Consider the following 232,583-nt stretch of genomic DNA (forward strand, 5'->3'; position numbering starts at 1 on the left):
AGTGGCATTTGTAGTGTATGTTGCATTGAGTGCAGTGTAATTATGTGGCATATAATTGTGTGTGAGGGTGCAGAGAGTGTGAGGGTGCAGAGAGTGTGAGGGTACAGAGTGTGTGAGGGTGCAGAGTGTGTGAGGGTGCAGAGTGTGTGAGGGTGCAGAGTGTGTGAGGGTGCAGTGTGTGTGAGGGTGCAGATTGTGTAAGGGTGCAGAGTGTGTGAGGGTGCAGTGTGTGTGAGGGAGCAGAGTGTGAGGGTGCAGTGTGTGAGGGCGCAGTGTGTGAGGGTGCAGTGTGTGTGGCCTAAAGTAGTGTGAGGGTGCAGTGTCTGTGGCCTAAAGTAGTGTGAGGGCACAGTGTGTGTGGCCTAAAGTAGTGAGTGGTATTTGGAGTGTATGTTGCATTGAGTGCAGTGTAATTGTGTGGCGTATAATTATGTGGCACTGAGTGCCATTGTTTGGAGTGTATGTTGCATTGTAATTATGTAGCATATATTTATGTAGTACGGAGTGGCATTGTGTGGAGTGTGTGTTGCATTCAGTAGAGTGTCATTATGTGTTGTGTAATTATGTGGCACTGAGTGGTATTTGGAGTGTATTTTGCATTGAGTGCAGTGTAATTATGTGGCGTGTAATTATGTGGCACTGAGTGGTATTTGTAGTGTATGTTGCATTGAGTGCAGTGCAATTATGTGGTGTGTCATTATGTGGCACTGAGTGGTATTTGTAGTGTATGTTGCATTTTGTGCAGTGTAATTGTGTGGCGTGCAATTATGTGGCACTGAGTGGCATTGTTTGGAGTGTATGTTGCATTGTAATTATGTAGCATATAATTATGTGGCACTGAGTGGAATTGTGTGGAGTGTGTGTTGCATTCAGTAGAGTGTAATTATGTGGTGTGTAATTATGTGGCACTGAGTGGTATTTGGAGTGTATGTTGCCTTGAGCGCACTGTAATTATTTAGCATATAATTATGGGGCACAGAGTGATATTGTGTATAGTGTATGTTTCAAATGCCCCTGCATGGTTCGTTACGGAATAAGACACCCTAGTTTTGTTTACATAATGAGGCAAATGAGACATGCCTACTACATACATGAAGGTCCAGAGATGGATCAAGGGAGGAATCCACTTTTACCTTCGGTTCTTTGCTTCCCTGTAACCTCTATTGCAGGCCAGGAAGAAAGCACTGAGGACAACAACAGGCACTCCAAGGAGGTGAGCTCCTAACCTCAAAATGCCATCCTTGTGACGTGAGGTACCCGTATATTCACGTTTCTGAAAGTAAAATTTGCGTACTCTTATAACACCAGAAGTTGATCATGCAGCACGTTTTTGTGTACAATATCTGCTGAAAAAGTAATTTTACATTTAAATAAGGTGGCATTGCTAATATATATTCAAAGGTGCAAGGGCACACATTAGGACGAAAGGGCTGATGACAAAGCAATGTAAGGCATAACAAGGACCTTGCGAGCCCTGAAGTAAACAAGGAAAATGGGGCCCCTTCTCAAAGTTTCAGAACTAAAAGCATTCAGAATCGGGGTGTAGTGAGCTCCTCGCACTCCTTGGCCTCAGGACCTTTGAACCAGCTGCACAATCGATAGCTCCGTCCCTGAAATGACACATTCTGTCTAATGCAGTAAAACACTTCAGAAGCAAAGCAAAGCGCAGCACGTGAATGGGGCCTAAATCCATTGCCATAAAAGGAGAAACTCTATTCCGAACACCTACTAATGGCCAAACTGCTCACCCAGCTGTTGGGCTTTCGTGTGGAAATTACTGGTCCCATGTACTTGGCGGCATCCTGAGCAGGACTGCAGGTGACAACTCAATCTGTCTTCGCAAGCGGTTCCTGCAGATTTGTGATGGCAGTCATAAAAACAAAACAAGTCGGTGTGTGCTGATCAGTCAGGACGCGTTAGGAACAAGCTCTTGGCATTGCTCTGGCGGGGGCAGGGAGCGCATTCCTTTGAAGTCTGATGGGAGGGCGGGGGAGCGGCTTCCTTTGAAGTCTGATGATGAGGCTCAGAATGGTGTGTGATGTGGCTGGCGATGTGCACGCGCCTAGCTCACATGAACTGTACCTAATCCGCAGTTTGGGGAGACTTTTCAAAAGCCTTACTATAAATCTCACCCACCATGCCTACGGGATGGCATAGACTCGACCTAAAAATCGGGGTATCAAAGGTCAATGCTTTACTCCACTCAATTTTCCTTCTCGAGGGAAGTACTACAAGCATGGCAAATTACATAGTCATTAACCGTTCTTCAGTAAAGTCCAAGTAAAAAAATCCTTTGGTTGATATGGCAGATGACAGAGTTGTGGCCCAGCCGACCTCTGTCTGGCTAAGATGGATCCGTCTTGGCCTGGTCTTCACCAAAGCTGAGCCCGGGCACGCCCAAGCACATCCCACGTCTTGGGGCCGCCGCTGTAGATTTAAAGCCCATCCAGGGGAAAGTGCTGCACTCATAAGGGCCCAGGGACACAGGCAATAGTGCTGGTTCCTTTTTTGCGGTCTCCCGTGTCGTGGGACCGCCGCCGTAGATTTAAAGCCCCTCCTGGGGCCGGGGACAAAGTGCTGCATGCATAAGGGCCCAAGGACACAGGCAAAAGTGCAGGTTCATTGTTTGTGGTAGCTATCAAATTATCTACCTCCAAGCAACTTGGGAGGTCTAGAATATTGATTCCTAGAAGATTACTCTTCCTACTTTATACTAGCAGAGCCCTTGGTGGCAGGGAGGGCTCAGGGAGACTGATCACATCTGTTGCAATTGAGCTGAGTGGATATATCTGTGAACTCTACTGGGAGGCCAAGACGATGCAGATGTTGTTCTCATTCCCACATTCCCCTCTATTAGTTTCAATTAATTTCTATGGTGCTTGGGGGGAGACTTGTTATGGGCACTTGTGTCCACCGGCTTGATTTGGCACTTGAGACACTGTGGGAGAGGGTAAGTGGGAGGGGACTAATCTTACTCGCAGGGCAATTTATTTGTCCTCTCTGTGACTTTGTCCTCTCCTTGAGGGTCTCAAGCTTGGCGCTTTCCTGGACTCACATAATCTGGTATTTACTCTGGACAAGTTAGTAAATTTCCCCAAATCCACAATTGTTCCGACGATCAAGGGGAGGAGTTGTTAGTCGATCATTGATTTTATTTTTGTTTCAGAACCTTTATTTTTGCTTACTTTTACTTTTAATATTATTCACTGCCCCTTTAGTGATCACAATCCTGTGCCCCTATATTTGGATGTTCCTATGGCCCCATGGACACTGCAAAAGAAGGTTTCTATTGGGACCTTTTTGCCCGGGTAAAAGGCTTAATTGGTCCCAAGTGGACCCTCAGTGCCTTAGAGCCTCTCTCTTTGCTAAGTGCACGCAGAAGTTTCCCACTTGCCTGGATATAGATGCTGGGGGAAGGGAGACCCTGCAAGGTTTTGATGGTATTGCTCTGGGCTTCATTAGTCTAGTGACAATAACTACCCCCCGCAGAGTGGACCGCCAAAATCCAAAGTGGTTTGCAGGATTTAGGAGTTCTTATAAGCAAGCTCTTGATGCCTGCCAGTCCATCCTGTGGGAGACAGCCTGGGGAGGGTGGGGGGTGGCTATGTCAGGGGTGTGACAAAGGGGACAGTTCAATTATTTAGATAGTGGTCAACAGGCCTTTTTTGGGTGGGGTGCATTGGGACCGATTATATGTCATCATAGCTGTGAACAGCAATGGCTTGACCACTTTGAATATGTCTACAATCAGGGGGGCACATGGGGAAGGACAATATGGCAGCAGAGATTTCAATCAGTGCATCTGTGGTTTTTACCCTGGAGGAAGTCACCCAGCCCATCCTGGCACTGTCCCACAATAAGGCACCAGGACCTGGCAGAATTCCTCCGGACTTGTTCAGAGCTGATGTGGAGGTTTGGGGGCCTCTGTTGATTCAGGTACTGAATGCAGCTGCCCCTTGCCCTCATGGTCTACAGCGGCGATCATGCCAGTCTTTAGGAAGGGGGACAAGGAAAAGCCCGAATCTACAGGAACACCATCAACGTCACGACCAGCGCCGAAGACACCCTCTCCACCGCCGAACACCTACACTTCCAGATCCACACCGACCCCCAAACCACCCTCAGAAGAATGCTCATCTACAGACCCCCGGGCCCACGCACACAATTCAGCGAAATCATCGCCGACCTCATCAGCCACACACGACCTAGCCTCACCAGAATACATCCTCCTTTGGGACTTGAACTCCCACCTGGAGAAAAACAACGACAACAACACCACCACCCTGCTCGACAACCTCGACAACCTCGGACTCAAGCAACTGGTAGACACGCCCACCCACCTCGCTGGCCACACACTCGACCCCATCTTCTCCGCCAGCAACCACGTCTCCTTCAGCCACTCCACCGGACTACACTAGACCGACCACAGCTGCATCCACTTCACCTTCAAGAAGACCACATCCCACCACCACACGCAACAGATCCCCGGCAGATGCTGGAGCAAAGTCACCACTGACCAGCTAACCACGTCACTGAGCCAGAACCCACCAATTGATACCCCTGACACCAATGACCCAGCCCACAACCTCGCACAGTGGATCACCAACTGCGCCAATGACCTCGCGCCACTGAAGAACACCCCAGGCAAGACCAACAACAGGGAAACCTCATGGTTCACAGACACTCTCAAAACCGCAAAGAAATCATGCCGATCCCTTGAAAAAACCTGGCGCCATGAACGGTCATCTGAGAACATGACAGCCCTCAGGAGCGCCATCTGCGAATACCACCAGATAATCCGCACCACCAAAGAGCGACTGGACACAAAACACCCACAACAGCAAGACACTCTTCAGCATCGTCAAAGAGCTCTCCAACCCAAGCGCCAGCAAACACGACATCACACCATTACAAGACCTCTGCAACTCCCTCGCCACGTTATTCCACAGCAAGATCGCAGATATACCCGACAGTTTTTGACCCGAGACCCCGCCTCCAGTCACCAAACCTACAACCCCACCACATCCTCAGCGCTTGGACCTCCATCATCACGGAAGACACCACCCACATCATGAACACCATCCACTCTGGCTCCCCCTCTGACCCATGCCCTCATCATATCTTCAACAAAGCCGACACCATCATCGCACCCAACCTCCGGAAAGTCATAAACAACTCCTTCACATCAGCCACCTTCCCTGAGAGCTGGAAACACGCGGAGATCAATGCCCTTCTGAAGAAACCCACAGCGGACCCCAAAGACCTCAAGAACTTCCGCCCCATCTCTCTTCTCCCCTTCCTGGCTAAAGTCATCGAGAAGACTGTCAATAAACAGCTGGCCACATTCCTCGAGGCAAACAACTCGCTCGACCCATCCCAGTCCGGATTTCGAGCCAACCACAGCACCAAGACCGCCCTCATCGCAGTCACCGACGACATCAGGACCCTGATGGACAACGGGGAAACAGACGCTCTCATCCTCCTGGACCTCTCGGCAGCCTTCGATACAATCTGCCACCGCACCCTAATAACCCGCCTCTACCACACTGGGATACAAGGAAAGGCCCTGGACTGGATCAGCTCGTTCCTCTCCATAAGAACCCAGAGAGTCAGCCTCCCACCCCACCGCTCCGCAGCCACCGAGTTCATTTGCAGCGTACTCCAAGGCTCCTCGCTCAGCCCAACCCTCTTTAATATCTACATGATCCCCCTCGCCAACATCGCACGCAAACACAACATCAACATCATATCCTACGCCGACGACACCCAACTGATACTCTCCCTCACCAAAGACCCAGGCACCGCCAAAACCAACCTCCAGGAAGGAATGAAAGATGTTGCGGAATGGATGAAGCACAGCCGTCTAAAGCTCAACTCCGACAAAATGAAGGTCCTCATCCTCGGACAATCCCCATCTGCCTGGGACGACTCCTGGTGGCCCACGGCGCTGGGCACCACACCGACACCCACGGACCATGTACGTAACCTGGGATTCCTCCTGAACTCCTCCCTCATGATGACCAAACAAGTCAACGCCGTCTCATCCTCATGTTTCAACACCCTGCGCATACTCCGAAAGATCTTCCGGTGGATCCCCACCGAAACCAGAAAGACGGTCACCCAGGCCCTCGTCACCAGCCGACTGGACTACGGGAACACCCTATATGCAGGAACCACAGCCAAACTTCAGAATAGCCTTCAGTGCATACAGAACACCTTTGCACGACTCATACTCGACATCCCCCGCCACAACCAGATATCCGCACACCTGAGAAACCTGCACTGACGCCCCGTCAACAAAAGGATCACGCTCAGGCTGCTCACCTATGCACACAAAGCGCTCCACGACATGGGCCCCGAATACATCAACAACCGCCTCTGGTTCTACACCTCCACCCGCCAGCTCCGCTCCACCAGCCTCGCCACCGTCCCACGGATTCGCAGAACCACCACTGGTGAAGATCATTCTGCTACCTGGCCGCCAAAACATGGAACTCCCTCCCCACACAACTATGATTGACCCAGGACCATCTCACCTTCAGGAAACACCTCAAAACCTGGCTATTCGAGCAGCAACAGCACCCCCCCTCAGCGCCTTGAGACCCTCACGGGTGAGTAGCGTGCTCTATAAATATCAGTGATTGATTGAATGCAACCGCCCAGTCTCATTCATAGAGACAGTGGTAAAGGAATAGATGAAGGTTATTCTAAATAGACTGCGGGAATGAGCAGAGTAGAATGACATTTTGAGTGATGCCCAATATGGTTCCAGGTCAGGTAGGTCCACTTCTGATCAATGCCTGAATTTTCACCTTATTATCAATAAATACACAGCTGCCTGGTCTGAATCACTGAATTTAGCTTTCGTGGACTTAACGTCTGCATTTGACAGGGTTAACTGTGCTAAACTCTGGGCCTTGCTCTTTAATATGGGGGATAACCCTAAGCCTGTGGCCTTTTATCCAACCGTCATTCAGAAACCTCTACCTCAGTGTGTTTTTCACAGGGCGCTGCTTGCACCCGATCATTTCCCACTAGTAGTGGTGTCCATCAAGGATGTGTTCTCGCGTCACTACTCTTTACCTTTTACGTGAACGGACTGTAATGTAATGTAATGTATGTATACTTGTAAAGCGCACTGTTACCTCGTTACGTGGTGTCCTGGCGCTGTATACCGCTGGGGAACCCGTCCTGGCTTTCCCTGTGAGAGGGCACCCCAAGGTGAAGCCAGGCATCCCCGGCGTTGCTGGGGCCGTTGTGGAGATTAAGCAAGCTATTGCCCAGAGTTGCAGAGTGGGACCCATGGTTAGCGTAGGCACCTAAGCGAGAATTATCGAGTCCGCGGACATTGACCCAAGACCCTGCCGCGTCGGGAATTGAACCCTGGTCCCGGGCCGACCTCTGCTTCAGGGTCTGCCGCTTCTAACCGGTGAGCCACACTTCTCCGACTGAAGGCTGCTCTACTCTCAGTTTCAGCAGACTGTACTAGGGTTGGAGTTAGATCCTTTCCAGTCTTACTATACGCTGATTTTGCGGTTCTTATGGTCTGCACGGCTCTGGGTTTGGCTCTACTGGTGACCGGGTTTGCCTAATTTATGGGGGGCTTGGATTTGTACATACAGTTTTTGAAGTCCTATGTTATGGTAGTTGGCCCAAAGTCCACTAGCAGCAAGATTTTTAAGGTGGCTAATCGCAAGCTTGGTAACGTCTCGGCTTTCCCTTACTTTGGGCATTCTATTTGATGCTAAAAATAACAGGAAGCCGTTAATTGAGGTACAAAGATCTGAGCTCGTTAAAACCATGGGGGCGGTTTCTAGTTGTGCATGTAGGCTAGTTTCCTGGTCACTGAGGGTCCTTTTAAAAATCTATCGGTTTGAGATCAGTACAAGAGAGTGTCAATCTAGGAGGATGGCAGCCTCCTAATGACTGAGGCAGGTTTGTCCGAGTAATCTTAGAGTATGGTCTCTATGATATGTTTGTGTCATTTATCTAGTACTAACACTTGGTGAGGTCATAAAGAAGGTGACATATCCAAATGATTATACCGATCCAGTGCTCGATAAGCGAGTTATGGGTCCCTATTATAGGTATCCAAATTGAGTTATGTTCCACCTAGGCAGGTTTGCGTATCAATTGTCATTATGTGAAAGAGTCAAAAGGGCCCGATTCACAGAACTAACTTAAGAAAAAATCCCAAACTTAGTACTTTAGGTGTTCATAGAAGGCATTTAGTAGTAGTAAAGTTGGGATTTTGTCTTAAATCTGTCTTGAGTCTCTCTTAAGTCTGTCCTACGTTTGCCTTAAGTCTGTCTTAAGTCTGTCGTACTACTTTTGGTATTCACAGAAGGCATTTAGTAGTAGTAAAGTTAGGATTTTGTCTTAAGTTTGACTTAAGACAGACTTAAGACAGACTTAAGACAGACTTTAGACAGACTTAAGACAGACTTAAGACAGTCTTAAGACAGACTTCAGACAAAATCCTAACTTTACTACTACTAAATGCCTTCGGTGAATACCAAAAGTAGTAAGTTAAGAATTTTGTCTTAAGTTAGTTCTGTGACTCGGACCCCATGTTCTTGCAGTAAGTGAGGACAGGGCCCTAGAAAGGATAAATGGAAAAGGAAAGAAAAAGAGAGGGAAAGGAGGAGCATGGACCAACAGAGGTGTTATACGTTGGATTGTTTATGTCCAGAAGGTACATATACAGCGCTAACACCATAGACCAGTAGTATGTCAGCATGTGGTCATGGTGAAAATTATGTCATATAGTAGAGATACAATTATCTGATAAAAATGTTTTACAATAGCAGTTTTTGCATAGGCATCAAACTGCTATTGTTAAAACTATTTATCAGATTATTGTATCTCTACTATATGACATAATTTTCCTCATGGACACAAACAATCCAGTGTATAACACCTCAGTGTTAGATACTGTGGTTCATGAAAGACTGCCTTCAGTCTCAGCAGGGCCTTGTAGAACATGGAACTAGCACCCAGGGCCACTAGCTGAACATCTCAGTAGAATCACTGACATGTGTGTTATTGAACAGCAAAGCACACATGTGCGATTGAAAAGCAAAGCCCCAGGTCCAGATTAGAACTTCTGAAGACATGGATCTGGATCAAGTCAAATGATGCTCCTAACATCCAATCTTTGAGCTGCAGGAAGGAAGTTCTTGAGCATACAACAGTACTGCTGTCCTGAGACTCTTACGCGAAGGCGGGTCCAAAGCTAAATCCTGCAGTAATCATTTCCTCTTCCAGTACTATATAACCCTAAGCCCTGAAACGAGAAACGAGCATCATTTCCTTTGCTCACCCGCACCGCGGACCTGCACCGCTCTCCTGCTCTAACAGTTCGAGGGGGACTGCAACCGAACTGCCTCCCCAACACCACTGACTGGGGGAAGAGCCAGGAGCCACAGACTCCATTTCCCAGAGTCCCCCGGCGGCGCTCCCCAGCTGCGTCAGCACGAAGCGCCAGGAGGCGCTTTTAAGCACAGCAGGGCTCCCGCGACTCGGGCGCTGCCCGGGCCAAGGGCGGGCCCGTCGGCGCCCGTCAAAGCAAGGAAAAGGCAGTTCTGGGCCAGAAATCTAACATCCAAATATTGGGCCCAGGAATTAAGGTACTGCTGTTCAGTCTACTGAACTCTTGGTTCTGCTCTTACTTCCTTATAAGACTGGTGTCCTCTATATGGTTGGTTATTTACCTGTGCATTGCATTTTAACCTGCTTACAGCATTAGTATACTTTTGTATATTGTTTAGTTATTTGCTTGCTACATCAACCCAGTTAACTACTCTTCAGTGATTGTTCTTTAACGTCTTATAGGCTAGTAATCATGGTTAGAAGGAAGACACAGACAGCGTTGCAACGGACAATAGCCACAACAAAATCCACTGTAACACCAAAGGAAGCATTTCTATCGAGGGCAGCCTCAGTTATTGATAAAGAGATCGCACTGGTGAATAGGCGCCTCTCCAGATCGCCAGTCGGTTCTCTTCACCAACCCCAGGTAGGCGCTGTCAATAACAGCCATAGCGTCATGCTGGAAGAACTAGAGGATACCCAACATTTCTTGGATATAGATAAAGACATACTGGTCGCGGAATCACATCCTCACCCTTTTGAAGTCATAGGAAGGGTAGTACCGCAGCCTTTGTCACCAGCAATACTCATTGTTAGTAGAAAGGGCCCTGGGAATGTGGCCACTACAGGGGAGGGAGGTTATGGTGTTGAGAACACTGATAAATCTCCCGAGCTTCTAAAAGGTCCCAGTCCCCTCCCCTCCCCAAAGGTAGTCGGTAGTTTGGCAGTCAGCCGCAAGAGAAAAAGTGAAGCGACTAAGGGCCAGGCAAAAAAATCCAAACCTAATGACTCACCAGCTCTAATCACCAGATCAGGGGTGCATTGTGGGGTAGATAAAACAACTAGGGATACCCTTACATCTTTATTGAGTTCTGTGTTGGAGGAAAAACTGGCCCAGATCATATCTAAGTTAAAAGACATTGAGCTTAGTCTTGCTGGGCTAATCAGGCAACAGGGGTCATCTTGCCCATCAGCCACAACAAGCAGCCTTCCACGCAAGTCCACCTACCCAGTTGATTCTGTACACCCCTCAGGTGGTCATAACAGTGACATTCCACCTAACTCTAGGTCTTCCAAGGGGGGGAACCTGGGCAACGGGACATCAATAAAGCCGATGGGGGGCACTACCGAGTGTTCTAAATCCAATAGGCCTCCCCCAATGATAAATCCCAATAACACACCCCAGGGTCCTAGGAACAACAGTAGTAGGAGACAGGGTGAAATGCTTACCAAGGTGTCAAACTCTACAGTATTAGATCTACCTCCCCAATCAACTCCTTTGGTGGTAATTTTGGCAAATGTGCCGCTTCTTCCCCACGGTACTTCCGAAGCATATTCCCAACTCAAGAACAAGGTGATTCACTGGCTTTGCAATAATTAATCAGTAAGCCCAGCAATAGATCGTAACATCATAATGGCTCGTCGTGTGGGATGGGTAGGCAACTCAAGAAAGCAAGGAGGGGGGGATTGTATTGTTGTAAATTTTAACGACCGCATGATTGTTGAGAGGTTATTTAGAGGAACCAGATCTGGCTTGCTTAATATTGGCACTGGAATTCAGATCCTACCCTTGGGTTTCTTTTATCATCCCGAGCTCCCAGCTAGTAATAGCCTATCCTCACACAATAGTTGGCAGTCATATGGCCCGTTAGCCATGACTAGAGCTAGCCACCAGATCCCTCACACAATCAACCACGGTCCCCAGGGGAATTTTTACCCCTTACCTATTACTTCAAGGAGCAATAGATTCGCAACTCTTTCTTCATTAGAGGATTGCGACTGACTAAATACACCTGCAGTGCTTGAAGAGTCCATGCCGCCTTCTAATTTCCAACAAATAAGAGAAGGCCTCTTAGGAGAGTCTTGGGTTGGGGATTATACTGCTGTCCATATTGAGAGCCCACAAATTGTCCCTGCTGTAGGCCCAGGTAACAAAGTAGCCCATAATGTAATCTCTTGGAATATTGCTGGGCTGGCAGGGAAATTTCAAGACCCCAAGTGGATAGAGTTCATTAGTATATTCACCGTGATCTGTTTACAAGAGACCTGGCTGGTGGATTGTGACCTTTTTTGGAGGGCTATAAAGCTTTTTTGGTTCCGGCCATACCGTCATCTAGTGGCAGAGCTAAAGGTGGTCTGGTCAAATATACCGCTTTAGCATTGAAATGCGTAATTAATCTTATACCTAGCCCTAACCTTAATATCCATTCAGTTATCTTGAAGCGAGGGAATGTGAAGCTGTCTCTGATTAATTTCTATAATGCAGTGAACATCACAGGGTCATGTCAGATCGACCAACTGAGTGGCTTTGTTAAACAGCATTACAGAAATGCCTCACACAGCATTATACTAACAGGGGACTTTAACATCCACCCGTGTGGTAATCCAACAAAAATCGCAATGGGTGAATTGGGCTGTGGCAGAATGGAGGGCCTACATTTTGAACATTCCAGTCGGGGGATGTTCTGAATCACCTACTGAATGAACATGATCTGGTTAGCACCAAGTCTGTGGTGGATGTTTGCAGTAAACATAACGTCCCCACATTTAAGGGCCATACAGGGTGGTCCTTTATAGATCACATTTTAATTAGGGAGGGCCTACGACCCCGTATATTGGGTTTCGTAATTTTAGATAGTATTTACAGATATCATAATCCTGTCTGTATCCACTTGGGCAGTAATTTACTGCTCTTACGGGACAAGTCATTTACCTCCAGCGTGTTGAAACCCACGGACGGAAGGCGCCGCCTTAAGTGGTCAAAAGTGAACCCGGATTTACTCTATGATAGTATCCATAAATCATGTGCCCTGGAACTCGAATATTGTGCGTCCTCTGTTTCTGCCCCCTTGGATATTCTTAAGGCCTTTGAGGTGATTACCTCCAAAGTGGGGACGTTGTTGGCCCCTTCTATAATAGCCCCGCGATCTAGGGATCCCAAATGGTTTGACCACACCTGCTCAAAGGCCGCCAGGGAGCTAAAGGCAGCCCTGAAAGTTACCCCAAGAGACCGCTTGCAGATTCGATTATAAAAAAGCTCTAGCAAAGCGAAAGGGTGAATTGAAAGAATTGGTTTGAAAAGATCTTCTAGACCCCAGCACACTTAATAACAGTGAGTCATTTTGGGGTATAGTTAACAGACCACTGTTTGACATGGGCGGGGAACCCAAGTTAGGTACTAATATCCCTGAAAATGATTGTGTATTGCACTTCAGCTCCATTTTTAAGACCAGTACCCCACAGCTAGAATCGCATCTTGGTGGGCAGGGCATAACATCACTGCACTTCACCCTAGGTGAAATCGAGAAAGGAATTTTGGGGCTGACGAGTAATATAGCACCGGGCCCTGACGCCATGCCTCCGGACCTTTTCAAATCAAAAATGTCATTGTGGACGCCAGTTCTTACAGCAGTGCTCCATGCAGCAGTATCCTTGGGTTGCCCTGGGTCATGGGGTACCTCCACAATCGTGCCAGTCTTCAAGAAGGGAGATCGGAATAGCACTACCTGCTGTAGACCAATCTCCCTGATTGACTCCGTGGTCAAGATTGTGGGAGGTGTGGTTTTGAAAAAACTGACAACATGGGCTGAGGAAAACAGGATCATATCGGACATCCAATATGGGAAGTACACCATGGCTCGACGAGGTACCATCTACATGACGTTCATGGACCTTTCCTCCGCGTTCGATTGTGTAAACCGGGGGAAATTATGGGATCTCATGGGCGCCATGGGGGTGGAGCCTTCTCTGGTCAACTTCGTGAGGGACCTTCACAAGGATACTAAGGCAAATTATAGATACTCGCTAGATCTTAGGGTATCCAGGGACTTTTCCGTTGAGAGAAGAGTGAGGCAGGGTTGTATTCTGGCCCCCTCCCTTTTTAATTTGTATATTAATGAGCTGGATGCTTTTCTGGTTAAGACTGGTGTTGATTTTCCTTATGTTGGGCGCAGGGGTTTGCCCGTCTTGCTAGATGCCCTCCTCTTGTCAAGAACTGCTAGAGGACTACAGTCCCTATTGAATGCTTTTCACGGTTTTATGGCTGAAAGCGACCTTGCCATTATTATCACCAAATCTTATATCATACCGATAGGGTTGCACCACAAGAAACAGTACTCTTTTGTGGTAAATGCAGAGAAGGTTCCCCTGACCACATCATTTTCTGATCTGGGAGTCTTATTCGACGACCAGTTAAAATGGGGCCCGTTGGTACAAAGGAAAAGGGGGAGATAATTAGGGCCAATTCAGCAATATTCAACTTTGCGACTAAAATGGGCAAACGTCCAGTAGCAGCACTGTTGAAGATCTACCAGGCAAAAAGTGTTGCACTGGTTAGTTATGGCAGTGAATTATGGGGGCACGTACCAGCCGAATGTATCGGGTGGCTGAGAACAGCTTCTTAAAACAGCTCCTAGGGGTGCCTAAGGGAACCTCTAACCTAATAGTTCACAAGGAAACTGGGTTACCCTTTATTGGCGACACTATAACACTACGGCCCTTATTATACTGGCTAAAGTGCTGGCTAAACAAAGACCGGGCCCTTAACCATCAGCTGCTGAGAGAAGTGTTGTCTTTGGACTATATGCTCGATATACCATGGCTTAAATATTTAAAAAGTTGTTTTACTGAGTGGGGGCGTCCGGATCTTATCTTAAATCCTGACTTGATTGTTAAAAAAACTTTTATACTACTGAAAAAACTAAACAGAGACGGTGTGGAATTGGCGCAAAACACAGCATACGCAAATTTGCGATGCTCAAAACCACACCTCTAATGGAGCCATATCTATCGTGGCCCATAACAAGTCACGAGCGGTTTCTATTAACAAGGTTTCGGCTGGACTATTTCCATTTATTATTAGCTGTACCGAGGAGATCCCACAGAGGCCTGGTGTTACCTCCCTGCGGCTGCGACAGCACGTCTCCGCAGGATTTGGTGCAGTTTTTATTCATTAGTCCTCTTTATGATGCTCCTAGGAGGTTCTTCCTGAAACCTCTATTAAAAAAATTAAATTTTAACCAGGTCTACCCCGCCCTCTGCTACCTGTAAATGGTAAAACCTGAAAGTACTCTATACGTGGTTGGATTTCTTAAATCAGCTTTAAAATCCAGAAACTGCAGAGAGATCTGACTTGCTATTATATCTATACTTTTTACAACCTTTGTAAGTGAAATTAATTTTATAAAACTTGTGGATATGATCATGTTATACCCCTTTTTAAATATGTTTTACGTCCATTGTTGCAATGCCACTTTTATGGTTTTTAACATATGTAAAACCGAATAAAGTACTTTGACTTGACTTGACTCTTACTCTCTCCACACAACAAAGAGAACCGACATGGTGGACCCTCTCGTTCAATGTGTCACTCAGCGTCAGCACTGGCCATGGACCAAGCTTGAATGTCTCATCATTCTGCTGTGTCTCTTGCAGCTCTGAACCTTACATATGCAGCACTCATCCCTTATACGTTTTTAGTTACTTATGATGTTAATACAAGAGGTGAAAGGACTTCTAGTTCTATCAATTCTTTGAGAGCTGTTTCTTCCATTGTCTGTGCCATTATTTCCAAACCATCCAGAGAATTGTGATTAGTTATCACACATGAATCAGCATAAGATTGGAACTTTACCCGTAGGAAGGATTGGCAGAAGTAGGGAGAGATTTGACTAAAAGAGAAAGAAGTTCATTATTTAGGATCCAATGTAAGATGAAAAAAAGCTTCAAACTATTAGTCAAACTGAGATAAAACCAGTACATTACAAGCAGGATCTGTTTAATACATCAGACAGGGTTGTTGCAGGGATTCTGCGTAGAAACAGAACTATGCCTGGGGCCACAGAACATCAGTATGTCGGAAGTGAGTCACCAGACCACATCAGTACCTCTGAACCCAAATCAAGACTAGCTCATAGTGCCGCACCTGCCCTCCCAACCTTTACAGAGTAACAGGTAGTTTGGCGCCCCAGATCACAGACTCTAGACCCTTTGAGGCATCCCGGTAGCAGGCAAACACCTTTCGTTAGCTCACTCATACGTATTTACAATGCACAGAAAAGAGACACGAATAAAGCTTACAATATTTATTGAATCTATGGTGCTCTGTCTTGCAATTTCTGCTCTGCAATTAAAAGACATTTACAAGTCAAAAATGTCATTAGAATAATTAACAAGCTGTCAAAATGAAAAGGCCTGTCATATTGGAAGACAGTTGTACCTAAACCTACCCTCACTATAGAAGCACAGTGATATATTAGAGATGGGTGGGACTTGTGGGGGGCCCCATCCCTGGCTTACATAGGAAGTTGTTTTACATCTCAGGCAGTAGAGTTATTTCTTGTATCAGGGCCTTTGCTTTGTCTGAATGTGTCCTCTCTGTTTTTCAAATAACAAATTTAGATTTATATGATAATATTTATCCAACCACAGAGCAAATAAAGCACAGTTTGTTTCAACCTTGTAGGAAATGTTCTTTCAAATCCCAGCAGAACAACTGAATAATGAAACACGTGCAGCCTATTTCTAAAATAAATGTGTAGCACAAAAACAAGCTTGTTCAAGCAAAGGCAGCAGACTACCTTTAAGAAATACACAGCAGGGGTATTCAGTGTATCAGAGAGGGTCGTGCATAGTATCAGCCGTAGGATCTATTCAACGTATCAGAGAACGTCGTACATAGTATCAGCCGTAGGATCTATTCAACGTATCAGAGAGCGTCGTACACAGTATCAGCCATAGTATCTATTCAACGTATCAGAGAGCGTCGTACACAGTATCAGCCATAGTATCTATTCAACGTATCAGAGAGCGTCGTACACAGTATCAGCCATAGTATCTATTCAACGTATCAGAGAGCGTCGTACATAGTATCAGCTGTACGGTCTATCAACGTATCAGAGGGGGTCATATATAGTCTCAGCAGTAGGAGGTATTCAATGTATCAGAGAGGGTCATATATAGATTCAGCCATAGGATCTATTCAACGTATCCAATAGGGTCGTACATAGTATCAGCCGTAGCAGGTATTCATCGTATCAGAGAGGGTTGTGCATAGTATCAGCCGTAGGAGGTATTCATCGTATCAGAGAGGGTCACGCATAGTATCAGCCATAGAAGGAATGCAGTGTATCAGGGGGTGATGCATAGTACAAAGTATTCCGTTCATCAGAGAGGATCAGGTGCACATATGTGGAATTCAGTTCTGAGGCCTGTGAAGAAGAAACAAAAGAGAGCATGAAGACACTTCTCAGCCTACTTTTGGGGTTAGTCGGGAGCTTAGAACAACATTATAGGGTGCACATGTTCTTTAGCAATTAATAAACCATATTGTGATAGGAAGGCCCAGCTTCCCTTTGAACACCAAGTGCCTGCAAGGGTTAAATACATTTTATTAAATTCTTAACTTTGGGTCCCTGTAGGCTGAGTGGAAGTGAGGGGAAGTATAGACAACAGAGACACTGGGCCAGATGTAGGTAATTTCTATTTACCAATTCCTAAATACCGAATTTTACAGATTTTGTACTTAAGAATCGGTAAATAGAATGTAGGTAAACAATCAGTAAATGTTACCGATTCAGAAATATTCGTTATTACTGATTCGGTATTTACCCAATCCTTAATAAGGAATACCTTCCCATTCATTCCCATGGGCCTGGAGGCCCATAGGAATGAATGGGAAGCCATTCACTATTACCGGATCGGTAATAGGGGAAGCATATTCAAGGGTGGCAGGGTGTCACATTGACACCCTGTTGCACCCCTGAATAGTGCATGTGCGCACATGTGGCGCACATACATGCCCTAAGGGCATGTATTTCTGCTACATGGCACTTTAAAAAAAGCACATAATTGCTTTTTAAAAGGTATTCGGTATTTACCACCAACTGTAGCTGGTGGTAAATAACGAATCCTTAAACCAAAAATGTACTCACTTGAGTGCTCCCTACATAGGATTTAATTATTCGGTAATTTACTGATTCCTTAAATTAAGGAATCAGTATTTTACTGATTCCCTAAAATAACGAATCAGTAAATTACCGAATCCTTAATCCAGCCTCCTACATCGCAAAGGGCTAAATATCGGTCGGTAACGGGAAATTTACCGATTTTCGTATGTTTCCAGCCGGTATTAGCCCACCTACATTTGGCCCACTGTTCCATGTTTTCGGACTCAAAGTGTTGGTTTGAGTACTTGTGTAGTTAGACTGCTCGTTCTGTGAGCAAAATTCCACCTTCCCTGGAGTTTGAGAGGATGCAATATCCTGGGTGGTCTCAATGACTTTACCTTTTTTTTTGTGCTACATCAGCTATGTATGCATTTAAATTTTTTGGGGGTTTATTGGGATTTCATGCTCAATAAAACTCCTGAAGGCGTCTATCTTTCCCTCTAATATTGGTTAATGGCCACATGCTTCCATATAAGGAATTGCGATTCCTAAAAAGCGATTTCTAAGGAATCGCTATTTAGGAATCGCAATTCCTTATGCATGTAGGAATCACAACATAAATGGCGATTCCTAAACATTACTGTGAAGAGTTGGCCAGGTATATGCTGTCCACAAATTAAAATGGGCACCTTGCACCAGTCCAGACAACCCTTATGGTTGTTAAGAGGTCTCAGACAACCTTAGAAACTCTCTAAGTGGTAGCTGTGGAGAGCAACCTTCAGGCTTAGTCCAGAAGGAGTGTAAAGCAGCTTGTTTTACCAGAATGCAACCTTATAGTATAGATTACATGAGAAGATAACCACAAGTAATATTTATAAAAATATGTATGTTACAGTATCTCCCACACGCAGATAGACACAAAAAACACAATACTTAAGCCAATAAATCACAGCAAATAGCACTAATACACAGTGGGCCCCAGGGGGACCAAACCATATACTAAGAAAGTGGTATAAGAACCACGACTTGAGTCAGAACAATGTCGAGAGGATGTAGAATTGCTAGGACCCAAAGGAACCACCCAAGGTTTATAGATAGGGACCCCACGGAGTCCGTTTGCAGTGTGTGAACACGATGCGGGCTACGTCCAAGTCTATGTGCAAGTCGCCGTTGGATTTTGAAAGATTAGGGACCCTTTCCAGTGGACCCTGGAGAAATCGCGTTGGAGAGCCACCCACCGATAGAAACCATGGTACCCAAGTTACCTATCCGATGGGAAGCTGAATGCATAGGTGTGAATTGGTGTCGGAAAACGCCGTCAAACTCAATGGAGGACTTCAGGAAAGTGCTGCCAATGGAAGAGGAGAAAGTGTCTGGAGGAATACAAATGTGGATTCTTGAAGAGAAGAACCTGAAAGGAGAGGACAGTGTTTGTTTCACTCGGCGTGACCAGACGACTTGGAAGATGGATGCCCTCCGATGTCGGGTGCTTCAGGAAGGATGACTGTGAGCTTGGCTCTGCAGAAGCGAGGACCAGGCGATGCTGAGGACAACCAGGATACGAGCTGTCCCACAAAGGATCTCAAGTGCTGAGGGGTGAGAGTCCAGCATGAGTAGCAACAAGCCTTGGCAAATGCAACTCATGCAAGAAGTCAAGAAAGTGCACGGTTGGGACCAGCAAAGTCCAGGAGACTCACCACAAGCAGGAGACTCGGCAGGCCATGAGAAATCAGGGGAGACAAAAGAAAGGTGATCCTCAAATGGACCCACAGGCAAAAGGCACAGGAGTCGCAAGAGGACCTCAAGCAGCTCACCCAAAGAGGCAGGTCATGATGCACACGATGTGGTGTGGTGGAAGATTCTGGTCACTGGAGGTGCTCAAGGTTGGGTCTACTTAGAGCTCGAAGTTCTTTTTTCAAAGATGTCAACAAGCCTTTGCAACTGCAGAGGGGACATGGAACCCAGGGGTTTGGTTATTGCAACCCCCACAAGGACTACTGGCCTCAAACTCGGTAAGAGTGTAGAGCAGGCCTCGGGAGCTGAGGAAATCTACCACCTGTGTTGCAGAGCTCCTGGAGTCCAGAGAATCTTGGGATCTGCAGACCGGTCATCTTAGTTGCTGTGCCTGCCTGCCTCCATGGGAGATTACTTCAGTTGTCCTTTTTGCTTCACAGGCCCTGGAAGGTTACTGTATGGTGCACAGGCACAGACAATGCAGCAGGCTGGAAAGGAGATGAATTCAGGCCCAAATGAAGTCTAGCAAAGTCCAGAGTGCCCAGACGGTAGAAGTACAGTGGTTTCAGTTCTCAATCTTATCCCACGATGAATCTAGGCACCTACACCCAGGTAAGCCCTTAAGTACCCCAGGGAAACTTTTGGAAAGATTCAGGGGACCCACCCAGGGGAGGGTCTGGACAGGGGGGAGGTTACTCACATGCCCTTTCTCCAGTTTCACTCCAGAGCAAGCGCCAACTGCTCCCATGACTGGGTTGAACTGGACTATGCACAGGATCACCAAATGTGCCCCTCATGCAGACTTTCAGGCTCTGGCAAGCGCTCTCACCCAGCCCTAATACACTAAATCTTAGCTGGGAGGTGGTCACACCTCCTTGTTATAGGATGCTTATAGTTCAGCCTTCCTCTACTCAAGCCTGGCTCAGCAGCAAGAGGGCAGAAATGTGTCTCTGGTCGGCCGCAACCATTTTGTGCTGTCCAGAACCAGGAGGCTGGTACCGGGAACACTGAGAGCCTAATGGAGGGCTCTTCCAGTGCTTGGAATCATACCTCCCACACCATACCAAACATGATAGGATTAGTTGTAGCCATTTTGAGATGGTCATTGCTTGATTACACGGTGACCCTCTATGTAGTATATGGCTGCTTCAGTTACTCTCCGGGAGAATGGACTCCTTAGGCTGCAGGGGTGTCATGCAGTAGCACCCTCTCACTTAGAACCAAGCACCCTGCCCTCAGGATTGTAAAGGTCTGCTATAGGGGTGACTTATAGGTTTTGAGTGCAGTGACCCTTAGATATAGTAAACCTATATCTTTAGTAAGTGGTGCATGCACCAACTTACACAGGCTGCAATTGCAGGTCTGTAGCTCCATTTTAAATGGTCTCTCATGGGTGGCATAATGAATGCTGCAGCCCATGGGAGACCTCTGGGGTACCTATGCCCTGGGTACCTGGGATCCCTATACTAGGGACTGACAAGGGTACCCCAGGATCCAATCTGGGGTGCACCTAACTTCATAACACAACAGTTTAAAGAGAAAGTAACTAGACGTTGGTCCTGATTAGAAGGATCCCAGTCAGAATACTCAAAAACAGCATCACATCAAGCAAAAAGTGGGGGTAACCATAAGAAACAGATCTTACTTTCCTACAATTACCTAATAGTGATTTGCAAATTGTGAATCACTATTAGGTAATGTAACTCCATTCATTCCCCCGGGCCTATAGGCCCATAGGAATGAATGGGAATGCATTCGCGAATTGAAAATGCCATCCCAAGGGTGCCAGTGGGCCTAAGGCCCACCTGATGCCCCCCCAAAGGTAAGTGTGCACATGTGGTGCACACACATGCTCTAAGGGCATCTGTGTGCGCCACATGCCACATTGAAAAATGCACTTTTGTGTATTTTTCAAAGAATGCGCATATTACCAGTAAACGTCAAGTTCATGCTAATTAGCATTTCCTAAATGCACATTTTGCATTTAGGAAAGGCTTGAGCATCCCATTTAGAGAATCACAAATTGTGAGTCCCTAAATGCATTTGCAATTTAGGTAATTGCAAAAAATTGTGATTACCTAAGTTGTGAATGGAAAGCCTTTGATGCATCAGAAAAAGCTTTCCATTTGCAAGTTAGGTAATCGCAATTTTCTAGAGTTTCTTTCTGAAGTCTGCCAGGGAGCGTCCAGTTTGGAGGTGGAGGGGCAGGTCGTTCCAGGTCTTGGCGGCAATGTAGGTGAAGGAACAGCCCCTGTTGCAGCTGTGGAGGATGCGTTCAGTGGGTGCAAGGGCTAATGAGGGGAAGTGGGAGTGTCTTGCGGTTAGAATGAAGTAAAGTCGTGGTTGATGCAGGACGGTCCTTGACCATGTAGGGCTTTGTAGGTGTGCGTGAGGATCTTGAACTAGCATGTCTTGTGGATGGGGAGCCAGTGGAGGTTGCTGAGATGGGGGTGATTTGAGTCCAATTTGGGAAGGTTCAGGATAAGTCTGGCTACAGCATTCTGTATGGCCTGGAGTCACCTGAGGAGCGGGGTGGAGAATCCGGCCTAAAATGTGTTGCCGTAGTGAAGGGGGCTAGTGATAAGGCCCTGAGTGAGGATCGTTCTGATGTTGACTGGAATCCATCTGAAGATTGTGCAGAGCGTGCAGAGGGTGTGAAAGCAGGAGGAGGCCTCAGCGCTGACTTGGTCATTTCAGTGTCAAGGATGCTGCCTAAATTGTGTGCATAGTCTTTTGGCCTGGGTGTAGGACTGGTTCTGCTCACAATCAGCTGTGGTTCCACATGGATGTGTTTTTCCCAAAGATCTGCACTTCTGTCTTGTCAGAGTTGGGTTTGAGGCAACTGGCTTGCATCCAGTTGGCTACATTGGTCACGGCGTTGCAGATGTTTGTTCTGGTGGTGGAGGGGTCTTCGGTGAGAGGAGGATAAGTTGAGCAGTGTCTGCATAGGCAAATACTTTGAGACCCTGCGATCTGGCAATGTCTGCGACGGGGGTCATGTAAGGGTTGAACAAGGTGGGGCTGAGGGATGATCCTTGGGGAATGCTGCATACCATGTTCTTGGTTTCGGAGGTGAAGGGAGGCAACCAGACGCTCTGTGGGCATCCTGTAAGGAATGAGGCAATCTGCTTGAGGGCGTTTTGCTGTATGCTGATGTAGAGTCTGTTGATGAGGGTGTGGTGGGATATGGTGTTGAACGTAGCCAAGAGGTCGAGCAGGATGAGAGCTAAAGTCTTCCCATTGTTAAGGAGGGTTCTGATGTCGTCTGTGGTTGCGATCAGCACAGTCTCTGATCTGTAGTTGGCTCTAAAGCCGATTGGGAGGCGTCAAGCAGGTGGTTTTGTTCCAGGTGTCCGGTGTGCTGTTAGTTGATCGCCTTCTTGAGTACCTTGTAAGGGTAAGGGAGCAAGGAGATTGGTCAATAATATTTGAGTTTGCAGGGGTCAGAGGAGGGTTTCTTTAGGGGGGTCTGCCCTTTGCGTTTTCCATCTGTCCAGGAAAGCTGCTGTGGTGATGGAAGTGTTGATGATGCTGGTGATTTCCCTGCTGATTTGATTGGTTCTGAGGATGAAAAGCCAGTTGCGGCAGGGGTCAGAGGGTACCCCAGAGTGGATGAATGACATGATGGCTGTGGTGATCTGTGAGGTCAGTGGAAACCATTTTGTGATTGTTCGGCTGGTGTGCGCCGAGTTCTTGAGAGGGGTGAATTGTGAATTGTGAATTTAAGGAAATACCTTTTTGTTCTTGCTGCTGCCAGACGCCACGAATTCCCTGCTGACCCTCACTGCTTGCCGCGGACCCGCCCGCCTGTCTCCTGCTGCCCTGCTGCTCTCTTTCCATCTGGAGCGGGGCCGCCGAGTGGAGACCGGCGAGGGGCAGACTACGTTTCCCAGACGCCCTAGCGGTGAGCCGCATCACCTGTGAGCGCCAGGAGGCGCTTAAAAGAGTCACCAGCCCCGTCTCGCGGGATGCGAGCGGGACACCGGGCGAAGCCCGGGCCAAGGGCGGGCCCGTTTTAGCCCATTAAAGACCAGGTAAGACTGGACTGGGCCACCCTATTGACATTTGCATACTCGTATCATTCTAAATGCCATAGCATCGTTGTTTATTCGTAGTTATTCATTAATCCCCATATATTGGTCCTATTATTTTGAGTATGTCTCCTAGAGGGACCAGGAGTAACAAGGCACTACGTGCTGCTCAAACAACTGGCCCAATAGATCAGTTTATTTCTAGAGCAAACAACGCTATTAATCAAGGTGTACTCCTATTGGAACGGAGGGTTTCACAGGAATTGACTATGGCTAAATGCTCCTCGCTGGGCTTATTAGCTGCAGTCAAAACTCCCTTGCGCACATTAGAATCCGGCGCACTATTGGACGTACACGCTGACTCTCATACTGTTCCAGGTACCGTGGACTTATCAGTATCCTTAGAGCTCTCAGCATCACATTCATCACAGTTATCCTTGTCTTTGGATAGAACTCCAGCTCTTTTTACTAGTCCGATTAGGGACGATTCCACCACAACTACAAATCGGGGTTTAAGGGAGGGAGCGATACCGAAGAAAAAAAAGAAACCTCAACAAAAAAAATCTCCCAAACAGACTGAACCTATGAGTCCGTCTAATCACCAAACTCTACCTACTACTCAGTCTCCAAGGCAAGTTGCCCCTACTCAGCAAAAGCAAAATCCCATACCAGTAGAAATAATTAACCTCTCCACCACCACGGCCAACCTCAGTGTCAATAGTAACGCGGGCAGTGGGAGTGAAACCCGCTGCCTAAATAACCAACTATTGTCCAGATTAGGGGTATTATTTAAATCTTACCTGCAACCCATCGAACTCACTCTGTTAAAAATCGAAAAACAGATAGAAGAGTTGACCGTAGCCCTAGAAGCTAATAAGGGATCTGTTTCCGGTCACACCATGGCTCAAAACCCCAAACCGAAAAACACTAAAGACGGGGTGATAGCAACAAAACCGGCTACCACAGCAGTGGCTGCTCAACAAAAACCCACATCCCCAGTGGTGAAAAAAGGCCCTACTTTAACTAAAACTCCAGTCCCCCCTTCCACTCAGGCCCCTATTCAAGCAAAGACACTAGGGATCCAAAACTCCACCTATAAGTCCACCTATAAGACCACGAGGAAGGGCGGTCATTCTATCCACCTACCTCCAGAAGCCACTCCTTATGTTGTCATTATGACCGGGGTTCCCGAGTTAAATACAAATTCGGATGAACCGGGCTGGTCTCTAAGAAATAAAGTATTACACTGGCTATCTGCCAATAGGCCCCTTCCCCCCTACTCCGACACCAAAGTCACAATGGTCCGCAGGGTCCCCTGGATAGGTAAAGAGCCAAAATCTATCCAGGGCAACTGTATCATCGTCAATTTCGAGGATCCCCACACTGTGGAGCATATTTGCTCTTGGGGTTCACAACTTACACCTGATGAGGTAGGCACCAAAAGACTCTCGTACTTCTACCCTCCAGTACATCATTATAATACCGGTCCAGAATGGAACTGGACTCAGGTTGGAAATTGGAATAAAAGACGTGACTGGGCTGATTGGCCAGGTCACGGGGGTAGAGATGCTGCTCCAATCTTTGGATGGAGAGGTGCCCCATTGACAAACAGATATGACTGCTTGGAAATGGTGGACTGACCATCACCTGGCAGTAATCAGGAATGTATAGCCCACCCTCCCCCTGGGTTCAAACCACCGAAACCTCTTTATTGCTCCCCGACCTTATGCCCTACGGACGGTACTTTAGCCATAGCGGAAGTACCCACTCCAATTTCCACAATAGCACAAACTTCTTTTCCTAAGAAAGACGATCTGAAAGTAGCTCATCTTATCACCCCAATAATACACACCCCTCTTCGTCCAGGAACTTCATCCACTGATGTTTTGTCGAGTACCAGAAATTCAACCTCTTCTATCCAGATGCTTTCTGTACTGTTCTGGAATGTAGCGGGTCTCCGTTCAAAGTTAAATCTCAAATCATGGCTGGACACTGTGAACACACATCACATAGTCTGTTTACAGGAAACTTGGGCCATTGAGCCCATACATATTCAGGGCTTCAAAACATGTCATACCCCAGCTAGCATTACCACTCACGGCAGATCTAAGGGAGGTCTAGTAGTGTATATTTCAAACAACCTACCTTCAAAGAAAACAACCGTTCTATATACTACTATGAACTATCAAATTATAATGGTTGTATTTAGCAATCGTATGTTACATCTTTTTATTAATTTTTACAATAACATTCTTCACGTTGAATGTGTTAAGACTGTAACTGAAATTTGCTCTCTTATAAATGAACAACGAAATAAGCACTCTTGATCTGTTTGCTATGTGATTTGGGGGGGATTTCAATGTTCCTCTGTGTATCAACCATAAGAAAGGCATTTGTGGTCTTTTAGACGAAAATGACTGCCCTCTGACTCATTTCACGCACACGCACTTAGGCAACACTTTGAATGATAGTCTTTTTTCTTTGGAATTGGAATATGCAAATGATCTTGTGGATCCACCAGTTGATTTTAAACCCACGTTCCATGGTAGGGGCTTGTCAAGTACTATTGATTACATTTTATGCTCACAAATATTAAAGGGCAAACTTCAACAGTTTAACACAGGCTCAGATATTTCAAGTGACCATTTTCCAAATAGCATCACCTTGTCAATTGACACTGATGTTTTCCATCCTACTAGGACTAGCCTATTAACCCAGCAATCATTGGCCATGGATAAAATTAACGGCTTTTCCGTGAAATGGTCCGAAGTTGATCCTGTAGTAATCACTAGCAATGTCATATCTAAAGCCCTTCCCTGGATAAATAACTGTCTGGCAGAGGAGTCCTCACCTCAGTTGATTCTATCTAGCTTCTTGGAGATTTTAAAAGTCATGCGGGGTGAATTACTCCGCCACTATAAACCCGGTATCCAGGATTCTCCACGGTGGTTTAATTCAACCTGCCGCAAAGCGCTATCTGCCTTGAAAAAGGCGTTACACAGTCCAAATAGAGACACTGTCGAGATAGCCAAACGCAGAAAGGAGTACAAAAAGGCACAACAAAATTGTAAAAAGGAAATAAAGGAAAATTTATGGGCCCAATTACATGAGAGCTGTTTAAGCAAAAACAGCTCCCAGTTTTGGCGCACAGTCAAATCACCCTTTTTGGTTAATGCTAAACCCCCCCAGCACTTAGACGTGGCCGTGATGGCTGACGAGTGGGTGACCCACTTTTCAAAGATATTTGGTGGCTCCTCAGTCGATACCACAAAAACGGTCAAGCCGGTAAATGATTCTACCAAGGCTCAAGTATATCCCATTGAACCTCACTTTAGCTTATGTGAGGTAATTCAAGCCCTAATGTCCTCCAAAACCGGTAAGGCTCCTGGTCCTGATGGAGTTCCACTTGATATCTTTGTAAACAACATAGAGTCATGGTCCCCTATCGTCGCCCAGGTGATGGCGGCAGTCTCTAAAATTGGCCTAATAGACTCCTGGTCCTCTTCCATCTTGCTCCCTATTTTTAAAAAGGGGGAACGTAACAACCCAGCCTACTACAGTTCCATCTCCCTCCTAGACTCCCTGGGGAAAGTTGCAGGACGATTGATACTGGAACGTCTCCAAGACTGGGCATCGGAGAACAACGTCTTGACCGATCTCCAGTATGGATTCCAGGAGGGACTTGGCACTGTTGAACAGTCATTAAATTTAACCCTCTTAATCGGCAAGTATGTCGGGGCTAAAGGAGGCAACCTATACTTAGTGTATGTCGATCTTAGCGCAGCGTTTGACTGCGTGATACACTCCAGGCTATGGTCCATTCTTAGCGAGCTGGGGGTTGATCCTCCTCTTATTAAATTCCTTCGTGAGTTGTACTCTGACGCTACAGCGTGCGTGAGATATGGGATTGGCGGTGAATTATCGCCCTCATTCTCAGTAAACAGGGGAGTTAGACAGGGCTGTGTCCTGGCCCCTTTCTTGTTTAACCTTTATACCAACGGGCTGGAATCGGCCATGCTAGAAAGGAGCCAGGACCTCCCTTCCATCAATCATCACACCATTCCCGCTTTACTTTATGCGGACGACTCCGTTATTTTAGCAAGGACCCTAATCCAGCTGCAAAAACAACTAGACAAATATTGTCAGTTTATGCTCTCCCTGGGGTTAAAAGTTAACAAAAGTAAAACCTTTGTCATGTACACTGGTCCCAAGGCAAAGAACCCCAAACCAGTCTTCATAGAACAAGTTAGACTAGAACGTGCCAGGGAATATCCTTACTTAGGCATTTTAATGGACGATCAGATATCGTAGAAACAAGCAGTGGCAAGCAAAAAATTGCTCTATCAGAGAGCAACTTCAGCTCTTGTTTCCTTTTCAAGAAAACTGGGTAAACCAGCCCCAACTGAGTTGCTTAAAATATATCACGCAAAATGTCACAGCGTAGCAACCTATGGCGCTGGCGTATGGGGCTACGCTCCCGCAGATGATCTACAAAAGGTCCAAAATGGGTTTTTAAAATACATACTGGCACTTCCCCAAAGTGCTCCAACATACGCTGCCATATTGAGCTAGGTATCGATTATCTAACTGACAATATTAGATGTCAGCCGATCCTTTTATGGCACCGTATTTGGAACAAACCACAATGCCATTTAACCCGTTCTCTAATATCTGATTGTTTATCCTTGGTGAGTTGGAAAAAAATACCTTGGTTACTGTACGTTTCCAACTTTCTAAAGGATCTGAACCGCACATCTTACTTCACCGAACCCTCCTCTACATCTGACATTAGTAGAAGCGCGTTGAAAAATCTCTGTCTAAACCACCTCAGAGATCTACGCCTCGCTCATGAAGTTTCTAAGCCAACAAATGTGCAGATCTTAATGGTCCAAACCTCCCCTGGTATCCAGCCTTATTTAAAATTTTTCCTATCTAACCACGAAAAATTAGTTCTAACTAGGTTTCGTTTTAATTCTTTTGTCCGCCTTGTCACTTTCCCCAAAGAGCTAAACTGGTCTCACGACCTGATTAAATGTCCGTGTGATGGTGTTTCCTCTCAATCGACCATCCACCTAACTCTGTTCTGTCGCTATTATGAGCAACCTCGTAAGCGCTGGATTGTCCCACTTCTTCGATCAATGGGGTTGAGAACCTGTCGGCCAGCTTATCTGGCTCTTCAGCTGCTAGATTCACAACATTTAGCTAAATGTGTAGCTCTTTTCTTAAAGTCATGCTTGAAAATACGCTGTAAAATTGGGTTATCGTCTCCTTGAATCTATGTATAATTGAACCAACTTGTAAACTGGTTTTACCAAATGTTTTTGAACTGTATTTCGTTTTTATCTGTATTATATTACCGTGTTTTAAACAATTCATTGGAATTTTACGATGTACTTTTTATGATTTACTTAATGTCAATCGCATAAAAGTTTTTTGAATGTGAATGTGAATTGTGTTATATGTGGCTGCTGGGTTACAGAATTTCTTGACTATTTTGAATAGTTATTTTGTGTGGTTAGTTGCTGTATCGATGCAGGTCGTGATGGCTTTTCTCTTGGCTTCCTTGATGCTCAGGTGGTAATTTCTGATGGCTGCTTTGTGAGCGGCTCAGTTGGAGGGGTTTCTGGTGGAGTGCCATCATTTCTCGAGTCGGAAGCAGTTGTGACTGGTGGTTCTGAGCTCTGGGGTGTACCAGCTGGCTAGTTTTGAGTTTTTTTTGTTTTTTCTAGTTTAGGCTGGGCGACTCTTTTGATGCATTTGGTGACCCATGCAGAGAAGTTATGGGTGGCCTGTTCTACTTCTGATGAGGGATCAGGATGGGTATCACTGAGGTCCTAAATCCCCTGTGTCTCTGTTACCTTGCTCCAGATGCGGTTGGAGCTGTGATGCTTGTTGATGGTGTGCTGAGCACTGAAGATGTTGAAGTGAATGATGGCATGGTCGGACCAGGTGAGTTCTGTGATGTGGCTGGATTTAACTCTGTTTCTGGAGTTGGAGGTGGAGGTGGAGATGGGATTGAGTGGGTGCCCAGCTCCGTGTGTGGGTTCAGTGACCAGTTGGGTGAGGCTGATGTTGTTCAGCTTCTCCTGGAGGATGGTGAAATTAGCGTTGTTAGGATTATCGATGTAGAAATTGAGGTCACAAAGTAGGACACTGTGCAAGAAGTCGATGGCTAGGGGTGCGATGAACTTGGAGATGGCATTGCAGAAAGCTGGCCAAGGTTCTGTGGTGCCTTTTATAATTGTCTGGGCATTGGTCTGTAGTTGGAAGTTGAGGTGTTCCATGAGAGGTGTGTGGTCTCACTTTGGTGGCAAAGCATTTGATGGATTCCTTGAAGATGATTGCAATGCCTCTGCCTTGTTTGTTAGTTCAGTCTTGGTGAAGCCGTCGGGTGTTGCGGTGGCGATGTTGGAGTTTGAGCAGATTGCTGTTGCCTGGTTGCAGAGGGATCGGGCGTTGAGCAAGAATGCATTGGAGAGGTTTGTGATGTACGTGGCCTTTAGGGGATGTGTGGTGCAGGATCTTGTGGGGACTGGAGATCCTGCATTGCAGGAGAAGCAGCAGCAATGGTGGCAGGTGGAGAGGCCTTTGGTTGTTCGCGGGGAGGCAGTGCAGCAATTGTTGTTTCTGTGTCTGAGGTCTAGGTCCAAGAGCTCCTCAGCACTGTAGTAGAAGGTGGCGGGAGGGCCTGACCTCCTGGCTCTGGGTGCCATCCAGGCACACAGAACAGGTGTAGACAGGCATGACTTTTACCCGCTGCGTAACCACACTGCAGCCTCCATTAAGTAGGTCCTGGGGGAGGTTGGGGTGCTGGGCCACGGTAGGAGGGAGACAGCAGAAGGAGGGAAATGGCGGGAAGAGGGAAGAAATTAGAAGAAAAAGGCAAACAGAGTATAGAAAAACAGAGCGCAGAAAAGCTAGCAGAAAAAGCCAAAACACAGCAGCAAAAGGTCAAACAAAAGGTAGAAAAGCATACAGCAGGAAAACGAGCAGAAAAAGCAAAACAGGGCAGAAAAGGCAAAATAGAAGGCAAGAAATTAGCAGAGGAGGTTCAGGCAGAGGGCAAGTGGAGGGCAGAAGATCTACAAGGAAGTAGTGGACTGCGGACAAGCTGGACTGGAGTACTGTAGCAGGGGGAGCAGGCATGAGGACCCGCTCCTTAATTTATTATTTAAAACATAATTTAATATAACTTAATTTACTATTTCTATACTAAATAAACTTAAACTACACAAACATAAGAAATTCAAAAGTTTTAGTTATAACTAAAAGTTAATTTGCACCCCGCCCAAACAGTACTATAATTCACAGACCTCTGTAAACAGTGTTGGGAACTCGCTAGCCAGACTACAGTCTACTAGTGAAAGCCACAGGTGCCCACATTTTATTATTCTCATACGCACACTGCCCACCCGGGTACCCCTCAGGGAGATCTGTCCTCAATGAGAGGCTGGTGCTGAGCCTTACTCTGTGCTGATCCACTGAGGATGAACCATTAACTTATAGTCTTTGTACATCCTTCCTCTGCCCCTCAGTGGATACATTAGGAAGCAGGTTGCAGTGTCCTTATTGTTGGAGGCTGTTGCTTCTCTGCCACATGCTTCCCCCTCAGTTACAGCCACTGAAGTAAAATGTTTTCCTGGAAGGGTAGGCTTCCAGTATACATCTTATGCAAAAGAGCATGCACACATCTGCACACTATAGTGCAAAGGTTGTGCGGTTCACTAGGCAGACTTTAAGAGCGCCGGTGCATAGGAGGACAGCAGTAGCAGGCCATTTTAAATTCATACTTTAGCTGCTCTGTTGTGCTGTGCTAACGATAATATATCTACCCCCCCCGGGCCCCCCAGAGTGGTCTATCGCCTCAGTCATTCTTTTCATTCATGTGATGCTGGGCTTTTTTATGGCTTTTCAGCTGGAGATAGTGCAGATATTGCAGGGATTAGAAGAATGTGACGTTTCCCATTGCTTACCTTTGCAGGTGGCCATATGTTGCCTGATCTCCATGCTTTAATGCCTGCAAGCAAAAGAAGCAGCATTAGGATACGTTCAGAAGATATGTTGCTGGATTGTAGTGAGATGGGCAGTCATACTCAGACTTTTGTTCTGTGGCATTTATTTTGTTTGTTTCCTCCTTTGTATTTGTTATATCATTTCTCTTATATATTATGGTATTGTATTCTTGCAGACAATGAAAGAAATCTTGTATATCACATGTCACTGAATAGGTGTGAATTCAATAAGTGGATGAACAGTGGACTGAATTCTCCTCGGGCCCTTGATCATGGGCTTCTATCACAATCAGGAACAAGTGATCCAACTTCCCTATAGAAGTGATCCAACTTTGAGGTGGGATACTTCTCAGTGAAGGTGCAACCTTGTGGAACACCTCACCTCTTAATGTACAGCTGGTGCAGTCCACACTCTACCCCCTTACAGAAGGGATCCGACTGTAAGGCCGGATGCCTCCCAGTGAAGGCTGTCTCATAGAACACAACACCTCTAAGTGTACAGTCAACACTCTACTTCTCCACAGCAGAGACCTAACTGTAAGACCGGATGCTTCTCAGGGAAGGTTGTCATCTTGTGGAACATCTCACCTCTGAGCGCACACTTGCCATTTATTTATTAGTTTCCAAAGATCCTGGTAACATTTAGCTCTTCCTATTAAGAGTCCCTCTTTTTATTCCCACAGCAGCAAAAGGCCTTTGGAGAGTTAATTAAAATACATTGTAGCCACGAGCACATCTTTACAACCACGAAATGACATGTGCTAAAACTAATATACAATCTATAAGGGGACTATCCCAGCATATCAGTTCATAAGTTTCTGTTTTGTCAGCTTAGATATCCATGACAGAGTAATCGAAAACCCAGGCCTTATTAACCTCCCACTGGATTGCTTTACACTTACAGAGGTGACCTAATTTAGGAGGTGTGAAAAAATAACATTTATCTAAGCAATCACAAACACCATTCTGGGCTAAGAGATGCTTTACATTTGTCTTACCATGTAAGTGCGGTCTGCATCAGGGGACTGGGCCTGTGAAAAAAACAATGAGAATTGATCACCAGGTGACTAGATGAAGCGAGAGCAGCAATACCACACCTCTGGTCACCAGGTGACTAGATGAAGATAGAGCAGCCATACCCCACCTCTGGTCACCAGGTGATGAAGAGAGAGCAGCCATACCCCACCTCTGGTCACCAGGTGACTAGATGAAGCGAGAGCAGCAATACCCCACCCCTGGTCACCAGGTGACTATTTGAAAAGAGAGCAGCCATACTCCACCTCTGGTCACCAGGTGACTATTTGAAAAGAGAGCAGCCATACCCCACCTCTGGTCACAAGGTGACTAGATGAGAGGGAGTAGCCATACAACACCCCTGGTCACCAGATGACTAGATGAAGAGAGAGCAGCCATACCTCACCCCTGGTCACCTGGCTGGCACGAGAGTAAGTAAAGTAAAGTCCACATTTGTAAAGCGCACAATCACCCGTAAGGGTCTCTAGGCGCTGGGGGCCGTCGGGAAGATTAAGCGAGCTATTGCCCAGAGTCACATGGTGCTGGGCTAACCTGCCGCCGGATCCGGGGATCGAACCGTGGTCCCCAGATTCCAGCGTCAGTCGCCCTGGCCGCAGCGCCACACCTCTTCCTGAAAAGAGGTGAGCACAGAGTAGAAACTCATCCTGGTCTTAGTTAAAGACCCACAAACATCTCATTTTGGTTCCGTCACTGAGTCCAGACTCACCCTGCATGTGTGAGATGATTCCTGCACAACGAGGGATACTGTTGACTCAAAAACAACCATGTTGCATTTTTATCAGCAGGTGAAATTAATGTGTTAACAGATTAAAGACAGAATTACCAAAGTCCAGACTTCCCAATTCATAAAGGAAACAGTGTTCTTGTAAATCTAAATGCTAAAGTTGAATTAACACTAGAAGGTGAGGGAATATACTGGCAACTTGTACAAGATGTCTAGCGTACTATTCTTTGGGGATCATGTCACACTACTAGAATATCTTCCAATTTTAATCCCCAGACACCTCCATATTCCTTCATCACATGCACATCCTCGCTCATATGGCGCACACTTCCTCGTTCATGTGTATGTGAACACTCTCCTTTCTTGGTCTAATCACTATGTACTTCTCATCCTTCCTCTACAGCTGCCAAGGTGCGTTAGGACTGCCATGTAGTTCAGCTGATCATGTTCTACAACACAAATACCAGACACCACACATCCGCCAATGCAATATGAACTAGACATACACACAACAGCTAACTCTGGACACCGAACAGCATCTCCCACTGAACAATATTCATTATGGAACATATTTACTACAATGATTATTATTCCCTTTCTGAATCTGAACACGATTGACAGACCCCAACAAAGCTTTATTCTTTCTTTTTAGAAGGTGAGGGAATATACTGGAAACTTGTACAAGATGTCTAGCGTACTTTCAAGATGCTTCAACTCAGCAGCAAGGCCCCCAGACCAGGTCAACATACATCTTAGAACCATCCAAATAAAATGCATTGAAACATGTCACAAGATCAAATGCACAACATTGAATCACAGAAATATACCTTCCCATCAAAGTGCTCTTCTAGACAAGCAACAGAACTCAGACCATCCAACTCAATGAACTCCACTAACTCAACAAAATGGTAGAGCCATTGGAAGACCTGTCTATAGAGAAAGCACTCTACAAATATCTTTAACAGGGAGAAGCTCATTATACTTTCAAATTAGCAAACACAATCCATAAAGCAGATGTTTAACAAATACTATAGGCAACCACAGACATAACATCAGATTGATGAAAATTCAAAAACTCTACAAACGCTTGCCAAGGTTAAGAAAGCATAACAGTGCTAACCCACTACTACTAATAACTTGTTTATACATAGCCTTTCACTCCACACTTCTGCTGCTCTTTTTCCTGTAAACATCAGGAGTTATCATTGATGCCGCCTTGGGAGATTGGGCAGAAGTATGCATATTCAAGCTCAACTCTCTCCCAAAGTAAGCTGGAAAGGCGCTTTAGTCTACCGTTTCTTATATCAAACCAAATTGCAAAGGCCAAACACTCTTCCAAAGCCCTTTTTAATGTCCTTAATACTTTTATACATTTTGAAGCATGCTCCCAAGAAATAAATGCTTCACAATTTCACAAGCACTTAGTGACTCCTTAGCTAACCATTTTGAAGATAAAATCAAAATGATTCATATTTTTCTAGTCCACTTGATCAGGCTTGTGAGGAGCTCTACTTTTGTGCACCTCCCCCTAATAGTGCTACCAGCCCAAGCAAATTTTAATGTTCTACACTACAGAGAATTAATAAAATCCTTGTTATGTTATGTTAATTTATATTTGTTGGGCGCCAAATCACCAAAAGGTCTCTAAGCGCTTGCAGCATAGACCATGAACCCGTGAATCCCTGATTCCTCCTGGGCTCAGCAAGATTTGGGTGAACTTATCCAAATGCCTCAGTGAACAAGATGGTCTTCAGTTTCCTCCTGAATGGGAGTAAGGTGGCAACCCCATGCATACTGTCCAGTAGCTTGTTCCAGAGCTGGGAATTCACAACTGAGAAGGCCCGCCCCTCCAAGGTGCCTCTATTAAAGCGCGGGCAGGCTAACAGGCTTGACTCAGATGAACGGAGGCATCGTCTAGGCACGTAAAGCTTCAAACGGTCTTGGATATAGTTAGGCACCACCAGGGCCGGATTGGCGATTCCGGTCACCGGGCAATCACCCGGTAGGCTGGATGCTGTAGAGGCTGTTTTTTTCAGAGGGGGCCGGTTTTGCTGGGGCAGCCCCACTCCCCCCTCTTTGTCCCCCGCTTCCCTCTCTTTCTGTCTCGCTCCTCTGCATGTAGTAAAAACCGAGACCTCAAGAAACAGGCATTACCTTTTCTTTCCTCCTTTCGTTTATTTGCTCCAAATGTGAAATGGATCCAAAAAAGAGAAACACTTGCTGGAAATGTCGTCATTTTCAGACATTTTTTAATTTCTAAGTGCAGCCTCGTGGTGGAGAGAAATAAAACATTCAAAATATGAAAAATAACTAACAAACTAAAGCAAGACCGAGATTGATTTACAGTGTTTGCCAGTGAAGCGCTACTTTTGCTGTCTCCTCTTTCTTTGAACGACAATGTTTTTCCTGGGTGGGAAAGTGTAATATCAAAACACACAAGATGATGGACGGAATGTTGCACATTGGCAAAACATTCACCCCCAGTCACAGATCTGGGTTCAATCCATCGTTATTTTGCTCACCACGCCACCCCAGTTCAGACATGGCCATATGCAAATCAGTCTGACCCTGTGCCTCATGGGAACAGTCCAGCCATGTCTTCCCTGGACCGGAATCAAGCATCCTAGGACCGGTTTCTGGCTATCAGCTGTCTTCAGCCAGGATAGTGGCTTAGTGAGCACAGGACCCACGTCTGGGCATACCCTTCCCACATAGGGTGAACAGCAAAACACACAAGGTGATGGGCGGAATGTTGCACAATGGCAAAACATTCACTCCCAGTCACAGTGTGTTTTGGGAAATTGTAATATTCCTGGAGGTACTGAAATACCTGCTTGTTGGATGAATTGGAAAACAAAATGAATACCGCGGCTCTGTATTCACAAACGTGGTCTTTTTAAACCATACTGCTTTCCTTTTGTAAGAATATAAGCAATGTGCATTGAAGCGGGTCCCTTCTGGGCCCTGTAGTCATGGCCTTAACCTTTGAGGCAAAAGCACTCCCTAAGTTCTGAATAATTAATGTAAAAAGAAAAAGGTAACCGTGTTGTTCCTGCTTACATTTAATATGCTTTACTGCATTCCCTATCAGTGTTTGCTTTTTCTAGGATGTTGTTAATTTTTTTTTAGGCAGCATATTGCTCTTGTCTAGTGCGTAATTTGAATTGAGTCACAGCTAGGTGTTTATAGCGGGTCAGTGCAGTGCAAGTTTCTCTCAGTGGGGCAGTATGGTGTTCAGTGGGGGAGAGGATGTGGCACTATGGTCAGAGCTGCTGACTTTGGAACTGGGGAACCAGGTTCAGCCTTTATGGCCAGACCACTCCCCCTGAGTGAGCACATTCCCATGCTAGACGTTAGAAGGCCTGCAAGACTTTAGAAGCCCTGGTGTCTTAGCACCAGCAGGTGGCCCCTAGTGGTGGCAAGTGTGGGTTAACGTTGAAGAAATCTGCCGCTAAAGCAGCGATAATGGGCTTTGTAATATGCTCTATGGAATTCCAATTGAAGCCCCTGTTAGCTGTCCTTCACATCTAACATGGGCTTCAATTGGAATTCCATAGAGCATATTATCAAGCCCATTATCGCCACTAAAGCGGTGATAATCTTATTGCCTGTCTTGATAATATGCCCCATGGAGTTTTGCCTAGTGGAAGTTTTGTCTCACGGAAAGGAAGCGCAGAGGGTTAATGTGCCTGCTGCTAAGAAGCTGTACCATGCAGATCACAAAGTGCACACAATGTAAATAGGTCAGTATGTTACTGCTTTTGTCAGAAAGACCCGATTGTTACTTGCAGTTAATAAGTTCAAATCCTAACATAGAACATTGAGCTATTAACTCTCATGTAAGAGCTGCATGCAAACTGCAAGGTATACATTAGAGCCTTATGTTTTTTTTCCCCAGTCTTTGATTATCCTAATGTTGCAAAAAAAGATTAATTTGGGTAAAAATCAATTGTGATTATTAAAAAGATAACCCAACCATGGTATTACGTTTTAAGTTCTGAGTTTGTGTTTCTCCAGACCAATCACTATTATACTATGCTGCCTACTAGTATGGTTGTCATGTGACTCCTACACCTTGTAGACCTTTGTCTTATGTAACATTTCCTATATAGTGTTTACACACGTATGATTGATTGTCTCTGAGTAATTTGTGTGATGTAAAGTGCTCTGACACCCTACACTGGTATTTGTGGTGCTGCACATTTTCTGATACTTTATTATTTTGACATTTCTACACCTGCTAACAGTCTCTGCAAAGATTTTTCGTCATTAGTATCAGTTGCACTTACAACTGTAGCGGTGAGAAAGGCGACCAGTCAACCTTCGCAAAGGACCTCCACTTCACAGCAGCACAAGTCACATTTTTTAGTAAATTTTGATCCGTTGCAGCTATAATCAATTTATTAGTAAAAATTTGCAAATTATGCAGCAGATGATGTATTATGTGGCAAATCCGGCAGAGCCGTAATTATGTGGAAAAAAGTTGCGAACTGGAATATTTTGCTATTTATGCTTGAAGTGCTCTTGTGGAAAAAGGGAGGAGAAGTGCTGATGACAGAGAAGCCATGGCTCAGAGACAAATGGCTGCGATTCCACTTTTAAGGATATTTGGGAGATTTTGTGATTGGAAACATGTCCATCTTTCCGAATGTATTTTAATGTCAATAACTCATATTAAACCTTAAATAAACATGTGTATCCATTGGTTACATTAAATAACGTAATAAGCTGTAACCTGTTAGTGAAATGGGAAACAAATATTAAAAACTGGGATTTTTTGCTGTTTCTGCTATACCTCTGACTGCGCCCACTGACCCAATCCACAGGTTATTCCCGCTCTCTGATTCTCCGCCCACATTTTCCCTACTTTTTTTCTCCCACTTCAACCACTGCTGCAGCCTGTGCTTGGCTACATGTCTGTTAAATGAACATACCTGTTTATGGTAAGAATGTGTGTTACTCTTTGTGGTTTGTGAGTGATATCTTGGTTACAGGCTGTACATATAGATTTATAGATTTAATATAATTCACTCACTGCAGCCTGTGCTGTGTTTCCTTTTTCCATGTTCTCATAGTTTACTGCAGGTTCATAGATGACTCTACGGCTGCCACCACGGGTCGCACCTGAAATTAGAACACAAGATATCACACCTAATTTTTCACTGCTTTAAACTTTGAAATGGGACTTTGAATAGACTCTTACCATTCGCTTTCTTTGCGCGTCTCTCATAGAAGAGAACCACACCAAGGACAGCGACAACAGCACCGAGGAGCATCCCTGAAGCCACCGCCAGCGTGACCCACCAGCTACTACAGGAGGCATCTGAAGCAGGAGGAGCCCCTGAAGAAGAGAGACAACCTGTGAGTGTCAGGCTCCTGCGGCTCTTGGTAGGTGCAGGAAGAATGTAGAAAAAAAGAACAAAAGGAGTAGAGAGACAAAGGTCTACAAGAGTCTTCAAACACACCAGTACTTTGGATTGAAGGTTCTGAGCTGGTTATCGTCACCCCTCAACACCATTATATCATTTGTCAAATTGTGATTGGTGAAAGGGTTTTAAGTTTGCATTATTTTGGAAAATGTTTCTGAAAAATGAATTTATTAATGGGTCCAATCTGATAATAATAATATAACATGAACGCACTTGAAATTCGTTTAACTTAGTACATAGCAGTGTGTAAATTTTGTCGCCATATTTTGATAAAATGTCCATTTTAATTAATATGGATGTCGTTTTCTGCTCACTCATATTACTTGCCCCCTCCCAACCCGTTCTACATGTGTATCTTTCCCTATGTAGCTTTGCACATGAAGACTACATTATGTCATTGTAAGTTTCCTAAATATGAATGAATTGTGATTAAACTTCCCAGTGCTTCTAATGTTGGAAGAGCCGAAGGTCCGTCTGCTGAAATTCCATTACTGGGCTCTTCTGCTGGTGCATAGTCCATTGTCCGTTACTGGGCTTAGCTCTCTTCCATTGTTGCATAGTCCATTGTCTATTGCTTGGCTCAGCGCTCTTCCACTGGTGCATAGTCCATTGTTCATTACTGGGCGTAGCTCTCGTCTACTGGTGCATAGTCCATTGTCTATTGCTTGGCTCAGCGCTCTTCCACTGGTGCATAGTCCATTGTTCATTACTGGGCTTAGCTCTCTTCTGCTGGTGCATAGTCCATTGTTTATTACTGGGCTTAGCTCTGTTCAGCTGGCGCATAGTTAATTGTCCATTACTGGGCTTAGCGCTCTCCCACTGGTGCATAGTCCATTGTCCATTACTGGGCTTAGCGCTCTTCCACTGGTGCATAGTCCATTGTCCATTACTGGGCTTAGCACTCTTCCACTGGTGCATAGTCCATTGTCCATTACTGGCCTTAGTGCCCTTCTGCTGGTAAATAGTCTATTGTGAATTACTGAGCCTAGAGGTCTTCCACTGGTGTATAGTCCATTTTCTATTTTTGTTGGGCTCTGCCCTCTTCCACTGGCGCATAGTTTTGACAGTACTATTATTGGATGATGCAAATAGTTAAAATGAATATTCTTCTGAAATTTCTTTATGTTTTTATTGCAATTCCTTTTCAGGTCCCATATTCATTTTGTAGGCACCGCAAAGTCACCATTGGAAGTTTTTTTGGGGTTCCAGGCAGGTAAGATGAGCAAACTGATTTATAAAGCTCCCATATAAGCGAGGAGTCTTTCAACTCCCAGATTTTAAGTCATATTTTTGGGCTGCGTTTGTGGGGCGCTTGTGCAGTTCATTAATCCTGGCAGACCCTGACCAGGTGACTTTCTGCTTATCAGCTAGCCCTGGGGGAAGAATATAAGCCTTTTTCATACCGGCTGCAGGACCCAAATTACTTCAGGAGGGTTTGCTTTGAGGTTGTGAAGGATGCTATTCGTATCTGACAAGAAAGCTGTAATAAATAATCAATTGCCTTTTTAAATAAAGAAATGCTGCTTTTGTATAATCCTGTTTTCCTAGTAGTGTTTCAAGATCCAATCGGAAAGGCCTGGGTGCGATATGGGGTTCAGAATATTGGGCAGGTGTATGACTTAAATGGCTTCTGCTCATTTACCAGATTACAGGCTAACTATGGGCTCCCTAATCACTTAAAAAAATGATTTACAAGTGAGGGACTACATTTTGACAGCATCTAAATACCCAAAGGATCTGGAAGGTACAGAGTTGTAGCGGCATCTTTATAAAGCAAGTAGATTGATACGGTTGGTATATCAGGTCCTTTGTCAGTATGTAACTGAGGACAATGTGCTATCGGATTGAAAATGGAGCCGGCAACTGGGGTCTGACGTTTACATCTTGGAGCTACAGAGGGCACTGGAGATTTTGGACAGATCAGCTCACTCTATCAATCAGAGCCTGCAACAATTCAAGGCTATTTGTCTCCTTTTTTACACGCCAGAAAGAATCTCTAAACGGGGAGCCAATTTTTCTGGGGATAAAACTAGGTGCACAAAATGTAGGCAGATTTCTGCTGTTATGGTGCATATGTTCACTGTATGTCCTGCCCGACAGGACTTTTGGACTCATGTAACCAAATTAATGTTGCGCTGTCTAGGCCTCCAAGGTTTCATTATCCCCTAAAGAGATGTTGATGGGGGTTAAGTTTGAGGATGATGGTGGTAACAAATGCCTAACAACAGTAATGATAGTCTGTGCCCGGTTATGTGTTGCTTAGGTTTTGTCTCTCATGCCCCCACTAAGGAAACTGAATGTTGGGCTCTTTTGAGGCAAATCTATGAGTTAGAGTTGGCTCTTGACAAAGCTAGAGGTCCTTCCTCCCTGAGGAAACTTGATAAAATGTAGGCGGGTCTCAGCAGCAATTGATCAAATTATAATTTGATTGATGTTCTTTTCTTCAGATGTCCATCAGGGTCAGGCCTAAGCATTGTTTATCTTAGTTGTTTGTTTCTTTCTCTCTTCTTTTTTCTCTTCTGTATGCATATTTTGTTTATTGAGCATTATGCACTGAACATTTCCAACTTGGAAAATAGTAAAAAAAATATTTTAACAAAAAAGATTTTGACAGTACCTCTTCCAGAGTATATACCCGTCCCCCCTCCTCTGATGGGCCACCGCTGTATCACCCTCAGTCTCTGAGCCATATAACTTGGGTGATGCTATCTCTTATCAGCCCTTCCATACTAAGATTGTTTCCTGGAACGTAGTTGGCTTAGTGGCCACACATTTGTGCCCCAACTTGGACTTGTTTGTAGAATAAGCACACAAAAGGGAGTGCCTCAAGAATCCAACAATTTCAATAGAGTTTCTTCTCTTTGCCTCCTTTCATCAATACACATAGTTTTATCGTGTCAATATCAATGTTTTCTTCTCCAATCTCAAAATAACATGAGAGCCACACCATGAAGTCTCAAAACAATTCTCTTTATTATTCTTCAATACATCAAAGAAACAGCCCGGCCAACACGTTTTGTCCTCTGAGAGGACTTCATCAGGGTTAATGTGTTTCTGTTCAGCAATGTCACATCGAAGCCTACGTGTAAAATGGATCAGTTCTCCATGAAATTCTTGGAATACTAGTACCGCTCATTTATTGTTCAAAGGTTAATACCAGGTGACCATTTATAAATATCACAGCTTAATGTCCACACCCCATTGGGTTCTGTAAGCTCTGACCGGATAATACGACAGACCATCACCATCACTGACCTTTTTCTGGATTTGTTGAAGGCAATACTAAAACCAAAGGAAATTGCAGTCATCAAGAGTGTTGGCCATAAGGCTGGAAAAAATATATTTATACTTAGTAATAAATATGCTAACCAGATTGCAAAATACTGTGCATTGCAAGAATGGACAGATGTCCAGGAGGGTGAGGATGAAGAATTGAGAATAAATACAGTTCAACATGCTGAAAATATAAAATGTTTCTTTAGGAGCTCAACTAGACTTCATTAAGTGAACTGAGAGATCTTCAAGAAGATGGCCCAGATAATGATGAAAAATGGGAAAGATTGGGTTTCAAGAAATATTAAAATTATATGTATTTAAATGCTCAGAGAAAATACATCTTGCCAAACTCTATTCTGTAGCTAATGTTCAAATATTTCCCCAATAGATCTCGTGTTGAAAGAATTATTGTAGTCTGAATATTAAAAAAGTATTGAAAAATAACAAAATGCAGAGAGGTTTCTTTATGCTGTTTGACTTGTAAGTTTAATAATCAGGGGAAAATGACCAAGGTATTGATGAGCCGTATTGGCAATTCAGAAGGCTCATTTTTAAGACTTCAAGCAGATCAGATTGAGATGCTAAATTGCAATGGTATTGAACACACCTTAGTAGTTGTCTCCATGTTCTCTCAGTGGGTTGAAGCATACCTCACCTGGAGATCAGATAGCTTTACAGTTGCCAAATCATTATTGAAGGAGCTGATTCCTGGATTTGGCCTTCCAAATTCTAGTAAAACAGACCACGAGACACATTTAAAAATGAGGCTTTGAAAATCATATGTGAAGAAAATGAAAGAAGTTAAAAAGTTCCACTATAGTTATCAGCCTCAAACTTCTGCAGTACGGGAGAGGACAAATGGTACTTTCAAGAATAAGCTGACAAATATCTGTGCAGTCCCTGAAATGGCCCAAAACCCTTCCTCTTATTCTTATGAACATGAGAAATACTTGCCCAATTAAATCATCATCATCTTAAAGTACGGCAAAGGTCTGGCTGATATGTAGGATGGGCAGAGTACGTGGCGTGGCACTCTGCAGAGTTCCACAAATTTAAAAAAAAAGCTCTGTAGAACTCTGCTCTGCTCCACCTTCCCAAATCCCACTCCCAATTTAAAAAAGGGAAAAAAAAACTTGCCTGCTGTCTGGCATCTCGGGCTACCTTCCTCCACGCCATGGTCTCTCCTCCTCGCCACCATCCACATTGCCGGTCTTGCGAATATGCAATTCACACAAGACATTCAATGTAGGGGTTTGCAGTGAAGACGGCAGTGAGGAGGAGAGACCATGGCAAGGAGGAGGGAAGCCCGGAGGTGCCAGTGAGCAGGCATGTGTTTTTTTTGGTATGTGCCGTGGCACAGGGGCTAACTCCGCTCCGCCACGGAATCAGAATTTTGCCTGAACACCGCATTTCCAACAGAGCGTGGAGTTGGCAAAACTTTTCAAACTCCGCTGGCGGAGCAGAGTTCACAGCCCGGGTTTACTGATATGAAGAAACAGAGACTATCAAGTGTCATGACCTCAATCCAAACACAAAAAGAACAGATAACGTACAGAATGCTGAATAAAGCAAACATTCACCCCCAGTTACAGATCTGGATTAAATCCATCATTTATTTGCTCAACACACCATTTCAGTTTGGACCCAGCCATTTGCAAATCAGTCTTGACCCTGTTCCCCATGGGAACAGTACAGCCTGAACTGCCATGCCAGGTCCTACCTGGACTAGCATCAAACATCCTGGGACCGGTTTTGAGGAATCATCAGCCAGGCTAGCTTGAATCCAGTGGCATAGAGAGCACCGGATCCATGCCTGGGCATATCCTTCCCAGTTAGGGTGACAAATGCAGAAAGAACAGCAGACGGGCGGAAAGCTAAACAAATCATACATTCACCCCAATCATGGATCTAGGTTATATCCATCATTTATTTGTGCACAGCGCCGTTCCAGTTTGGATCCAGTCATATGCAAATCATCTTGTCCCTACTCCACATGGTAACAGTCCAGCCTAAACTGCCAGGCAAGTGCCTCCCTTGACCAGAAGCAAGCATCCTGGGACAGCTTTCAGAATATCACCCCTCATCAGCCAGGCTAGTTTGAATCCGGAGGTGTAGCGCATATTGGACCCACGTATGGGCATACCCTTCTCACTTAGAGCACAAATGCAAAAAAACTGATGGTGGACGGAATGTTGAACAAATCAAAAATTCACCCCAGTCACAGTTGTCTGTTAAATCCTTGTTAAAGAGTGGTATGGAGAGCACAGGACCCACGTCCGGTCATACCCGTCCCACTCGGGGTGACAAAAGGAAAAAGAACAATTGATGGACAGAATGTTGAACTATGTCAGACATTCACCACAGCATAGAAATATGGGTCTAAATCCATTATCTTTTTGCTTCCCATGCCATTCCAGTCTAAACACAGCCAAATGAAAATGAATCTCAATACTGGATTTAAGCTAGCCTGCCTGATGAATGATAATACCCTGAAATCGTTCCCAGGATTTTTTGTTTCCGGTCCAGAGAGGACCCAGCTTTGCAGTTCAGGCTGGACTGGACCAATGGGGAACAAGGTCAAGACTGTTTTGCATTGGCTGGGTCTAAACTGGGGTGGCATGGTGAGCAAAAGAATGATGGCTTTAACTCAGATCTCTTGACTTGGGCAAATGTTTGATTTATTCAGCATTCCATCCATCAAATTATCATCATCTTAGATTGCTGCAAAAGTCTGACTGATATGCTGGAATCTGTCTCCCATCAGGTGAATGTGGCAATAGATGAAACATAGGCTATACAGTGCTACGACCTCAATCCAGGGGATGGGTTAGAGATACTTGTATCAAGTACCCAGCTGTGTTTCCAATATGGCCTGGTATCAATTGTCTGGTGTATGGATCATTGTTCAAATAAAGTTTCACATTGTGGTGTCTATTTCTAGACAGCAACAGTGTAGAAGCTGCTGCTGGATTTATTAAAATTAGGTTAGTGCTATGTAGTATATTATTACGTACTGTGTTCTGATTTGCCTAAAATGAGTTATCTCTAGCTATCCAGGCTGAATTTTCAGACTTTGGTTATTAACCCCTAGCATGCTGAGGACGTAATGGTTACGTCCTCTGCTGGTTACGTCCTCGGCTGCAGTGCTGCTGTGCCAAGTACATAACTATTACGTACTCGGCACAGCAGTCTTGGGAGTTGGGGAAGAACTCCCCCAGCTGCCTGAGGCATTTTTTTTGTTTCAGTTTTGTGACAATCGTCGCGCAAGGTGTGCCTATGTCATTTTACTGAAAGTGCAAGTGAAATGAGCTGATCGTCTCATATCACTTTAACTGCCTACGTGCTCCTGGGGCTTTCTCAGCCCCCAAGCACCTAGGCAGGTGGTAGAGGTGCCATTGGAAAGGGACAATCTCCCATTCTCCAATGGTACCCTTCCCTAGTAGATCCCTTTCTGGGGATCCCGGCAGGAGGGCAATCCCCAGGCAGGGATCCACCCACTAGACACCAGAGGGGGAAGAGCAGCCCCTTGGCCAAGGGCATTTGCTCATCCCATTTAAATTTGGCAATAATCTGTCTTTCTGCCCCCCCATGCGGACAGAAAGCACACTAGACACCAGGGATTTTTTTGGTGTGCATATTTAGGGATGGGGCTGCCCTGAATGGCTATTTTTCATGCCCACACCCCTCTGAAATATTGGCGCAATATTTCTGCCCCCCCTAAGGAGCAGAGATGGGAGTAATAGCTCATAATAGGCCCTGTTGGGGGGACAGAAAGCACACTAGACACTAGGGATTTTTTTGGGGCAAGCAAATTTAGGGTGGGAGCGGCCCTAAATTGGCATTATAATGCCTCATACCCCTCACAATTATTGACACAGTGTTTTTGCCCCCATTGGGTGCAGGTGGGACAATAGCCCCCAATCTGCCCACCCGGAGGGCCTGAAAGCACACTAGACAAGAGATTTGTTTCTGTGCAAACGTAGGGGAAGCGGCTGCCCTAAATGGGCAGTATAATGCCCCCTCCAATCCAAAATATTGGCAGTCTTTCTGCCCCTCTGTGTGAAAATGTGGGCAACAGCCCCAGATATGCCCCCCAGGGGGAGGCAGAAAGCTCACTAGGCACCAGGGTTTTTTTTTTGTTTGCAGACTTGAGGGTGGGGGCTGCCCTAAATGAGCATTATAATGCCCCCACCCCTCTCAAATATTGGTGCAGTCTTTCTGCACTCTCTGCAGCACAAATGGGATAATAGCCCCTGATATGCCCCCCTGGGGGGCAGAAAGCCCACTAGGCACCATGGTTTTTTTTTATAATAGAGGGGTGGGTGCTGCCCATAAAGGGCATGCCCATGCCCCCACCGCCCAACACAAAAGTGACAGTCTTTCTGCCCCACCGGATGCAGATGGGGGTTATTACCCCGATCTACCCACAAGGGGGAGCAGAAAGCCCACTAGACACCAGGGATTGTTTTTTTAATATAAAAGAGGAATGGGTTGCCCACAATGGGTATGTCCCCATCCACAGTTATAGCAACAGAAGTCTTTCTGCCCCCCCCCCCACAGGGGCAGATGAAGGTACTAGCCCCCGATCTGCCACCCCCAGGGGGGCAGAAAGCCCACTAGGCACCAGTTTTTTTTAATATGTTGGGGCTGCCTAAAATGGGCATGCTAATGCCCCCAAAACAAAAAAGGGAGAGCCTTTTGCCCACCTTGATGGGAAATATGGGGATTATTATCCCCGATCCGCCCCAGAGGGGAAGAAAGTCCACTAGACACCAGGGATTTTTTTTAAATAAAGTGAGGTGTGGGCTGCCCATAATGGACAATGACAACCCTCCCTCCCCCAAAAAATAGCCCCATCTGTAGCAATTGCCACTGATATGCCTCTGGGGAAGAAATCCCACCAGGCACCAGAGATGTATTTAATGGAGTTCAAGGGAGCGGCCCCTTAGGCAAGGGTTGTGTGGAAAAGTAAATTTTGCCATGTTCTGTGTCCCTACGTGTTCCCCATCCTATGTTATATGTGCATGATTAATATGCATATGTATTCCCTTATGATTGATTAAAGACGCAATTACAGTTGTGTCCATCTCTAGTATGCCAATTTCCAGTTCTCGTGAAAGCTACGAGTATTAGGCCTATGTAAAGTTATGTTGCCACGTTTCACAGTGTGCACGTTAATTCAGTAAAAGTCCCCGTTTCTAGGCCTCAAAAGGGCCCGGACACCAGATTCAGCTCCTGTCTCCTGAACCCTCGCTGAGGAGCGATACAGCCCCCACCTGCATTCCTGACCCTTCACTTACTTCCTGCCTCACAGTGCCCGGCTCGGCCTGGCTCTGCCTCCAGTCTGCCAAGAGTATGTTATGATTCTAGTTATCAGTCCAGCTCTCCTTCTCTGCATTCCTAAAGCTACTGAATCGCATCAATAGTTTCAGTCATCATCTAGCCTTTACGTCTCCATGTAAGAGAAATACTGTATTAATGGTCATTTAATATTCCTCAACACGCACTACATGTAGAATTATGTATGCACCAGTCTTAGAGTCTGTTAGCCTTTACCCTAATAACTTTTGGATTCTATCAACATGTTCTCTAAACATCAGATACTAGATAGTGTTTAGGTACATGTCGCTCTGACTCTCCAGACTTTAGTCTCTCCTTCTAGCGCAGAAGTCATAGCCACCAGTTCCTCCTAGTAACACGTCATTGCCAGCTTGTGCGCACCACTAGGTCAGAGGTCCCGGCTCCTTAGGTAGCCCCCTCCATGTTTCCGCCCCATTTATGACATATTCTGTTACGTTTACATCACATGTCTATGTATACGCCTCTTGTTACACCCACTTTATGCCTTATCTTTCGCGACTGCTATGAACTCCACCCACTGCTACGCCCACTACACTGAATGTAATGCAATTGTTTTAGTATATATATGTTGTGTACTGTTATTAAAGTTAGCGCGCTCATCCCAGATCCTGCCCCGGCAGCTGCCGGGCTCTGCCATCCTATGCCTGTGCAGGTTGTCCTGTTGCTGTCCTTTATGCTGTATTAAAACCTGCAAACTCCAGCTACCTCGAATCTTGACTCTTATTTATTGAGCTATCTGTTAATTAATTATTTCGAAAAATAGTACAGGTATTTAATTATTTATTTACCACATAATGGCGCCCGAACAGGGACTTGCCCTTTCCCCACGCGCCGGAGAAGCCACGCAAGCCCCCTGACCCTCTGCAGCCGTGACGGAACCATACCGGCCACGTGCAGATATTTCTGCTTCAAGTATCCCTCAGGCCCACGGAGGAGACGGAGGTTGCGGTCCAGCATCCAGACGAGGCGGTGGAGGAACGCGGCGAGTCCCGACCAGAGCCCAAGCCGAGAGTCCAAGGTCCGAGGTATCCGGAGGCCCACCCGTAACTGAAGTCCGAAGTTCGTCCGTCCATCGTCGTAGCAGTCCAGTCCAGTCCGAGGCTTTCCGTTCTTGCTGCCCGGTGAGTACCGTTGCTGGGGTAGTATCTAGACAGGGTCAATTAATTTGTCTCTGGTCCGTGGGTTTGGGTACGCAAATCCAACACGAAGTGTCCACCTAGGTGGATGCGGGTCCTGACGTGTCTCTTTATGAGACCGGTATGTTTCGTACTGTTTCAGCAGTGCATCTAGTAATTCTAGTAAGTTCTGTTCTCGAGAAATTCATGTGTTTCTGTTCTCAAGTATTCCAGGTAATGTTTCTGTTCGAAATGTTATTTTAAATGTTATTTCAATGTGTTTTCAATGTCGTGGTATGAATGAGTCGTTTCCTCAGTCATTATTGTGTTCATTGTGTATTGTATTGTGTCCAGATCCCAGTTTACGTCATGCCTCTGTTCTCCAAGTTACGTCAGTTAAGAACCAGAAAATGTCTGCTCGAGGAAGCAGTTCCTGTCCCGCCTAGGGACAGTCCAGGTCATTTTATGTATCATAAGCATGGCATAAGTGCCATATTATATCTAGATTTATGGGTGGAGTACACCAAACAGTTAGAAGAAAAGTATAGATGGCCCGTATCAGGTACGTGGGATGCCGAGTGCATCATGCGAGTAGAAGAAGCATTATGGAAGAAGAAAGCCAGACAGTCACAGAAAGATGCCATCGAGTTATGGCGCAAAGAATCTCATAAAAGAACAGAAAAAGAAATCAGAAAGTCAGAATTGAGTAGAGAATCCTCAGAAAGAGCCCAAGAAAGGGAATTAATCGAAATAGGTGAACGAGTTAAAACCGAACAGTCAGACAGACAGAGGAATGCCCTTATTAAGGGTATGTACCCTCTTCTTGCCGAGGGCTTGCCAAAAGCAACCCCGGAGGCATCCAGTAATTTTCCGCCGCCACTAGTTCCGACCAAGCTATGTCACAAACCGACCGCAGCTGATATTTTTCTCTCGTCCTATTTGGACGACACAGTCCCAGAATATGCAAATCCTGTTCCGCCAGCTCCTGTAAATAATGTAATTTCTGGTCCTCCAGCCACCGGGGCACCTGTTACAGCACCCGTTACGGTACCCCCGGTCCAGCCTACAGTACAAGTTCCCGCTACATCAGTCGCTCTGCCAGCACGAAGAGTATCAGTCGACGATTCCAGTTCAGGGGCCGCGGGAGGAGGTCCTCCTGGTACCCCGCCGCCAAATAGACGTCTAGGGTTAGTCGAGTTACATGAACGTGCGTTACAGCGTACGCCCAAATATCAGTCCATTGCAGAAATCAGGCGAGCTCTTACTGAATGCTGTTATGATCCAGTTCCAGGCGAGGATAGTATGGTTATATATTCCGTGCGTATAAGACAGGTGTCCGAGTATTTGGTCACCCTACCGAATATGAAAGAAGATCTAGACAGAATGTATCGTTTCATTCGTACAGGACAAGATCCAGAAAGTATTGGTGAAGTCATGTCTCTCAGGAAAGCTGAGATTCAGTTCATGCTATTAAAGTTTCTAATCAATTGTTTAATAAGGGAACAAGATTCCCCGACTAAAGATCCGAACGAAATGAAAATTCTGACAAGGTGGAGTGATAATATAGCCGAGGGTAAGCACAAGACACTCAATAGTATAGAGAGTATGTACAAGAAAATACGTAAAGAAATAATAAGGTTACACGAACAACGCAAAGAAGCTCGAGTAAGCGAAAAAGAAAATGACTCTTCTAATGAAGAGGTAGACGACGAGAATCCCGCCAGAATAGCGTATGTAGGTAAATCTAGATTTCCAGACCGACATTTATGCCTAGAACACAAGAAAGTCTTTCCTCTTCCAGCACCAGAGCAAGGCTCTCTAGAACAAGTATTTCAAGCTACCGATCAAATTCTGAAATCACGAATCGGTTATTGTGAGTTAAGTACCATGCATGAACAAGAACTAGCCCGATCAGCAGTCCGATGGATTACTGATTCCACCACTTTTCCAGACGAAATAGTGGCACAAATATTTCTGAAACTGCCCCCAGCCGAGCAGCGACTGGTGGGTATGTATATGATCCAGCACCTCATTACATTGTATGAGGGTCAGCATTCCGATCCAGGTCCGTTACATGATGTTCTGAACGAGTTACTCCAGTATAGATGGAAAGGTTTAGGTACCGATTTAATTAGTATCATTCTAGAACAGCGCCACAAATATAGAACGTTTCTGAACCCGCATTTTGTTCATGTCTCACCTCCAGAAAGTAAACCCTTTTACATAGACAGACAGAATCCGTTACGAGAAGTACACCCAGTTAAGACAGCGGGTGGTGAAATGCAACGAGTATTTGTTTACACCCCGATTACAAAGATGGAACTCTTAGAGATGAAAAAGTTAATTCCCTGTCATGATAAAGATCCAGCAGGGTTCCATCGAGAATTAAAAGACATGCTCCGTATGGGAGAATACACGTATCCAGATATCATTAAAATGTTAAAGGTCCTGTTGCCCGCAGGGGTATATGAAAAACTCAAGGAAAAAGAATGGGAGGTGGGGGAGAAAAAGATAGATTGGGCAGCTCTAGAAGCTGAAGATAAAATACGAGTACCAGGTACCGGTCTCGGAGACAAATGTAAAGAATTACCAGAATTATTGATACAAGTTTTGCCAAGATTACTAGCCACGAAAAAGGAAGACTGGGATGCAATCTCAGCCTGTAAACAGAAACCAGACGAAGATACTAGTGATTTTTATTCTAGATTCGAGAAATGCTTTAGCATTAACAGTGGTCTCAAGACGAGTAGTGAGTCATACCCTCATCTTTTTGTTACTAAACTAGTCGAGAATTCAAGTCCACAAGTTAAAAATCGAGTTTTGAAAGTCGAAAGTACCTGGCAAGCTAATACTCCGTCCCAAATGCTCCAGATGCTCCAGTATCACCAGAATAGAATCAGAGAAGAGCAAGATCACGAAAGGAAACGTATGAAAGACACGAAAATGAAAGTATTAGTTGCACAATCTGTTCCTCAAGACAGTCAGAAGAGGGGTACGAACCAAGCCAGTCATCCTGCAGTTCCTGTTAAAGGGACCTGCAATTATTGTAAACAGCCAGGTCATTTTATAAACGAGTGTGCAGTTCTGAAACACAACATAGCCACTGGTAAAACTAAAGAAAGACCACGTCCGCCTAGACAAGAACAAGTTTCACAGACTCCCCAGTTACCACAGAATGCACCACAGACAGTTACAGTACCGCAGCCTATCGCTGCAACACAGCATGTTACACAGCAGATGTACCAGTATGCACAGTCCGAGTATCCAGAGTACCAGCAGTATTCATGAAACAGCCTAGAGAGGGAGGTAGGCTTGCCTCTCATCGAGATACCTGTAGATCAAGAGGGTCCCTATGTTCACAGTCAAGTCTTAGGGAAAGACAGAAAGTTTCTGATTGATACAGGGGCAAGTAGGACTACTATCAGTCATGACGAGGTTCCAGGGGCTCCGCTCTCAGGCTCTAGAAATGTTTCCCTTGGATTTTCAGGAAAGCCTATTGTAAACGAGATATCAAAGCCAGTTACTCTAGAAGTTGGTCCATTGTCCCGAACTACTGACCTGTTACTTACGAAATCATGTCCAGAAAATTTGTTAGGCATTAAGACATTAAAAGAATTAGGTGCAGTTATTTGCTGCTCCCCAGAAGGAATACGTTTGTTTTTGCGTGACTTTAAGGGTCACTATGTTTTACGAGATTTTGATCCGAGATTGTCCAATGTTCCGCAGCATCTATGGGCACAAGGTCCAACTGATGTTGGTTTTATGCAAATCACACCCCATCGTGTGACTCTGAAACCAGGTATAGTGTTACCACGAATCAGACAGTACAGATTGCCACCCGAGGCTGTAGCAGCCTTATCCAAAATTATTGACGAGCTTATTGCTCAAGGAGTGGTTGTAGAAACTGACTCCAATGTATGTAATTCTCCTATCATTCCAGTCATGAAACGTACTGATCCAAATGCACCTCCAGTATATCGATTAGTGATTGACCTTCGAGAACTCAATAAATGTATCATTCCCCAGTACCCAGTTGTTCCAGATATTTCTTCCCTATTGACAGCTATTGATTCTGAAGCTACGTTTTTCACCGTCATAGACCTCAAGAACGCATTTTTCAGTGTCCCCATTCATCCAGACAGCCAGTTCCTTTTCGGATTCTGTTTAAATGGAAGGAGCTATACATTCACACAAGCTCCTCAAGGTTTCACAGATAGTCCTAGCATTTACAGTCAAGCACTTAAGAGACAACTAGACAATATTCACATGCCAACTGACACTGCCCTGCTCCAGTATGTCGATGATCTACTGATCACAGCCCGTTCTGAACGTGACTGCGAGCGTGCGTCACTTACAGTTCTGTATTTCCTAGCCGAGATGGGGCACAAGGTGTCCCCTTCGAAGCTTCAATTCTGTGTCCAGCAAGTGATCTATTTAGGCCACTTACTGTCCAAGAGGGGTAGGCAGTTGACACCTGACCGTATCCAGTTAATAGCGAGTCTTCCTCAGCCCAAGACCCAGAAAGAGGTACGAGCTTTTATTGGCCTCACTTCTTATTGCAGACAATGGATTCCTCAGTATGCATTTCTAGCCAAGCCACTGATACAGTTAACGACACAGGAGGCAGCCGTATCGACTGTCCTCCCTTGGACATCTGAACATACACTTGCTTTTAATGAATTAAAGAAAGCCTTATGTCAAGCACCTGTTCTAGCTACACCGAACTACAGTAAGCCTTTTACACTCTTTGTCACAGAACGTGAAGGTACAGCATTATCTGTTCTCACACAAGATCAAGCAGGACAATACAAGCCTTGTGCTTATTTTTCGAGCACATTAGATCCAGTAGCCCAGGCTCTGCCTGCGTGCCTCAAGTCAGTTGCAGCCACAGCTCTAGCTATCAGACAAAGTGATTCCATAGTATTAGGGCATTCCCTGACAGTACAAGTTCCACACTCCGTGGAAGTTCTTTTAAACCGAACACAGACTCAACACTTGACAATTGCACGTTTAACAGGTTATGAACTGACACTGTTCCAGCCACACATAGAAATCAGACGCTGCAACGTTCTAAATCCTGCTACACTGTTACCGTCAGTTACTTCAAATCCTGCCACACATGACTGTGTGGAAGTAGTTAACACCATGACAAAGCCTAGACAAGACTTGACAGATATTCCGTTACCAGATCCCGACCTGACACTTTATGTGGATGGTTCATGTATGAGAACAAGTACAGGAGAACTAGTAGCCGCGTATGCAGTGACTACTGACACTGAAGTTATTGAAACACACCGTATTGATATTCTGTCTGCTCAAGCAGCAGAGCTAGTTGCTCTGACCCAAGCCTGCATACGTGCCAAGAACCTGAAAGTTAACATTTACACAGATTCACGTTATGCATTCGGAGTCGTACACGACTTTGGAGTGCTTTGGCAAGAAAGAGGTTTCATGACTTCTCATGGAACCAAGATTCAGCATGGTTTCCTTATTCAAGCTCTGTTAGATGCAATACATTTACCGACATCTATCGCTATCATGAAATGCAAAGCACACACGAAAGTCACTGACATTATTTCCCAAGGTAACGATCTAGCAGATCGAACAGCCAAGCTTACAGCCCAGACTCCAGACATTCCAGTCAACACGACACTGACACACACTCCAGATCCGACTACATGTATGACAGTTAAGGACCCTACGCAAGATGTTATAGATATCCAGTCACACGCTACTCCCGAAGAAATCAGGAAATGGTCCGAACAAGGAGGGGTCCAGACAGATCAGGGATGGGTGACGAAGGGAAAAACCACATGGTTTCTCCCCGACTCAATGGTTCAAGTCATTATTAATACCGCACATAGTCCAGCACACTTAGGAGAAAAAGCCATGTTAGACAGTATCCAGAACATTTGGTTCAACAAGCATTTACGAGCTGCAGCCAAGCAGAAAGTCCGCACCTGTATGATATGTTGCCAGTTCAATCCAGGTAAAAGTGTCCCGGTGGAACAAGGTGGATTTCAGCCTTCTGACCACCCTTTTGAGGTCCTCCAGATGGATTACATTCAGATGGAGCGATGTCGAGGTTTCAAGTATGTCCTTGTAGTTGTATGCGCTTTGTCTAGATGGACAGAAGCATATCCAGTTCCAGATTACACAGCCGCGACCACTGCCAAGCAGTTGGTTCGTGAATTTTTCCCCCGCTATGGACTCCCTAGCGTCGTGTATTCTGATAACGGCCAGCCATTCTCATCTGAACTCATGAAGCATGTTTCCCTTTTGTTAGGGTACCAGTGGAAGTTCCATTGTGTACGCCATCCAGAAGCAGCCGGTCTCGTAGAGAGACATAATCAAACCTTGAAAACCCGTATTGCCAAGGTCTGTAAAGAGAAAGGTGTGGACTGGCTAGTAGCTCTGCCAGTCGCCCTATTCTATATGCGCATGGTCGCACATTCCAGATCAGGTCTGTCCCCTTATGAGGTCGTATTCGGCCGCCCCCCGAACATGTGGGGTACACCTAGACCCCGAAGTATTACAGATGTTTCCAGTAATATGCTGACAGATTACCTAGCTTCCTTGATGTCTGCCCTACACTCTTGTCGTTCACAGGTTGCCGCTGCATTTCCCGACAATACTGAAGTCAAGCCACACGAGGTCCTTCCCGGCACTCTGGTTTTAATCAGGAATTTTGATCGTTCAAGTCCGCTGGAACCTCGCTGGAAGGAGCCGAAGTTAGTCCTTCTGACCACCCGTACAGCCGTGAAGTTGGAAGGCCGAAAAGGCTGGGTGCACCTGTCTCACGTCAAGAAATTTCATGGACTAAGAACTAAAACGTTCAATGACACTTCTACAGACACTTCCGAGTCTAAACATTGCCCTATTCTCAAGGACTGTCCCGCTATTGACTTTGACTCAAAGCCCTCCCTGTTAGAGAAAACTCCGCAGCAGGAGTATAAACAGAAGCTCCGGTCTAGTAAAATAAGTCAGCCAGTTTAATTGTCTAAGTCCCCCTCGGGTGAAACGGTTAGACAGGTCTCTGACATGTATGAGATAGACCCCCATAGTGAGAGAGTTAGTCAAAACTCTATCAGATGTATCGTTATTCTATGTTTTCTTCTATTTTTGAGTTTGATGGTTACCTGCACAAGTTATGCATTTCATTTATGTTTTCCAATTTCTCATGTAAATAAGTTTTCTAATGCTACAGTAGAGCACACATTCAGTGATCTGCCTCCTCACGAGCTATCCTATCGTCTTGCTATGCGAAACAATACATTTATCAGAATGCTACATTATTCACACCAGACCAGCAATGCCACTAATTGTTGGGTGTGTGGTCGACTCCCCCCTTTCCAGACACCGAAGGGAGTCCTGCCACTCTTTCCTTATCCGTTTTCACATAATGGTTCGTGTGGAGCATGGTCCACGTTAACGTCATCCTCCACTGATATGTCCCTTCTGAATAGTACATGTTTTCCAGACAAGCAAGGTCTTCCCCACAGAACAGGGTTAGATCTAGAAAATGAAGTTTATAATTTAGGTAATTATTCTTCGAATTTTATGGTCCTGAATGTTCAGTCTGATCCTACTCCAGACTTACCTGCTATTTCAGTACTACCAGTCAAAGGCGAATTATGTGTCAGAAATAATGGTTCCGCACATGTAGGACATAGTGATTGTACTACTACTGTCGAGTATAGTGACAGTGGGAAATCTATTTTCAAAGCTTCACGTCATTCTTATTTTGTTTGTGGTCAGACCGCATATGTTCGTCTGCCCCTCGATTGGGATGGAACCTGTTACATTGCCTTCCTGCTGCCACCAGTTTTTCTAGCCCCATCTGATTATCATAGAAACACACATCTAGTACACATTAGACATAGAAGGGAGATCGAGTCCCCGATTGTCGATCAAACTGAAACTGCTCTAGAACAATATACAGACTTTAATAAAGGATTCTTCTTCTTTATAGGCCCTATCCAGAATAGTAAGCTAATCCGTAGATTAACCAGGACCCTTGAAGCAGTAGTGAATGAGACTACTTCTGCTCTAGGTAACTTAACTGAAGAGCAATCTGCTATGAGATTTGTTGTGCTCCAAAATCGTCTCGTTCTTGACGTCATACTGGCCGATAGAGGAGGAGCATGTAGAGTCATCGGATCTAGTTGCTGCATTTTCATTCCTAATAACGCGCCGTCTGTTTATTCAGCTATAACCAGACTTCATAAAATTGCCCATCAGTTACACCAGAATCCAGGCACCTGGACATGGTCCGGTTGGCTTTGGAGTATAATTTCTGCCTGGGGATGGAAAGTATTGTCATTTCTAGGTATTGCAGTAGCGATCATATTCAGTTGCTGCCTCTGTATACAATGTGGCCCTGCGATTTGCGGCATTTGTGCTACATCTTGTATTCCTAGTCCTAAGTCCCGTTCCAAGCCAATTCGAGACGAGCAAATGATACTGTATGAAATGATAGATGGTATCATGAATATTGATGTTACCTGATGGAAACGTAGTGACAAGGAGGGAATGTGGAAAAGTAAATTTTGCCATGTTCTGTGTCCCTACGTGTTCCCCATCCTATGTTATATGTGCATGATTAATATGCATATGTATTCCCTTATGATTGATTAAAGTGTCGTGTATTTCTATAGGTTCTGAATCGATCCCCCTATTCCTGACCCTATTCTGGTTAAACTAACTAGCTAGTTAACTAACAGTCAGCCCATGAGGCAAGAACAGCCCCCATGATGCAGATACCGTTATCTGACGCAGTCACACTACGGCACAGGAACGTGTTATCTGATTAGGTCATAACGCTTGAGATCTAATTAGACAAGCGACATTCCTCCAGCCCCTGATAAGGCATACGACGTTCTCATAACAAATCAAACCTATGACAACCTGGATAATCCGTGCGGCCATTGTTTTGATTTCAGAGAGAACTTTTGCAAAAGAATGTGCTAACGAGCAAGTCGTATGACATCTTTATTGACGTACCTATGTCCATCCTTACGTCAATCTCGGCACCTTTAAGGTATAAATATTGCCGACCTTGCCCTATGCAAACACACGCGTGGTGACAAGACGGAGCAGCCACACTTGCCGAAGCCGAGAGCAGAAGCAGACCCCGCTGGCAGCAGCCCCGCCTTCCTGACGCGCTGAGAGACGCGCTGCTATCTCAAGCCGAGAGACCCAGCACCGGCGCTTCCGGGTAGCCCTCGCAGGCAGCCTGGAATATCGAGAGCAGAGAAAGAGATACCATTCCTCATTCATCCTAAATTCCAGGTACAGAACTGAATAACCCCTCACAGAGAATTCTTTAGTTATTCACTTGGCAAAAACAAACTTAACTTAAACTGTAACTTTCTATTCCCGCCCACGCATTAGACTTAGGTCAGGTACACGGGGTAGGCGTATTTAGAAACACCAGTTGAGTACGTTTAGTCAAATGTATATGTGTATGTAAATATATTTTAATCATTTGAAACATCATATGGCTCAGAAACCATATCAATGTTTTTACAGTATTATTTTATACTATTGCTTTTAATGTATGCACTTTACTTAACTATAAGTATTGCAATAATATCGATCCATTTCTCATGTATGAGAAAAGAGACTGATCAATAAATAACACCTTTTTATTGAACACGCCCGTCTCTTCCTTTTCTCTACATTCTGATGAGACTAAGAATGCACATACTGACTGAGGAAAATAATTGCCTTGTGCTCACACGACTCTGGAGATTGACTCTTGATTAGGGGAGAGCAAAGTTGTCATGTTCTATGGTTGTCAGAAACTAAATCCCTTCTTGTCTAATCAGGGGAGGTAATTCTTTCCTGAACATTCGAGAAAGTTTCTAGCGAACTCTGAGCTTAGCTGGCAAACCCAAAAATTAAGTCTAGTATCGACAGTAGTAGACCTAGTTAACGTCTGGCCTAGGCCTTTACTGCTGTAGGTACTATTCCAATGCGCAGAGCCTATTGGGAAAATAGGAGCTACACTACATGGCGCCCAACGCGTTTGGAAAGGGCGATAAAACTAACGTAAGACATTTAGAGTAACTCAGTCGTGCTTTCTCACTCAGACCCCTTTTCCCAAATACTCCAAAGACGTCTGGAGTGGGTGAAAGGTTATATCCTCCAAAACCTCGCAGGAGGGAACTCCTATGTATGGTTCTTGGTCAAGTCAACGTTGAAGGATAAACAGTGTTCCAAAATATTGTGCATCTAATCTTTGTTCCATAAAGAAACCTGATCTGCAAATAAACATAATACCATCCTGTCAGTAAAATGGGAGACAGTGATGAAGAAAGAGAGGCAGTTAGATTAGCTACTGAACTCGCAGATGCTGATGCTACCATGCAAGCAGCAGACCCGAATATAACACTCATTCCGGTCATTAAAAGGAGATCTATAACCTTAAAACTTATAGAAAATGGACTGACACCTAGAGGTGGCACAGTCATATTCGTAATTGAGGCACACGAATATCGGCAGACAGAGGTATACTATACATGGATACATTTTCCAGCAGCAAATGCTGTAACAAAGTACTTCCACTATTACAAAGTAGAGGAACCTCCTGAAACATACACTCCTTTCGAGGAGGTGGAAGTACCACTCAAATTCCAAGAGCATTTGCTCTTATTTGATGGCGCCCTAAAACATAACAGTCACATTACAAGGCTCGGTCCTTTAGGAAGACCAGGAGCAACGTGGCCGGTCTTAGCCGGATACACACCACATCCAGACATCGACGAGATGCCTGCCCCACAGCTGTTAATACAGCTAAAACAATTACTAAAAATTCACAGACAATTAGTTCAGTATGTAATGCGGATTTCAACAATTCAGCCAGCGATTAAACTTCCACAGCTGACCCCTCACCAGGGGAACACAAATAAAATTACACCACAGAACATCCAATCCTGCCTAGGTAAAGTTCCAGCTAAACGGGAACAAATACCATTCTGGTTGGCACAGAAAATCACCCAAATAGAGGCGGTGTTTCCTGACACCACCCCATTAGAAAAACACAGGATTCTGACTATATGTCTCCCAATGGGAATCGCACCACACATTGAGGACTGTGACACTTGGGGTACAGTCTTTGCTTCCATCTACACAAAAACGCACGGTGTCCCATCCATTTCGGTGATACCAGATGTGCTAAAACAAATTCAAGATGAATACGGTCCAGAACCTGCTTTAACTCTTGGTATGAAATTACTGAAAGACTTCAAGCAGGTCTCGGCTATATTACTAGCCAACATAAAAGGTGAAGCAGCAAACGTGGCGATCCGCCAGAGGTTAAAAGAGACAGATATAGCAGACCAACCAGCTGAAATTGCCAGAATCATAGAAAAATCCTATGAAGAACTAGGCAGAGATAGTCTAGGTGGAATACCAGTAAAACCGCAACTGACTACTAGTCCAGAAAAAATATTTTTTAATAATAATTCACCAAAAAAGAACTGGGATGGAAACAAACAATCCAATCCCAAAGAAAAGAAATTCCAGTCCAGAGGAAGGTCTCCTAGGCGAAGAGAGAAATCTCCAAACCAAAGACAGAGGTCACCGCAGAGTGACCCCTCTGGGAATAGATATAACCTTAGAAATAGGGATAATATTAAAAAACCTGATAGATATCAAGACATTGATACGCGTCCCTCTCAATCTTTTCAGAATTCCTCGCAGAAATCGGAAAGAAGAGGACGATCAGAAGAGCACGCCAAGTCCAAAGACAAGGAACCTGCTCAACTGAAAAAGAAATTACAATTTCCCAAAAAAAAGGTAGCCAGTATCAAGGTAGTTAACAATGCCGAGAATACTGAGGACACAACTGAAAAACGGAGAGTGGGCTCAGACAATGCTAGACAGCGCAGCAGAGGTGAGCATAGCTCGCAAAGTCCTTATGAATCATCTGGAGACAGTGGACACGAATGAATACCTTCAAGTGGAAACTGCAGATACCAGAGTTAGCAAGCCCCACAAGATATACGAGATAACATTACGTATAGAGGGAGATAAGACTAGGAAAATAAGGGGACTATTTTGGGATAACCTCTCCAAGGGCTATGACATCCTTCTAGCTGAAAAAGACTGGCCACCAGAGTTTGTCAGGGAGTGCCCTCATGGCGAAGAGGTAATTATGCCTGCCTTCTCGAATCATATCCCGATTCATAAAAAATATACACTTGCTAGAAAGTGGGCAGTGGCCTTAGCACCTGCTTTATATAAAAATCATGTAGGATGGGATGAGGATTCTCCTCCTCACAAAATCCAGTTAAAATCACAACCAACTGCACAAAGGCAGTACCCAATTAAGCAAGAAGCTAAAAAACAAGTAAATGAAATACTAGATCAGCTAGAATACCAGGGGGTGATTGAAACTTGCACCTCACAAATGAACAATCCTTTGTTTCCGGTCTCCAAACCAGACAATTCATACCGTCTAGTTTTGGATTACCGACACCTTAACACATGTTGCAAAACTTTTGCAGTGCAAAACTCACACAGTGCTGCACTAATGAATAACATAGTGCGCAAAAAATACAAAACAAACCTTGGACATCTCCAATGGATTCTTTTGTCAAAACATAGCACCAGAGAGCAGATATTTAACTGCATTTTCAGTAAATGGCACTCAAAAACAATTCTGTCGGTTAGCCCAGGGGTACAAGAACAGCCCGGGGGTATTCTCAGCGAGAGTAACAGAATTACTACAACTATATGATGATGAAGCATTATCCTATGTCGATGACATTTACTTAACAGATGATGACTTGGAGACTCACTTGAAAAGAGTGAACACCATAATACTTGGTTTTGCTGCAGAGGGTTACAAATTCAACTTCAAAAAATCCAGAATTGCCCATCTGACAGTCCTATTCTTAGGATATGAGTTATCAAGTGAAGGTAAAAGCCTGGCAGACAATTTCCTAGAGAAATGTGCCGTTATCCAAGCTCCTAAAACACTAAAAAACTTACAGTCAATTCTAGGCTTCCTAAATTTCGGAAGAACATACATTGCAAATTACGCAGAAAGGGTCAAACCCCTTTATGATCTAATTAAGCCAGACTTTAAAAGATCCAGTTGGACTCAAACACACACAGAAATGTTGAGATCCTTACAAACAGACATGCTAATTAAAACAAAATTAGAAACCCGTGATAACACACGCAACCTTGTGATCCGAGTCATCCCAGGGAGATGCGGATTCACATACCTGACCTCTAATGAGGGAGAAAAGGTACCAATTGCATTCAAATCACACATGTACACAGAAGCTGAACAGAAATTCAGTAATACAGAAAAAATCATTCGTGCAGTTCAAACCGCAATAGCTAGAGAAAAAGACATAGCTGACGGTAGACATATCACAGTCAGAACAGCAGAATCAGCCTTTGAGGCACTAACAACACCGTGTAATTTACCAACAACAACATTGAATCCGGAATGGATACAATGGGTGAATTCAATCACAACGGACAAAGTATACTACTACTTTGATCCAGAACTAGAAGAATTAAAAAATCTAAAATATGAATAGACGTATCCTCTGCCAATCGACATTCTGCCTCTACGACATTACGCCTGTGTAATCTATACAGACGGACATGCTCAACCCTCCGTTTGGGGAGAACAAGCATACAACCCCACATGTGAGATTACAAAAGAAGTGTGGCGCGGAGGTATATTAAAACCTCTATTAACAAAATCACACTCAGTAGAAACTAATTCAGAAAAACAAACTGAAATAATCGCATTAAAAATGGCGCTAGATAATGCGGATCGCGAATTCCCGACACTTATAGTGTCAGATTCATATTACTGCGTCAAATCATATAACAGCGATTTGCAGACATGGATTCAGAACGGTTACAAAGATGACACAGATGCACCAATAAAGCAGAGACTGCTCTGGGAACAAGTAGCTCTTTTGAAAAAAGAACTACCAAAGACTCACGTGACTCACTCACTGAGTCATCAGCGTGATGGCGTTCACGTTGTAGGGAATTCATTGGCTGAAGCAGCCGCAGCGGCAGCCACTAAACCGGCTCCCGTAGATCGAAAAAAGCGTACATTAAAATACATTGACGGTGAAACATTGCTGGCGGTGAAAACGTCATCAAAAGGCGACTGCTCAGCGTTACCGATCAACTATCCACTCAATTACACATACATAATCGATGCAAACTCCGTCCCTTTTGCTCGAATCCCTGGAGTGGGGGATAGAGTGATTCCAAACATGGACAGGAGACACTTGTTAATCGCAGACGCACATATGGGCGAGGGTCTTGGACACCTCAAACTAAAAGATTCTCTGGAAGATTTACAATCACGGTACTGGTGGCCTGGCATGAGCCTACATCATACCATGTTTGTAAAAAACTGCCCAAACTGCAACAGAAATCGCAGTGGGGAGAGAAAAAATAAAATACGGTGGAATCTGACTGCAGATAACATCACCACTAAAAAGAATGGCTTGCGATTAACATATACAGGCTAGTTTCCACTTATAATGTAGATCACCAGCACTCGGCTGACGTCCGGACGGTTATACAAGATTTGCGAGTCTAAATGGCATATACGCTAAGAGCATGCTACGTTCAACCATTTCTTTCACTCAGGCAAACCAGCCTGGGGGGGAAACATGGCCAAATGAGCACAGCCCAGCGGGAATCTTCTCACTTCCTTCCTGAGGGTATGGGATGGTGTAAAGAAAAAACCAAGGCAGAAAGCAATCTATAATAGAAAGGATATTAGGTTCGGGAGCTGGGTGGGTCAAACATTTAATAAGTGTCCAACGTAGTCTAAATAACTTGCCAAGAAATTCTCTGAAGGGATTCAGTCCGAACGAATTATTATTCGGAACTAGGATGTTGATCTCTGACCTTGATAGTCAGACTTCAGTGGTAATAGAAAAAACCTTTGATGTCAAAGACCGTTTGGCTATTTTGCAGGACTTAAACAAAACAAGAAAAGACCTGAGCAACATACAGTTGAAACAACAGCCAACAACCACTGAAGAATCACCACCTGTCCCAGCAAGACCTGTCTGGATTCCAAAAGTCGGGGATCTAGTCAGGGAGAAGATCGCGGTAAAGAAGGAATTTGGGCCTTCTTACAGAAAAGCAGTTCCTGTCTTGTCTGTCAACGGGACAAGATCAGTTGTACTACCGCCACTTGCTGGAAAAAAGGAGAACCGAGTTGTATCCATCGACCTGGTAAAACCACAACATGTGGCCGATAACAAACAGTAGGCCAAGTGGACTCCCAATAAGTAGCAGAACACCAAGATTTGCTACGAGTACAGAGGTCCTATCAAAGAGGCTCATCACATTCGAAACGCCTACAGAAGAACAACAAGGACTATGCAACAATGCAATAGAACTCAGACCTCTGAAAACCCAAATAAAGACATTTAGCAGAGACACACCAATCTATACTGAAGTACCAAGTGAAAATGCAAGAAACAAAAATCCTGAACCAATTGGAACAATTGACAGAACTGCATCTGGTTACTTCATCAACTTCGATGATTCCTCTGAAGGTTTCAGCGAACAAAAGACACAGCCATCATCAAAATCCTTTAAAGACAAAGCTAAGGAACTTTTGAAACAACTGAAAGAAACATATCTGGTTTCTCCATGGATTGAATTTTGGGTGGGTTTTGGTGCATTTATCCTCATACTTTGGCTCATCATGGTATTTACTTTGGGACGCTTCATTGAGGGAAAATATGCTAAAATGGACACAGCAAGTCAGAACATCAACTTGGTCCTCAAACCACACACATCTTCACACGTCGAGAAAAGAGAACTTTCTCCAGAACTTTCTTCAGCCAACTTCACAGCCAATCCTATACCTGGTGGGGTAGCCTGGGACAACACTGACTATGAAATTTATGGTCCGGTCGAGATCCTGAAATATCCACACCAAATCAAGATCTCTTTGAGTGACTTTGCAAAACCAAACTCATTTGCTGATGATTGGGACTTTGAAAGTATTAACAACATGATGTCTGACTTAGTAATGTCTGCTAAATTTACAAAACATGATTATTTGCAAGGTTCTACAAATTATGATAGTATGTATTGCTATAACCATTATGGTAACCATTTCTTGCATAAATCTGCACAACCTAGAAATGTTTTAAATTATAATCAATGGGAACATTGTGCTACACCTCCAAAAGGGAGCTCTAGATCCGTTTATGACAAATATTCATATTTTTCAGGTTTTAACACAAGTAATGCTGAAACATTTTATTATAAATTGTCAAACAAGACAGGGATGAAAACCATGATAACCAACACAAAATTGATATATTCAGATTCATTCTTTGAAAAAATGAATACTTTTGGATTTGATTATTGGGACAAAAATGTTGATTTGAAAAGTGTTTGGGGTACAAAAGAATGGCAAGTACAGGGTTTAGAAGCTTTGTTTAGAGCCTGCATGATCCCAGAACAAATGATATTTTTAAATGACACTGTTCAACAAACCACCTGTCTTGGCTTAGCCAAAATCAAAGATTTAAATAACCTGTCTATTCCAAAGCCAACAATGTTTAGCAATAACTCTGATACAGATGAAGAAATAGACATAAACCATATACTTAACCAAAACAGAACACATCCTGATTGGAAACGATGGTTGATCTGGCCCACAGATACAAATAACTGTCAAGATAGATTCCTGAATAAAACACAGGGTTTCAAAATAAACAGGCCAGACCCTAGATATCCTCAAAGACATCACCCAGGGATAATAACCACCTACAGTGTGGGCAAATTATGCCTTCAATGGCTACAAACTTCCACACTGCCTGAAATTAAGCAACACCTAACTTTACTTACTGATGGTGCTGACTTGCGTGATTTCATAATGGGACCACGCAAACAGCGTCAAAAGCGTTTCATAGCAGCCTCTGTATATGCAGCATACAATGAGGCCTGGAAGGTTACTCAAATTGAAACAGCAGAGAGAATACGTGAAATTGATCGTATTAATTTGGAAAAATCACTTTCTGTAGTGGACAATGGGTTAATGACTCTGTCCTCCAGAATATTTTCATTGGACAGCATTGTGTCTTCAGCAATCGATATATTATCGCAAGACTTACTGTTATTACAACATGGTCAGTCACAATTGCGTTCTATTGTACAGCTTGGCTGGACGTTACAAAATCTGCGTTCAGGCTATGTGCCTTGCCGTTTAATCAACACAACGTCACTATTCCAAATCTTTAACCTTACTGATAGACAAATCGGTATGGCGCAAAAGGGTGCTGATTATACAATCTTGAGCATTGAAAAACTAGAAAGATTACCAATGACAATGTCAGAACGACCTGTCAGTGAATGGATAATCCACGGAATAATAAATATTCCAATCTCAACCTTCAGGTTTCAATACTGCCAAAAATATATACAGGCTGGCATGTACGAGAAATTGGGAAAGGGGTACCTTAAAACAACTTGGAACCTGCCCTATTCACATGCATGTGTCAGTAATAAAGGACAGAAAGTGTTTCTTAGTGGCAACAATTGTGCTATGTCACTAAGCGGCACGCTTCTGTGTAACGGTATTAGTTTGCACGGAGCCTGTGAAGGGAATTCATACAACCTTTCATGTCACCAGCAAGGCGCACCTGCAACTGAAATAGAACCATTCTTTCAAAGACTCTATAATGGGAGTTACATTCTTATTGTAGACCGCAGATGTTGTAGTCTTATGCCCGGGACTCCTTATCTAGTCACTACGACGGCCAAGGTCAAGTGCTGTGGACGTTCTTTGTTCCCCAGCTCCTTTCCAGACAGGGAGGCAAGGGCATGGCCCGGTTTGAAAATTACTTCTATTCGAATAGACACTTTAAGCAGAATGAAAACAGTGCTTCTTCAGACGCCTACAAGGCTCACGTCATCTAAAGAAACGTATGATCTACAAGTCGCAAGGACGACTGCAGAGATACATACATTATTATCAACCAATTCCCCCGTACATTTCGCTGAAATCCTGAGCGAAATCTTAAATATTTCTGATACCACTGGGGTCTCAAAGGTATTTAAGACAGTATTTTCGATGGCATTAACACCATTCAAAGCCATACTGGGTATTTTTCCAGATTTCGTCCATTCGATTTTTGGCGGACTTCCCCTGATCCTGGGAATAATTGCAGGAATCCTATTCCTAGTCCTTATTTTTCGTTATGGCAACCCATGTCACAGATCAAACTCTCGCGACAATGGAAGATACGATCCTAGCCATTGGATACCGGGACCGGATATCAAAAATCCTGGGACTCTCCCGGCTTAGAGACCTAAACATGACTTGGTTTCTATCATTTCGACCAATGTGGCAAAGGTGTGTTTTACCTGTACTAAGGTGTCTGCTATGCGGAGAAGAATGCGTGTTAGACACCTGTCTGACGCTACAATCGGATGCGCCGGTGGATGCAGATACACTGTTGGTTCCTACCAAGGTTCACGCTTTGTGCTGCCCTCAAAGGCTGCCAATCCTGATGACGGCATTCCTGGAATCTTCACCACTACGATTGAAGGGTAGTGAAGTTCAAGATGAAAGCAACATCGAACAGGTACGACCTTCTGTCAGCAATGCGAATCAGAATGTCAATGGAGACAATCATGCGCACGAATGCATGGTTACCCCTATTCCCGACTTAGTGGAACTTTCCCATGAAGCTGTTGACAGTTTTTTCGAAAGCCTGAATGATATGATGTTCTCTCCGGAACAGAAATAGAGACTTTTGAGTAAACTCGCACACGGCGTTCCCTGAATTCGGCCTTCAACTTTAAAAATAAAGTCACATGAACAATTACCATCCAGTTCACGGACAGCAATTTTTTCAGCAAGCCCCTAAAATATTTTTCTATATATTTTTTCCTGGGACACTGATCTTCTGCTTAAAGTAAGAAACTATTCCTAGAGAACTAAGATTTCTATTTTTAGATACTTTATAGACTTTAGCTGCCCGCTGGTATGTTCACAAATATTTTATTATGTGATGAAATGGTCTCGAACTTCCTTTCTGTATAGCCATATTAAGAGCCATTTCATGTGTATTTCTCATATACCAATAAGCAATAATGCATAAAAATGCGTGTTTACTTTTGCATTTAATTCATAGCTTAAGTGCATACAATATATATGACTGCAATTTTTCAGTATATTTGAAAATTTCAAAATGCATTTATGTATTTTGGGGTGGTAAGGTATACACTATACTCTATAGTATGTTGTACTATGTTATACTATGCATAGATTAGTAGATATGACCATAGTTAGCGTGGAGTGGGTGTCGTGTATTTCTATAGGTTCTGAATCGATCCCCCTATTCCTGACCCTATTCTGGTTAAACTAACTAGCTAGTTAACTAACAGTCAGCCCATGAGGCAAGAACAGCCCCCATGATGCAGATACCGTTATCTGACGCAGTCACACTACGGCACAGGAATGTGTTATCTGATTAGGTCATAACGCTTGAGATCTAATTAGACAAGCGGCATTCCTCCAGCCCCTGATAAGGCATACGACGTTCTCATAACAAATCAAACCTATGACAACCTGGATAATCCGTGCGGCCATTGTTTTGATTTCACAGAGAACTTTTGCAAAAGAATGTGCTAACGAGCAAGTCGTATGACATCTTTATTGACGTACCTATGTCCATCCTTACGTCAATCTCGGCACCTTTAAGGTATAAATATTGCCGACCTTGCCCTATGCAAACACACGCGTGGTGACAAGACGAAGCAGCCACACTTGCCGAAGCCGAGAGCAGAAGCAGACCCCGCTGGCAGCAGCCCCGCCTTCCTGACGCGCTGAGAGACGCGCTGCTATCTCAAGCCGAGAGACCCAGCACCGGCGCTTCCGGGTAGCCCTCGCAGGCAGCCTGGAATATCGAGAGCAGAGAAAGAGATACCATTCCTCATTCATCCTAAATTCCAGGTACAGAACTGAATAACCCCTCACAGAGAATTCTTTAGTTATTCACTTGGCAAAAACAAACTTAACTTAAACTGTAACTTTCTATTCCCGCCCACGCATTAGACTTAGGTCAGGTACACGGGGTAGGCGTATTTAGAAACACCAGTTGAGTACGTTTAGTCAAATGTATATGTGTATGTAAATATATTTTAATCATTTGAAACATCATATGGCTCAGAAACCATATCAATGTTTTTACAGTATTATTTTATACTATTGCTTTTAATGTATGCACTTTACTTAACTATAAGTATTGCAATAATATCGATCCATTTCTCATGTATGAGAAAAGAGACTGATCAATAAATAACACCTTTTTATTGAACACGCCTGTCTCTTCCTTTTCTCTACATTCTGATGAGACTAAGAATGCACGTACTGACTGAGTAAAATAATTGCCTTGTGCTCACATGACTCTGGAGATTGACTCTTGATTAGGGGAGAGCAAAGTTGTCATGTTCTATGGTTGTCAGAAACTAAATCCCTTCTTGTCTAATCAGGGGAGGTAATTCTTTCCTGAACATTCGAGAAAGTTTCTAGCGAACTCTGAGCTTAGCTGGCAAACCCAAAAATTAAGTCTAGTATCGACAGTAGTAGACCTAGTTAACGTCTGGCCTAGGCCTTTACTGCTGTAGGTACTATTCCAATGCGCAGAGCCTATTGGGAAAATAGGAGCTACACTACAAAAGACGCAATTACAGTTGTGTCCATCTCTAGTATGCCAATTTCCAGTTCTCGTGAAAGCTACGAGTATTAGGCCTATGTAAAGTTATGTTGCCACGTTTCACAGTGTGCACGTTAATTCAGTAAAAGTCCCCGTTTCTAGGCCTCAAAAGGGCCCGGACACCAGATTCAGCTCCTGTCTCCTGAACCCTCGCTGAGGAGCGATACAGCCCCCACCTGCATTCCTGACCCTTCACTTACTTCCTGCCTCACAGTGCCCGGCTCGGCCTGGCTCTGCCTCCAGTCTGCCAAGAGTATGTTATGATTCTAGTTATCAGTCCAGCTCTCCTTCTCTGCATTCCTAAAGCTACTGAATCGCATCAATAGTTTCAGTCATCGTCTAGCCTTTACGTCTCCATGTAAGAGAAATACTGTATTAATGGTCATTTAATATTCCTCAACACGCACTACATGTAGAATTATGTATGCACCAGTCTTAGAGTCTGTTAGCCTTTACCCTGATAACTTTTGGATTCTATCAACATGTTCTCTAAACATCAGATACTAGATAGTGTTTAGGTACATGTCGCTCTGACTCTCCAGACTTTAGTCTCTCCTTCTAGCGCAGAAGTCATAGGCCCCAGTTCCTCCTAGTAACACGTCATTGCCAGCTTGTGCGCACCACTAGGTCAGAGGTCCCGGCTCCTTAGGTAGCCCCCTCCATGTTTCCGCCCCATTTATGACATATTCTGTTACGTTTACATCACATGTCTATGTATACGCCTCTTGTTACACCCACTTTATGCCTTATCTTTCGCGACTGCTATGAACTCCACCCACTGCTATGCCCACTACACTGAATGTAATGCAATTGTTTTAGTATATATATGTTGTGTACTGTTATTAAAGTTAGCGCGCTCATCCCAGATCCTGCCCCGGCAGCTGCCGGGCTCTGCCATCCTATGCCTGTGCAGGTTGTCCTGTTGCTGTCCTTTATGCTGTATTAAAACCTGCAAACTCCAGCTACCTCGAATCTTGACTCTTATTTATTGAGCTATCTGTTAATTAATTATTTCGAAAAATAGTACAGGTATTTAATTATTTATTTACCACAGTTGCACCCCTGTTCCTTTAGGAACACATTCTGCCTTCCCTTGGGGCAGAACAGCGATATTCTTATGCTCATTTGCCACCGAGGGGCCAGACTAGACACTAGCAAATGTCACTGTGCGTGTGTGTGAACTGGAGTTCGGCTGATGATCTGTGTGTACTGGCATTGGGCTGGCTGTGTGGGTACGTGCATTTTGCTGGCAGTGTGTGTGGACGTGTACTTAGCTGGCAGTGTGTGTGGATTGTCCCTTTGCTAGCTGTCTGCGAGGATGGCACATGTCTGGCGGCGTGTGTGAACTGTTGCTTGGCTGGTGGTGTGCGTTTACTGACGCTTGGCTTGGTTTACACATTGATGGCGCTTGGCTGGTGGTGTGCATTGATGGTGCTTGTCTGGAGGTGTGGCTTGTGTTGATCCTCCAGCATTTTATTACCCAGAATCCCCTGCAAACCTTACATTTAGCTAAAATGTCACACTTTCCTCACATCTCTGTGTGAAAACTTTGTGGGATCACCGTGCTGGTGGACATTTCCCACCACCCACCATTCCCCACTGTCTCCTGATTAAAATGATACCTCACATTTGTGGGTGTCCAAAGCAGAGAACCTAAAAAATAAAAAACTGAAAGGGAACCAAAGTGGATCCAAAAGGGCAGTTTCTTTCCATAAGATTGTTTGTGTGTCTGAAGCTCCTTCTGAGGCGGAAGCCGGAAGGTTGTGTTGCTCTGCTCTTAACTTGCTCTTAAATTGGAAATATTGTGAAAATCGGCGCTTTTAACTTTGAACAGCAACATTGCCTAAATTGCTTGATTACGAAGTTTTTTACTGCTAACCCCTTCCCCCTCCTCCCCGCAGCCCTGGGCCACTCCCAGCCGAGTATTGATGCTGTGGAGTTGGTCCCGGGCACAGAATAGCGGCGGCCATATTGGGTGTGGCTGGGACTCCTCGGGCTCTAGTTGCGCATAAAAGGGCCTTCCCTAGACCTCGTGCCCGATTGTTTGTGTGTCTGAAGCTCTTTCTGAGGCAGAGGCCGGAAGGTTGTGTTGCTCTGCTCTTAACTTGCTCTTAAAGTGGAAATATTGTGAAATCTGCGCTTTTAACTTTGAACAGCAACATTGCCTAAATTGCTTGATTACGAAGCTTTTTACTGCTAACCCCTTCCCCCCTCCTCCCCGCAGCCCTGGGCCACTCCCAGCCGAGTATTGACGCTGTGGAGTTGGTCCCAGGCACAGAATAGCGGCGGCCATATTGGGTGTGGCTGGGACTCCTCGCGCTCTAGTTGCGCATAAAAGGGGACGTCCATGCCCCCGCGCAGCGGACGCGTTCCGCGGATGCGCCTGAATCGCGCCGGAGTCGTGCCAGAGTCCTGCCCGTCTGTGCCCGTCCGCGGCCGGACGGGCCCAGGGGCCAGAGACGCTGTCAATCCTTTTGCTTATTCTCCCTCTGCCCTCAGGAATCTCCAATCCGCACATTGCGCATTATCTCCGGCCAGCCTAGATCGTGTTACCTCACTCGGCATTGCGCGTAAAGCTTCCCTCCCATGCCCTAACTGCAAGTCTTCAGCCCGCCTTAGCACTAGCGAAATGCGCATCCGCTTATTATATCTAAACACACGTTCATTTGCAAAACACCAGACTGATATTTTCCTTCTTCTTATTAATGAAAGCCCTGATATTCTTTTAATTACCGAGACCTGGCTGACTGATGATTCCCTCCCTGACATCCTGGCAGCATTGCCCCCCGACTACTATATGCTCAATGTGAACCGACCCTCTGGTCGCGCTGGTGGAGGGGTAGCAGCTGTCATACGAAAGGAGTTTAAATTCATTTCTACATCTTCTTTCACCCTCGCTGATGTAGACAACCTCATCATCAGTCTGGAAACCGGGGAGGGAGCCCTTACTCTTATTGTTCTTTATCGACCCCCCTACTCCATGCCTCTGTTCCCGGTCGCTCTCAGCGAACAGCTAGCCAACCTGATTACGTCATCTGCCCGAGTCGCTATCTTTGGCGACTTCAACTACTGGTATAATGACAGTAACGCTGGCCCCCATGTGGCCGAGCTATTTGAAGTCCTTTCCAACCTTAACATGACTCAACTTGTCACTTCTCCCACCCATATCAAGGGCCATATTTTAGATCATATTTGGACCCACAACCTCACGCTCTCCAGTCCGGTGATCACCCCTTGTATCTGGTCGGACCACCATATGATCGACACCATGATCACAGCTAGGGGTCGCGTAAAGGCTCCTCCTCTGGCGGGTGGGGTCACTCGCAAATGGAGCACCCTCGATTCCCCAGGCTTTCTCTCCTTCTTGGCTGAAACCCGTCCCCCGCCGCGCAGTGTCGCGACTGTCCATACTCTGGAGGATGATCTCTCCAGCTGGATCACCAAAGCCAGCGACCACTTCGCTCCCCTCTCTAGATGCCCTCGCTCCCGGCACAGCAAGTCACACAGGTGGTTTAATACCTCCCTGAAAATTCAACAACTGGAGCTGCGCCAGATGGGGCATAGGTGGAGACGCAATTACTCGCCCGCCGACAGAGAGGCATACGTCGCTGCACGAAAAAAATATAAAAGTGCAATCATAGAAGCAAAATCCTCACATATTTCTGAAAGGATCCTTGTGGCCCCTAATAAGTTCAGGGAGATCTTCAGAATTATGGGTGAGCTCACGTCTAACGCCAGAACCCTCCCTTCTCAGGCCCTCACCCAAGAGTCTTGCAATGCCCTAAATAGTTTTTTTATCGAAAAGATTATTAAGATTAAGAATACTATCCCTCCCGCCTCCTCCGCTGCCACATCAGTTTCCTCTCTCGGAAACCCAATCTCCCTATCGCACTTCCCTGTTCTTGATTCCACTGTTTTGGCCAAACTCGTTGCCCGAGTCAAATCTGGCTCGCCCAATGATTGTTGTCCACCCTCTGTTTTTCATGACATCTGCCTGGCTTTGCCGGATTGTATTTTGCCTCTGCTAAACACCTCCCTTGAAACGGGCACGGTACCCAACTCCTTTAAGGAGGCTGTTTTGGTGCCCCCGTTGAAAAAACCCGGCACCTACCCGGAGGACTTTGCCACCTATCGCCCTATTTCTCTTTTGCCCTATTTTTTGCCAAACTCTTGGAGGCACACGTCACCAGTTGCCTCTCTCAATTCATCGAGTGTTCCAACTACCTCGAACCTAACCAAGCCGGTTTTAGACCAGCCCATTCCACCGAGGCTGTGATCTTGGCAGTTATGGATTCCTGAAGGGACAATGCCGATAAAGGGGGGCCTCAGGCGTCCTTTTTGTTGGACTTGTCGGCGGCGTTCGACACGGTGGACCACAACATCCTCCTCCACCGTGTCAAGCAGTCCGGCATCCGGGGCCTGGCCTCTGCCTGGATCAAATCCTTCTTGTCGGGCAGAACCCAGGCGGTCCGTTTAGGCCCTTTCACGGCCGCCAAAAGAACTTTCCATCTGTGGAGTGCCCCAGGGATCATCCCTGTCCCCTCTGCTCTTCAATCTCTATCACCAACCGCTTATCCAGTCCTTGAAGATGTGGGACATTACCGTTTTCAATTATGCAGACGATCTGCAAATTATCTTCCCCCTCAACACTCCCAATGCAGCACTTGACTGTCAAGCGGTCATGCTACACATCCAGCAATGGATGAATTGTAACCAGCTCAAATTGAACCCGGGGAAAACTGAGCTGATTCTCCCGGGCAACAGCCCCACTTACTGGGGCCCACAGTTTTGGCCGGCGGAGCTCGGCGTCCCGCCGGCTCCGGCTAAGTTAGTAAAGAGTCTCGGGGTTATCATTGACACAGAGCTCTCCTTCAAGCCTCAGGTGGGTGCTGTTGTGTCATCATGCATGTTCCAGCTAAGGAAAATTAGGAAAGTTTCCCACCTCCTTACACCTGAGGCTCTGATACAAGTCTTGATTGCCCTGGTGTTCTCCCGCCTGGATTTCTCAAACTCTCTGTACCACAGCCTACCCAAATCCCCTCTCTATAGGCTCCAAATTGTGCAGAACCAGGCGGCTAGACTGGCCTACAAAATCCCTAAGTGGCAGTCTGCGAAACCATTACTTCACAAACTCCACTGGTTAACGGTTGAACAGAGGGCTGCGTTTAAGATCGGCTGCCTGACATTCAAAGCTGTGTTCTGGACTTCTCCCGCCTTCCTTAAATCCCTGGTCACCCTTTATTGCCCGGTACGCAACCTACGGTCCTCGCACCGGCAGCTCTTAGTCATCCCCTCAATCAAGCTAAAAAAATTCGGCGGTCGTAGATTTGCTTACCTGGCCCCCAAATGTTGGAACCCGCTGTCCCTCCCGCTCAAATCTTCCAACTCCCTTCTCGAATTTAGAAAACTCCTGAAAACTACTCTTTTCACACAATCTGGCTAGACCCCCTCCTTTACACCTATCAGCACCCAATCAGTGCCAGGAAACTTATGGTGTCAGAGCGCTATATAAAAACCCCTTAAGATAAGATAAGATAAGATAAGATAAGATAAGATAAGATAAGAGTTTAGGCTCACTCTGCTTTGGGCACCCACACAAGTGAGCTATCATTTTTATTGGAACACTGAGGAAAATGCTGGGTGTTGGGAAATTTGGGCCGGTGCGGTGATCTCACAATCTTGCCACACAGAAATGTGAGGTAAATGAGATTTTTTAGTTAAATTTGAGGTTTGCAGGGGATTCTGGGTATAAAAACGTTGGTAGATCCACGCAAGTCACACCTCCATGGACTCTCCCAAGTATCTCGTTTTCAGAAATGACTAGGTTTAGTAGGTTTCCCTTGCTGGCCGCCGAGCCTGGGACCAAAAACCTAGGTGCCCCCTATCTATCCCAAAACAACCTGTTTTTGCAAGGGGATCAGCTACGTTTTGTGCCCTGGGCTCGGGGGCCATCTAGGGAAATCTAGCAATCCTAGACATTTCTGAAAACTAGAAATTCAGGGGAGTCTGAGGAGGTGTGGCTTGCAGGGACCCCCCAATGTTTGTTACCCAGAATCTCCTGCAAACCTCATATTTAGATTAAAAAAATCATGTATTCCTCACATTCCTGTGTGGAAAGGTTCTGGGATCACCAAACCCACACAAATTGCCACCCACACAGCATTTCACCCGGTCTCTTGATAAAAATGTTACCTCACTTGTGTGGGTGGGCCAAGGGCCCGTAACAGGTAAGGGCCAAAAACATATTGTAGAGGCATACAACATTATCGATTAGAAACCATTGGGGGATCCACGCGAGCCACACTTCCCTGGACTACATCGGGTGTCCAGTTTTCCGAAATGTCTGGGTTTGGTAGGTTTCCCTAGATGGCCGCCAAGCCCTGAACCAAAAGTGCCAGTGACTTCCTTGCAAGACCATGTATTTTTGTGATTGATCATTTTGAAGTCTCCACAGTATGTTTTGGGCCATTTCTTGTTGTGGGCACTAGGTCTATCCACACAAGTGGGCACTATTTTTACGAGAGACTTGGTGAAATACTGGGCTGTTGGAATTTTGTGGCACCCCACAGATTCCAGAACTTTCCATCACAGAAATATGAGGAAAATGTGTTTTGTTTTACAAAGTTTGAGGTTTGAAGGGTTTCTGTGAAACAGATACAGCTGAGAGCTAAACAAACCACCCCATCCTGAGTTCCTGTGGGTGAATAGTTTTAAAAAAATGTACACGTTTGCTAGGTTTCCTTAGATGCTGTCTGTGATAGGGCCCAAAATCCACAGGTAGGCATTTTTTTTTAAAACTGTGTTTTCTGTGTAAAAATGTGATGCATCCACATTGTGTTTTGAGCCGTTTCCTACCGCGGGCACTAGGCCTACTCACACAAGTGAGGTACCATTTTTGATTCAAAGGCTTGGCAGAATGCTGGGTGTGTGGAATGTTGTGGCTCTCTGCAGATTCCCGGACTTTCCATTCAGAAATGTGAGGAAAATTTGTGGTTTTTTTTTACAAATTGTATGGTTTGAAAGGGATTCTGAGTAACAGAACCTAGTGACAGCCACATAAGTCACCCCATCCTGGTTTTCCCTGGGTTTCTATTTTTCAAAAATGTACAGGTTCGCTAAGTTGCCTTAGGTACCGGCTGAGCTAGGCCCCAAAATCCACAGCTAGGCCCAATGCAATAAAAGGTCAGTTTTCTGTGGAAAAATGTGGTATCCACATTGCATTTTGGGCCGTTTCCTGTTGCGGGCACTAGGCAGACCCACACAACTGAGGCACCATTTTTATTCAGAAACTTGAGGAAATGCTGGGTAGGTGGAAGTTTGTGGCTCCTCGCAGATTCCAGAACTGCCCATTAGAAAAATGTGAGGAAAATGAGTTTTTATCACAAGGTTTGATGTTTGCAAGGCATTCTGGGTAACAGAACCTGGTGAGAGCCACACAAGTCACTCTTCCCTTAATTCCCCTGGGGTCTAGTTTTCAAAAATGTACATGTTTGCTACGTTTCCTTAGGTGCCGGCTGATCTAGGGTCCAAAATCCATAGCTAGGCACACTGTGAAAAAAGGGTCTGTTTTCTGTCAAAAAATGTGTTATTTCCACATTGCATTTTGGGCCATTTCCTGCCACAGGCACTAGGCCTACCCACAAAAGTGAGGTACCATTTTTATCAGGAAACTTGGGGAAATGCTGGATGGGTGAAAGTTTATAGTTCCCCGCAGATTCCTGAATCTTCCATCACAGAAATATCAGGAAAATGTGTTTTTTTAATAAAGTTTGAGGTTTTCAAGGGATTCTTGGTAACAGAACCTCAATCAATCAATCAATAAGTCATTTGTAGAGCGCACTTCATACAAGGCGCTGGGGGGGCACTACTGATCCAACAGCCAGGTCTTGAGCATCCTCCTGAAGGTCAGCAGGTCTTGGGTCTGTCGTAGGCTCAGTGGGAGGGTGTTCCATGACTTGGCAGCGAGGTGAGAGAAGGATCTCTGGACGGTGGTTGTTCTCGGATGCGCTGGACGGTGGCAAGTGAGACGTTGGCGGATCGTAGCTGGCGGTTCGGGGTTGTAGAAGGAGAGCCGTCTGTTGAGGTAGGCTGGGCCTGTCTTGTGGAGTGCCTTTTGTGCGTGGATAAGGAGCATGAAAGATATCCTCTTGCTGACGGGGAGCCAGTGCAGGTCCCTTAGGTGGGGGGTGATGTGGCCGTGGCATGGTATGCCGAGGGTCAGTCGTGCCGAGGCGTTTTGGATGCGTTGCAGTCGTTTGATTAGCTTGGTCGGGGCTCCCGCGTAGAGGGCATTTCCGTAGTCGAATCTGCTGTTGACTAGGGCCTGGGTAACTGTTTTCCTTGTATCTGTTGGGATCCATCTGTTGATCTTGCGGAGTATGTGGAGGGTGTTGAAGCAGGAGGAGGAGACAGCGTTGACCTGCTTGGTCATTGAGATCATTGAGTCGAGGATGATTCCCAGGTTGCGCGCGTGGTTGGTGGGTGTCAGGGCTGCTCCCAGAGCCGTCGGCCACCAGGACTCGTCCCAGGCTGAAGGGTTGGAGCCGAGGATGAGGACCTCTTTCTTGTTCGAGTTCAGCTTCAGACGGCTGGTCTTCATCCATTCGGCGACGGCCTTCATTCCTTTGTGGAGTTTGGCTTTGCCGGTGATGGGGTCCTTGGTGAGGGAGAGGATCAGTTGAGTGTCGTCGGAGTAGGAAATTATGTTGAGGTCGTGCTGTCCGGCAACGTGTGTGAGCGGGGCCATGTAAATGTTGAACAGTGTCGGGCTAAGGCAGGATCCCTGGGGTACGCCACAGATGATCTCGGAGGTTTCAGACTGGAATGGGGGAGGCGGATGCTCTGGATTCTGCCAGAGAGGAAGGAGGTGGCCAATTCCAGCACCTTGTCTTGGATCCCTGTGGCGTGGAGGCGTGAGTGTAGTGTGCGGTGGAAGACGGTGTTGAAGGCAGCGGAGAGGTCTAGGAGGATTAGTGCTGGGGTCTCGCCATTGTCCAGCAGGGTCCTGATGTCATCGGTGGCTGCGATGAGGGTGGTCTCGGTGCTGTGGTTGCTGTGGAACCCTGACTGGGAAGGGTCCAGGAATCTGTTTTCTTCAAGGTATCGGGTTAGCTGTCTGTTGACAGTTTTCTCGATGACCTTGGCCGAGAAGGGGAGCAGAGAGATGGGCCGAAAGTTCTTGAGGTCTCTACGGTCAACCCTGGGTTTTTTCAGTATGACGTTGATCTCAGCGTGTTTCCAGCTATCTGGCAAGGTCGCTGTCCCAAGTGAGAGATTGATGACGTTGTGCAGGTGGGGTGCGATGGAGCTGCTTGCTTTGTTGAAGATGTGGTGCGGAAAGGGATCTGACGGAGAGCCTTAGTAGATTGTGCTCATGTTCTTGATGGTGTTATCGGTGCTCAGGTTGACCCAGGATAGCCATGGATCGTGGTCAATGGAGTGCGGAGGTTCTGTTATGTTGCTGTCTGTTGGGTCTGTCTGGGTGTTGAAGCTGTCGTGGGTGTCTGCTACCTTGCGGTGAAATAAGGTGGCGAGGGAGTGGCACAGAGCTTCTGACTGCAGGATTTTGTTGGTGTTGGAGCTGGGGTTGGAGATTTCCTTCACAATGTTGAAGAGTTCCTTGCTATTGTGTGCGTTGTTGTCGTGGTGGCCCAGCAGCGGCGGGGGATCTGTTGGGTGTGGTGGTGTGTGGTGGGTTTCTTGAAGGTGAAGTGGATGCAGCGGTGGTCAGTCCAGAGGAGTTCGGTGCTGTGGCTGACAGAGACGTGCGGGCTTGAGGAGAAGATTGGGTCGAGCGTGTGGCAGCGGAGTGGGTGGATGTTGTGACGATTTGCTTTAGTCCGAGGTTGGCGAGGTTATCGATCTGGGTTGTGGAGTTGTTGTCATTGTTGTTCTCAAGGTGAAACTTCAGGTCTCCGAGTGGGATGTAGTCGGTGGAGGTCAGGGCGTGCGTGCTGATGAAGTCGGCGATGGAGTCGCTGAACTGGGGGTGGGGTCTGGGGGGTCGGTAGACGAGGGTGCCTCTGAGGGTGGAGTTGGGGTCTGTGTGGATCTGGAAGTGCATGTGTTTGGAGGTGCTGAGCGTGTTGGCGGTGCTAGTCGAGACCCTGATGCTGTTCTTGTGGACGATGGCGATTCCTCCTCCGACTCCGCTGGTGCGGTCTCTGCTGGTGATTTTGTAGCAGTCTGGGATGGCTATGGCGATGTCAGGTGCGGAGGAGTCATTCAACCAGGTCTCTGTCAGGAAGGCGACAACCGGGGATGTTGTGTCGAACAGGTCCCAGAGGTCGACAGCGTTTTTGTGCGTGGAGCGGGTGTTCAGTAGCATGCATTGCAGGTCGGTGCGGTCCTTCTTGGCGGGTGGTTCGTCATTTCTGAGGCTGGTGTACCTGCAGTTCCAGCAGGTGAAGGGACCGTGTGTGCGTTTTGGGGTAGCCTTGAAGCAGGTGTGGGTCCATCCGGGGTTGAGGGCGTGGAGTGTGCTGTCATCATAGATGCGGGGGTCATCGTGGCAGGAGCGGGGGCCAGGGGTTCTGGTGCTAGGAGTGGTCCAGGCACGGACGGGCGCAGACAGGCTTGCCTTAGGTGCACCTTCAGCACGCCAGCGGCGCGCCCGCTCCGCGTGGCCGTGCGGCGGCTGGCATATATGGGGAGGTGGGAGGGAAGAGCAGCTGGGAGGCAGGAGGCGGGAGGCGGGGGCAGCGAATGGGCAGTGGGCAGTCAGGAGGGCTGGCCCACATGGGACACAGCGGTGGGGCGAGAGGGATGAAGGAGGGAACAGAAGGAAAAAGGGCACAGAATAGGGCAAAGGGCACAATATCAATTTCAACGAGTGGCATAGAGGCACAAAGGACACAGAAATACGGGGCAGCTAGGAAACAGAAGGCAAGCGGGCAGAGAGGCACGGGGGCAGCGAGGGTAACAGAGGGGAAGAACCGGGCAAAGACACACGGGGCAGCGAGGGGGACAGAAGGAAAAACCGGGCAGAGACACGGGGGCAGCGAGGGGTACAGACGGAAAGAAAAAACGGGCAAGGACCACGTACAGGGCAGACAGGCGGAGCTGTGCGGAGGTGGAGCAACCTACCTGTTGGGTCTAGAATGGGGTGAAAGCCCCATCCTACATTCACTTGGATGTCTAGTGTTCAAAAATGTATAGGTTTGCTAGGATTCCCTAAATGCCAGCTTAGCTAGTGTCCAAAATCTACATCTAGGCACATTGCATTTCTCTGGAAAAATGTGATGTGTCCACGTTGCATTTTGGCACATTTTCTGCTGCGGGAACTAGGCCTACCCACACAAGTAAGGTGCCATTTTTATCAAAAGGCTTGGAGGAATCCTGAGTGTGTGGGAGTTTATGGTTCCCTGTGGATTTCAGAACTTTTCATCACAGAAATATAAGGAAAATTAGTTTTTATCACAAAGTTTGATGTTTGCAAGAGATTTTAGGTGACAGAACTGGGTGAAAGCTGAACAAGTAACTCTATACTGGATTCCAATGGGTGTCTTGTTTTTAAAAATACACAGGTTTGCTAAGTTTCCTCAGGTGGCAACAGAGCTAGGATTCAAAATCCACAGCTAGGCACTTTGCAAAAAGGTCAGTTTTCTGTATTAAAATGCGATGTGTTCACATTTCGTTTTCGGTTGTTTCCTGTCAAGAGCACTAGGTCTACCCACAAAATTGAGGTACCATTTTTATCGGAAGACTTTGGGAAATACTGGGTGCATTGGAGTTTTTCAATCCACCCAGATTCCAGGGTATCAGGGTACCAGAACCTGTTGAAAGCTTCATACGTCACCCCATCCTGGATTCCCTGGATGTCAAGTTAAATAAATGCACAGGTTTAGTAGGCTTCTCCAGGTGGTAAGGCTCAAAATCCACAGCTAGGAACATTTAAAAAAAAGGATCAGTTTACAGTGGAAAAATGTGATGTGTCCATGTTGCGTTTTGACCCATTTCCTGTTGTGGGCACTTGGCCTACCCACACAAGTGAGGTACTGCTTTTATAAGGTGACTTAGGGGAATACAGCATAGTAGAACAAATGTTATTACCAGTTGTCTTTCTATGCATTGCTGCCTTCCAAAGGTAAGACAGCGTGTAAAAAGAAGTAATTTTGAAAAATACCCTCTAATTCACATGCTAATATGGCTACCCACAAATTCAGAGATGTTCAAAACCCACTGCTTCTAAACTCCATATGTAGTTCCCATTCCGGAAATTCATAGGTTTCCTTGATATCTATTTTTCACTCTTTATATTTTTCCAAATGAATTTCTCTATACCAGGTACACAATGAAAAAACATTTCAAGGTGCGGCACAGTCATCAGCTCTGGGTACCTTGGGTTCTCGGTGAACCTACAAGCCCGATATATCCCCACAACCAGAAGTGTACTGCAGACGTAACAGTATAGTGCTTTCAAAAATATAGCAAATTTAGAAGAAGTAACAGGTGAAAATGTAGGCACAAACGGCTGTTTTTTAGCTTTTCAGTTACACTGTCCAGATACCCAAGCCACACTGTAAGTTCCTGGCGCTGTCTTTCTTACTGGCAAAGCGTAGAGTAGCATGTCGATGGGGCAGAGGGAGGGCCCTGAAACTCAAGACTTGGCTAGGTGACTTGCTTTACTGTCAGGAACATTCCAACATTTATGTGGAGACATTGCCGCTTGCCTCTAGGCCTAGAGATATCTGGGGCCCCTACAAAGCTACCTTCTTCTAGGGGATATAGAGGGATAAGACGCTACTCTTCTGGAAGGTGCTGCTTAGCAGTGTTGTGCGGGCATTTCTTATGGGAATTACTCTCCCTCGCTGACATGGATGTGTGTTGCTCCTCTTATCCAATGTCTTTGTGAGTAGACCACCCTTGCCTTGACACCTTTGCTGGATCTTGCCCAAGATGTGCCTTGACATATTATATATGAAATTGTCTCCTCTCCCTGATTGCGGATATGTATATACAGCATTTTATGACTCTGTCTGCCCTGTGTTTTATCGTATTCAGTGGTCACCTGACATTACGATATGTATGTAATGTTCCATCTGATTGCTCTGTCGAACAATGTCCCTGCATGATATTGAGTGGAAATGCACGATTTGTTACAAAATGTAATGTTCATAGCCAGTGGAGGCTGGTGACATTTGAAAGTGGTGTGGCGTAAAATAATTGTCGTACTGCACTGTGGTGAGGGACCCCTAACAAACTTTGGAGTGGACAAATGGTGCATTTTCCAGCAAATTTGAGGTCACAGAAAGGCCTTTCAACTAATTTGCAAATGTCCACTTTTTTTTATTCTGCAGCCCACTATTGAGGTTAGACATTTTCGTAATACTGCAAGATACAGTGGTGCCCCAGGGAGGTAGCCTAAAAATACCATGAGTCACCCAGTAATTCTTACAGACATTTCTGGAAGCTTGCTGTTGTTGAGGAAGACCTAAACTTGCAAATTTACCAGTGAAAATAATTTTTCCACTGGTTATTCCCCAATTACGCCAATGTCAGCAATTATACCATTACATATCACGTTCAGTTCTGTTAATATGGAGCGTACCAATTGGTAATGTTGTGGTACTGGGTTTTTCGGAACCCAGTGGTGTCAGGGTACACATCCTAAGACCTCGGGTACTTTCCTGATTCAGACACAGAAACTCTGAGTCTTCTAGGTGAAGTCAAAGATCGAATTTATTGGCTGCAACCAAGTAACAGGCGTCCTAGAAGTACAACACGATGTATATTCTCAGGAGACTGCTCCATCTTACAAAGCCAGTCTTCTCTTTTTATACAAAATATTATGCTTCAGGCAAACTTTCTTAGGTTTACAGTTGACCATTCACATATTTTCACTACAAAGAAAAAGCAGAGTCATGATGACAAGCCCACATTTCAGTTTGTCCAGCCCACAACAAATTACCCTGCAAGGCCCAACATTTTCATTAGATATCGGTGGACCCCCAATAAAAACGGGCACCTCCTCCTCGTAAAGCAAGTCGTAGAGAAAGAAACAGGGACAGGTGTGAGCAAGATTAGGCAGGGTGTGTGTGCGATGAAAAGGTTTATGGTAGGCTGTGCCTTGATGCTATCTCGCTCGGCCACTGGGAAAGGAACTGGCCAGGCAGGTTCGGCCTGGGGCGATGGTTCCAGCTTGCCCAGGTCGCAGAGAAGTCAACCAAGGTGTACGTGTCCTTTGGAATCATGTTTTGCTTTAATCATTGGCCTATGTGAGGGCAACTCACAAAATGGCTGCCGTACACAAAATGGAAGCCGAGGGTTCAGGACGCAAATTACGATTTCAAGGTGAAATCGTCATTCGAATAAGACGAAAATGCTTGTACATAGTGTACTAGCCATTCTCGGTCTTTTAATACCAAAATCGTCATACTACGACAAAGTTTATTACACGAGTCCAGAATTTTCAGAACCACAATGTCGGATTTAATTTGTTTCCGGAGACATGTTTTTGAATTACCAGGAGGTTCACTGTATTACCAGGAAAGCTTCCGTATTAAATCTGCAATTAATGATCAACAGCAAGGCATTATCCTAATTCAGAAAAACCCAAAAGAGGCACCACACATCGAATTTTTAGGAACCTTAAAGTTTGGGCTTATCAGCAATTTCTCCTTGCATTAAGAAAACGCATTTCACCCCCTATGCTAACTAGCAAATCGTTATTTAAAAAGAGTATAATTACTATTTTGTACATCATTTTGATCAACACAACACATCACACTGGGGCAGCTTGGGGTGCGGTGTGGGCCTGTGACTGAAGGGCTAGCAAGGGGTTGTGATGTGGGTAGCTAGTGAAAAGTGACGCATGAAATATGATGTGAAAACGTTATCAGTTTAATGTGCGCTTCTTCCTTCTGTAGGTTCTTAGTGGCACTCCAGTCCCAGCTCCTCATTAACCCTTTCCATTTCTTTCCACCTCGTACCACGCATTCCCCTCTCGGCTGCTATCTATTAAATTACACCCACACGGTTTAGGCTCATAAATTGTATCAAACTAGTGAGCAGTGCACTGCTTCTAGCAGTGGTGTAACGAAACTTGAGGGGGCCCCCCTGCAAGGTACGCGGAGGGGCCCCCTCTAACTCAATCAGGAGCTCTGGCTGCTGTGCTGAGGGGGCCCTCTGGGGCTTGGGGGCTTCCCCTCACCGCAGGAGATGCGGGGCCTTTGTTGCGCCCATTCAATAAGGTGCAAAATCACATTTGGTACAACATAAACAGGAGTAGTGTGACACTAGGGGGAACAGGCGTCCCGGATTTGCCCGGATGGTCCCGTTTTTTCAACAGTTGTCCAGGCAGATTGCGGTAAAAGTGCCTCATGTCCCGTTTATTTTGAGAGGGTAAACTGAAACAGTGTGAGGCTCTTTTTTATGTGTTCCAAAGCATGCCTAGTAAGCAATTTAATTAACAGGTATGATGCTGGTTTCAAAAATTACATTTTATTTATTTTCTTAGTGCCTCTTCTGTGTGGGTCTATGGGGATGAGGGCTGTCATTCTTTGCCACTTTATTGTTGTAAATTTGCAGTCCTTCCTCTATTTTCGAAAAATTTCCAGTTTATGATTATCATAGTAGTGTGGCAATAGTGTAATATGAAATGAAGCTGCAAAATCGCTCAAAAAAGACAGAAACTGCTGCAGTAAGTAGTCACATGAGGGTAATCGGTGTGCATGAACGTGATAGGTTGGCAGCTCATTCACGTGAAAAATCACCATTGGTGCAACAATAGCATAGGTTTGCAAAACATTTATAAACACAAATGTGCAGCATCACTGTGTAAATGATGCAGGGCGCACTATCACCTTTTGAATCTAAATCTTACGGGTGCAAAAATACACGTAGTGCAAATTTAGCAGGCGTCTGGAAACACATTTAGGAGTACAAATCCCATTTAGGAGCAAAAACACATTTCAACAAAATTGAATTTAGTTGCAAAATCAGATTTGGATGAAAAAAGAGCTGGGTCTAATGAGACGCTTTCGGGTGGAAAAATAAAATTAAGACAAAAATTTGTTTTGGGGCAAAAAAACATTTCGGTGCAAAATCGCTCTAGGCACAAAGTCAGCAAGAGGAATGGTACCATTTTGAGGTGCAAAGTCATCGAATACAGGGACAAAATATGGTTATAAGAAGTTACATTACCTGTACATATGAGATGGTGGAGATAGACTATTTTCCAATCATCGCTCCAAAATGTAAAGCAGCGCAATACACATACGGCTTTATACAAATTGGAAATACTCTTTAAGTAAGCAATGCTGAAGGGGGCTGACCCAAAAAATTCAGTGGCTGGAGTCAGCTGACCCAAAGCCCACTCCGTGGATTTTTGTTTATTGGTGCCGGGAACCTTCAGTATCAGCAAGGACTCTCTGTAGTAAGGTCTAAAATTAATAGAATGGAGTGTGGAGTGTGCCGCAACTGAATGCACCCAGTGTGCTTCCTGCCCGAGCTAGTGACGACTCTGAATAGGTTAATGGTTGCCAGTGGGACTGGGAGAAGGAAGGGTGGGGTGAAGGTGAAGAGAGGCATCCCAGAGGCTGGAAATTAAAGTGCAAAACATGTTTCCAGAATTTGTGCTACAAACGCTTTGTCGGATCCCACCTCCCTTCTACACAGCCCATCTCCACAAGGACTAAAACAATGTTCCACCTCATGGGCAGTGCTTATGTCTCATAGTGTGACTGGCCTTCCAGTTACAGCAGTATCAGGTGAGTGTCCCATACATTTAAATATTGCGGCTACCAATCTGCCGCGGTCACCATAGCCCCCAATGGCACCACCCCCACTCAACCGCAGCTCCACCCTGCACTTTCATCTTCCTAAAACTCCCTCTCCTGCATTGACCCCTACACACAATGAAAACATGCTCCTGAGCCCAGGCGTGCAACCCCCATTGGGCTAAAAGGGCTTCAAATCTTACCCCCCACCCCAGTACTTCACAAGTCTTGGTAACAAGGCTTTGTTGTTCTTTCACCCCTTCTTAGAGTCCCTGCATCTCCACTCTGGCTATCACTGGAAGAATTAGCCCTCCCCTCCTGAAATTGATGGTAACCCCCCCCCTCCAAAATGTAGCTCTCTCTAGTTGCACCTCTGCCTGAGCCTATAAGGGGTGCTCTTGTCTGCGTGGTCCCTGCCGCCATGTTAACGAGCTTGTACCATTCCAGAAATTAGCAGATCCCCGCACACTCCATTTTACAAGAACGAGATATTGGCCCCTCCTGTAATAGGAAATACAATGGAAGCAGTGGTCGAAGTGGGGGGAAAAGTAGGGGACCTATGGGCGGATATCAGAGGGCCACAGTAACGCTCAGATTGGGTCTGTGGGCAGAGTCAGAGGTGTGGCAGAAAGAGCATATTTAGTATTTGTTTCCCATTTCACTAACCGGTTACAGCTTATTATGTTTTTTAATTTAACCAATAGATACACGTGTTTATTTAAGGTTTAATATGAGTTATTGACATTAAAATACACTCACAAAGTGGGATATGTTTCCACTCATAGAATATCCCAAATAACCTTAAAAGTGGAATCACAAGCCATTGCTCTCCCAGCCATGGGGTTTTATTCATCAGCACTTCTCCCTTTTTCCACAAGAGCAGTTCAAACATGAATCGCAAAATATCCTAGTTTGCAAATGTTTTCCACATGATTACGGCTCTGCCATATTTGCCACATAATACATCATCTGCTGCATAATCTGATGATTTAACTAATAAATTGTTTATAGCTCAAGCGGCTCAAAGGTTACTAAAAAATGTGACTTGTGCTGCTGTGAAGTGGAGGTCCTTTGCGAAGGTTGACTGGTCGCCTTTCTCACCGCTACAGTTGTATGTGCCACTGGTACTAATAAGAAAACATCTTTGCAGAGACTGTTAGCAGGTGTAAAAATGTCAAAATAACAAAGTATCAGAAAATTTACAGCACCACTAATACCAGTGTAGGGTGTCAGAGCACTTTACATCACACAAATTAGACAGAGACAATCAATCATGCGTGTGTAAATCACTGTATATGAAATGTTATAAAAGACAAAGGATTACAAGGTGTAGGAGTCACATGACAACCATACTGGTGACAGCATAGTATAATAGTGATTGGTCTGGAGAAACACAAACTCAGAATTCAAAACGTAATACTATGGTTGGGGTATCTTTTTAATAATCAGAATTGATTTCTACCCAAATGAATCCTTTTTTGGCAACATTAGGATAATCAAAGACTGGGGAAAAAAACATAAGGCTCTAATTTATACCCTGCAGTTTGCCTTCAGCTCTTACACGGCAGTTATTGGCTCACGGTTCTATGTTAGGATTTTAACTTACTAACTGCAAGTAACAATAGGGTCTCTCCGACAAAGCAGTAACCCACTGACCTATTTACATTATGTGCACTTTGTGATCTGCATGGTACAGCTTCTTAGCAGCAGGCACATTAACCCTCTGCGCTTCCTTTTTATGAGTCAAAACTGCCACTAGACAAAACACCATCTCTCTCTACTAAGAACATTAATCACTGGAGTTATCATGACATTTTTATTGTTGCCAAAAATTGTTGGAGGCCAGGAAGGAGGCAGCAAGTGCTTTAAAAACCATATTATACTTATAAACATGACGCCCCCACCTGAAGCTAGCGCCCGGTGCGGTCGCAATGCCCTAGAGCCACCCTGCTCCAGGGTCCTGTGACCTCAATGACAGAGTCACTGCCACTCTCGGGTGCGCTGCTTCATAGGCCTGCCTGCAAGACTGGAGGTGAACTTCTTGGATCGTGGTGGACAGGCCTTCAAGGTTAACCCACACTTGCCTCCGCTAGTGTCCACCTGCTGGTGCTAAGACACCAGGGCTTCTAACGCCTAGCATTGGAATGTGCTCCCTCAGGGCGAGTGGTCTGGTGGACTGGCCATAAAGGCTGAACCTGGTTCCCCAGTTCCAAATTCAGCAGCTCTGACCATAGCGCCACATCCTGCCCCCCACTGAACACCATACTGCCCCACTGAGAGAAACTTGCACTGCACTGACCCGCTATATACACCTAGCTGTGAAATTAGGCACTAGACAAGAGCAATATGCTGCATTAAAAAAATAACAACCTAGAAAAAGCAAACACTCATAAGGAATGCAAGATTAAGTCAAGCATGTGAAATGTAAGCAGGAACAACACGGTTACCTTTTTCCTTTTACACTCATTATTTAGTGAGTGCTTTTGCCTAAAAAGTTAAGACAATGACTAAAGGGCCCGGAAAGGACTCCTTTCAGTGTCAGTTTTTTATATCCTTAGAAAACATAGGCAGTGTGGTGTAAAAAGACCACATTTGTGAACACAGAGCCGCTGTACACATTTTTTTCTCAATTCACACATCAAGCAGGTATTTCAGTCCCTCCAGGAAAGGTGCACTTTCCCACCCAGGGAAAACAATGTTGTTCAAAGAGAGGAGAAAAAGAAAGTAGTGCTTCTCTGGCAAACACTATAAAGTGGCGCTAATGTGTTTAACTGTAAAATAAATCAAGGTGGCCACCTTGCAACCACTCTGTCTTGCTTTCATTAGATGGTTGCTTTTTCTCATATTCAGAATGGTTTATTTATCTCTACCCCGAGGCTACACATATAAATTGAAAAATGTCAGTAAAAGTCACCTGTTTTCAGCAAAACTGTATTTCTTTTTTAGATCCATTTCACAGGGGAGCAAATAAACGAAATGAGGAAAGGGAAGGTAGAGACTCTGGGGTATATTATCAAGGGGTTTATCTCCGCTTTTTTGGCTTTAAAAGCCAAGAAAGCGGAGATAAAATTATCTCCCTATTACCAAGCTGTCGCTAACACCAGTTAGTGACAGCTAATAGGAGATAGCGACCATCTTGGGCCCCGCTTTGCATGTCAGTGATATTTATCACTAATGACATGCAAAGTGGGCGTGCCAAGATGTTAGCGACTGGAAACAGTCACTAACATCGCTATCTCCTATTACCAACTTTTGGAGATATTCGCGCTAAGCGCAAATATCTCCAAAAGCTAACACCTGCCCTGAGCAGTTCTTCACCATGTTATCCAATGGGAGGTGGATAACATGGCTAAGAGCATTTGCTCGATAATGCATGAATATCGCTGACTTTTCAGCGATATTCATGCATTGCGGCCGTTTTTTATCGCATTTGCGATAAACCTTGCTAATAGCAAGGTTTATCTGCGATAAAAATCGCCGATGTGCGGCGATAATTTTTGTCTCTAAACAAGTTAGAGACAAAAATTATCGCTAGTTTTTGGTAATATACCCCTCTGTTTTCACTAAATGAGCGAGAAGAAAGAGAGGGACGAGGGGGAACAAACCGAGGGGCGGGGGCTGCTGCCAGCGGCAGGAAAACAGACCCTGGTCTCGTCTTCTCACAGGGCACAAAGGAAAAGAAAGAGTGCTTAGTGGTTGCTGGCTGACGGTGCGGAGGGGCCCCTGGAGCACAGGGGCCCCCCCGCACCGCGGGGGCTGCGGGTGCCTGTGTTAAGCCCCTGGCTTCTAGCTAACGCTGTGATGGTACTCACTCCTAGTGAAGAACATCTTGCACAATTACTGTCGGTGCCTGGGCCAGGTGTACTTGTGTTCAAGTTTAAAGAGACAGCTTGTAATGCATATGTACTATGTCAGGCCAATAAAGTAAACTGACTCTGCTGCCTGTGGTGCATGCCCTTCTCCCAGCAGCTGTCCCCTGTGGCACACAATAAGCTGTTGCTGATCTATTCTTGTCCTGTGGCACTGAGGTGGCTACACCACAGTGAACGCACGTACACTGTTCCTGCTAGCTGTGGCTCTGGCAACAGGCAAAACTGCCCCGCGGAACACCCGCAGACAGAGCAATTCCAGAGACTAGGTTGTGCGTGCTGCATTAATAAACTGCACCTTTCTATCATGTTCTGTATGAAATATATGCACTTCTGGTGGGTGTGTGGGCCCTGGCACACAAATGGGAGTGTCTGTCCCATGTAAGGCGCGCGCACAGGGTTCTGCTAGAGACTAGGCCGTTTGTTACCATTAATAAACTGCACCTACGGACCAGACCTTGTCCTGTGGTATGGATGTGGATACCCTTCACTGAAGGCGCTGTACTCGTCTCTGTCATGCAGTATTCTCTTGCAAACACAGGAGGGCATAGTGAATGCTTGGCAAGGCGAATGGTGTGCTAGGCAGTCGCGGCGGGGTGGGGTGAGGCGAAAGGTCTTTAATTAAATAAAATAAAACTTACCCCACGGGTCCACCTCTCCTCAGCTTCTGGCCAGAGGGGTCCCGACTCCCGCGTTTTCCTGCCATTGACAGGAACAGGGGCAGCCACCCACAATCAATCAATCAATCACTGTACTTGTAAAGTGCACTACTTACCCGTGAGGGTCTCAAGGCGCTGAGGGGAGGGGGTGCCGCCACTGCTCGAAGAGCCAGGTCTTGAGGAATCTTCTGAAGGTGAGCAGGTCCAGGGTCAGCCGTAGGTGGGTGGGGAGGGTGTTCCAAGTCTTGGCAGCGAGGAAGGCGAAGGATCTGCCGCCTGAGGTCGTTCGTTGGATGTGGGGGACAGCGGCGAGGGCCAGGCTAGCAGAACAGAACTGGTGGGTGGGGGTGTGGAAGCTGAGTCTGCTGTTCAAGTAGGCTAGTCCGGTGTTGTGGAGTGCTTTGTATGCGTGGGTGAGGAGCTTGAAGGTGATCCACTGGAAGTCTCTCAGGTGGAGGGTGATGTGGCTGCGGTGGGGGATGTCGAGGATCAGATGGGCGGAGACGTTTTGTATGCATTGTAGTCGTTGTAGGTGTTTGGCCGGGATTCCTGCATAGAGTGTGTTGCAGTAATCCAGCCTGCTGCTTACGAGTGCCTGCGTCACGGTTTTTCTTGTTTTGGTTGGGATCCATTTGTAGATCCTGCGGAGCATTCGGAGGGTGTTCTAGCAAGAGGTGGAGACGGCGTTGACCTGCTTTGACATGGAGAGGGAGGAGTCGAGGATGAATCCTAGGTTGCGTGCGTGGCCAGTGGGCTTCGGTGCTATTCCCAGTATGGTTGGCCACCAGGTGTCGTCCCAGGCCGAGGGGGTGGGTCCAAGGATGAGGACCTCTGTCTTGTCCGAATTTAGTTTCAGATGGCTGCTCCTCATCCAGTCGGCGACGGCCTTCATACCCTCTTGGAGGTTAGTTTTGGCTGTGTGCGGATCCTTGGTGAGGAAGAGGATTAGCTGGGTGTCGTCGGCGTAGGAGATGATGTTGAGCTCGTGCTGGCGGGCCACTTGTGCAAGGATATCCATGTAGATGTTGAACAGCGTTGGGCTGAGGGATGAGCCCTGGGGTACGCCGCAGATGATGTCGGTGGCTTTGGAGCATAAGGGTGGGAGGCGGACCGTCTGGGTTCTGCTGGAGAGGATTGACGTGGTCCAGTCGAGGGCCTTCTCTTTGATTCTGGCTTCTAGGAGGCGTGTCTTTAGTGTGCGGTGGCAGACCGTGTCGAAGGCGGTTGAAAGGTCCAGGAGGATGAGGGCGGATGTTTCGCCATTGTCTAGATGATATCTGATGTCGTTTGTAGCGCCGATGAGGGCTGTCTGGGTGATGTGGTTACGTCTGAATCCGGACTGGGACAGGTCTGAGATGTTGTCCTCGAGGTGGCAGGTCAGTTGTGTGTTGACGACTTTCTCGATGACCTTCGCCGGGAACGGGAGCAAGGAGATGGGCCGGAAGTTCTTGAGGTCCTTGGGGTCCACCTTGGGCTTCTTGAGGAGGGCGCTAATTTCGGTGTACTTCCAGCTTTTCGGGAATGTCACTGTCTCGAAGCAGATGTTGATGATCTTCCATAGTTGGGGAGCGAAGACTGCGTCTGCTTTGTTGAATATGTGGTGTGGGCAGGGATCTAATGGTGATCCTGAGTGGATGGAGTTCATGATCACAGGCATGATCACAGGCAGCCTCCTTCCCCGGTCGTGAGCCAATCACAAGGCTGCAATGGCAGCGTTCTGACTGGCGAGGGCCGCGCCGCAGACGGGCCTTTTTCTCTATGTAGGCTGCATGTAGCAGCCTACATAGAGTGTACATGACTGCTTTGTTCGGCCCTGGGGCCGACCAAACAGTTAGACCCACAGCAGTGGGCAAAACCACCGCCCCCCTGCACTCGTACAGGATCGCCCACCCGCTCGCCCACAATCAATCACACCAAACTTCACTCAGACCTACCTCTCTCTGGAATAGAGACGATCATCAGGGTGGCATCAGGGTGGAGGTCTGGATGTTATTTCCACCAACTTCAGGGGCTACAAAGCAATCAGAAATGTAATTTATGAATTCTTTGACCACTTAATTGTGAAGTGCATCACCAGGTCCTCAAATTTCTTATCCTTGGAAACTATTTTTCTGCTCCACAAAAAACATTCCTTCTTTCCATCACTCATTTTTGACCCAACTAAAGGTTCTAGCCTCTATCCAACCTAACAGTTCTGATTAACATCTGCAAACAGTTGTATCAATGACATAATGAAAACCTTTCTCGAAAAGTAATCATATATAAGGACTCTTTAAAGTTCAGGTGTATGGTTTGTCACACAAAGGAGTCACAATAGGTCCTATTACCAATCATCTACTATGGCAGCATCAGCTTCCCTAGAGGAGGGGCTGGACAGTGGGGGGGGGTACTCCCAAGTCCTTTGTCCAGTTTCACGCCAGAGTGGGAGCCAACGGCTCTCTGAACTGGTTTGAACTGGAGTGTGCAAGGAGGGCACCAAGTGTGCTCTTTGAGCAGTCTCTGTGGTGCTGGCAAGCATCCCCATCCAGCCCCAATACACTAAACACCATCTGGGAGGTGGTTACACCTCCATGTGAGAGGATATCTATTGTTCTGCCTTCCCCTGCTCAAGCTTGGCTCAGCAGCAGAAGGGCAGAAACATGTCATCAGTCGCTGTCCGGGTCTAGAAGACTGGTACCGGGATCACTGAGGGCCTCACGGAGGAGCTTTACAGTGCATGGAATCATACCTCCCACACTGTTAACGGTGTGGGAGGTATGATTCCAACATGTTTGATACCAAACATGACAAGGTTCATTACAGCCAGTTTAGAGATGGTCATCGCGTAGTGACGCATGGCCCCTCTATATATCGTAATGGCTGATGCACTTACAACCCGGGAGAATGGACTACGAAGGTTGTAGTGGTGTTGCGCTCATGCAGGGGCATCCTCATACTTAGAACCGAGCACCCTACAGTCAGGCTTGAAAGACATGCTTTAGGGGAGACTTATAGGTTTTAAGTGCAGTGACCTTAGATATAGGGAAACCTATATCTGCCGTAAGTGGTGCTAGCACCAGCTTACACAGGCTGCAATGGCACGCCTGTAGTCGCAGTTTGAGTGGTCTCTCCTGGGTGGTACAATACATGCTTCAGCCCATGGGGGACCCCTACCTATGCCCTGCGTACGTCGGTACCATATACTAGGGACTTATGAGGATACACCAGTGACCAATCTGGGATGTACGTAAGTACTCAACATAACTAATTTAGGGGAGATGTTATGTTATGTTAGCAGAAATTTCTAAAGCGCACAGTCACCAGGAGGTTTCATGGCGCTGATCTTGGGCAGTGACTGTCAAGACGGAAGCGGATTACACGTGGGCATGTTTAAACAGCCAGGTCTTAAGCGCCTTCCTGAACCCCAACAGGTTGTCACACATCTGGATCACTAGTGGTAGGGCGTTCCAGAATTTAGGGGCAAGATAGGAGAACCGGCACCCTCCCTGGCGTTTGAGATTAAATGCAGGGGTAGTAAGTAGCTGAAGATGAGCTGACCGCAAATTGCGGAGTGCGACATGCCTTACCATCATGCAGCTGATGAATTTGGGGCTCCTGCCGTGCATGGCCTTGAAAATTGTGCACCCCGTCTTGAAAGCTGCGCATTGGACAATAGGTAGCTAGTGAAGTTTGCACAAAATCTGAAGGGGTACAGGGGGAGGGGAAATGGGCGAGGCAGCCCCCCACACAAACAGTATTCAAACAATTAATGCCTCACTCATTAATACACATCCAAGTACAATCATAGACCCGGTAGAAACACAATTTAAATGCTACCAGAAATAAATGTTATATAACATAAATTCCAAGGTCTGGACGTGTTCAATAAAAATATAATCACACAGGAACAGCACATTCACCTAGAAAAGTGTGAAGAATAGAGAGAGCACCTCACGGTAGAACAACCCGAGGGGGTTCCCGGTTGATGATTACCGGTATACCCACTTCTCATCATTGGCAACTCTCTCTATTGTGAAAAGACAACCATGCACTCAAAAGTACACTCAACAAAACCCCAAACAAACCACAACACCAAGAGAAAAATAAATCATATGTGTAGTGGTGCTTTGCTTGCTATTACCGTTTTATTCTGATGCAGCAGAGCACTACTTAATTAAAAATGGATATTTCATATACCATAAAAGTTCCTTTCCTCAAGCCGACATGTTTCATCGCTCCTTCTATGGCGATTTCATCAGGGCATACGAGGGGTTTATTATTCTCAGTCTTTTCAACCTGTACTGGACCTGGAATGCGCTACGTCAGCACATACCAGCGTCACTCCTCAGGACACCGTGTCAGCTGTCCACGTGTCCGAAACCGTGACTCGAACTGATCACAGTCACTGTAGCCGCGTCCCTCCGGCGCTTCCGACGGTCCACGATTTATTTTTCTCTTGGTGTTGTGGTTTGTTTGGGGTTTTGTTGAGTGTACTTTTGACACTGCTAACAGGTATCAGTGGTTTGATACGTTGGTCACTATTTGTGTTTTTCCTTCACTATTCTCACGTCCGCACTACTCTTCTGTTGAGTGCATGGTTGTCTTTTCACAATAGAGAGAGTTGCCAATGATGAGAAGTGGGTATACCGGTAATCATCAACCGGGAACCCCCTCGGGTTGTTCTACCGTGAGGTGCTCTCTCTATTCTTCACACTTTTCTAGGTGAATGTGCTGTTCCTGTGTGATTATATTTTTATTGAACACGTCCAGACCTTGGAATTTATGTTATATAACATTTATTTCTGGTAGCATTTAAATTGTGTTTCTACCGGGTCTACGATTGTACTTGGATGTGTATTAATGAGTGAGAAGCTAGTGAAGTTTGGACAGCAAGGTTGTTTATGGATTAGTCTTGCAGCCTGGTTCTGTACCATTTGGAGGCGATTGAGTAAGAACAGTGGTAGGCTGAGGTAGATAAAATTGGAGAAGTCGAGACGAGAGAGTATCAGGGCTATCACACCCTGTTTGAGGGCTGAGTGGGTCAGCAGGTGGGCCATCTTCCTGATTTTGCCCAGTTGGAAAAAGCAGGTAGAGACCACTGCCCCTACTTGTCCTCTAAGCGACAGATCTGCATTTATGGTGACTCCAAGGCTTTTCACAGAGGGAGTGGGGGGGGTCCTAATTCCACCGGCCAGTAGTGTGGGCCCCAGGAAATCTCGCTCTTCCATGGCAAGACTAGTTCAGCCTTGCCGGGTTAAGTTTAAGATGGTTAGTGTCCATCCAGCGCTGGATGTGGAGCATGGTGGCTTGAAATGCATGGACAGAGTCTGGAGAGTTATCCAAGGTGAAGTCAAGCTAAAGATCGTCAGCGTAGTTGCAGGTAGTCACCTTCCTGTCTTTTAGGGAGTGGATCAGGGGCAGGAGGTAAAGATTAAACAAGTGTGGAGATAGGGACGAGCCCTGTGGGACCTCGCACGTGGTGGCGATCTTAGGGGCAGTAAAAGGGGCAAGTCGAACTGCTTGGGTTCGACCTTCAAGAAAGGACGTAATCCAATTGTAGGCGGAACCTGGAGATAGCACATGGACAGTGGTCCTGATTAGCAGGGTCAAAGTCAGACTAGTTAGAAATAGCTTAACACCAGGCAAACCGTGGGGGTAACCATAAAAGCAGAGTCTACTTTCCTACAGGCATGGATACCTTATGTGGACTCAAAAGGTATGGGGGCCAAAGCATGAAATACCCCAAATAGCCAATAAAGGGTTTGGCCGGAGGGTGGAGGGGGGGCAAGGTCTGGCAGCGAAGGGGTAAATTGCTCTGAAATTGTGTATAAAAACTCCTTATCTTGAGGTGAGCCAGAAGACGTTCCTGTCTAGTAGGGGCTATGTCTATTTATTGGGAGGCCTTTCCTTTTCAGCCGGAGATGCTGTTGGTTTCCTTTGTGATTATATCAATTATAATGAGATCACTTTCCTTTTCTACCAGGGACTCTGTCCCCTCCACTTATAATTTAGCTGTTCATTTGGGACTTAGAATAATTGGATCTGACTATGTATTGTGCATTTGAGACTTCACAGCATATTTTGCAATACTCTATACCCCTTGATTTTGAGACTTTTTAATAATACCCTCGAACTTTTCCTAATCTAGAACTCCTAGTTAATTGTTCATACTCAGCTGAACTAATGTTAGTCCTGATAATGAGGATGGGGTTCTTTATTGATAGATCGAGGATAGAAGCGGAACCGCTAAAGGTAGAATTTGGGGTGATCTGAATTTCTGAGTGCCTAAATTTTGGGGGTTGGGGTGCTGCTCCCCATACTTGCAGGTCCAGCTCAGTGCTTGTAAGGTCCCAAAGGAGACATGAAGTTCATGCTTCACCCATGACAATCACCTATAATCTGCAACACACAACCCTTGTTACACAAGAAATTCACACCAACCTTCACTCTGACTTACCTCTCTCTGGAATTGAGACGATCATTGGGCTGGAGGTCCGGGTGTTATTTCCACCAGCTTCAGGCGCTACAAAGCAATCAGAAATTCAATCTGTTAATCCTTTGAGCACTTAATCGTGAAGTGCATCACCAGGTCCTCTAATTTCTTATCCTTGGAAGCAATGTCCCTGTTCCACAAAAACCATTCCTTCATCAGTCATTTTGGTCCAACTAAAGGTTCTAGTCTATATCCAACCTAACAGTTCTGATTAACATCTGCAGCAGTTGTGTCAATGACATACTGAAAACCTTTCTTGACAAGTAATCATATATAAGGAGTCTTCATAGTTCAGGTGTATGGTTTGGCACACAAGGGGGTCCCAATGGGTCTCATCACAAATCATCTACTGTGGCAGCACCAGCTTCTGCAAGAAGATTTAATTATCTGCTCACCTTGGAAATGAATGTTGGTTTTTAAACATACGTCTTCATCCACTTGTTCAAATTGTCCCCAAGGCAAACTTTCATCATAAGAAAACTTGTCCTGGATTGGTGCCGAGTGACTTTAGGTTTCAACTTACTGCTCTCCTCCCTCAAACAAACTCAATGATAGATTAGAGGTTGGCCTAATAAGCCAAACTCTGGTGAGACAATACACATTCATAACATGTCTATTTTCGTTTTATCTATCAGAATCCGACTCTCTTGTCAACTTGTGCTGGCAAGAAATAATAAATAAAGACTATGCTAGTGGTTGGAGATCCTATTTAACGGAGAGCCTAAACACTTTTAAGTTCCAGTCTTTGGAACACTTGGATATAAACAGCATTGTTTTGAAGCAGATGCTAAATCGGTCAACTGTTTTTTACTGCTTTTATTGGATAAGGAGGTGATTTAAAAAAAAGCATGCTTGGTCGGTTATTTACTGGTATAATAAAACCGACCCCCAACCCTATTTAACCTCCCATTTAAAACCGGTTTTAACGGATAGATATCTGATGTTAAGATTTGGTCACTGTCCAACAAAGGATGGGACTCCGAGATGGGTACAAAATAGACAAACACAAACTTCCAGATTATGTGTCTGTCAATGAAACAATATTGCATATTGTAAGTATTTACCCTAGATTGAGACAAGAGAGGCAAACAGTGTTAAAACTCATTTGTAAGGAAATATGAGTGAGAAAGTACCGCCAAGCAATTATATTGTGCCTCTGAGGGCATACCACTGCTTTAACAACCCATTTTGTTAAGTTCATCCTTATAGCTGAGAAGAAACTGACCCAGGCTGATTTTTTGCCTAGGCTACAGGAATAATAAATGGTTATATTAATAACCTTGTTGTTGTATTGCTATGGCATCGTTGTAAGATGGGTGTCAGTTAAAGTAAAACCTTACTGTTTGTAATTAGTAAAGCTCATTACAACTAGATATTAAAGATGGCCGATCATCCCAAACTTAGTCAAATAATTATAATCTTAACTCGCTCCTTTAAAAAAAAAAATTGTAAGAACGCAGGTACGTAGACATTTGAAACTTTTTACTGATATTTATTTGAATTTAGCAACAAGTCCTCCTATGTATAGTTTCAGAAATGTGTTCTGAAACATAGGTTTCCTTGCATAAGATCCTAATAAAACGCTGTTAAATTTTGAGTAGAGACACAGAGGCACTTTATAGATTAAGTTATTATTTATAATTATTAAATATGATATGCATCCGTATCTAGTACAGTTTGTTCGAAGGGATTGCACAAAGGCACTTTAATTACTTGGCTGGGCAAGGCGGATAACATTGAAGGTATGGAACATTTTATTATTATTATATAGAGTCGTTACATAATTAAATGAAATTAAATGAACAAAATATTACTTTTATGATGTTTTATGTGATGTCAAGGCTCCAGTACGGCATGTCATATGCTGAATTATTTTCAAATTTATAATGCATCTGTTTCAAAATTCTTTTTGACGACTCTGTCTTAAGAAACCTGATGCTTTTTTATCCATGATTGTAAAGATTTTTTTTAATTTTCTCTCATTTTGAAATCTCACTCTACCATGTAATACTCCCTTGAGATTCCCTGAAATTCTACAGCGAATCCTCCTCTTGTCAGTCAGCCCAGGTCTTCCTTCTCCATGGCAGACTACCCCGTGGCATCAGACAATGCACTTGAATACCTAACAATCAAGTATTGAAGAGGTTTGCCAAACACCTCTTCTCTTTAGTTTCTTCAAGGTAAATTCATATTTGAGCAGCATGGTGTAAAGACAAAATGGCCACCCGAACGTTCCACAAATGACATTCAAAGCAAATCCACGGCGCCAAGCGGCACACCAGCTGAGGAAAATTAACACCAACGAAGTTGATTGTCATCTAAATCATTGTTGAAAAGTTCTTCAATATCAGTATCAAGTCAAAGTGAAGATGATGGCTGTGTGATGTTGATGTTTACCTCGGAGAATAATGCATGTGTGGTACTAGTCGCATTTGAAGAAACGTACAAATCAAAATCGACATGAAAAGCACCCAAATCTTTCAAACATTGTCTAAAGATTACTCTAAAGATAAATGGATGTTCGATACCTTTCATCATCGACAGTGGTGCATGGATAAACATTATGCCTGATGACAAATACAATGAATTATCTCCATTTCCCCAGCTTATGCAATTGAAAACTAAAATATATGCATGGCTGCATCAACACCCCTGGAAAGTTAAGGTTAATTTGAAACTATGACAAAACACAAGAATACACAAGAGCAGGCTCCCATTCATGTACTTCCATAATTGCTCATCAAGAAATAGTATATCAGTTGGTTCCTTTTGTTATATAATTGGTTAGGAAAACACAAGACTATGAAAGTACAGTTACATATAGAGGAGGCTTACTGTCCTATTGCTCAGCGACACAGACGATTGCATTTCATTTGCAGAAGGCAGTTGAAAAAGAACTTGAGCCAATACTCATACATGATATCATTGAGTGTTCCACTGGTCTGACGCCATGGGTTTCTCTCATAGCGGTGAAGCCCAAAAGAGACAGTGAAGGAGCTGTAGGGATCTGCCTTGACGTATTTAATGAACAAGGCAATGTTATGTTATGTTATGTTAATGATATTTTGTAAAGCGCTCGTTCACCGATTGGTTTCTTGGCGCTAAATCTAGAAGGACCTGGAACGTTAAACAGGTCAATTGTACGCCTGCCTGTACAGCCAGGTTTTAAGCAATTTCCTAACTTCAAAAGATCAGTGCTAGACCTAATTTCCAGAGGGATAGAATTCCATAACTTAGGGGCCAGGATTGCAAACCAGCCTCCTACTTGTCGCTTTAACTTAAATGTAGGTAATCCAGGTCAGCACATCACTGACACAATAACACAATAAAATGGTGTGACGGTCTTCACTAGCCTGATTTAAATAAGGGATATCATCAGCTGGAACGCAAGGAGAATTGCAAATACATTACAAACTTTTCTACACATATCGGTCTGTTCTGATATAAAAGACTACATTTTGTTGTCATCTGCTGCAGAGCTCTTCCAAGACGTCATTCGATGTGGTAACTAGATACAATATCGAAAAAAATATATTGAATGGACAGAATATCGAATCCAAAATATAGAATGGACATAATATCGAATGGGCATAATATAGTGGTTAATAATATCGACATGCAGGTAAGTAATATCGACAGTCAAAATATCGAAGTACATAATATAGGAATTAAAATATATCAAATTTTTTATAATATACATTTTTTAAGTGTTTTGTATGTTAGTATATCTGTTAAAAGTGTATATTATTTTTGTAATGCATGTTTAATTATTTTTTAAAGTTAAGAAATGTATGTAAAATAATTTTTGAGTATTTTACTTCCGTAGTGGCTTGTGGGTTTATAGGGAATTAGGGTGGGAAGTAATTTAATTATAGTAAATTAAATATTAATTTTTAAGAATGATTATTTATTTATAATTTAACTTTGCGTTTTAGTTCTGTAGCGGGTTGTGGATTTATAGGGGAATAGGGTGGGAAGTAAGGTAATTGTATTTAGGTAAATATTTATTTTTATTTATTGGTATCGATAATTAATGTATTGATAATTAATTATTAATTGGTAATTATTTTTTGATAATTGGTAATTAATTGTTATTAATTGATTAATTGATAATTATGCTAATTATATTAATGTATTATTTGGAGTGGATTGTGGGTTTATAGGGCAATAGGGTGGGAAGTAATATGATTGTAATTAATTAAATATTTATTTATATTTATTGGTATTGATAATTAATGTATGGCTAATTAATTATTAATTGGTAATACATTTTATTAATTAGTAATTATTTTGTATTGATTGATAATTATGTTAATTTTATTAATGTATTTTTCTCAGTGGGTTGTAGGTCTATAGGGTAAATCGGGTGGGAAGTAATTGAATTGTAATTAAGTAATTATTGAAACTATTTTTGGGTATTGATAATTAATTTATTGTTAATTATTAATTGGTAATTGTTGTATTACTTATTACCTGTTTGGTATTGAAAATTAATTGGTTGTTATTTAATTATTAATAGGTAATACATTTGTAATACATATTATTTTTTGGTATTCATAATAATTAATTATTAAATATTTTGTAATTGGTAATTAATTTTAAATAATGTGTTATTGGTATTGATTATTAATTTATTTTTATTGAAATATTAAATCATTACTTTCCCTACTATTGCACTCACTGGAGAGGGAATAGTAATTTTTACCCGTACGCTATCCAACGCTTTCCCTACTGCTGCACGCTCTGGAGTGGGAATAGTAATTTTTACCTCTGCGCTATCCAACGCTTTCCCTACTGTTGCACTCACTGGAGTCGAAATAGCAATTTATACCCCTGTGCTATCCAGTGCTTTCCCTACTATTGCACTAACTGGAGAGGGAATAGTAATTTTTACCCTCCCGCTATCCAACACTTTCTTTACAGTTGCACTCACTGGAGTGGGAATAGTAATTTTTACCCTACACTATCCAACGCTTTTCCTACTGTTGCACTGTCAGGGCTCACCTTAGAACTTGCACAGGAACAGAGACGCTAGGTTCTGACTCCCTCCGAAAGATACCCCAGGGATCCAGACAACTTAAATTAACCCGGACCCTAGAGCACCTCCAAGGGGGAAGGGGGAAAATGGATTAAATAATAAACAAGAAGAGACTGGTCCTGGAGCTGTTCCTCTTGTTTTTCTATTCTCGGTTAACTTCTGTCCGACCTGCAGACTACCTTTTCTATGAGAACCTATATTAGAAAAAACACAATATGTTTAACTCCTGTCCTACTCTGTTCTATCTCTACTCTGATTTCCCATTCTACCTTACATACCCCTTGTGTCCAAGAATTTAGCTCCTCTTCTATATTCTTCCTCTCTGCCTTTTCTGCGTGTCTCAGTAGATACTAAACCTACAAAACAACGTTTATATTACACTCTTCACTTTTCTCCTACTCTCTCTGTATATTACTATTGAAGGAAGGACTACTCACTTCTCTTACTGATTCACTCTCTTGTAACTATCCTTCTTTAGTTTTTTCTTATTTCTCCTTGTTATCTTTCAATGTCTATGTACAGTATCTCCTCACAGTCTTATTGAGTAACTAATATCTTTCTCTCTTTCTTCCTACTAGTACCCACAATACTCGAACATTCTCAGTCAAGGTAAGTATGTCCAAGTACTAATGAACTAAGTATTAAGAACCAATAGCCACTTTTAAACTATGCCACTTAGCTCTGTGTTCTCTTCTCTTTTCAGGAACTGCTGAATTTTCGTGCTCCTCCTCAGAGGAATACTCTTTACTCCTCCTGGTTCAACAGGCTCAAGAAACGCAGCAACAGGGCGTCTTCAATTTCTGATGCGGTAAGTATTTACTAAGGAAGTCCTACTCCCGACGGGAGTTGTGGACGAAGTACCGGGCGGACCTGACGTGAAAAATACGTTTTTTTTTACACTTGAAAACGGAGCTTCGAAATACGGTTGCACTCGGCTGAAAATCTCTGGTGAAGTGCGCAGCGTTTACTCAGCGCCCGCTTCTAATCACCTCAGGACACAGGTCCGCAGAAAAGGGGGCAACAACTAGACCGCGACCTCGTTTTTGAGATCGGCGGCCATCTTGGAATTCCAGGATTGTTGTAGGACCGACCAGCTGCTGCCTCTTGCCCACCTATTCTTCTTCTAGCTAGAGCTTCTTTGTGACCATTTACCCATAACTGTTTGCACATCATTTGAGGTTCTGACAGTACCCCCCAACAAAGGAGGTCCTCTCGATCTTGGCCTTGTAGGGAATCGTTGATGAAAGGACTTAAACAATCTTGGAGCATGGATATCCGACTCTAGCTCCCAAGACCGCTCCTCAGGACCATAGCCTTTCCAGTCTATCAAGTAATACAACTTTCCTTTTACTCTTTTTGAATCCAAAATTTCCTTGACTTCAAATTCAATTCCAGACTCTAAGTGAACTGGCTTCGAGGGAGAGTTCTTTCGCAAATCTGGTGATGCTTTCTTTTACAATAAGATGTAAAAGACAGGGTGAATTTTCAATGTAGAGGGTAATTTCAATCGATAAATAACTGGAGATCTTTTTTCTTCAATTAAGTATGGCCCTATAAATCTAGGTTGAAATTTTCTGTTACCCTTCAGCCTAAGATTCTTTGTACTTAGCCAAACCTTATCTCTAATCTCCAAAAGAGGACCCTCTCGTCTCTTTCTATCTGCGTAAACCTTGTACTTCTTTTTAGCTGATTCCAAATTCTTAATAGCTACTTGGTGAACCTGGTGTAAGTGAGTAACTACATCCTTGACAGCTGGGACTGAACACTCCACCAGATTCAAGGTTGTGTTTGGATGTCGACCATAGTTTAGATAGAATGGCGAATAGCCTGTGGAGACATTTTCGGCATTATTATATGCAAATTCTGCTGCCCACAAGTAGTCTGACCACTCCTCATCCTGTTTTAGGAGGAACAATCTCAAGTACTGCTCTAGTTCCTGATTTACCCTTTCTGTCTGCCCATCTGTTTCTGGGTGATAGCTAGTTGAACATTTGGCTTCAATTCCCAACCCTTTCATGGAGGCCTTCCAAAAGTGAGACACAAATTGCGACCCTCGGTCTGAGATCACAATATTTGGGACTCTATGTAACCTCACTATTTGCGTACTAAAGTGAGCAGCTAATTGTTTAGCAGTGGGAACCCCTTTTAGAGCTAGAAAATGTGCCATCTTGGAAAATGCATCCACTACCACTAAGATTGTGTTGAAACCCTGACTAAGAGGCAAATCTACAATGAGATCTAGTGTGACTGTGTGCCATGGGTAGGGTGGTGTGGGTAATGGCTGTAACAACCCGTTGGGAGCTTTCCGTTCCGATTTTCCCTGAGCACAGATTTCGCAAGCCTTGACATATTTCTCAATATCCCCAGTCATGTGGGGCCACCAATATGGCCTTTTGACTAGTTCTTCTGTTTTAGCTTCTCCTTTGTGTCCAGCTAACATGTGATCGTGGCACTCGAACATAGCCTGAACTTGTAGTTCTGGGGTTGGCAAATACAAAGCACCCTTGTGGTAAGGCAATTGATGCCGGATTTCTCTATCGGTTTCTTCCTGGACCCAATCTTGCATCGTTTCTGGACTCATACTTTTGATTATTTGTTCCTTTAGGCTAGTCGAAGTTGTGGCACTAACGATTTTTTCACTTGGAATTATAGTCTGACCGTCCATTTGATTCTTCTGACCCTCAGTGCCAAATCTAGATAAAGCGTCGGCTTTTCCATTTTGTGCTCCTGGTCGATAAGTAATTACAAAGTCGTAATCAGCGAAATACAGGGACCATCGAAGTTGTCTCGGTGTTAAGGTCCTAGCAGATTTCAAGAATTTTTAATTTCGATGATCGGTGAAAACTGTTAATTGGTGTCAAGCTCCCATGAGATGATGCCACCATTCCTTAAAGGCATCCTTTATCGCCAACATTTCTTTTTCTGTTATCGTGTAGTTTATTTCTGCAGGCGTTAGCTTTCTCGACCTGTAGGCTACTGGATGCAGTTGACCGGTTAACTTATGTCGTTGGGACAACACTCCCCCACTGCCTGATCAGAGGCATCTGTCTCTACGTAAAAGGGTTCCGTAGGATCTGCATGCAGAAAGATTGGTGCGGTGGTAAAATCTCGCTTCAAAGATTCAAAAGCCTCTTCAGATTCCTTGGACCATTCAAAATGAATTCCCTTCCTAAGCAACCGGGTAAGTGGAAGAATCTTCGATGAGAATTCACTTATGAACCTTCTATAGATGTTTGCAAATCCGATGAAGCTTTGAACCTCCTTAACACTTGTAGGGGATTTCCAATCGATTACAGCCTTGATTTTTCGCTCCTCGTCCATGTTAATTCCAGTTGGGGAAGGTACAAATCCCAAAAACTCCAACTGAGAAACACTGAAAGCACATTTGTCCAATTTCACAAACAATTTGTTCTCTCCTAATTTTTGCAGAACTCCTCTTACTTGTTCTTGATGTTTACTTGTGTCAGATGAGTAAATCAAAATGTCATCAATGTACACAATTGCACATTGGTCTATGTATTCACTGAGGATGTTGTTATTAAAATGCTGGAAAGCAGCTGGAGCATTGCACAGACCATACGGCATAAATTGATACTCGAATAATCCAAACTTGGTCCTAAAGGCAGTCTTCCACTCATTGCCCTCTCGCATCCGAACTAGATGGTAGGCTCCCCTCAGGTCTAGTTTCGTATAAATGTGCGCTCCCTTCACCTGATCCAACAGAACCGAAATGGTACCTGGTGCCGTGAGGTAAACGGCCAGCGAACCTTGGGCTAGCATCAGCGCCCCAGCACCCACTCCTGTACCGCCGTGAGGGAAACGGCCAACACCGCCATATCGAGGACGCCGCACGGGCTGGGACTCCATTTCCCAGGTGCCCCGGCGGCTGTAGGCGCGGGAGTGATGCCACAGGAGCGCCCGGAGCCGCGATAAAGCACGGAGCGCCCTGAGCTCCCTGGGAGACCTACCTGGTACCTGAGAAAAAAGTTTGAGGGAGACTGTGTTGTCATAAATTTCAGATCCCCTCAATGGGCCCAAAAAACCCTTGCCAATGCACCATTAACTTCACCTTGGGAATTTAACACAACTTTGCTTCCTCTGGGTTATTTTTATAGACATCTAGCCCCAGCTTCTAATCCCATGTTCAACTCGGCCACGCAACTTCAGGACCGAAATCTTGGAATCAGGGACTTATACCGTTCTCATCAACTGAACCAAGATTTCAACCATGCGAACGGCCCAGCCCAGTGTCATCAGGCTAAATCCAGGGGATATCCGACACCATATCCACACTTCCCTATTATACCTCAGCATAATTATAGTGAGGGCCAGTTTTCAGTCCCAATATAAATCCTAATTCAGTTTACAATGAGTTGAGGCCCATATATAACATTCCAACTTATAACCAATTTGAATATGCCTTCTCAAATCTAGAAGAACAGGACTGACTGGGAATAAAGGGGAGTAGCGATGAAGGTCGAGATGTAAGTGCAGATATTGAAGAATGCCCATCGCGGGTGCTAGCTATCACAACTCAGGAAATATTGGCACAAAGTCACACTATTACACCTGCAACTACTGAAGAGGCTGTACCTTCGACTTTAACTACCCCTATGCTGAACACAGCTAAGAATGTTAGTAGTAAATCAATCAGACCAAACATCGTGACCTATCCATTCTTAGCTGGAATGTCGCAGGACTAGAACCAAGATTGACAGACCCAGAATGGATTAGGATACTGGATGGCAAAGATATTATCATGTTCCAGGAGACCTGGGCAGTGGAGAATCTATATATTGAAGGGTATCAATGTTTCAGTGTGACAGCACCCAAACCAGACTTTGGACGTGCAGTGGGAGGCTTGTTTATCGGCATTAAGACACTGGCCGGTGGTACAATCACAGATCTCTCAAGAGGACACCCGAACGTTCAAATTTTAGAGTTCAAACGAAAGACCCGGATTTATTTAATTAACTTTTATAATAATGATTTTTCTTTTGTTCCTAACAAAAACTTTGAAGCACTCTCTAAGACGTTACGGAACCTCGAAATGAGTCTTGTAATTGGGGAGGAAACAGGGATCCTTATTGGGGGGATTTCAATACTAAAATTGTCAGTAACCGCAGCACTGAGGAAAGATATCACTCAGACCCGGCCGAACGCAGGGGTATTGAACTAGCTAATATACTAACAGAGCACACTTTAAGTAATGTCATGGATACTTGCCATACCTCTAGCGAATTACATGCCCCTACGTTCAGAGGGCGGGACTGTTTTTCTACAATTGATTTTATTTTCATGTCCACCCAATTACTAGACTGTGTGATAAAATCTACAGTGATCAAAACCTTGTTTGGTGACCACAATCCCCTCAATGTCACGTTAAAACTAGGTTGCAACAAGGTTTATGAAAAAATAAACGGGGCAAGAGATATCACACCCACAGGCGATGGTCTGCGCCTTAAATGGAGAGGAGTTGATAGTGGGGTTGTACTACAAAGTGAAATTAGGGCACACCCTAATTTAATTACTTCTTGCCTAACTATGGATGGGAACTGTCACAGGATAATCGAGGATTTTGAGAAACTGTGTTCAGCAATAAAAGTCTCTCTGTCAGTCCCACTACCAAAAGAGCGGAAAGAACCTAGGTGGTTTGACTCTGCCTGTTCACTAGCAAATAGGGAACTGCGCAGGGCATTAACCACCAAACCAAGGAGTCTAGTAGAGGTCCAGGCAGCCAGGAAATTTTATAAATTAAAGACAGCCGAAAGGAAGGCCACATTATTAACAGAACAGTGGGAGTCGCTGGTTCGGTGCGCTAACCTGACCTTTTTGGTCAGCTGTCAAAAAAACGCGAGAAATGGGCAAACAGTTAACCCCAATTAGTTGTAATATAACTAGCAACTCTTGGGAGGCCCATTTCTCCAAAATATATGCTGCCCCATCTGAAGATATACCGGGCTCTCCTTGCGGCCAGCTCCAAGGCCTAAAAATAGATCTTTATGAGGTGGCGATAGCTATTAAAGAGAGCCTTGGAAACAAGGCGCCAGGCCCTGACGGCCTACCCATAGATGTAATTAAGTATAGCCCAGATCTATGGGCACCCAGAAGTGTGGCTCACTGGTTAGAAGCGGCAGACCCTGAAGCAGAGGTCGGCCTGGGACCAGGGTTCAATTCCCGATGCGGCAGGGTCTTGGGTCAATGTCCGCGGACTCGACAATTCTCGCTTAGGTGCCTACGCTAATCATGGGTCCCACTCTGCAACTCTGGGCAATAGCTTGCTTAATCTCCACAACGGCCCCAGCAACGCCGGGGATGCCTGGCTTCACCTTGGGGTGCCCTCTCACAGGGAAAGCCAGGATGGGTTCCCAAGCGGTATACAGCGCCAGGACACCACATAACGAGGTAACAGTGCGCTTTACAAGTATACATACATTACATTACATTAATGTTTTTAACAGACTCCCCACAGTCCCTATACCCGATACTTGGGCCACTAGTATCATAGTCCCAATTTTCAAGAAGGGGGAGAGATCGGACCCAGTGAACTACCGCCCGATCTCTCTTCTGGATAATACTTTGAAAATCTTGGGACGAATAATCTATAATAGGGTGGTAGAGTGGACCGAAGATACGGGTCTATTAGACCCGTGTCAGATGGGATTCAGAAGCAGGGTAGGGACTGTCGAGCAATGCTTAAATTTGAAACTGATCATCGACAAGTATAGCATTGCTCGATCGTCCCCTATCTACCTTGCATTCATGGATCTCTCATCCGCTTTTGATCTGAATAGATCCAAATTATGGGCAATTCTTCTGAATTATGGACTGGATGTGGCTCTTGTAAATTTCCTGGCATACCTCCACACTGACCTCAAAGCACAAGTCAGGATTGGGGCGGGCGGAGAAGTATCGAGACCCATCAAAATAGGCAGAGGGGTAAGACAGGGGTGCGTTTTAGCAGCCCTGTTGTTTATCATCTATATTAATGGTCTGGCTAAAGCCCTAAAACAAGTGACTAGTGATGTACCAACTATCCAGGGGCTCCCATTGCCATTTTTATTATACGCTGACTACGCGGTCTTGATGGGACGAACACCCAACGCCCTCCGTCTACTCGTTAAAGGTTTCGTCCAGTACATGGAGGGCCTAGACCTGCGCGTCAATTTAAAAAAATCTTTTATTATGCCATGCGGCCCCGGGAAACACAAACTCAATACCTTACATATAGGGACAGATAAACTGGAATCTGTAACCTCATTCCCCTATCTTGGTTTGGTCTTCGCTGAGAACGGCTCATGGAGTGGGCATAAGGCCCACGCCATGAGCAAGTTATCGAAGGCCAACAATTCTATTCTGAGTTTGTCCCGACCAAAGAAAATAGGTGCCACTAGAGCAATCTTAAATTTTTTTAAGCTACAGTGCCTACCAGTAGCCACATACGGGGCCGAGGTTTGGGGACTGGGAAAAAGCCCAGGCATCCAACGTGAAGAAGGCCGATTTTGTAGGAAGATCCTGGGTGCCCCAATCTCCTCCTCTGAACTGATTTGCCATGAGGAACTTAACCTCCCCTATGTATGTGATTTTATTAGATCTAGACCAGCTCTCTTTTGGCTGAGGATCTGGAGAAATGATTCAGCAACTTTAACTCAAAATATTATAAAAGACTGTCTTAACTGTGATCACGGCATGTCAATCCCCTGGCTCGCGGATGTATTAAAAACACTGAGCAATGTGAACAGGGAAGATCTATTCTCCGACCCCAGTAAGATTGAATCTAAAGATAAAATCGAGGTCAAACAAGCACTGTATGCACTTTATAGCTCAGATCGAATGGAAAGAGAAACACTCAAATCAACTGTTGGGATTTATCAGAAAAATGATCTAAGTAGACGTAATCTTGCACAATACCTCACCTTACCTATGACGAATTGGGAGAGATCACTGCTGTTCCGGCTAAGGGCGGGCTCAATAAAATTTCTGCTGGGATTTCCCCATGGCTATCAGCATACAAAAGATTATAACCCTTGCCCATGTGATGGTATTAGCAAACAGAATGATTTGCACTTTCTATTCTTCTGCAAATTTTACTTAAAATATATTAACTGGTTTTTAACCCCGTATTTTAGAAAATATAGACCCCTTTCGTTAGGGGAATCTTATTCAATGTTATTGTCCCTGGATACAGATGAATTAATTTTTCGCACTAGCACTTTCCTGAGAACTATAACTTGTGTACGTAAAACAATGGAAAACCCTTGAAGATTGTCTTTTGAGAAATGCATCAGTTTTTATCAATTTATGAATTTTTATACCTGTCTTTGTTGTGTTAATGTATGTTTTTATTGTGGTACTTTTATGAATTTTAAGGAATTCGAATAAAGGTCTTTTGAACTTGAACTTTAGAGGTAGTGGGTAGCGATTTTTCTTGGTGATCCTGTTAATTGCGCGATAGTCGATGCAGAGTCTCAATTCTCCCTCTTTCTTTGGCACGAAAAATAAGGGCAAAGATACCGGAGATTGTGAGGGCCAAATGAAGCCATTGGCCAAGTACTTGTCTAGATATTCGCTCAGGTGACGATGTTCTTTCTCAGTTAAGGTGTATACTTTACTGCAAGGTAAATTAGATCCAGGTTCTAGGTCAATTTTACAATCATATACTCGATGTGGAGGAAGTTGTTCAGCCTCGGTTTCATTAAAAACATCTTCAAAATCTTGATACTCTTCGGGTATTTCTTGAGAATGGATCACACACACCGATATTCCAGTTGTGCATAAAGAATGAGCTGGATTACACACCGGGTTCTTTTCTCTTGATCGAAAACAGTTCTGTTTACAGTAGTCAGAATTCATTACGATCGTTCTGAAACTCCTATCAATGGTTGGATTGTGCTCTGTAAGCCATGGTAAAACTAATATTAGTTGCAACTAGGGTCCATCAATTAAGTTGAATTGGAGTACTTCTTCGTGCCCATCGTTAGAGTTTAGTTGCAATGGTTCTGTGTGGCTCACGATGGGTCCGGAGGAAAGATTTGTTCCATCTAGGCATGGGCGGATTTTGCGGATTGGCAATCCGCGAACTTGCGTATTTACGGATTCGCAATCCGCGAAGATCCGCGAACTCTAGCGGACTTGCGGATTTTTCCGTTTTTTGTGTTGGCGCGTGTTCGCGCCGATTTTGGGACAAGTTCGCAATTGCGAACTTACTTTTCGGCTTGCAACGGCCGCGACTATGTTGTTTCTACATCTGGTTTATCATCACAGGTTCACAGCACCCTCTGTTTCACCACTGCCACCCTCTGGGACACCCATGCCACCCTCTAGTACATCCTCACAGGCACCTATTAGGTTTATTTATTACTGTAGATTATGGTGGTTGAAAAAAGCTAGCACACCTGCCCTTCTTCAACTGCCATCAATTAATTTGTGTTTCATTAATGTGTCAGTAATTTTGAAAGTTCCAGTCTGGCTGGCACCTGCTTCCTTCCTTATCTGTAATTTGCTTTTTGTTGCAGTGAAATTTTTTTTTTACAGGACCTTTATGGTGCTATTCTATGAGCCTGCTGTTTGGGTCATAGCAGGGTCATAGAATTGTTGCAAACTCTGGAGGGGCCCATCAGGAAGCACTACCTTGAATGTTACTAATGTTAAGTTTGAACTTTTGCACCTGCTCAGTGCTTTCATTTTAGCTAAAATCGTTTTTTTTGCAATTTCGCGCGTTATTTGGGGCGCGAATCCGTGCGAGATCGATTTCGGAAGCCGCGAATACGTGCGAATACAAAATTGTTTTTGTTGCGACGTGTATGTTCGCGTGATCTTCCGCGTGTTCGCGAGGCGCTTCTAGCTATTCGTTTGCCAAGTTACCCTATCGGTCGTACACGGGCGCGGCCATCTTGTTGGCGTGACGTAATTCCGTTTCCGCCCGCTATGTGTAATCTCGCAAAGTGTGCTGCTCGCGAGTACAAGTTCGCGCGTACTCGCAAGGAAAATCTCGCGCGAACTTACCCACGCGGTCGTGAACGGGCGCGGCCATCTTGTTTCTCATTCATTGCTATGGTTCTGGGCATGCTTTCTCTATCCTCTCTCAATCTCTGCCATCCTTTGCTTGTTTGAAGTTTTTTTGATCTAATTTTACTTATTATCTAACCCTCTATTTTTCTAGCTCTATATTTTTGTGTTTTCTGCAGCTTTTAGTTACTTTTAAACTACTTTTTTAAACTCTTTTATTTTCTTCTTCACTATTCTATTTCTTCTTTATCATTTAAGTTTATTTCTGCCCAGACCATGGTAAAGGGAGCCGGGAAGCACCCTGAGAAGGGGAAGGGTCCCGCACCCCGTGCCCGGCTCCCGTGCGGGCGTTTAAGGGGGGAGCAAGTGGTCCCGAGGGAGATCTTTAGCGCGGAGGAAGTGGCGGCACTGATCTTCCATGTCCAGCGCCGCCTCCCCAAGACGATCCTGGGAGGCGGCAAGATCGCGACCGGCTATGGCATCCGGGAGCGCCGCCAGCGGTGGGAGAAGGTGTGCCGGGCCATGTACAAGATCTCTGGGGTCCGGCGCACATATAACCAGGCCACCCACCGCTGGACCGATGTCATGGACCGGGAGCGGGACTTGCTGGACGCGCTCGGCGTAGAGGTCCCCGGGCTTGGTGAGTAGTAGTAGTAGTACATTTACTACTCTGTTTTATCCTGCTCTGTTATTTGCAAATCTTTGTTCTTTACCAAGAGCAATAATGCTGCCGATTACATTGAGGTAAATTATATTTCAAAATCTTCTATGCATTTCATTTTCAGGTGCACTGCTCTCCTTCTCAGTAGCCTTGCTTGCTACTATGCTTCTTTGTTTTGTATGTTGTGTTCAGAAGCATTTCATTGGCCTGAGAAATTATGTATCAGTGTACTGTAAAGAAAAGAACTGCGTAATGCTAGACAGTAAGGGTCATATTTTCAATTACCGGCGCATCCCTGCAAAGTAGCAGGGATGCGGCAGTAATTGTGTGCCATGCCACCACCACCCATTGGCCCAAAACGTCACAGAAGCCTTACGCATCTGTGCCGTAAAGGCAGCGCATTGCTGGAGTTGCGTGCCAACGATGGCGCAGCTCCAGCAATGCTCTGGGGTACCCTATCTCCCCAATGCTGCATCAAGCCGTACGTCGGCTTCAAGCGCGCAGGGTTTGAGTCATGCATCATTGTCATAAAAATGACTGATTGACATCTTGTAGATTTCCCTCAGCCACTTTTAGGATTCGTTCCTGCGCAGGTACGCCCTCCCTTGCGCCGGAACGCCTCCTGATGGCGCAGGGCTTTACAACGTGATGCATCGCCCATATGCCCATATGTGTTTTTTTTTTTAATATATACGCCGCACCAACACCATGGCGAGTCTTTTGTTCTGCCGCTGCGTCAGAAAAGGCACGCAACAATGGAGGAAAATCAGCCGCAACTTCCGCAAGGGACTTATAAATCAGCCCCAACAGACTGAAGTCCAGTGTCCTTCCTTTAGACAGTCACATGGCTATCAGAAGAAATAGTGGCGGTGGTGGCGGGTGGATTGATAGTTTGAGTATTCACTGATCTGCAAGCAGGATGGACTTTGTCTGTCACGTGTTGTGCACTACTGCCTGCAGTGCCAGGCCTAGGCAAACCTCTTTAGTAGTCTGTTTATTGAGTTACATAGGAAATTTCTAAGTCAACGTTCCGCAAATCAGGCAATACGAATAACGTAGTATACCACATGAGATAGATCCCGTGGAATAGTTGTCTATCTATTTGCTATTTTTCCAAAATATGTTGTTATTGTTCTTTTGAAATGTTTGATTTGGTTGAAAAATCTCATCCATGTTTTATGGTTTTTCTTTCTTTCATGTTGTACATCAGCTCCCCCCAAGGGCAAGAGGACACAGGAGGAGGGTGCTGAGGATGCAGGCCAGGATCGGGCAGGCGAGGGCTCCTTTGCTGGCCCCAGTAAGTTTACATTTTACTAAACAGTACCTATTTTTTCCTAGCGTTCCTCATTCGATTTTTTCTAAATCGTCTTTGATCTTCTTGTAGACTGGATATAAATTCTTATCCTGCCTCGAATATGACTCCCTGTGGTATTACTAGACTATTCTTATTAGTCTGTCTGTGTAGCTAACTAAGATTGGACATTTGGCAATTCCATTGGACTCCCATTATATTCAGCAATACCTCTATGCACTGTCTCCTTACTGACTAGATAGTGTGGCAGAGTCATTCAGCTCCCGAAGTCACCGATTATAGATCCCCAATGATCTCTAGATTATCGTACGCAGGACAAGAGAGTAGTACGGAGTCACAGCACAGTCAAGAAGTGTCAGAGGCACTCATGCTTGCAAAAATTCCAAAACCTTTAGCTCATCCACTCTAGTCTACAGGAACAAAAACCACAGAGTCTATTTAAGTGTAAAAGCTTTATTAAAAGTAAACACATTTATTGAAATCTACTTTGTCATAAAACTATTTAACTGTAAACGGAAAAGTGGTTAGTGCTGACGATTAATTGGACACATTTCTTGTGGTCGAGCCGAACTCTCACCTACTTTGAACTTGATCCTGGTCGTGTTCTTAGGACTCAGGAGTCAAGCTTCTGTCTGTTAGGAGAAAAAGTGGTGCGTGTTAAAAATCAAAAGCAAGCATTCATCAGTTGTGCATAAAAGTGCAGCAAGACAACAGCCTTCCCTGGAAAATGGGACATTTTTACTATGGAGTAGACAGTCACAAATTATTACATTGTATTCTGTTTTTTTAACATTTCTCCTAGACCAAATATTATATAGTAGTGAGTGGTGTATTCTAACTTTCTTAAATGTACTTTGTAGGTGTAACATCTGGTGACGGGGCCAGCGCGGAGGTGGCTGATGTGTTGGACTTGGACTCGGAGGCCTCTGGGGCGGATGCGGCGGTAGAAGAGCTGGTGGCCGTTCCTGTGGGGGATCAAACGGTGGTGGCGGAAACAGGTAAGCTATATATTCCTTACTTATTGAGATTGAAGACTGCATAGTGTGCTTTCTGCACGGGTGTATTACAATTACAAATCAACCAGGTAGTAGCCTCCTCGAAATGTACTTCGACTTAGCTGTGAAGTTTTTGGTGAGAAGAATCCCAATAAGTTCTTAGACGAACGTGATGGATGGGATGAACGAAAAGCGAAAGAAGGGTGTAAGTAAGTGGGACGCGAACTTGTATGATGGCTGGCAAAGAAGAACGATATGTGTTTGCTTGGACCCAGAGGTGGCTGGGAAGGAAAGAATATGGTATGGTGCATGGCTGGGTCAATGATGAAGCAAGGATGGGTGGAAGGACAGCAGCCTGGGTGGGTGAAACAGAAACTGTATGTGTGCGTATACTTTGAATGAATGGATGCCTGGAGCATGGTATTCTCTGACTCTTACATAGCAAATGTGTATCTAGAGAGAGTAGATGGTCGCCAGGTGAAGTAAGTGTTACCTTGAAGAGCATGTACCACCGCACCCGCACGTCCGTCCCAGTGCAGGGAAGGCAAGGAAAAGAAATTGTAAATGTGTCCAATACTACCATGAATAGTAGCAGTACTTTGTATTGCGTTTGCATTCACAGCATATATCTGGTTATTACGGTGGACACTCCGTACCTCTCTTAATAACTTTAGTTTACTTGTAGTACGTCATTCATGTGTGGGTGTATCACTGTGTTCACTCAATATTAAGCAAAGCACCTAAAGTCATCTCATCTGTCATTAAATACGTCCCATGTGAAGTGATAGATAATCAAATTAGTTAGCTTCTTCAGTTTCCTTTTCTAGTACTCATTTGCACTGTAGGGTGAAAGGTAAATTAATTAAGCAGTAGCCCTTGTAACAGAGTATTCTCAGTGCCACCCGTAATAGAAAAGTAATAGCTTCACCACCTGCATGTACTGGACCGGTACAGTAACGCAAGTCTGTCTCCATCATCATGGTGTGCAACTTTTTTTCTCGGGTGCAACTTCACTGTGCTGTGTCCATGTCATTCTGCCGGCTTGCATAAGATAACGTACCCATTTCCCTAAACAAGAGAGAAGAAGAAGAATAAGACTGGTGTACTGTCATAGTCGACTGTAATGGAAGTCCATAGTGGTCGTAGAATTAGTTCATTAAACTACCACTACTGTTAGAGCAAGGATGCAGAAGTGGGAGGGTTACATAGATACTGTCCTCAATAGTTATGTACTGTGCTTTCAATTTGCTACTTGTACTCTGTGACCCAACTTTCGGCTCAATCACTTTGTGTTATTAATAAGGAGCATTGGTTACAGACTATGTCTTTCTTTCTTCATATAGTTGCTCCTTCCAAATCAACAACAAGGAGGGAGCAGGCTAGATTGGCCCGGCAACGGAGGCTGGACGCCGAGGAGGACACGCAGTCGAGCGGGGCAACATCTTCGACTGTGACCACTGCATCCTCCTCCGTGACTAAACCAGCGGGACCGAGCCGGGCTAAGAAAGCCGACCGCCACCGCCAAGCACCCGAAACACCAGCTGCCCCCCACAGGAGCTGCAAGGAACGCCAACACCGCCTACGAGTCCGCATGTCCAACCTGGAGCAGGAGGTCCTGAGGTATAAGACCTTGGTTAAGGGCCTCCGCTCCGAGCTTGCCACCCTCCGCAAGGAGTATGATGCCCATGCCGCATCATGCACCAGCACCAGCACCCTCCAGTAGTGGAGTGTCCCTTGCCCTTTTTTTATAGACTTTTGGGGGGTGGGATTTGGGAGTTGGGATCGTTTTGGGACGTTTCAGAGACAATCGTTGGGGTTAGGGTGGGTGAGGGAGATTATTTTGTTAGGGATAAATAAATATATTTTTCAACTACTTTATCTGACCATACCTGTTTTTTACTGCTTTTCAGTCTGGTGGGTGGGGGGCGGGGGTGTAACAGTAACTTTGTTTTCCTGAACAGTCGTAGGACTTTAGTAGTACAACCGTCAAACTCTTGTCTACTCCGAAATAATACTCCATTATACTACCTCCCACCAAACGCTTATCTTACCTGTAATTTGTGTTAGAAATTAGGGCTAGGCCCAGGGCTGGCTCCAGGTGAAATGGGGATTAACGTTGTCATTCCTGGGCGGGTGACATTTCCTCATTGCGGTGTTACTAGTGGTGTGACACAGTGGCAGTTGCATGCCTATGGAAAAAAAGAAAACGAAACCTTGTTTGTACTCCTTACTGTAGCATTACAACGGTTACGGTACGATCGAGAAAATAGCAGGTGACAGTACACTAGAACAGTGCCATAATGTAGCCTAACAAATGGTAAAGTATTGCAAGTATAACTAGTACTTGCGTTGAATTTATTTGACATTGGCTACTACTACTAGAAGATATAGTACTGAAGCTGAGTAAGTCTAGAAGATATCCTCGTATTCCTTCACCAGCCTGTTGCTGCTATCACCTTATCCTCCCCAGCAAGTGTGTGGAATTATTGATGTCATTTTAGTCAGACATCAAGCAAAACAACACAGCCCGGGGGAAGAGGGTTAGGGTTTGTAAAATGGATGGGAATGGGGGTTTCTTTTTGGGTAGGTTTTGTTGAGAGAAGAAAAAAAAAGCAGAGCATGGACAAACAATAATTGAAGATACAGAGTTTACAGACAATCTTTGGTTACAAAGTAAAGGTAAGCACATGCAGTCACACTCATAGAATAAAAGACAACAATGGATACTGTATCTGTATTGCGTATGTTGTTGGAGTTGTCCTGTTGAAATTGGTAAGTAAGTTGCATGCAGCAAACAATTCCTCTTATTGGCGGCACTCCTCCATTCCAGCTGACGCTTCGTCCATCAATGTGGTGGTGACCACTGACAGAAGAGACACCCTGTCCACTGCCTGCCTGGCGGATGTTGACTGAAACCCGGCCTGTAATTATTGAACGGAAAACAGGAAGTGCTATTACAATACCACTGATAAATAAATAAAAGGTATGTACGCTGTGTGGTTCAAAAAGTCACACTTTGATTTCCCTAATAGACAGTACAATATTTTTGAAATTGCGTGCTCTGTCTGAGTCACCTTTTTAAGGATCAATAAGTATGGCCAAAATATTATAGCGGATCTTTCCCCTCAAGGTGGGTGTACTACTGTGTTTTAGAACAAAATTTGACCTTCCCAGCAATGCTCCCACCAAGACCCTTACTAAAGCCAGTCGCAAAAATGTAGAAGAACCCAATCATATCTCCAAAAACGATGCCTAGCAGAAAAATGGTTACAAAACGTACTTTGAAAGTAACAGTAGACCCAAATACAGACCGTGGATTGTATTCAAACCACTTGCCTGCAAGCAAAAGTATCCATAGCCAGCATCGCTCCAACAGTGCTCTACAACAACAGAACCGCGTTGCAATAGAACCCCCCTAAACACATGCAATCCTGCTGCTAGGGCTAACCCTAACGAACCCTAACTTACAAAAAGTGCCAAAACTGGTGTTTCCTTATGGATTTTGTCCAACTAACTTCTAGCCGGTATTAGACCTTCCCAGGAATGCCCCAGGCAAGACCCGCCAACCCACCCGCAAAAAAACACCCGACACAACACCACCAAACAGCGAAAAAGCTAAATCTCATACTTACAATGTCTCTCGGCCTTCGGTCCAAACGCGGCGCTGTGCAGCTAGGTCGTCATCATCATCATCAATCATCATAACTCCTGTTTTCCACCACGGATTTCCTGAAAAGCAAATGCAATCAAGATTAGACTGTCGCAGCAGTGCTTCGACAGAGACCCCGGCCGCAACCCACCCACGAACAGCAGGAAGCCCCCCAAAACGCTACATTGAGCAAGATGTCTGAAGAAATGGCAAAAAAAAGGCTGTTCCTTATGGATTTTGTCCAAAACACTTGTATCCGGTATTAGACCTTCCCAGGAATGCCCCAGGCAAGACCCGCCGGCGCCAACCCACCCGCAAAAAAACACCCGACAACACCCCCAAACAGCGAAAAAGCTAAATCTCATACTTACAATATCTCTCGGCCTTCGGTCCAAAGTAACGCGCTGTGCAGCTAGGTCGTCATCATCATCAATCATCATAACTCCTGTTTTCCACCACGGATTTCCTGAAAAGCAAATGCAATCAAGATTAGACTGTCGCAGCAGTGCTTCGACAGAGACCCCGGCCGCAACCCACCCACGAACAGCAGGAAGCCCCCCAAAAGGCTACATTGAGCAAGATGTCTGAAGAAATGGCAAAAAAAAGGCTGTTCCTTATGGATTTTGTCCAAAACACTTGTATCCGGTATTAGACCTTCCCAGGAATGCCCCAGGCAAGACCCGCCGGCGCCAACCCACCCGCAAAAAAACACCCGACAACACCCCCAAACAGCGAAAAAGCTAAATCTCATACTTACAATATCTCTCGGCCTTCGGTCCAAAGTAACGCGCTGTGCAGCTAGGTCATCATCAATCATCATAACTCCTGTTTTCCACCACGGATTTCCTGAAAAGCAAATGCAATCAAGATTAGACTGTCGCAGCAGTGCTTCGACAGACACCAAAAATTACACACAAACCCCCGGAACCCCGCCAAAGAGCACCTCAAAGGCAAGCAAGTCAGCAAAAACGGCAAGAAATTTCCACCTCATATTTGGTCCAAAACACTTTTGTCCATTATTAGAGCTTCACAGCAATGGGCCCAAAACCGTCAACTCACCCGCAAAGAAGTACAACACCCCCACAAGTGCTGAGTCTTTCTTCATTGTGCGTAATCCAGCACTCTGCTTGGAGGGAAATCGCAGTCTGGAGGAGGAGGATAGAGGAGCATGTTCTTCAGAACTTGTGAACCTGAGGAATGTAGACTGCGGCACCTTCAAATCAATAAGCAAACAAGTGAAGACAGTTCTGATGATGGTCTTGTTTTTGGGATTAGGTGATTAAAGTTTGAATTAAATTAACTGTGCAAAACAAAGAAAGAGAGACACAAAGCACACAGGAATAAAAGTGAATAAGGACGAAAAAGAAAGTTCTTGATTGATTGTCTCATTTTCAGGGCTCGGTGTCAGGGAATAAGAACAAGATTTCGTCATCATACTCTGCGAATTCAGGCTGGATGAGGTCAGTGGCACCGAACAGAGAAAAAATCCCCTCATCTACGTTGCTGTCCTCATCGTCTTCATGTGGCGTGCTTTCTCGCACTTTGTAATCTGGTGGTATGAGGTGCTGATTCATCTTGATCATTGTCAGCCGCTCCACATTTTTGGGCGATAGGCGGCTCCGTTTGGCAGTTACAATGCCACCAGCAGCACTGAAAACACGTTCAGAAGACACACTTGCGAGTGGGCAAGACAAATAGTTTATAGCCAGGTTGTAGAGCTGTGGCCACAATTGTTTTTTGCCATGCCAATACTGCAATGGCTCCTCATTAAGAAAGACCACTGTTGAGTCATTCAGATAGTCCTGCACCATCGACTCAAGGTCATCAACTGTTCCTCCACTTTGCTTACTTTTTGCTGTGCCTGTGACATTTTTTAGAGAACCATACCCCATCAAACTTAGCCAATCCTCCTCCCCAGCCACTGTTAGTGTTGTCATTGTGTGTGGTGCAGATGATCCAGTTGCCGGTGTCTTTAACGGCTGAGAGGTCACTTGTGCCCCAGCCACAGGTGCAGAAGTGGATTCTTGTGACTGCGGATGGCCTGCTGATGCTGATGCTGATGTACTGGCTTCTCCTTCAATAACCTGCCGTTCTTTTTCAAACCTCTTGGCTGACCAGGCTAACCAATGTTTGTACTTTTGAACATCTGCATCAGCGAAAGGAAAGAATGCGTTGTCTGCCAGCGCCTTTTTGTAGCGTGGATCCAGAATAGTAGCACAAATGTAATGCTGATCTGAGTTGATGTTTTTAAGACGTTCATCACCACGTAGGCGATGTAATAATTTCTCAGACAAAATGAAATGTTTTTTTTTTTTTTCATCTTTTTCAAACTCAGAAGAAACCGCCATCAGTTGGTGCTCCAGTATGCACAACAATGGGATAGCTTTTCCCAAATTACAGTCCTCCTGGCTGACTGCACGCGTGAAGAACTCAAAAGGACGAAGCATGTCTGTCAGGCTTTTAACTATGGCCCATTGCGCCTTACTCATCCGCAGGTCCTCCTTCTGAGATGTAGCCTCTGTCAAGAAATAGTGATCGAGTACCGTATACTGCTCATGCAGACGCTCAAGCATGTAGAAGGTTGAGTTCCAACGTGTTGCCACCTCCTGGATGAGTGCTTTCACTGGCATTCCACGTTGAAGTAGCAGTCTCCGCAGATGCTTCCGGGCCTTAAAAGAATGGCTGAAATGGTTGCACATTTTGCGGCAGGTGGCCATTACCTCGAACGCTGGACTCTCTTTATCACTCAAGAATTTTTGAACTACCAGGTTGATACAGTGCGCCAAACACGGCACTCTAACATGGTGACCCTGTGACATGGCCTTAACTACATTGGCGCCATTATCCGTGGAAACATAACCAATCTTGCGTTTTAGGGGGGATAGCATTGACAACACCTTTTTGTCAAACTCTTCCAAAAGGTTTTCTGCTGTGTGACTTTTCTCCAAGGCAAACATGGCTAGTGTTGCATGTTTCCGAGCAGCTTTGAAAACTTGGTCCGGGTCAACACCTGCGTTTAGCTTTGCTATAACACCTGAAAAAGAGACCCAGTGTGCAGTGATGCACATGTAATCATCGCCTGGGCCACTGGTCCACATGTCTGTTGTCAGATGTATTGTGTGAACAGCACTCTTCTGCAAAGCTGCCCCAATCGCCTGCAGCACATCTTCATGTAGTGCTGGAACCGCAACTCTGGCAAAATAGAACCGGCTCGGAACCTTCCATTTAGGGCAGAGCGTTGCAACTAATTCAAGAAAACCTACCGCTTCTACAAAAGAAAAAGGTAGAAGGTCCACAGCTAGCATTTTAGCCAGCTTAGTGTTATACAGACGCGTCAGTGGGTGGTTGCGTTCATATGGCACGTCTGAAGTAAGCATTGTTCTAATGTTGGCCTGGACCAAGCATTTACGGGCTGATAATGACTTCGTTGACCCAATTTTGCTCGCTGGTGAACTTTTGTGCGTTGGTGTCTCACTCGCTCCAACACTCTTAGTGTGCCTCACATTGGGTGTGCTGCTGAGAGGGGTACTGGGTGTAAGGGAAGTGTTTGACACGTCTTCTTCCTGCTCGTCAACATCAGATGAAACATCAACGTTTCCTTGATTTTGGCCTTTCTTGATCGCAGCTAGGTGCGCAAACCATTGGACACCGTGCTTTCTGTCAAGATGACCACTCTGGCCGCCGGTACCATAGTTGCTACCTGGCTTACCACGACTAACTGCAAGCTTACAAAGGGTACAAATGGCAAACCTTGGATTTTTGGGACAAACAGTAAAGAAGTCCCAAACTGGGGACTTGAAGTGTCTGTGGGACCTGGAGGAGGCGGCGATACTGGTGGTGGTGGTGGTCATGAAGCTAATGCCAGATGAAGTGGAGGATCTGGATTGGCCAACTTTTGTACGTTTTCCACTTTCACCGCCACTAATTAAGGTCGAGGTTGACGCAGGTCTCTTCTTGCCAGAAAGAAATATGGAAGCGGGACGAGTTGGTGTACTACTTAACTCCAATGATTGTGGTGTTTCCACTGCCTCCTCATCGACAACATCATCATCATCATCATCACGCGCAGCAGCTCTTCGGGCTAGGGTCAAAATGTCTGTTTGCTGCATGCCCGCTGGGGCTGCAGTGACCTTTATGATGACTGGGTCGTCGTTGGCAGAGTCTTCATCAGCAGCAGTATCCGCCACTTCTTGTTGAGCCTCATCACACTCCATAAGTCTGAGACTTTGGACGAGCTTCCTTTTACGCTTAAGTACCTTTGTTGGATCATGGTGTGCCTCACTCTCAGACGGCTGTGGTGCTGGTTCCCAAGTTTGATCCGTATCATCAGAAGGAGGTGTGCTTGAAGAGGATGTAGACACCACCCTTGATCTCTTCCTTGCTAGGGTTGTGGAAGACAATGAAGGATCATCAGGAGGAGTGGCTTCCTCAAATGATACCTCGCCTTGATTGTCGATTTCCTGATGTGCCCCTACTTCGGGAGGAACAACTATTGTGGGCACTTGTTGTGACCCTCCATGCACCTCTGCATGCGCATCTCCTTGCGCTGCCTCTCCTTCCACATGTACTTGGGCTTGTACTTGCACATGTGATTGTTGTTGCCGCTGTGGTTGTTCAACACTCGTCAGATGAGCTACAACAACCTGTGTTGATTGAGGGACATTGCTGCTGCTTTCTTGCGATGAGCCAACATCACTGGTCGATGGTGATTGAAGAAGTATACTGGCTGCCTCTGCAGCACTCAAGGGCTTGGACTTAAGTTGGCGTGGTGGTGGTGGTGGCACTGAGCCCAATGGAGCGGGGGTGCTGCTGCCAGCTTGGTCCCCAGCAGATCCCGCTGCAGCTGCTGCAGGCATACTTTTTTTTTACTCACAAAAAAAGGGGCGGGCGGCACACCAGTGTCCTTGGTAACTTGCTTCTTCTGCTCCTTACTGGCACCTTTCTTGCTAGAGGAGCTACGGGTTACTTTTTTTGGGGCCATCTTCTTCAGAGCAGGTCAGCAGGCAGCAGTTGCACGAGTTGCAGAGGGTTCTGTGTCCAGACGTGACGTCGCGTGACGTTATGCTGCACACACCGCTGCAGGACTTCTTCCTGGCACTGGTGGTTCTATTGAGTCTTCTTGTGCACCTAAAAGCAATGGAAGACAGAGGAACATCAGTTCAGTTATACACCCCAAAAAATCGACAAAACACAGAAAAATGAGCACAATCCCATGCCATCCATGATGTTTACATTGAAGACACCCCACAGAAAGACTAGGGACATGCAAGTATGCAACACTCACTACCCCTGGGCATAAGGGATGAAAAGTAGGCAAAATAAGTGCAGGCCTCAGACACTGCCTCTCCTCAAAATGGCCCCCTTACACCCCAAGCACATGTTGCCTGTACCAGCCAGCACTCAAGATGGCCACCACCACCACCCACATGGCCAGTCCACATCAACAGTACACCCCCAAAAAACAGAAAAACAGCCAGAAATCACCACAATCCAATGCCATCCATGATGTTTACATCAAAGAGAGTGAGACAACACCACAGGCACACTCAGTCCATGCACCACCACCACCCCTGGGCAAGCAAAAGGCCACACCAGCAGCCCCCCAAAAACGACAAAAAACAATAAAATAAGCACAATCCCAGCCCATCCATGGCCTCAATTATGTTTAAATTCAAGAAGACACCCCACAGAAAGACTAGGCCCATGCAACACTCACCACCCCTGGGCAAAGGGCCACACCAGCAGGCCCAAAAAAACGACAAAAAACAATAAAATCTGCACAATCCCAGCCCATCCATGGCCTCAATGGTGTTTAAATTCAAGAAGACACCCCACAGAAAGACTAGGCCCATGCAACACTCACCACCCCTGGGCAAAGGGCCACACCAGCAGGCCCAAAAAAACGACAAAAAACAATAAAATCTGCACAATCCCAGCCCATCCATGGCCTCAATGGTGTTTAAATTCAAGAAGACACCCCTCAGAAACACTAGGCCCATGCAACACTCACTACCCCTGGGCATAAGGGATGAAAAGTAGGCAAAATAAGTGCAGGCCTCAGACACTGCCTCTCCTCAAAATGGCCCCCTTACACCCCAAGCACATGTTGCCTGTACCAGCCAGCACTCAAGATGGCCACCACCACCACCCACATGGCCAGTCCACATCAACAGTACACCCCCAAAAAACAGAAAAACAGCCAGAAATCACCACAATCCAATGCCATCCATGATGTTTACATCAAAGAGAGTGAGACAACACCACAGGCACACTCAGTCCATGCACCACCACCACCCCTGGGCAAGCAAAAGGCCACACCAGCAGCCCCCCAAAAACGACAAAAAACAATAAAATAAGCACAATCCCAGCCCATCCATGGCCTCAATTATGTTTAAATTCAAGAAGACACCCCACAGAAAGACTAGGCCCATGCAACACTCACCACCCCTGGGCAAAGGGCCACACCAGCAGGCCCAAAAAAACGACAAAAAACAATAAAATCTGCACAATCCCAGCCCATCCATGGCCTCAATGGTGTTTAAATTCAAGAAGACACCCCACAGAAAGACTAGGCCCATGCAACACTCACCACCCCTGGGCAAAGGGCCACACCAGCAGGCCCAAAAAAACGACAAAAACCAATAAAATCTGCACATTCCCAGTCCATCCATGACCTCAATGGTGTTTAAATTCAAGAAGACACCCCTCAGAAACACTAGGCCCATGCAACACTCACTACCCCTGGGCATAAGGGATGAAAAGTAGGCAAAATAAGTGCAGGCCTCAGACACTGCCTCTCCTCAAAATGGCCCCCTTACACCCCAAGCACATGTTGCCTGTACCAGCCAGCACTCAAGATGGCCACCACCACCACCCACATGGCCAGTCCACATCAACAGTACACCCCCAAAAAACAGAAAAACAGCCAGAAATCACCACAATCCAATGCCATCCATGATGTTTACATCAAAGAGAGTGAGACAACACCACAGGCACACTCAGTCCATGCACCACCACCACCCCTGGGCAAGCAAAAGGCCACACCAGCAGCCCCCCAAAAACGACAAAAAACAATAAAATAAGCACAATCCCAGCCCATCCATGGCCTCAATTATGTTTAAATTCAAGAAGACACCCCACAGAAAGACTAGGCCCATGCAACACTCACCACCCCTGGGCAAAGGGCCACACCAGCAGGCCCAAAAAAACGACAAAAAACAATAAAATCTGCACAATCCCAGCCCATCCATGGCCTCAATGGTGTTTAAATTCAAGAAGACACCCCACAGAAAGACTAGGCCCATGCAACACTCACCACCCCTGGGCAAAGGGCCACACCAGCAGGCCCAAAAAAACGACAAAAAACAATAAAATCTGCACAATCCCAGCCCATCCATGGCCTCAATGGTGTTTAAATTCAAGAAGACACCCCTCAGAAACACTAGGCCCATGCAACACTCACTACCCCTGGGCATAAGGGATGAAAAGTAGGCAAAATAAGTGCAGGCCTCAGACACTGCCTCTCCTCAAAATGGCCCCCTTACACCCCAAGCACATGTTGCCTGTACCAGCCAGCACTCAAGATGGCCACCACCACCACCCACATGGCCAGACCACATCAACAGTACACCCCCAAAAAACAGAAAAACAGCCAGAAATCACCACAATCCAATGCCATCCATGATGTTTACATCAAAGAGAGTGAGACAACACCACAGGCACACTCAGTCCATGCACCACCACCACCCCTGGGCAAGCAAAAGGCCACACCAGCAGCCCCCCAAAAACGACAAAAAACAATAAAATAAGCACAATCCCAGCCCATCCATGGCCTCAATTATGTTTAAATTCAAGAAGACACCCCACAGAAAGACTAGGCCCATGCAACACTCACCACCCCTGGGCAAAGGGCCACACCAGCAGGCCCAAAAAAACGACAAAAAACAATAAAATCTGCACAATCCCAGCCCATCCATGGCCTCAATGGTGTTTAAATTCAACAAAACAGTTGTATCATGCACCCATAACCAACCCTGGTCCTACTGGATACTGTGGCTACCCACAATATAATTTATTTAATTTTCTGAAAAAGTTCCAAAATTGTACTTGCAGCAACTGTAATGCCCCAAACAAACTTACTTGTGAAAGTTGATTTCTAATCCAAAAGTGATCCAAAGACAGTCAAAAAGGCCTCAAATCCAAATATCCAGCAGCACCCACAAAAAGTAATCCTTCCAGCTCCAGATCCAAATGAAAGTGACCAGGAGATGGACAAAGCACTGGGAGGAGCCTGCTGGACAGGAACAGGAAGTTGGAGACTGTGGGGCACTTCCTTCCTCCCCCCCCCCCCCAAAATGGACTCCTTGCAAAAAAAAAGGCCATGCAAATGTCAACCTGAGGAGTGATTCTGATAAAAATCATAATTTTCTGAAGGTTTATCCTGTTTGCTGGTGATTTTCTTGTGCGAAATTGCAAAATCTCTATTTCGCAAGTGCGAGATTGTTCCTTTCCGCCGCAACTACATGTTCGCAATTGCGAACTCTCGCGAGGTGTGCTGTGCAAGGTGGCAAGCCGCGAGTACGTATTCGCGGGCGACAAACTCCCGCGGGAACACGCAGCAAGATCTAAAATGGCGCGTCACTCGCAAAGAAAAACAACTCGGCAAACGCTAAAATGACGGAAAGTGAACGCCGTGCACCACGCCGCGCGCCGCAACCAAGCAAAAAATCCGCCGCGAGCGGATTCACGGATTTTCGACAAATTCGCGAGCGTTCGCGGATTGCGGATTTGCCGAAAATCCGAAAAATCCGCGAGCGGAGCGGATTTTACGCCCATGCTTAGTTCCATCCTCTGCCCTAACTGATTCTTTTTTGGACTTCTTACTTGCTTGTAAACCCACTTCTGCTGTGAATCCTAAATCACAAAAATTCCCAGTAGCCCCTGAGTCTATCATTATGGAAACTTCAGTGAGTATTATATCCCTGAATTTTACAACCATTGACAATATTAAATGTGGGGCTGATGACTGTAGGATATTGGCTACGTGATGCTCAGTTGGAGTTGAATTTTGATCTGCATCCACCCATTTAACTACCTCTACAGGTGGTGCTGCAAGTTTTCCTTCGGTTTGAATGAGGTCTTTGTTTTTTTCGGACAACCTCTAACAAAATGTCCACTCGAACCACAATACATGCATAAGTTACCGGTTCTCCTTTTCTCTTTTTCTTCTCTTGTTAAAGGACCTCTTATCGTTCCTATCTGCATGGGTTCAGGGTTGGGTTGTCCTTCTGTGCTTTTACTGCCTTCAGATCGAAATCTGTCAAAACTGGGGACGATTGGTTGAAATTCCTTCCTTTTCTCGCCTGTCCTTTCACCTTGGCGGTAGTCGATCTCTAACACCAAATCCACCAATACTGAAATTTCCGTAAGCCGATTTGGTATCTGAGCTAGTACATCCTTAAGTTCTTCTATAAAGCCACGATAAAAGACCGCTGCCCTCTTGCTCTCCGGCCAATCCATCTCCACAACTAACTTGTTGAACTGGGCAAGATATGCCACGAGGTCTCTGTTTCCCTGTCTTAAATCCAGCCGTTCGTTATCAACTGCCTGCGAGATTCTTCTTCGGTCACATATTCTCAGAAATTCTTGTTTAAACTCTTCATAATTATGTAATAAAGGATCATCTCTGGTGACCAAAGGCACGGACCACGACGCTGCATCACCATTCAAGTATGACAGGACAAAGGCTACTTTCGACTGTGCATCTGGAAAAATGGAAGGGCGACACATAAAGTGTAGGGAGCACTGGTTAATAAAGATTTGTGCCTTTTGTGGGTCTCCACCAAATCGCTCTGGGGGCACTAACGGAATAACAGGTGACAAGGAACGAATTAATTGTGTTGTCATCCTATTAGTTCTTTCCTTTGAGGAGTCTAAGGTCTCTCTATCTGGACTAAACGGTTGTCGCAACCTCTGGGCTAACTCTGCTGTTTCTTTTCGGGAGTTTACTACCTCCTGTCTAAGACTTTGATTTTCTTCCCTAACTGCTACTAACTCTTTCTGAATTGAATCTAGAACCGTTCCTAATGTCTGCAGGTTTATTCCTTCAGCCATTTCTGCTCGGGTGCAAGCACACAACGTGGGCATTTCACTCTGTCAGGGCACACCATAGAACTTGCACAGGAACAGAGACGTTAGGTTCCCACACCCTCCAAAAGATACCCCAGGGATCCGGACAACTTAAATTAACCCGGACCCTAGAACACCTCCCAGGTGGAAGGGGGAAAATGGATAAAATAATAAACAAGAAGAGACTGGTTCTGGAGCTGGTTCTCTCGTTTTTCTATTCTCGGTTAACTTCTGTCCGACCTGCAGACTACCTTTTCTATGAGAACCTATAATAGAAAAAACACAATGTGTTTAACTCCTGTCCTACTCTGTTCTATCTATACTCTGATTTCCCATTCTACCTTACATACCCCTTGTGTTCAAGAACTTAGCTCCTTGTTCTAATTCTTCTTCTCTGCCTTTTCTGCGTGACTCAGTAGATACTAAACCTACAAAACAACATTTATATTACTCTCTGCACTTTGCTCCTACTCTCTCTGTATATTACTATTGAAGGAAGGACTACTTACTTCTCTTACTGATTCACTCTCTTGTAACTCTCCTTCTTTAGTTTTTTCTTATTTCTCTTTGTTATCTTTCAACGTCTATGTACAGTGTCTCCTCACAGTCTTATTGAGTAACTAATATCTTTCTCTCTTTCTTCCCACTAGTACCCACAATACTCGAACATTCTCAGTCAAGGAAAGTATGTCCAAGAACTAATGAACTAAGTATTAAGAACCAATAGCCACTTTTAAACTATGCCACATAGCTCTGTGTTCTCTTCTCTTTTCAGGAACTGCTGAATTTTCGGGCTCCTCCTTTGAGGAATACTCCTTACTCCTCCTGGTTCAACGGGCTCACGAAACACGGCAACAGGACGTCTTCAATTTCTGACGCGGTAAGTATTTATTAAGGAAGTCCTACTCCCGACGGGAGTTGCGGACGAAGTACCGGGCGGACCCGATGCGAAAACGAAAGTATTTTTACCACTTGAAAACGGAGCTTCAAAATACGGGTGCACTCGGCTGAAAATCTCTGGTGAAGTGCGCAGTGTTTACTCAGCGCGTGCTTCTAATCACCTCAGGACACCGGTGTGCTGAAAAGGGGGCAACAACTAGACCGCTACCTCGTTTTCGAGATCGGCGGCCATCTTGGAATTCCAGGAATGTTGTAGGACTGACCAGCTGCTGCCTCTTGCCCACCTTTTCTTCTTCTGGCTAGAGCTTCTTTGTGACCAAGTACCCATAACTGTTTACACATCATTTGAGGTTCTGACACCCACTCTCTGGAGTGGGAATAGTAATTTTTACCCTCCCGCTATCCAACGCTCTCTCTACTGTTCCGTTCCACTCGCTGGGGAGGGAATAGTAAATTTTACCCTTCCACTATCCAACAGTGATGTACATTTTTTTAAGAGGTTACATATATTATTTTTTTATTTTTAACATCTTTTAAATAATTTTAAGTATGTTTTACTTAATTATATTGATCATTTAATTAAGTTAATGTTACTTTTAACATATTTTAGAAATTCGATATTTTTACATTCTATATTTTAACAAACTATATTTTGTCTTCAATATTTTTATACTTACCTGTTGTAGATAGGGAGACGATATTTTGTACTTCGATATTTTGGCGTCGCTATTATGTCCATTCTAAATTATGTCAGTGAACCAAGCCATGTATCATGCATCCTGTCATGAATGCTTTCAATTATAGTGATGACATATTGGTTTTCGGAGTTACACATAAGGAACGTGACAAAACTCGCACGCAAGTATGTCGTTACTAGCTGATGCAGGTTTATCTTTGAATGCCGATAAATGGGAGTGCCGTAAAACAAGTTAAAATTCTTTGGCCATATCTTTTCTGATGGGAGCGATCCAGCTAGAGTGCAAGCACTGTCAACTGCCAGTTCCCTACAAGACATTTTCATTTTACATTAATACCTTGACATGGCCACTTGCCACTGTAAGTGCTCCCTTAAGAGACTTGACAAAAAGAGTGTTTCATTTCATTGGTAATGAAAATGTGAGCAAAGAAATTCAAACAAGGAATAGAGAACGGCACTGAAATTGCATACTTTGATCCAAAGCTTTAAACAGAGGCTATTGACTCTAGCACAGTTGGGTTAGGTGCCATCTTTGCACAGCAAAGCAGTCAGCAACATGCTCGAAGGCATAGTGTAGCATATTCAAGCATAGGTTTGTCCCAAACTGAACCTACTTATTCACAACCTGATAAAGAAAGTTTAGTAGTGTGTGGTCTTGCGAACATTTCAACATATTCTTATATGGAAATCCTTTCACACCTGTGATCATCTTTGGTAACTCAAAAGTGAAGATGCCTCCTTGCATTGAACATTAAGGTCTAAGATTACAACAGTACAACTACACAATGGTGCATCGTCCAGGAAAAGATCAAAAACCATCTGACTATTTCTCAAAACAACTGAAGCCTACATACATTTCATTGTGAAATCGAGCACACCAGCTGCCATTTCATTGGAACAAATCATCGCTGCCACGAGTCAAGATAGTGACGTGTTTAAACTGAAAGACATTGCAACTCATCAGTCGTGGAACCAGCACTCTCGACTTCTCAAACATGATAGTGAACAACTGTAGCCATATTTTAGAAAGTGCCCCGGGAGCCCAACAGGCATGTTCACCTGCTTTGCACTCCCCGGAGCTCTTTGGTATTACAAAAAGGGGCGCATACGCTTGTACAGCCCTTTCTGTGATACAGATAGCGCTGGCACATATATCGCACTATCACCAGAGGGTGCCCCCATGCAAATGAGAGAATCCCTGTGCATCTGCACCTGCGCCACATTATAGACCTGGGAACAGAGGCAAAGAAGCTGCCAGAAGGAACAATGACAGTGTGCCACCTAAAAGGACTTCACTGGTCACATTGACTTTTGGCACACATTTGCAACACTTTGGGTTAGTTTCCTGGAAACATCAACCTTGCTTACACGAGTCAACTTGGCACTATATACGAGGCCTACTCATAAGTTTTGCAAAGTGTGTTTTGCTATGTTCATCCATATGGCGACAAAACTATCTGTAGCACATAAACAATGGCAGCCTGATCACACTCTCAGCCCAAGGCACAGATGCCTTTTTTTATTAAAAAAAGTTCTGTTTCCAGTTATAGTCAGAGGAGACACTTCTTCTGACATCTAGAGGTCTCTTCAGGCTGATGTTTTTGCACAGCAGCTGGCTAGCATCTCTGTGAGGGGTGTCCAGCTTGTGACCAAGATGGGGTCCTACATTCTTGCCCACCTGGTAATGGGATTGGATTATCCAATAAATGGATTCTTGGCACATACACCCTAGACACATAGGTTAGGGTTCGCATTGTAGGAGTATGCCAGAATGTTATAATATTACATATGCCTGCATATATACGTTGTTTCAGTATGATGGTGGAACTTTTTGTATTGTTCATTGTCCTGATACTTCTTATAACTTTCATCTGCTTCTGTCTATTGATCATTGCAGCACTCGTTGCTGCAATAACTCGCTGCCACCAATGACATCCACTCCCTCCTCGACCAGGAAAAGACAGCACTTTCTGGGGCCTAAACTTCACTTTGGGGGCAAGCCGAGTGTCCTACCTGCTGGACTGGAGTCTCCCGCACTTGTCTCCAGCTTCTCTCCCTCCCGCCGCCGCAGCCCATAGCCACCAGCGGCCGCAGTGCGGAGGGGGATAATTTCCACAAGCCCACAGTTACCAGAAAAAACTTCCACAATTGGATGAAGGCTGCCACTAAATGGATGAGAGACAGATGCCTCAAGATCAACTCGAACAAGAATGAAGTCCTAACCCTGGGGCCCAACGCCTCAGCGTGGGAAGACTCCTGCTGGTCCGCTGCATCCCCCAAACCCACGGATCGCGCACGAAACCTAAACATCATATTGGACTCCTCACTCACGATGAACCACCAGATCAGCACTGTCTCCTCATCATGGTTCCACTCTATTTGCCTGCTTCTAAAGCCCTTCGGATGGTTGCCCACCGAAGCCAAAACAATGGTCACCTACAAACTCATTAGCAGTAGTCTAGACTAAAGCAAAACACTCTACACTGGCGTCCCCCAGAAACCCCTCAGGAAACTACAGAACATTCAGAACGCCGCGGCCAGACTGGTCCTCCACATCCCCTACCGCAGCCACATCTTCGAACACTTGAGAGAACACCATAGGCTCCCAGCCAACAAAAAAATCAGGTTCAAGCTCTTCACACACGCCTGCCTTCAAGGCCCTCCACGATGCCAGACCAGCATACCTGAACCACTGCCTCTCATTCTACGTACCCGCTGGACACCTTCACTCCACCGAACTGGCCTTGACCACCATCCCTCAGATCCACAAAGCCAGGACCGGATAAAGATCCTTCTCCTACCTCACCGCCAAGACCTAGAAACACTGTCTCTCTACCTCAGCCTACACCTGTTGCTGACCTAGTTCAGGAGAGCCCTCAAGACCTGAATCTCCCAGCACCTTGAGACCCTAGTGGTGTGTAGTCATGTTAAACAAATACTGATTTATTGATGGATTGATCGATTGATTGATTGACAGATATTCTATATACAAATCATGTTGATTCAATAAACACTGAAAATGCATCTCTATGTATTTGTTGCATATTTTTCTGAGCACAAGAGAGCACGAGTATGTGAGAGAAAGGTTCTAGATTTGTCACCACAGTTCCTGATGGAACAGAGTTGTCATGTTCAGTAGTTGCCAGAACTGTTCACACTCTGTCTAGGTTAGGAAGGCTTATGGTGACGCTGTGAGCTTGCTGATCTATGGGACAGCATATCCTTCAGGGGCACAGAATCAGTCTTTCACCGTCCCAAAATTTATGTCATCCACAAATTTGGAGTTCCTACTGATTAGTGAAATCTACATGACATGGTGCTGCCAATGTTGGTAGGGTCCTTATTTTGTATGGATCATCTGAGTAGTTCACCAGAGATGTCCGTGGTGGTAGGGAATATCCTCCTCAGCTGAGTAGGTATATCCTATGTATTGACAGTTGGTAATTCAAGCTTGATAGGATCTAATTCCCACTGTGATGGCCTTATCTGTGCTTTATTTTTGCATACATGGCACAAAACATCACTGAGAACTGCAGATATGCAGATATACAGTCACTGAGAAGCTTCTACAAAATGGTCTCACACTAGATGGTGGGGATGTTACCTTTGTGGTAGAGGCACACGAAGCATATAGAACAGAGGTGTTTTATTCTTGGGTTAAATTCCCACCTGCAGATAAAAGATGGGTTAGGAGTGGATGGAGTTGTCTTCACAGACACCCTCACTTCCCAACAGCAGACTGATTGCATGCGAGTCTTGCAGCAGTATGCTAAGCTCTTTTCCTTGACCTCTGGTCAGACAAACTGGTGTACCCATGATGTGGACACTAGTGACACTTCACCTGTCAAAAACCAAATCTATCGTCAGTCTGATCAAGTCAAGGAAAGCATCAGAGCTGAAGTCAGCAAGATGCTGGAGTTAGGGATTATTGAACTTTTTGAGAGCCCCTGGGCCAGCCCAGTGGTTTTAGTCCCCAAACATACCTCCAAGAAGATCCCCAAAAAGGTAAACTGGACAGTTAGCTGTCAAAAGGCTAAGCACCAACTCTCAAACCTCCAGACTATACAGAGCAGTTCATAGTGCAGACTGATGCCTTTGAGCTAGGGGTAGGAGCAGTCCTATCCCAGTCCAATGATGAAGACCAGGATCAACCTGTTGCTTATATAAGCAGAAGGCTTCTCCCGGGGAGCAGCGTTGGAGTGCCATTGATAGGGAGGCCTTTGCTGTGGTTTGGTCCCTGAAGACGTTGAGGCCATATTCGTTTGTTACTCACTTCCTAGTTCAAACTGATCACAGATCTTTCAACTAGCTAATGCAGACCTCTCAAATGACTACTGCAGATGAAAGGTGAAAATCCTAAACTGTAGACGTGGTCCATCTCCCCACTGGAAATTGACTTTGTAGTGGAACACAGACCAGACTGACAATGTCAATGCAGAGGTAATTTCCATGTTCATCCACTTAGAAAATGAAGACTTTCTATGGAAAGGTTAGTCTCTGTTAGACCTGTCAGCCCTAGGGTGGTCTTACCCCGGTTTTTTTTGCCCTTGCCTTGTTTTTTCCACCATCTTTTTCGTTGGACCTAGGTCTCTGGGCGCCTTACCACTGCCAATCAGTGCTAAGGGGCAGGTGCTCTCTCCTACCAACATGTCTGCCACAGGCCCCTGCTACTGCAGAGTGGCTTTTTTAAACCCATACTAGTAGCCTGGAGCTGGCTGGGACATTAATATACAGTAGTAATGCTATCCCGCCTTTTCTGCCCAAGGCCCAGACTGTGGAAGCTCCTGGAACCTTCCAGAATAGTGGAGGGGTTATACTTTGCCGCCTTAAAGAGTGGTCACCTGACCTAGGGATTTTTAGGGAAAGGAGGGAAAGCTGTTTGTTGGTTGGGACATCACTGAACCTGGGGGAACCTCTGCAGGAGTTTAGGCGGTAGGGCCTAGGGGAGGAACCTACACCAATGGAAGTGGCTGGACCTAGGCACTGCCCTCTAAGTTGAGTGAGGGACTCTACCAAACCCACGGATCTGGTCCAGCATGGGGGAACCACCTACAGTGAGCTAAGGGAACCATCCTGACTACCTACCCCCCAAGAAACTGCCTTGGAAGGGCGAAAAAAACACCCAGCACCGCAAGAGAACACCTGCCTACAGAGAGGACTGATGGGGAATCAACCAGGTACCAGTGCTGCATCATCCAAGCACCCCCTGCTTGACCTGTGCCTCCCCCTGTGCTGTCTTGCCTCATCTATCTTGCTGAACTGTCTGACCTGCTATTCCCCCAAAGCGCTCTCCCGCTGTGCCCCTCAGAACGATGTGGCTCTAGAGACTGTTGTTGACCCGAAGCGCTGTGTTCACGAAGCGCTATTGCCAGAACTGCTGCTGTGCCCCCACGTTGTGCTAGACTAGGCGCTGTGGCCGAATCGCACTGCATTCCCCGACTCACCGCTGCAGCCTGGGGCTCCACTGTAGGCCCTGTGAAGAACCACCTGCCTTCTGCATTTTCCCGGCGCCAGAGCCCCCGAACTCCGTGCCCGGGAGCGCTCTCTGCCAAATCACTGCTGCGGACCCGGCGTCCAATCCCCACAGAGGCGCTGGCCTGGAGTGCACCTGTGGGCTGAGATCACCGCCGCCAATCGGCCACCGGAGTAAGGAGTTCCCGCAGCGGCCCCCGGAGCCTGGGGAGGGCTGCCGCGATATTGAGAAAGGCCGTGCTAGGCCTTGGAAGCCGGCGAGGGAGGCGTAACGTGGCCGGGGAGTCGGCTACATCACTAGCCGCGCCCCCCTGCCAGTCGCCCTCCCATTGGTGCCCCGCAACCGCGCCCCCGCAGGCCACGCTCCAATTGGCAGCCGCGGGCGCGCCCTGACCCGAGCATTGCCGGATTGGTCCTGGCCCCGGAAGCCTAAGGAGGCACGAGACCGGAGAGAGGCAGAAGGCGGCTCCCTGGAGTGGGAGAGCCCGTAACAGACCGGACAGGGCCGCACCACCTCAAGGGGCTCCTCGGAGCGCGTGAGCCCCCCCTGTGGGCCCAGACTTCGCCGCAAGGGCACCTGGAGGGCCGAAGACAAAGGTAATGCCCCTGGGAGGAGGGCGCAGGGCCCGTGACCGCCCCTCCCCTTTAGGAAACTGTAGTTGGGCCCGTTGGTCCTAGTTGCACTAATGAGACTTTCTGAACTGGGTGACAGCCCGAATTGAGCACCTGGTGTTGTGCAAAAAGTTAACCCCTGGCTAGGGGACTGTTCTGTATAGACTGCCTTCAAGCAGGAGCTGAGTTCATAATATTGATGTGCCATGCCAGCAGAGGTTCTTATGCCTGATTGGTCCTGAAACACTGCTTTATTGATCCTGCTGAGGTCCCACGTTGATATTGAAGCCTGCATAATGAAATGTTAACTGAGTTCTGAAGGAGTGAATTACGTACCTGTTCTTCTGTACTGAGGTATAGCCTGTGCCCTGAAGGAATGGTTTTATGTTTGCTTCTCTAAAAAAAAGGTTGATTAATTTCTAAAAGATTATTATTGCATATGGTTATTGAAAGAAGTATTACCTGAGTTTCAAAGGAGTTATTTTACTGATGCCTGTACAATGAAATGTTGCCTGATGAGGTTATGCTAACTTGATTGCAATGAATTACCTACCAACAATGAGTTCAATCTAGATAAAAGCCTATTGATGTTAAAAGACTAGCAGGTGTGGTGTCATTTATTGTGTGTGTTCCCTGTCTCAGTGTGAGTGTTTGCTGCACTGCTACTTTACACCTAGCTTTCGGGTGTCTGCCCGCTCGCGCCAAGCTCCCCCACTGGAATTGGTGACCCCAGTTCTCACATTGGTGGCAGCGATGGGATAAGGACCTGTAGTTGTGCAGCACCCTCCAATGATTCAGTGTGCGCCGCAATTGGACACCTGTTGTGTATGCAAGCCTAATGAATTGACCTCCACTGTCTAAGTGATTGCGCAGATTCCTGTTTAACCTGTTACCTACGTTCTAGTGTCTTTCCTTTAAATTGTCTGGCTCCCCACCTGTCAAAATGGAGTTTGAGTTCACCAACCTTGAAGTGTATATGGTGGCACAGCTGAGGGACTTCTGTCAGGGGATAGGGAAGTCTGTCGGGCGAAGCGCCAAGAGAGAGGAGCTTCGGAAAGCCTTGAGGGCTTGGGTAATGGCCCACCCAGAGGGGAGAGGGTATGGGGGACAGGAGGAGCTGGGCACACAAGAGGAGGCAGGCACACCAGAAGAGCTAGGCCTACTGAACATTGATGTTAGTGAGAATGTGTTGCCAGGAAGACGTTCCGGGGCAGGCAGTAGTGTGTCTAGGAGGAGTGCATCGCCAGAGGAGTATAAGGACGGGAGGGAGGAGAGGCAATTGAGATGGGAGCTTGCTAAGATGGAGAAGGAGAGAGACGAAAAGAGGTTATTGTGTGCGTTCCCTGTCTCAGTGTGAGTTTGTGCTGCACTGCTACTTTACACCTAGATTTCGGGTGCCTGCCCGCTCGCGCCAAGCTACCCCTGTGGAATTGTTGAACCCAGTTCTCACAGTCTCATCCTCTTTCATTTGGGGGGATTGTGTGAGAAAGTGCCCTCTTTCTGTACGGTTCCCCCGTCTTTTTGCTGAACTGCTGATGTACTTTACTAAGTGTGCCCTGGGCTCCTGCCAATCAGTTGCCCAGGGCCTATCAGCCTGATTCATGAAAAACGGCATTTGCGAGTCTCAAATAGCGATAAAATGCGAATCGCTATTGAGAACTCGCAAATCAGAATTCATGTACATTACGGGGAAAAAAAAGCGACTCGCACGCGGGCGCTAAATCCGTTAGCGACTAACTATAACCGCAGAATAATCGCTATTTCCGGCTACCTGCGTCGGGAATGCGAGTCGCAATCTCGTGCGATCGGGAATGCGAGTCGCAATCTCGTGCGATCGGGAATGCGAGTCGCAATCTCGTGCGATCGGGAATGCGAGTCGCAATCTCGCGCGATCGGGAAAACGGGAAGTCGCTTTTCGAGCACAGTGATGACATCACAACCAGGAAGCAGGCAGTTCCCACCCCCAAACACCACAGTGAGGCAAACCTCGAGGGAGCAAGTCGGAAAGCAGCAGCTAATCTTGTCATAGCGAATTTACTACCAAACTGCTGCCATGTCTGAGGAACCTGTTCCTGGCCCCAGCAACAGCGCAGGGCGTAAGAGAAAGCTGAAGTTCTCAGAGCAGGAGCTCGAGAATCTGATAGAAGGGGTGGTGGCCAACCACGACAGACTCTTTGGGATCAACTCCAGGAAGGTCCCAGAGCAGGACAAACGGAGGATCTGGCTGGGAATAGCCTCCAGTGTGAACTCCGTGGGTGTGGCCGATAGGTCATTGGAGGAGCTCAAGAAGCGATGGTATGACCTCCGAGGTCGTGCCAAGGAGAGGGTGGCGGAGCGCCTTGGAGAGGCATCGGGCACTGGAGGTGGCGGACCTACAGTCCCTCCCAACACACCCTTGGAGGACCAGGTGGAGAACACCCTTGAGAGGGAGGCGTGCGTTGGCGTCACACCTCTGGACTCCTCCCGCCCCACCCAAGACACCCAAGGTAAGTGGCATGCGACTGCGACCCTGTCCCCTATGACCGTCCCTGACCAAATAGGCTCACATAATGGCTCTTAGTCATGCCGTTGTTGCGCATCAGGAAATGCCCTGAAGCATTGTGGGAGATGTAGTATGTCCACAATGTAGTAGTACCACAATGCAGCCAGACAGGTTCCAAAGTACGCTAATCCACAGCCATCCAGGGAATGTCACCCAGCATGCATGTAACATCAGCACGTCTGACAGTCACATGCAACTAATGAGTATCCACTTACCCTCACAGGTGGCGCAGAAAGCAGTGACAGTGAGAGGCTGCAGATAGATGAGGAGGCCCAGGAGGAGGATTCTCAACCGGAAACCCAGGCACCAGCCCCTGCCGCTGCAACAACACCAGCAGCCAGGCCCCCCACCGTTGTGGCCCCTGCATCTGCCGTTCCAGCCGCAGCCAAAGCCAGGCACCCCACCGTTGTGGCCTCTGCATCTGCCGTCCCACCCGCAGCCAAAGCCAGGCCCCCCACCGTTGTGGCCCCTGCATCTGCCGTCCCACCCGCAGCCAAAGCCAGGCCCCCCACCGTTGTGGCCTCTGCATCTGCCGTCCCACCCGCAGCCAGAGCCAGGCACCCCACTAATGTGCCTCCAGTCCCTGCCGCACCAGCAACGCCTGCTGTGACACCACCTGCAGCTGGTGCTACGACATCTGGGCCAGCGACAGCGGCAACACAGCGGCCAGCCACTGTGACAGGCCAGCAGAGCAGGCGTGGGAGTTCTCGCCGTCACACCACAGCTCCAATCAGCAGGAGGGGCAATGGACAGCGCCATGCCTGTTTGAGCGTAGAGAGACGCATGCTCAGGATCCATCAGCGCCAGTCACAGCAGCAAGGTGCCATTCAGCTCCAGCTGCACAAAATTGGGCGCAATGTGGCCGGAGTGGGAGACCGCATGGACCGCATGACCGCGGCCATGGGCCGCATGACTGCAGCCATGGAGGCAAACACTGCTGCGATGATCAAGCAGCGCAGTGCAGCAAGCCGGCGCCACCACCAGCTCATGGGCCGGCTGGCCTCCTACAGCAGGTCTAATTATGTGGCTGCAAATGCCACCTCACAGTTGTCGCGCCGGTCACTCACACAGCAGCACCAACTAGTTCAGTGCTGTGAGGACATCACCAGGGTCCTGGAGCACCTAACCACCGCGGTAACGGCACTACACCCTCCTGCTCTACCTGCCACTGTAGGGGGTGACGATGGCAGTGAGGGGGCTTCCAGCGTCAGCAGCCAATCTGCCACACTAGTCCCGCCACTTAGGCGCAGCACCAGGGCAACGCCTGGTACAGGTGCCCCGGAAGAGGATGAGCCTCAGAGGCGCCTGGGCATAACGCGCAGGAGGCGCACTTGACTCTGTCAGAAAAACACTGGCACAGGCTGACTATAAGCCTGCCATGTACTTTCACACTGCAGTATGAAGGAATACTGTTAGTTGTAAATAGTTGTACTGATTACCTTTTTCTTGTGAATGAAACAAATATATTTATTTTCCAGCACACATTAGCCTTGTGTAATCATTACATTTTGCATGCAATTGTGATATGTGGGGTGGGGGAAGAGGGTGGGCTAGAAATTGTTCTCTGTGATGTGGTTGCGACGTCTGTGGCCTTCAGCTGGGTTCTCCCCGCGTGCATGGTGCGCATGTGCTGGTGGCCGGTCGTCCCCTTCTGATTCACTGCCTGAGATCTCAACAGGTATCCGGCGCTTGGTTGCAATGTTATGAAGCATTGCACAGACAGCCACAATGCGGCAGCAGGCAGCAGGACTGTAATACATGGCCCCACCTGTCTTGTGCAGTATACGGAACCTGCTCTTGAGCAGGCCAAATGTCCTTTCTATACAGTTCCTTGTCCGGATGTGCGCAACATTGTAGCGCCGTTGCTGAGGTGTGGCAGGGTTGAGGTAAGGGGTCAGGAGGTATTCCCGTAGGGCGTAGCCACTGTCACCTGAATGAGAGGAGCAGATGTTGATTGCCTGTGCAGCGCAGTGACCTCATTGCAATGTGACATTGTCGACAAAGTGTACTTACCAAGTAGGTGTCCTTCCCTAAACTCTCCCCTGAGCAGTCGTGTGTGGAGTCCGCTGTGCCTGAAGATAAAGGAGTCATGGGTACTCCCTGGGTACTGGGCGACAATGTCAGTGATGATGGTCTTGGCATTGCAGACCATCTGTATGTTGAGGGAGTGGTAGGACTTCCTGTTGCGGTACATATACTCCGTGGCAGCTGGTGGGCAGATGGCGACGTGGGTACAGTCTATGCAGCCGAGGACATGGGGAAAATGGGCTACATTGTAAAATTGAAGTTTTGTCAGGTCCAATTCCTGTTGGCTCGTGGGAAATGTGATGTGGCGGTGGAGCTGGGTGAGCATGGCGTCAACGAAAGTGTGGAGGCAGCGTGACATGGTGGGCTGGGATATCCCCCCAGCAGCCGCTACTCTGCCCTGGAAACTGCCAGAGGCCAGGAGGTGCAGGCTGCACAATACCTGCACATGTGTAGGCACCGAATTGTTTCGCCTTGTTGGGTGCTGCATGAGGGGGTCAAGTTCATGTATCAGCCAGATGATCATTTCCCCATTCAGCCTGTATTTAGCATATATCTGTTCTCTGGTTTGGCCCAGCAAGGTGACCCGCTGGCGGTAAATCCTTTCTTGCCTCATGCGTCTCCTCCGTGCTGCTCGCTGTAGCCTTCGCCGCCTCACCACCATGTACATTCCTGGCATTGTGGAACGCCTAATGCTGCTGCTGAATGTCCTTATGTGCGATTGGTCAGGCCTGGACCTGTTGGTGATTGGCCAACTGTTTTTAAAATTTTACTTAATCATGGCTTTTATGGTTACCACCTGCTTTGAGTTGTCCTTAATTTGCGCCGCGCAAAAGTGCGATTTTGGGCTTTTTCGCTATTGTATATTTTTCATGAATGCCGATAGAGAATATATTGCGTTTCGCTATTCATTTCGCAGATTCCGTGGTTGGTCGCTATTTCCGTATCGCTAATGCTCGACTACCGGGAATCTGCGACTATTATAGCGTAATCGCTATTATAATCGCTATTCTGTGTTTGCGAATTCGCTATTTTGTTCTTGAATGCCAATTCCGTATTTTGCACCCGCAATTGCATTTTCGCAGCCATTGCGGGCGCTATTTCGCTTCATGAATCAGGCTGTATGTTCTTTCCCTAAAACTGCTTTGAAGACCAAACCCAATTCGCACTTTCTGGCCCCAGGTCAGTCCCTTGTAAATGCTACCACCGGTACCCAGGGCACTGTGGGCAGGGAAGGCCCGTAAGGGCTGCAACACTAATTGTGCCACCCTTAGAGGCCCATTACCTTTACACTCACACACTGCCTTTGCAGAGTTTGTGTTTTGGTGTGTTAGACCCGTCTGCTTCTGAGAGTCCCCTCACCACTATGATTTCTTTTGTTCCCCTGTACCTCCCAAAATTTGTCGCTTTTTATTTGTCTGCCAGGACTTTTTATGTGTTGTATCATGGGGTTAGATGTTCCTTGACGCCCAGTTGCTCACAAGGGTTGTGGCACATATTTACAAGGCGCCTGGCCCAAACCTGTGGCATTACAAACTGGGGTTGTCAACCTGTGTAAATGAACTTAAAATGGTGGACACCCTTTTTCCTCATGTGAAGTGACTCCCATTGGAGCCTTCATGAACCCTGGCCTTTTGAGGTTTTGGCGCCCTTTGGTTGGCGCGCATTTCTGACAGGAATTCCTTTATTTTCCTCAGGTACACAAAATGGCTGCTCTAGAACCCCAGTACGGTGGCTGTGAGTGTCCTAAATACCCCTCAAGAGTGCCATGTCATTGTCACAGCCCGAGAAGGTTCTAGAACCTTCTGGCTCCTGCCAGTACCCCAGGGCACTGACTATATATGGCCCAGTCCCTGACGGCCCTTTTAGATGATGATGAAGATGATGAAGATGATGAAGTTCAGATTAGAGAAGATATTCCAGATTGACACCTGCCCTGTTGACCCCTGAGGTGGCTGGTAGCGCAGGCAGTAGAGCAGCAAAGGGTTGCTGGCGTTGTGTCTGACTGGCGTTCCAGTCAGCTACGTGAGAAGTGATCTAGCGCCTACAGCGCCTGCCCAGCGAGTACCTCATTGCCCCCAAAGACTGTGGCCCGATTCGTGTGCCTCTCCGCCCCCCCGGTGGTGAACTGTGATCGACTTATCGAGTCGCGAGGCGAGAGCAAGTTCGCCGCGACCGCGATCGTCAGCTGTGCCCCCTTCGCGTCAGGTGCCTCTAGAGGGGAGCTCGGACGTCTCCGAGCCCCACCAGCGTAGAGCGCTTCCTGCGCAGATAGAAGGTGAGGTGGTGCGCCGGGGCGGGGAAAGGCCGGCCTTCGTTGGGCAGGACTAGCGTCTCTGCCACTCCCCAGTGACCCAGGAACTGTAGCTGTGGGCGGGAACCCCCCTGTATGTGGAAATCGGAGGGAGGGGTGTGGAGCCCCTGAGAGCCCCGTCGCTAACGAGAGGAGTGCTGTGCCCGACTGAATCGAATCTTGACTGCAGCCGATGTGAGGTGGGCCCGTTTCCTCATAGTGAATGCAGCGTTGAGAAGGAACTGTGAACCGGCATTTATTTGACTGTGCGCGAAGGTTGTGTGACCTCTCCGGCAGCCCGTTCGTCAGTCTAATGATTCTGAACTGGTGCCGCCTGTTCTCAAGTGGTGCTAAAGCCCGTAGGCGCGCATAGACTTCACCGGCAAAGCAGAGATCCTATACCAGTGACCGCCGAGTGCAAATGATGTATTTACTGTGTTTCCTTGCCTTCTAGATATACGCGCATACGCCTTGGGTGATTATTAAAGAGTCCCAAACCTTATTTTGTGCTCAGAGAAGCCGTATACCTGGTCATTGAAAACAGCATAAACTGTAAGAGTTATCTTTCCCATTTGAAACGTATTGCAGATGTAATGATTCAAAAGTATTTAATTGGTGGCAGCGATACCAGAAGAAACATGTGGTTGTTTATGTAAATGAACCAATATTTATTCTGATATTTATTCTGATATTTATTCTGATATTTATTCCGATACTCATTCCTGAAGTTATTCTATTTATTAATACTATTTATTACCAGAACTGTATGACCAATAGAAATGTATATGTGCTTTCCCAGACAACCCTATTTACAACAAAGAACTTTTATATAAAGGAATCGTATTTTTCTACAGCAGTGGTGTGGTGTCCTTCTTTTTGGTGTGGATGTACAAGGAGTTATTATTGGGTCAGAGCCGGCTTAACACTACAGCCTTCACTTGCCTTGTCACTTGAGCCAAGCTACCCCCTTTGTGATGGGCTTGCCCATCGCAGGTCCAACATAAAATTGGTGCTCAGCGGGTGGGATTGCGAGCCGTGCTTAATTTGAACCCCATAATAATTCAGTGTGCACCACAGGTACACACCCGGAGTTTTCTCCTAGCGGCCCTCAAATTCAACGTTTTGCTTTTTCCAAATTCTTTCCTGGAGGTGGGTGGAAGTGACCCTCAAAGTTCTTATCCTGGTCACCTACTTCGGGGTGGTGGTCCACACTTTTCACTGACAAGATGGAATTCGAAATGTCAGAGCTGGAGACCTATACTGTGGCACAGCTCAAGGATTTCTGTCAGGAGAGGGGAGTGTTGTCAGGCGAGGGGCCAAAAGAGAGGAGCTCCGTACTAGTCTGCGAGCATGGGTGGAAGCATACACGGAGGGAACGGTGGAGGAGGAGGAATCGGACAGAGGTACTGTCATTGATAGGACTGTGGAATGTCCCCCGGGGGTGGGTGAGATGTCAATCAGCCCCAAGGCAACCTCACGGGAGGGCAGCAGTGTGTCATCGAGAGGGTTGTCAGAAACCGAGTTAGCTGACAGGAGAGAGAAAAGACTGTTAAGGTGGGAAATAGCAAAAATGGAGTTGGAAGAAAGAAGGGAGGGGAGGAGGCTGGAACACGAGTTCAAGCTACGAGAGCTCGAATTCCAGACCCCTAACATCACTCCGAAGGGTGTCGAGTCAAAGGAATTTGCCTGGGAGCCCAGGCCCCATTTACCCAAGGACGTAGTCGCCAGTTATACCGCTGGAGATGACATAGCCAAGTGGCTGGCAGTCTATGAGGTCTCCTTAAGAGCTCATGGGATCCATGAGAAGCATTGGGGTGGTGGATTATACCGGTACATGCCTCCGACAGGTAGGGATGCCCTATTGGCCCTAGACCGGGAGGAACAGGTTAATTACCCCGCTATGAAGGTGGCGCTCATCAGGAAGTTTGGGTTGACCCCCGAGAAATACCGGCAAAGGTTTAGGGGCAGCCACAAGCTGAGCTCACAGAATTGGGTTGACTTCCTGGATTTTGCCAAGAAAGCCCTGGATGGGTGGGTCCAAGGTAATGAGGTGGAGGACTATCGAGGGTTGTACGACCTGATACTCAAGGAACATCTACTCGAGAAATGTCTTCCCGAGCTGAGGCAACACCTGGTAGACAGCAAACGTACTTGCCCCCGTAAGCTTGCTGAGGAGGCGGACATTTGGGCAAGTACCCGAGTGTCCACGAAGGGGACGGGAGGAGATTCTCAGAAGTCCGGACAGGGCGCTCCCCAGAAGAAAGAGGGGGGAGATAACAAGAAGCAGGAGTTCTCCAAAGGCCCCCAAAATACCTTTAAGGGGAAAAGTTTCTTCTCCACTTCTAAGGCTAACCCGCAGAAGAACCCTAATCCTGGCCAGAGTCAGCAGCCAAGGGTTATCCATTGCTATGAGTGCGGTGGTATTGGACATTATAAGGGAGACGTGAAATGCCCAAAGAGACCACCCCCTCCCACTGGAGGAAAGGCCCCGGGAGTCGCTAGTGTAGCGCTCGGGGAGGAGATGCCCTTAGTTAAGGGGGGGGAGTGGGCGGGTGTCACCTTAGTGTCCCTGGGTGATCGGGAGGTGGTTCCAAAGATCCAGGTGCCCTCAAATACTACCAAGTATGGGCAATGGGTCACCATCAATGGCCATAGAGGGGAAGCTCTGAGAGATACAGGAGCCAGTATGACTATGGTAAGGAGTCATCTGGTGTCCTCAGAGCAGGTGATTCCAGGCGTACTTCATCCAGCCGCGATGGCTGACGGCAGAATGGGCCACTAACCTGTGGCCGAGGTTCCCTTTGAGTGGGGAGGGGTTGCAGGTTCACTTCGAGTTGCCGTAAGCCCCGCCGTGCCAGTCGAATGTCTGCTGGGCAATGATATGGAGCACAATGCTTGGAAGGAGGTGGAATACCGGACTCATACTGAGATGCTGAGTACACCTGATTGGGCCTGTGTGAGTACCAGGTCTGCGGCTGCTCGGGAGGAGAAGTCGCGTGGGTTGGAGCCTGGAACAATGGCCCACCCAGCTGCTAATGAGGGAACATTTCGAGGACAGGAGGAGCCTGCCTCGAGGTCCATGCCCCGTGAGACGGATAGGCCACCTGTGGAGGTGGACCCGGAGTCCGCGGAGGAGGACATGGTTCCGTTGGAGGACTTGCCTATCCCCGCTGAGTGGCGAGTGGAAGGAGGACCATCCAGGGAGGAACTGAGCAAGGGACAAAGGGAATGTCCCACCCTCGAGGGTCTGGATCAACCTGTGGTCTTTCTGTCACGAAGACTGCTTCCCCGGGAACAGAGGTGGAGTACCATCGAGCGGGAAGCCTTTGCGGTGGTCTGGGCACTGAAGAAGCTGCGACCATATTTGTTTGGTTCACACTTCCTTGATCAGACAGACCACCGACCCCTTCGTTGGCTCATGCAAATGAAGGGGGAAAATCCCAAACTGTTGAGGTGGTCTATCTCCCTACAGGGAATGGACTTTCGGGTGGAACACCGGCCCGGAGTTGACCACGCCAATGCAGACGGTCTCTCCAGGTATTTCCGCCTTAGTGTTGAGGACTCCCAAGGGGTTGGGTAGCTCTCCCCACTTTCATCTGGGGGGGACGCGTGTTAGACCCGTCTGCTTCTGAGAGTCCCCTCACCACTATGATTTCTTTTGTTCCCCTGTACCTCCCAAAATTTGTCGCTTTTTATTTGTCTACCAGGACTTTTTATGTGTTGTTTCATGGGGTTAGATGTTCCTTGACGCCCAGTTGCTCACAAGGGTTGTGGCACCTATTTACAAGGCGCCTGGCCCAAACCTGTGGCATTACAAACTGGGGTTGTCAACCTGTGTAAATGAACTTAAAATGGTGGACACCCTTTTTCCTCATGTGAAGTGACTCCCATTGGAGCCTTCATGAACCCTGGCCTTTTGAGGTTTTGGCGCCCTTTGGTTGGCGCGCATTTCTGACAGGAATTCCTTTATTTTCCTCAGGTACACAAAATGGCTGCTCTAGAACCCCAGTACGGTGGCTGTGAGTGTCCTAAATACCCCTCAAGAGTGCCATGTCATTGTCACAGCCAGAGAAGGTTCTAGAACCTTCTGGCTCGTGCCAGTACCCCAGGGCACTGGCTATATAAGGCCCAGTCCCTGGCGGCCATTTTAGATGATGATGAAGATGATGAAGATGATGAAGTTCAGATTAGAGAAGAGATTCCAGACTTGACACCAGATTGACACCTGCCCTGTTGACCCCTGAGGTGGCTGGTAGCGCAGGCAGTAGAGCAGCAAAGGGTTGCTGGCGTTGTGTCTGACTGGCGTTCCAGTCAGCTACGTGAGAATTGATCTGGCGCCTACAGCGCCTGCCCAGCGAGTACCTCATTGCCCCCAAAGACTGTGGCCCGATTCGTGTGCCTCTCCGCCCCCCCGGTGGTGAACTGTGATCGACTTATCGAGTCGCGAGGCGAGAGCAAGTTCGCCGCGACCGCGATCGTCAGCTGTGCCCCCTTCGCGTCAGGTGCCTCTAGAGGGGAGCTCGGACGTCTCCGAGCCCCACCAGCGTAAAGCGCTTCCTGCGCAGATAGAAGGTGAGGTGGTGCACCGGGGTGGGGAAAGGCCGGCCTTCGTTGGGCGGGACTAGCGTCTCTGCCACTCCCCAGTGACCCGGGAGCTGTAGCTGTGGGCGGGAACCCCCCTGTATGCGGAAGTCGGAGGGAGGTCTGTGAATCGTATCTTGACTGCAGCCGATGTGAGGTGGGCCCGTTTCCTCATAGTGAATGCAGCGTTGTGAAGGAACTGTGAACCGGCATTTATTTGACTGTGCGCGAAGGTTGTGTGACCTCTCCGGCAGCCCGTTCGTCAGTCTAATGACTTTGAACTGGTGCCGCCTGTGCTCAAGTGGTGCTAAAGCCCGTAGGCGCGCATAGACTTCACCGGCCAAGCAGAGATCCTATCCCGGTGACCGCCGAGTGCAAATGATGTATTTACTGTGTTTCCTTGCCTTCTAGATATACGCGCATACGCCTTGAGTGATTATTAAAGAGTCCCAAACCTTATTTTGTGCTCAGAGAAGCCGTATACCTGGTCATTGAAAACAGCATAAACTGTAAGAGTTATCTTTCCCATTTGAAATGTATTGCAGATGTAATGATTCGAAAGTATTTAATTGGTGGCAGCGATACCAGAAGAAACATGTGGTTGTTTATGTAAATGAAACAATATTTATTCTGATATTTATTCTGATATTTATTCTGATATTTATTGTGATACTCATTCCTGAAGTTATTCTATTTATTAATACTATTTATTACCAGAACTGTATGACCAAAAGAAATGTATATGTGCTTTCCCAGACAACCCTATTTACAACAAAGAACTTTTATATAAAGGAATCGTATTTTTCGACAGCAGTGGTGTGTTGTCCTTCTTTTTGGTGTGGATGTACAAGGAGTTATTATTGGGTCAGAGCCGGCTTAACACTACAGCCTTCACTTGCCTTGTCACTTGAGCCAAGCTACCCCCTTTGTGCTGGGCTTGCCCATCGCAGGTCCAACAGTGCAGAACTAAGTGAAGAGTCGACATGGCACACATCCCTGTGTACCATGCCTACAACCCATGGCCCTGGCATAGATCAGTCACCCATCTAGCTGGGTGCACTATACCAGTAGTGAGGGAACAGATGCAAGAGCCCTGTACCCCTACAGTATCTAAGTCCATTCTTAGACATTGTAAGTGCCCTTGCATAATCATTTTTAAATTGAATCTTTCATTAATTTTAATTCTCGTGACTTATTGTGTTTGGGGGGGATCCTACTTATTGTTTTGTGGCATTTACCTGGGAGGAGACCAATTCCCGCAGTAAGCTCCCCGCCATAGCCAAACTGCCTGGAAATCATAGAGTATTATTAGGAAGCGTGGTAGAGAGGTAGTGTTAACCCTCTCTCCCATAGAGTTGTGCGTGGCGCCAGAGCTCACGGGTCGAGTGTTCAGAACTCCGACGCCTCAAATGTCAGCTGTAAAGTGGGCTCAAAGCAGACATGCCAAAGGCAAGCCCGTCTGCGTCCATCCGTGCCCGGCCGGGCCCAGGGGCCAGGGACCGTGCCCAATTACAGAGAATACATTACTCCAAGTGGCAGCTTCTATTGCTTGGACAAGCCCTGACACCATGCAGGGACAGGGGGGGCTACTGGAATCGCATGTCGAGGGATTACAGGTTTGCAAGATCTGTAAACATATGCCCGAGTAAAAGCTCAAATTCGGTAACGCATTAATCAGCCCCAAAAAATGGTGAGCTCGGTCGAGGCTGGGCAGGTGTGCTTTCTCCCCATCTCTAAAATCATAAATTAGCTGTGATGCTTGATGGAGGTCTTTGCATCCATGAATTTCTTGAGCGCAATCCCTGTGTGGTTCCTATGACCAGTCTCTAACCTTAAACAAGAGGCATGTGAATATTCACCATTTTCAGGAGCAGGAAAATTCATCACCGCAAACTACAGTGCCAAATAATTCAAAGCTGTTACATGGTAAATATATTGACAAAATACAGACTGTTGTTTATTCAAATTGGAGAAAAATGTCGTAATAATGTGAAACATTCTTAATTATACTCCAGCTGTGAGGGCGTGGCTAATGGCCAAACATAGCAGACGCACTCTGAGGGGGCTCCAACACCACACCCGACAAATCTAACTACATCAGGGTGGGGAGCCAGTCACATCCCTCTACTTCCGCCTATCCAAGCTACATACTGAGAAAATGACATTGCATGCTTTGAAGAGATCTTTGCTGAGACCCTAACCCTGTGGTGTGGTGGGGCCAGAGAGGACCGTGATTCATGGAGCGGCGCAACTTGGAGATGTCGCCTGGAGTGGCTGTTCTGCCGGGCCGCAGTGTCCACAAACTTGCAGCAGAGAGTGGGAGCAGCCTCCTGACTCTGCTGGCAGTGACCCCGCTGGGCCTTCTTGGAGGCACGGCACTGGGCAAACTGGCTGTGGGCGATAACCACGCGTGACTTTGAACCCTCATCTGCATTGTGGCAACTGGTCTCCCGAGCTGGTGCTGAACCAGCCACCACCTCTGGAGACGGGATCCTAGGCCCACTCCGGGATTACATTGATGAGGCCTTTGGTGGATTTGGTGAAAGTGTAAAGAACCTCTGTTGAAACACATACGTGCACTATGGCAGCCACAGATGGCTCTCTTTACTGCACCTATTCAATACTCCTCCATGGACTGTTGCCGCATCCATTGTGCTTGCTACCTCAGAGCCTGATGGGGGTGACTTGCACGTTGACTGCCGCCACATGTGCTGCAACCTTGTACGGGGCACAGGGCGAGACGCCCGCAATAGGATACTTATTGTGAACTCACATAGAAGCCCCGCCGCACACACACTAGCGCTATGCAACGTGTTCCTGCCTTTTACAAACTATGATGGAGAGCTCACTCAAGGGGCCCCGGTGCCTTTCGGCGTGGTGGCAAAGTTACAAACACACATGGTCACTGAAGAAAACTCTTCTCTTCTGGCCCTTTACGCAGTGCAGTGTAGGAAAGGCACTATACATTCTGTCGGAGAGTAGAATCTGCTTACTATGGTTACCCCCACTTTTTGCTGTGCTTCACTGATTTATCGACTTTAGTCTGGCTGGGGCCCTGCTAACCAGGACCCCAGCCTAGCTGCTTCCTCTCTAAATTGATTGCATATACATTAGGTACACTCCAGATTGGTTACTGGATTACCCTTGTGAGTCCCTACTATATGGTCCCTGGTACCCCAGAGGCCTACCAGGGGCTGAAGCATGTATTATGCCACCCCTGGGAAACCTTCCAAAATGGCACCACAGGTCTGCTACTGCAGCCTGGGTAAGGTGGTGCTTGTACCCCTTACTAAGATGTAGGTTACCTATATCTACCTTATATATAGACACATAGTAACCTATAAGTCACTCGTATAGCACGCCTTGACAATCCTGAAGGCAGAGTACTTGCTTTTGTGTGAGAAGGTGCCCAATCATAAGCTGAGCCCCTCTGCAGATTTTGGAATCACTTCCTTATAACTGTTCTGTGATACAGCCATCCCATATTCCCTTAAGTGCATTATAACCTTGCAGTAAATGCTAACTTTGGAATTGCTGCATCAAAACATGTCGTGTTTGGTGTCAAACACTTTGGAATCCTACCCCTCGCCAGTCCTGGCGGTGGGGGTTGAATTCCACCCTTCTAGAGGGAGAAGACATGTACACATGTACCTGACCGGTAATAGTTTAAAAGAGCCCCAGCATCACAAAACGGATGCTTCTGCCACAGACACGAGTCTGACCTCCTGCTGCTGGACGAAACTTCAGCAGGGGAGGCCTGGAAATTAGGTTTCCTGTCCAGGGAGGTGTAACCACCACCCCAGACAGGCTTTAGTGTATTGGGGTAGGGTGGGTTCATTCAGTGAATGCTTTTCAGACAGTGCCTGGGGCATACAAGGTGTCCCTGTGCATACCCTAGTTCAAACCGGTTGCAGGGGCACTCAGCCCCAGCTCTGGCGCAAAACTACACAAAGGGGAAGGGGTGTAATCACCCCTTCCCCAGGTCCTCCCATAGGTGGGACCTTAGAGTTAGTCCAACCCCTAAACTTAGTAGAAGTATAGGAACCCAGTCCCTAGGACTTTAGATTACCCTGGACGAAACTCTGCAACATATATCCTGGAACTTCGACATTCTATTTCGACTAGAAGATGGAAGGATCTCCTTGGGGTGAAGGAGTGACTCCCCTGTTCAAACAGGCACCAAAGAAGCATCTTGCCGGTCTGCATTTCCAAGGCTCCCGCCGGATCCCGAAGGATTTGCGTCACAGGACACAGACTTCCAGACATCTCTGAGGCACGCACTGATCTATTTCCATTATATGCTCTTTGTGATCCGTAGGGCACACGTGCTTTGCAGCAGGCACATTAACCCTCTGTGCTACTTTATGAGGAGTCACAACTTGCACTAAACAAAACACCGATCTCTGCAGCAGGTCCATCGATCTCCAGAGAAGTCTGGACACTTTTATGGTTGCCATAAAGTTTCTGGAGGCCAGGGATGCTGCAGCAGGTGCTTGTGAAACGTATTGTACTTGAAAACACGCCCCAACCTCAAAAGTCAGCGCCTGGTGCAGTGGCACCAACCTCACCAACCAAGGGCCGGCCCTGCACACAATCACTGCGGACTGAGAAGAGGCAAGTGTCCGAGGATCACACAAGACCCTGAGCTACTGGAGTAAGATAAGTGTCCGAGGGTCACACAAGACCCCAAGCTCCTGGAGTGAGACAAGTGTCCGAGGGTCACACACAAGACCCTGAGCTCCTGGAGTAAGACAAGTGTCCGAGGGTCACACAAGACCCTGAGCTCCTGGAGTAAGACAAGTGTCCGAGGGTCACACAAGACCCCGAGCTCCTGGAGTGAGACAAGTGTCCGAGGGTCACACACAAGACCCTGAGCTCCTGGAGTAAGACAAGTGTCCGAGGGTCACACAAGACCCTGAGCTCCTGGAGTAAGACAAGTGTTCAAGGGTCACACAAGACCCCGAGCTACTGGAGTAAGACAAGTGTCCGAGGGTCACACAAGACCCCGAGCTCCTGGAGTGAGACAAGTGTCCGAGGGTCACACACAAGACCCTGAGCTCCTGGAGTAAGACAAGTGTCCGAGGGTCACACAAGACCCTGAGCTCCTGGAGTAAGACAAGTGTTCAAGGGTCACACAAGACCCCGAGCTACTGGAGTAAGACAAGTGTCCGAGGGTCACACAAGACCCCGAGCTCCTGGAGTGAGACAAGTGTCCGAGGGTCACACAAGACCCCGAGCTACTGGAGTAAGACAAGTGTCCGAGGGTCACACAAGACCCCGAGCTCCTGGAGTAAGACAAGTGTTTGAGGGTCACACAAGACGCCGAGCTCCTGGAGTAAGACAAGTGTCCGAGGGTCACAAAAGACACTGAGCTCCTGGAGTAAGACAAGTGTCCGAGGGTCACACAAGACCCCGAGCTCCTTGTGTAAGACAAGTGTCCGAGGATCACACAAGACCCCGAGCTCCTGGAGTAAGACAAGTGTCCGAGGGGCACACAAGACCGTGAGCTCCAGGAGTAAGACAAGTGTCTGAGGGTCACACACAAGACCCCGAGCTCCTGGAGTAAGACAAGTGTCCGAGGGTCACACAAGACCCCGAGCTCCTGGAGTAAGACAAGTGTCCGTGGGTCACACAAGACCCTGAGCTCCTGGAGTAAGACAAGTGTCCGAGGGTCACACAAGACCCTGAGCTCCTGGAGTAAGACAAGTGTCCGAGGGGCACATAAGACCGTGAGCTCCAGGAGTAAGACAAGTATCCGAGGGTCACACAAGACCCCGAGCTCCTGGAGTAAGACAAGTGTCCGAGGGTCACACAAGACCCCGAGCTCCTGGAGTGAGACAAGTGTCCGAGGGTCACACAAGACCCCGAGCTCCTGGAGTAAGACAAGTGTCCGAGGGTCACACACAAGACCCCAAGCTCCTGGAGTAAAACAAGTGTCCGAGGGTCACACAAGACCCCAAGCTCCTGGAGTGAGACAAGTGTCCAAGGGTCACACAAGACCCTGAGCTCCTGGAGTAAAACAAGTGTCCGAGGGTCACACAAGACCCTGAGCTCCTGGAGTAAAACAAGTGTCCGAGGGTCACACAAGACCCTGAGCTCCTGGAGTAAGACAAGTGTCCGAGGGTCACACAAGACCCTGAGCTCCTGGAGTAAAACAAGTGTCCGAGGGTCACACAAGACACTGAGCTCCTGGAGTAAGACAAGTGTCTGAGGGTCACACAAGATCCTGAGCTCCTGGAGTAAGACAAGTGTCCGAGGGTCACACAAGACCCCGAGCTCCTGGAGTGAGACAAGTGTCCGAGGGTCACACACAAGACCCTGAGCTCCTGGAGTAAGACAAGTGTCCGAGGGTCACACAAGACCCTGAGCTCCTGGAGTAAGACAAGTGTTCAAGGGTCACACAAGACCCCGAGCTACTGGAGTAAGACAAGTGTCCGAGGGTCACACAAGACCCCGAGCTCCTGGAGTGACACAAGTGTCCGAGGGTCACACAAGACCCCGAGCTCCTGGTGTAAGACAAGTGTCCGAGGATCACACAAGACCCCAAGCTCCTGGAGTAAGACAAGTGTTTGAGGGTCACACACAGGACCCCGAGCTCCAGGAGTAAGCCAAGTGTCCGAGGGTCACACAAGACTCTGAGCTCCTGGAGTAAGACAAGTGTCCGAGGGGCACACAAGACCGTGAGCTCCAGGAGTAAGACAAGTATCCGAGGGTCACACAAGACCCTGAACTCCTGGAGTAAGACAAGTGTCCGAGGGTCACACACAAGACCCCCAGCTCCTGGAGTGAGACAAGTGTCCGAGGGTCACACAAGACCCCGAGCTCCTGGAGTAAGACAAGTGTCCGAGGGTCACACAAGACCTCGAGCTCCAGGAGTAAGACAAGTGTCCGGGGGTCACACAAGACCCGACCTCCTGGAGTAAGACAAGTGTCCGAGGGTCACACACAAGACCCGACCTCCTGGAGTAAGACTAGTGTCCGAGGGTCACACACAAGACCCTAAGCTCCTGGAGTAAGACAAGTGTCCGAGGGTCACACACAAGACCCTGAGCTCCTGGAGTAAGACAAGTGTTCGAGGGTCACACAAGACCCTGAGCTCCTGGAGTAAGACAAGTGTCCGAGGGTCACACAAGACCCCGAGCTACTGGAGTAAGACAAGTGTCCGAGGGTCACACACAAGACCCCGAGCTCCTGGAGTAAGACAAGTGTCCGAGGGTCACACAAGACCCCGAGCTCCTGGAGTAATACAAGTGTCCGAGGGTCACACAAGACCCCGAGCTACTGGAGTAAGACAAGTGTCCGAGGGTCACACAAGACCCTGAGCTCCTGGAGTAAGACAAGTGTCCGAGGGTCACACAAGACCCTGAGCTCCTGGAGTAAGACAAGTGTCCGAGGGTCACACAAGACCCCGAGCTACTGGAGTAAGACAAGTGTCCGAGGGTCACACAAGACCCCGAGCTCCTAGAGTAAGACAAGTGTCCGAGGGTCACACAAGACCCCGAGCTCCTGGAGTAAGACAAGTGTCCGAGGGTCACACAAGACCCCAAGCTCCTGGAGTAAGACAAGTGTCCGCGGGTCACACAAGACCCTGAGCTCCTAGAGTAAGACAAGTGTCCGAGGGTCACACAAGACCCCGACCTCCTGGAGTAAGACAAGCGTCCATGGGTCACACAAGACCCCGAGCTCCTGAAGTAAGACAAGTGTCTGAGGGTCACACAAGACCCCGAGCTCCTGGAGTAAGACAAGTGTCCGTGGGTCAGACATGACCCCGAGCTCCTGGAGTAAGACAAGTGTCCGAGGGTCACTCACAAGACCCTGAGCTCCTGGAGTAAGACAAGTGTCCGAGGGTCACACAAGACCTCGGGCTCCTGGAGTAAGACAAGTGTTCGAGGGTCACACACAAGACCCCGAGCTCCTGGAGTAAGACAAGTGTCCGAGGGTCAGATACAAGACCCTGAGCTCCTGGAGTAAGACAAGTGTCTGAGGGACACACACAAGACCCTGAGCTCCTGGAGTAAGACAAGTGTCTGAGGGACACACACAAGACCCTGAGCTCCTGGAGTAAGACAAGTGTCCGAGGGTCAGATACAAGACCCTGAGCTCCTGGAGTAAGACAAGTGTCCGAGGGTCAGATACAAGACCCTGAGCTCCTGGAGTAAGACAAGTGTCCGAGGGTCAGATACAAGACCCTGAGCTCCTGGAGTAAGACAAGTGTCTGAGGGACACACACAAGACCCTGAGCTCCTGGAGTAAGACAAGTGTCTGAGGGACACACACAAGACCCTGAGCTCCTGGAGTAAGACAAGTGTCCGAGGGTCACACAAGACTCTGAGCTCCGGGAGTAAGACAAGTGTCCGAGGGTCACACACAAGACCCTGAGCTCCTGGAGTAAGACAAGTGTCCGAGGGTCACACAAGACTCTGAGCTCCGGGAGTAAGACAAGTGTCTGAGGGACACACACAAGACCCTGAGCTCCTGGAGTAAGACAAGTGTCTGAGGGACACACACAAGACCCTGAGCTCCTGGAGTAAGACAAGTGTCCGAGGGTCACACAAGACTCTGAGCTCCTGGAGTAAGACAAGTGTCCGAGGGTCATACAAGACCTCGAGCTCCTGGAGTAAGACAAGTGTCCGAGGGTCACACACAAGACCCTGAGCTACTGGAGTAAGACAAGTGTCCGAGGGTTACACAAGACTCGAGCTCCTGGAGTAAGACAAGTGTCCGAGGGTTACACAAGACTCGAGCTCCTGGAGTAAGACAAGTGTCCAAGGGTCACACAAGACCCCGAGCTCCTGGAGTGAGACAAGTGTGCTAGGGTCACGCACAAGACCCCGAGCTCCTGGAGTAAGACAAGTGTCCGAGGGTTACACAAGACTCGAGCTCCTGGAGTAAGACAAGTGTCCATGGGTCACACAAGACCCTGAGCTCCAGGAGTAAGACAAGTGTCCGAGGGTCACACAAGACCCCGAGCTCCTGGAGTAAGACAAGTGTCCAAGGGACACACAAGACCCTGAGCTCCTGGAGTAAGACAAGTGTCCGAGGGTCACACAAGACCCCGAGCTCCTGGAGTAAGACAAGTGTCCAAGGGTCACACAAGACCCCAAACTCCTGGAGTAAGACAAGTGTCCAAGGGACACACAAGACCCTGAGCTCCTGGAGTAAGACAAGTGTCCAAGGGACACACAAGACCCTGAGCTCCTGGAGTAAGACAAGTGTCCAAGGGTCACACAAGACCCCAAACTCCTGGAGTGAGACAAGTGTCCGAGGGTCACACACAAGACCCTGAGTACCTGGAGTAAGACAAGTGTCCGAGGGTCACACAAGACCCCAAGCTCCTGGAGTTAGACAAGTGTCCGAGGGTCACACTCAAGACCCCGAGCTCCTGGAGTAAGACAGGTGTCCGAGGGTCACACAAGACCCTGAGCTCGTGGAGTAAGACAAGTGTCCGAGGGTCACACAAGACCCTGAGCTCCTGGAGTATGACAAGTGTCTGAGGGTCACACAAGACCCCGAGCTCCTGGAGTAAGACAAGTGTCCAAGGGTCACACAAGACCCAGAGCTCCTGGAGTAAGACAAGTGTGTACAGGTGGCAGTAGGGCCGGCCTTAACTCTGGTGGCGGCCTGTGCGACAATGTCTGTTGGCGCCCCCCCGAATGCGCACCTCTGCCACGGATTCCTTCACTAGCACCCTTCAACGGTGCCCCCTCAAGTCTCCGTAACCACTGACTCTCAGATTCATTTCGATTTATCGCACCTCTCATACCAGTGTAAGGTGTCAGAGCACTTTACATCACACACACATTGCACAGAGACAATGATATGTGTGTAAATCAGTGTATAGGAAATGTTACAACAGACAGGACCCCAAGGAGTAGTGTAGGAGTGGCATGCCATCGATGCTGGTAGGCAATATAGTTTAAGAGTCCTTATTCTGGTAAGGCGCTAATTCAGAATGTAAAACATAACATCATGGTTAGGGCTTCTCTTTAATAATAAGAATTGTTTTCTAATCAAATGAAGCCTTTGGGCAAGATTAGGATGATGAAAGACTGGGCAAAAAAGCATATAGCTCTAACATATACCTCGCAGTTTGCAGCTCTCTGATGACAGTTAATAGCTCAATGTTCTATATTAGAATTTTTACTTATAAAGGACAAGTAACAAAAGGAGCTCTCTTGAAAAAGCAGGAACCCACTGAGCTATTTACATTATATGCACTTTGTTATTTGCATCGTACACGTTCTTAGAAGCAGGCACTTTAACCCTCTGCGCTACCTTAGGATGAGACAACACTTCACCAGAGTTCCCTTGACATTTTAATTGATGCCTTAAAATTGCTGGAGGCCAGAAACGCCGCAGCAGGAGGTGCTTTTAAAATGATTATATACTTGAGAAAATGATGCCCCGACCCCAAGTCAGCGCCCGGTGCGGTGGCACCCATCGCACCGCCCTAGAACCAGGCCTGTGGTGTCAGTGCCAGGACAGGTGTGGCGACCTTACCGTGCACTCTGAGCTGTCCTGTGGCCTGATGTGCCCCCCCCGGGTCCATGTACATTAGCACGGTGTAGTTTCCGGTGTAATTCGTCTGCACATCTGTGATCCGCAGAGACCCGTCCGGGAGCAGAGACTCTCGGCCGGTGGATTGAAGACCATAGACAGGAGGAGGAGGAGGTCGGCTGCCATCGAGATAGAGGATGAAGTCATCTCTGCCCCCCCCTCCGCCCCTGAACCAGTTACAGTACACTACACGCCCCTTGTACCGCAGAGACAGGGTTACGGTGTCTCCCACCGCCGCGGTCACCACATCTGGAGTGATGGACAGCTGCGCCGCTGTGCACTGGAACAATGACGTCACCCAGACTGACGTCACCCAGGCTGAAAGAAAACACAGAAGAGAAACAACATTAGAGGCGCTGCGGCTGAACCCCAAAAACAACAGACACCAGTGGGTGCGGAGAGACAAAGTCGACTGTAACTAGAAGAATGGATTACACAAAACCATCACAATATCAGCGCAGAGCTGCAACTTCTACACTTGAAGTCCTAGACAACTTATCTTAAATACGCAATTATCCAACTAATTTGAGAAAAACTACCTGACTAAATATACATAATTGTTCCCCAGTTAATTCCATAATCCTATGCCAGGGTTACCATATAATACAAAATCTAAACAACAGTTTACCCAAGCTCCTGTAAACTCAGCCCATGTCCTGCTCTCACAGAGAGTGTGGTGTAAACAAGGCTCTTGTGTCTTCACCATCCTCGCTGTTAACTCAGTAACCGTGACCAGTCTCCAGAGTGTGGTGTAAACAAGGCTCTTGTCTCCTCACCCTCCTCGGAGTTAACTCAGTAACCGTGACCAGTCTCCAGAGTGTGGTGTAAACAAGGCTCTTGTCTCCTCACCCTCCTCGGAGTTAACTCAGTAACCGTGACCAGTCTCCAGAGTGTGGTGTAAACAAGGCTCTTGTCTCCTCACCCTCCTCGGAGTTAACTCAGTAACCGTGACCAGTCTCCACAAACCTTGGCAGCATCACTGACCCGAGACCCCTAATGGCCATTACAAAGGCTTCAGCATTTTAACCCATCAACCTTTACTTCTGAACAGACACAAGGGGGGCCATGGAGTGAGCTGTAGGGTCACAGAGGTGCCCACACCTACTATGAAAGACGCGTCACTTCCCCCACCAGCCCTGATGGCAGATATTGGCAATAACAGGGGTCTCATCTCATCAATTCCCTCCTCGAAGCCGCCTCACTGGACTGGATCAATAAATCTGTGGGTTTGGAGATCTGAGGGTCTCTGGAACAGAGTGACCTGCCTGTAGGTTCTCTCCACACGTAGGGCACATTTACTAAACTTTCACGCACTGCAGCGCATCAAGCAACGCTTCTGCGCTGCGTGAAAGGGAGGGAGCAGAAATACGCACTATTTACAAGGATATGAAGCATTCCAGCTCTCTCCTTGCACTGGTGCACGGTGTGCTGATAGCGCCAACGTAGGCACCATTGTGCACAATAGCGCCTGCAGTACAAACATGATTGTTTTGTGCAGGAAATTATAACTTCCTACAGAAATTAAGGCATCAAGACATGTTCTCTTTCTATGTGCGCTGCAGAATGCAGCTCCTGTGGAAAGATAAAATAATGAGGAGAAATAAAGATGCTTCTCCTCGATACACTCCAGTGTTCACACATTCCCTGGTTTACTCGTCGTTGTAACTATGGGAATGTGTCATCATCCATGGGGGGACGCATGGCAACACTCCACCCATATAATGCCCCGCAAGTAGAAATGCAGTGAAACGCAGCATGTGTAACTATATTGTGTTGCATTTCTTTACAAAGCTGTGTGATGTGCCACAAATCTCCCTTGCGCGGCTTTGCAAATCTTACTGTTGACTTTGCGTTGTCTCAAAGACCCCCACCACTGTTCCCCAAGGCCGTCCTTTTCTGGAGAGGGCTCTGTCCACCCATCAGGCTCCCGTCTCTACAACTTCCTCCCAGGACACACTCCCCAAGGTAGGAGCACTCTGGAGAGGGCTCCGAACACACATCAGGCTCCCTGCTCTTCACCTTCTCCCAGTTCATCTCCTTGTGGATCAAGGTCTCATGAAGGCCATGCAAAGAGGTGAATGTCTCCTAGATACCAGGGCACGTGGCTCCGATGGAGGTCATGGACAGTAAACAACTCTCACCCTGGAGATTAGGAGGCATTAGGTCACCTTATAACAATGGTTCACGAATAGTTCACAATTAGGACCAATAGTGCACACAAATAGTACACATCTTGTAACTGTAGTGCACTAACTGTAGGAACACTCACCCTGTGTTATTCCGTCACCTCTTTAATTCCCAACCTATGTTCTTGGAAGACTTCTCAAGGTATTTTAAGTGCATTAAACAAACAATGAAAGAACATATTAAAGAACAATTCAGAAACACGCCTGCCTCTTGTATCTCCCTGCCTACGTCATGCTTTCGTCATTCATGGGAGACATGGCTTTCCACAATCTTAGATTCTGGAGCTACCGACTTAGCAATTAGTAATGATGTGAGGTCAGTGTCCTCTATCTCTAGATGACGCAATGTGTGACCCTGGGAATCTCCTGTGTGCAGAAACTACAGGCACCGGTCATAGTGTCTCACTGTCCCTTGCCTCACCTGTGTGGATCCAGCCCCAGCCGCCATGAACTCGTCCACCCGGCCTCCAGCTCTTCAGGGAATTCACCATTGTGCGTCAAACACCACGAGCTGAGCTCACACTTGAGCTGGAAGAAGAGTTCAGTGTGGAGAACCCGCCCTGTGTCCTCACTCCCCTGTCTGCAGAGACAGGACTCCTGTGACTTTCACGATCTGATCCTTTCCTGTGTGCAGTGAGAGTGCCAGCTCTTGCCCTGTCTCCAGACGGTCCCCTCCAGCCCTCAGCTGCAGGGATGCCTCCTCCCCTCTCACCAGCTGTGACTCCATGGGCCTGTGGTTAGAGTTTGTCACTTTTCTAAGAAACACCTCTGCTTGGGTTTATTTCACCATCAAGTCAGTTCCTCTTCTCTAGCAGGAAACGGTTCCCTCGCATTTGGTTAAATTTTTAACTTTGCAAGCCTGCTATCTCAGACAGGACATGGAGACACTGTAGCCCAGAACCAGAAAGATTTTGCATCGAGTTTGCATCACTCATCCTGCACCCTTAAGAACCAACACATATCGGGGAGGGTGCGCACTGATGGTGGGCTGCCACGGCGGGCACTGAGGCCAAACCAGGGGTGCTCTGCAGCATATACCGGCAGAATGAGGCTGCCTGTGGCCCACGCAGGGGGCCCCCATAGGAGGGTGGCCTCCTTAGCCACATGATGGCACAGACACAACAGGGCTTGTGGTCTGGGCGTCTGACCATTGTCGGTGTGCCCGGTTGGGTAGAAGGAAGTGTTGGGTTGTTGGGACACATAAGGCACGCGGAGTTCCTCACACTTGTTCTACCATTGGTCACACACCGACGTCTGCATACTGTTGGGCCTCGCTGCGATGTGTTTGTGGCCCATGGCTTTCTGCTGGGTCATACTAAAATGCCCAGGAGACTCACCGTATGTCCACGCAAACCCTCTGAGACATGATCCTCACCTGGAATGTCATGGGGATGCACTTGGCCGTACATGACACCTGATGCATTATTACTTGGTGCGGAGGGGGGTGGACATCGCATTCCTCCAGGAAACTCTATCGCAGGGAGATACTCATATGGATCTGTCCGGGGGTCCACTTCCTCTGCGATGTAGAGTCTCTAGCTGAATAGCCTGGAGACTCGGATGTAAGCCCTAGAGGTTGCATCTCTGCTAGACTCCACTTGACTTCCAGAGCTCCTCAGTGCGAGCATCAATCAATCAATCAATGTTTATAAAGCGCAGCTACTCACCCGTTAGGGTCCCAAGTTGCTGGGGGGAGTGTAGTGGGGAAACAACCTTTACAACACAACTTTTACAACGCACTACCTTTACAATGAAACTTTTACAACGCAACATCCATTACAATGCATGCCACAACAACGCACACCACTACAACGCATGTCATTACAACGCAGTCATTACAACGCATACCATTACAACGCATAACATTACCATCCAACACTTACCCTACTGTTGCACCCCCTGGAGTTAGAATAGTAATTTTTACCCCTACACTATCCAACACTTACCCTACTGTTGCACCCCCTGGAGTTAGAATAGTAATTTTTACCCCTACACTATCCAACACTTACCCTACTGTTGCACCCCCTGGAGTTAGAATAGTAATTTTTACCCCTACACTATCCAACACTTACCCTACTGTTGCACGCCCTGGAGTTAGAAGAGTAATTTTTACCCCTACACTATCCAATACTTACCAAACATGCAATGTAATGTTATGCGTTGTAATGGTATGCGTTGTAAAGGTATTATGCGTTGTAATGGAATGCGTTGTAAATGTAGTTTTTAAAATTTCGTTGTAATGGCATGCGTTGTAATGGAATGCGTTGTAATGGATGTTGCGTTGTAAAAAATGCTTTGTAAAGGTATGCGTTGTAAAAGTGTGCGTTGTAACGTCATACATCCGTGTAGTGTGTGCTGGTGAGGTGGATTAAAAAAGCCAAGTCTTCAGTTCCTTCATGGAGTGAGGAGGGAGGTGGTTTGTCTGATGTAGATGGGTAGGGCATCCCAGGCATTGGCTGCGAGGTAGGAGAAGGAGCGTCCTCCTGTTCTGGTTTCCCTGATGTGGGGTACTTCTGCAAGAGAGAGCTGGGCTGAATGTGGGTTACATGGAGGTTTAGTCTCTCTTTCAGATAGGCTGGTCCGGTGTTGTGGAGGACTTTGTGTGCATGGGTGAGGATCTTGAAAATGACTCTTTTCTCTATGGGGAGCCAGTGTAATGTATGTCAATGTTGCGCAAAGTGGCAGGGTCGGGGTAGGTTGAGGATCAGTCTGGCGGTGGCGTTCTGGATGTTTTGCAATTTGCTGGTGAGTTTTTTGTTGATTCCGATGTAGAGTGCGTTGCCGTAGTCCAGTCTGCTGGTGATGAGGACGTGTGTGTCGGTCTTTCTATGTTCGAGAGGTAGCCATTGGAAGGTCTTGCGTAGGAGGCGGAGAGTACGGAAGACGGTGGAGGAGACTTAGTTGATCTGATGGTTCATGCTGAGGTCGGGTTCCAGGATGATTCCGAGGTTGCGGGCTTGGTTGGCGGGGGTGGGTGTGTTTCCGAGGTTGGGAGGCTAGCAGAAGTTGTTCCATGCGTTCGGTTGATGACCCATGATGAGTACTTCTGTCTTGTCTGTGTTGAGTTGAAGGCAGCTGTCTCTCATCCAGTCGGCGACTGCATTCATGTCTTCGTGGAAGTTGTGTCTTGCCTTGTCGGGTTCATTGGAGAGGGAGAGGATGAGAAGGGTGTCGTTGGCGTAGGAGATTATGTTTATTCCGTAGCTTCTGACGATGGTGACTAGTGAGCCATGTAGACATTGAACAGCGTGGAGCTGAGGAAAGATCCCTGGGGCATTCCGTAGGTGGTGGATTGGGATCTGCGAGGAAGGGGGCGAGTCTCACTCGTTGCATCTCCCTAGGACAACAATATGTCATCTGGACATTTTCTTCTACAAAGAACATGCAGCTAGATCACATGCGGGGAAGGTATGTTTGGGAGGAGGTTGTCATGACTCGTCTCCACAGAGCGCTAGTTAGCAGTCACAAACAAACTCCAGACAGCAGACGATATGTTGCTACATACTCAATCCAACATTAACCGGGAGGTTGTGCGCTACTACACAACCTTGTGTGGGGCCTGGTCCCTGACATGGACAATATGATTAAGGGGTTCCTGGCCGGGATGACCCTGCCTCACCTCTCAGATGCAGCCCAGTGGGACCTTAAACAATTGGCTTCGGAGCCTGAGATCAGGGGAGTCATTAAGTAATTAGCATCAGGGAAGTCCCCTGGGGTGGATGGGAGGCCTGGGGAATTTTACTTTTTGTTCTGCTCAGCGCTGGTACCCCAACAGGCGACTCTATATAACGCGGTGCGGGAGGCGGGTGCCCTAACACCAACCTGTTGAGAAGCACTGTTGATTGCTTTGTTGTAGCCCAAGTAAGACCCAATGGACACCTCTTCATATTGCCCCCTGTCAATGCTCACATTAGATTACAAAATCCTTAGCAAAGTCCTGGCTACCCGCCTACAACCCCATATATACATCTTGATCCACGAGGATCAGAACGGCTTTATTCTGCTTTTCAACACCGCTCTGAACATCCAGCGCCTGTACAGAGTGTTGCAGGAGATACAGCCCCACAGGCAGTGGTACTATCAGTGGGTTTGCGTAAGGCCTTTGATATCTTACAGTGGAAAAACATACAAAACATTATGACCATGGGCCCAGAGTGAGCCAAATGGGTAACACTGCTATATAAGGGAGACCGAGAAAGTACAAACAGGGCAAACAGCTCGTACCCCATCGAGAGTCACACAGGCACGAGACACTGGGTCTGTGGTAGAGTTGGTCACTCATCTGCAGAAAACTTCAGCGTAGGTTTATTTCACCATCAAAGTCAGTTCCTCTTCTCTAGCAGGAAATGGCTGCCATGTCTTTGATATGTTTTAACTTTGCAAGCCTGCTACCTCAGACAGGACATGGAGACACTGTAGCCCAGATCCTGCTGTTTGCATTGGCGGTAGAGCTGTTTGCTGGTGCAGTTTGACAGCAGGGGAGGGGCCTATGTACATGGCTTCATGACGTGGAACATGACATCTCACTATGCATGGACGACATGCTCCTATTCTATTGCATCTCTGCACAAGGTGGTGCCCTGACGGGTCGCGATGCTCAAACGTCTGGGAGAAGCGAGGGGCTTATGTACCAGCTGGGAGATGTCCTGCGTCTTCCTAGTTAGGGAGATCACCACAGTCCCACTCGCGGGGATCCATGAGATCACCACAGTCCCACCCATGGGGATCCACAAGATCATTGCAGTCCCACCCCAGGGTATCCATAAGATCACCACAGTCCCACCAGCACTGATCCACAAGATCACCGCAGTCCCACCTGGGGGATCCACTTGATCACCACAGCCCCATACAAGGGATCCACAAGATCACCAAAGTCCCACCTGTGGGGATCCATGAGATTACCACAGTTCCACCTAGGGGTTCCACGTAATAAGATATCGTGGGAGCCCTGAACGTTCCCTGATGTCAGGATCAGAGTTTTCTTTAAGGACACGCACAGCGGGAGGGTAATCCCGACGAGCGAGGGTGGTATTCTGACACACACTGAGGCTCACTTTTGATGGCACGAGCATCACTTACGAACATGATGATCCTGGCCAGACTGCTTTATTATTTTGCAAATCCCGCCCCGGAAACCCCGGTCTTGGTTTTGTTCTCTAGACACCTTGCTGTGGTAATAGATTTGGGGTGGCATTATTTCAGGGCATAGCTGCGCACTATTCAGCACCGATACTGGAAGGTGGACTGCGGGTCAATCACCATGAGCTATGCCACATAGCAGCACACACACCATGGCTGCCCTGCTGGCTGGAGGACAGCCACAGAGTGGAACTGGGGCCCTCTGGTGAAGACCCTGATTGTGGATGGCTGCTGCGGCTCGTGCTGGGGGCATGCCCCCCTACAGGACTGACACCCACACTACTGCAAATCACACGACAATGTTGGGCTCAGTTCGCTGGGGCTGGCACAGCTGTGCCCCTACTCTCCAATCCTACAGCTGGTGGGCCTGCAAATGCCGCCAGGGGCCTACTTACAGCCCTCATGATGCGTGACTAGACTGTGGCGGACAAACACACAGTCAGGGACTGTTATTCAGAGATACCAGTGCTGTTCAGGTGATCGTTCTATGTCATGGGACGCTCATAGCTTGGGGTGAGGGAATGACAAATCCAGGGTTTTTTGTGCGTTGAGATTCAATGTGGTGATCTCCATCCACAACTGTACTTTGGAGATGTATGACGTCAGATGGGCTTATTTACAGGCCCATTGCACTGGCTTTGCATCACATTTATTTTACGCATCAGTGGTGCTGAGTGCAGACCCATATCTACAAGGCCATACACACGGTCGGGGACACAGAGGGAAGATTACTTGTAGTTATGGAGTGAGGCAAAGCAGCACAAGTTGCTGCGTTGCCTTACTGTGCATCAAAGATGTGTTTCATGGGAGTTGTGGTGGGTGTTCTCACGCAATACCCATGGATTTTGATGCATTCCCAGATTTTCACTGACTTGTAAACCGGGGAGTGTGTGAAACGCCTACACCTCCCCAGGGGAGACATAACAAGGAGAAATAACCTTACACCTCCCCAGAGGAGACATAACGAGGAGAAATAACCTTACACCTCCCCAGGGGAGGCATAACGAGGAGAAATAACCTTACACCTCCCCAGGGGAGGCATAACGAGGAGAAATAACCTTACACCTCCCCAGGGGAGGCATAACGAGGAGAAATAACCTTACATCTCCTTTTTTCTTCTTTCCATATGTGCTGCATTATGCAGCACATATAGAAGGAGAACAGTTAGTCCATTCATTGTTTTGTGTTCAGAAAGAAGCCCCTTTCTGCACAAAAACAATATTCCTCAAAAGCAGGCACCCTTGCACCAGAGTATTTTCTCTAGGGTATCTCCTTTTTCCAGCTGTGAGATAATGCAGACGTCCTATACTTGTTCTGGTTAGATGTAAGTGTGGTGTGTTATCTATGTGATATCAGTTATGTATTGGAGAAGCTTGCACCACTGTAGTGACAGGATAATGTGTTCTATTTTGACTGGTGGTGACTATGACCCACTACCATCTCAGTGTAGTGCTATGAATCCCTTATGTTAGTCTTATTTGCGCTTATTTTCAGGGTTCATTTATGTGTTTTGATAGGGTTTTGTGCCTTTTTTACCTATTTACGGGCCTAGAGGCCTAAAGCTAGAGGGCAGCCATCTTTATTCTTGCCTCTGCTGCCTGAGGCACTTGTAGGTTAGAGGTAATGTTTAGATTTTAGCCTGTTATTCGCTAGTGAGGAGCCGGTGAAGACTGGTTCTTATCGAAGGAATGTGTTTGTCTCCTGGGTCCTAGACGCAATATGCAGCTGTTCACTGTGGCTGCGCGGGGAGCCTGGGGACTGGCACAGGAATTCGGTGGGAGTCAGCCTGCTACTGGAAATTTCCATGAGGAGAGAGTGTTCTATATTATCGAAGAGCAAGAAAGAAGAGAGAGGAGAAGGAGTCAGCTACAGTTCGAGTCAGAAGGATCTGTCCGTGGAAGAGTTAGGAGGAGTTGCTCAGCTGAAGGATCCGTTTAATGGAGAGGTCAGATAGCTGGAGTTTCGAAGATGGAAAAGGAGAGTGATTAAGAACCCTGTAATGACAGGGTGCAGGGGTGGTGTAGCCGAAGACCAGAGAAGGGTTCAAGTATCTTGGAACAGAGGCAGTCCAGAAGAGACGTAGCAGTGCAGACGTGTATCCGTGATTGCAGAGCAGAGCAGTCCCGAGAGAACCGAAGCCTAGACAAGAGAGAAAGAGAGAGAGGGACCGGCCCGACTGCCCCAAATGAAGATGCGCACTCCTAAGGTGAGGCGTTCTAAGCTAGTGTAGTGTAGTGTAACTGTTTACTCATTTTCCCTCCTTTATTCTTTAGGTGTTTATAAATGTCTGACCATATTCTTCTTCCTCTTGTTTATTAATAAAGAACTATTTAATGTATACATTTGAAGGTTGTTTCTGTGATAGGGTTAACCTTTCCTTTTAGCCAGGTGCTGATATACAGAGGGACACGCAATTCCTCTCTGAGAAGACAACTGATGACAGAGGAGAGTGTGGATCGTATTAGGGAACAACTTTATAATGTGGACAAGTATTATTTCTGTGTAGTGTGATTGGGTTTCCACTTCATTGTACAATATAGGAAGACATATCCAGCCGCTGAGAGCGGGTATGACAAGATCGTCGTAAGGCTATAAAAGTGGGACATATGTATAGTCCAGACAAGATCGTCATAAGACTATAAGGTAAGCAGGTGAGAGAGCGGGTATAGCCCAGACTAGATCGTCGTAAGGCTATAAAGTGGGATGTATGTACAGTCCAGACAAGATTGTCATAAGACTATAAGGTAAGCCGCTGAGAGAGCTGGTAAAGCTCAGACTAGATCGTCGTAAGGCTATAAAAGTGGGCCGCCAGGAGACGGAAACGAGACAGTCATATGACTATAAACGTGATCTATCATAGGATATGGTGTGGAAATCCCTAGATATTAGTAGTATCTTTGATTATATAACCTTGTAAATAGTAATCTCCCCATTCTCAGGTAGGAATTTTGGGTGGTATGTCCTATAGGGCCTGGGAAGGGTGTGGTTACGTGATGGCTGGATATGCTATGGATGGTGAGCTATAGAATTGGTCTGAGAATCCGGTCATTACAACCACTGAGATCTAACCTGCATGTGTGTGAGGCACATGTGCATTGACTGCAGTGTATGAGAGGTCTGTTCAGGTGTGAGACAAGCTTGAAGTTCTGTATTTCAGGACAGCTACCAGGGGCGATGTCAGTGCTGCATTTGTTCTGAGAATTGCAAAAAACACAGTTGATGGACAGAATGTAGAACAATGTCATACATTCACCCCAGTACAAGGATCTGGGCCTAAATCCATCGTTTTTTTGCACTCCACACCACCCTGGGTTAGACACTGGCTATATGCAAATCAGCTCTGACCCTGTGCCTCATGGGAACAGTCCAGTCCGAACTACCAAGCCATGTCTTTCCCAGACCGGAATCAAGCATCCAAGGACCGGTTTCTGGCTATCAGCCTTCATCAGCCTGGATAGCTTGACTCCAGTGGTGTGGAGAGCCTGGGACTCACGTCTGAGCATACCCAGCCCACTCGGGGTGAAAATTGCAAAAAACACATTTGATGGACAGAATGGACAGATGGACAGAATGTAGAACAATGTCATACATTCACCCCAGTACAAGGATCTGGGCCTAAATCCATCGTTTTTTTGCACTCCACACCACCCTGGGTTAGACACTGGCTATATGCAATATGGAGTCAAGCTATCCAGGCTGATGAAGGCTGATAGCCAGAAACCGGTCCTTGGATGCTTGATTCCGGTCTGGGAAAGACATGGCTTGGTAGTTCGGACTGGACTGTTCCCATGAGGCACAGGGTCAGAGCTGATTTGCATATAGCCAGTGTCTAACCCAGGGTGGTGTGGAGTGCAAAAAAACGATGAATTTAGGCCCAGATCCTTGTACTGGGGTGAATGTATGACATTGTTCTACATTCTGTCCATCAACTGTGTTTTTTGCAATTTTCACCCCGGGTCTGTGAGGAGGGCAGTAGGGCCGGGCTGGGAACCAAGTCCAGCCCTGGCAAACTTCTGGGCCGGCCCCCCGAGCTGTTTGTTAGGGCCGGTTTCGGACAAATTTTTTACAGGGGGCCGAATTGCCGGCCTTTTTATCAAAAATGGCCCCCAGGGGCCCAAGACCGGTCCTACCCTGGCAGCCCACCGGGGAAGCGCCCGGTGCCTGATACGACCAGTCCAACCCTGAAGGGGAGCGAGCCAGAAATGGCAACAGAGACCGAGGAGAGTACCTGAGCTGAAGTGGACAGAATTGCAGTCTTTGAGGAAAAAGACACTGAGACTACCAGGCGACGGCGAACTAAGGAGTACAGCAAAGCGACAAGGAGTGAGTGTGGAATGGACACCGATAGACAATCAGCGACGGTGTCAAACAGAGCGAGTCAGCAGGATGGAGAAGGTGCAGGTAACCAGGAAGCACACCCTGTCTGAAGCATTGACTGCAATGCCTAAAAGGAAACAGGAGAGCTGTGGACTGGCAGAGTATAATCCCACATTCTTTCTATAATAGCAGGGCAGGTTTCAGAAGGAACTATTGGCAAAGACAAGCTTAGAGGATAAATACAGGATGGGCACTGGGCATAAAATGTGAAACAATGCCCTTGGGAAGTGGTGTGGCATACACCTTTCTGGACCATGGTGAAGTGTACATGTGGTGAGAAGAGCAGGTCAGTGGACATTGGTCACTGAACTAGAGGGTGTTGGGCCCACAGATATTGACTCAGCCGAAGGCTCAGTGGGTATCGGTCAGAGGCTTGCAGGCTTTCTACTGGGGTCTATGGCCGAGGACTGGCACTGTGCAAGGAGATTTCAAGTTTGAGTGTTCACGAAAGGGCTAAATACCCCTTCACTGAATTCAGGAGAGCCTTCAGGGGCAACAAGGACAGTGACAGGATCCACTGTGGCTTGAGAGACTGAAGAAGTAGCAGAGAGTACCTCACGAAGCACACACATGACACTTGGGAAGAATGGCAAAGCTTCGTGGATATTCATTGGCCAGGAGACGACCTGAGATATGGCTACACTTGGGGGCATATCATCAAGGCACCGCGATAAAATTATTGCCGCTTTAGCGTCCATTTTCGGGTAAAAAGTGGCAATAATTCTATCGCTCAATCAGCAAGGTCATGCTATCACGTGAATCCATGCCTCAGCGCCTGTTTCCTGAACGCCCAGCATCTCAACGCTAATGAGATGCATAGTGGCCATTCCTCACCAAAATAACGTGAGAAATGTTACTAACAGACATTTCTCCTTTCAGCTAGCTGGCTGCAAACCCACATAGAGGCAATAAATATATCGCTAACGGCACTTATCGCTGCTTTGTTTACACCTGCTTTGAAACTGACTAACCCATTATATCCAATGAGAGGTGGATTGTAGGGCTGAGAACACCCAGCCCTATCAGCAAGGTATTGCCTATCGCTGTGCGATTATCGCTGGATTTCCAGCGATAATCGCACATTTCGCCGCCATCGCTTGAATTTATATCGCATTGGAGATAAGCATTGTTGATAATGCGCTATCTCTGAGATATGAACCCACTATAGCCGGCGATAATTATGCTCACGCTAAGAGCGCATAACGATAATTATCACTGGCTGTTGCTGATATGCCCCCAAGTTCTTTGATGGGACAGCTGGAAAAATCTGATCTGGAAAACATTATGGAAAGCGTGAAAGACATTATGCAAAAGGATAAATGGGGCACACATTCCGTCAGATCAAAACAGACATATTCACTAAAGGCGATGATGTCCGACCCTGGACTTTCCAGGAGAACCACAAGCCAGACAAGTGGTAGTGTGGATGATTACAAACCCTCAACATCCACAAAAGATATTTTACAAGCTGCTTAGTCCTCACATACCACTCTTAGGACCAAGATTATGAAAGGTGGCCCAGATATTAGTTTCCTGTGCCAAGCCCTCATGAATGCAGTAGATAGAGCGATTGAGTCAGATGTATGTATCTCAAGCCTAAAAGGCTTAAAGACCTATAGGTGAAGGTACGACAGCTGATGAACTCAACAAAGAACCTGGAAGAATTAGGGAAGGGTGCACGGTGATGTGAAATAACCTGTGCGTTGTGGGACTCCAGGAAGGGGTTGAAGTCATACAGTCAGAGGATTGACTCAGTGAGCTGTGTTTTTCGAGGACTGCCTGGCAGACTCCTGTTTGGCCCTAAATCACCCTGCTGGGACTCCCTGTCCTAGGGTGCAATATGTTCATAATCTTTCAAAGCTGCTCTCAGTGGGAGGCGTCACCATCATGCATAAGCGCTGCCTCTTCCCTTGCTGCTTGGTATGCTGTGTTGGTTGGGGGCTGGCTGTCAAATTTCTGTTTGGTCCTAAATCACCCTGGTGCAACTCCCAGTCCCAGGGTGCAACGTGCCCAAAATCTTTTGCAGCTGCTCTCAGGGGGAGGCAGGACCTTCATGCATTTAACGCAAACTCTCCCCCCACTAATTGGGACATGCACAGCTGTGCCTGGGCAAAGCCTGCACCCGTCAGCATCAGGAAGAGAGAGGAAGGCAGGGTCACCCGCCTTGGCTCTAACTTTGGTGAGGAGCATGTTGTGGGGGGGGGCTTACCTGATGGCCCGATGACTTACCTTGGACCTTGATGACTCTGTAAGTGGGATGATCTTGTTTATTTAGAAAGCTCTCTCACCTCGTTTTGTAGTCCTAGCTGTTAATGTAATCCTTTCATGGCTATACCCTTAGGGCCATATGTATCAAGGTACCAATTTGCGATTCTGAAATAGCGATTTTTAAGAAATCGCTATTTCGGAATCGCAAATTGGTATTGATATATGGGTACTGGTGGTCCGCACACTGTGTTAAGTTAGCATGAGCTTATTACGAGTTTAAACGCCATTTTTCCCTTATGCTGCTTCTGCACACGGCCCATGTTATTACAATTATTCGTGGTTTACTAGAATGTTTCTGCTTCACACGAGAATAACATGTTCTTGCAAGAATATCAGCTTTGCTTAGTCAGCTATGTCTGCACAGTGAGTGCCGAAGCCTTCAAGGTTATCTTAAGCCCAGGAGCTGGTATTTAGTAGATCAGCTCACGTTCTAGCCATAACATACATGCAGCTGTGCCCGCTTCTGTTTTCCTCACGTTTAATAATGCGCAGCACAGAGCATGCACACACATTCGAAGAACATCTTGCATGCTGAGAACTGGTGTAGAAAACAATGTGATCTATTTCTACTGAGTTCAAAGGTATGGGCCCGCCATTCTAAACCCAAAGAGACCTTCTTAGATATAATATAATATCCTAGCAAGGGAGGGTAGGTCTAATGTGTTATTTAGCCTGATTCCCATTTTAGCATTTAACATGCTTGCTCCATTTGTATTCTATGGAATAGTAACTATGCTGATAATCTTGTTGCTTATAGTATGCTTGCTCGTATTATTTAAGATACTGCGCTTGAGAACACTGCATTAGAAATAAACATTTCAAACGCTCACGTGTCCTCATTTACTCCCTGTTTTGGACTAGTAGGATAGTATGACGAAAGAGTGCTCATGTGTTCCACGTTACCTGAGGGTTTCTAAGTCCATGCTCTGGGTTGTCTAATCATTGGAAGAAAGGAAATACCAATGAGACACTGATTGCTAGTCTGGTAGGGGATTTTGGACACTAAGGTGAGTTTTGGTACACCCTAATTCACTAAGGTTCCTAGCCTCTGTGCACAGTTCTGTATATGAGCAGAAATGCCTGCGACAGTATGTATAAAAAAATCGCAATTTTTTAGCGATTTATTAATATTCCTTAATTGTGAGTTCGCAAATTGCAAATTCGCAATTAAGGAATACTTTCCTATTCATTTCTATGGGCCAGGAGGCCCATAGGAAGGAATGGGAATGTATTCTCAATTTGCGATTCGCAATTTGCTAATCGCAAATTGAGAATTATTTCAAGGGTGCAGGGGTGTCCAAAGGACACCCCGTTGCACCCATGAAATAAGCATGGGTGCACATGTGGTGCACATACATGCCCTAAGGGCATGTATGTGCGTCACATAGCACTTTGAAAAATGCAAAAATGGGCATTTTTCAAGGAATTCGCAAATTACCACCAACTTGAAGTTTGTGGTAATTTGCGATTCCTTAGGGACAATTTGCAATTTTTTTTAGCCTCATACATTGCATTTAAGGAATCGCAAATTTTTCGATTCCTTACTTTGCACCGGATTTTCCTTCATACATCCCATTTAGCAAATTCGCATTCGCAAACGCGAATGCGAATTTCGCTTGATGCATATGGCCCCTAGTATTGCACCTGGGCCACTGTTGTGGGGGTTTGTGTTGTACTACTGGAGTCCAGCTGAGAAGGGCTATCCTCCATTTGTGTGTGGAACCAGGGGTTCTCAATGGTGCTTAAGGGTGCTACAAACATGGAATAAAAAAAGAGTCTTCAACCTAAATGCCACCCCCGCCGGCTGCCCTCGTGTTTACTCTACAGAGGGATTCCTAAATCAGGCGGTGCGGTTAGTATAGGGCTGGTTGAATGAAGGCTATCTTTGTCCAGGAATAGACTCTCTTGGAGCAGGGAGGGCTCTGGAGACTGATCACATCTGTTGCAGTTGAGCTGAGTGGATATATCTGTGACCTCTGCTGGGAGGCCCAGATGATGCAGAGGTTGTTGTCATTCCTGAATTCCCCTCTATTAGTTTTAATTAATTTCCATGCTGTTGGGGGGAGGGGGAGACTTGTTATGGGCACTTGTGTCCACCGGCTTGATTTGGCTCTTAAGACACTGTGGGAGAGGGTAAATGGGAGGGAACTAATCTTGCTCGCAGGGGACTATATTTGTCTTCTTTGTGACTTTGTCCTCTCTAGGGAGGGTCTCAAGCCTGGCGCTTTCCTGGACTCACATAATCTGGTATTTACTCTGGACAAGTTAGTACATTTCCCCAAATCCACAATTGTTCCGACGATCAAGGGGAGGAGTTGTATGTCAATCATTGATTTTATTTTTGTTTCAGCACCTTTATTTTTGCTTACTTTTACTTTTAATATTATTCACAGCCACTCTTTAATGATCACAATCCCGTGTCCCTATATTTCAATGTTCCTACTGCCCCATGGACACGGCAAAAGGAGGTTTCTATTTTGACCTTTTTGCCCGGGTAAAAGGCTTTTATTTGGTCCCAAGCAGACCCTCAGGTCCTTAGAGCCTCTCTCTTTGCTAAGTGTGCGCAGGAGTTTCCCACTTGCCTGGATATAGATGCTGGGGGAAGGGAGATCCTGCAAGCTTTCGTTGGTATTACTCTGGGCATTCTTAGTTTAGTGACAATAACTACCCCCGCAGAGTGGACCCCCAAAACGCAAAGTGGTTTGCAGGATGTAGGAGGGCTTATAAGCAAGCTCTTGAAGCCTGCCAGTCCTTCCTGTGGGAGACAGCCTGGGGGGAGCTATGTTAGGGGTGTGACAAAGGGGGCAGTTCACTTATTTGGATAGTGGTCAAGAGGCCCTTTTTTGGGGGGGATGGATTGGTACTGGTTATATGTCATCATAGCTCTGAACAGAAATGGCTTGACCACTTTGAAGGTGTCTACAATTGGTGGGGGGCCCATGGGAACAACAATATGGCAGCAGAGATTTCAGCCAGTGCTTCTGTGGTTTTCACCCTGGAGGAAGTCACCCAGGGCATCCTGGCACTGACCCGCAATAAGGCACCAGGACCCGGCGGAATTCCTACGGACTTGTTCAGAGCTGATGAGGAGGTTTGAGGGCCTCTGTTGAGTCAGCTGCCTTGTTGCCCTCATGGTCTACAGCCGTGATCGTGCCAGTCTTTAGGAAGGGGGACAAGGAAAACCCCCAATGCAACCGCCCAATCTCATTAATAGACGCAGTGGTAAAGGAAATGATGAAGGGTATTCTAAATAGGCTGCGGGAATGAGCAGAGGAGAGTAACATTATGAGTGATGCCCAATATGGTTCCACGTTGGGTAGGTCCACTTCTGATCACTGCCTGAATTTATACCTCATTATTAATAAATACACAGCTGCCTGGTACGATTCACTGAATTTGGCTTTCATGGACTTAACGTCCGCGTTTGACAGGGTTACTGTGCTAAACTCTGGGCCTTGCTCTTTAGGATGGGGATGATCCTAAACATGTGGACCTTTTATCGAACCTTCACTCAGAAACCTCTGCCTCAGTGCGTTGTTCACAGGGCGCTGCTTGCACCCGATCCTTCCCCACTGGTAGTGGTGTCCGTCAAGGATGTGTTCTCGCCTCATTCCTCTTTACTTTATACGTGAACGGGCTGGAGGCTGCTCTACTCTCAGTATTGGTGGACTGTCCTAGGGTTGGAGTTAGATTCTTTCCAGTCTTATTATACGCTGACGATGCGGTTCTTATGGCCTGCACGGCTCAGGGTCTGGCTCTACTGCTGACCGGGTTTGCCTCATTCGTGGGGGACTTGGATTTGTATATACAGTTTTTGAAGTCCTATGTTATGGTAGTTGGCTCAAAGTCCACTAGCAGCAAGATTTTTAAGGTGGCTAATCAAAAGCTGGGTAACGTCTCAGCTTTCCCGAAACTTTGGGCATTCTATTTTATGTTAAAAATAACTGGAAGCCGTTATTGAGGCAAAAAGATCTGACCTCATTAAAACCATGGGGGCGGTTTCTAGTTTTGCACGTAGGCTAGTTTCTTGGTCACTGAGGGTCCTTTTAAAAATCTCTCAGGCTAGAATGTGTGCCCCAGTTACAGTATGGTAGTGAGGTCTGGGGGCACATCAACATGAGTAAGATCCAAACCACAGAGAAGCAATTCCTACGTCAGGTAGTGTAGGTCCCACATTCCATCCCAGCGTTCTGATTCCAGGCGGAGCTTGTCTTTGGCTAAGTTTCAGATATAGCGTCCCTCAGCTCCCAGTTGTGCTAGATAAGGGTGAGGACTAGAGGGGAATTAAAACTTAATTGATCGATTCTTTCAGACTGTTTGTACCTCAATCGGGCACACAAACACCCATGGTTACCCTATGTGAAGGCTGCTTTTGCCTCTTTGGCTACTCCAATTCTCTGTCCTCTAGAGAATTGTTTTGTGTAAAGAGGTTGTTTCTGGATCGAGCCCTTATGGATAGGGAGCAGCGGTTCGGGGACATGTGCTCCTGAACACCTTCAGGGTATAGAGTCATATCTAGCTCGGTCCACCTCCATCAAGAAAGATGCAAGTTCAAACATTTTATATACATCCCTACTCACCAGTTCAATTTACTACTAAAACTTCTTAGAATTGACTTTTGTCAGGGTTAAGACCATACACCGTCAATAGTTTCAATCTAACGCCATTGACTTCATCATCATCAAATCTTTATTCGGATATCTATTTATCCATAAAAACAATTTTAAAATACATGGCATGGGAGACTTCACCTAGATACATTATAATAAAGTAATCTAATAAGCAAATTTGTTTATACAGTTATACAATCAAAATCTTAATCCATTTTACATCCTGTATTCAGCTGCACATAAATATATGATCTAAAGGCCCAAAAAGCCATTCAGATCATTTTCATAAATATCTATTTTTTAAAAACAGTTTAACCCGATATATCCCGCACAATTCAAGGTACTGTAAGCTCTAAACTTCATATTTCAAATCATTAAATTCTGTTAGTTGTTTCCTTCTAGCAATAACATGTATAATATACATTGAAACAGTATAACGGAATAATTCACTCTCGAGTTTACATGGCCATTTAAATGCATCCTGGTACAAGAAGAGCTTCTGGGGTAGAAAAAGTGGGCGTGACAGGTACTTATATCTTGGTTTAGGCCCCAAAATAACATAGAATGGACAGAGGATAATTTTGTCCGGCCATCACAAGGGCATTTTGGCAAGCCAGGTGGCCCTCTCAGGGCAGGGCACTAACGGATGTGATACGCCTGATCGCAGATGTGTCAAAAAGAATCTCTGCTGGGTATATTTAATAAAGATATATTCTTAGGTAGACCCGGCTGAGGCTGAATAGACATATAGCTTGTCACAGAAGATTTACCATTCACATTGTTTCCCCTCATGCCCCTCCTATGGTTATTAAAACAATGTTAACTCCCTCTTGCTAAACCGCAGGATGCTTGCTAGATTGGTGATAGTTACTCCCTCAAAAGGCTTGGTAAGCAATCTATTCACAGAGCCTGACCGAGGGATCTTATAATACTGGCTGAGATATAAACAATCAGGAGTGACATCTTTTGTACATTTCGAGCCTGGCTCGCTCCATATATTGAACCAGCAAGTAATAGAACTCCGATCAATGAAATCTTTTATGAATGGCATATCCAACTCTTTATGAACTATAAAGGATGAAACAGTGCAGGTTACAGCCAATATCTTACATAAAAATGATTTTTCTGAGTTTGGAGGGTATAAATCTTGGCCATGCCCCATTCTGCAGCCCCCTCTTTAGCAGCAGGGATACAGTTGCTCCTATATAGTTTAGTCAGATCTCTTATTTGCTTATTTCCTATTTTTCTAGAGAATCTGTTCAGAGCCTCCATATTTCTAGCTGCTTTGGCTTTTGCATTTCTAATGCGTGAAAACTGAATGCCAAGGTAAGAGAAACTCTGTACTTCAACCAATGTAACATCCCTTACATAGTGCAGCCTTTATTAGGATTATCCCTACCACAGATCATACTATATGTTTTAAATTAAGTCTTAAATCCTGTATGATGTGAACCCCTCGATAAAGAGCTGCAACCCATGTGCAGGTCATGATATTAGGGCTGCGTCATCTGCGTACAGGAGCACAGGGTCTTGCGTCGGCCTACTCTAGGGACATCCACTTCTAGCTGTTGTAGCGCCTTATCTACCCCATTAATATATATTGAGAAGAGAAAAGGCACTAGAACGCACCCCTGTCTTATGCTTATAGTTACATTGAAGCTGGGGGTACACTCTCCTCTAAACCCACATCACACTTGTGTAGTCAACCTTAGACTTGATAAACAGCATTAAACAAAGTTTAACATCAACATGAGGCCAGTGTCACAAACCATGGTAACCTAACAAGAATTTCCTTCCTGAATCATTTTACAAACAGACATGAAAGCATCATCTGAAATAAATTAGTTTCGGGTCCGCAAAATATCCATCAATTGTCATCAGTGGAAACTCATAGTATTTGAAGCCGCACGGCAAACCAATATTTAATTTTGCTTCAGCCTCATATTTCCAGCAGAACACATTCTTCTTATTTCAGAAAGAAATTACTAACATGAATCTAGTTTTACATATTTCTAGACTTGAATCAGTTCATAGTTTCAATATCGTGTCGTTTGAATTTTCTTAGGCAATAAATAATCAAACAAACTTTGGCAAAGTCAATAGGTCTCGGCACTAAAACCTGTGGCTTTGACAATGCTTTTTAACATTAGATAGTCAAAGTGAATGGATTGAAATGCATGTTGATCGTTGGTTGATCTGAAATAGACTTTGTAAGAGCACATTTGCCTCTTAGTGCCAGGATTCAAGCTGATGCCCTTCTCCATTCACATCAAGCCAAAGCTAACTATGGTTGTTTTGATGATGGTCACTGTCAGTCAACTCCTTCTTATATTATATTTCAGGATTCCTTTCCATGTCTGCACCTTCTTAAGTGGTTCCCTTTCCAGTGATTCAAATAACTGGTCATGGGTAGTGTCACTTGTCTTTCCTCGACAAAGGCAGTGCTCCTGGTGTTTCACATATTACTGGTCAAGCCTGTTCAATAGATATCTAAGAATCCCCATCTGCCTGCTTTGGGTGGTGAGTCTCTTGACCGAGGCTGGCGTGGATTCTTCAAGGGGTAAAGGACAGTGACAATATCTTGCTACTTGGAGGATTTATGGACCAGAATGGTATCGAGAGCCTGTCTTTTTTTGTATGTGACTCTCTTAATATACAATTTTCATTGTTAGATCCCGAGGACTTTTAAGAGGGGGGTATTGGCAGAAATGATTTGCATTTACCTTATAATTAACATATTCATCAAGGAAGTGTTGGACTCCCCTCTCGGTGTGCTTCTGTGTTTGTGTAAAATGGATCTATGGAAGCTGGGTCTTCCAACCCATCATTCAATCTATGGTGTTTAAAAGGCTTTGTAAAACCACAGATGACTAACAAGTTAACGCATTATGGAGCTTATTCATTTTGGTTATATTGCTCTCCGCTCCGCATCCCGCAATTGAGCTGTTTTTCTCCCCGCTGGGTTCTCTAGGAGCAAGTTCTTGCTTTCGTATTTCTTTCTTCTTGTCTGGAGTATTGTAATTTTCCTCTGGTCTCTTCTCCTTTTGTCACAGAGTCCTAAGATGATGGCTGCAACTTTTCCCTCTGGTTAAGGACAGCCAATCACAGCGCAGATTGAGCTTGTGGATCCGCAGATCCATTACGGATCTGCCACAGATCCAGCGTGCATGATACATATACATAGGGCCCGATTCACAGAGTGAACTTAAGACTAAATCCTAAACTTACTAGTGTTTGGTATTCACAGAATGCACTTACTACTTTCGGTATTCACATAATAGATTTAAGACTAGTAACTTTACGTCTGCACTCGGAGCCGGAATTTCCGGCCCGGAGGCGGAGCTCCTGGCTTGGGGGCGGAGCTTGTGGCCCAGAGGCGGAGCTGCCGGCACGGAGGCAGAGCTTACGGCTTGGTGGCGGAGCTTCTGGCTCGGAGGTGGGGATTTAGCCATGGCTAAAATCTCCACCTCTCGGCTGCAAAATCCACCTCCAGGCCGGAAACTCCGCCTCCGGGCCGGAATTTCTGGCCTGAGTGCGGACGTAAAGTTAGTAGTCTTAAATCTATTCTGTGAATCCCGAAAGTAATAAGTTCATTCTGTGAATCCCGAAAGTAGTAAGTTCACTCTGTGAATCCCGAAAGTAGTAAGTGCATTCTGTGAATACCAAACAGTAGTAAGTTTAGGATTTAGTCTTAAGTTCACTCTGTGTATCGGGCCCATAGAGTTTGAACCCTAATTCCTCAAAACCTGCAGAATGAATTTACACCAAATCATAAAAGGCATGCATCCTGGACTAAGATCTAGTGTTATGCTAAGTTCCACCCCATTATGGATTGCCCAAAACATTCCATGCATAAATTATGTTAAAAAAAGCCCATTTTGGAAAGATTTGGCAAATATTTCTAACACTATTAGCAAAAAAAACCCGGAATTTCCAATGGAAATGCTGACCTAACTATAATGACCCATCGATGCTCGTCACTGGGTAGTTATAGTTAGCATTCTGTTATAACCACCTCTCTGATGGGGGGGGCAAGGGCCTGAGTGAGTGGCACATACATTATTTTGGTGGGGGTTCTGTGCCCTCCCTCCCCAAGACTCTAAGAGGCCCTGGGGACTCCATCCCCCAGGGGAGATGTTTTAATAAAAAGGATCGGGGTGCATCGGCCCCCTACAGGAGCCTAAAAAGGCAGCAGGAACCCTAACCCTATGGGCTAACATCTTTCTAAAGGAGCGGGGGTGAGTGGCTGCCTTAAAGAGCCCCGGAGAGGCTCAGGAAGGAAGACTCAGAGGCATGCTTCTTTTATTTTTTAATTAAAAAAAACAATATATTTCTGATTATTAACTTTCACATTTTTCAACCACAAAATGTAAAAATAAAAACAATATGGAGAATGTCATAGACAAAGAATGTGCTCGGCAGGGGGTTGGATGAACACAGGGTTTTGGATGAAGATCCTGGCTGCAGGCCTTTGGCCATGTGCTGCAGGGGGTTGGCTTTATGTATGGTAATAAAAAATTACTGCAAAGAAATACTAGAAATTCACTGAAAAAAAGGTTAAAGTGTTGTTATAGTGAATGAAAATATACTTGGTATAGCGCATGGCTACCCTAAGGCATCCCAGCGCTTAGACCCGAGTAACATCACCATCACTCATCGGAAAAGAAAGGTTTTTAGTTGTTTCCGGAACATGAGATGGTTCGGTAGGAGTCGGATGCTCTCAGGAAGATTATTCCAGAATTTGGCCGCTTGCAAAGAAAACCGCCGACCCCCCGTACGGGATCTTTTGATCCTAGGGACTGTCAGAAGATTGAGTTCACTAGATCTAAGGGTTCTGGAGGGTCGGTATGGGCAGAAAAGAGGGCAAAGAATATCTGGACCGTTGTATGTGATGGATTTGTGGACCATACACATGGCCTTGAAACCTATCCTCTCCTGAATCGGTAGCCATTGAAGAGCACGTAGTGCAGGCTTAACCGAACTGTGTCTAGGGACTTTGACCAGAAGTCGAGCAGCGCAGTTCTGGACTGACTGCAGAATTTTGATAGTGCCTATCGGGGCGCCAAGATAGAGTGCATTGGAGTAATCCAATTGGGAGATGATCAAAGACTGGACCAGGAGCCGTCTGGAATCAGGAGGAAGGAGGTTGAGAACGTTCCTTAATGTCCTAATCAGGCCAAAGCATGTTGCAGCTACCTTCTTTGCCTGTACTTGAAAGCCGAGGGAGGGGTCAAGCCAGACTCCCAAACTCTTGATTTGTTTCTTTGGGGTCGGGGGAAGACCCAGACAACTCGGCCACCATGGATTAAGGTTCGAAGGAGCCTTATGACCCATGATCATGATCTCGGTTTTAGTCCCATTTAGTTTCAAAAATGAAGCTTCCATCCATTCACAGACCTTAGTGAGACAGGGGGACAGATTGTTTGGTCCAGAGGTCCCGTCTTCAGACCTCGTGAGTGAGACCACCAACTGGGTGTCATCGGCGTAAGTGACCAGTTTTATTCCCCAGGGAAGAACCACCTCGGCCAAGGGCCTCATATAGATATTAAATAAGGTGGGGCTTAATGAGGATCCCTGGGGAACGCCGTAGTGAAGGGGGAACTGTCTAGAAGTGTACTCCCCTTCTAAAACAGAGAATGTTCTCTCTGCTAGGAAAGATTGAAGCCATTTAAGAGCAACACCGGAGACGCCAGCCTCGCCGAGGCGGCTGATCAACAGGGAGTGGTTGACCGTATCGAAGGCTGCGCTGAGGTCCAATAGGACCACCGCAGCGCAGCCTCCGGCGTCTACAATCTTCCTCGCTTCCTCCACTACCACCACCAGGGCGGTCTCATTGCCCTGTTTTGTTCTGAAGCCAGTTTGAGTTGGGTGAAGTGCTGCCTCATTCTCAATAAAGGCGGATAAAGCAAGATTTACATGTTTTTCTGTAATTTTACTCATCCCTGGCAGCAGAGAGATAGGGCGGTAGTTTGACCAGTCATCAGGGTCAAGATTTGGCTTTTTTTAATAGAGCTTTGACTCTGGCCTGTTTCCACAGTGGGGGAACCACTCCAGTGGAAAGGGAGGAGTTGATTACGTCCCTCATAATTGTACTACCACCTCAGAGACTTGTTTTAGGACAGAGGGTGGGGCCAAATCCGCAGGAGAGCCTGATTTCAGATTCTGCAGAAGTTTTTCTACTGTGGAATGATCTATCAAGGGGAGAGTATCCAGCATAGGTGAAGAGACCAATCGGGTAGTGTGCTCAAATGAGTGTCCAAGATCATTTGTAGCTTCCTTCACACAGAAGGAGGAGTAGATGGTAGCAACCTTTGAGCTAAAAAATTGGCTAACTCCTCGCACCGTTTTAGGGGATTGGCCACTTCATTCAGGGGACTAGGCGGAGTAACCAGAGACTTGAAGATTTTGTACATTTCCCTGGGGGAGTTAGCGGCTTTAGATATCTCCAGCTGGTAAAAAGAGGCATGGGCTGATTTTAGTTCGGTCTTGTAGGTCCTAAGAGTAGCTCTGTATTCCGCTTTATCCTCCAGGGTGAAGTTCTTTCTCCACTTCCTCTCTAGCCTCTTACAGTTCCGTTTAAGACATTTCAATTCTGCAGTATACCAGGGCATTTTATTGGAGCCTCCACGGTGCACTATTTTGCGTTTAGGGAGGGTGAGATCAAGAGAGGACTCTAGCCACTTATTAAAGGAACTGTAGGCTTCAATCGGATTATCCTCCTTAATTAACGGAATGGAGTCCTTTAGAGTTGTAGCCAACTTCGACACAGGCAATTTTGACCATGTCCGACCAGTCTTGGTTGTAGTTATAGAAGGCTGGACAACATCCAAGGGTGTCCATGCAAATGAGAGTAGTGCGTGATCTGACCATGGAATAGGTAGCGACTCTTTCCACTGCATGTCAGTAAGATTGGTGTAAAAATGGTCAATCAGATGGCCAGCAGAGTGAGTGGCTCCCTCCACGATTTGTTTCAATGCTAAAGTCCCCATTCCCTCCAAAAAATTTTGCGGAATCAGAGCTTCAGGGTCATCAATATGAATAATAAAGTCCCCGATAATAGAGAAATTTGAAGAGGTACTGCTAGGGTGAGAAATTTTTTCAAAAAGGGCGTTACAGAAGCCGTTGCAAGAACCTGGTGGACGATAAAGTAGGATGCCCGAAAGTGTACAGGTAGGGGAGAAGGAAATAGCGAATTCCAGACTTTCGCAGTCTGACAACGGGTTATCCACAGTGCGACATTTAAAAAAGTCCTTACAAATAATAGCTATGCCTCCGCCCCTGCCCTTGGGGCAATCAAGCCTGCTTATCACATAACCCAGGGGCAAGGCCCTAACAATATCCGCACCTGAGACTTCTGAGAGCCAAGTCTCAGTCAGAAACAGGACATCAGGACTATAATCCTCTAATAGCAGGTGGATTTCGACGCTATGTTTAGGAAGGGAACGGCAGTTCAGGAGCATTAGGGAGTATGTGTTCGGAGTGCATGTGAAAGATGGGGGGGAACGCTCCTGTTTATTTTCACAGTGTGGGCAGGGAATCAGAGGGGAGATGAATGGAGTTATGAGAGGACAGGACAATCCCCTACCAGCACTAAGTGACAGCAGTTGATCTCTGCTGTATTTCAGATCATCTTCTCTCCTGAAGTCAGTCTCCCTAGCCCCTGGTCCTGTCCTGTCACGGACGGGCACAGACGGGCTTTCCTTAGGCGCTCCTTTGGCGCGGGACCGGAGCCTCCGCTGCTCGCATCCGCTGCGCGGAGGCGTAGCCATCTTAATTTATACAATTCCGCCTACCTCCTTCCCAACCCTACAACGCTGACCTGCCTCACCTAGTATGGCCGCCTCCGCGTACCAACACCACTCAGCTAGCAATAGACTGAAGGTCACACAGGTCCAGAATACGGCGCAAAATAAAGTAAAATGCGTGCGATTTAAAATCCGGACAAAACAAATTATTACTCAATTTGTGCAGCGTGACAGTAATTAAAATGTTACATGTGTCAAATACAGATTACAGTGTTAAAAACGAACAACTCCCGGCTTCCGCCTCAGGAGTGGGGTGATGTGCAGTTAGTTGAACATGTCATTAAGATATGCCATTTCAAATGTACAAAACCAATGAAATTCACCAGCTATAGTTATCTCAAGTAATTATAACTCGTACTCTAACATAACTATAACTCAGGCCCTTGCCATGCACTGCTGATTACACCACATATTACATCACTCATAACATCTTGCATGACATCATTGATAATATCACATCAACATTTGCATTTGCATTATTGGCGAGAAAACTGTGCATGGTGGGAGCGAGTCACAGTGGAGTGCTCCCAGAGCCAGGTTTTATCTGCACTCACCGGTGAAGAACTCAAACAAACTCTAGAAGACATAACCACCCAATTGGACAAATATACCAAGGAAATAAATGAACGTAAATTGCGTAAGTTTAAACGGGACACCGTTGATTATAAACTGGGGGAGGTGTACAACTGGGCAGAGATTTACGCAGCAAGACGACAACAAAGGACCCAACAAAACAAATCTACAGAAGGAGAAAGTTCCTCCTCAGATGACTCTAGTCGTTTTCGACAACCGAGACAACTATTCCACCCGGCTTCACGGCAACAAGGTGGCCACTCGGCGAGTACTCAACCACAGAACGCCGCATCAACCAGTCAAACTACCACACAAAGCACTGGGCCAGTTCCTTTTTTAGGGGTAGGCACAGACGCAGCCGGAGATCCCGGAGAACAAAGTACAACCGAACAACAACGTCCGATAGCTCAGTCAACGAGGAGCCACAAAACTTAATTATAAACATCTCTAGCACGACGATTTCCTCTACCCAAAACAAAGTCCTACAAAAAGGGATTTCGTTTGTCCCCACCTACAACTTGAATGACCTTGAGATCCAGACTAGCCTGTTTAAATTCATGAGAAATTTGCGACTCAGACATTTCTTTTCTAACATTTGTCCTACTCCTTCTAGTACAGAAGAACATACATCCTTAGACTTACGTCCTAAAAGCACCTTCATGGCCCCTATGAGCCACAAAACGCTAGATTTATTTGAAACCTTGGTACAAAGAGACTTTGACAAAATCTGCAAACTACCTCCCAGACATAAACAAAACTTGAACAACCAAGAAAGAATGGCATTAAAACAACTAGCAACCAATGAAAACATCACAATCTGCCCAGCAGATAAGGGAGGATCCTTAGTGATCATGGACAGTCAATTCTACCTTGACAGTGTACAACAACACCTCGCTGACCACAACACTTACATGGAAATTCCAGTTGACCCTACCAAGGAGTATGCTGCTATTCTCCAGACTATCGTTGACAACGCTGTAACTAATGGAACCATCACTACCAGAGACCGCAGTTACCTCATAAAGAACCATCCCAGCATCCCTTACTTGTACATGATTCCTAAAGTTCACAAGCACTTAACAAAACCTCCATTCAGACCCATTGTCAGCACGATCAATTCCATTCACGAACCTGTTGGAACCTACATTGACCGTCACTTACAACCATCTGTTAAATCAATGACCAGCTTTTTACAAGACACTACTGATTTCTTAGCTAAACTTAGTCAAATCAACATTGATCCTCACAAACCCATTCTGCTATGCACCATCGACGTGAATTCTCTTTACACTTGCATCCCCCACAATCTTGGAATTCAAGCAATAGAAGCAGCATGGTTAAGATCAGACAAATCACAAAACTTGCAAATTTTCCTAATGGAATTGATGGAATTCACCTTGATGCATAGTTACTTTAGATACAACAACAAGTTTTACAGCCAATTAACCGGAGTAGCCATGGGCAACTGTGCCGCTCCGGCATACGCCAACATGTTCATGCAGGATTTTGAAAATGAACACATTCTTTCAGTCCCACATTGGCAAAATCATTTGCAAACTTACTATCGCTACATCGATGACATTTTTTTAATTTGGGCAGGTACAGAGGAACAATTACTATTTGCAATCTCGGATTTGAACCATATTGATGAAAGAATTCAATTCACCCACCAATACAATAGTTCAAACATAACTTTCCTGGATGTCAACATCACAAACAAAGACTACAAATTGGAAACATCAATGCACATCAAGCCTACAGATCGTAACAATTATCTCCATTACTCCAGCTTCCATCAATCCAGTCTCAAAACTCATCTACCGTATTCACAGCTCCTCAGAGCAAAGAGGATTGCTTCTACTGAAGAGGCATTTGTTCAGGACAGCTCTACCATCATGACAAAGTTCACCAAAAGAGGTTATCCTCAGAGAATTATTCATGCTGCTTACCAACGTGTCAGATCCACGGTTCGTTCTACTTTGTTGCAACCCAAGGACAGATCAATAACAAATACACAACCCAACGTGTTTGTTTCTAAATTTTCCACAAAGAGTCATCTTATCAAAAAAACCATTAAAAATCATTGGCAACTGCTACAAGTAGAACCAGATTTCAACAACATTTTCAACGACATGCCCATATTTGCCTATCAAAGATCCAAAAACCTACGGTCATACATTAAACCACAGAAAAAGGAACCCACGACATACAAAGGAACCATTCCATGTCACAATTGCCAAAATTGCCACAACATCATACCAGGAACTATGATCAACCATCCGAGTTCGGGTAAAGTGATACCATTGAGAACCAACGCCACTTGTGATTCCACCAACGTGGTTTACCTTTTAAAATGTCCTTGTGGCCTACCGTATGTAGGCAAAACGGAACGCAAGATCAAAACACGTCTTAACGAACACAGGAGTAACATTAGGAATAAAAACTTGAAGTCCTGTGTATCAGCACATTTCACACAACAGAACCACACGAACAGTCAGATCCGTTTTTTGGTCCTGGAAACTGTAAATAAACCGGAGGGTCTCGATCCCAAAAAATTCCTACTACAAAGGGAATTATTCTGGATTTTTAAACTGGGTACCACTGTGCCACATGGGCTCAACGAACGCCTGGAATTTAGCAGCTTTTTGTAACTGTATATACTACCCTTTGAAATGCATTTGACTGCTGGTTGTTCAACCATTTTGCTCATACTTAGACTTATGTAATGATGATGGAGTCACCCATATATTCACATGTGCATGTTCTTTTATCCTCTGATTATTTTTTACTTCTCAGAAATTCCTTTTCTTTTCTTTGTTTTCCTTCATTTGGTTGTTTCTCTCTGCATGTTTCTTTATGTACATTTTTGCACCTCGTTTCATTCATTTGAGTTCTTGTTTACTTTTAATTGACTCAACACCGTTTTCCATTTCTATTGACTTCCACGATATGTGCACCCTAGTGTAGTCCCTTGTTTGTTTTCACCGGTTCTGGAGTGGCCCCGTAGCCTGTCCTCTATGTTTACTCATTATTGTCTACAAACGCGATTGCGGCTTCCCGCACTTTACTACACACGTCCGTTGGCGTTCTCGAGTAGCATACACCACAGACGGTTTTGTCGGTGATGCATGGTCCTTCTATCTCTCTATTCCTCGGTAAGTGCGTTATAGTTACAATCCACAATTCGCGCATCACAAAGTTCACCCTGGGTCACGCGTTTAACTTATGTCTTTCACGGTCTGTTTCTTTTTTGCTCTGTGTTCTGGTTCTTTGTTTAGTATTTTTCCGGGCACGATTTCTTTATCACCTCTCACGTTTTATAACATTTTTTTCAATTCAACCTTTTAGGACCTGTTTGCACTCAACGTTTCACTTCTTCTTTTTTCACGTGCATGTATACCAACTGGTGATTCATAACAACCTCGCATAATTGGAGATATTCACAGCGCTGAATGTTTGTTTTCGTGTTAGCTCTCACACAGATACCGTTCCTTTCTTACATCACCTTCTTTTACTTTATTAACAGTGTACCCCCTGACGAAGAGCCGCTAGGCTCGAAATGCATCGGGGAGAGGAGTTATGTATGGCATCACCTCATGGAATCTGAATACTTTGGATTTATTTGTATTCACATTTTTGAAAAATCAATTACGAGTTGAAGTTTCAGTGAAAGTACCACTGCAAAACGGAACTATGAATATATAAAAATGAAAAATGAAAAGTGAATAAAACTTTTTCTGGAACATTAAGTTTTGAATTACTTTTGCTCATTCAAGCACACAGGTGTGCTCAGGTTCACCACCCTGTGCCTACAGGGTTTCCTCTTGGTCTTACATGTTTCTGCTCTCTCTGGACGTTTGGAGCATTACCCTGAGCACCCTAAGAGACATACTTTCTAGTATACATTGATCATCAAAGAGTTTGGTTTACCCAAGGAGTGCAGCGGAACCCCACTGTTCATTGCTTATCTGCACTTTCTCAGCTTGGAAGACCTTAATAGCAGCAAACTGCAACCTTATCTAATCACAGCAGCATCTTGGAAGAAACCTTGTTATCCAGCCAAGGTATGCCTGCTGAGGCCATCTACCAAACCCATATGGGCACTTTAGCACGAAGATGGATTTATTCAGGGTAGAAAGGGAGGTGTTGCCTTAAAGGTGTCTTACAGCATTACATTTTTAATTTAATGAATGCCATTCAAAATATTGTAAATATTTTCAATAGTCTTATTCACCTGTTGCAGCCCTCATGTTTATTTTTATGGATTCATCTTCACATATAGTCTGCTCTGGATTAGGCATTCATTTTAAATCAAGCATTTCTATGTAATTAGGGCCTGATTCACAAAAGCAAACTTACACGTTTGTGTAAGTTTAGTTAAGGTTGTTTGCTATCCTTAAAAGTATTTTACAATTAGTTTATTTCCGAGGGCAGAGTCTCTGCACACAAAAAGATAGTTCTGTCCTTGCTATTAAAATTGGGAGACTCCGCACATGTAAAGATACGACTCGTTAAAAACCTTTGTGGATAGTAAAAAATTGTAAACTTACACAAAAGTGCAAGTTACTTTTGTGTACTCAAGGTACGCAGATGTGGTGTTAAAAATAATAAATCTATACTTACCTATGTGAACTCAACTTATCGATATTTTGGGGATGTATGACGTTACAACGCATACTTTTACAACGACTACCATTACCACGCAATTTTTACAACGCAGGATCCATTACAACGCATTTATTTACAACGCAGATACCTTTACAACGCATACCATTACAACGTAAGTATTAGTAAGTATATAATATTTTTTGAAATGTAAATTAATTAAAATTAATTTAATTTAATTTAATTAATTTAATTAATTTAATTTAATTTAATTTATTTTAATTTATTTAATTTAATTTAATGTAATTTAATATAATTAATTAATTTTAATTTAATTTAATTTAATTAATTTAATGTAATTTCATGTAATTTATTTAATTTAAATAATTTAATTTAATTAATTTACTTTAATTTAATGTAATTTAATGTAATTAATGTATTTTAATTTAATTTAATTAATTTAATGTAATTTAATTAAATTAATTATTTAATTTAATTACATTTTATTTATTTTAATTAATTTAATTTAATTAATTTAATTTATTCTAATTTAATTTAATTAATGTAATTTAATTTATTTTAATTTAAATAATTTAATTTAATTTAATTAATTTAATTTAATTTAATTAAATTTAATTTAATTATTTAATTTAATTTAATTTAATTATTTTTTTTATTTAATTATTTAATTTAATTTAATTTATCCTGTACCCCTTTACCCAAAAAACCCCAAACTGACCCTGAACCCTAAAAATACCCCTTTACCCAAAAACCCAAAACTGACCCTGAACCCTAAAAATACCCCTTTACCCAAAAACTGAAAACTGACCCTGAACCCTAAAAATACCCCTTTACCCAAAAACTGAAAACTGACCCTGAACCCTAAAAATACCCCTTTACCCAAAAACTGAAAACTGACCCTGAACCCTAAAAATACCATTTTACCCAAAAACTGAAAACTGACCCTGAACCCTAAAAATACCCCTTTACCCAAAAACTGAAAACTGACCCTGAACCCTAAAAATACCCCTTTACCCAAAAACTGAAAACTGACCCTGAACCCTAAAAATACCCCTTAAAAAAACCCAAAAATATAACATTTTAAATATAATTATATACTTACCAATACTTACGTTGTAATGGTATGCGTTGTAAAGGTACCTGCGTTGTAAAAACATGCGTTGTAAATACATGCGTTGTAATAGTTTTTGCGTTGTAAAACTTTCGTTGTAATGGTAGTGCGTTGTAAAAGTTGCGTTGTAAAGGTTGTTTCCCATATTTTGGACCTCGAAATTTCTGACATGATATTGTGTTCACGCAATATTTTTTGCTTCGATATTCTATCAGACATCCTCCTTTGTCTAATTTCTGTACTATAAAAAAAGTCTCCTAGAGAAGTTAGGTGTGTTTATTTTCTCCCTTATTGCAGGATTCTGCTCAGGGACAGAAGTAGGCTTTAGACCCCAGCCGGTAGGGACTGAGTCACCATACCTCCTCAGTATTTATGAGCCGGAGCCCGAATAAGTATAGAGCCTCACTTGCTGTCCTAACCTTTCCAGAGAAACAAGTGAGTTGACACCCCAGAATATAGTACTCTTGACCCTTTAAAGGATCACAGTAACAGGACACCTTTCGCTCGGTCACTTGTCCACAATAGGATAAACAAATGACACAAAGGAAGTTTATAATATTTATTTAAACTATCATGCTCTAAGATGCAGTATTTGTGCCACAATTTGACAAGAAACGCACACCATAATTATCATTAGCATGATTAACAAGCCATATATCTTAAGATGCCCTGTCATATTATAAAACGGATTAGCCTAACCCACCCCCTTTCTGCTGAGGCGAAATGATGATATATGATAGATCTCTGAGGTTAGTGTCGGACCCTGTACAATAGTATTCATAGGTGGAAGTTCTACATCTCAGCTGACGCAGTGCTCTTACTTCTAGATCTTCATTCAGTGTGTGATTTTATCACAATCCATGTCCTCAGTTCAGTTATTTGACAAGGCATGTGTGCTCACAAACAGCAGCTGCGTGCTCTTGTTATGTCTAAATCCTAGTGTCTGACCAGTGTGAATAACAAGGGTCATTGTTGTTTAACCTTGTCTAGTGTGTTCAGACTAAATCCCAGGAGAAGAATAGAGCACAAAAACAAATGCAGGTTCTGTGTGAAAATTCGATGTGGCACAAAAGCAAGTGTGTTATGTAGTAATTGGTGCAAAGGAAATGTGGCCTACAATGTGCACAACTAAACTAACATAGGGAAAACGACAATGGGCCATGAGGGAAACAGACAACTCTGGATTGGTAAGGATAATAGCACAATACAAAACACTATATGATATGAATGTAATCTCCCCTTCTTCATGATATTACTGAGCTTTAATTCTATCAGACTACCCCCTGTGTCTACTTTCTCTACTTTGAGAAAAGTCTCCTAGAGACGTTAGCTGTGTTTCTCTTCTCCCTCTCCCATTTCCCCTTCTTCTAGGATATAACTTTGCTGACAGCAGCAGTGTTAGATACTGTGGTTCAGGAAAGCCTGCCTTCAGCCTCAGCAGGTCCTTGTAGAACATAGAAGTAACACCCAGGGTCACTCACTGAACATCTCAGGATAATCACTTACATGTGTGTCGTTGAACAGCAAAGCACACATGTGCGATTGAAAAGCAAAGCCCCAGGTCCAGATTAGAACTTCTGAAGACAAGGATATGGATCAAGCCAAGGCATGTTCCTCACATCTAAGGTTTCAGATGGAGGAAGGAAGGAAAGAAGTTGTTGAGCATACAACAGTATTGCTGTCTTAAGACCTTTACTCTCTCCACACAGCAAAGAGAACCAGACATGGTGGACCTTCTCGTTCAATCTGTCACTCAGCGTCAGCACTGGCCATGGACCGAGCTTGAATGTCTCATCATTCTGCTGTGACTCTTGCAGCTCTGAAACTTACATATGCGGCACTCATCCCTGATAGGTTTTTAGTTACTTATGATTTTGCCACAGAGGTAAAACGACTTTTAGGTCTATCTGTCCTTTGATAGTTGTTTCTTTTGTTGCCCGTGCCATTATTTCCAAACTATCCACGGAACTGTGATTAGTTGTCAGCACAGAATTAGTATAAGATTGGAACTTTACCCGTAGGTAGGATTGGCAGAAGTAGGGAGAGATTTGACTGTCGGTGAAACAAGTTCATTATTGAAGATCCAATGTGATATGAAAACAACGGTTCAAACTATTAGTCATGTGCAGATAAAGCAGAATCTGTATCAGGGAGGGTTGTTGCAGGGAATCTGCTTAGAAACAGAACTATGCCCGGGGCCACAGAACATCAGTATGTCGTAGTGAGTCACCGAACCACATCAGTACCTCTGAGCCCAAATCAAGACTAGCTCATAGTGCCACACCTGCCCTCCCAACCTTTACAGAGTAACAGGTAAGTTAGCACCCCAGAACACACACTCTAGACCCTTTCAGGCATCCGGTAGCAGACAATCACCTTCCGTTAGCTCACTCATACGTATCCACAATGAAAAGAAAAGAGACACGAGGAAAGCTTACAATATTTATTATAACTATTGTGCTCTATTTTGCAATATCTCCTTTGCAATTAAAAGACATACTCAAGTATAAAATGTCTTTAGCATTATTAACAAACTGTACACAATGAAAAGGCCTGTCATATTGGAAGACAGTTGCGCCTAAACCTACCCTAACTATAAAAGCGCAGTGATATATTAGAAATCGGTGGGATTTGTGTGGGGCCCCATCCCTGGCATACATAGGGAGTTGTTTTACATCCCAGGGAGCAGAGCTCTTCCTAATCTCAGAACCTTTGTATGTTGTGAATGTGTCCTCTCTATTTTCAGAATGACACATTTTGTTTTTTATGATAAGATTTATCCAACCACAGAGCTAAGACTGCACCATTTTTTTTACCTGGTAGGAAATGTTCTGTATAAATTCCCAGCAGAAGAACTGAATAATAAAACATGTACTGACTTTTTCGAAAATAAATGTATAGCACAAAAACAAGCCTGTTGAAGCAAATGCATATTACCTTTAAGAAATACACATCAGGGGTGTTCAATGTATCAGAGAGGGTCGTACAGAGTATCAGCTGTAGGATCGAGAACAGAGGCCGTCACGATCAGAGCACTTATATCGCGCGCCGAAATTGAAGTAAGTTTGCTCATCTGTATGTTAAAATTGGAAATTAACTTGAGGAATTGCTTTTTAAAAAAAAAACGGGCTCCACTTTGCTTTTAAAACTTACGATCGCGCTGCGCACACTCACCCCCGGAGGTTGCTCTGCCTACTAGAGCGCCCAGCAACCTTCCGGCCTCCTCCCAGGTCCTGATCACATGACCTATGGGAGGGGCCGAGGCAAAGACAAATGCCAGCCACAAAGTGGGAGCACAGCGGACACGCGCAGCAGGCGCGCCAAAGGCAAGCCCGTCTGTGCCCGTCCACGCCCAGCCGGGCCCAGGCACTCTGCCCAAATACTTAAATGCTCCTCCCAGGAACTGAGAGCAATGAACTCTGAATCATCTGCAGCTGTAAGCACCTTGTCAACCAGACTGCAAACACACAATATCCATCATAAAAGAATTGCCTTCCCTGTGGTCAAGCTGCCCCACAAACTAAGCCAACAACTAAAACAAGTATGCATAGAACATGTAGAACTGTCATTATGCTATCTTAACACTCGCTCCTTAGTAAAGCACCAAATTGAAATCTTTGACCTCCACAATACGGATAGACCGGATATTCTTTTCCTTTCGGAAACCTGGTTAACCTGGTAAACCTGATTAACCACAGAATCTACACCCGACATTATAGCTGCACTTCCTAATGAATATTACATCTTGCAAACTAACCGCTCTATGGGAAAGCCTGGCGGCTGAGTGGCAGCGATCATTCACAAAAAAATGAACTTTTCTGCCCTTACTCCACTCAACCTACCCGCCACAGGAAACACGGTGCTCAAACTTGAATCTAAGTCAGCCCCTATCATCTGTATACTCATTTACAGCCCCCCCCCAACATATGCCCTGTTTCCCCACTCCTTAAGAGAACAATTAGCCCCCCTAATCACTGACCACATAAACATTCTGTTATCAGGGGACTTTAACTACTGGGCTAATGACCCCCAAGAAGGACCACACTCAAGTGAATTGACCGAATCACTCAAATTTCAGAACCTCACCCAACAAATCTCTTCCCCCAACCACATAAAAGGCCACATCCTTGACCAAATATGGATCACAGCTAGGAAATGGAACACCATAGACAACAATGATTTTATCAATACCCTAGAAAACACCGCACCCAACCCCAATCGAAGATATTGACCACCATGAGGAGTCTGCCTCTAAATGGCTTCAAGCAGCAAGCAATACCCATGCCCCCCTCCAAACAAATCAGACTCATCTGCTGGCACGAGGCTCAGAGGTGATTCTCACCCGAACTTAAATCTCAAAAATGCACTCTGCGCCAAATAGAGAGGAAATGGAGGCAGAACTATTCATTAGAAGGAAAGGACAACTATGTCAGAGCCATGAAAGAATACAAAAAAGCCATTACCACTGCAAAAGCAACCTATTTCTCATCTCGCTTCCTTAACGCCAGTAACCAATCCAAATAAATATTCTCGATTGTAGATGAGCTATCAAACCCAGAGAGAGTATTAAACAAACCAAAACCCTCTCAAGCCTTCTGCAACTCTCTAAACACCTATTTCATTGACAAAATAAATATCATCAAAGCAAGCATCGCTCCCTCGTCAAACAATAATGGCTCACCTACCATTAGGAACCCCCAAACTACCGACCAATTTACCCCAATTGACACTACAACCCTGCGCCAATTACTGGCCAAGGTTAAATCTGGCTCCCCTCTGGATTACTGCCCCCCTTATCTCCTTAGAACAGCTTTCTCAGCTTTCCCAGACCCAGCTCTTGCCCTCCTCAACCACTCCCTGGTTCAAGGCTGTGTACCCAACGTGTTTAAGGAAGCCATTGTAGTCCCTCTTCTCAAAAAACCTGCCGCTGACCCACAACTGCCGGTTAACTATCGTCCCATTTCTCTGCTCCCTTTCATGGCCAAGATACTGGAATCCCATGTGGCCAGATGTCTATCTAATTTTCTGGAACGGACAGGATTCCTCGAATCCAGTCAAGCTGGCTTTCGCCCAGCACACTCAACCGAAACTGTGATAGTAGCTGTACTCGACACAGTACTACGTGAAAAAGCAGATACTAGCACACCACAGGCCCTGGTATTGCTCGACCTCTCGGCGGCCTTCGATACGGTCGACCATGGGATCCTGGCCGACAGGGTTGAAGAGGCTGGCATCAGAGAGCCAGCGCTCTGCTGGATCAAATCCTTCTTGAATAGCTGCTCGCAGGCACATCGTTCTGGCCCGTTCACCGCCCCCAAGGTAACAACTACTTGTGGGGTCCCACAGGGCTCGTCCCTTTCCCCCACTTGTTCAACATCTACCTTCACTCACTAATAAGTGCCCTTAAGTAGAGAGAAATCACCACGTTCAATTACACCGACGATCTCCAACTCCTATTCCAGATTGACAATTCACCCCAGTCAATCTCTGACTTCAAAGACACTATGACCTTCATCCGCTCAAGGATGAATCACAACCATTTAAAACTGAACCCCAGTAAAACTGAACTCATTCTGATAGGTGCGGTACGAAACCACTGAGGCCCACACTACTGGCCTAACAACCTAGGTCCCCCCCCCTATTCCCGCTACCTCAGTAAAAAGTCTGGGGGTCACCATAAGCAACGATCGGTCCCTTAAAGCCCACATAGGCACAGTGATTTCCACATGTTTCCTGCAATTACACAAGATCAGGGAAATTAGCAGGCTTTTATCCCAAAATGCACTGATCCATGTCGTAATTGCCCTAGTCTTATCCCGGCTTGATTAAGCTAATGCTACCTTTCTGGGACTCCCATTAGGACTTGCCAAACGTCTACAATTAGTGCAAAATCAAGCGGCCAGACTTGTCTACCAACAACCCAGACAGCAACACGCCTCCCCCCTCTTAAAAAAACTGCATTGGCTACTGATCCCCCAGCGGTGTGCCTTCAAAATCGCCCGTATGGTGTTCAAATCCTTAAACAGCCACAGTCCCAAATTCATCACTGATCGCAACTCCTGTTACACACCCTCACGCAACCTTCGTTCTGCCCACCTCCACCTTCTCACAGTTCCCATTTTCAAACTGAAGCGACAAGGGGGCTGCAGGTTTGCAACCCTTGCCTCTCGACAATGGAACTCCATTCCACTAGAAATCAGACTGAGCACTAACCTTATCAAATTCAGAAAATCCCTAAAAACTTGGCTATTCTCATGCGCATATAATTAATCTGTTGAGTTTAGTGATCCCTCTGCCTCACTAGTGCCAAGAAACCGACCGGTGAACGAGCGCTCTACAAATCCCTTTTAACATAACATAACAACATCTATTCAATGTATCAGAGAGGGTTGTAAATAATATCAGCGGTAGGAGGTATTCAGTGAATAAGAGAGGGCTGTGCATAGTATCAGTGGTAGGAGGAATTCAATGTATCAGAGAGGGTCATACATAGTATTAGCAGTGGGAGGTATTCAATATCTCAGAGAGGGCCGTACAGAGCAGTAGGAGATATTCAACGTATTAGAGAGGGTTGTGCATAGTATCAGCCATAGGAGATATTCAACGTATTAGAGAGGGTTGTGCATAGTATCAGCCGTAGGAGATATTCAACGTTTTAGAGAGGGTTGTGCATAGTATCAGCCGGAGGAGGTAGTCAGTGTATCACAGAGAGTGATTCATGGTATCAGCCATAGGAGGTATTCGGTTAATCAGATAGGGTCAGCTGCGCAAACGCTGAATTCAGTTCTGGGGCCTGTGAGGAAGAAACAAAAGAGAGCATGAAGACACTTCTCATCCTACTTTTGGGGTTAGTCAGGAGCTTAGAACAACATTATAGGGTGCATATGTTTTTTAAGCAATTAATTAACCATATTGTTACAGGGAGGCCCAGCTACATTTTAAACACCATGTGACTGCAAGGTTTTAAATGTATTTTATTAAAATCTTAACTTTGTGTCCTGTAGGCTGAGTGGAAGCGAGGGGAAGAGTAGACATTAGAGACACCGTTCCATGTCTTCAGACTCGACATGACCAGAGTGTGGTTTTCAGTACTCCTGTAATTAGACTGCTTGTTCTCCAGGCAACATTCTTCTTTCCCTGGAGTTTGAGGGGACTATGTAAGCTGAGTGTGCTCAATGATTTTAATTTTTTTGTGCTACATCTGCTATGTGCATATTTTTATTTTGTCAGATTTTAATGGGATCTCATGCTGAATAAAACTCCTGAAGGTGTCTATATTTCCCTTCATTTAAGGATTAGGACCTTAGAGGGTATAATAATGATAACAAAACCTGTGCCCACCAGGATCCTTACTTGGTGATGGCTTTGCGTGCTTCTCCGCTACAATTTTCAACACAGTTGGCAATGCCTCCACAGAAAGGCATGTGGTAAATGCTTGCGGGGGCCCGTTGCTGGCCCCCAGGTACTCTGAAGGGTGGGGGGTGCACATGGCGGTACCTATGGTACCCCCCAGCAGTTCCGTGCACAACATGGCAAGAACCGCGCGGTGCCTGCCATGTTGTGCATGGAAGTGCACAGCATGCCCTCCTGGCATTGTGGACGGCGGTGCTGAGTGCACCGCCGAACACAATGCCAGGAATGCAGGATGCGCCCAGCACTTTGGCCGGCGCATCCTAATTGCCCCCACGGGACCCCCGCCTTATGGCGGGGAGTCCCTTTTACCATGAGGATGGCGGGTGGATTTTAAATTCTCTGTTTTCCTCTTGGGAAGCAGCCTGAAGCAGTTGCATTTTCCTGCTTCCATCAGCTACTGATCATGTATGCAGTCATCCTGTTCTTGTCTAGGAAGACCACACAGCTGGTCCCCCGCCAGTGCTCCCTTTTGGGAAAGTGATGTCGGTTTATTAGGACCACCCTATGCGAGTTTAGCTTCCATCCTCAAATTCCACATTCCTGCTACAGATGCTAGGGGCAGATCCTTTTTAGCCTCTACTATCAGTTTGTGATGTAAGTTAACCCCTCCTCTAGGGAAACTGCATATACCCTATACGCTTTATACTCAACACATGCATATGATCGTATCCTAAATATTGATTAAAGAATATTTTCCCCACGGTAGTAATTGGTTTACCAGAGGGGGTGGTGGCCCTGCAAGGAACCCTGAGGGACCCCATGCCCTCACACTGCCACCCAGACCCCACAATCCCAAGTTCATGTACCTAACCACTGCAACCAAAGCCTGCTGAGTCAATAGTCATAAGTGTGACAAAGACTTTTAAAGAGACCAACATGTAGAGAGGCATACTCGAAGCAGTTTCCTGTGCTATTAATATAAACAATGGGTGTTGTGGGGGCAGCTGTCAGTGTCCCTGGCATCACATAACTTGAATCAGTGCAGCCTGTGGCAGCTTGCCGAGGGAGTGCTGCGGAGCGCATAGTGGGGGAGGGGCAGGGTGGGGGGTATTGGACTCGGACTTACGGCAAACAGAACTCAGAGTAGCCTTACTCAGAGTCTTGTCTGTCGTTGGTCCGAGTCCACTACCCCCCACCTTGCCCCTCCCCACCCTGCCTCACCTCCCTGCAGAATTCCCTCGGCAAGCTGCCACTGCGTTCATCCCTTTGGAAGAGTCTTTAGGGAGTTGCCGATGGACGCGCCATCCATTCAACAAGACGTGAAGAGTAAACTCACTGACTAACTATTGATATACAGCATCGGACAACTTGAGGCATCTCTTGGTGTTGTCATCTTCACTACTTTCATCGCTTAAATAAATCTGGATTTCCTTCTTTTCTTTGCGCTGTATTGTTAATATACAGAACAAAAGTGTACTTGGTGAGACACTGAACTGGAGCAGAAACACTGTTCCATGGCCTGACCCTAGAGCTAAGTGGACTGGGTTCAAATCCCAGCTACCAGTTCACCAATATTTGTGATCCTGGGAAAATTAAGGGACCTCGATGTACATTGGTTTCATTCTCTCTGAAAACTGGTGATGCCGAAAGGTGATTCATGTTGAGGCACTTAGGGCAAAAATACCAATCACATCTTTTGAAGTGAAAATGAGCAAAGCTCCTTTCAGGAAAAGGGGCAGAGGTCGACCCTCCTTTACCAATTATTTGGAGAAAACGGGACCAGATCATGAATTTTACAATATGGGGCTTGATTTGGATATCCCGTCCACCGAAATACAAATTCTGCTATATCCTATGGGATTTATATATCGGTGGACCGGGTATCCGCCACCGTTGTGACAGAGTAACCCGTCCACCAGCATATAAGTCAGACCAAGAGTTTTTCAATACAATTAGCTAGTAATGCATAGGTTTTCGAGATTATTCTGAGAGGGAAGACATTGAACATTTAGTTACTTGAGTATCTGCCATGATACCCTAAAGCATTACTTTTCAGCATCAGCAAATCATTTATGTGCACTTGAAGCACTTGGATTTATCATTTTTTCACGTAACAGAGAAATACAACTTGCTGTGCTGCGTGAATATTGAGAGGGCAGGTGTGCACCATATCGCTCAAATTATGGCACAATCCTGTCCTCTGCTTGGACTGGCGCACTCAGTGCACCCTAGCACCGAAGCAGGCACGCTAGCACCGTGGTGCAGGGATGCCTTTGTTGCAGGCAGGATTGGTTTTGTGTAGAAAGTACAAAGGCTTTTTACCCCTTTCTAAGTGTATTGCAGAATGCGGCATGCATAGAAAGAGGAAACAATGAGGAGAAATTAAGATATTTCTCCTCGTTGCACCTCCCCTGTGAAGGGGTAGTGTTTTGATGCATTCCTAAGTTTACCAGTCTTCTTGAATCTTGGAATGTGGCAAAATCCATTGGTGGATGCGTGAGAACCATCCATGTAACGCTGTTATATTCCTGAGCTAGGCTCATGTGGCGAAGCAGCTTATTTCTTACATTCTCCTCACAAACAACATTATCACAATGCCTTGAACATCATATACAAGGTCTCCTTTTGCACTATGTACAAAGGTCTCTCTATCTTCATCCTCGGGATGACAGGGCTATCTATAGATCCATCACAAGGCGGCTTTCAATTATAAAAGAAGATTATCAAGATAGATTAGACACTACCGCTGTCACTGAGGGTGCTTGCATGCTGAGAAATCACTACGCAGTGGTCTGACATCGTGTGAGGGGTGGCCAATTTGTGACCAAGATGGGGTCCTTAATTCTATCCCATCAGGTAATGGGGTTGGATCATCCCTTGGGTGTATTCTTGGCTCTACACCTACACAAACTCCAGTTATAGTTTGCATCGCAGGAGTATGCTCAATTACTGCCTGGTTTATAGGCCTGTCCTTATACATTGCTTTGCCACCAGGGTAGAACTATATCTACTATTCACGCTTTTGGTGCCTGTAATCACATGTATCTGCTTCTGTCTATTAATCATTGCAGAACCAAGTATTCTATAGAAGAATAACGTTGGTTCAATAAATATATGAAAATGTCCCACTGTGTATTCTTTGTATACTTCTCTGAGAACAGGTGAGCATGAGTGACCGAGCGAAGTGTTCTGTACTTTTTCCGCGATCCCTGAGGGCTCAGAGTTGTCATGTTCAGTGGTTGCTGGAAACTGTTCGCTCCCTGTTAGGTTAGGGGGGCTTACAGTGACACAGTGACCTAGGTGGTCAATAGGCCAACATATCCTGCGAGGATGTCTGAAATCAGACCTTAGTTTATATTGTCCAAATAATACGCAGGTCCTATCGATTAGTAGGAACTACACAACATGGCACCACCAACGTTGGTTAGGCACCTATTTAATGGGCAAATCTGAGTAGTTCAGATAGGTTTTCTCAGAGACCCCTACTCACATTAAACCGGAGGCGTCCATAGTGGAAAGAGGGAATCCGCCTCGGCTGAGTAGGTAGGTCCTATGTATTGGCTGTAGGCTTTATCAAGCTTAAAGGATAAAAAATATTCCCATATTGTACAAACAAGATCTCAATAAATTAATTTAAATAAAAAACTGTTATATTTTTTATTTTTACAATAGCCGATCAGGGAGAGGAAGTTGAATTACAAGCAGCTACTCTAAATATTTCAGAACATTTGCAGACAGAAGTTACTATGGAACTATTATAACATGGCCTCCCAGCAACAGGTGGAGATGCTACCTTCGTGGTTGAGACACACAAAGCATTCAGGACAGAGGTATTTTAATCTTGGGTTTCATTCTCAGCTGTAGAGGCACCCGCCAAATAGTTTCACACTTACATTGAAGAAGAGACACCAGATGAATACTTTCAATATGTGGACATAGAAGTGAAAACAGCCCACTGTGAATTCTCTGTATACTTCTCTGAGAACAAGTGAGCATGAGTGTCGGAGCGAAAGGTTCTGATCTGTTACCACGATCCCTGAGGGGTCAGGATTGTCATGTTCAGTGGTTGCTGGAAACCATTTGTTCCCTGGTTGGTTAGGGGGGTTACAGTGGCACTGTGAGCTAGCTGGTCGATATGCCAACATATCCGGTTGGGTTGTTCGGAATCAAGCCCCTAGTTTATGTTGTCCAGAAAATGCACAGATCCTATAGATCAGTAGGAAGTACACGGCAACGCCAGATCCAATGGATTAATGGGAAGTACACGACAACGCCTTACCACGATACAAGGCAGTGACTTGCGATGTCTTGCATTTCTCCAGATTACCACGCCATGCGGGACCATGCATGGTGACCTGGAGTGATATGGCACATCTCATTCTGGGATTTAAAGCAACCTGCATCCCCTTGCGTAGTGCAAGGGCGATGCAAAACCTGGATAATCCGGGCCTGGATGCCTAAATGACAAATAATCATGGCACTCATTAACCTGTGTCCGATATTAAATAATTGTCACACGAGAAGCTGTTCCTGATGCAGTGTGTTCATCACTGTTCTTTTGCCAGTTGTGACCTCATCAAAATGCATTTAGGAAATAAGATACCATCAGGCAACATTATCGGTAAAGGTACATCATGAGTGTGGAACTTTTTCCAATGTATGTGCCTATTTCTCACATTCTCCAGGTGCTGCTCAGATATTTTGAGGTGCTGATAATAACATCACACCGTATGTGCAAACCGCCATCCTGGGGTTTGGCCTAATAAAGGAAGGGATTTCCAATCTGTCAGTGGTGTTCCTAAAACAAGCCTGCAGTATGCATTGTTCATGGATTGTTATCAGTCTACTCTTGTGCAACTTTTTGCAGGTTAAACCACAGATTTATACCTCAGAGTTCTTTATAATGTCGCGATACTCGCATAACACTAAAAAAGCACAGATTTCCATGTAAACTTCCACACTGCCACAGTGTGCACAACACACACTCAGCAAAGGTCAAATGAATTTGCCCCAAAAAATAAATAAATCACAGACAGAGTTTTATTCTCTTGGTTTCTGATACCTTTGATTCTTTAACTGTGCCTCTCAGAATTTACCTCCTGCCTTCCTTTGAGTGCATCAAAGTATGCAAAACATCAAATATTAAAGTCAGTTAACACTAAAAAATGTGGTGCATTTAAACATAAAATGACTACCTTGGTGGGAATATGAGTTTTTTATTGTTTTACCTTAAAAAATGTTATAGGAAGAAGGGTGGATACACTTTACAACTCTACTCTCAGGTTTTTTTTTTTTTTTTAAATCGTTGAAATAAAAAAACAAAAAACAAAGGTTGAGGATAAGTTATAGTTACGAACTCTGCCACTGCAACCCACTCTACTTTATCACACTACATAAGAATACTTTCCAACACTCCACTTCATCTTTTTAAACACATTTTTTATAAAAACAATAATTTAAATTCAAAGAAACAAAGGGCCCTATGTAGGTGGCCCAAATACCGGTCGGTAACGGTGAAATTCGGTCAATGTCACCGTTACTGACCGGTATTTAGCCATTCCTGATGTAGGGAAGGAATCGGTAATAAGGAATCGGTAAATAAAGATTCCTTAATACCGATTCCTTATTGGCCTTGCATTTGACGAATCGGTAATACTGATTCCTTAAATGCAATGTAGAAAGCACATTAAAGAGTGCTTTTGGGCCTTAAGGAATCGGTAATTACCACCAACTACAAGTTGGTGGTAATTACCGAATTCCTTTAAAAAAGCACTTTCTAGCTCTTTTTGAAGTGCCATGTGGCACACATGCATGCCCTTAGGGCATGCATGTGTGCCACATGTGCACACATGCACATTGTCCTTTGGACACCCTGGCACCCTTGAAATACCGCCCGGTATTACTGATTTGGTAATACCGAATGTCTTCACATTCATTGCTATGGGCCGCCAAGCCCATAGGAATGAATGGGTAGGTACTTGTTATTACCGAATCGCAATTACAGATTCGGTAATAATGAATATTAAGGATTTGGTATTTTTTACAGAATTGTTACCTACATCTGAAATACCGATTTATAAATACCGAATCGGTAAAATTCGGTATTTAGAATTCGGTATTTCACTATTACCTACATCGGGCCCCAAAAGGTTAAAGTTTAGGGTGGGAGGTATCCATCGAAAAGCCAGGTCTTGGGTTTCATTCCGAAGTCTGCCAAGGAGCACGCTGTTTGGAGGTGAAGGGGCAGGTTGTTCCAGGTCTTGGCAGCAATGTAGGAGAACGTGCGGCCTGCTGTAGCCGTGAAGAATTTTGTGGGTGCGGAGGGGGAGCGCAAGTGTCTTGCAGGTTGATGGAAGTTGAGTCGGTGGTTGATGTAGGACGGTCCTTGACAGTGTATGGCTTTGTAGCCGTGCATGAGGATCTTGAACTGGCATCTCTTCTGGATGGGGAGCCAGTGGAGGTTTCTGGGATGAGGGTGATTTGGGTGCATTTAAAAAGGTCCGGGATGAGTCTGGCTGCAGCATTCTGTATTGTCTGTAGTCTCCTGAGGAGCCAGGTGGAGATTCCGGCATAAAGTGTGTTGCCGTAGTCAGGCGGCAAGTGATGGGGCCCTGAGTGAAGCTCTTTCTGATGTTGACTGGAATCCATCTGAAGATTCTGCAGAGTGTGCAGAGATGTGAAAGCAGGAGGCGCCCACAGCGTTGACTTAGTGTTTCCTGGTCTGTTCAGTGTGGAGGATGCTGCCTAGATTGTATGCATAGTCTGTTGGCCTTGGTGTAAGATAGGTTCTCCTGTCCATCAGATGTGGATCCACATGGATCTGTTTTTCCTGACGACCAGCAAATTTGTCTTTATCAGAGTTGAGTTTAAGGCAATTGGCTCTCATACAGTTGGCTACATTGGTCATGGTGTTACAGAAGTTTGTTCTGGTGGCGGAGGGATCTTTGGTGAGCAGGGGGATAAGTTGAGTGGTGTTTGCATAGGAAATTATGTTGAGGCCGTAGGATTTGGCAATGTCTGCGAGGGGGGTCATGCAGCTGTTGAACAAGTTGGTGCTGAGGATGATCATTGGGGTGTGCCGCTTAAAATTTTCTTGGGTTCATAGGTGAAGGGAGGCAGCCAGACGCTATGTGTGCATCCTCTAAGCAATGAGGCTATCTGCTAAGGGGCCTTTTGCTGTATGCCGATGTTGTTGAGTCTGTTAAGGAGGTGTGGTCGGATATGGTGTTGAACGCAGCCAAGAGGTTAAGGAGGATCAGAGTTACAGTCTCCCCATTGTTGAGAAGGGTTCTGATGTCGTCTGTGGTAGCATTCAGTGGAGTTTCTGAACTGTGGTTGGATCGAATCCCGATTGGGAGGCATGAAGCAGGTAGTTTTGTTCCAGGTATCCGGTGAGCTGGTTGTTGATGGCCTTTTCGAGTACTTTCTCCTGGTGATGGAGTAAGGATATTGTTCGATAATATTTGAGTTTGCTGGGGTCAAATCAGGATTTCTTCAGGAGGGGCCTGACCTCTGTGTGTTTCCAGCTGCCGATGAAGGCTGCTGTGGTGATGGAGGTGTTGATGATGCTGGTGAGTTCCTTGGTGATTTGATTGGTTCTGAGGTGGAAAAGCCAGTTGCAACAGGGGTGTGTGGGTGTCCCAGAGTGTATGGATGACATGATGGCCATGGTGGTCTGTGTGGTCAGTGAAGTCCATGTGGTGATTGTTTGGCTGGCGTGCGCTGGTTGGTCGAGAGTGTTGATGTTGAGCGCAGTGGGTTGGGCATCAAATTTGTTGGTGGTGATCTTGCTGTAGTAGTCCGAGAGGGTGTAGGAGAGTTCTTGAGAGGGGTGGATTGTGTTCCATTTGGCTGCTAGGTTAGGGAATTTCTTAATTATTTTTTATAATTACTTCATGTGGTAGGCTGCTGTATCGATGCAGGCTGTGATGGCTGATCTCTAGGCTTCCTTGATGCTCAGGTGGTAATTTCTGAGGGCTGCTTTGTGAGGAGCTCAGGCTGAGGGGTTTCACGAAGAATGCCATCATTTCTCGAGTCAGTTGCAGTTGGGCTTGTTAGTTCTGACTTCTGGGGTGTAACAGTTGGTTTGTTTTGAGATTTTGGTGGTTTTTGCTGGTTTTGTCAGGGTGACACTTTTGATGCATTTGGTGATCTGTGCAGAGAAGTTCTGGGTGGCCTGTTCTAGATCTGAAGAGGCATCGGGTTGGCTGGTGCAGAGGGCCTAAGTCCACTGTGCCTCTGTTACCTTGCGCCAGCGGCGGTGGGAGCTGGGATGTTTGCTGATGGGGTACTGAGCACTGGAGGTGGTGAAGTGAACAATGGCTTGGTCAGACGAGGGGAGTTTTGTGATGTGACTTGTGAATTTGACTCTGTCCCTGGAGGTAGAGATGGGATTGAGTGTGTGCCCAACTTTGTGCATGGGTTCAGTGACCAGTTGGGTGAGGCCAATGTTGTTCAGATTCTCCAGTAGGTTGGTAGAGTTAGCGTTGTTGGGCTAATCAATGTCGAAATTAAGGTAGCTGAGTAGGACACAGTGGTAGGAGTCAATGGCTAGGGGGGCTATGAGGTTGCAAATTGCATTGCAGAAAGCTGATCAAGGTCCCGGGTGTCTGTGTAAGAGGGTGCCTCTTATCGTTGTCTTGGCAATGGCTGTAGTTGGAAGTTGAGGTCGTTGTCTTGGCATTGGCTGTAGTTGGAAGTGGAGGTCGTTGTCTTGGCATTGGCTGTAGTTGGAAGTTGAGGTCGTTGTCTTGGCATTGGCTGTAGTTGGAAGTTGAGGTCGTTGTCTTGGCATTGGCTGTAGTTGGAAGTTGAGGTCGTTGTCTTGGCATTGGCTGTAGTTGGAAGTGGAGGTCGTTGTCTTGGCATTGGCTGTAGTTGGAAGTTGAGGTCGTTGTCTTGGCATTGGCTGTAGTTGGAAGTGGAGGTAATCGATTAGAGGTGTGTGGTCTCACTTTCATGGCTATGAATCAGATGGTTTCTGTGAAGATAATGAGATAATGGCAATGCCACCACTGTGTTTGTTAGGGCAATTGCAGTGTATCATCTTGTAGCTGTCTGGGTTTCAGGAGATTGCTGTGGTCTGTTTGCAGAGGGATCGGGATAGATGCATTGGAGAATTTTCAGGTTGTTTGTGGCCTTTAGGGGAGGTGTGGTGTGGGATCTTGTGTAGATTGGTGATCTTGTATTGCATGAGTAACAGCAATGGCGGCAGATGAAGGGTCCTTTGGTTGCTTATAGGGAGGCGGTGCAGCAGTTTTTATTTTGCTGCGTGAGGTCTAGGTTCAAGAGCCTCTCAGTAGTGTAGTGGAGGATGACGGGAGGGCCAAGGCTCCTGGTGCTGTGGGCGATGCAGGCGAGGACAAGTACCAACAGACATGCCTTTTGCCCGCTGCGTAGTCACTCTGCGGCCTCCTTTAAGTAGGCACTGGGGGAGAGCCCCGTTATGGTTGGCAGAAGAAGGGAAATAGCAGAAGGAGTTAAACGGTGGGAAGAAGGAAGAAATGAGCAGAAAGGCAAAACAGAGCAGAAAAAAGCAAACTAGAGTGTAGAAAAACAGAGCTCAGAAAAACAAGCAGAAAAAGCCAAAATAGAGTGGAAAAAGGCAAAACAGAGCAGAAAAACAGAGCACAGAAAAACAAGCAAAAAAGCTAAAACAGAGCAGAAAAGGGCAAAACAGAGCACAGAAAAACAAGCAGAAAAATCCAAAACAGAGCACAAAAAATCCAAAACAGAGAGCAGAAAAACAGATGACAGAAAAACGAGCAGAAAACAAGGCAAGAAACGAGCCGGGGAGGTTCAAGCAGAGGGCAAGCGGAGTGTAGCAGGTCTACAAGGCAGTAGTGGATTGACGAAGAGCTGGACGGGAGTACTGTTGCAGGGGGAGCAGACATGAGGACCTGCTCCATAACGTATTATTTAAAACATAATTTAATGTAACTTAATTTACTACTTCTAAGCAAAATATACCTAAACTACACAAACATTAGAAATTCAATAGTTTTGGTTGCAAGTTCAAGTTAATTTGCACCTCGCCCAAACAGTACCATAACTCACAGACCTCTGCATACACTTTTGTGAACTCGCTAGCCAGAATACAGTCTACTAGTGAAAGCCACAAGTGCCCACATATGCCCACATATTATTGTTCAAATACACACAATCCCCTCCAGGGTGCCCATCAGGGAGTTCTGTCCTCAATGTGAGGGGCTGGTTCTGAGCCTTACTCAGTGCTGAGCCACTGAAGGGGGAACCAGTGACTTATAGTCTCCATACGCCCTTTCTCGGACCCTCACTGGGTGCATTACAAGGCAGGTTGCAGCGTCCTTATTGTTGGGGGCTGCTGATGCTTTGCCTCATACATCCCCCTCCGTTACAGCCCCAGATGTGAAGATAAACATTAAATTCAGAGGCTGCCCCTTAAGTGAAGTCTTCAGGACATACGTATGGAACATTGTCAGAGGATGGGGATAGCCATTCTGCTCCGTCTGTAAATTTGAATCCCCAAATCCGGTATCCCAAAGCTCACACATCTTAAGCAAAAGAGCATGCACACATCTGTGCACGATGGTGCAAAGGTTGTGTGGTGCACTAGGCAGCCTTTAAGAGCTTCAGTGCAGAGGAGGATAACAGTAGTAGGCCAGTTTAAATTAATAGTTTGCTTGGTTGGTCTGTTGTGCTGTGCTAAAAATAATATATCTACCCCGCCCCCAGAGTGGTCTATAGCTTCAGTCATTCTTTCCATTCGTGTGATACTGGGCATTTTTATGGCTTTTCTATGTGGCTGATAAGAGAGTACGGATATTGCAGTAAATTGAAGAATGTGAAGGTTCCCAGTGCTTACCTTTGCAGGTGGTCGTATGTTGCCTCATCTCCATGCTTTAATGCCTGCAAGCAAAGAGACAGTATTAAGACACCTTCAGAAGATACAAACCTGGATTGTATTGAGATGAGCAGTCGTACTATGACTTTTGATCTGTGGCATTTATTTTGTTTGTTTCTTCCATTCTATTTGCTTTATTGTTTCTCTTATATTATGTTATTGTTATGTTATGTTATTGCATTCTTGAAGAAAATGAAAGAAGGCTTGTATATCACGTCACTGAATGGGTGTGATTTCAGTGAGTGGATGAACAGTGGAATGGAATCTCCTACGGTCCTTGATCATAGGCTTCCACCAGCATCAGGACAAAGTGAGGACCGACCCTCTGCGTGAATACAACCCTCTGACTGGTTTATAAAGCAGTTCATTGAGCTCACCTCAAACTGATGACTAGATAACCCTTCGTGTCTGAGTAGGAGTCCACGCTCTACTACCCTACAATGGAGATCCAACTGTTAGCTGTGATACTTCTCAGTGAAGGTGTTATCTTGTGGAACATCTCACCTCTGAACATGCATGAGGTATGGTCCACGCTCTAGTTCCCCACAGCAGAAATCCAGACGTAAGCAGCTTTTAGTGTCTCGGAGGGACGGTGTTGAGCTGGCTGAGATCTTACCTAGCAGGTTGTCGACAAGTGGTCTGGGCCCCCCCGTACTCTGCCGAGGTGCCGCCGATGGATGTTGGAGTCCCACAAGGGTCGGTGCTTAGCCCGACCCTCTTTAACATCTTTATGACTCCATTGGTGGTACTGGCGGAGTCTCTGGGCGCCCAGATCATATCATACGCTGACGACACCCAGCTTCTCTTCACCTGTAAAAAAGGCACGGAGTTCGACGGGGAGAGCATCCGCGGTTGCCTTGGGGCTGTCTTCGACTGGTTTCAGCGAAGCAGCCTCATGTGCAACCCCGATAAATCGGAGGTGCTCTTCTTTGGTTGTCAGGTAGACCCGCCTTGGCAGGAATGGTGGCCAGCGAGTATGTCACCCCCTTCTTCTTCCTCCACTGTTGCTAAAAACCTTGGGATTAAAATTGATAATACCCTATCACTGAAATCCCAAATTACAGGTCTCACCAGTACTTGCTTTGGTCTGCTAAAACTTCTGCGCAAATTCCTTCCTCTGCTCCCTCTGGTCCACAGGAAGCTGACGGTACAGGCTTTAATTTGTTCCAGGCTCGATTACTCCAATGTCCTCTACCTTGGTTTGCCAGACTACCTCCTGCACAAACTTCAGGTAGTCCAGAATTCCGCGGCAAGGGCCATTTTTTGCCTACCCCGCCACGCTAGGGCATCGGAACTGCTTCGTTCCCTTCACTGGCTTCCTGTCAGGAAGCGGATTACATTTAAGGCTCTGACATTGGCCCACAAAGCACTCCATTCGGTAGGTGCCTATTACATTCAGAAACGTCTCTCTCTCTATAAACCCACTCGATCTCTTAGATCTGAATCTCTTGGCCTGGCAACTGTTCCACCCATTAGGAGAGTCAGGATAGGTGGACGCTCGTTTAAACATCTCGCCCCTAAACTGTGGAACTCCCTACCTGTCGATCTGCGCCGCATTCTCAATCTGCTGGCCTTTAGAAAGGCCTTGAAAACGTGGCTTTACAATCAATAACTGGTTTGTCCCCTGTTTCCTTATCTTTCTTTTCAGCACGGGTTTGAAAGCGCCGGGACACTCCCTGGAGTAGCTGTGCGCTATATAAGACACCTATTAACATTAACATTAACATTAACATTAGTGAAGACAGCCATCTTGTGGAACACCTCACCTCTGAGTGTACAACTCGTGCAGTCAACACTCTACTCCCCTACAGCAGAGACCCAACTCATAGCCCCCATGCTGCTCAGGGAAGGTCGTCATCTTGTGGAACATCTCACCTCTGAGGGCACACTTGGTGCCATTTCTTTGCTAGTTTCCAAAGATCTTAATTCAGGTCTGGTAATATTTAGGTCTTCCTAGAAACAGTCCCTCTTTTTATTCCTACAGGCCGGTAATATTTAGCTCTTCCAATAAACATTCCCTCCTTTGATTCCTACAGGCCGGTAATATTTAGCTCTTCCTATAAACAGTCCCTCTTTTTATTCCTACAGGCCCGTAATATATAGCTCTTCCTATAAACAGCCCCTCCTTTTATTCCTATAGGCCCGTAATATTTAGCTCTTCCTATAAACAGTCCCTATTTTTATTCCTACAGGCCCGTAATATATAGCTCTTCCTATAAACAGCCCCTCCTTTTATTCCTATAGGCCCGTAATATTTAGCTCTTCCTATAAACAGTCCCTCCTTTTATTGCTACAGGCAGGTAATATTTAGCTCTTTCTATAAACAGTCCCTCTTTTTATTGCTACATGCCGGTAATATTTAGCTCCTCCTATGAACAGTCCCTCTTTTTATTCCCACAGGCCCGTAATATTTAGCTCTTCCTATAAACAGTCCCTCTTTGTATTCCTACAGTCAGGTAATATTTAGCTGTTCCTATTAAGAGTCCCTCTTTTAATTCCTCCAGGCCAGTAACATTTAGCTCTTCCTATTAACAGTCTCTCTTTTTATTACTACAGCACCAAAAGGCCTTTGGATAGTTAATTAAACTATATTGTTGCTACATGCACAACTTTGCCAACCAGGAAATTACATTTGCTAAAACTATTCTGCAATCTATAAAGGAGAGTATCGTACCATGTCAGTTCATAAGATTCTGTTTTGTAAGCTTAGATATCCATGTCAGAGTAATCCAAAACCCATCCGTAATTAACCACCCACCGGATTGTGTTGTACTTACAGAGGTGACCGAATTCAAGAGGCATCAAGAAATAACATTTATCTAAGCAATCAAAAACACCGTTCTGTGCTGAGAGACACTGTACATTTGTCTTACCATGTAAGTATGGTCTGCATCAGGGGACTGCGCCTGGGGAAAAAAAGAGAAGAAGTGGTCACCAGATAAGTAGATGAAGAGAGATCAGCCATACCCCACCTCTGGTCACCAGGTGACTCGATGAAGAGAGATCAGCCATACCACACCTCTGGTCACCAGGTGACTCGATGAAGAGAGATCAGCCATACCCCACCTCTGGTCACCAGGTGACTCGATGAAGAGAGAGCAGCCATACCCCACCTCTGGTCACCAGATGACTAGATAAAGAGGGAGAGTAGTAGTAGTATTATCTTTATTCAGCAAATTTGATCACCATAAAAGAATTCATATACAATATACATTACCAATTCTCCAGAAAAATTATTAAAATACAACATAAAAGAAAGAGGTGCATCTCAGTCACTAAATTGCTACCAGCGGATACAGCATCAGACCGTAGGACCCCCCGAATGCAGTTTCAATAGGCGGGAGCACGTCGTCCACGCACTGCCCAAGAATTTTGCCACTCCGCAAATCATGGTGGAGGATGAAGAGTCCGTAGAAAGTACACGTAGTGCCTGGCTATGGCACCTCAACCCCAATTCCCTGCAGACAGGTTTCAACCAAAATTTTCGCGCCCCTTTGTAAGCTGGGCAGGCAAAGAATAGGTGGGCCACAGACTCCTTTGGTGCTGCACAGCCAGGACATGAGCGCAGGGGGGTACCAGAGTTAGACCATCTCACAGTGAAATCATGCACCGGGAGCGTCCCATATCGCAATTTGAGATATAGCGCTCGATCTAGAGGTTTAGTTATCAGATCAAGGAAGGGCTCCAATTTTCTCACACATTTAAATAACAAATATTGGTCCGTGAGTGAGCCCCCTTCCGTAGCCCTCAGCGCGTTACTCTGTACCCAATCCCAATACAGCTTTTTGATCACTTCCTTGGGTGGCGGTGATTGTGACTCCCATGCATCTCTTAGCCCCAGGTTAAGAGCCAGATCGTTCAATTTGTTCAACCATCCTATTTTTTTCCCCGTATCTAGTAGAAGAAGATCGTCCAACCCTTCAGCATATTTTGCAAGCTCCTCAGTTCTTCTTATACGGGTCCAAAAGAGCAACGGGCGTAGCCTTACCAAGTCCTTTAGTGCTCTTCTACCCAGATCTACTCTCAGGGGGATCAGTGGGGTGGAGATAGGAAGAGCCACCACCTTCCTTAGAAAATTGTTTTCCGCTTTCGATAGTTCTGAAACATTTTCAAACCCCCAGAGTTCGGAGCCATATAATGCCGCAGGGAGAATCTGACCCTCATAAATGGCCATGGCCGGGGAGACAGGTTTACTATCTGATTCACGGAGCTCTCTCAGAGTCACCCCAGCTACTCTTTGGTGACTGAGTAACATTTTTGCCAAGTGGTCCTTCCAGGTCATGCGACTGTTTATCCGGACACCAAGGTAATCAAAAGACTCAACCAACTCCAGAGGGACACCATTGAGCAAGAAGTTATTTTTGAATCTTTTGGAGGGGGAGAGTGCCATCAATTTAGTTTTCGAGGTATTGATGGTTAAGCCTCGGCTGGTACAGAAGGAGCTAAACCGGTTCAAGAGTTTTTGCAACCCCACTGGGGATTTAGAGATTAATATGGTATCGTCGGCGAAGAGTAAGGTGGGGATTCTTTCCCCCGCCAGGGAGAGTAGTCATGCCACACCTCTGGTCACCAGATGACTAGATGAAGCGAGAGCGGCCATACCCCACCTCCGGTCACCTGGCCGGCACTAGAGATGAGCACAGAGTAGAAAATCGTCCTGATCTGAGTTAAAGACCCAGAGGCATCTCATTTTGGTTCCGTCACTGGATCCAGACTCGCCCTGCATGTGTAAAATGATTCCTACACAACAAGAGATACTGTTAACCAAAAATAACCAAGTTGCATTTTTTTAAACAGCAGATTAAAGACACAATTACCAAAGTCCTGACTTCCCAAGTCATAAAGAAAGGAGAGTTCTAGTAAATCTAAATGCTAAATTTAAATTAACACTACAAGGTGAGGGAATATACTGGAAGCATGCCTTGCGTCCCATTTTTCTAGGATAGTATCACGCTACTAGAATATCTTCCAATTTTAATCCCCAGAAAAAAAATATTCCTTTACCACACGGGCGTCCTCGCTCACATGACTCGTTCATGTGTGTGTGAACCCTCTCCTTTCTTGGTCTAATCACTATGTACTTCTCATCCTTCCTCTACAGCCACCAAGGTACCTAAGGTCTGCCATGTAGTGCAGCTAATCATGTTCTACAACACAAATACCAGACACCACAAACCCACCAATGCAGTATGAACTAGACATACACACTTCCGCTAACTCTGGACACCGAACAGCATCTCCCACTGAACAATATTCATTATGGAACATCTTTCCTACAATGATTATAATTCCCTTTCTGAATCTGAACACGATCCACAGAACGCAACAAAGCTTTATTCTTTCAAGATGCTTCAACTCAGCAGCAAGGCCCCAGACCAGGTCAACATACATCTTAGAACCATCCAAATAAAATGCATTGAAACATGTCACACGCTCAAATGCACAACATTGAATCACAGAAATATACCTTCCCATCAAAGTGCTCTTCTAGACAAGCAACAGAACTCAGACCATCCAACTCAATAAACTCAACTAACTCAACAAAATGGTAGAGCCATTGGAACACCTGTCAATAGAGAAAGCACTCCAAAAATATCTTTAACAGGGAGAAGCTGATTATACTTTCAAATTAGCAAACACAATCCATAAAGTAGATGTTTAACAAATACTAAGTATATGCAACCACCTACATAACATACAATTGATGGAAATTCAAAAACTCTACCAGAACGTGCCAATGTAATGAAAGTACAATAGTTCTAACCTACTGTAAAGAAGTAAGGCCATACAAAACGTTGTTAAACGTAGGAGAGATCTTTATTAACAACCTCAGCCACCAAGCTCTGGCTCTTAACTGTCAGGCAATCGAATGCCTTAGTCAAAGTTCCATGTTGGAACAATCTTAATAGAACATTACAACATCACACATCTTCCTTCACATAAAAGAAAAAACATTAAAATTATATTAGAAATAAATTGATCTAAAGATATCATCAAAACATACAAAACAATTTAATTCATCTTACATAATCTCGCAGGAAACTTGGAGCCCTAAGAATCCTATGACTACTGCGAGAATAATTATTTCCTGTAAAAGAACTAGAAGCAACATAAGTAGATACATTTGTATCATGAACAGGAGAATTTTGTAAATTAACATGAACCACACAACTGTGATTCCAAATACGTCCATCATCTGTTTTGACAGAATTTTTGAAATTTTTAATTGCAGTCGTCACATCCGTGAACTTAGACCAATTCTGACATCCAACAGGAGCTTTTATTTTGACTCTATCTCCAAGTCTGAAATATGATTCCTTTGAAGAATTACGCTTGTACAAATACATTTTTCTTTTTTTCTGAAAAAACAACTCCTTTTCTCTCGAATGTCATTATTTTTAATACCTTTATCTAAGTACATCCAACCTGGACACAAACATGTATTGGAAGATCTACCCCTAAATAGTTCAAAAGGAGTCTTTCCTGTAGTAACATGTGGAGTAAAATGGTAAGCAGAAATACTATTTTGTAATTCAATTTTCCAATCTAATCTGTTTACCCCTGCCAATTGAATACTTTCTTTCAAAGTTTTATTAAATCTTTCCAAAGTACCGTTGGATTCTGGATGATACAAAGATATCTTTGTGTGTACTATACCACAATCCGACAAATATTTCTCCATTTCAGTAGAACAGAATCGAGGACCATTGTCAGAATGAATAGATTTAGGAAATCTTTCACGTTTAAAAATAGGTTCTAAAAATGTTATGACAGACTGAAGTAATTTCCCTGACAGAGCTGACCTCAACCCATCGAGAATATAAATCCATCAGAACTATTAAATATGGTGTTTGTTGTTCCCCATGTAATGGCCCAACAATGTCAATAGCAACTTCATCCCATGGACAATTTGGCAGTTTCCTACAAACCATTGGGGAGTGTCTTGTCTTAAGTACCTTATCACTCAATTGACAAGGTCCACAATTGCGAACAGTACGTTCCACCATCAAATCTAAACCTGGCCACCAAAAATATTGTCTGATACGTTCCTTTGTTTTAGAAATTCCCATATGTCCTTCATGAGCCATATTCACTGTGATGGACCTTAAGCTTTCTGGTGGATTTAATCTAGTACCTCTTGCAAGAACTCCATCAATAACACATAGTTCATCAGAGACTAAAGACCAAGGTTTATCAAGACACTTTTTGTCATATTTTTACCCAATGAATCCATCGTTTCACTAGTTCACCATCCTTACCCAATTCTACTTTCCAATCTTCTTCTTTTATTGCTCCAGAAGTAATCTCACATACACTCGCTTCAATTTCATCTTCATACTCTTCACCTTCATCAACTGACTTTATTGTTTCCAGATTTCCTACCAAACGTGATAAACAATCTACAGAAATATTACTACTCCCAGGAATATATTCAAGTTTAAAATTATACTCCTGAAGAGAAATAACCCAACGTTTTATCCTTGAAGATACTGCATCAAGACCTTTTTTTTTCAAAAATCTCCTTGAGAGGTTTATGATCTGACCTCACTACAAAAGAATTGCCCCAGACAAACTTCTTACATTTTTTTATTGCCCAAAATATGGCAAGAGCTTCTTTCTCAACTACTGAATAATTAAATTCAGCACTTTTCAAACATCTCGAGGCACCTGCAATTAAGACGTCACAACCTTCTTTCCTTTGAAAAAGAAAAGCACCCACACCTTTCATACTAGCATCTGTTACTATGAAAGTTGGTTGACCTGGTTTGAACGCTTGGAGATTAGGTGCATTCTTCAGATCTTCTTTAACCTGAATAAATTCACTATTACACTCTTTACTCCACAAGAACTCAACATTTTTACACAATAAAGTTTGGAGATTTACTGTCTTGTCTGCAAAGTTTTTAACAAACTTATTATAAAATGTGGCCATTCCTAAAAAAGAAGCAAGTTTTTCCCTTGTACATGGTTCTTTTAGCATTTCTATAGCCTTGACAAGTTCTTCTTTTGGTCTTACACCATGTCTAGAGATGTGATGTCGAAGAAAATCAATTTCAGTAACACCAAACTTACATTTCTCACGTCCATAATGTTAAACCTGCATTCAACATTTTTTCAAGAACAGATGACACCCTTTCCATCATGTTCATTTACATTTTTTCCATAAACAAGAACATCATCTTGATAGCATTTAAAACCAGGTATATCCTTGAAAAGATGATTCATGATTCTCTGGAACACAGAGGCGGCGGAAACTAACTCAAAGGGCATCCTCTTAAATTTGAATGCCCCAAAAGGTGTTATGAACGCCGTTAGCTCCTGAGAATCATCACTTAAAGACACCTGATGATATGCCGAGGCCATATCTAATGATGTGAAATAACATGCACCATCAAGTGTCGAAACCAACTCTTCAATATTGGGTAGGGGAAAGCTGTCTACAACCACTTCCTTATTTAAAGCTCAAAGATCCACACACAAACATATCTCGTTATTGGGTTTCAGAGGTATAACTATAGGTGCCAACCATTCAGTAGCTTCTACACGTTCTATCACTCCATTTTCCAGCAACTTATCAATTTCTTTTTTAACTGCTTCCTGCATACAAATAGGAATGTGTCTAACTTTTGCAGCAACCGGTCTAGCACCACACTTCAATTTAATTTGATGCTTATACCCTTCTAAGCATCCCAAAGAGTCACTAAACAAATCTTTAAAAGCTACAACAAACTTTTCCTCAAGTCCTTCCACCGATTGAATTTGAACTGCAGGCGTAACGTTAGGATGGAGTATTACTCCTAAACGAGCTTGATGAGACCAACTTAACAAGCAATCTCATTTTTTCTGCGACATATATCTTAGCATCAGGATATCTCCCATTTTACTCAATGCATTCACTAAAATAACCAAGTATTTTAATTGGAGAACCACCATAACCAGTAGGTCTCACATCTGGCTTTTTTAACTCAACTTTTCCCAAAATATTCTTCTGGCATTCTTGTTTGGAAATAAAAGTCATATGAGAACATGAATCAAACTTCATCTTGATCTCTACATTCCCAACTTTAACCCATTCTGTTGGATGTTCAGCATTACTCTCATTTATTTGATAAGTAATTTATTTTGTTTCATTTCTGACATCTCTTCTATTGCGAAAACAACAATTTTTTCCATAATGTCCCCTTCTTCCACACACATTGCAATTCACTTTCAAAGCTGGACATTCTTTTACATTTGCCAAATGTCCAAATCTACCACAGCGATAACAATTCCCTTGGAATTTTCCTGTATCTTTTTTTTCTACTTGTTGTTTACATGTTTCATTTTCAAGAATACTATTCTTATCCTGTGTTAAATCACTTTTCTTCTCTTCCTCAACTTTTTTTACTACATGACACTGAATTTCTATGGCAGGACCGGAGGCTTCGGATTATGCCTTCTTCCTTCGCTTTATTCCTTTTCCACAGCAGCAAGAAAGAACAAATAAACCACATTTCCCATGAACATTAGGGAAAGAACAACAAAATGACTCAGTCCTTCGTTAGTCTCTGCACTCCTGACAGCTCCCATCATGCTCTGCAGCCTGCTCCCCTTCCTCTTTCTTCGCTGCTCAGCAGCAAGTTAAGTGGTGTTTTCCTTACTCTCTTCTCATTTGGGGGCTTGTGAAGCAGTGTTGACGTTTTTTTCGGTAGCGCTGCCTGTATTTGCCTTTCAGAGCCCCTGTTCTAATCGCGGGACGCTTTTGCGCGATCCTCACACGATTTTGCCCGTTTTAGGTGTGGTGGCGTCCTCTCACCGCTAGGGGGCGCGCGCTGTCAGTCTGCGCTGGTGCGTGTGGAGGGCGCTTTTTGAGGGCGTTTTGCGCCCTTTGGGAGCGTTTTTTGCGCGCGTTGGCGGGTCTGTCCGTGGGGTCCCCCAACCACCTGGCATACACCCTTAGGGGTCGCAAGCTTCCCTGGCTTTTGAATGCCCGGTTTGGGTCTGTGTTCTACCTCTTACACCCTGCGGGGTCGCAATCGGCACCGGTGAGGTGCTTGGGACGCTTTTAGCCGGGTGGTGCCCAGTGATTCTGTGGGCTGCAAGCGTCCCTGGGTTTGGCCCGTGAATTGTGCGCCTGGCGCCGCTGTATCTGTCTGGGCTACTTCCCAGCGCCAAATTTGTGCCAGTGAGGGTTCAGTTGTGCGGGTGCTGTCTCGCTGGCCTGCGGAGCCTAATTTAACTCGCTATGCAGCGCGGGCAGGACCAGGACACAGAGGAGGATCCTCTGAGTTACGCCACCTGGGATGAGGACTTCTACCAGGCGGTCGATGACTCGATTTATAGGGCGGTGGACCAGGCTATGGTCCCTCTGGAACAACGCCTTACGGCCAGACTGGACGAGGCGTATGCCAAATTGGCGTCCCTTATACCCGCGCCTGCCCCAGACCCGGGGTCCGCGCCTTCCCCCTCCCCCCTCCGCCAAAGAAACCTTGTTCCGACGGAGTGGATACTGAGGCTTTTGCGAGGATTAAGAGCGCCTTTATGGCACACGTGGGTTCCCTTCCGTCCCCTGCGGTCCCGGCGGAGGTCCCGCCGCCGACTCCTGGAACGGTATCCCCGGTTCCGCAGGATGACGATGATTCTCTGGACACGGACGAGGAGGCTTGTTCTTCCCGCTCGTGGCTTCCGTCCCAGGCCTCCTCTTCGGCAGGTCCCTCAGATATGCTGGACCCGGACGATATTGTCCATCCCCGGTCTTCGGAGTGGGTGCCTGGTGATAAGGTGGCCCAGTATGTGGCTCACCGTCTGCGCAAGCCGGTGGACAAGGACGCCCGTAGCCGGCTTCACGCCGAGTGCCCCCGGCCTTCCTTGGAGGGCAAGGTTGCCATGACCCCCGACATCGATCCGAAGATGGCCACTTTTCTGGCTAAGTTCGTCAAGGACCCCCAGAAGGGTATTGATAGGTCCTGGCGTACATGCCAGGACAAGCTGTTGGATGCTGTGGGGCCCATTACCAAGATTTTAGATATGGCCGAGGAGGCCAAGGTTTCGGGTGCCCCTATATCTCCGGAGGTGCTCTCCAATTGGGCTCAGCGGGCCATTGTGTTTCTCGGGAATGCTAACTGTGCCCTCTCTACTGAGAGGAGGAGGTCCTTGTTAATCAAGATTGACCCGAAGCTGGGGGACCTCGCTTCTTCTGAAGCCGGCGCGGTGGCGCAAGGTGGCTTGTTCGGTGACCCGTTCATAAAAGAATTAGGGAAATTCTTGGCCACCTTCACTTCCTTAGACAGGGCGCAATCAAACATTAAAAAGGTCTTTGCCCCTCGGGTTTTCGACAAGACCGGACGTGGCCGGGGCCGCTCGTTCAGTCGAGGGGGTAGCTCCGACAGGGGGCAAGGCTCCGGCCGCGGTCAGCAACTGGGTACCAACCGCTACAACAATTTCTACCCCACACGAGGACAGCGTTTTGGGGGTCGTGGAGATCAGAGAGGCCAGCAACGAGGTGCTGGAAGAGGTGAGTGTGCTGCCTTCAGCGTGTGTGCAAGTGGGGGGGGCGCTTAGCGCGTTTTCATCATGCATGGGTTTCCCTCATGAGCGACGCCTGGGTGCTACAGACGGTCCAGGGCTTCCAGCTGGAGTTCCATGGTCGTCCCCGTCAGCTCCAGCGTCCGCGGCCCATTGTGTTTTCGCAGCGCGACGCTGACTTAGTGCGCGACGAGGTTTCCGCCCTCCTCTCAAAAGGGGCGATTTGCTGCGCTGCCGAACATCCCAACGGTTTCCTCAGCAACCTCTTTTTGGTCGACAAGGTCGACCGGTCATCAATTTGAAACAGTTCAACGAATGGCTGGTGTACCGACATTTCAAGATGGAGGGCATACACCTCCTCAGGGATGCCTTGCGGCCCTCCGATTGGATGGTCAGGCTAGACTTGAAAGACGCCTATCTTACGGTACCGGTTTTCCCACCGCATCGACGCTTCCTCCAGTTCAGGTGGGACTGTCAGGTGTACGAATTTACCACGCTTCCCTTCGGGCTCTCCTCGGCTCCGTGGTGTTTCACAAAGGTGCTTCGGCCGGCGGTGGAGGCGTTTCGCGCCCAGGGCATGCGTATGATTGTCTACCTGGACGATATGCTGTTCATGGACCAGTGTCCGAGGCGTCTCTCCTCCCAGCTTCAGACGGCGGCAAATCTGCTTCAGGGGCTGGGGTTTGTTATCAACGAGAAGAAATCTCTTTTGGTTCCCGTTCAGTCGGCGACCTTCTTGGGATTCACGATAGATTCCGTGGCTGCAAACCTCAGTCTTCCGGCCAGAAAGATGGCGAAGATTCGCATCGAGTTGCGCCAAACGTTGGCGAGACGTCAGACGTCCCTGCGTCAATTGGCCAGACCGGTGGGTCTTCTGTCATCCTCTATCCAGGCCATTTTTCCGGGACCTTTGCATTATCGAGCCATGCAACGGTTGAAGGCCTCCCATCTCAGGAAGGGCTTGACTTACTCTCAGCTGATTCCTTTGTCGGAGGAGGTGCGGGGCGAAATGCAGTGGTGGCTAACCCACATGGAAGCCTGGAACGGCCGCGCGATTTTCAGCTCGGCTCCGGACATCATCATAGAGTCGGACGCGAGCCGTACCGGCTGGGGGGCCAGGTGCGGAGATTTCTCCACGGGTGTCGCCTGGTCCACTCTGGAACAGTCGTTTCACATCAACTGTTTGGAGTTGCTGGCCGGTTCCTTTGCGGTCCAGTGTTGGACGAAGGACCGCGTGCAGTCCTGTGTCCTTCTGCGGATGGACAACGTGTCAGCGGTCCGGTATATAAATCATCTGGGGGGTACCAGATCCAAGATGCTAGCGGACCTTGCGCGGGACTTTTGGCACTTTTGCCTGGATCATCAGGTGTCAGTTACGGCGGAATATCTGCCGGGCCGTCAGAACGAGGTGGCCGATTGGCACTCCCGTCTTCTCCTCGACGCCAGTGTGTGGAAGCTGGACCCTCAGGTGTTCTCCATGTTGGCGGAAAAGTGGGGTCCCTTCACGATGGATCTGTTTGAGTCCCGTCTGGACCATCAGCTTCCAAGGTTTTTCAGCAGGCGTCCGGATCCGAGATTGCAAGTTTGGTTTCCAGTTCTTCTGGAACTTTCTTGGGATTTTCCAATCCTACTCCCCCATCATCCGCAAATTCTGCTCAATCCGGACGGGGTTCCACACCGGTTAGTCCAAGAAGGGGCTCTCCGCTTGATGGCATGGAGGATCTCAGGCGTCGCTGGGCGCTCCCGGGACTTTCAGGAAAGGCTGAGGACTTGCTCGATAGAGCATGGGCTGCGAACACGACCAAGAGATATCGGTCGGCCTGGCAGCGCTGGCGCCGTTGGTGTGTGCGACGGAGTGTGGATCCCGTGGGGTCTGATGTAGTTCACGTCCTGAATTTTCTGGCAGGTCTGGCTTATCGGTCTATCAATGCCGTTTGGTCTGAGATTTCAGCAGGGCACGCACCGGTCCAGGGTTCCCCGGTGGGCGAACACCCCCTGGTGTGTAGGCTCCTTAGGGGTATTCGCCTCTCGTTACCCCCGGAACCACGTTACTCGGCACTTTGGGATGTCAACAGAGTACTAAACCTGTTTCTCTCATGGCAACCAAATAGGTTTTTGTCTAGGAAGGAGTTAACGGCTAAATTGGCCATGTTGTTGTGCCTGGTCTCCTGTAGGCGAGTCTCCGATGTACGAGCATTGGATATCTCGGACAGAGTCTTTTCTCCTGAGGGAGTATGTTTCACGCTCAGTAGGCGGACGAAATCTAACACGAGAGTTATCTCGTATCCGGCTTTCCCGGACTCCCCGAAGCTGTGTGTGGTGCAGTGCCTCCGTGCTTATGAGGATGCCACTGAAGATATCCGCCTTCCGGGCGAGAGACAACTCCTAATTGCTTTGCGTAAGCCATACAAGGCTGTTTCCTCCCCGACTATCGCCCGTTGGGTGCGTTGGGTCATGCAGGAGGCGGGGATTGATACTAAGCAGTTTGGTGCTCATTCATCGAGAGGTGCTATGGCCTCTAAAGCATTTGCCCTTGGTGCACGGTTGGAAGATCTGATGCTAGCGGCCGATTGGTCATCTGATTCCACTTTTAAACGGTTTTATTTCAAACCAGTGTTGGAGGTGGCTAGTTTGGTGGTCAACAAGCTTTGAACTGACATAATCCGAAGCCTCCGGTCCTGCCATAGAATGAAAATTTTCATAGCCGTAGGTGCTAGTAAGTTTCAATTCTATTAAGGACTCGGAGGCGAGGATTATCCCTCCCAATGACTTCCATGAAGTGGACACTTCCCCGTACTGGCTGTAAGTAACTCTTTTTCTCATATGTTGACTGACCTTGTGTTCAACTGTGGTTGCTTGTATTGTTGCTTACTTGCTTGGTTTCGTGCTGGTTAAGGTTCGGTTCTGACATGGTGGTTTGTTGCAGCAAATGACGCTGGCAAGGCGGATGCTTAATGGTGCTGAACTAGATGCTTCGCGCGAAGAAAGAGGAAGGGGAGCAGGCTGCAGAGCATGATGGGAGCTGTCAGGAGTGCAGAGACTAACGAAGGACTGACTCATTTTGTTGTTCTTTCCCTAATGTTCATGGGAAATGTGGTTTATTTGTTCTTTCTTGCTGCTGTGGAAAAGGAATAAAGCAAAGGAAGAAGGCATAATCCTCGCCTCCGAGTCCTTAATAGAATTGAAACTTACTAGCACCTACGGCTAGGAAAATTTTCATTCTTCTACTTTCTCTGGATGAGAACCTGCTTTATAAGCCTTGCTCAATTCTCCAACACACTTCACCATGTGTTCCACTCGCTTAGCGATGAGCAATACTTCGTCTAATGGAGGTTCATCTTTGAGCTAGAGTTCTTCTCTTATCTTATCATTGGAGCATCTTAACACAAATTGATCTCTAATCCTTTCCTCAACTATTTCTCCAAATGTACAACTTAAAGCCAACTTACGTAAAGAAGTAACATATTGCTCTACAGTTTCATCTACACCTTGTTCTCGTAACCCAAAGTAATATCTCTCCATAATCGTACTAACTTTAGGCAAATAGTGTAACTCTAACTGTTGAATGCAAATTTCATACTCATTGAGCCTCCTTTGTTCTGCCTGACTTAGTTGTGGCAAACTCTCTAACACTTCTTGACCTTCACCTCCAAGAAAATGCATTAATAAAGCATGTTTTCTCTCCGCACTTAAATTTGTTCCACATACCCTAGCATAATTTTCAAATATTTTCTTCCATTTTTTCCATCTCACAGGAGGATCTCCTGGATCAGACAGGAAAAACGGAGGTGAAGTTACATTCTGCATTTCACAAATAAATCTAGATACAGTTTGTAATATAACAAAAATAAATTAATAATAAAAACAAATTATACTAAACTCGCTATAGATATCAAATAACAAAAATAATATTCATACCATTAACATAACTTAAAATGGAATCCTGAATATATATATATTCTCTTTCGTTTTAATCTAAATACAGTATGACATTCTTTCTAATAGTATCTCTTACTGTTCCTTTAAACTACACATATAATGATCATAAAAGTCATTTAACAGAGATCTTTTTTTTAATTACCAAATTTGACTTAAAATTGTTATTCTGTAATAACACAGGGATGTGGTGTGTCTGTCACTGTAGTTCCAAACACCAAGTATTTTCACCTTCCTCCTTCAAAGTTTTTGCTGTAAAACAAACCGATAGTTCCAAACACAGAGACTTTCAGCTTCCTCCTTCAACGTTTTTTATATGTAAAATAAATCGATCTTACTTGTAATTTCTTAAATTACAACCCAGCAGTTACACTCCTCTTGCTTTACTTCCGTTTTCCAAACCGACGACAGTTTTCAGCATCAATGCCAATAACAAAATGTGATTTTCCTTTAAAATCAATTGGAAAAAAATTGCAAAATGGCCGTCGACTACATAAACAGAGCGCTGAGTGTTATTTCAATGGGAATTTTAGCATGTTTTTTCCCATAACTTCTTCTCTGCTCTTCCGCTCTTTCTAGAGGCGATTTCCCTTGTTACATTACACAACGAGGCTTGAACCGCTTCGCCTCTTTGCGTTCCACCGCCAGGATCTTCAACGGTCACAAGGCCTATCGCATATCTCTTGCATGCGTCCAGCCCCGGGATTTCACTCACCAGCAACCGCGTCACATCGGGATCACCACCAGGCTCAATCTCTATGAACCTTCACTTCTTCCTGATGCCGGTACCGCCGTAAGTTACTCTCCTTATTTTCTTTTCCTTATATTCAAATCCTTTAAAACATTGATGTTGAGGTTGTACAGCTTTCCTTCAGTACACTTCTTTTCTTTATGTACACACGATCGTCGCCAATGTAAATAAGTAAGGCCATACAAAATGAAGTTAAACGTACTAGAGATCTTAATTAACGACCTTAGCCACCAAGCTCTGGGTCTTAACTGTCAGGCAATCGAATGCCTTAGTCAAAGTTCCATGTTGGAACAATCTTAATAGAACATTACAACATCACACCTACTACTAATAATAACTTTATATATAGCCTTTCACACCTCGCTTCTGCTGCTCCTTTCACTGTAAACATCAGGTGTTACCATTGATGCTGCCATGGGACATGGGTCAGAAATATGCATTTTCAAGCTCATCTCTCTCCCAAAGTAAGTTGGAAAGCCGCTTTACTCTACCGTCCATCTGGACCAAAAAAAGAGTTCTGTCAAAGCCAACTGGAATATATTGTGCCCGATGCGCTTGCAGCACAACAGCTCCTCTTGTTGGGAGACTTAATTATCATGATTCAGAGACTAGTCAACTATTTTCCAACCTAGCAACACTTGGTCTGTTCCAACAAGTTAACAGAGCAACTCATGTCTCAGGTCATACTCTGGACCACATTTTTACTAACTTCTCACCACTAATTTGCAAACCACCCAAATCTTTACTCTGGACAGACCCCTCCCTCATCTGTTCTCAGATTTCTATGTATAATGTGACTGGAAAAACAAGTACATGTTATAAAAATATGTCCAGACAGTGGTGGAAAAACACCCCTGATTCTGTGACTAAGGTGTTGATGTTTAGTGTCCCGCCAGATGACTTAGAAGTAGATCAAGCACTTTCTGACCACAACAGAGCTCGGGAGTCAGAATTTGATAAACTACCCCCTCTCAAACCATACCACAATCGATGCATACACCCCATGCACCTTGGAACTCGAAGATTTTCAAATAGAGAAAGTCTCTTGTAAGAGATTAGGAAGACAATGGCATCAGATTTATAATGTATCCAATATTGAAGCTTATAAAGTATCTTTAAACCTATACCATCTCAGCTTCAAGATAGCATGTACATTTCTTATATCAAACCAAATTGCAAAGGCCAAAAATTCTTCCAAAGCCATTTTTAATGTCCTTAATACTTATCAATTTTGAAGCATGCTCCCAAGAAATAAATGCTTCACAATTTCACAAACACTTAGTGACTCCTTTGCCTACAATTCTGAAGAGAAAATCAAAATGATTAATCAGAATTTCTCTAGTCCACTCGATCAGGCTCATGAGGAGCTCGACTTTTGTGCACTTTCCCCTAATTGTGCTACCAGCCTAAGCAAATTTTAATGTTCTTCATCCGAGACAATTCAGAAAATCCTTGTTATGTTATGTTAATTTATATTTGTTGGGCGCCAAATCACCAAAAGGTCTCTAAACGCTTGCAGCATAGACCATGAACCCGCAAATCCCTGATTCCTGATGGGCTCAGCAAGATTTGGGTGAGCTTATCCAAATGCCTCAGTGAACAAGATGGTCTTCAGTTTCCTCCTGAATGGGAGTAAGGTGGCTACCCCATGCATACTTTCCGGTAGCTTGTTTCAGAGCTGGGGAATCACAATTGAGAAGGTCCACCCCTCCAAGGTGGCTCTATTAAAGCGCGGGCAGGCTAACAGGCTTGACTCAGATGAACGGAGGCATCATCTAGGCACATAAAGCTTCAAACGGTCTTTGATGTTGTTAGGCACCAGCAGGGTGGCGATTCCGGGCACCAGGCAATCACCCGGTAGGCTGGATGGTTTGGAGGCAGTTTTTTTCAGAGGGGGACGGTTTTGCTGGGGCAGCCCCACCAAATACGGCCCCTTCTGAGTGCGGCCAATGTTCGGCCCGTGACTGACTCCGTGAGTCTGAGTCAGACTGGGGGGGGGAGCACAACTGCACTGCTGGCAGCAGCCCCATCCCCCCTCTTTGTCCCCCTCTTCCCTCTCTTTCTGTCCCGCTCCTCCTCATTTAGTGAAAACCGAGACCTCAAGAAACAGGCATTACCTTTCTTTCCACCTTTCCTTTATTTGCTCCCCTGTGAAATGGATCCAAAAAAGAAAAACACTTGCTGGAAACGTCTTTTTCTGACGTTTTTCAATTTCTAAGTGCAGCCGCGGGGTGGAGAGCAATAAAACATTCCAAATATGAAAAATAACTAACTATCTAAAGCAAGACAGAGAGGTTCTACAGACGCTCCACAGCTGACCACATCGCTGAGCCAGAACCCACCTGTCGACACCCCTGACACCAACAACGCAGCAGACAATCTCGCACAGTGGATCACCAACTGCGCCGATGACCTCGCCCCACTGAAGAAACCCCCATGCAAGACCAGCAACAGAAAATCCCCATGGTTCACAGACGCCCTCAAAATCGCAAAGAAATTGTGTCGAACCCTGGAAAAAGCCTGGCGCCACAAGCGGACATCAGAAAACATGACAGCCCTCAAGAGCGCCACCCGCGAATACCACCAGATGATCCGTACCACCAAAAAGACATCGTTCAAAGAGCGGCTGGACAACAGCTCCCACAACAGCAAGGAACTATTCAGCATCGTCAAAGAACTCTCCAACCCCAGCGCCAGCAACAACGACATCACACCGTCGCAAGACCTCTGCAACTCCCTCGCCACATTCTTCCACCGCAAGATCGCAGATATACAGAACAGCTTCGGACCCAAGACCCCGCCCCCAGCCACCAAACCAATGACCCCCACCACCTCCCTCAACGCATGGATCTCCATCAGCACTGAAGACACCACCCGCGTCATGAACACTATCCACTTCTGCTCCCCCTCTGACCCATGCCCTCATCAAATCTTCAACAAAGCCGACACCATCATCGCACCCCACCTCCGGAACATCATTAACAGCTACTTCACGTCAGCCACCTTCCCTGGAAGCTGGAAACACGCAGAAATCAACGCTCTACTGAAGAAACCAACAGCGGACCCCAAAGACCTCAAGAACTTCCGCCCCATCTCTTTGCTCCTCTTCCCGGCCAAAGTCATCGAGAAGACTGCCAACAAACAGCTGACTGCATTCCTCGAAGAAAACAGCTCGCTCGACCCATCCCAGTCCGGATTTCGAGCCAACCACAGCACCAAGACCTCCCTCATCGCAGCCACTGATGACATTAGGATCCTGATGGACAACAGAGAGACAGCCGCTCTCATCCTCCTGGACCTCTCGGCAGCCTTCGACACCGTCTGCCACCGCACCCTATTAACCCGTCTCTACAACACTGGGATCCAAGGAAAGGCCCTAGACTGGATCACATCATTCCTCTCCGACAGAACCCAGAGAGTCCGCCTCCCTCCCTTCCGCTCCGAGCCACCAAGATCATCTGCGGCGTACCCCAGGGCTCCTCACTCAGTCCAACTCTGTTCAATATCTACATGAGCCCCCTCGCCACCATCGCCCGCAAACACTACATCAACATCATCTCCTACGCCGATGACACCCAACTCATACTCTCCCTCATCAAAGACCCTCTCACTGCCAAAGCCAACTTCCAGGACGGAATGAAAGAGGTCGCAGAATGGATGAGCCACAGCTGTCTGAAGCTCAACTCGGACAAGACGGAGGTCCTCATCCTCGGACAATCCCCTTCCACCTAGGACGACTCCTGGTGGCCCAAGTCGCTAGGCACCGCACCGACACCCACTGACCACGCACGCAACCTGGGATTCATCCTTGACTCCTCTCTCATGATGACCAAGCAAGTCAACGCAGTCTCGTCCTTGTGCTTCAACACCCTGCGCATGCTCTGAAAGATCTTGAGGTGGATCCCCACCGAAACCAGAAAGACGGTCACCCAGGCCCTCGTCACCAGCCGACTGGACTATGGGAACACCCTATAGGCAGGAACCACAGCCAAACTTCAGAAACGCCTTCAACGCATACAGAACGCCTCCGCACGACTCATCCTCGACATCCCCCGCCACAGCCACATATCCGCCCACCTGAGAAACCTGCACTGGCTCCCAGTCAGCAAGAGGATCACGTTCAGGCTGCTCACCCACGCACACAAAGCGCTCCACAACATGGGCCCTGAATACCTCAACAACCGCATCTCGTTCCACACTCCCACCCGCCAGCTCCGCTCCACCAGCCTCGCCCTCGCCACCATCCCACGGATCCGCAGAACCACCACGGGAGGAAGATTGTTCTCCTACCTAGCATCGAAGACATGGAACTCCCTCCCCGCACACCTACGACTGACCCAGGACCATCTCACCTTCAGCAAACACATCAAGAACTGGCTATTCGAGCAGTAGCAGCACCCCCGCTCCCTTCCTTTCCTTCAGCGCCTCGAGACCCTCACGGTTGAGTAGCGCGCTCTACAAATGTACTGCTTGATTGATTGATTGGTTGCAAGGTGGCCAGATTTATTTATTCACACCTAAACACATTAGCGCCACTTTACAATGTTTGCCAGTGAAACGCTACTTTTGTTGTCTCTTCTTTCTTTGAACAGCGTAATATTCCTGGAGGTACTGAAATACCTGCTTGTTGGATGAATTGGAAAGCAAAATGCATATTGCGGCTCTGTATTCACGGACGTGGTCTTTTTAAACCATACAGCTTTCCTTTTGTAAGAATATAAGAAATGTGCATTGAAGCGGGTCCCTTCTGGGGCCTGTAGTCATGGCCTTAACCTTTGAGTCAAAAGCACTCCCTAAGTTCTGAATAATTAGTGTAAAAAGAAAAAGGTAACCGTGTTGTTCCCGCTTGCATTCACATGCTTTACTGAATCTTGCATTCCCTATCAGTGTTTGCTTTTTCTAGGATGTTGTTAATTTTTTTTTAGGCAGCATATTGCTCTCGTCTAGTGCCTAATTAGAATTGAGTCACAGCTAGGTGTTTATAGCGGGTCAGGGCAGTGCAAGTTTCCCTCAATGGGGCAGTATGGTGTTCATTGGGGGAGAGGGTGTGGCACTATTGTCAGAGCTGCTGAATTTGGAACTAGTGAACCAGGTTCAGCCTTCATGGCCAGTCCACCAGACCACTCCCCCTGAGGGAGCAGATTCCCATGCAAGACGTTAGAAAGCCCGCAAGACTTTAGAAGCCCTGGTGTCTTAGCAACAGTAGGTGGCCCCTAGTGGTGGCAAGTGCGGGTTAACCTTGAAGGTTTGTCCACCACAATCCATGACGTTCGCCTCCAGTCTTGCAGGCAGGCCTATGAAGCAGCACACCCTAGAGTGACAGTGGCACTGAGGTCACAGGACCCTTGAGCAGGGAGGCTCTAGGCCGGTGCGACTGGTGATATTGCTCTGAGCACTGAGTTCAGGTGGGGGCGTCGTGTATTATAATATGGTTTTAAAAGCACTTGCTGCCTCCTTCCTGGCCTCCAACAAATTTCAGGAACAATAAAAATGTCATGATAACTCCAGTGATTAATGTTCTTAGTAGAGAGAGATGGGGGCATATTATCAAGACAGGCGATAAAATTATTGCCGCTTTAGCGGCAGAAAACTGCCGCAAAAGCGACGATAATGGGCTTGATTATATGCTCTATGGAATTCCAATTGTAGCCCCTGTTAGCTGTTCGTCACATTTAACATGGGGTTCAATTGGAATTCCATAGAGCATATTATCAAGCCCATTATCGCCGCTAAGGCGACGATAATTGTATTGCCTGTCTTGATAATATGCCCCATGGTGTTTTGCCTAGTGGAAGTTTTGTGTCATGGAAAGGAAGCGCAGAGGGTTAATGTGCCTGCTGCTAAGAGGTTGTACCATGCAGATCACAAAGTGCCCATAATGTAAATAGGTCAGTGGGTTACTGCTTTTGTCACAGAGACACTATTGTTACTTGCAGTTAATAAGTTAAAATCCTAACATAGAACATTGAGCTATTAACTCTCGTGTAAGAGCTGCATGCAAACTGCAAGGTATAAATTAGAGCGTTATGTTTTTCTCCCCAGTCTTTCATTATCCTAATGTTGCAAAAAAGGGTTCATTTGGGTAGAAATCAATTCTGATTATTAAAAAGATACCCCAGCCATGGTATTACATTTTAAATTCTGAGTTTGTGTTTCTCCCGACCAATCACTATTATACTATGCTGCCTACTAGAATGTTTGTTATGTGACTCCTACACCTTGTAGTCCTTTGCCTTATGTAACATTTCCTATATAGTGATTTACACACGTATGATTGATTGTCTCTGAGTAATTTGTGTGATGTAAAGTGCTCTGACACCCTACACTGGTATTAGTGGTGCTGTAAATGTTCTGATACTTTATTATTTTGACATTTCTACACCTGCTAACAGTCTCTACAAAGATTTTTCCTTATTAGCATCAGTGGAACTTACAACTGCACAGGGCAAAATGTGACCAGTCAACCTTTGCGAGGGCCCTCCACTTCACAGCAGCACAAGTCACATTTTTTTTGTAACTTTTGATCCGTTTCAGCTATAATCAATTTATTAGTTAAAATCGAGAGATTATGCAGCAGATGATGAATTATGTGGCAAATATGGCAGAATATTTTGCTATTCATGCTTGAAGTGCTCTTGTGGAAAAAGGGAGGAGAAGTGCTGATGACAGAGAAGCCATGGCTGAGAGACAAATGGCTGCGATTCCACTTTTAAGGATATTTGGGAGATTCTGTGATTGGAAACATATTCATCTTTGTGAATGTATTTTAATGTCAATAACTCATATTAGGACAGGTAAGCCTTTGACGGTTTTGGTCCACACGCCTATGCACGTACAGTACACGAGGCAGTGTCTGTGCATGGGATTCGATTTGCCTACCCCTCAGGGAATTTAGACGGTCATTAACCTAGAGGGCTCTCTAAGCGTTTTGTACTGCTATTGTTCGAATGTCAGTTATGGTGTCCCTAGGCGCTTGAGTAACATTTTCCTCCAGGGATAGAGTTGGTTATTTTTCGATATTTTTCGTTGCCCATTCCTACCTTTAAGCTGTGGGTCTGTATAAATTCTTGCTCAGCAACATCGCCATTATTAGATGGATAGAGGCACCTTTTTGTGTCTAGCTTGGGTTCCAATGTCGCTATTTGGAATTCCCTGATACCAACTAGTGCGAGTCTCTGTGAGAAGGGGCGCTGGGGTACTGAGTGGGTCTCTTACACACCTTGGCTGGGTTTTAGGTGTAGAGCAATTAGGCTGGACACTTTATAGATATGTGCTAAGAGTGTCCTTTTTCTACACTACAGAGCGGGGCCTCCTACTCCCGAGCGGTCG

General features: G+C 45.9%; 1 protein-coding gene across 1 annotated transcript; it reads right to left on the reverse strand.

Annotated features, from left to right (window-relative positions):
* Positions 1-30,435: 30,435 nt before the first annotated feature.
* LOC144768888 (uncharacterized) lies at positions 30,436-160,809 on the reverse strand. Its single transcript, XM_078652901.1, has 7 exons — positions 160,740-160,809; positions 158,076-158,435; positions 38,217-38,354; positions 38,049-38,137; positions 32,253-32,285; positions 31,216-31,259; positions 30,436-30,469 (listed from the first exon to the last, which is right to left on the reverse strand). Exons 1-7 carry the CDS (start codon positions 160,807-160,809, stop codon positions 30,436-30,438), a joined length of 768 nt encoding a protein of 255 aa, XP_078509027.1.
* Between the last annotated feature and the right edge of the window lie 71,774 nt (positions 160,810-232,583).

The sequence above is a fragment of the Lissotriton helveticus genome, chromosome 7, assembly GCF_964261635.1.
Source record: "Lissotriton helveticus chromosome 7, aLisHel1.1, whole genome shotgun sequence".
In the NCBI taxonomy this organism is placed as follows: Eukaryota; Metazoa; Chordata; class Amphibia; order Caudata; family Salamandridae; genus Lissotriton; species Lissotriton helveticus.

Coding starts and splice junctions, on each gene's coding strand:
- LOC144768888 (XM_078652901.1), bottom strand. CDS start 160,809: ATGGTGAATTCCCTGAAGAGCTGGAGGCCGGGTGGACGAGTTCATGGC. Junction 38,355..158,075: donor AGGACAGCTCAGAGTGCACG/GTAAGGTCGCCA, acceptor TCTCTTCTTCAG/GGGCTCCTCCTGCTTCAGAT. Junction 32,286..38,048: donor GAAACACAGCACAGGCTGCA/GTGAGTGAATTA, acceptor TTTTTTTCACAG/GCCCAGTCCCCTGATGCAGA.